At 41.9% G+C, this 288,358-nt stretch overlaps 1 protein-coding gene and 1 long non-coding RNA gene across 2 annotated transcripts; one reads left to right on the top strand and one right to left on the bottom strand.

Annotated features, from left to right (window-relative positions):
- Positions 1-58,133: 58,133 nt before the first annotated feature.
- On the bottom strand, positions 58,134-223,677 carry SENP6 (SUMO specific peptidase 6). The gene is made up of 24 exons (XM_065402243.1): positions 223,558-223,677; positions 197,534-197,627; positions 181,683-181,746; positions 181,351-181,493; positions 164,833-164,934; positions 151,638-151,658; positions 144,684-144,754; positions 126,994-127,139; positions 113,490-113,892; positions 107,541-107,776; positions 104,318-104,485; positions 103,854-103,887; positions 97,624-97,809; positions 90,005-90,234; positions 89,326-89,435; positions 89,124-89,240; positions 87,816-87,938; positions 87,381-87,473; positions 77,340-77,779; positions 73,875-73,978; positions 71,963-72,051; positions 68,537-68,605; positions 68,291-68,441; positions 58,134-59,247 (listed from the first exon to the last, which is right to left on the bottom strand). Exons 1-24 carry the CDS (start codon positions 223,598-223,600, stop codon positions 59,038-59,040), a joined length of 3,447 nt encoding a protein of 1,148 aa, XP_065258315.1. The 5' UTR covers positions 223,601-223,677; the 3' UTR covers positions 58,134-59,037.
- LOC135876878 (uncharacterized) lies at positions 146,159-190,200 on the top strand. The gene is made up of 2 exons (XR_010561320.1): positions 146,159-146,304; positions 189,636-190,200. It is a non-coding gene; the product is annotated as an uncharacterized LOC135876878 (long non-coding RNA).
- Positions 223,678-288,358: the final 64,681 nt, after the last annotated feature.

Below are 288,358 nucleotides of genomic sequence, written 5' to 3'. Positions count from 1 at the left end.
GAAAATTGAAAGAAAACTACCATCTCTAAATATATAGCCCTGGCTCTGAAAAACCAAGCTATGAAGTCCAAGTCCAATCAATTAATCTTGTTCACAAAATTAGAAAAATTGTATTAATACCTGAATACTGCCAAACAAATACAGCCCAGATTCACCACACTGTCAACCATGAAAAATAATTCTGCTGGCTGGGATTTAAGGAAGCTTTATTATACTCCATTATATTAAGAAACAAGACACTTAAGAACTAGCATATTGATGACAGAAGACAAAAATTGATCATAATGTCCTAAGCTATCCTGAAAGAGGGACATTGGCCATAATATATTCACCAGCACATAAATATGGAGCAGTGTGCGCCCATAATCCTCCATGGGAGGACTGATGGAATACGTCTTCTATTCTGACAGCAGAAAAGAGAAGTAGTAATGTCAAAGTACAGGTGGAGGCTGGACAAAAATCACTTACAGCACCTCAGTCTCAAGGATATCCAAAATATGTCCATTTTATGTGCAAAATCTGCCTGGGACAGTCATAAGTGTTTGAACCAAGCCAGAAGAGTTGACATCTGCATGTCTGTGGAAGCATAATAAGGCTGGGCATCTCCACAGCAACAAGCAAGACAAAACCCTCTATCCGTACAGGCAGGGTTTTGGCCTGAGCATGGGGAGATGGACTACATGACCTTTCTAGGCCCCTTCCATCCCTAGATTTCTATGATTCTATAGCTTTCGGCAGAGGAGTAATCCTGTCTCACTGAAATAGAAACGGGACTACAGACCAGCACAATTTCCATATTAGCCACATCCTGACCACAGCTATACTCCCATCTATGGATCCCTTCCTGCCCTACTTGCACATAGTGGACAGTGACTTGTTTTTCTGTTTAATTCAAAATCACTTTTTGGGATACTAGATTAGTGTAGATTAGTAGGGCAGGGCAGCAAACCAATATTTGGGGTGCCAAATGATCGCATTGCGGAGCTGCAAATCCCCACTCTCCCTGTTTTTGGGGGAGTGGGGGAGGTGAAAACATTTTCTATTCTGTGACACAAAACACGTAGGGCCAACCCTGCCTTAGAGCATTCAGGACCTGCCATCCTATTTTAGTCACAGATTCATTTTTAAGCCACGGACAAGTCATTGTGCCTCTGTTTCACATTTTAAGTAATATTTATGTGCCTAAAAGAGTGCTATAAGGCCTACCTAATTTGTTTAGTAGACACCATTGTGACACTCTGTACCTCGGGGGAACACCCTGCACCCCCATGTTCATCCTTATAATATGATTGTGTGGTATCCAATGCAAATTTTGTTATGTTGGGTGTCTTCAGAAGGCTCATGATGCACTGAGCATTGTTGTTATAGTACAGTTATAGGTTGTAATTTCATGTATATAGTTATGAGGCTGAAAATGTGTTCTTGTGGCTTAAAACAAGCCCAGGCAAAAACTCTCCAGGAGCAGAGGCCCAGACAAAACTCTCCAAGAGCAAAGGGGCAGTTCACACCTCATCAGGGCATGTATGGAACAAACCCAGCCCAGCCTCACAGGAACAAAGGACACTGGCCTAGGCAGCAACAAAGGATCTGTTGGACTCTCCAGTGAGTCACTCCCCTTCCCTTGGTCAGTTTGGGACTACGATGAGGTAATGCTCACCTGACTGAAGGGGGAGGGCAAAGCCAAGAGGGAAGAAAGAACATGATAAAAGGGAGAAACGTTTGCCACATGCTCTCTCGTCCACCTCAATCTACAGACACCACCACCAAGCAACTGAAGCGCTGATCAAAGGGGAGAGCCTGGCTGCCGGGCAACCAGCCAGCCTGTGGTGAGAAGCATCTAAGTTTGTAAGGGCACTGAAAGTGTTAAGACCAGCTTAGAATGTGTTTTGCTTTTATTTCATTTGACCAAATCTGACTTCTTGTACTTTGACTTATAATCACTTACAATCTATCTTTTGTAGTTAATAAATTTGTTTGGTTATTCTACCTGAAGTCGTGCATTTGGTTTGAAGTGTGTCAGAGACTCCCTTGGGATAACAAGCCTGGTATATATCAATTTCGTTGTTAAACTGATGAACTCATACAAACTTGCAGCGTCCAGCAGGCATAACTGGACACTGCAAGATGGAGGTTCCTAGGGTTGTGTCTGGGACTGGAGATATTGGCTAGTGTCATTCAGTTGCATATTCCAAGCAGCAGCTGGCAAAAAGCGCTCACTCGCATAGCTGGGAGCAACTTACATGCTAGAAGCTGTGTGTGAACAGCCTGGTAGTGGGGGTTCCCACAGTGGAGCAGGGTAAGGCTGGCTCCCAGAGTCGAGGATTGGAGTGACCTAGCAGATCACCGATCCAGAGAACATAAGGGGAATGTCACAACAATTAAACAAAATCAGCAATTTCCAACAGTCGCCACACAGCATTATCAAAACAGTATTTTTTTCTTTTAAAAGTGAAACCTGCTTGAAGTGACCTGAGTCTAAGGACCAATAAAGATCAATTGCTTAAGCAAAGGAGTGGAACAAAATCATACTCAGAAAGCCAAGATTTTAGACAATTTGGGACAGTGAATTTTTGTTTAATTTAGAGCAGTGGTTCTCAAACTTTTGTACTGGTGACCCCTTTCACATAGCAAACCTCTGAGTGCGACCCCCCTAATAAATTAAAAACACTTTTTAATATATTTAATACCATTATAAATGCTGGAGGCAAAGCGGGGTTTGGGGTGGAGGCTGACAGCTCGCGACCTCCCCATGTAATAACTTCGCGACCCCCTGAGGGGTCCCGACCCCCAGTTTGAGAACCCCTGAGCTAGACCCTATCAATGTAAATCAGTACAGTTACTATTTCTTCCCATGTGCATTATCTTGCAATGGTCTATAATGAACTTCATTTGCCATCTTACCCAATTACATAGTTGAATTACCTATAATTGTATCAACAAGTTTTGCCACCTTCAATGTGTACAGATTTTGCAGCACCCCACTGCTAACCTCTTTCCAAGGAAGAACTGACCATAAATCCTACTCTGATTTCTTTTATCCAGTTTTTAAACATATGATCACCTTTACCTCTCACCCCATGACTACTAAGTTTCTATTTTATTTAATTTGTAATCAAGATGCATGAGCCTTCCCATTTTTTCTTTCATAATTTTTATTTTAAATATCATAAGTTAAGCTTTCTCCTCAGTCTAGATGGGGATTTTAAAATTATAGTGACTGTGGGAAAGTCAAATCAAATATATTAATTTTGCATGTTCAGAAGGAAGTGGGATTTGTGGTCAATTCAATGTTTTGTAAAAGCAAGTTTCATGGTTGTGGGCAGCTGCTATGAAAGCTCCATCTCCTGCACTCAGGAATGTCACTCTTGAGATTGACTTCCAATTTTTCTAGTGTAACATGGCTATCACAGGCACTCCTGGTCCCCTTGAACAAGTTAGTTCCTCCGGTAAACTGGGCAAATCCCACAGTGTGAGCTTAGAATATCAGGACCAAACCTTGAATACGATTCTATATTCCACTGGGGAAGCTTATGCAGAGAGCAGAGCACTAGGACAATGTGCTTTTAGCAGCCCGTGTATTTTGGTAGGTGAACTGCAACATTCAGTACTAAACAGAGCTATTTTGGCATAGAACAAACTATAAGAATCAAGCCTAGAGGTCAAAAATGCATGGGGCCAGATCGGAGTCTGATAGAATAGTGCAGTCTTCTGCAGACAGACCAAAGCATTTTTACCCACCATAGTCATTGGCATTTATAACAATAACAAAGAGTCCAGAAAACCCCCAAGGCTGTGTACCATCTTGATGAGATGACAGATTTCAGCAATGGACGGTATGTTATTGACAGCAAATTTCTTAAAGCCCTTTCTCTCGCCACATGCATAACCTCAAAGTGTGTCAAGTTCAGTTCCAGCCTCTTTACACAAAGGCTGATGACTCCCTGGCAGTGGACATGAGAAGCTCTCTCTCCTTATGTATCTCTTTAACATCAAATTCCTATAAGTTGGGTGTTGTCCAAATTCCCAATACGTTTTTTATGAGTGACATTGAAGGCTTTTGGCAGTCCAAATAACTACAGTTCTCCTTCATTTAGTTTATTTCTCTCCAAAAATATTTGTAATATACTAGTAATGCTTACATAGGCATTTTATAACTAATATTTTCTTCAACTAATTTACAGCAATCTAATTTCCAGGACCTTTTATAAAGGCTATTCACAGAGTCTTCCTGAATAGTAATCTATCAACCAAGTCAGCTACACATTTTTGATAGCAGAAGAGTCACTTAATTCTTAAGTTTCAACAGAACTTTACTGAGCAATATCTAGCACCAGTGATTTATTTCCACTTAATTCATCAATGAGTATCATAAATAACTTAAATTCCACATTTTTTCCTATGGGAACTAAACAAGAATGCCCTCTTCTCTTGTTGGCTCTGTAAGGAATTCTAGCAATGAAGATTTCCAGTTTTCATAAGCTAAGGGAGTACCTGAGATGTCTGCATACTCGGGCCAGCCCCCAGGAGTTGCAATTTATCAACTGTATATTTGAAGAATGGCACAAGAATGGATGGGAAAACGATCAATTTGTGTCTAAAATACGTACTGTACCTTACAATGGACACAGTTGACAGGGAAAAACTGTGGTATCTCCAAACACATTTGCAAACTAGGATATTTTTTCTTCTTGTTTATTAAGTTCTGTTTGCAATTACTGTGAGATATGAATCCAGAGCTCTAGCATCCACCAGCAAGAATGCTGCTTCAGGTTAAAAGTCTGCAGCGTCCCAAAACATATTTAAACAAACACAATATCCCTTTAATTATTTATTGGGTCCCTAACAATGGCAGTCTACTCTATTGCTCTCTAGGTATTTTGCCCTACACCTCCAATCACAAACTTGAGAGTTACTTGGAGTGGTTACAATGAAAGTGAAGTATAGGTCTAATATGTACAGAGCAAAGCTCTGCGTAGTATTTCAGCACCATGTTTACTTTAAAAATCTTCATTATTATAGCGCTCAAATAGTTACCAAAATATTTTTTCCTTTCAGGAGATTATATAATCAGTCATAAGCTTCTTTAAAAAAAACAGGATAATTATAAATTATCCTCAATTCTCCCCAAATTTAGTGACACAAGCAGTTAAAATTCTGCTAGGCTGTGACTAACTTCAAACTCACAATGAACATCATGCTAGAACAGCAACCTGTTAAAACTGCTAGGAACTAATCAAGAAATACTATCTACGCACAGACAAATCAGGTCAAGTCACTAATTTACTTTTCCAAACCTGTAGGGGGCGAGGGCAAGGGGGTTTGGAGGTATAAATTGGGATCTAGATCTTTCCCGTGCCACCACTTTCATTTTTTCCTTCAACAACCTTTAAGGAGCATGGATACATTTTTTTACCAGGGCTTTCACATGGCCTTTTGAGGTCCTACCATAAAGTAGAATCCCCCATGACTCTCTCCAGCTTCAAGGTATGGTACGTTGTTTGAATTCCCTGTATGTTTTCAGGGCTTGAAAAGCTGCTAAGAAATGTAATTACCCTTTGCCTACTAGCCTGGATGAAAAATATAGTACTTCCATGCCCACCCACCCCCACAATACCATGCCTATTGAAATTTAAATTGCCATATATTTCCACCACCCTTCCCCGCAAATAAATCTCCATCTTGCTGTTCCTACTCCCCAAAGAGGGATGGAAAAATAAGGCAGGCGTTGACTACCTTTGCAGCTAGTGCCTGAAGTTAAACAGATCATTACAACAAGGGAGAGGAAAGATTTCAGGCTCATCCCACCCTTTAACCAAACATCCACATTATGGGAGGTCCAAATCTTCTCGATGAGGTCACTGCTATGCATTAACTGGGAATTTGTGACATCACAGCCTGGCACCAAACAGAAGGTCAATCAATAATTGTAGACAAGTATAATCCATATTAAAACTGGGATATGACTAATCAAATGCAACTAACATGAGCCCTACCTGAATGGGTTTGTCAAGCCAGATGCTCATGTAGCCGTTGCAGAAAAGAACACCCATAGTGTAGTCTGACTGCAATCCAGTGGCTACTGTAGCCTAATCAGATAGAAGTGCTATCTCCCCAGAAGGTGAGGATGTAAACTGGAAACCAGGAAACAGCAGCAGGAAGTCAGGAAGCTGTAAGTTCTGCAGTTTCACTATGTGACAAAATGCTCTTTCCTTTGCTTTTTTGAACAGAAACGTAACCTTTGTTCAGTTTACACTATGGCTTTCATTTTTTGTTTAATCTAATTTATACTGCAGTTTCCTTTCTTCTCATGAGAATAACCTCTGCACAACTGACCTGTAGAAAGGGAGACTGGAGGTAGCAAAAGCATTGTTTAAATGCCAACACTTAAGGACATTACCAAAACGTCGTTCGCACACTACTTGGCCAAGTTCCAGAAACTAAGCTATTCATTTATTCCTTAGTAATCTGGGTTCAATTCCTAGTGCTTCCTTTATAAAGCACTTTCAGATCTACTGATAAAAAGCACTAGACATTATTATTATTATTATTATTATTATTAGAGTACAATGTACACTTCAGTTATTTTTAAAACTATTCTGGAGGTCATCAGATCTGCCCATATTAATGCTAAAAAACCTCGAAGAAAAAAATGCAATAAAGTTTACATTTATAAATTTCAGCGTACCAAAATAGGTAGACTGCTATACAACCCACAAATCAAGTACCTACACACAAATACATCAAAGTTCCCTATTCACCCCAGAGCACTCGCCTTCCTTTCTCCATAAATTCTACCCCTCCCAATTCTCACCAGTCCCCTCCTCAATTTCCCCTCCTGCCCTTTAACAAATATTTAACTGAAACGCCCAAGGAAAAATCAGGGGACGACATCTTGTTCACACGACTGAAGTTCAGATTTAAGGCTTAATAGTTTTAACATTTCACCTAGCAAGCAACAAAAACTTTTTATTTAATAGCTTATTTATAGATGTACAGCTCTCATCAACAGTTTCTATGTATTTTTTTAAATCAACTATGTCAAAATAGTGAAGTATTCCTATTCTAAAATATGTGATAATTAATGTTTTGAAGAATTTTCCTAACTGGGAAATAAAAGTGGAGGAGAAAGGAGATGGGTAGATTGCTGACAGGCTTTCAGGCCTTGACAATAATCATAGCAAAATGAGGTATCCTCACACCTTCAGAAGAAAATTATTTGTAACCAATATTAAAACAGGAGTTAACCACCCATTCCTAAAGAGAAAAACTAAGTCTGTTTATTTTAGACACAAAGCACACACTGCAAACATGAGCTATATCTATTAGCATGAAGAATTGTAAGCAACCTTTTCCTGTACTTGTCTCTTTGTTAATTAAAATAATCTACATTATGAAGAGAAGTTAATTTTAAAGCCAAGCAGTAAACTTAAAACAAAAGAACATGCTAAGATTGACATGTAATTGTATAAAGAACATGAAAATACTGTAGTAAAAATTCACATTCTTTTAAATCATATATTCCTAATCAGTGCAAATCTCCTGAAAGATCTATATCTTCTGAAACATTAAGTTAGGATTTCTTAATGGTTATGTCTATGGGTTACAAAAAACTTATGAAGACTAAACTATCTTATATGATTCCCCAAAAATTCTGGGGTTCTGACGAACTAGCTAGGATTGCCATACAACATTTTCCCCAGTCATCTCTCCAAGTGACAAAGTAGGCTATTTTTGTATGCAGTGTTATTGTAACTGTATTGGTCCCAGAATATTAGTGAGACAAGGTGGGTGAGATAATAGTTTGTTTTGGACCAAACTTCTGAGAGACACAAACTTTCGAGCTTACACAGAGCGCTGAAGTTGGTCCAATAAAAAAATACTACCTTTTTAAGAAAGTACCAACGTTACCATACGGACATCATGATGAAATGAAGAGGAAAATGAAAGGGAGTGCGGGTAGCCTATCTCAATTGGAGAGGGAAAAAAATCCAGACATTCTCTCTCTCACTGGATTACAAAAATGGCTAAATGTTTAGCTTAATTTTGTGCCTTTTAAATACTTTCTCCTACAGTTTGACACACAAAACCTACAGTTGAATACTGTGTATGTTACTTACTAAACAACAGGAAAAATTGAGGCAGATGTCCAAAGATCACCTTAAGTATTAACAATGTTAGGTTTAAAAAATATATAGAAAGATTAAAATCCCAAACCTTTTTAAAGGTGTTCTCCAAATGACATCTCTGATTAGGTCTCTGTACAATGTTTTTTAGAAATCAGAATAATTTTATATTTCTCACTCAGATAATGTTATCAATAACATTTTCAAAATTTTCAGAAATACACTACATCAAAAAATCTATGAATTATCTTGACACTGGTAGATTTTAAGTGTTCACAAAGAGTACAGAGTTTCTTTGGAGGTTAAAAAAAAGTTTTAAAATGTGTATTTAGCAAAGCACATGCACCTACTACTACCTCTTAAGCAACTGCATATGTATTTTTCCCCATATTTAGGAAACAGGACTTCCTGACACAAATAACAAACGCGAAAGAGACTCCTTTGTAAAATACATCAGGGGTTTTAGACTAGATAAATTACTACCCTTTCTTAGGGCCATCTGGTGGAGAAGGGAGGGTTGGGGATAAATCACATGTAGCGTTTCACGTAGGAGTGGGGTACTTGATGTGGACTTCTAAGGCCTGGTCTACACTAGGAGGTTATGTCGAATTTAGCAGCGTTAAATCGAATTAACCCTGCACCCGTCCACACAACGAAGCTATTTAGTTCGACATAGAGGTCTCTTAAATTCGACTTCTGTACTCCTCCCCAACGAGGGGAGTAGCGCTAAATTCGACATGGCCATGTCGAATTAGGCTAGGTGTGGATGGAAATCGATGGTAATAGCTCCGGGAGCTATCCCACAGTGCACCACTCTGTTGACGCTCTGGACAGCAGTCCGAGCTCGGATGCTCTGACCAGCCACACAGGAAAAGCCCCGGGAAAATTTGAATTCCTTTTCCTGTCTGGGCAGTTTGAATCTCATTTCCTGTTTGGACATCGTGGTGAGCTGAGCAGCACTGGCAACGATGCAGAGCTCTCCAGCAGAGATGCCATGCAATCGCAGAATAGAAAGAGGGCCCCAGCATGGACTGATCGGGAAGTCTTGGATCTGATCGCTGTGTGGGGCGATGAGTCCGTGCTTTCGGAGCTGCGATCAAAAAGACAGAACGCAAAGATCTATGAGAAGATCTCAAAAGCCATGACAGAGAGAGGATACAGCCGGGATGCAACGCAGTGCCGCATGAAAATCAAGGAGCTGAGACAAGGCTACCAGAAGACCAAAGAGGCAAACGGACGCTCCGGATCCCAGCCCCAGACATGCCGTTTCTACGAGGCACTGCATTCCATCCTAGGTGCGGCCGCCACCACTACCCCACCAGTGACCATGGACTCTGACGATGGGATATTGTCGACGGCCGGTTCCTCGGAGATGTTAGCGGACGGGGAAGATGAGGAAGGAGATAAGGAGGACGAGGCAGTCGACAGTGCTTACAACGCTGATTTCCCCGACAGCCAGGATCTCTTCATCACCCTAACAGAGATCCCCTACCAACCGTCCCCAGGCGTTAACACGGACCCAGAATCAGGGGAAGGATCAGTCGGTAAGTGTTTTAAACATGTAAACATTTATTTTGAACAGAACATTAATATTAACAGTGTGTTTTTCATGATTTGTTTGCCCTAGGCGCTTAACGTTTCAGTCCTTGGCAGTGCAACTACTGCAAAAAAATCTAACAATGTCCGGTTTAGCATGATTGGTTTGCCATAGGCGCTCTACTGTTTAGTCCTTGCCAGTGCAGCTACAGTAAAATTCGGTCTATATGTCCGGGGATAGAGCTAAAATCCTCATGGGACATCTCCATGAAGCTCTCCTGGAGGTAATTGGAAAGCCTGTGCATGAGGTTCCTTGGGAGAGCGGCCTTATTGTGTCCTCCGTAGTAGGAAACGTTTCCGCGCCAGGCTATCAGCAAGTACTCCGGGATCATTGCCTTGCAGAGCATGGCGGCATACGGCCCTGGTCTTTGCAGGCTTTCACGAAGCATCCGTTCTTTCTCCGTCTCCGAAATCCTCATCAGAGTGATGTCGCTCATGGTGACCTGCTTTGAATTAGGTAGGGGAATGTTAGTATTGGGACTGCTTGCCTGTTCCTTTACAGAACTGTAACCGGCAGTTTACAGCCACGCGGTGGAGGCGGGAGAGGGGCAGCATACAGGGATCTTTTCCCTGGGACAGCCGCGAGGGGGTGGGACAGGGGCAGAGTTCATGCTTGCCGGATTGCTGGCAGCAGGAACTGGCCAACGCTAGGAGCATTGCTTTGAACGTGAAAGGAGGCCAGTGCTATTATTAAAGTTTTAAGCAGCCACAAGTCTACGGCTTACCACGTCAGACTGCTACCCAAATTCCGCTGTCCTGCCCCGCTTGTCAGATCTGCACTGCAAGACCCCAGGCACTGAATGCGAAGGCCGAAAATTCGACCTTGTCCTGAGTGCGAATGTGATAGGTGCTGTGCATGGTCTTGTTCACAGAGAAAGACTAAGTTCTTTGTTCACAACTAAATTTATCTTTCTGAGGAATTCACTCCCTTTTTCCCATCCCACAGCTGCGACTGTCTCCCAACCTACCTTGGCATCACACTCCCAGAGGCTAGCGCAGATTAGGCGTAGAAAGAAAAGGACACGGGACGACATGTTCTCGGAACTTATGGGCTGCTCCCGAGCCCAGGCAGCCCAGCAGACCCAGTGGAGGGAGAACAAATCCATCGATCACACATTGAACGGGAGGAGAGGTGGCGGCAGGAAGACCAGCAGGCGACTCAAATGCTGCTTGGACTAATGAGGGAGCAAACGGACACGCTCCGGCGCCTTGTGGATGTTCTGCAGGACCAGAGGCAGGAGGACAGAGCCCCGCTGCAGTCTATCTATAACAGCCCTCCCCCGCCACAAAGTCCCATACCCCCCTCACCCAAAGTCCCAAGAAGGAGGGGCAGCAGAGTCCGTGAAAACTCTCACTCCACCATTGCAGACCGCTCAAGTACCAGAAAGCTGTCATTCCCCAAAATTTGATAAGTCCTTTCCTTCCCGCCTCACCCAAGCCCCCGTCCCAGTTTCATCCCCTAAGTGTGTAGTTGCTAATAAAAAATACGTTTCTGTTAATTACTGTTTCCATCATGTTCTTTTAGAGGAGAGTCTGTTTGAAGGGGGTTGGTAATTGGACAGGACAGTCACCTTTACCAGGGTACAGACGCGGGGGCAGGTTCAGCAGCAGGTCACACACACATTGCAGTCACTAGGCACCCTGGTCAGTCTGGGAGGTGGTTTTGTGTTCTGTGTGTGGGGGGGCTATGTGACTTTGTGGCGGGGGAGGGCGGTTAGAGATCTTATGCAGCGGTCCTTATCCTGGATCACAGAGCCACGCAGCAGGGGATCTGTAACCGTCCTCCCCCTGCCACAAAGTCACATAGCCCCCCCACACACAGAGTCCCGAACAGGAGGGGTGGCAGGCTCCGTTGAAACAACCAGTCCACCAGTGCGGACCACTCTAGGAGCAGGAGCCTGTCATTCCTCGAGTTTAGAAGCGTCCTTTGCATCACTACACTACACCCGCTCCCCACCACAGTCTGCGTCCCAGGTTCAACACTTTACCGCGAAAACAGTAATAAAGAAAAATGTGTTCATTAACAAATTTCCAGTGATTTTATTTTTAAACGTGTGTGGAACGGGGTGAACGGGGTATGTAACTGGAGAGGATAGTGAACATTCACTGGGTAAGGAAACGGGGGCAGGTTCAGCTTCTCTGTAAACAAACTTAATAGTCACAGGTTACCCTGCTCACTGTGGAACCTAGCTTTCAAAGCCTCACGGATGCACAGCGCGTCCCGCTGGGCTCTTCTAATCGCACGGCTGTCTGGCTGGGCGTAATCAGCAGCCAGGCTATTTGCCTCAACCTCCCACCCCGCCATAAAGGTCTCCCCCTTGCTCTCACAGAGATTGTGGAGCACACAGCAAGCTGCAATAACAATGGGGATATTGGTTTCGCTGAGATCACAGCGAGTCAGTAAGCTTCTCCATCTCCCCTTGAGACGTCCAAAAGCACACTCCACCACCATTCTGCACTTGCTCAGCCGGTAGTTGAAGAGTTCTTTTTCAGTGTCCAGGGCACCAGTATAGGGCTTCATGAGCCAGGGCATTAGCGGGTAGGCTGGGTCCCCGAGGATGACTATAGGCATCTCCACATCCCCAACAGTTATTTTGTGGTCCGGGAAGTAAATACCTTCCTGCAGCCGTCTAAACAGACCTGAGTTCCTGAAAACACAAGCGTCATGAACCTTGCCCGGCCATCCGACGTTGATGTTTGTAAAACGTCGCCTATGGTCCACCAGTGCTTGCAGCACCATTGAAAAGTAGCCCTTTCTGTTAATGTACTGGCTGGCCTGGTGGTCCGGTCCCAGGATAGGGATGTGAGTTCCATCTATAGCCCCACCGCAGTTTGGGAATCCCATCGCGGCGAAGCCATCTATGATGACCTCCACGTTTCCCAGGGTCACTACCTTTGACAGCAGTACCTCAACGATTGCGTTGGCTACTTGCATCACAGCAACCCCCACGGTAGATTTGCCCACGCCAAAGTGGTTCGCGACTGACCGGTAGCTGTCTGGCGTTGCAAGCTTCCAGAGGGCTATGGCCACTCGCTTCTGGACACTCAGGGCTGTTCGCATCCGGATGTCCTTGCGCTTCAGGGCAGGGGACAGCAACTCACAAAGTTCCAGGAAAGTCCCCTTCCGCATGCGAAAGTTTCGCAGCCACTGTGCTTCATCCCAGACCTGCAGCACTATGCGGTCCCACCAGTCCGTGCTTGTTTCCCGGGCCCAGAATCGCCGTTCCACAGCATCAACATGACCCATTGCCACCATGATGTCCACGGTGCGGGGTCCCGTGCTTTGTGACAGGTCTGTGCCACTCTCAGACTTCATGTCCTCACCGCGCTGCCGTAGCCTCCTCGCCCGATTTCTCGGCATCTGCCTCTGGAAAAGGTGGATGATAAGGTGCGAGGTGTTGACAATGGCCATAACTGCAGCGATGGTCGCAGCGGGCTCCATGCTCGCAGTGCTGTGGCGTCCGCGCTGTCACTCACCAGAATAGTGCGCGAACTGATTGCCCGTCGGCGCTTTCAGGGAGGGAGGGCGGGAGTGACGGTTGGATGACGACAGTTACCCAAAACCACCCTCGACACATTTTTTTCCCCAGAAGGCATTGGGGGCTCGACCCAGAATTCCAATGGGCAGCGGGGCCTGCGGGAACTGTGGGATAGCTGCCCACAGTGCACCGCTTCCGATGTCGACGCTTGCCCCGTTAGTGTGGACTCACAAAGTCGAATTACTGTCCTTAGTGTGGATACACACGTTCGACTTTGTAATATCGATTCCACATATTCGATTTAAGTAAAATCGAACTACTCTCGTAGTGTAGACATACCCTAAGATGTGGCCAACACAGCTTTGTAATCAACATAGCCTTCTCCTAAAGCAATCAGAAAATGCTATATTAGGCTATATTAGGCTGCACCAGTTCTATCCACTCCTGCCCTAGATGTCCAGAAATACAGTCTAGGAATGTTGCAACAGTGGCTCTTCTTCTAACATCAATAAAATAAATCAGCCACTGGATTTCTCAGAGGTCAATGATATGTTTGGGGGGTTGGAGCACCTGATGCACTGCAGAGAAGTTAACTTGGCATAGCACTTGTTTTTAAAAATCACATTTCACTATTCATAACCTCCCCACCACCATCCCCCAAAGACAGTCACAACCCAATTTAACTCTACCTGTTACATATCATTAGTATTTCCCCAGGTGACACAAGTGAGAGGAAAAAAATCTTTCTTCCAAATTTAATTAGATCACTTAGATCAATTGCCGCAGGATCCATGTGTTTTGTTATTTGGCACATTTAAACCTATTATCCAGTTACCCAATCCTTTGGAGAGGAGGATAAAGCCAAATAATTCTTAATCAAGCTTCAAAGAAACTTAAATCTTCTTATACTTTTTTTTTATTCTAACACCTTCTGTGATCTCAGGAACAGCACCTTCAACTCATTATACCAACTCCAGCATGATCTGACTGATTAGACCTGGAAATCCCTCCATCTTAAAAATGTATTGTTATTAACTCTGAAGTCTGAAGATCCTTCCACTAGACCTTCCAAACTGACTTATAGTAAGTCTCTTTGCTCCTTCCCATATCTGAGGCTAGGTCTACACTACAGCGGGGGTCCGACCTAAGATACGCAACTTCAGCTACGTGAATACCGTAGCTGAAGTTGCGTATTTTAGGTCGGCTTACCTGGCTGTGAGGACGGGGGAAAGTCGACCGCTGCCGCGCTGCCGCCGACTCCGCTGCCGCCTCTTGCCGTGGTGGATTTCCGGAGTCGACGGCAGAGCGATCAGGGATCGATTTTATCACGTCTTCACTAGACGCGGTAAGTCGATTCCCGATAGACCGATTGCTACCCGCCGGATCGGCGGGTAGTGAAGACAAGCCCTGAGAGTTACTAATGAACTCAAAAACCCAACCCTGGTTTAATAACCATCAGAGAAAAGATTCTGGAGATTTCATTACACACACTTTTTAAAGTATCCATTTTGTTTTTATGGCCTTCTGCACCAAAGCAATCCAATTCAAGGCCATCCATCAAACTCACAGGCACTTTTTTGGACTTTATATAACAGGCCTCCTCATGTCAAATGTTTACAAGAAGTGTTCAATACCCATGAACTTTAGTAAATATCGGTAAATCCAATAGTAACTTTTCTAGAGACAGGTTCTTAATTTTGCACTAATTCCAGCATGGATCTTCTCTGTTCCACATACATGTAGGTGATACACTCATTTAGCATTCTTCTCCTCAAGAGAAATGGTTTTTTGGAAGTACACAAGCAGCAAACACTGCAATCATGATAACCAGGACAATTGCTAAAAATGGCCAGTTTAATCAAACTCTTTCTTGGAGATGGTGGTTTTAAAAAATGTATCTATTTTAGGGTTTTATACTCCTGGGTATCTCTGTAATATCTGAGCACCTTCCATGTAAAATCAATAGCAACAACAAAGTCCCTAGTGGACTTCATGGAGTCTCTGGCACTTCTCCCTCTTGGGGGGGGGGGGAGAGGGGAGGAGAGGGAGAAACCCACAACCTCTGCTGCAGGTAGGGTTTGCATTTCGAGGGATTTTTTAAAGGTTTTATTAAACTAAATATTCTTCATGAGAACCAGAAAACTAAAAGCTTTTAAATTATGTTTTCCATCCCTTTATATCACTAAAGAGTCCTAGGAGATCATATCCTAACAGATCCACAGCACACCATGATTATCACAACGCTGGTTACCCCTCTGCGAAGACTGGGGGACAGATCTTTATTTAAAATTTTAAGAAAACCGTATATCTCTATTTTGTTTGAGTCTTGTGGTGTAGCTGGATCTATGAAACCCAAAGGTGCTCTAATAGACAATAAAAGGAAGTCACTGCTGAAAGTTTGCCTCCAACCCACCTGGAGTGTTGCATTTGACCAGGAGCCCTGCTTGAAACCTCGGTGGGTCTTAAGGTGGGAAGCCTTGAACAAAGGAACTTTTAAATGGATAAATGCCTGTGACCTCAGGGAGAGACAAACAGACTAGAGAGGTCAGACCGCAAGAGAGGCAGAGGTTGCAGCAGTGCAGCCTGTCTTTCCCAACCCCTTGAAGGGGGTGAGGTGGTGCCTAAGTCCAGTGGGATCTACTTAAACTTAGCCTTCCCATGACAGTTTAGGTAAGACAATATGCATTTAAGATTTTGTTATGTTAATCTTACCTCTCGCTTGGTTATATTGCTATAAAATATTAATCATACCATGTTTTGAGGAAGCTATTCTCTCTCTGTCACTGCAACTTCATACTAGTCACAAGCTCCCAGGAAGACATCTATAGCAGAGTCCAAACTCTGTTGGACCTGCTGAGGCAAAATGGTTGGAGAACAGGGGGTGCTGTGGTCTGGTCAAATGTGGGGTGAATTGAGGGATTCCACTCTGAAAGAAGTGCAAGTATAGGCCTGTCACCTGGAAGGGGTGCCTCAGAGACAGCAAAGACACAGCTTGCCCTCTGACTCACAACACCCTTCCACCCATCATTGGCTGGATACATGCCAGCAAACCTATACTACTTTCCATGGACAGCTCTCTCTGGCTGGTATGGCTCCTCTACCCCGTATTTTTACTTCTTATTTTTCTCTTTCTAGTTCTCACTAAACTACTTGCAATGAGGGTATCCTTGGTCTCACTGAGAACACATATATACTGAACTACATACCTTGATTTTGAGGACACATTACTCAGAAATGTAGTACCTATAAAATATACTCTTACCTGCGTGGTGGTGTGATTCACTTTGTCCTTCTGTATTTAAGTCCCTTTTTTTACAAAGGCTAGGAGAATATTCTTTTGCATGTACTTATTTATGATTAACTACTCAAAACATAAAAATTACATACATATGCACATTTTCCTTACAAAATGTAAAAGAAATACACACTTTATATCAAGTCCATCAATTCTGAAAAGTAACTCATGGTCCATTAAACTGGAGCATAAACAGAACCATTCAGAGAAACAGATGGCTAATAAATGAGTCAGTGTCCCCATTATACCATGTTATTGGAGCCTCCACCCTCTCTTCACCTTGGTTCCACCCTTTCCAACAGCCTAAATAAATTAAACAGGCTACACCTCTCGTCCTCTTAAAATTAAACTATAAGCAGGGCTGAAGATAATTTCCGATCATTTTTATAGAAAGTGCAAGGTTATTTAAAAGAAACGGATTACCATTAGAAAAAAAGCACATCCAACATTGGATTTGGGGAAGCCCAAGCTTCACCCACAATCCCAAAGCAGCTGTTTGTTTCGGCTAACGTGAATAGTGAGAATTAACACTATTAACAAAGTTAACTGGAAGTTTCAGAGTTAATGCCCCCATTAAGATGTGAATTTCCTCTTTTTTACTTTCCAAAGTTATTGCTTTATCTGGATATTTATAAACAATAAAAAGAGCACCCACTTACTACTCTAAGTGCCCTGTACAATCTTTTTTAAAAAATACACTGAAGCTAACAAAACACATCAGTTCCACCCTCCCCCCTCAATCAAATTCAATAAGCCAGTAACATAAACAACAGAAATTAATTGACCCACCCCACAAATCACCAGTCTCTCACCAGCGCCACCAGGCATACCCTATACCCTTCTCCTCAAAGGCAAGGGAGAAAAGATGGGCCTTACAGCACATCTTGCAAGCTAACAAAGTCTGTTATGATCTGGAGAGGAAGAAAGTTTTAGTCTGTCAAAAAACACAGGTGCATCAGTTCTCCTTTAAAAGGGCTAGAAACATTTATTTTTGTTACGTGAAAATGACGAGCTAGAAAACTGTGCCACCAACTAGCAGCTCAATCTGAACCTTGGGTGAATCTACCTGTATGAACTTCATAAACACCCGACAGCTACTATAAAGCAGTGAATTCAGTTACATGCCTACCAACCTGTGCTGATTGACAATCCTTTTCCAATGCAGAAGTATTTACTGTAAGGAACCAAATTTACAAGTTTAAACTCTGAAGTTTCTGCCGTCTCTCTCTCTCTCCTAGAGAATTATATACAAACGTCTCCCTGTGGTAATGCCAATAAAACACATGGCAATAAGTCATTACAGATGTACTAGGTGCATACTTCAAGTATGTAACTTGAACCACCCAGGAAGTGCTCTAATAACCATAACTACCCAGGTGTGGCTTATTGTTGTTAGAGTCTTCAATTAATATTTTTTTTAAATTAAAAAAAAAAAAAATTTGAAGGGAGGATTTTTCATCAGACATGTTTTCACTACAAGAAGGAATGTAATAAGGAAAATTACTAGATTTACATTATTATGATGTGCCATTTCCTGGACTCTCATCTCCTCCCTTCCTCTTCAGATTCTACATCCCTTCCCCTCCTCCAACTTCAAGATGAGCTTCCCTGCCTATTACACAAAAGACAACTGACTTACACACAGTTGGGATTGGACAGACAGCCACAAAATGCTATCTGAAAGGGCAAGCAGGCTCATTGCAAGGGACTTGGGGAGACAAACAACAGTTTACATTGCTGCTTCTTCACCCCCAGAGAATCAATCCACCTCTTGCAAACAGAGTTCTTTTATAAACTCCAAGGATGAAATTGTGTGCTTCGCTTCTTAGAGGCCCCCAGAACTATTTAGACAATCCTGAGCGTCTGTCTAAATTATGCTAATCTCCTTAGGATGCCCTGTGGTTTGCAGCGCTGCCCAGGACCTCCGCAATGCTGTATCCCCATCCCAACACTTTTCCTAGTATGCCCCCCTATGCCAGGGTTTGCAAGGAGGTCCTCAGAAGACAGCGTCAAAGCTGTCTTTTACAGTGCCTGCACTGGGGGTATCCTCCCCCAGCCAAACACAAGGTTTTATTCCTCTCCAGCCCTTTTACCCAGGGTAGAGAGACCACAGCAGGCCATAAGGATCTCAATTTAAGTGTAGTATTACTAGATAATCTGTACTGAAGCCCTGTAACAGGTTCCAATTCGGCCTTTTAATGGACACCTGAATCTTAGGGTAGGCCAGTAATTTACAGTAGATGTTTCAGAGCATAATGGATGTGCTGGGGGGAAGGGAATAATTCCCATTTGGGTTTAGTAATTTGAAGAGTGCTAACAGCTGAGCTTGAAAAAGTAGCAACCAATTCCTTCCCCCAGCCCAGCCTCACTTAAATGTTTACTTCCATCACTAAATTTCCTTTCTCTACCCCATGTAGATCCTCCATAAATTCCCTTTCCCCACAGCCTGCTCACTGCTCTCACATTTGTCTATATTAGACTTACTAGAAAACCATTCCACCCCCCCACCCCCCACATCTGCCATTCTGAATGCACGTATTTTGGCAAATGCACAACTTGCATTTTCCTCCCTCTCCACCAGCAAACAGAGTGACATTAAAGAATTCATCGGCGTCATCCTTGCTCAGCCCCTGAGAGAAGAGATAGGCCTGGCTCATTATTCTCTGACTTTTAGCAAACACCAGAGAAAATAGCTTCTAAAAATGCCTGCTGTCACCAACCTTGAGCTGCACCTAGAAAAGCGTTGAAAGCCAAGGCAGCACTCCCTGGAGCACAGATGTCCCTTACATGGAATACTGTTCAGACAGACAGCACGCTTGCTCTTCAAGGGAAGTGTCACACCTGAAGTACAACCACCCTTCTCTTTATAATAATGTTCAGCATCCTCAACAATAATCTCTAGTAATTACTACTGCTGGAAAGAGACCAATACCAGATGCTTCAATAGCAACCCTCCATTAGGCAGATATGGAACAATCTGCTCTCAAACAGATCTTCTCTTGATCTCTAACTATTAGAGACTGGGTTAAACTCTGCAGCAGGAGGTTTAATATCATTTCCAAAAAAATGTTATAGTTAATTATAACAAATAAATATTCTTGATTTCTGTATAAATAGCCAATTCCTTTTTAAATCTTATTAAGACCTTGACATCAACAACTTTCTGTGGTAGTAAGTTCCATGGTTTAATTATACATATCAAAATCACTTTCTTTAGTCAGTTTTTGAGTTTTCCACCTTTTAATTTCCACTCAAGGTCCCTTTTCTCTTTTGTTATCAGAAAGGGAGAACAGAAATTACTGAGTCTAGCTTCTCTACACCATTCACTATTTTATATATTTTTATCATGTCCCCTCTTATTCCTCTCCACTTTAAGGTGAACAATCCCAGTCTTCTCAATCTCTTCAAATGTGAGATTTTCATGCCCTTGATTGTTGTCACCTTCTCTGAACCCCCTCTAATTCTGCATTATCCTCTTTAAGATAGGGTGAGCAGCAAAGTACAGTCTCCAGATGAGGCTGCATTGTTGATGTATATAAAAGCATAATATTATTTTTGTTTCAGTCACCATCCCATTCCTTATGCAATATAACATCTTGTTTGCTTTTTTGACCACAGCAGCACATTATGCAGAGGTCTTTATTGAATTCTCCACAACACCCAGCTCCCTTTCTTGAGCAGATACAGTTAATTTGCCCAGTCATGCTAACCATTCACCTAGCTTGTTTAGTTGCGTCTGAAGTTCACCACACTCCTATCTGATCCTGACTAATTTAAATAACTTTATGCCATCTGAAAATTTTGCTACCTCACTACTCATCGCTCTTCCAGTTCATTAATATATTTAGGTTTGGAAGGATGAGATTTTTTAGTCGCTGTCAGTAAGCATCAATTTCACTATACACACAACAAACCAAAATATATATATTTCCATCAATAATATAGGCAAAGTAAGAAAATTGCTGCTAGAGAATTTATTAAAGTTTTATTTAAGGATTTTACTTTGTATATTTTGACATTCGATGTTGACAATATGTTTTCTGAGCTATAAAGCATGAACTCTTTGAATCTCAATGTCTATTGTCATTAAATAATTGTCTGACCCACACTACTGATCCTCCCAAAATTTCCTGCAACTGTGAAAATTTAAATTGATAAAAATACAAAAAAAAATCTTAGAAATAAATACCGATGTTATGTCAAAAAAAAATTTTTAAATCAAATTATTCCAAGCGTAATTGTATTAAACAACATGGGGACCTAATACATAACCTTTTACAATGATGAAAAATTACAAATTAATCCTACTCTTTGCTTGCTGTCTTCAACCCAGTTTTTAATCCATGACAATACTTTGTCTCTCACCCCATAACTACTTAACTTCTTTACTAGCCTCTTGTGTTGACCATTGTTAAAGACCTTTTGGTAGTCTAAATAAATTTAGTAAATGCTCTCTTATCCACTGACAGATTCAAAGAATTCTAACAGATTAGAGAGAATTTTATTTTGCAGAATCTCTGTTGGTTAGACCCGATCATATCATGATCTTCCAGATGTTTTGTTATTCTGTTTTTAATTATCATTTTAAACAATTTGACAGACACGGATGTAGGGTTTACTAGTCTACATTCTCTGGATCAACATTGGAGCCCTTTCAAATATAATCACAATAATTTCTGCTTCTCTACTGCATCTCAGCATGTATTTTAGAAACTAGCAGCAGACCAAACAAGCCAATTGTACCTCAGTTGCTCCTAGTATTCTTCCTCAACTATAATATTAAGTATTGAATCTAAAAGATGAAACATGCATAAAAAGTCAAGGAAAAATTGCTCAAATGGTTTCCAATATTGTATGATTTTGTGGGACAACTATCTATAAAAATTAGACACTCAAAACACATCAGTTTTAACTTTAGTGCAATTTATTAAAAGGTTTAAATATTGCATATTCCATACATTGAATATAATTTCAAAAACTAAGATTTTTATTCACTAATATCCACAGAAGACAAAAAATGATATTGCATACTTCTGAAAATATTTTGCCCTTCAGATGTTTTCAGTCTTACAGTTATCTAGACTACATTCATTAAATATTTACTTAAGAAGAGCTGAAATATCAGATTTCAGGTTTTGAGACCTTTATGTCTGTACAATGCTAGCTGATAACTGTCATACGGTATTTTACACCCACATTACAGCAGCTACTTGTTTTTATTATCAGATACAAACCTTAAAAAAAAAAAATCTTTAAACTATTACCTATGTTGATGCAATAAAAACAAAGGAACCGAACCAAGCCCTAACCTTTTATGCACAATGGTACATAATTTCCCTATGAACTGCTTTCCTCATGGAATGATTACACTGGTCTACAATTTTTGAGAAGTCGACTGCTTCAGAGATAAAATGTGCTATTTATTATGTATTTTGATGTGCTGAATTCAAATATGACAATTAAAACAACTGATTGGCTACTGTTTCTAAGATATTTAAGTTTTTACATTTTATGTCTATGTATATTGTGTAGGTAGTAGAGTTTTAATCATAAATTGTAAACCTAGGTCTTTTCATGTGTTTATGGTTGCGTTACATGATAATATTTCACCTGTCCTGTTTATGTAACACTTTAAAAATCAGCAAAAGGGTTATATAAATAAAATTTATTATGAAACAAAAGGCAAAAAACTATTATGTACATAGTTTAGTCCTATTCAGTGTCTACTCGGCGCTTCTTGGCTTGTCTCTTGTATTCATTAAATGGAGCATCTCTTGTCACTGTCCAGCAATAGTCTGCAAGCATTGATGGGCTCCATTTGCCCTGATTTTTTGTCTGTCTTTTGATCAGTCATTAGCACAGATGCCCATTCTACATAACCAACTTATTGGTTCTGGGGAAAAACATTATGTTAATGGTATGGTTATCCATACTGTCTGAAAGTTGCAGAGACAATATCTCAACACAAGAAAAACTTACTAGTAAAATAAAAAATCCAAGGCCAACCACTGTTTGCCAAGTTTCAACAAAAGCAAAATGATAGAACATTAGAGTATTTTTATTAATTTCACAGAATTTTTTTTTTAATCTTTAAGTGTAGCCCTACTCTGAAAAATCTTAAGTAAAAATTGTCTTCTTACTCAACAGCTCTATTCTTGGTGTTTGTTCATAATTAAGGCTAAGAGTTTGTCACCGTTATTTTTAGTAAAAGTCATGGACAGGTCACGGGCAATACACAAAAATTCACGGAGCCCATGACCTATCCCTAGATAACCTGGCTGCAGCCCCCGGTGGAAGCCATGGGGCTGGGGTGCAACGGGTGCATAGCCCCAGCTCTGGAGCTGGCTGCAGCCAGGGAGGGGGTTCAGACTCCTACACATGGGGCTGGAGTGCATGGCCCTGGCTGCAGCACAGCCTCCGGCAGAAGCTGCAGGGCTGGGGCACAGCGGGGCGTGTGCAGCCCCAGCTCTGGAGCTGGCTACAGCTTAGGAAGCCAGTGGAAGCCGCAGGGCTGGGTTGCACGGTCCTGGCTGCAGCCGTGGGACAGGGGAGCACAGCCCAGCTGCAGTCCCTCCACCCCCCCGCAAACCACAGGTCAGGGGCTGCAGGGTCTTGATTCCAGCAGGGAAGGGGCACACAGTCCTGCCTCTAGCCCATTTGTCGTCTTACTCAACAGCTCTATTCTTCGGAGGTCTGGTAAAGTCACAGAATCCGTGAATGCCATGACCTCTGTGACTAAATAGTCACCTTATTCATAATGCCCCTCTGCCATGTACATTGGCCAAACCGCAAATACGCAAAAGAATTAATGGACACAAATCTGACATCAGGAATCATAACATTCAAAAACCAGTAGGAGAACACTTTAACCTGTCTGGTCATTCAATGACAGACCTGCGGGTGGCAATTTTGCAACAAAAAAGCTTCAAAAACAGACTCCAACGAGAAACGGCTGAGCTTGAATTGATATGCAAATTAGATACAATCAATTTAGGGTTAAATAGAGACCAGGAATGGCTGAGCCATCACAAACATTGAATCTATCTCCCCATGTAAGTACTCTCACACTTCTTTTCAAACTGTCTGTACTGGGCTATCTTGATTATCACTTCAAAAGTTTTTTTTCCTCTTACTTAATTGGCCTCTCAGAGTTGGTAGGACAACTCCCACCTTTTCATGCTCTCTGTATGTGTATATATATCTCCTCAATATATGTTCCATTCTATGCATCCGAAGAAGTGGGCTGTAGCCCATGAAAGCTTATGCTCAAATAAATTTGTTAGTCTCTAAGGTATGTCTACACTACGAGAGTAGTTCGATTTTACTTAAATCGAATATGTGGAATCGATATTACAAAGTCGAACGTGTGTGTCCACACTAAGGACAGTAATTCGACTTTGTGAGTCCACACTAACGGGGAAAGCGTCGACATTTGAAGCGGTGCACTGTGGGCAGCTATCCCACAGTTCCTGCAGTCCCCGCTGCCCATTGGAATTCTGGGTCGAGCCGCCAATGCCTTCTGGGTAAAAAAATGTGTCAAGAGTGATTTTGGGTAACTGTCGTCATCCGACCGTCACTCCCGCCCTCCCTCCCTGAAAGCGCCGGCGGGAAATCAGTTCGCGCACTTTTCTGGTCAGTGACAGCGCGGACGCCACAGCACTGCGAGCATGGAGCCCGCTGTGACCATCGCTGCAGTTATGGCCATTGTCAACACCTCGCACCTTATCATCCACCTTTCCCAGAGGCAGATGCTGAGAAATCGGGCGAGGAGGCTACGGCAGCGCGGTGAGGACCTGAAGTCTGAGAGTGGCACAGACCTGTCACAAAGCACAGGACCCCGAGCCGAGGACATCATGGTGGCAATGGGTCATGTTGATGTTGTGGAACGGCGATTCTGGGCCCGGGAAACAAGCACGGACTGGTGGGACCGCATAGTGCTGCAGGTCTGGGATGAAGCACAGTGGCTGCGAAACTTTCGCATGCGGAAGAGAACTTTCATGGAACTTTGTGAGTTGCTGTCCCCTGCCCTGAAGTGCAAGGACACCCGGATGCGAGCAGCCCTGACTGTCCAGAAGCGAGTAGCCATAGCCCTCTGGAAGCTTGCAACGCCAGACAGCTACCGGTCAGTCGCAAATCACTTTGGCGTGGGCAAATCTACCGTGGGGGTTGTTGTCATGCAAGTAGCCAACGCAATCGTTGAGGTACTGCTCTCAAAGGTAGTGACCCTCGGAAACGTGGAGGTCATCATAGATGGCTTCGCCGCGATGGGATTCCCAAACTGCGGTGGGGCTATAGATGGAACTCACATCCCTATCCTGGGACCGGACCACCAGGCCAGCCAGTACATTAACCGAAAGGGCTACTTTTCAATGGTGCTGCAAGCACTGGTGGACCATAGGGGACGTTTTACAAACATCAACGTCGGATGGCCGGGCAAGGTTCATGACGCTTGTGTTTTCAGGAACTCAGGTCTGTTTAGACGGCTGCAGGAAGGTATTTACTTCCCGGACCACAAAATAACTGTTGGGGATGTGGAGATGCCTATAGTCATCCTCGGGGACCCAGCTTACCCGCTAATACCCTGGCTCATGAAGCCCTATACTGGCGCCCTGGACACTGAAAAAGAACTCTTCAACTACCGGCTGAGCAAGTGCAGAATGGTGGTGGAGTGTGCTTTTGGACGTCTCAAGGGGAGATGGAGAACCTTACTGACTCGCTGTGATCTCAGCGAAACCAATATCCCCATTGTTATTGCAGCTTGCTGTGTGCTCCACAATCTCTGTGAGAGCAAGGGGGAGACCTTTATGGCGGGGTGGGAGGTTGAGGCAAATAGCCTGGCTGCTGATTACGCCCAGCCAGACAGCCGGGCGATTAGAAGAGCCCAGCGGGATGCGCTGAGCATCCGGGCAGCTTTGAAAGCTAGGTTCCTGAGTGAGCAGGGTAACCTGTGACTTTTAAGTTTGTTTACAGAGAAGCTGAACCTGCCCCCGTTTCTTTACCCAGTAAATGTTCACTATCCTCTCCAGTTACATACCCCGTTCCCCCCATTCCAACACACATTTAAAAATAAAATCACTGGAAATTTGTTAATGAACACATTTTTCTTTATTACTGTTTTCGCGGTAAAGTGTTGAACCTGGGACGCAGACTGTGGTGGGGAGCGGGTGTAGTGTAGTGATGCAAAGGACGCTTCTAAACTCGAGGAATGACAGGCTCCTGCTCCTAGAGTGGTCCGCACTGGTGGACTGGTTGTTTCAACGGAGCCTGCCACCCCTCCTGTTTGGGACTCTGTGTGTGGGGGGGGCTATGTGACTTTGTGGCAGGGGGAGGACGGTTACAGATCCCCTGCTGCGTGGCTCTGTGATCCAGGATAAGGACCGCTGCATAAGATCTCTAACTGCCCTCCCCCGCCACAAAGTCACAGAGTCCCCCCTGCCCCACAGAACATGAAAACCACCTCCCAGACTGACCAGGATAACTAGTGACTGCAATGTGTGTGTGTGCCCTGCTGCTGAACCTGCCCCCACCTCTGTACCCTGGTAAAGGTGTCTGTCCTGTCCAATTACCAACCCCCTTCCCCCCCTTCAGACAGAGTCTCCTCTAAAAGAACATGATGGAAACAGTAATTAACAGAAACGTATTTTTTATTAGCAACTACACATGAAACTGGGGGGTGAAACTTGGACGGGGGCTTGGGTGAGGCGGGAAGGAAAGGACTTATCAAATTTTGGGGAATGAGAGCCTTCTGGTACTTTAGCAGTCTGCAGGGGTTGAGTGAGAGTTTTCACGGACTCTGCCGCCCCTCCTTCTTTGGACTTTGGGTGAGGGGGGTATGGGACTTGGTGGCGGGGGAGGGCGGTTACAGATAGACTGCAGCGGGGCTCTGTCCTCCTGCCTCCGGTCCTGCAGAACATCCACAAGGCGCCGGAGCGTGTCCATTTGCTCCCTCATTAGTCCAAGCAGCGTTTGAGTCGCTTGCTGGTCTTCCTGCCGCCACCTCTCCTCCCGTTCCATGTGTGATCGGTGCATTTGGGACAAGTTCTGCCTCCACTGGGTCTGCTGGGCTGCCTGGGCTCGGGAGCAGCCCATAAGTTCCGAGAACATGTCCTCCCGTGTCCTCTTCTTCCTACGCCTAATCTGCGCTAGCCTCTGGGAGTGTGATGCCAGGCTAGGTCGGGAGACAGTCGCAGCTGTGGGATGGGAAAAAGGGAGTGAATTCCTCAGAAAGATAAATTTAGTTGTGAACAAAGAACATAGTCTTTCTCTGTGAACAAGACCATGCACAGCACCTATCACATGCGCACTCAGGACAAGGTCGAATTTTCGGCCTTCGCATTCAGTGCCTGGGGTCTTGCAGTGCAGATCAGAGAAGCGGGGCAGGACACCGGAATTTGTGTAGCAGGCCGACATGGTAAGCTGTAGACTTGTGGCTGCTTAAAACTTTAATAATAGCACTGGCCTCCTTTCACGTTGAAAGCAATGCCAGTCCCTGCTGCCAGCAATCCGGCAAGCATGAACTCTGCCCCTGTCCCAGGGAAAGATCCCTGTATGCTGCCCCTCTCCCGCCTCCACCGCGTGGCTGTAAACCGCCGGTTACAGTTCTGTAAAGGAACAGGCAAGCAGTCCCAATACTAACATTCCCCTACCTAATTCAAAGCAGGTCACCATGAGCGACATCACTCTGATGAGGATTTCAGAGACGGAGAAAGAAAGGATGCTTCGGGAAAGCCTGCAAAGAGCAGGGCCGTATGCCGCCATGCTCTGCAGGGCAATGATCCCGGAGTACTTGCTTGGCTCCTGGCGCGGAAACGTTTCCTACTACGGAGGACCCAATAAGGCCGCTCTCCCCAGGAACCTGATGCAAAGGCTTTCCAATTACCTCCAGGAGAGCTTCGTGGAGATGTCCCTGGAGGATTTCAGCTCTATCCCCGGACATATAGACCGGATTTTACTGTAGCTGCACTGGCAGGGACTAAACAGTAGAGCAGCTTGGGCAGAACAATCATGCTAAACCGGACATTGTTAGAACTTTTTTCAGTAGTTGCACTGCCAGGGACTGAAACGTTAAGCGCCCAGGGCAAAGTAATCATGCAAAACCCATTGTTAATATTGTTAATATTCCTGTTCTGTTAAAAATAAATGTTTAGATGTTTAAAACACTTACTGACTGATCCTTCCCCTGATTCTGTGTCCGGGTTAACGCCTGGGGACGGTTGGTAGGGGATCTCTGTAAGGGTGATGAAGAGATCCTGGCTGTCGGGGAAATCAGCGTTGTAAGCGCTGTCGACTGCCTCGTCCTCCTCATCTCCTTCCTCATCTTACCCGTCCGCTAACATGTCCGAGGAAGCAGCCGTCGACAATATCCCATCCTCAGAGTCCACGGTCAGTGGTGGGGTAGTGGTGGCGGCCGCACCTAGGATGGAATGCAGTGCCTCGTAGAAACGGGATGTCTAGGGCTGGGATCCGGAGCGTCCTTTGCCTCTTTGGTCTTCTGGTAGCCTTGTCTCAGCTCCTTGATTTTCACGCGGCACTGCGTTGCATCCCGGCTGTATCCTCTCTCTGCCATGGCTTTAGAGATCTTCTCGTAGATCTTTGCATTCCGTCTTTTCGATCGCAGCTCGGAAAGCACGGACTCATCGCCCCACACAGCGATCAGATCCAAGACTTCCCGATCAGTCCATGCTGGGGCCCTCTTTCTATTCTGAGATTGCATGGCCATCTCTGCTGGAGAGCTCTGCAGCGTTGCCAGTGCTGCTGAGCTCGCCACGATGTCCAAACAGGAAATGAGATTCAAACTGCCCAGACAGGAAAAGGAATTCAAGTTTTCCCGGGGCTTTTCCTGTGTGGCTGGTCAGAGCATCCGAGCTCTGACTGCTGTCCAGAGCATCAACAGAGTGGTGCACTGTGGGATAGCTCCCGGAGCTATTACCGTCGATTTCCATCCACACCTAGCCTAATTCGACATGGCCATGTCGAATTTAGCGCTACTCCCCTCGTTGGGGAGGAGTACAGAAGTCGAATTTAAGAGACCTCTATGTCGAACTAAATAGCTTCGTGGTGTGGACGGGTGCAGAGTTAATTCGATGTAACGGCGCTAAATTCAACATAAACTCCTAGTGTAGACCAGGCCTAAGGTGCCACAAGTACTCCTGTTCTTATTCATAATATTTACTTACCATGGTGAAAAAGTGTGTACTACATCAGGGTTCTCAACCTTTTTCTTTCTGAGCCCCACTCCCCCCCCCACCCCCCAACATGTTATAAAAACTCAATGGCCCAGCTGTGCTGCAACAACTTTTTTATGCATATAAAAGCCAGAGCCGGTGTTAGGGCAAGCAAGACTATGGCCCAAGGCTCCACAGCACAAGGGGCCCTGCAAAGCTAAGTTCCTCAGGCTTCAACTTCAGCCTCAGGTGGCAGGGTTCAGGACCCTAGGCTTCAGCCCCACATGGTACGGCTTCAGCTTTCTGCCTTGGGCCCCAGTGAATCGAACACTGGCCCTGCTTGGCGGTCCCCCTGAAACCTGTTCGCAGCCCTCCAGGGGGCCCCGGACCCCGGGTTGAGAACCACTGTACATTTTGTTCCTGCTAACGCTGCAGATCCCAATACATCTGTGAAAATGGAAGTCAGAATCTGTTCTGTTTCAGGAATCAACTATTATCCAAGTACAGTTCTCGGTGCAGTGCAAGACAATACAATTTTGGGTTTACTCCCCAGGCAGGAATGCACTAGAGTGCTGGGCAATTCCTTAGCTGAAGCCTTCCCATGCAGTACTGATTTCAGTGTCTGTGTCTTTCTGCAGCTGGGTGTGTCCCTACCTGTGTGTGTGCTAGAGAAGGCTTGAGGGCCTGGCTTAGCAGGACAGGGTGAGGGGGCCCAGGCTGGTGGAAGAGGTGGGCTCAGTGGTACCCCAATACATCAGGTGGCAGTCGAAAGGGCAGGGCAAGCCGTCACACGGTTATTGAAATTTACAAGAATATTAGTCTCAGAAAAATAGCTTGATCCCAGCACAGAATAGCTAAGGACAGCAGAGGAATGATACAATGTGCATGTGTTCCCACAAACCAATACATAGCTGGCAGGTCTAATTTTAGAAAATGTAAATGGGGGGAGGGTGGGGAGAATGAGACTGACAGACGTCAGTTAATCCAGAAACCAAAAGGAAAAAGCAATAGAAAACAGAAGATGCAACAACATCGTCATCCTGTGGGACACATAGACAACAATATTAGCACTACAGCAGAAACGTACAATACACTAGAGGATCACCCAACTCTCAGAACACATTCCAGTAACTAAACCCACCTGCATGGGTACAGAAGTAGTGTTAGGCTTAAAGTGATCAGCAAATATTATTAGGGAAAAAATGGTAACTTTCAATGACTCCATAAAGCTAAGCATACATGTATCTTATTAAATTCCTTATCCACATAGAGACATCTAAATGAAGCGTGTTACAATCACTAAAATATCTGTTTTAATATTTTTAATCCTTGTACCCTGTCATCTGAATGCTGGGTATGTTTTGAAATTTCCATGTAAATTTAAGATTAAAGTGGCTGAACTTGCTGCTCACAAATATGGAATCTCTCGTTAAAAATGGCTACTATACTGACTCGACTGCACTGGCACTAGCCAGGATCCTGGAGGTTGTGAACAGATGTGGGTCCATACAAATTCTTCCTTAATAACTCTATGCAAGCTCTGCGACCAGGGGCTGCGCTTTGCGACCAGGGGCTGCTAACAGGGAGTTTCGCAAGGGAGTTCTCCAGGTGAAGGAGGAGCTAATACAGCATCTGTGGGGTAAGTGACTGTCTGTAGTGTGTGTTTGTTTGTGTTTGGGGGTTACTTGCTGTGTGCTGAGCTTGTATTTGTTTGTTTGGTTGTTTGAGGGACCGTGTGCTCTGGCTGGCAGTTGGAGGCAGGTTTGAAAGCTCGAAGCCTCTGGTAATTGGCTGAGCCTTACTCAGTGGGCGGGGCATTCACTCAGGCCAGGGCTTTATAAAGCCGCGCACAAGCGACCAGGGAGCTTTGCGACCAGGGGCTGCTAACAGGGAGTTTCGCAAGGGAGTTTAGAAGGGGAGTGGGAGTCCCTCGCCAGCCGTAACCCCATCCCCGTGGCCCCCCCCTAAAACCTATAAACCAAACCACATTCCAAAACTTCCTTCTGTAAACCACCCTTTCACTAACTAGGATACAATGCAGGCAGAAGCCCAGCAGCAGAGTGGGGGCTATCCAGTTTATTGCACCGACTGTTGCATGTATGATTACCTGCCCTGTGGGCGGGTGGCGTATGTGTGCAGTCGGTGCAAGGAGCTCCTGGCCCTCAGAGACCATGTACGGACTTTGGAGGCCAGGGTGGCGGAACTGGAGGAGCTGAGAGAGGCAGAGAGGTATGTTGATGAGGCTTTCCGGGACACTGTAGAATTGTCCCACCTCCGCTTAGACAGCACCTGTGCTGTTAAGGAGGAAGAAGGGCCCAGGGAAGTAGAGCAGTCAATGGGAGCAGAGGGAAACTTTCCCGTAGTTGGGACCCTCCTTCCAGATGGTTCTGGGGTTGCCTCTCGCACTGAGGTTGCCTCTCCGGGGGAGGGAACTCCAGTTTCTAGGAGAAGGCAGGTGTTAGTAATGGGAGATTCGATTATTAGAAATGTAGATAGCTGGGTCTGTGATGACCGTGAGAACCGTATGGTGACTTGCCTGCCTGGTGCGAAGGTTGCGGATCTCTCGAGGCATCTAGATAGACTTATGTGTAGTGCTGGGGAGGAGCCGGTGGTCGTGGTACATGTAGGTACCAATGACATAGGGAAGGGTAGGAGAGATGTCCTGGAAGCCAAATTTAGGCTGCTAGGGAAGAGACTGAAATCCAGGACCTCTATGGTGGCATTTTCAGAAATGCTCCCAGTTCCACGCGCAGGGCCAGGTAGGCAGGCAGAGCTTCAGAGTCTCAATGCGTGGATGAGACGATGGTGTAGAGAGGAGGGGTTCACGTTCATTAGGAACTGGGGAAACTTCTGGGATGGGAGGAGCCTATACAGGAGAGATGGGCTCCACCTAAACCAAAGTGGAACCAGACTGCTGGCACTAAACATTAAAAAGGTTGTAGAGCAGTTTTTAAACTAGGAGATGGGGGAAAGCCGACTGCTGCAGAGGAGCGTGTGGATCGGACACAGACTTCCCTTAGGGGAGAGTCTGATGATAGAGAATCTCCAGGTTATAGTCAGGAGCAGAGGACTGAAAAGTATAATGTAAGGGCCGGATCAGATGATAAACAGCCACATAAAAAAGAATCTGGCACATCAGAAAAAGACAGGCTAATAAACAGGGACAAGTTTTTAAAGTGCTTGTACACAAATGCCAGAAGTCTAAATAATAAGATGGGTGAACTAGAGTGCCTTGTGATAAAGGAGGATATAGATATAATAGGCATCACAGAAACCTGGTGGACTGAGAGCAATCAATGGGACACAATCATTCCGGGGTACAAAATATATCGGAAGGACAGAACAGGCCGTGCAGGGGGAGGAGTGGCACTATATGTTAAAGAAAGTGTAGATTCAAATGAAGTAAAAATCTTAAGCGAATCCACAGGTTCCATAGAGTCTCTATGGATAGAAATTTCATGCTCTAGTAAAAATATAACATTAGGGATCTATTATCGACCACCTGACCAGGACAGTAATAGTGATGATGAAATGCTAAGGGAAATTAGAGAGGCTATCAAAATTAAGAACCCAATAATAGTGGGGGATTTCAATTATCCCCATATTGACTGGGAACATTTCACTTCAGGACGAAATGCAGAGATAAAATTTCTCGATACTTTAAATGACTGCTTCATGGAGCAGCTGGTACGGGAACCCACAAGGGGAGAGGTGACTCTAGATTTAATCCTGAGTGGAGCGCAGGAGCTGGTCCAAGAGGTAACTATAGCGGGACCGCTTGGAAATAGTGACCATAATACAATAGCATTCAACATCCCTGTGGTGGGAAGAACACCTCAACTGCCCAACACTGTGGCCTTTAATTTCAAAAGGGGGAACTATACAAAAATGAGGGGGTTAGTTAGACAAAAGTTAAAAGGTTCAGTGACTAAAGTGAAATCCCTGCAAGTTGCGTGGGCCCTTTTTAAAGACACCATAATAGAGGCTCAACTTCAATGTATACCCCAAATTAAGAAAAACAGTAAAAGAACTAAAAAAGAGCCACCGTGGCTTAACCACCATGTAAAAGAAGCAGTGAGAGATAAAAAGACTTCCTTTAAAAAGTGGAAGTCAAATCCTAGTGAGGCAAATAGAAAGGAGCACAAACACTGCCAACTTAAGTGCAAGAGTGTAATAAGAAAAGCCAAAGAGGAGTTTGAAGAACGGCTAGCCAAAAACTCCAAAGGTAATAACAAAATGTTTTTTAAGTACATCAGAAGCAGGAAGCCTGCTAAACAACCAGTGGGGCCCCTTGACGATGAAAATACAAAAGGAGCGCTTAAAGATGATAAAGTCATTGCGGAGAAACTAAATGGATTCTTTGCTTCAGTCTTCACGGCTGAGGATGTTAGGGAGATTCCCAAACCTGAGCTGGCTTTTGTAGGTGACAAATCTGAGGAACTGTCACAGATTGAAGTATCACTAGAGGAGGTTTTGGAATTAATTGATAAACTCAACATTAACAAGTCACCAGGACCAGATGGCATTCACCCAAGAGTTCTGAAAGAACTCAAATGTGAAGTTGCGGAACTATTAACTAAGGTTTGTAACCTGTCCTTTAAATCGGCTTCGGTACCCAATGACTGGAAGTTAGCTAATGTAACGCCAATATTTAAAAAGGGCTCTAGGGGTGATCCCGGCAATTACAGACCGGTAAGTCTAACGTCGGTACCGGGCAAATTAGTTGAAACAATAGTAAAGAACAAAATTGTCAGACACATAGAAAAACATAAACTCTTGAGCAATAGTCAACATGGTTTCTGTAAAGGGAAATCGTGTCTTACTAATCTATTAGAGTTCTTTGAAGGGGTCAACAAACATGTGGACAAGGGGGATCCGGTGGACATAGCGTACTTAGATTTCCAGAAAGCCTTTGACAAGGTCCCTCACCAAAGGCTCTTACGTAAATTAAGCTGTCATGGGATAAAAGGGAAGGTCCTTTCATGGATTGAGAACTGGTTAAAGGACAGGGAACAAAGGGTAGGAATTAATGGTAAATTCTCAGAATGGAGAGGGGTAACTAGTGGTGTTCCCCAAGGGTCAGTCCTAGGACCTATCCTATTCAATTTATTCATAAATGATCTGGAGAAAGGGGTAAACAGTGAGGTGGCAAAGTTTGCAGATGATACTAAACTACTCAAGATAGTTAAGACCAAAGCAGATTGTGAAGAACTTCAAAAAGATCTCACAAAACTAAGTGATTGGGCAACAAAATGGCAAATGAAATTTAATGTGGATAAATGTAAAGTAATGCACATTGGAAAAAATAACCCCAACTATACATACAACATGATGGGGGCTAATTTAGCTACAACGAGTCAGGAAAAAGATCTTGGCGTCATCGTGGATAGTTCTCTAAAGATGTCCACGCAGTGTGCAGAGGCGGTCAAAAAAGCAAACAGGATGTTAGGAATCATTAAAAAGGGGATAGAGAATAAGACTGAGAATATATTATTGCCCTTATATAAATCCATGGTTCGCCCACATCTCGAATACTGTGTACAGATGTGGTCTCCTCACCTCAAAAAAGATATTCTAGCACTAGAAAAGGTTCAGAAAAGAGCAACTAAAATGATTAAGGGTTTAGAGAGGGTCCCATATGAGGAAAGATTAAAGAGGCTAGGACTCTTCAGTTGGGAAAAGAGAAGACTAAGGGGGGACATGATAGAGGTATATAAAATCATGAGTGATGTTGAGAAAGTGGATAAGGAAAAGTTATTTACTTATTCCCATAATACAAGAACTAGGGGTCACCAAAAGAAATTAATAGGCAGCAGGTTTAAAACAAATAAAAGGAAGTTCTTCTTCACGCAGCGCACAGTCAACTTGTGGAACTCCTTACCTGAGGAGGTTGTGAAGACTAGGACTATAACAATGTTTAAAAGGGGACTGGATAAATTCATGGTGGCTAAGTCCATAAATGGCTATTAGCCAGGATGGGTAAGAATGGTGTCCCTAGCCTCTGTTTGTCAGAGGATGGAGATGGATGGCAGGAGAGAGATCACTTGATCATTGCCTGTTAGGTTCACTCCCTCTGGGGCACCTGGCATTGGCCACTGTTGGTAGACAGATACTGGGCTAGATGGACCTTTGGTCTGACCCAGTACGGCCTTTCTTATGTTCTTATGTTCAAGCCTGACAGCAACGTAGAGTCAGAGCAGTTGACAGATGAGCGAGACTGAGCTCTGAGTTATCAGTCAAGAGCAGGATTTGCTCAGAGATAACATAAATATAAACAATACTTGTAATGCTCGTAAGACTGTGTCCACCCATGCTTTCTAAGTACTTGATTTAACCCTGTGAGCATCAAAATTTTTTGAGCGCAGACCAAGCTCCAGGCAATCTATAAAAGTAGGTAGCTTAGTTTTACTTCAAAAAGCTGCTGCCACTTAATCAAATAACCACCGCCCTACCCGATATAAGCAAGATTTGCAGACCTGCCTGATTTATTGCTTTAGTGCTATTGGGTGTGTACTTCAACATATGAATTTCACTTGGTTCAGATTTTCTGGATTTCAACCAATTAACCAGATCTAGTCAACTAAAAAAAAAAAAAAAAAAAAAAGAGACGCCTACTATAGTAAATGAAATAAACCACTATCAGATAAAACTATGCCTTTAACAAAACTGAATTGTCCATTTAACTTCATCTTTGCAAATAGGTTCAGCAGGATCATTTGTGAAATGTTGTTTTAGAAAATGACAGATAGCACAGAGGTTCTCTTTCCATTCAATATTAAATAAAACTGTACAGGTAAGCCCAGGTTCTATTTAGCAAATTACTGTTTAAGGCTTCAATCCCACTGCAACTGAAGTCAATGGGAATTTTTCTATTAATTTCAATAATTTTGGATTGGGCCCTGAAATAGACACACTTACTGTTCACTCACCTTTCCTGCTCCTAACAGGAAAAGTTTGCTCCACTGAGAAGTCAGTCACTTTGTCTAGATCAATTATTTCTATCAGTATGGTGAGGGTTTTGTTACACTAGATGAACAATATGTACGTCAAGTAAAGTGCATAAAAATTACATTTATATGTATAATCATTAATAGTTAAATATGAGAAATAATTCTACTGCAAATGAAAAAGCCCAAGAATTTATAGTTTCATCTGGATATTAAAAATTTATAAATTTAAGAACCCCTCCGACAACCGGAGAAGACTGCTTAGTCCATCCATCACGCCAGCTCCTTTTAGCTTTCCACATAACACAGGCACATTCAACTTCTTCAACAGACCTTTAATTCAATAGCAATTCTATTCCATATGTTCATTATATCCCTATACTATTCTCTACTGTTAATATAGTTAAGTTAGAGAGACAAGGTGGGTGAGGTAATATCTTTAAACTACCAACTTCTGTTGGTGAAAGAGACAAGCTCTCTAGTTACACAGAGCTTTTCTTCAGGTTGGTCCAATAGAAGATATTACCTCACCCACTTTGTTTCTTTAGTATCCTGGGACCAACATGGCTACAACAACACTGCAAACTACAATGAAGTGTCTGTCAGTTCTTCGTTATAAACACATGTATTCAGGACTCAGCTATCAGTATTTACTACAAGCTGGCACAAAGAAATGTAGCATTTAAAACAACAGGAATGCAAGCACAAAGCTGCCACATTTCAACATCGTATACAAACTTAATATCTCTTAATATCTACATTTTTATTAAGGTGTAAAATCACATCACTACCAAACAATGAAAATGACAGCAGTTTGACATTATAGAAATTATATTTATTTTAAATAAAGTGGCTTTTTCTAGACATGCTGGAGATGTTACTATAAGAGATATGATGATGTATTTAATATGAATTGGACATGCAAGTCCACACAGGTCTAAAATAGCCTTCTGGTGCAATCCTATGGCTTTAATCCATGACAATCACATTGAAGCTATATGGAATCACACTTTGAATTTTGACACAAGTTTACCAACTCAATTAACAGGGTCTTCATTGTTGCTGGGGTCTTCCTCCTGATTTTGCAATTTTATAACAAATTTCATAATGAAGCAGCAACTGTACTTCTACTAAGGTCTGGTCTACACTTAAACGTTACATCGACCTAGCTATGCCATTCAGGGCTGTGGAAAATGTTGTGCCCTGAGTGCCGCAGTTCCATTAAATAACCCCTAGTGTAAACACAGGTAGGTCAACAGAAGAATTCTTCCATCAACGTAGCTACCACCTCTCAGAAAGGCAGATTAACTACACCCCTGGAAAAGCCCCTTCCATCAACATAGGAACGGTCTGTACTACAGACTACTGAGGCACAGCTGCAGCACTGGAGCTGAAGGATACAGTCACATTAAAGTTTATTTTAACCATGTTCAAACAAACATTTTAGATTATGAAAGATTTTACATTTCACTATCTGATATTTTTATTGTGGGTTTATTCTCTCAACCTGGATAATGAAATTAAAGCAGTTAGTTACACTTTTGTATACAGTCATGTTCTCTTTCTGGATCTTATTCATAGGCACAGTTCTGCAGTGTCTGAATAGCAAACACTACAGGAACAAAATTGTTTTTAAAAAATCCAGTGGAAGCTTTAAAAAAATATCATAGAAACATTCCTATTGTTCTTAGGTTTTACCAACCTTATTTCCTTCTGAAAAACTAAATTATAGATGGAATTTAACCTGAGTATTTCTCTTTACGCTCTGTTAATTTTTGCAATAAAGGAAAACTTGACTCCGTTCTCAACCTTTGTACTCTGATCACTGCAGAACAAGTTCATAGGCTATTTTATAGCCTAATAAATTCAACTGAATTGTCAGAAATTAGCTCATTCCACAGAAAGTTCTTTACCTTGCATGAGTAAGCCAAGACACTTATTTTAAATAATGACATACGCTTACTCTCACCTTTGACAAAAAGTGTGGGTTGATACATTCTATCAATAGCAGTTACCTAAGTAATAAGTAACAAACATCATTTCATTGAGTCTATTAATTTAGCCATTTCAAGTTTTTTACAGGTATCTGGTAATATTAGGATTTACTAGTTAAGAATCCATCGGTCAAGCATGAGTAAGCATCTACAATACATTCTATGCATCTGAAGAAGTGAGCTGTAGCCCACGAAAGCTTATGCTCTAATAAATTTGTTAGTCTCTAAGGTGCCACAAGTACTCCTGTTCTTTTTGCGGATACAGACTAACACGGCTGCTACTCTGAAACCTGACATAGGATACACTGTGCATTGTATTCCAAGTAATGGTTGGTTAACTGTGCAGTGAAAGAACATTTTTATTAAACTTTGTTCTGCTTGAAAATTAATGTGGAGATACAAAGCTTAGAAGTCAGCTTTTAGATAGTGTAAATCATTTTTGAGCAAGTGATGAGCATAAAGTAATCAAACCTGCAAAAGGCAAAAAGCTTCAACAGAAAGTATGCTTTTTGCAGTCCTGATTATGTCCTTAAACCAGTTGATACAAAACCTCGCTTTGTGCACACGAGGAGTCTTTACTTTGTATAGTTGTACTCGCACAGAAATGTTTACTCTTTTGAAATGGAGACAACAATAGTACAAATGTCTGTTACAGAATAAGAAAACACCACAAGAAGGAATTTCTGAGTGAGATGATTAAAATGACATTTTCACTGCACTTTATCTGTATGTATGCACAGTAAGAAAGTTCTCACTGTAAGAAGAAGAAAAAAAAAAATCACACTGCCAGGAAAAGTCTACCTTCTTCCAGATGAATCCCTGAGCTCTCCCTTTCAATTGCTTAAATCTTCAAATACATAATTTAGAGGCCCCAGCCTCTTCAACTACTGTGTAGGAGCTCAGGATATGTCTGAATACTTGGGACTCATGTGCTAGTTTTGCCCTTCTATTTCTCCTTCCCAATTAATTGGCAGACTGTATGTTTATTTAAAGAAAGGTGTGCGAGGTGAGAGAGCTACTGTACACAAGGAAAATGCAAGAGAGAATTAGCTACTGTCCTCCTGACGTTTAACCTCTTTAACCTTCCAATTTTTAAACCTCTCTAGAAAAACATTTCCTCTATATTGGGTATAACAGGGAATTTCGAGAGTCGCATCTAAGTCAGTCTGATGAATAAAGTTTCTTTTCTACAGCTGCTGGGGTAAGAGACTTGCACCCTATGAATAATGCTCTGGACACGGACACACACACAATCTGATTTGGAAACTTTTCTAAGCATCAGCTCACCCAGAAAGTTCCCAGAACCTCTCACTCCCTTCCCAGCCCGACACGCTGCGCGCCCCTGGGTCCGGCTAACGCTTCCCCGGGGCTGTTCCCAGCACGACGCCCTGCCGGGCCGCTTTACATCGCCTGCGTGTGTTTGGCCCCAGCATTTCTCCCCCCGACAGGTGCGCGCCCCCAGCTCTCCCCGGCAGCGGGGCTCCCGCTGCGACCACCCCGCAGTGGTCGGGGGCCGGCTCGCGGTCGGCACGCAGTCAGCGGAGCGGCCCAGGCGAGCCGGGCACCGGGAGAGAGGGCAGGAGAGACCCCGAGGCGGCGGTCAGCGGGAGCCGGACCCCAGCGCCCCAGGGCGGGGGAGTGGTGGGGACCAGGGACCCCAGTGGGCCGGGGTGGCCCCAGGGACTGCCTGGGAGGGTAGAAGAGCCCGGGACGGGGGTGGCGAGCCGAGGGCCCGGGCCCTGCCGCGGAGCTCTCCTGCCCGGGCAGCCTGGCCCCGGCCGGCCGCTGCTGCGCCGCGCTGCCCCGGTTACCTGCCGCCGCCGCGCTCTGTCCCCAGCTGATGCCGCCGCGGCCCCTGCGCTGCTGCAGCCCCGCCCCGGAGCAGAGTCCAGGGAGGTGCCGCAGACGTCAGCGCTACGGAGGGGGAGGCGCGGCGCGGCCCAGAGCGCCCGTCACGGGAACTCCCCCCCCGCCGGTCTGCGGCTCATCACGGCCCCGGTCCTCTCCTCCGCCGGCCGGGGCCCTCCCCCAGCGCTGGGAACCCGGGTTGGTGGACCCGCTCAGCGACACTAAAACGGCCCTGAGAGTGGGGCTGAGTCCGGGCGCTCCAGGCATCGGCCTGGTTACCTGCAACCCCTGGGCCCTGCTCGAGCCTGTCCTGACTGTCAGGGGGGAAATGACCCTCCCTGTGTCACCCTTTAGCCCTGGTTCCTACTCCTGGCTCAGGCTCTGCCTTGCTTTGTGACCTAGTGTCTGGCCAGGGAGTTGAGGGGGTGGGGGTTACCTCCACCCAGCTAAGTGCTAACATCCTGCTGGTGTAGTGATCACTGGCTATTTGCAACAGGAGTGGAAATGGCATGGAAAAGCCAGTTGCAAATTGGGAGGTGTGATTATATCAGGTGTAAACATACCCAAGACAGCTTGAATCTAGCTGGCTCTGTAGTGAAGTCAGGGCACAATGGGCATTGGCCTGGGCTGGCCACACCAGGAAGTACCCAGGGTCCTGGGTAGGCTTGCACAGCCCATGCTGCTATGGCTTCACTGCTGTCCCTAATCAGGCTAGTTTGGGTACATCTACACAAGCTACAATCACAGCTTGGATTCATTGTAAACATACCCCAAGATTTATAAACATACCCCAAGATTTTACCACGTTAGCTAAGAAGTGGTAACCTTTTTTCCTAGTGAAAATAAGATCTCTGCCTCTGTTTTCTCCTATATGCAGTGTTCTTGTGCAGTTGGTCCCAGGATATTAGAGAGACAAAAGATATTACCTCACCCACCTTGTCTCTCTGTTTTCTCTTATCTATTTAGGCCCTGATCCTTCAAAGTCTTAAAATGCTTAATTTTACAGACTTTGGGTAATGCCATTTAATTCAGTATCCACAGTACAAAAGATTATGAACATGCCTTTGTCTACACTTGAAAGTTAATTTGGACTAAGATAGTGTGGGATTTCTAATTGCAATAGTTATTATTGCTGAATAACTCCATGTGTGGACATACTTATTCTAGAATAAGAGAGCTTTATTACTGTTTAGCCTTTGTAAATTCTTCACAGCAGGGAATGTCTCTTAGGTCTGGTCTACACACAGTTTTTGTACTGATCAATTTACAGATGTGATTTTTTTTTTTAATCAATGTCATTATATTGGTACAACCCTCCTCCCACCCACCCCAGTGTGGATGCAGTTATACCAGTATAAATGTGTGTTTACAAGTATGGCTTATTCCCATCCCAGAATGGAAATTAATAAGCCATACTTGTATAAACATATTTTTACCAATATAACTACATCCACATTAGGGACACTGTGCCATGCTGACTATACCAATATAGGCTATAGTTAAAGCAGTTCAACTTTGTTTTGTAGGCAAGGCCTTATTGAGTGTTGGTACAATGCCTAACACAATGGGGCTCTGATCTCAGTTGGAGTCGCTAGACACTATTGTAATACAAACAATAATTTAAATGATTAAAATTGAACAATTAAAATACATATTTTTCTTTTGACTATTTATTCCTTTGTTTACAATTTGCTTTTTGCTCAGCTCTGTCATTGAAATTTACCAGACACTTCACTTTGCAGTCAATTTCAACTCAATTTCAGTTGAAATTCTGACACACTAATACAAGGTTGCAACATTTAGACTGAAAATATTTCAGTTTCAGTATTTCTTAATCTTTTTCAAGATTTTATTGAATCTTTTAAAATTAACTATTATTTTTTTTTAATGAAAATAAATGTGGGGACTCAACTACTTGGCTGTGTTCCTTTAATGTGAAAGATTTGTTTACTAGTTTCCATACATAAGAGGCGATAGAAGTGCTACTTATTCCTTAATATCTCCAAGAGCTAGCCTTTTCTTTCCCTTCCCCAGCCAAATCTCTTATTCAGGCCCTCGATATATTCTGCCTTGACTCCTAAAACATCCTGTTTTCTGAAATTCCCAAAACACACACTGCCCCACTTCACACAAGATGTAACCACTAAAATCATTTTCCTCGCCTGCCCATGTGATCATGTCACTCCTGTCTTTGAATGTCTCCACTGGCTCCCCATATGTTATTGCATCAGATTTAAACTTCTTTTCTCCACCTTGAAAGCCCTACATAATTCTGCCCCTCCCTAATTGAGTTTCGCGTTGCTTCCTTGCCCTCCATTCCAACCTTCTCAACTTTGTCCACTCATTCATCAGCTTCTCCCACAATCACCTCCATGCCCTCTTCTACACAGTGCTATGTGAATAACATGACCAGCCTGAGCTTATTCTCCAAACCTGTACATTGTCCTCCCTAAGTCCCTCAAAAACCCACTTCTATTATACTGCTAGAGAGAGTCTCATTAATTTGTATCTAATAATTCGCTATTCTCTTTCTACTAACTTCTATATCTTTCTGTCATTAGACTTGGCAGATTAGGACCATTCTGTCCTGAATGTCTGAAAAGCTCCCAGAACATTGTAAAAATACAAATATATTTTATATATATGTAAATATACAGAAATAAATAATTGCAAAGTAATAGTCTTCAAACTGTATTTTACCCTTAAGAGCTGATGTTTAGCCATGCCTATTGCTAGCCTCTATCCTAGGAGAATTTAAAGGAACCCCTTTCCCTCCCCCAGGATGTTTTCCAAAATAAGTACTCTATTGTTATTTATTTATATAGGACCAACACTGTACTATACACTTTATGGACAATACGAAATGAACGTGTTGTGTATGATTAAAAGTGGGTGCTTAATCATGCAGCTTGGGCGGAGTACAGCTGGAGCTAAATCCTGTGTCCTGACTAACATTCTCTGTGTCAATAAAACAAGTTCTGAACAAGTTGGTTTTGTTCTCTCGGTCACTACATGTGCATGTAAAGTGCCAGTTTCAGTCAGCAGCTGCATAGCTGACATGCCCATTCTGCAATAATTGCAGAGTTTGAACTGTGTCTGTTTGACCCAAGTGGTGGGGGGCATGGATCACACTCCCTGTCAGTAGCTGGCCCGGGCCTAAGAAACTAATGATCCAACCAGCAGACCAAATTCACGTGCCACCTGAGGCACATTGTGCATACACTTGGCAGGAAGTGAGGTTCTACACACCTCCACTTTATCCCCTGAAAGTATGTTAGCAATAAACAACAGCTGGGGCTGTTCCATTTCATGGCATGTCTAGAAGAGGAGAGACACCAGAAATGCTGGTGCTGTGATTGAATTCTAGAAGACTCAGGTTTCACAACTTTTCACAAGATGGCAAAGTTACAAGTATGCACACTCCTCAAAACATCTTTTCAAATGTCATTGTTCCTTCAAGTGTCACTGCACGTTGATTTATTTATTTGATCTCAATGGACATTTACACGAGTAATTGCTAATACAGTAGAATAGGCTGGTGACCACTTGTGACTGCTATTATCAATGAGACTTCTAATTTATGTAAATATAATCATCTTTGCTGTTACCTTTTTCCCCAACCCACCTTTATATGTCAGTTTACTCTTGTTACATCTGCTCTTAATCTGAAATTATGAGTGATAAAGGGCAGGGACAGTCTGTTTTATTTATTTGTATAGTACTTTGAACAACGAGGGCCTCTAGGTGATACCACAATGCAAATAATAATAATTTCACTCAATATTAGGGTGGAAGAATCAGGAACTTTGTAAGTGCCAGTTTATAATGTGCTTAGAGTGGGCAACACAGCACAGATTAAGGGAAGGAATAGAAGACTGCTCTTTCAAATGGCGGTTTGTGCCTGGGGCTGTTTTGCCAATGAGAGTGGGACTGGACTATTAGAATTTATCCCATCCTTTGCAATATTCCACTATAGGTATGGAGTAGAGTTGGGGAGAATGTGAAATAAGACAGCTATTAATACTACAGAACACTTCTGTGTCAAATACAACCTTTTATGTTTGGACTATACATATTTTTAAAAACATGATTTTTCAACATGGCAGTTCATTTGGATTTTTATGGACAACTTTATTTGGCATCATTTAAAATAATTAAGAGTTTGAGTAAATTACAATATTTTTACGTTTCTAGGGCATTGGAGTGGCACTTCTCATTTAAAGCATTACCCTTTGGGACAGTATTTGTAAATTCTATAAGGGCCTAATATTGTTTTCCATTTGCAAAACATACACAGACATGGGTAATTATTATCTAGGGGGAAAACCTGTGTATTTGTGAAAGGAATACTGAGCTAAATATAAATGTGCTGAATAGTTAAACTCTGTCATAACAGAAACAAGATACATAATGCCAGGAAATCATTCAACAAAATGTATTTAAAGTATATAAATCACTCAAGTCCGTTCTCCCTTGGAGAGGGTTTCTTTTCCCATAAAATTAAGGAAAGTGAAAAAATGATAGTAGCTGTACTTTGGAACTTTAGGATAAATGGTCCTGAAACAGGGAGGAAAAGTTTGCAGTTACCGCCATTGCTACAAGGAAATATCTATAGAAATGTATGTGAGAGTTAAACATTCTCAGACTGCTGATAAAAAAAAAACCACAAGTGTGAACACACTATATTATTCCAGTCAGTAAACTGAAGTTCATTTTCTGTTTTGGAACAAATTATTTTTTATTATAATATACTGGATCACTAATATTTGACCTTGCATACCTACTGGGGACTATGGCATCAAATTTATTTTATTTATTTATTGACTATTTTATTTAAATTTTATATAAAAACATTTCTTCAATTTGTTGTGGAATTATTAGTATCAGTGATTTAGAAAGAAACACAGTCTGGAAGATGAATGCAAATAGTTCTCTTGAAGTGAACCTTGTAAGGGATAATTCAGTTAATGGATATTGCCCTATTAAACAGATACATTTTGTGATAGGTTGAGTTAAACATTTGAAAAACTGCTGTTGCATCTGAATGCAGGATGCAATGCTGGAGAGAGTATCTTCATGACCTTAAGTTCCATTTCCTGGTTAGAGGGAACAGATCTACCTAGTCTCGCTCTTTCTCACTCAGGTAGTTCTAAAAATAATCCAGGAAATAGTAAAGTGAAGTTTGTTCTCTCTGTCAGATTCCTTCTTTTAGAGGAATATCCCCACACAAGCTGAAATTTGGGTGCAAGAATTTTGACCCATATACAAAGAAAAAAAATGAAGAAAAGGACAACATAATTCTTTTAAACTCTTACCTTCTTTTCTGACCATGCCATGGAGACAATGTCAAGAAGCATTTCAAACATAATTAACAGAAGAGATTGAATGAAGCTACAGAACTTGGGTCTAAATAGAGACTTTGCCAAACAATGGAAGGTAGTGACATGCCCAGACTGGGGAGTTGGCAAGACCCATTTTCGCTTTACAGCGATTTCAGGAAATGAATACTTATCAGAGATAGATATAGTTTAATGGCTAGCTGGGTGGAAGTAATATTTACATGTTAGCATCCAGAATGCTTGTATCACAACAACAGAGATTCTTCATTTAAATAAAAATGCTTAACACCTTATTCTATTACATCGGAGGAGGCACATGGAGAAATATCCATTCAAGGGTTATGTGCAAGTGGGACATGTAGGCACAATGCTCATTAAAAGGGTTCCACAACGCTTAAGATTGACCAACATGGGACCATAGTGAGGAGTAAGGAATAAATCAGCACTGTCCTTGCTGCATGAATGATGAGTACTAGAAAACCCACCAGGTTCCTGTGACCATCGTAAAGGGCAGAAAGACCATCAGAGGAAGATAACTATAGATTTTGTAAGACCATATTGGTATCAATCTGATCACCTGCTCTGTGTTATAGTGTTGATGGACTGCTATTCAAAATGGCCAAAATGCATTCAATTCAGCTCTGACCAAAGGAATCTACAGTTGATTTCCTCACTGCACTGTTTAAACAAGAGATGACTCAGAATTATTGTGACAGATGTAAACAATGATTATCCTCAGAGTTTTCAGACATTTTAAAGAGCAGCATAGACCACTGTATAGTTTCATTGTATTTTGCAAGCACGAATATATTGGTAGAGCACATGAACAGATGGGTAATGAAGGACTCAATACAGCCTCCCTAGCTAGCAGATCTTGGGAGGACACCCTATATTTGCATACCAAATTGTTACACACCATGACAGGTGTTGCTGTATTTGAATTTTTCATAAGGTGAAAATCTCACATATGATTATCCTGTCGTTCGAGATCTTGACCATCCAAAGTAAATATTAATGATATCAGAAACAGCGTGAACACAAAACCTATCAGGTGTACACATGTAGAAAATACAATGAATACCCCTGAAGAAGAGCTCTGTGTGGCTTCAAAGCTTGTCTCTCTCACCCACAGAATTTGGTCCAATAAAAAAGATATTACATCATCCACCTTGTCTCTCTAATATCCCGGGACTGAGAGGGCTACAACTACACTGCATACAACAAATAACACTGACATTTTCAAGTTGATGGCATAGTGAGAGGAAGTTCCTCTTCCCAAATTTTATAGAGAAAACTAAAGTACAGAAATCAGGGTCCAGAACAAATACAACTCCTTAGTGTACATTTTGAAAGGCTAAAAGGGTATTTTTTTCTGTCATGTTATTTCAATTGAGTTGTCTGAAAAGCCACTTTAAGACACAGACTAACATGTCTGTAGTCATGTTAGCTGGCCATGTTGTACCCTAGATACCACCTTAGGCTAAAACATAGCCAGCGAACACAGTTTCAATTTTGGGGTGAAATCATGTTGAAGTCAAGTCTCAGCAACCTGTTTTACTTGTTATATAACAGGTAAAAGAATGATTTGCATGTACTTTATTTGGCAAAAGCTTGTTTGTAAATGGATGCAGGTAAAACAGAGCAGGAAACAATTCCCCTCCCCCGCCCCAAGGAGTACAGTCACAAATTTAATCGATACATTATTTTTTTAATGAGCATCATCAGCATGGAAGCATGTCCTCTGGAATGTTGGCCGAAGCATGGAAGGGGCATAAGCATGTTTAGCATATCTGGCATGTAAATACCTTGCCACGCCGGCTACAAAAGTGCCATGCAAACGCCTGTTCTCATTTTCAGGTGACGTAAATAAGAAGCAGGAAGTAGTATCTCCCATCAATGTAAACAAACTTGTTTGTCTTAACGATTGGCAGAATAAGAAGTAGGACTGAGTGGACTTGTAGGCTCTAAAGTTTTACACTATTTATGTTTGAGTGCAGTTACGTAACCAAAAAAAATCTGCATTTGTAAGTTATACTTTCACGATAAAGAGATTGCACTTCAGTACTTGTATGAGGTGAATTGAAAAATACTATTTTTTTGTTTATCATTTTTACAGTTTGCACTTCAGTACTTGCATGAGGTGGATTGAAAAATACTATTTCTTTTGTTTCTCATTTTTACAGTGCATATATTTGTAATAAAAAATAATAATATAAAGTGAGCACTGTGCACTTTGTATTCTGTGTTGTAATATTGAAATCAATATTGAAAATGTAGAAAAACATACAAAAATATTTAATACATTTCAATTGGTATTCTGTTGTTACGATTAATCGTGATTAATTTTTTTGAGTTAATTGCGTGAGTTAACTGCAATTAATTGACAGCCCTATTATATATGAGATCTAATACCTTGCAGATGATGGTCCTTCCAACTTCAACACTTTTATTCATTTTTAGTAGGCTTACTTTTTTAAGTTGTAAAATCTTTACCAGCTGGTGAGATAGGAAGATCTAAATACCTTCCCAAACAAGTCTAATACTTCATGCAAATGCTTTGTTCTCAAATTTTTTACACTGCTGCATTAAAGGTTTAATTCTTTTCAGTGGACTTTGGGTTAACCATTATATGTGGTCACACAGCTATTGCAAATTTTTGAATCCCTCTAAATGCGTCATCTTCTGACTTCTCCACATCCGTCCTGTATTCCAAGTTGTTTGTTCAAGTTACAAGTTGGTCAGATTTTGTATCTAAGGCACCAATTACTATGTGAATATGCTCCAATTTCTTTTTAATGAGTGATTTCAGTAATGAACTTAGTTTCCCCTTTCTAGCATTAAAATGTATGTAAGCTAAAGAGGGACTGATTATTCTGAATTTGCACTTATAGTGATGGCATCCCTTGACCTTTTGCAGTTCTGGATTTTGGTTGTATGCAATTCTGCTGGCCCAATTTCTTGCATTCACAGTGCCTAAAGAACATTTCTTTTTCTTTCTTTCTTTCTATCTACAGCTATAAGTATTTAAAAAACATAATTCTGAATTCTAGTTCCAAAGAAATGAACACAAAATAATGTTAAACAAATCAAGAGGAGAAGAAGAGACAAAATTAGAGGGAGGGATAGCTCAGTGGTTTGAGCATTAGCCTGCTAAACCCAAGGTTCTGAGTTCAATCCTTGAGGGGGCCACTTAGGGATCTGGGGCAAAATCAGTACTTGGTCCTACTAGTGAAGGCAGGGGGCTGGACTTGATGACCTTTCAGGGTCCCTTCTAGCTCTATGAGATAGGTATTTTTCCATAAAATATAGACTTGCCTCAATAATTTCTTTACACCCCCCACCCCCAACCTGCTTATCTCAGTCCTTTTCAAGACCATTGCTTTTTGTAGGGTCACATTCACTCCATAGTCCCGAACAATGAGATCCATTAGGGGGTGAGATTACAGCAGCACAAAAGTCAAAAAGAATGATTATTTACCTAGCAGTAACAGTTGCTCTTCAAGATGTCTTGTCCACATGGATTCCACTCTTGGTATGCATGCATACACTACATGCACACAAAATCTAATTCTATTGGCCAGCATAGTCTGTTGGGGCTGCACCTGTACGTTAGATGTCCTCATATCCCCTCACCTGAGGGCATAAAGAGAAGAATGGGTCTAACTGGCCCTCAGTTCCTTTGCTAATACAGAATCTCCAGTTTAATAGTGGGGAAGGAAGGTTGAAATGTGATGGGTGGCGCAGAGACCCTCCGGAGCTCCCAGCTGCCACAAGGGGCGAGGGGAGCTCCCACTTGCTGCAGGTGGCAGGGAACCCCCTGGAGCTTTCTGCTGTCACAGGAAGCAGGGTCCCCCCAGAGCTGCTCAGCCATTGTGTGTGGGGGGGACCCCAGAGCTCTCACTCACTGAAGGGGCAGGAGACCTGGAGTCCCAGCAGCAGTTGGTACTTAACCCACCTCCCCATTTTGTCAGGGATATTTTTAGTGAAAGTCTGGGACAGGTCACGGTCTTCCATGAATTTTTGTTTATTGCCTGTGACCTGTCCATGACTTTTATTACAAATATCTGTGACAAAATCTTAGCCTTACTCATAACCCATTTTGATAATTTTTGTTAGGATATTGCCTGACCCTTAATCCCTTCAGCAAAGGCCATGACCAGGCTCAGTGTGTTCCTGAATAGTTTTGTCCCAGTAAGGTAATATGACAAAGCCCTTGGTACATCATGTGTATGAAGTTCAGTGTCCTCTGGTGTTCAGACATTCTTGGGGAAGAAAATTGGGAGAGATGAATCAATTGGTTCAAATAGAGTTGTGAAAAAACCTTGGGCAGGAATTTGGGATGAGGCCTGACAGTGATCCTTATAAAACAATGTATAAGGGGGGCCTGCCATGGGGGTCTGAATTTCTCCTGCCCTTTAAACTGATGTAATGGCTACTCAAAAGGCAGTCTTCATTCATAGGTGCTATAGGGATTAGGGTTCCACCCTGTGAATACTATTGTCAAGGGGGAGAAAATACTATGTGGCCCTGAACAGGAGGTAATGTGAAGATATTGCTGCTAGAGGGACCCATATGGAACTAATAGAAAATCCAGATTGTTTCAGGACTAGTAAATAATCCAGTATTGCTGAAGTGGGTGTTGTCACAGGAGACAGCTGGTGCTGAATTGCCCATATATTCCACTTAGTTTTATAAGTCAAGGCCTTTCTGCTTTGGAGTAGAATGTTCTGAACTTCAGCTGAACACCTTTTTTTCTCTGGATGTCAATCAGCCACCATTATCCAGTCTGTTGGATGTAACAATGCTGGGTCCAGGTGTTGGAGCTAACCATTGTTCTGCAAGACTATGTTGGTCACAGGAGGCAAAATGATTAGGGGCTGTATTGAGTGGTTTGTGAGATATGAATGCCAGAACAGCCTGTCTTGTGCCAAGGCTGTCATGATCACTGATCCAGCATCTTATCTCAGTTTCCACAGGACCCTGGGTAGTCCTTGATGCTTGAGGCCATGTCATCCCAGGAGTCTGAGGCATGCTGTCACAGATGTCTTTGAGAGAACTTAAAGTTCGTTGATGAGGTTCACTATAGTCTGGAATCTTTCTTGTGAAAGACAAGCTCTCGCTGAGATGGAATCTAATCTTAGGAACTCTATGCTTTGAATCAGAATCATTAAGGATTTTTCTCCATTGACTTTGAGGCCCACTGTGGTGAAGAGTTTTATGGTCACTTGAAACAAGTTGGTCATCTTGGATGAAGTCATCATTGTGATATGGCTAGATCTGGACCCCCTCTTTTCTTAGATGAGCTGCCATGACTGCCAAGCACTTGGTGAATACCCTTAGTGGTGTGGAAAGACAAAGGGACCTGTATCAGTAGTGAGATGTTCCTACTAGGAATCTGAGGTATTTCCTCTGAGCTGGATGAATGTATATGTGAAAATAAGCATCTTGAAGGTCAAGACCTGTAAACCAGTCTTAAGGGTCTAATAAGGGAATTAGAGGGCCCCAAGTCACCAGCCTGAATGTGAAACAATGGATGAATTTGTTGAGACATTGAGGGTTCAGGATGGGCTGCCAACTCCCTTTGTGCTTTGGAATGAGAAAATAATGGGAATAAAACCCTGCCATAGAACTCTGTGGGCACCTCTCTCCACTGCTCCATGTGATTAGGGGCTGTAGTGAGTGGCTCATGAGTTATGAATACCAGAAAAGCCTGGCTCCTCCGTAGAAGTGGAGTAGGGGATAAGAATGGACTGGAATTGGCTAGAATATCCCTTGTAGACAATTTCCAGGACTCGCTGGTCCAAGGTGATCCAAGTCCAGGCTTCCCAAAAGTAAGAGGTGGTTGCCAAATCAGGGTGGCTGAAAGAAAAGAGATCCTCAAGAGCCAAGCTCTCGACACTAGCATCAAACTTGCCACCTAGTGGAAGACACTGACTGTGCAGCAATGGAAGATGAGGCAGAGGAGCATCATCGGTGGAACCTCTGCTTTTTTTCGTGGCTCTGAAGTCCTCTGAAGGTTGTAGTAGAATTGAGCAGAGACACACTGCCTGAAGGTGCTGTAAGAACTCACTTGCTTCCTTCTTGGAGTTGGGACATACAGGCCCAGGAATTTAGGGTAGTCCTGGTGTCCTTTAATGAATGGAGAGCCTCAACTGTCTTTGAATTAAAAAATTAATGGCTTTAAAAGGGAGGGTCCTCAATCATGATGTGGTCCTCTCTGGGTATCCCTGATACCTGAAGCCAGGATGACATTTTCAGATGTGGCGATGGTGCATGCAGGACCAGCTCTAGGTTTTTTGCCTCCCCAAGCAAAAAAAACCACCTCCGAGAGCGCAACTGCTCTGCAACTGCAAAGGGTGGCCGGAATGCCGCCCCTGAAATTGTGCCACCCCAAGCACATGCTTGGTTTGTTGGTGCCTAGAGCCGGTCCTGGGTGCATGCTGCATCTAGTGCTGCTTGTAAGGAAGTGTGGGCTGTCAGCTTCTCTCTGTGCATTATAGATTTTTAACTCATCTCTGTGTTCAGGAGGAAGCTTGTCTGTAAGTTTAGACAGTTTGTCCCAATGTAAATAACTGTATTTTGTGAGATGTGCTTGGTAATTAGCTACTTGTATTTGGAGGCTGGCTGACAAATAGACTTTACATACACCTAAGGCTAGCTTCTAAGGGTCTTTTTCCCTAGGTGTTGATTTGGGAGTCTCTTGCTATTTGGACTTCTCCTGGAAGCTGAAACGAAAATCCTGGCACTGGATGAGAATAAAAGTACTCGAATCAGACAGACCAACCCCAGAGTCTAATTAAAAAAAAACAAAAACAACAACAACAATAAAAACAAATGCCATGTCATGATTTTTTTTTGTCTGACTCATGATTTTTGAACTATGGGGTTGGTACTATTGCTAGAGTCCCTCCCCTCCCCTCCCCGATTCCCAATGTGATTCCCATAGAGGAGAAGGAGGGTGAGTGGCAATGGGGATTCTCAAATGGCCCATCATTTAAGTGGGGGAGGATCTCTCTCGTCTGTGGTATTGAGGTCTCAGTGACCAGAGGTCTAGCCAATACCACCATACATGATCTAAAGTTTTAACCTTGGGAGTGTGTGTGTGTGTCTGCGTGTGGGGGAAGGAAGGGGTGTGGTTCCTAGCTTATAAACTAAATATCTGACTTTTTTTGTGCCAACTGGCAAAATGACCAACACACATAGTAACAAATTAAAATATTAATATGTAACACTCATGCTAGAACAGTGCATGGAGAAGCAAATGGACATTGCAGGGGTTCCATCTCATTGCCATGGGTACAGGTATAGTTGGGCCACCGGTGGAAGGGTGCTAGGATGTCAACAACACAGGTGTGGACCCAATGGACACTGCTTGCCAAAAGAATCTGATCTTGTCTGCATGGTCACATGTACCCAAAGAGCTGAATCCATGTGGCCAACCACTCAAAGAAGAACCTCTTTTGTTGATGAGGTGGTTAGGACCAGTGCTGCCCAAAGAGTGTGTAGCAGTTGGACAGAAAAGCAGAGTGTGTCTGGCTCACTGTTCAACCCCAGGCTCTGCCCCCACTCCACCCCTTCCCAACCCCTCCCCTGAGCCTTCAGTGCCCTCATGCCTCCTCCTACCCCCACAGAGCCTCCTGCACACCAGGAAACACCTGATCAGGAGGTGCGCGTAGGGAGAGGCGCTGGGAGCGGGGCCAGGAGCTGATGCCATATTACTGTGGCTCTTTGGCAATGTACATTGGTAAATTCTGGTTCCTTCTCAGGCTCAGGTTGGCCACCCCTGCACTATAAGAAAGGCTTTAATTACATGATCGCATACTATTCTTTCCACAGGACCCTGCCTCATTCAGTTCACAGGCTGGACCTACTTTGGGAATGAATCATGGTTATATAGATAAGAAAACTTGTCTGCCTCATTTGTTGCAAAAGGTGGATACTTACAGCTGAAGTCAGTGGAAGCTGCATTGTAAAATGGCTAGTTTTCTAAAACTCAGCCCATAAGCATCTGAAATTGGGCACCCAAAATTAGTGTAGACTTTTGACAATCTCCGTTACTCTGCTCCCCATCCGTAAAATGAGGACAACAGCCCTCAGTTCACAGGGGTGTTCTGAAGATAAATTCATTCAATGTTTGTGACGTATGCATAAGCTACAGTGATGGGCACCATAGAAAAAGCATATAAGGAAATTAATAGTTCTGTAGTTAGAGCAGGGTTTGAATAGTGTTCAGTAAACAAGGCATGGGGCCACATGCTGAACAATGGGGCTAAAATGAAATGTTGAATAGCTGCTCATTCAATGAGCATTGTCTATCTTGTGCAAAGACAATCTTAAATCAGGCATTTCCTAATTTATGACTTCCTGACTTTGCAACCTCAACATCCTTTTAATGTGGTTTTTTGGATACAGTATTACAGTCCGGAAGTTTCCTAAGGTCACTCAGATGGGATGAAGCTTTTGTATATCTTCTCACAGCCTTTTATTGCCCCCGGTAACTTAGAGAGATTATAGTGCAGCATTGATTCAGTGTGGTTCACAAAACAGGCAGTTTAATGCTCAGAACAAAGTAAATGTTTTCTTTTAAGTCAGAAGCATGTTTATCTATTTATTTACATTCCTGCGCACCACAGGACTACATTTAGATTCATTTCCTACCAGAAGTGCAATTAAATGATGTAATGATCCGAGTGTTCCTTGTGCATTGGCCTACCTTGTTTACTTGTACAGGACAGAGGTGCTATCTGGCATATTGCTGTATACCATTTCCATGGAAGTTCCAGGAATGAAGCAACATGGTGTGGAAATTAGCTAAGCTAAAATAATTGTGCTGCTCTTTTTTAACTTACTATTTGCATTTAATATCCAACTTATAGTGGCAATTTTAAACTCCAAATCAAATCATAATCATATTGTTAGTGCTCTGATTACGTTGTGCTTCTTCTCTAGCATATGTGAACTGCCCAAGCTTTTGAGACTTATCTAGGCTACCATAGTTTAAGTCTACCCAAAAAGGGAGCATACGATCTATTTTATTTTATGAGCTCTACATTAGGAATATTGATTTTCAATCTGACATAACTTTATTCAAACATTTGTTATATTCAGGGCATAGTAGGATGTTTTGCAAAAGACCTATACACTGTAAATATTAAACTCACCCTAATTAGTATAGTTGTAAAATGCTTAAGATTGCCCTGGCATGGTATAAATATATACATTACACTAGGTTAAACCACAGATTAAATACATCTTGTTTTAATCCCATAAAACAATTTAATCTTAAAAAAATTCTAACAGTGGATTTTCCTTAATGCTGCATTGCTTTAGGATATGTGCCACCATATCTTCAGCTGACAAACCACTGAAGCACCATTGACTTAAATTATACCAGCGGAGGATCTGGTCCACCACGTAGGTTAGCGTTTATAAATGAAAGTACTGAAATAAGAATTCTGTTATATGAAAAAGAAAGACCTTTCCATGAGATGTGCTGCAGCTCTGCAATGGACAAATATAGTATATTGATGGGACACAGTCAATTTAGAACATTTCAATAAAAATAGGTCGAGTGGTTTCTTCTCATCCCATGTTCAAGTATTTCAAGTAAATATGCAAATACTATTTTCAGGAAGTCATTTCCCCAAAGGATTCAAAGAAGAAACTAAACTCAAAACAGCAAAATAACACCTTGGGGCAGGGAAGGGAGAGGAAGAGATGCTCAAAAACAGACCAGTCTCCTTTTCTTGCATCTCTAAATAGTTCAGTGGTTTAAGTTATTTTACTAGACTTTATTCGTTCTGCTTTTTTATTCATATAAACATTTATAAAAAGGAAAATACATTGTTATATCTCTAAAGGATAAGAATGAAATTATCTTTAAGTACCTCAAAACTAATGAATTTATAATTACTCATATGCAGAAACAGGATTATCTCCTTTCTGACAACACATTTTTTATTACTAGAGATTATGGATATGATTTTGTCACAGTAAAATTAGGCAAAATTCACAGAACAGTCCTGGTAAAAATGTACACAGTCAGGGTATACGTCACAGCAACAAAAAATGTGTAACAATTTAACAATAAAGTATTACAATGTAGGCGTTGACACTGACCCACCAGCTGGGTGACCCAATGAGGTGAGTCAGGAGGTGGAGGTAGCACTCATTCCGCGAGCCCTGCCGCCCAGGGCTGGAGCCCGAACTTGTGGACCTCTCTTAAAATCATGGAATCCGTGACAGAATCGTAGCCTTAGCAATGAGGCTCATGTAATAAAGAAAACAGTTTAACAGCTAGAATTCAGGGTGCAGGGCTGGCAGCTGGTAGTTATTAGTACATGGGACCCAACTGGCTCGGAGTCAGAGAGACCCAAACCAAACTCCACAGTCATGCTCCAGAGTACAACTGCACTAAGTTGGGTCCTAAGAGCCAGAACATATGTTTCATCACATCAGCAAACAGGTACAATGGTGTTAAGAGAGATGGGGATTTGGCTTGAAAGAATCCGGTGAAAGATGTCCAGGTCATTGTCATCTTGACCACATCGGTTATGGTCTGAGATTGTGACAGAGCAAGTAATGGTGGCTATTTCCAGAGAGAGATGGGAAAGTGTACATGAACTCCAGGAAACTACTGCACTCAGCAACCTCTCCTAGTGCATCCAAGCACACTGTGCAAGCAGATGTTTATAGGCCTTCCTGGAATTCTGAATATCAAAGCAACTCCAAAACATTTAAAAAAAGATGGCAAGTTTCATGCCCAAAAGAAGCAAGGTCCCCATACCAGGACTTCACGAGTTAAGCGTGCTCAGCACCTCTCAAGCTTGAGTCCTTAAACAGCAAATGGGGTGTGTAGAACTGTAAAGTATAAGCACCTTTATATGAAAATTTCATTATATGATGCTTAGTGTTTTAACATGTTAATCAAAGACAATACAAAACTAAGCTTGTTATAGAATATGAACACAGATGCTGAAAATAAGAACAGTGTGTGCTCAATATGATGTATTTGTAACCTCAGGAAGCCGACGTTCAATAAAAAAAAGGCTATTTGTTTATTTTTTGAAAACAGTGAAAGAGGAAAAAAGCTTCATGACTTCAAAATACAAAGGCATATTGTTCTTTCTTCATGGTGTAATATACAGTGTATAATTAAAAACCAAGCAGCAGTGCATTTTCCTCTTTGTTTATGGGGAAGGATTTTTTTTTTTTTTAAATAATTTCTTCACTGAATACTTTGAAGTTAGTTTCCAAATCAAGAGAATAGTGTGGTCATTTTTTCCCTGTGGTAGATTAACAAAATATTCTTCTTCCAGTTTTTGGTGCTTTTAAAAGATGTGTGCACACATGTGCACATTAGTGTAGCTACTTAAGCAAGAAAACTAAGAATGTCATAAGGGATGACTTAAATGTCATCTCTACTTCTGACGTTATCCACCAAATGTTTACCATAGAGGCATGAATTTTTTATGCAAAGTAATCTAAAACTCGTATAAGAATTCTTAACTGTTATTCTATCCAACATGAAAGCCAATACAACAGTTACATCTAATTAGTCAGATACCTGATAGCTTTCACTGAACAACTGAGTCATGCTACTTTTAAAAAGTATTTGTAATACTAAATCTTATCACCATGCTTTAAAGAAATATGCACCTAAAACGTTGTTTTTTTATATCACACACACACACACACACACTTAAAGTGGATATTTAAATATTCAGTTTTTTGCACTAACTTTTGTAAAATAAAACTGGTCCCAAATGATCAGTGGTGAATTCCCTCAAACTATCAAAACATGTAATTCTCTGAAACAAACATCACACATACATAAGTTTGTATAATCTGATTCAAGAAATGTTTTAAATAAGTCAAATTCTTAATTCTGTATTTTTCTATCACATTTTATTAAAAAAATAAATTTTTTTCTATATTCAACATAGGTATTAGTTTGCTGCATGACTGAAGGTCTCAAGACTTAACATTAAAATGATAAAATCAAGCATTTTTATTCCTCGCATCCCAAGTGGGAAAAATAAGCTCTAGGCCATTCCTAGGAAGAGAATGGAAATAGTTCTAAAGTATCAGAAACCCTGAAAGCTGTACCACAATTATTTTAAAAGGAACAGTGCTATATTGATCACATTACGATATATTATATATAATTAGAATCTTTCATTAGGGAAAAATTGGGAGGAAGACTGGATTGAGAAGGAATAAAATGTTTTCTATTTGCAAGTATATCTAGATCTCAATATTTCCCCCCTGTATTTTTGATTTTACTTGCATTTGTATAAGCAACTATTCTAGATTGTTAGTTGCACTCTGTTTATTGTCTTCCCATCCCTCCGGTCTTCTTTCTGACCCTGTTTTTACCATAGACTTTCCCAGACAATGGCAAGAATGCAGGACATGACTAGAGTTATGTGTATGACATATTTAATATTATGCACGAGAGGTTAAACCACACTTGTATGCAAAGGGAAATCTCTGTGTACACATCTTCCCTAACATATCAGTAGCAATCCACACTTTCCCAGGCCCCTCTGAGGGCTCCCTGTGTGGTCCAGGCTTCATGCATGGAGAAAAGAGGTGTGGGGAAATGTACAGAACCTCCCCCAAATCCCATGGTCAAGCTGTGCAAAAGGTAACATCCCAAGGTTGTGCAATCATGGTACCTTTCTGAGAAACCCTATTTGAAGGGTGGGTTCACCGACAGCTATCTGTGCAGGATTTCCCTGGCAGGACAAGTTATTTGGCAATGCTGTTAGGGTCTAGCATGTGAAAAGCTGATGTAGAAGCACAAATTTGCATGTGGATGGTCCAGTGTCTCTAGCTGATCTCAGTGGACCCACAGGGCTTGGGAGCCGAATTCCCTGGTTCTTTGACAATAGGAGAAGGGGGCAGCAAAGCACACTCACCAATCAAAGAATTTGGAGAAAACACTGCGGGGTGGGGTGGGGTGAACCTTTCTTTTCCCCACCTTTCCCGCAGATTTTTTTTTTAAATGGGAGGGGGCAATTTCCCCCTCCCTGTATATAAATTAATTAATGTTAAGGAAGGACTGAATTATTCAAGACCCTTGCAACAACAGTTCTTATTCTCTCATCTGCATAACAAAACCTTTTTAATATTTAAAGGGCTGTGCAAGGTAGTGGCTTCGTTCTGTACTACAAGAAATGCTGGCTTTATAAGGCTGTGTTTTTATATTGTTTAAAATCAGATTACACTGTGAAAATATCCAAATAAACTAATTATTTCCAACAGCTTAATTTGATGCTACCTAGAATCAAGAACAAACAAATAAGCAAGCAATGAACACTGATATTTTGGTTTTTTTGGTGTGGACATTACAAAAAATAGTAATCATACATTTGTAAATGTTCATTACTTAGATAAAGCACATATGAATGTGACATTCAGAATTGTAACATAGAAAATGTAATGTGGGCAATCTGCTATCCAAGTACACTTACCAAAATACAATTTTATAGCGAGGGAAGTTTCAAAATACAACTGTACAACATCTGGGATTCACAAAATATGATTTAATAGTATCACTCAAGATCACTTTATTTGAAACTGTTATAATACTGCTTGAGTAGTAATCTCTGGTCAAAGAGCAACTGTGTTTTTTTCTTTTTTTAAACAGCAATGCATATCTTCTCATGACCCCAAATCTGAAGCATTCCTATTTAACAATTACATTGCTTACATTTGGATACTGTATGTGAGCATGTGAATTAACCCTCTCTGGGGTCACAGTGCATTTTGACACGTACTCATTGTTTGTAGATCAAGCAGAATAATCTTGTAAGGGCAAATGTAAAGGTCACAATATGAATTAATTATCTTGCTACCAGATCATCCCCTATGTGTTACATGACAATTTTACTGAAAAAGAAAAAGTTAACCATTTCATCCTATAAATATTTTCTTTATTTGCTTTATGTTTAGAAGTAGCTATTTAAGTTCTATTAACAGAAATACATAACAAAAGCTTCCTAACAAGTGAAAAAAATTAATTACAAATGCTGAAAAAGTTGGCCTCATTAACATATGTACAAACTTGTTTACTTAATACATATCTTTTTGGGAATGTATTCCTTTTATGACACACATTTTTACAGGCATTAACATTCCCAAATAACTTTTGAGCAGAGAATACTCCATTTCTTTAGTCTGGGCAGACAAAGATAAAATATATTTCAGTTTTTGACTGCAGAGCTAACATGCAACAGACATAATATTTAGTCTGAGCTACTGTTGATAAATTGTTCTGTTCCTTCCTGCAGAGATCCTTCTGGTGAACGTAGGTCCTTCTGTCCCTTCTTTTCTTTGTTCTGCTGTTCCTGCAATTTCAGGATTATGTTTCGTATTTCTTCTCGTTTAGTTTTCATTCTGGGGCGTGGAAACCAGTCTGTTAAGTTCATTGGTAGCTCAAAATTGAGAATGGGATTCTGGAAAGAGTTCAGATGAGTATTATAACATAATCTTTATACAACACAGTGATATTAAACACAAGACAATGCAATTGAGAATCTGGAATTGTCACCAAAATGTTCTCTCGCTCTGTAGTGAGTAACAAAGGAATCTCTATAATCATCTTGGGGAACTAGATTTTTCAAAGTAATATTTGACTACCATTAAATGTTTTCCCACAGGATCTGTAAGATGATTGATACTGATCATTAAATGGTTAAATTTTATAGAAACTTTAGAAAGTAGAAATGACATAAAGCTATTTATAAATGTAAAATAGTGCCTTCCATCCAAAAAGATCTCAAACCACTTTACAGATAATTTGATATAGGAATCACTCCATCCATCAATGAAAAGATACATTCCTTCCTCCTTCCCCTCCACGCATCAGGGAATGGACTTCTATTTTTGTTTTACACTCCCCCCTAAACTCAAATAAATCATGGAGTAACCTGACATACACTAATGTTTAACCAAAGCAGTATGACTGAATTAACACAAAAGTTGCACAAATATTTTATTTAGACTGCAAAATCTTTTGGACACACAGACCTTGCTTTCACATGTTAGTACTGTAAAAACAACACTAATGATTTTGAACAAAAAGAAAACCATCTTACCATTTTTATGGAAAATGTTGGTAGCCTGAATGTAATAACCCAAACTGGAATTTGATCATGACGTTTGGGTTAATACCCCTACTCGTATAAGTGTCTTTAATGACCACAATTAGTCAGGAACTTCAATTTTACATTTCATCTGAAAAGCAGTGCCTTCAGCAGCACAGCACTCCTTACCACCTTGCTGGGCACTGCTTTAAACAGATCAGAGAAAAGGATATTATCCTATTTAGTCACCAGCATCACTTCTTGTAGCATCATTCTTTTCTCATTGGAGATGTATCATCCACACATTTTACTGTGCTGAGTGATTATGTTTTAAGAGATCTGACCAAATTACAACGATTACTACAAAACATTTATACACTACTGCAGGTTTCCATGGCACATTCTAGAAAAAACGGTTACTCACCTTTGTAACTGTTCCAATTAGGTGTGCGCGCGCTGCGTGCACGATCGTCGGAGAATTTTCTACCCTAGCAACACCCGGTGGGTCGGCTGTGGAGCCCCCTGGAGTGGTGCCTTCATGGCGCTGGATATATACCCCAGCCGACCCAGCGCCCCCTCAGTTCCTTCTTGCCGGCTACTCCGGCAGTGGGGAAGGGGGGCGGGTTTGGAATGGATATGAGCAACACATCTCGAAGAACAACAGTTACAAAGGTGAGTAACCGTCTTTTCTTGTTCGACTGCTTGCTCATATCGATTCCAATTAGGTGACTCCCAAGCCTTACCTAGGTGGTGGGGTCGGAGTGAGACATCGCTGTGTGCAAAACCGCTGATCTGAATGCAGCATCGTCTCTGGATTGCTGTACCAGCGCATAGTGAGCGGCGAATGTGTGGACCGATGACCAAACCGCCGCTTTACAGATGTCCTGGATCGGGACCTGAGCCAGGAAGGCGGTCGAGGAGGCTTGAGCCCTCGTGGAGTGGGCGGTGAGGCGCGGTGTCAGGGCACCGGCCAGGTCGTAGCAAGCAAGAATACAGGACGTGATCCAAGAGGACAGGCACTGTGAGGAGACCGGTCGGCCACTGCAACAAAGAGTTGTGTCGTCTTCCTAAACGGCTTTGTATGGTCAATATAGAAAGCCAGGGCCCTGCGTACGTCCAAGGAATGCATACGCTGGTCTTGACGGGTAGCGTGTGGCTTAGGATGGAAGACCGGGAGAAATATATCCTGGTTCACATGAAAGGATGAAACTACCTTGGGGAGAAAGGCAGGGTGGGGGCGAAGCTGCACCTTGTCCTTATGGAAAACAGTGTATGGAGGCTCAGACGTAAGCGCCCTGAGTTCAGAAACGCGCCTTGCTGAAGTGATGGCTACAAGGAAGGCTGTCTTCCAAGATAAGTACAGGAGTGAACAGGTAGCCAATGGCTCGAACGGAGGCCCTGTGAGCTTTGAGAGAACCAGGTTGAGATCCCACGTCGGAACGGGCTGGCGTTGCTGTGGGTACAGTCGGTCTAAGCCCTTGAGGAATCTAACGACCATCGGGTTAGAGAAGACCGAGGAAGCGAGTTCTCCTGGCTGGAACGCCGATATAGCAGCCAGGTGCACCCTGACCGAAGATATCGCCAAGCCCTGCTGTTTTAGGGATAGGAGATATTCAAGTATAAGAGGAATAGACGCCTGCAAGGGGGGCGTGGCTCGCTGCTTGCACCAACAGGAGAACCGTTTCCACTTGGCTAAGTAAGTGGTCCATGTAGAGGGCTTTCTACTTCCCAGCAGAATCTGTTGTACGGAATGCGAGCATTGCCGCTCTGTCCGATTCAGCCATGGAGCATCCACGCTGTGAGGTGGAGCGATTGCAGGTCGGGGTGACATAGTCGGCCGTGGTCCTGAGAGATCAGATCTGGGCACAAGGGAAGCGTGATCGGTGTTTGAACCGATAGCTCCAAAAGCGTGGTGTACCAGTGCTGCCTTGGCCAAGCTGGAGCGACTAGAATCACCCGTGCCTGGTCTCTGCGTAGCTTGAGCAGTACACTGTGGACCAGTGGAAATGGAGGGAAAGCGTAGAACAGGTGGTCCTTCCAGGTTAGAAGGAACGCGTCCGACAGGGAGCCCAGAGATCTCCCTTGTAGGGAGCAGAACGCGTGGCACTTCCTGTTGGCTCGAGAAGCGAACAGGTCGACCTGGGGAAATCCCCACCTCTGGAAGACGGAATAGATGATGTCCGGGCGAATCGACCACTCGTGCGTTTGGAAGGACCTGCTGAGACGGTCCGCTAGCGTGTTCTGGACTCCAGGAAGGAATGATGCCGTGAGATGTATCGAGTGGGCGATGCAGAATTCCCACAGGCGAATGGCCTCTTGGGATAGAAGCGACGAGCGGGCTCCTCCTTGCTTGTTGATGTAAAACATGGCCGTGGTGTTGTTGGTGAGGACTAACACGCAACGGCCCTGTAGGAGACTGAGGAATGCCTGACAGGCCAGGCACACCGCCATCAGCTCTCGAACATTGATGTGCAGGGCTAGTTGGGGTGCAGTCCACATTCCCTGGGTATGGTGCTCCCCAAGGTGAGCGACCCAACCTAGAGATGAGGCGTCCGTGACCAGGTGCAGGGAGGGTTGAGGGGCGTGGAACGGCACTCCTGCGCAAACCGCCTTGCGGTCCAGCCACCAGGTGAGAGAGGCCAGGACCGAGGTCGGGATTGTGACCACCATGTTTAGGCTGTGTTGATGAGGGCGGTACACCGACGATACCCAGGCCTGCAGTGGGCGAAGTCGAAGTCTGGCGTGCCTGGTTACATAAGTGCAAGAGGCCATGTGACCCAATAGGGCAAGGCACGTCCTTATTGTAGTAATCGGAAAGGCCCTGAGCCCTCGAATGATGCTTGTGACTGTATGAAAACGACTGTCTGGTAGAATAGCTCGGGCAAGTCTGGAGTCTAGGACTGCCCCAATAAATTCTATTCTCTGGGTTGGCTCTAGAGTGGACTTCTCTTTGTTGAGTAGAATGCCCAACTCGTGGAATGTTTGTACTATTATGTGGACGTGAGCTTGAACTTGCTCTCTGGTGCGGCCGCGCACCAGCCAGTCGTCTAAATACGGGAACACCTGTATCCCTTGTCGACGAAGGTATGCTGCCACGACAGCCATACATTTTGTGAACACTCTCGGAGCCGCGGACAAGCCGAAGGGAAGGACTACAAATTGGTAGTGCACCTCGTTTACCATAAATCGAAGGAAGCGCCTGTGAGGGGGGTAGATCACTATATGAAAATATGCGTCCTTCATGTCGAGGGCGGCGTACCAGTCTCCCGGATCCAGGGAAGGGATAATGGTCCCCAAGGAGACCATGCAGAACTTCAACTTTACTATGAATTTGTTGAGTCTGCGTAAGTCTAAAATGGGTCGCAGACCCCCTTTTGACTTGGGGATCAGGAAGTAGCGGGAATAAAACCCCCTGCCCCTTAACTCTGGTGGCACCTCCTCTATGGCTCCCATAGGAGGCCAAAAACCTCCTGTATAAGGAGATGCTCGTGAGAAGGGTCCCTGAAGAGGGACGGGGAGGGGGGGTGGGAACGAAGAAAATTGGATAGCGTAACCCCTCTCCACCGTGCGAAGGACCCAACAGTCTGATGTTATGAGGGACCAAGCACGGTGGAAACGGGAGAGGCGATCCTGAAAGGAGGGAGATGGATCCTGGGTAGTGGCTGGGGCGCCGTCCTCGACCGCACCTTCAAAAGTTTTGCCTAGGACCTGAAGGTGGTCTAGGTGGGCCCTGGTTCTGACTGGGTTGAGGGCCGGTTGACCTTCGCCTACCACCTCGTCCCCGCCTTCTGGCGAAGTCCTGTCTCGGACGAGGCGGGGGAGGGTAGAACCTTTGAGGCTGGGGCCTAAAGGGTCTGCGCTGGGGCCCTGGGACATGCATCCCCAGGGAGCGCATGATAGTTCTCGAGTCCTTGAGGCTCTGTAGCCGAGAGTCCGTCTTCTCTGAGAACAACCCCTGGCCCTCGAAAGGTAAATCCTGCAGGGTCTGCTGCAGTTCCGGTGGCAAGCCCGAGACCTGGAGCCAGGAGACTCGCCGCATGGCGATAACTGACGCCAGCGTCCTGGCGGCCGAGTCCACTATGTCCAATGAGGCCTGTAAGGAGGTCCTCGCCACCTTCTTACCCTCCTCCACTAAGGCCCCGAACTCTTCCCTTGAGTCCTGGGGAACCAACTCTTTGAATTTCCCCATGGAGTTCCAAGAGTTGAAGTTGTAGCGGCTCAAGAGCGCCTGTTGGTTTGCCGCTCTGAGCTGCAGCCCTCCCGCCGAGTACACCTTACGCCCGAACAAATCGAAGCGCTTAGCGTCCTTCGATTTGGGCGCTGCAGCCTGCTGGCCGTGACGCTCCCTTGCGTTTACCGATGACACCACTAGTGAACACGGTGGGGGATGAGTATATAAGTACTCATAGTCCTTGGAAGGGACGAAGTACTTCCTTTCTACCCCTCTGGCTGTGGGTGGAATAGAGGCAGGAGTTTGCCATATGGTAGTGGCATTAGCCTGAATCGTCCGAATTAGTGGCAATGCTACCCGGGATGGGGCATCAGCCGAGAGGATGCTCACCACCGGGTCCTGAACCTCTACTATCTCCTCCGCCTGGAGGTCCATATTACGTGCCACCCTACGTAATAGGTCCTGGTGGGCACGAAGATCTATCGGGGGCGGGCCCGAGGCTGTTGTACCCGCCACCGCCTCATCCGGGGAAGATGAGGAGGATGCCTCAGCGGGCAAGGGGTCTAACGGAGGGTCCTGTTCTAAGGGTCCCTGGAGCGGAGCATCACCTGCCCCTGGAACCAGGGCCTGAGGTGGCGTAGGCACGGGAGCCTCCATGCCCCCTGGGGGAGGACGGGAGATGGTGGCCTCCGGGACTCTGGGCTCAGAGCGTGCCGAGCGAGAGGCTGATGGTGGAGACGTCCGGAGACGGCGGGCGTACCAGGGCAGGCTTGCCCCTGGATTGCACTGTGCAAGGAGCCGACGGTGCCGGTGGTTGAGACGGCGCCGGCTCCGTGAGAGCGATAAGGTCTCTCGCCGTCGCGAAGGTCTCCAGAGTGGACGGGAGACAAGGCTCCACCACCGACCGAGGTGGTGAGCCAGTCCGTACTGGACTCAACGGCCGCGGCGCCGGAGTCGACGGTGTAGCAGGTACTTGCTGCTTCTGGCGCTCTAAAGGCGGACGCAGCTCTACCCCCGGCACCGGGGGAGCCGGCGTCTGCAGGACAGCAGTCTCCTGTACCTTGCGGGATTTCTTGTGTCCCGGAGACAGGGAACGGCGCCGAGGCCCTTGTGGCGGTCGCGGTGCCGAAGGAGGCCGGTGCCGTGAGGCCTTATCCGATTCTGCCCGCGGTGCAGTACCGGTCGGTGCCGGGGCTTGGCGCGCTGAGGGAGGATCCGGGCTAAGTGCCGCCTCCATGAGGAGCTGCCTAAGCCTAAAGTCCCGCTCCTTTTTGGTTCTCGGTCTGAAGGCCTTACAGATCTTGCACTTATCTGTCTGATGGGACTCTCCTAGACACTTCAGACACGAGTCGTGCGGATCACCCATAGGCATAGGCTTAGAACAGGACGCGCACGGCTTAAAGCCAGGAGCCTTGGGCATGAGCCCGGCTATGCGCCGGGGGGAAAAGAGGGGAGAACAACCCCCTTAACCCCCGCTAACTATTTACAACTATTTAACAACGAAGATGAATAACTATCTAACACTATACAACAACTATAACTACAACTATCTACAGAATTAACAGGATAAGCTAGGGAGAGTGGAGAACAGCTATGCCGCGCTCCACAGTTCCAATGACCGTCAGGGGCGGTAAGAAGGAACTGAGGGGGAGCTGGGTCGGCTGGGGTATATATCCAACGCCATGAAGGCGCCACTCCAGGGGGCTCCACAGCCGACCCACCGGGTGTTGCTAGGGTAGAAAATTCTCCGACGATCGTGCACGCGGCGCGCGCACACCTAATTGGAATCTATATGAGTAAGCACTCGAAGAACTCACAAATATAAAAATCTTGAAATCCCTTTCACCAACAGAAGTTGGTCCAATAAAAGATGTTACCTCACCCACCTTGTGTATCTAATATCCTGGGACTGACATAGCTACAACTACAATGCATCTGATAACTGAAGCATTTTACCTTTAGTTAGATTAATGTATGGTCAGTTGTACCGTATATAAGCGATCATAAGCCGGTTCGTTTATAAGCCAACCCCCCCCAAGATGGATAAGTAAAAATGGAAATTTTTTAATAACCCATTCATAAGCTGACCCTATAATTCAGGGGTCAGCAAACTTTGGCTCCCGGGCCATCAGGATAAGCTGCTGGTGGGCCGAGATGGTTTGTTTACCTTGAGCGTCTGCAGGCACGGAGGTAAGCCTAAGTAAACAAAGTGTCCCGGCACGCCAGCTGCTTACCCGCCAGCTGCTTACCCTGACGGGCCGGGACAGCAACTGGTGGGGAAATTTTTTTGGGGGGGAGAAGCTGGGGGTCAGGGGAGTAACCCGTGACCACTCCCCACATGACCCCCACACTCTCCCCATCCCATCCCTTCCCACCTTATCTGGGGAGGGCCAGGGGAGGATGTCTCTGACCTGGATGGAGCTGCTCCGGCAGGCGGGGCAGCACGGCTGCAGCCTGCTCCGGCGGGCCAGACCTGGCGGCGCGGCCGCAGCATGTTCCAGCGGGCTGGGCCGGGCGGCACGGCTGCAGCATGCTCCGGCACGCTGGGCGGTGCGGCCACAGCCTGCTTTGGGGAGCGAGGCCGAGTGGCACAGCTGCAGCCCTGGAGCTACAGCTGCTTCGGAGGCTGGGGGGAAGCAGCGTGGCCAGAAGCGGAGAGACTCTGGCCCCGCCTCTTCCCTTCTGGCTGTGCTGCCTCTCCTTGCTCCCTCTGTTGGGGAAAGGGGCTCTATACCCGACCCCCTTCTCTGGTGCTTCCCTTTTTTACTAAAAAAATTCGGCTTATGAACGAGTATATACGGTAATTACTTTTTATCATGATAAGAAAGAGACATCTCTTATGTTTCCTAATTATTGTATTTGTCGGTCAAAGCGGTTTTACTTTCAAAACATATAGGTTAGGTTTTTAAATATGAGTAGAGATGTATTTGAAATAAATCCATGTCTAAGGAAAAAAGTACATGAAATAACATTCTGTAGCTGCTTCCCTTCCTCTATTTCTTTTTCTTCACTTGTTTTAGTAACAGTTGTGGCCCCTGCTTTACCTTAAACACCACTTTTTTTTTTTTTTTTTTTTTTAATTTCTGCTATTTGCCTGGTAGCTGAAACAATTATTGGGACTTTTCTGTAATTTTCAAATATATTAGTAACCAAAACTGACTGGATTATTTATCAACTCAAAAAAATTCAATGACTGTGCATCTAGTACAATATTAAGAGCCAAATTCTCCCCCATATGTTATTTCCTGCAGTATAATGTGGCTCACAGGGGATATGCCAGAGGCAAGGAGCATCCCTGACTGACAATTTCTTTAATCATGTTGCCAGACCAGATAGGGAGAAAGACTCAGTCTGTAGTAACTTAGGAACTACTCTGCAGGGTGAGTGGGCTGAAAATTATTACAGAACTTGGTTGCCTCTTAACTCCTTCACCATATGAAGAACTGGAACCTCTAGTACCTCATGACTGCAGATTCATGCAAAGAGGGAATATATCATGAAGACAGTTCTTGCCTGCCATGTTCCCCAGGTTAGTTCACATGGAAGTGTGCATGAGGCTCTAATTTGAAGGTAAAAGTAATAAAATATGTAAGAAAGTTAAAAGAGAAGCTTATCAATTAAAGTCAAATTCTGGTCCTATGGAAATCATGGGAGTTATACTGTTTTATTTCAATGCAACAAGGATTGGTTCTTATCTGGTAACAATTCAGTAATTTAACTGCACATCCAGGTGGCTGAGCTTCTTAAATGCTAGTGTAGTGAGAAGTCCAATGAGAGAAGTTTACAGTAACTGAGTATATTCAAAACCCTATTTCCTGGATTATTAGAAGAAAAAACCCTCAAGAATTAGATATACTTACTAGGTTGTCAAAATATTAATAGAAGCTTCTTCTGTGTTTAAAGCTGAATTGATTACAAGGCTCACTTAAAACTGCGTTGCTGAAGGCATAATTTAAAAATATGTTTGCACTGTGTGCAGCAATGGAAAACATTATTTTTCTTAATGTTTTCCTCAGAAACATCCATATCTTCTAAACTGTATGTTGTGACACTTTTTCTGTGTGATCATTAAATATGAGAACTATTGTCTTTTCCAGAATGGATTTGTTTCATCTTGCAAACTTATTTTACAACACCCATAAATCCTGTTGCACTGGAATGCTTCCCATTCTTTAAACTAAGTTTTATTTGACTAATGCAGGATACAAAATAAATACCATGACAGAAGCATGGTAAACTTACCTCAAAAAAGCTCTCCACATATTGCAGTACATACACTCCACAATCACTGAAGTTGTTCTGTTGTGGCACTTTTGGATTGGAGCCTTTCATGACATCTTTGGAGAAACTTCTTTTACTACCTTTCCTGACTTCCCATTCTACTTCCAAATATCTGTGACAAAAGGTGTACAGAAATCAAGACTTTTTTTCCCCCTTATGGAATGTTAAAACTTTTGAAAAAAATGGAATTACAGGTTTAGAACTTACTCCCTTAGTATTTTCACAACATTTGACCGGGAAGGGCCTCTCAGGGAGTCCATAAGCAGAATGCAGGGTCTATGAATGAGAAAAAGTTTGTTTGTTTTTTTACACTCTGGGAAGTACTAAGCATTTTATAACAATTAGAAAAGCACAAAAAGTTATATTACAACTTGTTTTGAAGTCAGTATAAGTGCAAAATAAGTTATCTCTAGATTTAACATTTCACTAAGTCCAGAAAGCTTTAGTGGCTATTTACAAATGTCAATTTTAAAGGATCACATTGTGTCTGAAAATTATTTACTTATTAGCTAGGTCTACACTGCAAAGAGAAACCTATTACGCTGAGTCTCAAAGCTTGGGTCAGCTGACTCAGGCTCGCAGGTCTTGAGTGTGGGGCTAGAAATAGCAGTGTAGATGTTACTGCTCAGGCTGAAGCCCAGGCTCCGAGACTCTTCCCTCTCGCTAGGTTTCACAGCCCAGGCTCAAACCCAAGCAGGAATGTCTACACTGCTATTTCTAGCCTGAGTAAATTGACCCAGGCTCTGAGACTCAGTGCCACGGGTTTTTCTTTGCAGTGTAGACATACCCTTTGTTACACATAAGACCTAAAGATAAAACTTACTCTATTCTTCCAGTGTGTAACTCTGGGCATTTAACAAAACTGTGAGTACAGTGAGTGCCACTGATCTTCTTGTATAATCATTTAAGTGCTCTACCAGATCTTAAGCATGTACTTAACTTTAATTATGTGATTAATCCCATTGACATTAATGGCATCCTGGAAATGAAGCATGCGCTTAAGCACTTAGCTGGATTAGGCCTTCATCAATTTTGGTTTTTGTGTGGGTCTTTCACACAGCAATAGGGAAAAGGAGGACATTTAAAATAAAATGCAGTTGTAAATTCCCGAGATTCCATCTCTTATACTACTAAACTTATTTTTTTTTAAATTGACTAGATTTCAAGTTGACAATGTCCCTTTACGAAAACAGCAAATAAAACAATGAAGAAAATGTAGAGTACACATTGTCAGATAACTGCAACAGAAATACAGTTAATGATTTAATATACACAGTTATATATAGTCAGTATCAAAATGACAATGTCCTCTCTTTTAGAAGTAATATAAACAAATATTTCAGAAACTCATTTACTGCTTTAAGTTGTAAGTCAGTACAATGGCATAACAAATGTCTACACTTAAAAAACAACAACACACGTTTCCCATATTTGGGGGGAAAAAACCTAACTACCTCTTCAACTTACTCAGTGAACCTACCACAGAAAAAAGTTTTGCATGAGCATTTAGTTCCCAGAACTTTCCAACCACTGGCAGTAAAAGTTGAAGCAAAAGAAAAGTCATATAAAAAAAAAAATCAGACAAAACACCTTTTGAAAAAGTTAGATTGCACTAATATTTGTTACTGGTTCATATACTTATCACTGCTAACAGTGGAGACAACTTGTCCTTGTATTCATGTACCCAAATGAACAGCCTACTCCCAACAACAGAAAACAAATGCAATGTTCAGATACTGCAAAAATTGTTTTGTACTACATCTTATACCGGGGTAGGCAACCTATGGTACGGGTGCCAAAGGCAGCACGCGAGCTGATTTTCAGTGGCGCTCACACTGCCCGGGGCCTGGCCACCATCCGGGGGGCTCTGCATTTTAATATGAAGCTTCTTAAACATTTTAAAAACCTTATTTACTTTACATACAACAAGAGTTTAGTTATGTATTATAGACTTACAGAAAGAGACCTTCTAAAAACATTAAAATGTATTAGTGGCATGCGAAACCTTAAATTTGAGTGAATAAATGAAGACTCGGCACACCACTTCTGAAAGGTTGCGGACCCCTGTCTTATACTTTTATAGATGATGCTACTGCAAGTAATTACTTTTCAATGTAGAATGGAAATATTTAACCATGTTTATAGTAAAAATAAAAATGTTAGCCTAGTAATTGTAAAAATTTTTGAATTGCACAGCCTTTAAACTTCGAAACAAGGTAAATTACTTACACAAGCAATGGGTTTTTAAATATTAAAATATTGTTTCAGGAAAGAGGTGCATTTTAAATTAATGAAGAAATGAAACCCCAACATTATTTTTGTTGTTGTTAAACCAAGATTTTGACATGACACTTTGAGGATCTTGTTAGTAAAAGGGACCTTATGGTTATGTGTGACGATATTAAAGAGTTTATGGCTTTTAAAGTGATGTGTCCATTTCTACAGACAGACTAGAGTTCATCATGCTAAAGGTAATCCATGGCACATTAAGCCTTTTTATTTTGGGTGGGAGCAGTGTCAAAGGGGGGCAATCACCATCTGCATGGGGTATTTCATTTCAAACCATAACTTGAAGTCATTGCACCTCAAGCTGTGATATTCTTAGATCTCACAAGTTAGGTTTATTTCTGCTGTTATAAATAGGGCATAATATATAATTAATTATGGATGATACACATGCATTAAACCATTATGTATTTGTTACTGTAAGCTTTATATTATAATATTATAACATACTTGCATTTTTTTCCTTCTTGTAGTATATAACACAAAGGAAAAATGAGGAAGGAAAAATAGGATTAAAAGGTAGAGAAAGAATAGAAGGGAAGCTGTAAAGGCATCAATGCTAATTAAAAAGTATTTATGACTTTAGAAGCCTACATTTTTATCACTTAAAATGTGAACTACTAAAGCTAGTGATAGGCAATAAAGGTGCTTTTTCATAGCTTTCTGGTTCTTGGAATCCAGTTCTCATGTTTGCAATAGAAAGAAATATTTTAGCGAAAAGCAATTACAGAAGTAACAGAATTTCTGTTGTGACTGTTCTGAACAAAGCAAAGGAAATACACCTAACAGGTAAGTCAGGGAAAGAGGTGCAAGAAAGATGACAACTGCACAATATTTTTTTGGCAAGAAATGAAGACTGTATACATATTTTAGCTTTATATTATTTAATATCTGTCCCATTCTCCCCTGCTAATTTGAGATGCCCACAACAAATTCCTTAATTCAACATCTATTTAGGCACATGTTGAATTGTAAGCCATTTCCTATGTATTTTGCTAAATAGGGATGGAACTTAAGTACACGCTTAAGTAGTTTGCTGAATTGGAGCCTAAATACTAAATCACTAAGAACAGCAGCTTTATTAGAATAAAAATATCTTCAGATGCTTGTAAAAGCAAGTCTTTCAACCTTAGCAAACCGAAAGGGAATATCTATTTTCAGTGCATAAGGAGTTCCACACAAAATCCTAAAACTAGATTATACTGCAAAATATAGAAACCTCTAAACATATAAACAGTATGTTAGCAGCATCTTATAAAGTTTGAGTGACACCCTCTTAGTGCTGTCATTCTGTTTTACACTGTATTAGTTTGAAGCTCGTTCTAATCAATATATCTCTATACTTACTGTATGCAGATATTAGGCTTCAGATGCCACTGTCCCAACTCTGAATTACAGTTATCATCTACAAGACCTCCATCATCGCTGCTGTCTTCCTACAAAAACAAAATATTTGTGGGAGTTTATAGGCTGACTGCTTTTTAAATGGAATGCAAATACAAATTTTACTTACTATATTTATAGTATTTACTTAAGACAGGGAACTCAAATTTAGCATACTTTACTCCCACAAATTAATAGTAAATTTTGCATCCTCAAACTTTCAGCTAACATTACTCCTTGTCAATTTCCTATTGAGGAGACTCAGCAAACCTACCAGGACTGGGAGACGGCTTTTCAAAAAACAAAAGAAAAAAGTACAGCAAAATTATTTGAAAATCTTTTGGAGGGAACTAGCCAACTCACAATGCAATGTGTTGCCAAGTTGAGGGAGAATTTAGATGGCTGTTCTCTGGCATCAGTGTCATGCACATTTCACCTATGGCTGTGACTTCTTAAAGGTTTCTATTGCAGTCAGCCTCTGTATATTTTAGCTCAACTTACCTGTTTCTATTCCAATTCTGGCAAATTCTGATAGATGTGAATTGTAACTTCAAATCCAGGCTGAATCCTGAGCTGCTGCTGCAACAAGAAGATTCAACATACCCCCTTCTCCTCCCAAAATGCAGGGACTGAGGCCAAGACAGCCTACACCATTCTCCTGACTGCCTCCCTCCACCAACCCCAACTCAGACTCTCTGCCCATCCCTCTTAAGAGCCTCTCAATCATCTGCTCCCAGCGAAGGTTTCTTTTTCATTGAGGATTTAGGGAGTGCCAGAGAAAAGACAATAAGGAGTCTATTTGGGGGAAGGCTTAAAGCAGACCACGGCACCATCATGAGCTGGGAGAGATTAGTTTAGTCTATCTGCAACAGTAGTTTAGGTTTCAGCCCAGATATGAGGTTTTGACCACAAGAAAACCACAAATGCAAACCTTGAAAAAGATTATTCAGTATCCTGGGCTCGGTAGGAAGAATGCTGCTTAACAAAACTCCAATCCCAAGGTGTGATGTACTCAGTCTCTTTTTTGGAGAGGGAGATAAATGGTAGAACAGAAGACTCCTATTACTTATGTGAAAGGATTTGAGGGTCTCTGATCCTTTGATTTCAGATGTGAAGACCTGCACTGGCACTGGTTTAGTTCTGATGGCCTCTTAAGGGAGGATAACTTTGTATACATCTTCCGTAAGGACAATACAGCCTTTACAGGCCCCGGAAGAATGCCCTCCCTCCCAGGATCTCAAAGCAGTGGGCCTACAATGGATTTGTAAAGGACATTTTCCACTAAGACCCCACATTTTTTAAATCCCAATGTTTTCTTCTGATCCTCTGATTTGGGAGTGGAGAGTGAAAGACGACAAACCTAGACAAAAACCCCAATTTAAATTTAATTAAAAAAAAAAAAAAAAAAAACTAACATCTACCTACAAAGTCTGTCTATTGCCAAGGAATGGCATTTAAAGAACAGAGAGTGAATGGTTCCAGGACCTGCTATGAAGACAGAAGCAGAGGAACTGAGGGAAAGTACTAGTCACTGGTCTCTTAAAACCTCAGCTAAATCATTATACTCCATGGTCAATAAACAAAACTGCACAAAGCATAGTGCATGATCTGTACAGCAGATTCTTACTGAGCCAATTTCGTGAAAGAGGATATCGTTAATCTTCTAGCAGCTAAAATGCAAGTATAATTCTAATACTGAGCAACAAATGCTCTAGGTTCTAATGTTACAAATGTCAAATCTAGGTTTCACACAATATATAATTTACTATCTGCATACTGCTTTTGAAAACACTCTTCACACATGCAATCTGATTTTTGTTCTTCAGAAGGGGAACAATAGTACACATTACCTAAGCAACATTATTAAATTCTTTACCTGGTTATCTTGATCTTCAGAAAAATCTATAAGCTCATCTTCATTTAGTTTACTGCCATCAGTGGAGTCTTCGCTATAGTTCAGCCTGATTTTGTGCAAGCCATCTGTATTAAACACAGATAGCCATACATTTAAAAATCAAATACAACATCATTTTTATAACCTCATAATGGACTAAGTGAAGTGTTCCTCACAAACAGCATTTCAGAAAGTGTTTTGCATTTGAAATCTTTAGACCTAGACCAAAATGATAACTAGTGAAACTAAGCTACATGTGTTTATGCCACTAGCAAAATTCTGCGTTGCAAATTACTTCCTGAAAGCTTTACATTTCCAAAGGAACTTTACAAACACTAGTCTCAGAGCCCTTGTGAAGTAGGTAAATAAATATACCAGTGTTACAGATGAGAAAGCAGAGACATTATGTGACTTATTGCTTGATCACAGCATTACAGCTCAGTTCTTCTCCATGAAACCTTTGCCTAATGTACTCAATGTTTTCCCACACAAACGAGTTACCCTTTCTGTGCTTTACTTCTTGCATCTATCAAAACAAGACTAGTAATACTTTGTACTTAAAGTCCTTTTTCTTTGGTAGGATTCAAAGCACTTGCCAAGGGTGAGTTAAAACATTATTGGTCCTATTTTACACATGACTTAACTAAGGCATAGTTTTGAAGTAATTTGCCTAGAAGTACAGGTCAGGACTCACTCCCTTAACCCAAATGGGTATTTTAAAGATGAAAGCAGCAACAGAAAGTGGGGGTGTATTTTTACAGAACCTGTTCCCTCCCCCACAAATGTTGGTATGACTGAGTTGGAGCAATTCAGAAAACTAAGTTTTTTCACAATGCTATAGCTGCCAACCCTATGCATTCAAAAGTCATGGGACAGGCCTTCAAATAAATGAGATTTGTTTTAAAATCTCATATTTTGTATATAGATATAGACACACACACACACACACACGTTAAATATATACGAGTTTCTTTTTATTTGTCTTCTTGTTTCTGAGCCTTTGGCGTACTTGTTTCATGTTTTCGAACTTCTCTGTACGATAAAGTACTGGAAACTTTCATTTAAAAAAAAAAAAAAAAGGGAAGCTGATAGTTGATATTTTTCTTAAAGCCCCACCTGCTGGAAATAAGATTGAATGAGACTATCACAAGACTGGTGATAAACTGGAGCTGGAAACACAGCTATGCATTTAAATAGCTGTTCACCTACGCCCAGTGTATCTAGGGGTTTAACTTAATAGTTTAAAATATGACTTTTCTATGGCACAGATACCTGGGGAGTAAGGAGGAAAAGGATATTAGAACATACAGTAGAACCTCAGAGTTACAAACACCTCAGGAATGGAGGGTGTTCATAACTCTGAAATGTTCATAACTCTGAACAAAACGTTATAGTTGTTCTTTCAATAGTTTACAACTGAACACTGACTTAATACAGCTTTGAAACATTACTATGCAAAAGAAAAATGCTGCTTTCCCTTTATTTTATTTTTTTTTAGCAGTTTAACACAGTATTGTAATTGTTTTTTTGGTCTCTGCTGCTGCCTGATTATGTACTTCCAGTTCCAAATGAGGTGTGTGGTTGACTGGTCAGTTCGTAACTCTGGTGTTCATAACTCTCAGGTTCTACTGTAATTCCATCATCTTATGAATTATTAAAGCAACTGGGCAAAGCATGTAATGAATGTTATGGATGTCAAATTTGAAGTGTAAAGGATTAGCAACTGTGAGCCACCTCATAAATCACAACTAACAAAATAGTGGGAAAACTGCATTTTCTTCTCCCTCTCATAACTCACACTTGACGATACATATTTTGTTCAAACTTTTCAAAAAAGTTTCACTTTGAGGCAGACATCAAGCATGGAAAATTTCAGGCACAAAGGCTAAAATTAGGGAAGTTAGCAGCATATGAAGATGGGGTCGTTCTAGAAATTATTTTGAAGTCTTAACTTTAGCAGCCACTACATTCACCAGCCATTATTATTTTACCACTAGTAGAGTATTCTGAAATATTATTCCCTTTAAATAAGGATGAAGGTGCAGATATTTTGCATAAGCAAGCTAAAAACTTCAGGTAAAAAAGAAAAAGCCACCACACGTCCAAATTTAAGTTTGGAGAACATGGGTACAATTTTCAAACACACCTACATGACTTATGGCCCTTAAGTCCCATATTCAAAAGTGTCTTAGGCCCTTAGAAGTCTAAATCGAACTTTAAGAAATAATTCACAGGCATCAAATATGTAATAATACATTTTGACGCATTTCCTTCTTCCTCCTCTTCCCTTTCCACTATGATGTGGACAGAAGAGCTGAGGGAGTCTCTTGCTTGGAACAGAAAGGAAATGAAAGAAACAGAAAAAAGCCACACAACTGCAGCAATTGTGCACTGAAGTTTTATACAATCAAATGTTAATGAAACTTTGAAGTTTCATACATACTTATATTTATAGAATAACCGAAATTATATTCCTTGTGAAACCTAGAAAAATTAAATCATCTGTTAAACTCCCTCATCCACATAATTAAGACTGCATACGAAGATCAAACCTAACATGATCTCTGTATTACCTCACTAGACATCTCTCTCAATTCAAATACATTCCCATTGATGACTACCATTTCTGGAAACTAACTGAATGTTTTGAGATGTTCTTAACCAAGACAATTTACATTATTTTTAAAGTAATATTTCATGATAGTATTAACAGCTTTACTAAAATTTAATTGCATAATGTTTACTATATTATCACCATCCACTAATTCTGTAATACTATCAGAAAGATCAAGGGCCCCACTCTGCAAAGATTTATGCAGATGCTGAACTTGCTCACTGAGAGTAATCCAGTTGAAGTCAATGGGACTAATCATAACATAAGTCTTTGAGGCACTAGAGCCAAAGTCTCTCCAGAAAGATTTCTGGTTCAACAGTGCCTGGCCCAGTGCACTTAATCAGTTCCCTGCCACCGCAGGAGTCTTAGATAAAAGTCAGGCTGGAGGTGTCAAGTTGGTCAGCCAATCACTGTGGTACCCAAAAATTAGTGAACACTTTTGAAAATGCTGGCCTTCATCTTTCTGGCTGTGCCCATCTGTGAAATGGTAAAGATAAATACATCTTTGTGAAGCATTCACACGGATGCTTAAAAGTGTTAAATACCACAGAAAGCTCATGAGGAAATGAATCTCTTACTCATGCATGGATTAGATGATGGGGAGAGGCCCATACATTGATAGATGGAGGATACAAAAATTAAATAGCCTCATTTCCTGAGTTGTCCATCTTGTGCACTGAATGCAGAAAAAAGTATGTGAAATTGTATAATAATAGATACGTACAGGAGAGAAGAACCAAGGTTCCACAGCTGAGATAGCTTTCTTCTGATAATATGAACTCTCTGAAATCTTTCATCCTAAAGTAATCGAAATAGATTTTAAAAGTACATACCCATAGGTTGTACAGCAGTTGTGTATTCACTCTGCATGCCATTCTCATCTGCAGTCCTATGATCAAGTTTATGACATGCAGATTCCACGGTCCTAGGTTCTTCTGAATCACTGTCTATTTGATTTACTTTCTTAATTCCACTTTTTCCCCTACAAGGGCTTCTTCTACAATATAGCGACTCACTGTCCTCCATTTCCCTGTTTGTGTCAGTTAAAGCTACAGGAAGTTTTTTGCTCAGTGTTCTCTTTACTGTAGATTTGGAAGGAGAGCTTTGTGAAGACGAATCCAATTCATTTGGCAAAGGAGATGGAGTGCTGCTCTCTCTCTCTGAAGAGGATGCTTTTATTTGCATTGGTGCACTTTCATGGTAGTGGGGATTTGGTTCATATCTGGGTTTTTCTAAACCAGGAAAACAGATGACAGCTAAAAACCAGTGAGCACTGCAAAAGAAAAATAAATTAGTAAGTTTATATTGATTTAATGTTTAAAGTTATCAAAAATAAAGTGGCAAAAATTGTAGTTAGCAACGAGTATTGGGGATGGGAGTTGGTTTGTTTTTCCACTTTCCTGAACAGATTTGCTTTAAGCATCCATAACATTCTCCGAAGGCAGAATTATTCCATGTACTTAGCTAGCCACCAAACTCATTAATAGGATATGTTTAGTTAAACAGGGACACTGTCTGGATATTTCTTTCACTCATTGTTCATACTCCTCTTCCTCCTCTGAAGCTTAAATATATAAGTTTCCTTATTTTTTCCTCCTCCAGTGTGGACTAGTTTGTTAACTGCAGAGCTGATATTTTACAACTGCATCTCATTTTTTTTCCTGGAGATTCTGTACTTGCAGCCCAGCCTGCATGTTCAGTCAATCAGTCTTGACTGTTGCTGGCATGGCCAGCCCACAATCTCCAGCTCCCTAAACCCTCTAATTATAAGTATGATCCCACACACCTCTTCCAATACCATGTAACCTCTGGTGGAGGAAGAACAGAGGAAGAAGAAGTGGGGACAATGCTGCCACCATCACCACAGTGTGTGAAGCCATAGGGGAAGAGAGTTTACACTTCTTCCACTACAGTGTCCAAAAAAAAAAAAACCACTGAGAGGAAACAAACCAACCAACCAACCCAGAAACAAATCTTGTAAAGTGAGATTCAAACCCCAATTTCTCCCACAGTAGGTGTTTCATCCCTTTGCCATTACAAGTTTCACTGAGAACCTGCACCTCCACACAATCACACATGGAGTGACAGCAAATTAGAGATTGGGGGGTTGGGGGTGATCTGATTGAGCTTTCCTGGAGCTACTGTAACACAAACAAAACAGTGCTTTATACAGATGCAGCCATAGCTAAAGAGTTTTAACTAGTGGCTTTCTCTAAGAAAGGTAAAATTTTCAAATGCACTTAGACTCCCAGGGCACTTAAGGGCCATTTTAAAAAGTGACTTGGGCACTCAGAAAGCCTAAGTATCATTGAAAGTCAATGGCACTTAGGCTCCTAATTTTTTTTTAGAAAAATCAAACTTGTGTGCTTTTGCATTTTACCCCATTTCTTATTCCTTCCAGCACTTACTAGATGCACAACCATAAGTTTTTTACTTGCAGATACTATGCCAAATTCCAGTATTGCATTTGTCAAGCATTGTTTGTATGTGTTGTTAACTGTATACTTTATCACCAACTCTATAAACAGACTGATTGTTTACTAGCATCTGAATGCAAATAACATCAGTTTCAAATTTTGATTTCTAGGCTGTCTCTATACTGGACAGTTGAACCACTGGCAGCTGAACCAGTAAGATTGTAGTGCTGTAAATTGCATCCGAGTAGTTGTGTCTAAACCATCCATCCTGTTCTGAGGTCAATTCTGCCCTGTGTCCACACAGTCCTCTATTCAGCCATTGCAGTTCAGCTGTCTTCTGTATACTTATCCCACAGTTCCTGGAGGAACTCCCTGAAACAGTGGCTTGTGGGAGATTTCAAAAAGGCTTTCTGGAAGCAGATGGTCAAATTCCAGCAACTCCATCAGAAACTCAGCAATTGAGAAGACATATCCTCAAAATGAAGGCCAGGGCAAATAGTTAGAGTTCGCTCTTTTTGGCTGAAACTCCACAAAAGTGAATCATCTCAGGCTGCCTAGCAGAGGTCTTCTCAGTTGTACTGCCAACATATAAAGTAGAGTCAAAGAAGATCAGCAATTATTGGAATTTATCCTATGATTGTGAAGGATTCTCCAGGTGTTTCCTGGTCCTTGGAGTAAATGTTCCTCATGATGGAGCTAACCAGGTGGAGCACTAAGTTTGGTCCCTGACACAGAATGATGATACAGAGTTGTCTGAGACCTGGTATGAACAGCAGTGACTACAGACCTTCGTAAGAGACCAAAAACTTTTATGTGCCTTTGTGGGGAGCAAGTCCTTACAAATGTGGCATCAGACCATCAGAAAGAGCTCTGCTGACCACAGAAAAATCAGTGTGATTACCCCGGGCATCAGTTTGGTTTGGCAAGTTCACGGTGTATGCTGTTGCAATGGATCTCTACACTGCAATTTATCAACTAGCAAATATGTCTGAGATCGTTGAGAGATCTGAGTAACTGGTTCACCTGAATTGTGCTGCAGTTACAGAAGAAAAAAAAAAAAAAAAGTGTCCATTCTGTGCCCACTCCATCAAGAACAGGAGTACTTTAAAGGAAAAAGCTTGGGTGATGCAAGTCTTACTAGATCATCATAGTTGGTTCCTAGTTCTTCAACAGAGGTGCCAGGCAATATACATCATGCAAGAATTTTAAAAAACTCTGCACTTTTCAGGAACAGACCGAAGGACACACTTCCCTTCGTACATCACTGAAACTAACTGGATTTCTATCCCAACAGTGATTTTCCAGTGACCCTCCAAACCAGGGCCGGCTCCAGGCACCAGATTAACAAGCAGGTGCTTGGGGCGGCATGTGCAGCAATTCAGGGGCAGCAGGTCCCTCACTCCCTCTAGGAGCGAAGGACCTGCTGCTGAACTGCCGCTGCCGATCGCGGCTCCCCCCCCCCCCCCCCAATTGCCGCCGCCGGTCGCGATTGCGGCTTTTTTTTTTTTTTTTTTTTTTTTTGTGGCTTGGGGCGGCAGAAATGCTGGAGCCAGCCCTGCTCCAAACCCACTCCTTACCTGGGTCACAAAGACATACCCCAATGCAGACAGAAGTTGGTTCAACTACACATCCACACAGGTGCAGGATGGTTTATATAAGCATGTATATGACCATCACCAGAACGCCTGAATGGCTCTCAAACAATTTTACCCTGCAACACTGCTATAAAAGGTAAGAAACTATTATAATACTCATTTCACAAATGGAAAATTGAGACAAGAGAGATTAAATGGCTGCTTAAGGTCATATAAAAAGCCTGTGGCTGAGCTGGGACCCAGATCTCCTGAGTCCCAGTTCAGTGCTTTCATCATCCTTGTGCACTTGGAAGGCTCAACACAAAATGGCAGTGTCTAACATGCAATCACAGTACAATTGGCAACATGGGTTTTTTAATATCTGCTTGTTGTATTCTGCACATCTCTGAATGCTAGGTGGAAGTGCTTAACAGACTATACAGTAAGGAGGCCACAAAGCATCCAGCACTTATAAACATATCTGGGAAGCACAATCTGAAGCTGAGACTTACACAAACATTGTTTGAAATAGGTATGCAAATCAGATCAGAGATGCTTTGGGCTCATATTTTGCCAATACATGGGAGGATGTAGGGGACTGAACATGCTGGAACCTGAAAGACAGAAATAACTGATTGGAAAATCGTTCCCAGAGAGTAGTTATCAGTGGTTCAGTCATGCTGGAAGGGCATAACGAGTGGGGTCCCGCAGGGATCAGTTCTGGGTCCGGTTCTGTTCAATATCTTCATCGATGATTTAGATAATGGCATAGAAAGTACACTTATAAAGTTTGTGGACGATACCAAGCTGGGAGGGATTGCAAGTGCTTTGGAAGATCGGATTAAAATTCAAAATGATCTGGACAAACTGGAGAAACGGTCTGAAGTAAATAGGATGAAATTCGATATGGACAAATGCAAAGTACTCCATTAAGAAGGAGCAATCAGCTGCACACATACAAAATGGGAAATGACTGCCTAGGAAGGAGTACTGTGGAAAGGGATCTGGGGGTCAGTGCATCACAAGCTAAATATGAGTCATGAGTGTAACACTGTTGCAAAAAAAGCAAACATCCTTCTGGTATGTATTAGCAGGAGTGTTGTAAGCAAGACACTAGAAGTAATTCTTCCGCTCTACTCCGCGCTGATTAGGCAACTGGAGTATTGTGTCCAGTTCTGGGCGCCACATTTCAGAAAAGATGTGGACAAATTGGAGACAGTCCAGAGAAGAGCAACAAAAATGATTAAAGGTCTAGAAAACATGACCTATGAGGGAAGACTGAAAAAAATGGGTTTGTTTAGTCTGGAAAAGAGAAGACTTATGGGGGACAGGATAACAGTTTTCAAGTACATAAAAGGTTGTTACAAGGAGAAGGGAGAAAAATTGTTCTCCTTAACCTCTGAGGATAGGACAAGAAGCAATGATCTTAAATTGCAGCAAGGGCGGTTTAGGTTGGAGATTAGGAAAAACTTCCTGTCAGCGTGGTTAATCACTGGAATAAATTGCGTAGGGAGGTAGTGGAATCTCCATCATTGGGGATTAAGAGCAGGTTGGACAATTTATTGCAGGCATCTTAACATAACCTTTATAGTTAAGTCTCCAGCAAACAAAACAAAAACAAATAACAAGGGGGACAGAGGGATAAAGTCACACTTGAGTTATTCTCATGGATTATAATTTAAGGACATGCTCCAAAATTAAACACACATAAGAAGGCTCCATAGGGCCACAGGTATATTAGCATCAACTTCTGGTCTGATTGGTAAAGACAATAGTCTGAATCGGCAAAAATTTGCAGATTTCAAAATTTTTTAGTTAAAAATACATTCTCTACTTTAGGTTACTGCTCTGCCTTGTCTACACACAAAAACTGTGCTGCTTTAATAATTCTGGTATAGTTAAAAAGCAATACAACTCCCCCTGGGTGGATGCAGTTATAGCAGGGTAGTTTATTACCCTTCCTGAACGGGAATAAACTATACTTGTATAGCACTTTTATACTAGTCTAACTGCATCTACTTTAGGAGTTATAGTAATATAACTGTATCAGTTTAAAAAAAAAATCACGCCTGCAACTGAGAGTTATAGCAGTACGAAAACTGTATATTGACCAGTTCTTAATGAATAGCAGTGAGGACAATGGAAGAGGAGAAAAGATCTGAGATTCCATGCCCCTTGACTGTGGCTGTTAGCAAACTGCTCTAATTGTGTGCAAACAATGAGCTTGTACCCAAATTTTGATATGAATTAAGCAAAAAGCAGAACAAAATGCATTTGCAACTAGGTAGCCAATTGAACGGATACCTTAGCCTGGCATATGAAACAACAGATATAATGCAAGTACATGCTAGGGCTAAGATGCTAGGGCTTGTTGCAATGAAGTTCTTCTTTTACATTTTCTGTATTTCAGTGTTTGACTTTTAAAATTACTGGACTACAGTTTTGCATATGGACATGTGGCATGACTTAGCTAGCCACTGTTAGTTCTCAGAAACTTTGGCCTTACTTGAAACAGCTTATTCAGCCTCAAGTGGAAGAAGGTTAGAGAGAGCTGTCTACCTGCTGGAATCTAGTGGAGCAAAGCTAGATGAATGGGGAGGGCATAAAAAGCTGCTGCTGTGCTGCGGCAGCACAATCAGGGCAGAGAGGACACTTGCCGAGGCTGGAGGGCATGGTAGGAGTGACTTCTGCTTTCACTTGAGACCGCATCTGTCAGTTTCACAATTATGGCAATGATCTTATGAACCCAGAAGTCTGTTCGCCCATTCATGAGCCTGCAAAACTAGCCGTGATCAGCAGAAATAAACAAACAAACGAAAGTTCATATACCTTATACAGAAGTCCCCTCATCTCCAGAGTACTCTTCCACCTGAACAATCTTCACTGCCAACTCCAGAAATTCTTAATAGGTCTTGTGATCCCAGCATGGTCTCCAGCACCTCTTGGTTTTCAAATATCTCTTGCCTTAGACTCAACCATCCTAATGGTGTCCTCCAGTCAGATCCTTACAAGCCTTATGCTGGGTGTCCGGATGCTGTCCAATAGTACCTCAGACTCCACAGATGAAAAAAAGTCCAATGACAGGGACTAGTTCATTGAAAGACATGTTTTCATGTCTGCCCCAGAGTGGATGTTACCTTGGCCCATACTGGATTGGACCTTCAACATTTTTATTTTTTCCTTACTCTGTTTCTCAGAGCAAGCAATACCCTGCTTTCCAGGGACAAGGAAGTACCAAATTACAGAGTTTCAGCTGCAACAACCATTTTGTCTCTCAGATTCTCTCAAGTGCCCAGACATCTGCCTTGTGCCACATGGCAGAGAGTGCTCGTACAATGGCTTCTTCCAAGACTTGCTTCATAATCAGCTAGCGTTACATTAGTGGAGCCCAACATGGTGACTTGCCTTGACCAGAGGAAGTGCAATCTAAGTGTGTGACTGTCTGTGAACCAATGTGAGTAAGTTTGTGTGGACACATGGGTATGTTACAGGCATGCCAGCAGTCCAAATTTCTCTAGTATAGACAAGGCCTTTTAATACCTGATATCTTCAAAGTTCAGTGCAAATTAATGTTTAACTAAGCTCATAAGCATATTTCTAGCTCAATGGCATGTTTCAGGATTAAGAATTATTCTCACTTTGCAGCTATGAAAACAGTGGAAGAGAGAGATTAAGAGACTTGCTTAAGGCTACATAACAAACCATTGGCAGAGCAGGGAATAGAATTCAGATTCCTTGTCCTGTGCTCGGTCAACTAGATCATACTGCCTCTTTAGGGCCAACCACTGAACAAGTGCACAAAGAAAGAGGAAAATGGCTTAAGGAGCTTCTTTATAGGCCTTTTGCATACAAGCAAGATTTTGGGCAGCTTTGATAAGATCATAGATCAGAATCTCACCCTTCGTATTCCAAACATTCAGAAAGCTACCACTTCTTATAAATATGTCACTGTTCTTGGTCAAAGTTTTCATTCATTATATTATTCCAGTTGTAGTTTCCCATAAGTGTCTACATTTTCTTAAAAAGTTGGCTGAAGAGTTAATAGTAACCGCTCATGTTTCAAAAAGGGGAAATGAGTTTGGGAATGACCTTGATATTTCGTGGGCTGTAGCCCACGAAAGCTTATGCTCTAAAAAATTTGTTAGTCTCTAAGGTGCCACAAGTACTCCTGTTCTTTTTGCGGATACAGACTAACACGGCTGCTACTCTGAAACTTGATATTTTTGCTCATTTTGATGGAAGTTAGGTGAGCAGAAGGTAACGTGCTTTTGTCCTTGGAGAAGCACTTAACATTAACGCTCCCTGATGACCATTAGGAAGTCACCAAGGGTATGTCTACACTACAATTAAAAACCCGTGGTTGGCCTGTGCCAGCTGACTTGGGCATGCGGGGCTATTTAACTGCAATGTAGATATTTGGGCTCAAGCCCAGCTCTAGTACCCTGCAAGGGGGGAGGGTCCCAGAGTTCGGGCTGCAGCCTGAGCCTGAACATCTACACCACAGTTAAATAGCCCCTTACCCTGAGCCCAAGTCAGCAAGGGTATGTCTACACAGCAAAGAAAAACCTGCGGCTGGCCCACACCAGTCGATTCAGGCTCACAGGGCTTGTGCACCAGCCCAAGCCCGGAAGTCTACATGACAATGAAACAGCCCCATGACCCAAGCCCCGTGAGCCCAAGTCAGCTGGCAAGAGCCAGCCATGGGTTTTCCTTTGCTGTATAAAACTTACACTAAGTCTGCCTTCTTACACAGGGAAGGTGATGGTTTAAAAAGAATATTAAGGAAAATAATTACACCTAGATAAAGTGATGAAGACAAGAATTTCAACTGCTTCCACTTCCCTCTCCATGCAGATTCTTGGCAATTTCTTCCAAGAGAAAATTGACAAAATACAACAATCTTCTCCCTCTTCCCTCCGCTTCTCTTCCCTTCTTCCTTCCCCTTCTACAACTCACATCTCCTTCTCCCATGTCACAGATAGCTTCTGAACTAGTACTCCATCCTTATGCTCCTTGATCAGCCACCTTTTACACACTTGACTATGTTCTTGAAAACTTGTACTCCCTTGGCTTCTGTCACTCTGCTTCTCCTTGTTCTCCTCCTACTTCTCTGGTCATTCCTTCAATATGTCCTTTGAAGGAACCTTCTCCTCTGCTCTCCAACTGCCTGTGGGGAACCGACAAGCTGCGATCGATGCATCGGCAGTCGATTTAGTGGGTCTAGTGAACCGCAGATTGCTCTCCCGTCAACTCCTATACCCCACCGGATCAAGAAGAGTAGTGGGAGTCGACAGGATAGCATCTCCCGTCGACATCGCGTAGTGTGGACCCACGGTAAGTAGGATCAAAGTTACGTTGATTTGAGTTACGCTATTCATGTAACTCAAATTGGGTAGCTTCGATCGAATTTCCCCTGTAGTGTAGAAAAGGCCTCAGGCCCTAACCTTGGACTTGGACCTGGACCTGTCTCTAGATCCTTATGTCCAGGCTATATCTAAATCTTGGTGATTCTTTCTGCATAACATCTCTAAGATACAGCCTTTCTATTCATCCACACAGCTAAAACTCTCAGCCACACTCTCATCATCTCACATCTTGATTACTGCTACATCTTTCTCTCTGGCCTTCACAAATGCAATCTTACCCTGCACTCATCCATTCAGAATACAGCTGCAAAGATCATTTTCTTAACCTGTCACTTTGATGTCACCTCTCTGAGTCCACTCATTGGTTCCCCCCTTTCTATCCAATCTAACATAAGCTGTTGGTATTCACTTTCAAGGCCCTTTACAGTCCATCCCCACACTAGCTATCATCTCTCATTTGCTATTTAGCTGTCAGTATTCACCTTCAATTGGCCCATAAGAGTCTCTCTTGCCCAACTGTTAAATTTTCAAACGTACTTTCAAGCTTCCTCCCATGCTACCCCAACATGTTTGGGAGGCAGTCCCCATAAACATCTGCAAGACCATTGCATTACCTACCTTCAAATCTCTCCTTAAAACTCTCCTTTACTGTGATGCCTACAAAAAACTTGATGACTGTTGTTTCTGCGTACCAGCAACCTCACTGCCTATTATGATGACCAAAGCTGTCTCTCTGTTGCCTTGTACTCCTCAATCTGTCTGTATCTGTCTGTTATCTCTTGCCTTATACACCTCTACCCCAATATAACGCTGTCCTCGGGAGCCAAAAAAAAATCTTACCGCGTTATAGGTGAAACCGCGTTATATCGAACTTGCTTTGCTCCGCCGGAGTGCGCAGTCCCACCCCCCGTGGAGCACCGCTTTACCGCGTTATATCCAAATTCGTGTTATATCGGGTCACGTTATATCGGGGTAGAAGTGTACTTAGATTGCAAACTCCTGGGACCAGGGACTGTTTTTGTTTGTACAGGACCCAGCACAAGACTAGAGCTCCTAGGTACCATGGTAATATAAATAATAAATGTTATCAGCTGTGGGGGCTTGGCCCCATTGGAACCAAGAGCAGGCAACTTCAATGCCTTAGGGGGTCTCATAATCCATCAGTTAAAAAAAAAAAAAAGGTTTCAATGTAAAAAGTTAAAAACCCCAACAGTACTGACTAAAACCAGATTAGAAGAGAAAGTTTTAAATAAAGCTAGGTGAAAAATAAGATCTCTCTCATGAAAACGGTCTCATTTTTGCTCAATCTTCATATTTCCTAATAATTCATGTGTTATGACAATTGCAGTGTCCTTCCATTTTTGAAAGTTTTTACCAGTTTGAGATACACTCAACATATGAAACGGGGAAGTTTGCTGTAACTTCAAGTGCAATCACTGTAAGCATGCTTTTCATTTAAAAATTGGCAATCCAAACAACTTCTACTGTATAAAATTAATAAAAGGCAGTTTTCTTACGCTTCATTAAGGGGAACAAAAATAAAATCCTTCTCAAAAATGTCAACATGCCGTGTCCATGTTTTTACTCGCCCATGTCGCTTCTGCTGTACTCTGTAAGACACCAAAAGCAGAGAAAAAATATTCAGTATCATTGTACAATATTTTATGCCACCATGTAATCTTTGTTTTGTTGGACTATTTTTATTATTATTATTATTTTTAAGACTACCTTTACCTTTCTGGATATTTTCATATTAGCACTAGTGGAAAAAGTTTCTTAAGATTTGTAGTGCATATTCTACATTTATGATTCTTGGAATAAGACTTCCGAGATTCTGGCTAGCATCAGCAGCTAAAATACAATTCCATATATTTTTTCTACAGGTTTTATTTGTGTAATGTCTCTATTCTAATGGCCTTCATTGTGTTTAGCACTTAATACATCACACTTACGATAGATTTGCAGTTTCATGAAGATTTCTTCTCTCTCTTTGATTAAGGCGTTTATAGAAAAATGAACTGAACACATGAATTCTGTCAGCATCTTCTTTTTTCAGTTTTTCTAGGACCAAATACCTGTTTTAAGAAAAAGAGCCTATTATTATTATTATTTTTTTTTAATTCCTGCAGTTCTTTTATGTAAAGCTCTGTGTTAGTCTACTAGCTGACAAAGTCTGCCACATTGTGGCCATACTGACTAGACAGCAGCGCCCACCCAAAAGGTGCCCCTCATTAAATTGGAATGAACTGCAAAAGTGTCATGGCTCAGTTAACTAACTAGAGTGAAACTAACAAATGCTGTGCTACCCACACTTTAAGACAACATTTTTACTCAAGCAATTTCATTACTTTTTGTGGGTTTGAGTTGGTCCTTTATTATGGGTTTCTGTTTAATTTCTTTTGTTATCAAAGCATGTAGAAGATTTAAACTTATTAGTTAATGGGTCACTGACACAATGTACAAAAAAAAAAAAGCAGCAACCTTGAAGCTCTGTTACAAAAGAAAGAGAAATTAACATTCTAAAACGGAGGCCATCAGTCTTCTCTTTTCTTCTAAAATATATTTTAATAAATATATTAAATTTATATATACATACACTTTTACATATTAGGCACCAAACCTCAGTCACATGATTATGTCATTTAATACCATAGGTTGAAAACTGGCATTTTTAAAAATCGCATTCTAAGGGAATGCTAAAAGACTTCTGATTAGCAAATTCTATAAATCAAAATAATTAAATTCACCTTAAAGAGAGGAAGGTCAAACTAAGGTTATTTTCTTCCCTACTTAGTTATCACTATTTTTCCTCTTATAGAGAAGCTTTGCAGAATCTTGTTTTCAAATTAAATGTGTGTCAAACAGGACAAAGCATAAGATTAAATAACAGGAGTACTTGTGGCACCTTAGAGACTAACAAATTTATTAGAGCATAAGCTTTCGTGGGCTACAACCCACTTCTTCGGATGCATATGCATATGCATCCGAAGAAGTGGGTTGTAGCCCACGAAAGCTTATGCTCTAATAAATTTGTTAGTCTCTAAGGTGCCACAAGTACTCCTGTTATTTTTGCGGATACAGACTAACACGGCTGCTACTCTGAAACATAAGATTAAAAACCTTTTAACAAAATAACAATTCAACTTTTAAATCTGGCAGACATACATGGCTTGAAACCAAGTCATGTTAATTGGCCTACAGAGCTTTCAAGAGCCATAGCGAGGAGATGCTAAAAACCAGCTTGAAATAACCAAACTTACTTTAAATAAAAATCAATAATAACATCATTTAAAAATTCTCCTTCATTTAGGCAATGGAGGTCTTCATTGGTCACAGAAATACCACCTTTAGCAGGAGGAGGTGGATAAACTATCAACCTGCAAAGAAAAATACATTAAATAATAAATATGAAACTCCACAGAAAGTAGTAAAGCATTGCAAAAACACAGAAAGACATCTTACTTTTCTATAGGACCGATAAAGACTGTATGTGGCTCTCCAATTTCATCATCATCATCAAAAAATTGAAACGGAGGTGCATTTCGCAGCTGCATTTTGGATTCAGAGACAACCTTATAAAAATGAATATAATATTTATTCCAACTGTACACTCAAAGTTCATAAAATTAAATTATTAAATCCTTGTAAATTCCCCCAAGAAGACAACATGTTCCATTGTTTTAAAAAAATGCTTTGAGAGGCTAAGCAGAGGCATTTTCCTGACAGGGTGGTAATATCATTAGTACCATGGTCTAAAAGATCCATTTAACATAACAAAGGGAAGAAAAACAGTTTTAATTCATTTATGGTATTTATGTCAGTCTGACTGGCAGACAAACTAAAGTGATAGCTCAAAATTCTACAAGCTCTTAGGGAGTTACATTCGGTGAAAAGAAAACACTAATTACATTTAACAACAGTCAAGCAAAATAATTTTCCTCTTCTGGAATTGTACCAATGTAACACATTTACCTAAAATTCTGCAAAAATGAAATATTTGAACTAAAAGCTAGAAAGACAAAAAATATATACTAAAAGACAATTTCTCCTAGTGAAACAGCACAGTCTAAGCATAGTATTTGTAAATCAAATGACATCACAATTCAGACTAAAGCTTTGGTCCAGAACAAAATATATTTACATTTTTTATTTTGTTTTCTTTAAGAGAAGAAGCGCTTCCTTTGGAGTTGTCTTCCAAGGATTTTGTAAAGGCCACAAGCCTACCATTGGCTTCTTCAAATGGAATTTTCACAAAGAAATCAGAAATATTATTCCTGATACCAATCTCAGCAACAATTTTTTCAAATATTGTATTTCCATGAGCATCAAGGCCAGTCTCAAAAATCAGAACAATGTACTGTTCTTCTGGATCTAAGGAAAAACAGATACACAATTGTCAATTTACTTAAAAATGCATAAACATCTATCTGGATGTTCCTGTTTGAAAGTTATTGATGTTAAACAGCCTTAAGTTAAAACAAATGCATTAAAACAGTAATGCCAAAATTTTACAACTTGGATTCCCAAAGTTAATCCTCATTTTCACAGGTGCGGAACCGCCACAAATCCCATGAGTATTGTGTGTTCTTATGTATTCTGAAATATCAGGCACATTTGATTTACAAGGTTCAAAATTAATGCACAAAGACATGCATCTAGATTTGAAAAATTTGGCCTAAGTTTGTTTAGCATGGTAAAGTTATCCTAAATACAGATAATCTAAAATACAAACATGCATAGATTTCTCACTCTAAAAAAAAAAAATCTCATAACAACAGCAGCATAAAACGATGTGTACTGGGGGGGGGAGGAAGAAATACTGTTAAAGAGAACAGAAAATGCGATAATTGCTTGCTGGCCATATTAAGCACATACATGAAGTATATTTTTGGAGGATTTAAAACAAAAAAACCTCACTATAATCAGTTTATTCGCCCATGTCTTACGTTTTGTCTAGCTATTTACACCTGTGCAAAGTATTGCAAAATACTACCATTATCATTTGGAAATGTGGAGAATCACACCTGATACAAATATTAAAAAAGACACAGAGTCAGAGGTCCTAACATACTTTAAAATGCAGCATCTTCTCTGTAACTTGGACCTCACTAAAAAGCAAATGAAATTAACAAGTCACCCATACTTTCTCTTTTTTTGTATTATATCTGCTGTCTTGTAATTTCAGTATAATTTCATATCAGTCTAAGAAGAACATAAGAATGGCCCTACTGGGTCAGACCAAGGTCCATCTAGCCCAGTATCCTATCTTCCGACAGTGACCAATGCCACGTGCCCCAGAAGGAATGAAAAGAACAGGTAATCCATCCCCTGTTGCTCATTCCCAGCTTCTGGCAAACCTAGGCTAGGGACACCATTCCTACCCACCCTGGCCATTGATGGACCTATCCTCCATGAATTTATCTTGTTCTTTTTTTAATCCTGTTATGGTCTTGGCCTTCACAACATCCTCTGGCAAGGAGTTCCACAGGTTGACTGTGTGTTATGTGAAGAAATACTTCATTTTATGTGTTTTAAACCTGCTGCCTATTAATTTTATTTGGTGACCCCTATTTCATGTGTTATGAAAAGTAAACAATGTTTCCTTATCTACTTTCTCTACATCAGTTATGATTTTATAGACCTCAATCATATCTCCCCTTAGCCGTCTCTTTTCCAAGCTGAAAAGTCCCAGTCTTATTCATCACTCCTCATACAGAAGCCGTTCCATACCCCCTCATCATTTTTGTTGCCCTTTTCTGAACCTTTTCCAATTCCAATACATCTTTTTTGAGATGGGGCGACCACATCTGCACACAGTATTCAAGATGTGGGCGTACCATGGATGTATATAGAGGCAACATGATATTTTCTGTCCTATTATCTATCCCTTTCTTAATTATTCCCAGCATTCTGTTAGCTTTTTTGACTGCCTCAGCACATTGAGTGGATGTTTTCAGAGAACTATCCACAATGACTCCAAGATCTCTTTCTTGAGTTGTAACAGCTAATTTAGACCCCATCGTTGTCTATCTGGAGACAGGGGGCTTAATTGTTCCCATATCAACACCAGTATTCATTAACAGCAATGCCACTGAAATCAATGGAGTTACACCAATGTATATCTGGTATAAGAGGAGAGTCATATTATATGTATGTGTGCGCGCGCACTTTTACAGACCTAGAATAAGCAGGTCCCCGTTCTGAAATGTTTATAATCTAAATTAGGTTTATAATCTAAATGGACAAAGAACCAAAAGGATTAGGGTTAAGAAAGCAACATACAAGTAAACTGACTTGAGCTGAAGTTTACCACATACTTTGATTTCACTATTTGTTGATTTTGTAATTTCTTTACTAATAAATCCATCTGCCTTCTCTTACGAGCTGGAGCAATGTGCCAGCTCATCTATTACTATGTGACATTTAAAACATCCACCCTGTCTTTCCCGTCCACCACCCTCCCAAACAGACATGGCTGCAAAGGAAAAAGGCACTTGGATGATACCAGATTAAATTTGAATAAAAGGAGCATCTGGGAAAGACTCTTCATGCTCTCTCCTGCTTCTAGAAATCTGGAGTATCTGCAGCCACTTTGGGAGGAACCAGACTTTAGTACAGGAGTTTAGGAGTCTGTCCTGTTAAACATTATGGTAACCCTAGTTACAGGGCTGTTCCTAGACATTGTGGTGCCCTACGCAGCGCTCCCCCCCTACCCCCCCCATGGGGGGAGGGGGCTGGCCAGCACCAGGCCTCCGTGGGGGGTGGGGGGACTGTGCCCAAGGTCTGTGGGGGGCAGGAGCAGGCTTGGGGGGCAGGGAGGAACTGCCACCCCAGAACACACCGGTGGCGCAGAGTGGGCTGGGGCCGGGTCACTCCATTTCCCGCCGCCCGGTGAGTGCACATCATGCCTGACCCCTGCTGCAGTCCCCCGGGACGTAGCTCAGGGGAAGGGGTGGAGTGGGGGCGGGGCTGGGGCAGAGCAGGGGTGGGAAGAGGTGGGGCGGGGGCTATGAGGAAGGGGTGGAATGGGGGGGCAGGGCAGGAAGAGGTGGGGTGGGGGCGGGGCAGGGGCTATGGGTGGAGTGGGGGCAGGGCTGGGATGGAGCAGGGGTCGGAAGAGGCAGGGTGGGGCAGAGCAGGAGCAGGGCCTATGGGGAAGAGGTGGAGTGGGCACGGGGTGGGGACGGACAGCTTTCCTGGATGGCTCAGCCAGCCGGGGGATCAGGTTGGCCACTGGAGCAGCGTACAGCTGTGTAGGGCACTAGGAAATTTGGGGCTATTTGGTGCCCCAAATTTCCTGGTGCCCTATGCAGCTGCGTAGTTTGCATATGGGTAAGGAGGGCCCTGCCTAGTTAGTCACTAACTCAGAGAAAAGGAGTATGAAAGTAGATCCAATATTGTTTTTTGAAAGTTTCATATTTTAAGGCCAGAAGGGACCATTAGATAATCTATTCTTAACTCCTGCATAACATAGACCATAGCATTTCATCCAGTTACCCCAGCACGGAGTCCAATAAATTGTGTTTGACTGAAGCATATCTTTTAGATAGGCATCTATTCTTGATTGAAAGACATCAAGAGATGGAGAATCTACCATTTCCCTTGGTAGGCAGTTCCAACGGTTAGTCACCCTCTGTCAAAAATCTGTGCCATATTTCTAATTTGAATCTGTCTGGTTTTAACTTCCAGCCATGGGTTCCTATTATACCTTTCTTCACTGAAAGAAAGAGCCCTTAGTACCCAGTATTTTCTTCCCATGAAGATAACTGTGTGTAAGTACCAAGTCACCTCTGATCTTTTTGATAAATTTAACAGATTGAACTGCTTCAACCTGTCACTGTCAGGCATTTTTTCCAGCCCTTCAATCATTAGCCAAACAGGCACATCTTTTCATTCTTTCCCTAATGAAAAGAACATGAGGGCCCAGAATGAAAGTGAATGAGTGAATTTTTTTGTGGTAATGAGTTTCACAGATTGGCTGTGCACTACACTGAAAAAAAAACAAACACAAAAACACATACACCACCCACACAAAATTCTGCAGAAGCAAGTCCCAGAGCCCGGGTCAACTGACTGTCTTGTGGTGCTCGCACTATGGGGCTAAAATAGCAATGCAGACATTCTTGCTCAGAATGGAATCTTGGCTCTGCAACCCCATAGGTGGGGTTGGGTGTTGGAGCCCAGGTCGGAACATCTACGCTGCTATTTTTAGCCCTGTAGCATGAGCCCTAGTCAGTTGATTCGGGCTCTGAGACGCCCTGCTGTGTGGTTTTTCCCACCTCCCCCAGTGTTGACACACCCTAAAATAGAGAATATTTTGGGGGAGTTTTAAAATTTGCTACTAAACTGTTCAGTATGATTTAGTAGCAATCTGATGTATACTATATAACCCAAATAAGATTGAGATGATGTTCAAAGGATGCTCAAACCAACCAGCAAAAATAGCGGACATATCAGCATACCACGAAAGTTGAGAGTATTGGCTCATTCATTTCTAAGGTTTGTGACCAGGGGAGTCTTGTTGGTTCCCCTGTTGCTACTGGATTTTCAAGTTGCAGCAGACGTTAAATGAGTTTTGGTGGTATTGTTTGGGCTTAGAACGACTGAGGTGGTTAAGAGCTACTGATATTACATGTCTGGATGCCCTTTCAATTTTTTAAAAGTGCGTTTTATGGAACAATTTGTAATATAATATATAAACAAAGTACAAACATAGGAAGACGTTTATGAGAAACACTTGTCACTCATTAGGAAACACCTTGGTAATTCACTTGTAAACCCAATTCGCTAAGCAACATGTGATTTATCCAAGTGGTTTCTGAAGCACCTATCTCTGTGGTACCTGAATTGGTCATCCCTAACTTTTAAGAAACACTTTTCAAATCACGCTTCTACACTTATGTCTTTTCAATCTTCTTAAAAATAAAGTGATTATTAAAAAAGTTATCTTTGGTTGACAAGGGCTCAAACTGTGCAGGTATCCAGAGTAACTCCAGATGTTAGGAATCTGTCTAATATGCCCTATGGGAAATCACTAGGGTCATCTCTGAGTGAGAGGCTGAAATGGTCAAGAAAGAAAAGTAGGTTTTAACCTACTATTATTTATTTTATATTACAGACTTAAGAACTATGCAGAGATTAATCTCATATTTAGTGTCTATATGTCTAAATAGTTTTACAAGCTAGCACTTTCAGCAGCAAAAGTAACCTGTGAGAATTTCTGTTCATAGCTGATGGCTATGGATCATTGTTTACCTTTTCCAAGCAGTTTCCATGGAAACAAACTGCACTGGGAATAAATTTTTATATTTTTTGTTAAAGACCTAGGTTACTTAATTCTCAAAATAAATTGTCCCCACACATTCATCCTTTTGGAGTCATGCACTCAAATGCATACATTCTGAATGTTAACAGTAGTTAAGCCAAGCTTCCAGATCTACTCCTAGGGGTGAACCATTACAGCTTCTGACAAGACTGCAGCATTCTACACCCTGACTTTGCTCAGCAGTTGACATACAACATTCCCTAGCTCCTCGGGGTCAGAATAAGGGAGACGATTGCAAAACACTGCAACATTAAGTGGTGTCACTGCCTGACTGCTCACCTCCTTGCCCTGAGATACTGATGGAGGGGACTGGCTGATGCAGGGTGGGGTCTGCTGCAAGACTAAGTTTAAACAGCTTCCACTGCTATTTGCTGGTACTACTCTGTTGCTTTTTGTGCTTTTGTTTTATAAAAAGCATGGTACCAGCATGTACCAATAGCCCTTGGTTTAGTGGAAGAGGTTCTCAGAAATAAGTATAGGTTTTTAAAGCTCAGTCCCACCCAAAATGGGGGAGAGTTGGCAGGTAGCATACTAGACTAAACCCATAACTTTAAGAACTAAAAACTGAACAGAACAAATTAAAAAACAACAAACAACAACAACAACAACAAAAACACAACACCTTTAAATCTGGTAAGCCATCAGCAGTTCTTTGTAAACCCACCACCAACAGGATTTAAGGTACAGCTCTCCCTCTTGGCTACCTCCTTTTAAAAATGGGATTTCAGTGCTTTTTAGGCATATGCATAAAGGCAAACAACTCTCAAATACATAACTACTTTTAGTAGTGATTCTATATCTGCCTGGCTTGGCATACAACTCCAAATGTGAAGACCTATGCTGGCAATTTCATAAAGGAAATACTTATTTTCTCTGATCAGATCTTTGCTGCCATGAAAATAGGAATCTTCTGACAAGCTCTAATTCTCAGCTTCTGGTTTCCAGTCTCCATTTCCACATATACTGAACAAGGAAAGGGTTTAAAATATTGACGTGTTCAAAAACTAAAATAGATGCTTCCTCTTACCACAAATTTTCAGTTTTTATGGAAATGGGACTGGAAAGGGGACTGTTAGTCACCAGTTGAGAGGAATCACTAAAAATCCATTTCACTGCTCAGCAGGCAAACAGAAACTGCACTTACCACAATACAAATAATAATGATGATAAAGCATTAGGCTGAAAACCAGCCTGTGACCATAGTCTGAGGAAGAAAGAGTTTAAAACACTTATTAAAAATTTGCTCTAAAATAAATTTTATTTATTTTTATTTTTACTGAATATGCATACTTCCGGGGTGGTTGAAGGCAATTCTTGCATAATCATAGAAACATAGGGCGGGAAGGGATCTTGAGAGGTCATCAACTCCAGCCGCCTGTGCTAGGGTAGAACAGGAGTACACCTAGACCACCCCGTCATGTGTTTGTCCAACCGGCTATTAAAAACCTCGCATGAGGAGGATCCCACAACCTCCCGTGGAAGCATATTCCAGAACTTAACTACCTTTATGGTTAGAAAGCTTTTCCTAATATCTAACCTAAATCTCCCTTGCTGTAGATTAAGCATGACTACTTGTCCTACCTCCAGTAGACATTAAAATTCAACTATATCAACTTTCTGAAACAAAAAATTGCCCGCAATACATTCCAAGAACTTATTGGAAATTTTCTGTTTTGCACAATTACTTTTCCAACAGATGTCTGAGTAGTTAAAGTCCCCCATCACTACTAGGTTCTGTGTTTTGGATATTTCTGTTATGTGGCTGAAGGCAATCTTCCTTCAGTTAACACCACAAGTGAAGCATAACTTGTGTGTTGCTTAAATTCAGTACAAACATACATACACATACATTTAATCTTAAACATATTTATGTAAGAGTGATGGACTGCATACTAGATAGAAAAGTACAGTAGATTAATATGCTATGCTTTAAACTCAGGAACTCTAAAATGAAATTCAGCTTAAATCTAAAATAAAATAAAATAATTCTTGACTTCCTGGCAAATATTTGACCACATCACAAGATTGCCATAAGAACGTGGTATAATTTGTTACTGTTTCTATTCAAGCAGAGGTCCAGATGTAGAAAGGGGTGGTAGCAGTGAAATTATAACATGACCTTGTCATGACAATTTAACACCCCACATAAAAACTTACTCACCTGTGTTTCACCAGGATTACTGATAAAGAACTAGTTTTACTAACCTGACAAATATTAACAATAACATGTACATAGGGGTGAATGGGAGAATAGAACGTTGCTGGGCTGTTTAAAGTTGTCTTGTCAGAGATGCACAGGAAGGCAACAGTGTCTGACTAAACCATATATTACTCTAGCCAGTGATATTAGTCTCACTTTTTTAAAGCACTTAAAAGATGACCAAATTTTAAAACACAATTTAAGTTACAGTAATAGACAAACTAGGTTTACTTACTCACTCCTTTACAGTCATACCAGACATTATCCTTCTCCCTACTCATCTTCAGTTGGGATCTCAAGCTAAGACAGGCAGCAGGTACTGTTTGCAGAAACACTACTGGTAACTTTCGGACACCACACCACTCGCATTTGGTAAGTTCAGAAGTTTTTAAATTAATCTCTCGGGAATCACTTTCTGACTCTAGGGAAAAAAACAAAATTTCATTAAAGCCTATATGAAGATGCCCTTTGCAACTTTTCATGTTAGTTTTAATGAGAACTGACAATTCATTTGTTTGCTGCAGACAAAGGAATTTTTAACAAGTCTCAGATTCAAAACTACATAGGTGGTGATTTCTGTTTCGAAATTAAAAGGCTCTATTGTCAATAGGCAGGAAAGCCATTAAACTTAGTGCAAAGACACACTAAATTTATTCTAATCCATTCTTTATTCCATGGAAAAAAAAGATTCCCAGGGTAATTACATTTGTCTCTGCCTGCAGTATTGCAAATTTTAAAATGAACCTATGAAATGTGCTTTGCCCATGTCCTCTAAGGCAGCGGTTCTAACCGGGGGTCCGAAGCCGCCTGGGGGGGGGGGGGGGCAGTAAATAGGTTTCAGGGGGTCCGCCAAGCAGAGTCAGCGTTAGACTCGCCAGAGCCCCCCTGCCGCCTCTGCACAGGGGCTGGACCCCAATGCCACCCCATGGATGCTGGAGCTGAAGCATGAGCAACTGAGCTTCGTGGGCCCCCCTGTGGTGTGGGGCTCCAGGCAACTGCCTGCTTGCTACCTTCTAACACCGGCCCTGCATTTTATATGCAGAAAAACAATTGTTGCAGCACAGGTGGGCAGTGGAGGGACCTCAGAAAGAAAAAGGTTGAGAACCCCTGCTCTAAGGAAGGGGAGTTTTAAAATGAAGAAGGGAATAAAGACACACACAAACTGTGATTGCCTGGTAGCTCCTAGAAAAGGGTGAGAGACCACACCAAAATGGTACAGTTCTTTAAAGGAGTGAACTTGAGCTATATTACATAGCTTTCCAATTTATAGCTATATTTTATTGGCCGAGCAAAGTGAAGTCCTAGACATAAATAGCTGACATTTCTCCATTTAGATGTAACACAGTAACTATTGAACAACACAATTTCAAAATTTCAGAGAATATTCCTGGCCTCAATGGACAGAACCCTATTGATTTTGGTGAAAAAGGGGGAAATGCAAGCCATACAAGGCCCCTGGCATCTGGTTAACAGACCCAGCAGCTTCAACCAAGTCTAGAATTGCTTACATATCAAAGAATCTATTGATGGCAGCCATTACAACTTCCATCATAACAATACCCTGCACTCTCCCAATCTCAGCTCTGTCCAGCCTCTCAGAAGATTTTAACATGTTGGCCCCTGAATGACAGGGGAAAAAAAGATGGTGAGGGGGATGGGACCCTGCCACAAGAGGAGAAAGCAGTACTAATTCTTTGTTTAGACTGACACTATGCAATAACCATTAACAAATATCTGATAATGGCTGGGGAGATGGTCAGTTGAGATTCCTATAATTGCTAACATCAAGCAACTTACTATGCATATATGCTGCACACAAAAGTAGTTTATATTAGGACAGTCTTCTCTCCCCTGCCTGTATGTTAGTGTCAACCAGCTTTGACACCTTGTTCTTTAGACTGTAAACTCTTTGAAATTGAGACTACAAATGTATAAAAGTTCTCAGCAATGAAGTAGGAACTTAAATCTTACTTGGTATTGGACTGATATATTTAAAGCAGATCATCATTTTAGTGTGAAAATCATTTGACTACTGCCTGCAACACCATTCTGCAAAGGCTACAAAAGCAAGGTTATTCTAGGACATTTGGCAAAGATGTGGACAGAAGACCAAGAGATAGGACTGAAAATCTCTCTTAGAAGCTTCCCCTCTTTCTGCTCACAAAGATCCTACTAAGCAGGTAGAGTGGGATTTAAAAAGATTCTGTCTCTCTTTTTCTGCTGGAACATAATAATCTCTCAGTTTCCTAATTCATCTAAAAGCTGGTGGATTCATGGGCCACTAAGTGTAGGTTTTTCAGAAGTGCTGACATGTTACTTAGGAGCACAAATCTCACTGACTTGTCCCCACTCTGAAAGGGACTAAGTCACTTAAGTCTAGGGTGACCAGATGTCCCGATTTTATAGGGGCAGTCCCAATATTTGGGGCTTTTTTTATATAGGGTCCTATTACCCCCCACCCTCTGTCCCGATTTTTCACACTTGCTGTCTGATCACCCTACTTAAGTCAAGGTTAGATTTTCAAAAGTGCACACGTTCTGATGCAAACGTAAAAGTCGCCAAGACTTCCTCAACTTTGCTGTCCTTTCTATGCAAGATGAGCACTATGGACATTCAGCAATGTAGTTCTCTCTCTTCAGGAATCTTGGAGTAAGGACCAGATGTAGATATGGTGATTTCCTGGTTCAGGGGAAGGGCCAATAATATTTTGGGCCTGAATTTCAAGACGGTTCAGGATGACATTATTCGGGTGAAAAATTGTGCAAGACAGCTTGCAGGAAAGGGTTTGCAAATTTACTATTCTTCTTGCCTAACATATTAGCAACAGGATTTAAGAATAGACGTTGCTGGGAGAAGTTGCTGGGAGAATATATTTTTTATTAAAAAAATATTCAGCATAAGGTTTAAGTCTCATGTGGGACAGGAGACTAGCTACTTGTCTCAATATACCTACTGCCTTTCAGGAACCTGGCAACAATTTCATCAGGATGCCATGCCAATATGTCCCTAGTCTCTGAATGCTAACTCACTATTGCTTGGACCAACTGGCTCCAAAACCAATGATTAAATAAACTACAGGAATTCCAGCATAACTGGCACAGATTGCTGATAGATTGTGGAGTTTCTTCTCAGCTCAAGTACTCCATTTCCCTGAAAACACTACTTGTGCCTTGCTAGTAATCTCCATAGGTCACAGTTATGCCAGTGTGCAATAGACTTCTTACTGCTGAATCCTGAACGTTTTCCATAATGTGTGTCTGGGACTCATTGGTCAGATGTTATTTTCATCACGAGCAGAAGAAATTCCCTGGCTCTCCCCAATACTGGGGCTCTATACTTGGACACTTGTATCATACGGCTGACTGTTTTAAATTTGATAGCTTTTCCTGAGGCTTTTTACCTTTTTAAGTAGTGAAAGGAGCTATTAGTGGAAGCTTGCCTGCTTGCCTTCTGGCTTGATCATCTTCTTCCGGGACAGCAGGTCCTTGTCTCCCCAGATAACCAGATCTCTTTTGCTTTCTGACTGTTTTGGAAGGCCCATCTGAACAAGGCCTTTGCTCTTTGAAGCAGCTCAGAACTGCTGGAACTAGTCAGGCTTTGGAGGAGGGATCTGTCCATTGTTTTAGCCACAAAGCTCTACTATTTGACACAGGGAAGGTGACCATGACTCCAAAAGTTGATAGAACTGTGTCATATACATGACACTTGCCCAATTCTGAGTCCTCATCTTGTATCTCTAGTGACCTGCTAATGATCAGCAGCCCTCTCACGATCACCTGTGTGGTGCATGCCTTATCAACTGAAGCTTACAGCAGAAGATTTGAGGCCTCATATGATCATTTAAGGGATGTCTCCCTTTTTCCATCAATGAAATTCACAAAAAGTGCTTCTCCTTCCATAGGAATTGTCATTCTCTTTGCTACTTCCAATATGAAGCCCAGGTGCTCAGTAGGTGTCTTTGCATCTGAAGATCTGAAAGAACAGAGCCTTTAATGTTACGCTAGGGGGCTGGTTTCTTGTATGGGATATTTTATTTATTGTCAATTATTACTATCACATGGGGGTGGAAGGGCAGCACGTGGGGACCTAAAGTCAAGAACAGTATAAGGTCCAAACACTTCCTGGAATTCCAGAATATGTGCCATCCTTGACAAGTATGGATATGTTTATGTGCAGTTTGACACTCTGGACACTGGGCGTCTGGACTGACATACTAAACTTTCATCCTCATTTTCATCGGGAAAGATAGCTCAGTGGTTTGAGCATTGGCTTGCTAAACCCAGGGTTGTGAGTTCAATCTTTGAGGGGGCCACTTAGGAAGCTGGGGCAAAATCAGTACTTGGTCCTGCTAGTGAAGGCAGGGGGCTGGACTCAATGACCTTTCAGGCTCCCTTCCAGTTCTATGAGATATACACATTGGTCAGTGGAAGAACAGAAAGGCAGAGGAGATAAAAGATTGAAATATATATTTATATTTTAATCTTTTATCTCCTCCGCCTCTCTGTTCTTCCACTGACCAATGTCACCCAAGTAAACCTGGTGATAAGATGGCCATTTCTTTCTCTAATGATAGATGAAGACCTGCTAGTGCTATATGGGAACAGGAGCAAGGCTAGTAAGACCCGGGTGTTTTTGCAAAGTGGAGAGAAGAAATTTGAGACAGTCTTCCATGGAGATACATACAAATACATAGTTAAAACAAGTACAGAGAGAATGTTCAAAACCACAGCTTTTCCCTGTGGAAACCTAGTCAGTATTATGACTTCATGCTCCAAGGAAAATCTCAAAGATCCAAGGAAAAGAAAAAAGGTTTGATTAAATACTTACTCAGCAGGATATATCCCTAAATCTAAATTATGACTACAAGGTTGAAGAAGATAAATGAACTGTAGACACAGGCTAGACTGTAATAAAACCTGTAATAATTTACTGAAAATAAAATTCACAAGAAATTTTATCTTGAAATATCTGAAGTTGTTTGAAAACTAAATGTGGTCTCAGATTATGAAGTAATAATAAGAGCTGGCTGGGAATTTTTTTTGTCCCCCAAGAAAAAAAATCAATTAATTTTTTTATTTTCTAATTGAAAAACTGACTGCTGAAACAAAATTTTGAAAAGAGTTTTCAGGTTTTTTTAAAAAATGAAAATAAATTTTGGGGTGTCAAAAATTGACGTTTCCCAGGGAAATTTGTTCTGTCAAAATAGTCATTAAAAACAAAAAAAACAAAAAAAAACAAAAAAAACAAACAGGTGGAAGCTTTTCTACCACGTCTAATAAGATTTCTGATGAAAAGGAATATCCAGATCTCGTTTCATATATGAAGGTGATGATTCCTGAACTACTGAATGTATATTAAGAGACTTTCCTTTACAAATGTCAAAGTGTTACGGTCCCCATCCAGCAAAGCACATGCTTAACTTTAAACACTTGAGTAGTTCCACTGACCGATGCTTAAGTTCTTTGTGGTATAGGGCCTTACTGCATATATCGAGGAAGAAACAAATGTGGAAATACTGAACCATTATCATTTGTCAACATTTACATGAAAGTCTTTCACAAGAATGACTATTTCATAAGGAGGGAAACCTTATTTTCCCCAGAACTTAGCTTTGAACCATAGTCAAAAAGAGTACAAAGATTAGGAGAGGAAAACAGAGTTTATGCATAAAGGGAATATCTGCAGCCTTATGATTCCCCAAATTAAGTCACTAACAATTAATAAAAAAAAAAGTCCTACCTCCTCTGGGACATGAAATATGCAAACTGTTCGCTAGACAAAAGAAAAGGAAAAAAATTCTGAAGAGGATGAATTGGGTGCAGATAGGGAGGATAACCAGCAACCAAAACAATAATTTACTCTCTTGCTGAGCTTGCTATTTTCATCTTGTTGAAATGAGCTGAGAACGTGTTAAAAGGTATAGGTATAAAAAAGTGTTGCTAGTATCATCCTTGCCAGGTGTGACTGCAACCGCTCTCAGAGTAAGATGCACGCCAACAGTCACTATTACAACTAGGAAAAATCTATGATCATGTAATTGTGTCTATTCTACAACAACCGAATGTTGTTGTTTTTTTTGCTCCCGGGTAAGCATAGATTATACTGAAATAAGTCAGTCCCTGCTATTGGTGGACAGACTATTTATATGACCAAAGTTCTTTAGTGCTCCAGATATTACCAATCGATATCAAGGACAATTATATACATATCCCAGATTTTTATATTAGTTGCTGTCTGTGGGAAAAAGGGATCTAGTATAACTTACTGTTACAAATATTTATATATATATATATATATATATATATATATACACACACATATATGTACACGCACACACACGCGCGAAAACTTTACTTCATTTAAAAAAAAATCAAAAATCAAAAATAAAGCTTTGAACCATTTCTAAACAAAAGCCCAACTTCTTTACGAAGAATTTCTGCAAGGAGAAAGAAAGTAAGAACTGACCTTCAAGACGTATCTTGATAAAATCAAGGCAAAACTGTGAAAGATACAACTATATTAGTATTATATATTGCTGGAATTCCATAACCCATGCTTCCACCCAAATAAGCCCCCCAAAAGCCTTCATGTCTTTAGAAAATATGAGTTAAAACCCCAACTTTTAAAAACCAAGTTTTAAGAAAACTGACTTCAAGACTGAATGCAGTATATTTTTAAACCAAATTTAAAGAAATGAGCATCTTCCATATGTTAATGTCCCTGTTTGTCAGCCTGACTGTTGAACATATACAGAATTTCTCTCTGCATTTACTTTGGCTTTCATTTAAAAGGTTTAAAATACCCTGAAAAAAACATACACATGACTTTTGCCTTCTAACCAAAGAGATTATTGCTACTTATTAATATTCCAACATGACAACCCTCACCCTAATTTGAAAAGAGGACTGACAAAGCAGAAGTGTACCTACAATCACAGGTTCCACAACCATTCTTCGAAGGGTTCCTATTCGTATACTTCGACAGTGTAGAATGACGCTTTCCCAGGAGTTTTGGTAATTTATAGGTACAGCATCAGTTATTTCTTGAGAAGTAACTTTACGACGTTTTACTGGTGTGTTAGATACAATGTTGCCAAACTGCAAAGTAATTTTCAAGTATCAGAATTTCTCATTACAATTTGCTGTTAATGCAGAAACCCATTACACTGTAACAACTTAATTTTCACCCATTTTTGCATAGATAAATAGGATTACATAATATGGATGCCAACGGTATAAAGGCTGTTATTCCCCCAAGAATTTCCGCTGACATCAAAATCAGGAAAACAAAGTTTAAGTATTTTGTTAATGCAACCAGATTACAGAGGTAACTATTAGTGCTATTTGTGTACATTTTGCCACAATTATGAATTGTGATTAGTGCTTTTGGAGTTGCCAAAAAACAACATAATTACACTACTGCATTGAAGTGTGGTGCTGCTTGACATGCTCAAGACTGCTTCTCTCCTTCCTCAAAATGTTCTTTTTGGTTTTATTAGTACATTCTTTGGGTGACTGTGAAAGTGCAGAACTATTCTTCTTGAAGTATAGCACATGAGAATGTTACCAGGATCACAACATTCCAGAAGAGAGATCATACATAACCATGGAAACCCTCAGGGGACCTCTGTCGGTGAGCTGTTAGATTTTTAGGGCAGATTCCAGAATGAAGAAGCTGAGCACTGATATAAGACATTTGGAGATTGGCTTCAACTCAAAGAATCTAGTGAAGCTGAAGTGATGCATTAGCTCAAGAGATGTGTCTGCTTTGATTTTCAAGTAGAACAATTCTAGACTATTGTTTTTAGAAGGAAAGCTGATCGTTAACTGTCAAGTGACAAGGTTTTCAATCTTAATGATACTTACAAATTTTTACTTTGTTCTGTTCTGTTGAACAGTTTTCTGTGTTCATCTCATGTTTAGTGCTGATATTCTCTTTTTAGTTCTAAAAAATGACTACACTGCTGTAAAAAGGTACTAAGAGCTTGAAAAATAACTACCTAAGCTAAGTTACTAATCATTTTTGGCCATAGTTCATAATGCACTTTGGGATCCTTTGAATTAAAAGTGCAATAAAAAAAATTAAATAACCAAAGTAGGTCTAGTACAGGAATAGCTACAACAAACATTTTGCTACTAGTATTACCCATGAAGACATTTTATTTTGCCTGTCGGAACCTAGCTAGTGCTAGTAGGTGAAACCTGTAATACGTTTGTTTTCGTCAGAAAAGTATAAAATAGAACTCTAATCAACTGGTATACACTATATCTGTTTATAATATAGCAGTTAAGTTCTTGCCATATGAAACATTCACATATTAAGTACCATAGCCGTACTCAGGCAATCAGTGTGAAGGGCTAAAGGATTCAGTATTAAGAGTATATAGAGTGAAAGATGGTTAGCTTTTTGCAGGATTTATGATAAATACCTAATTTAACAGAGAGACAGGGTGGGTAAGGGAATATCTTTTATTGGACCAACTTCTGTTGGTGAAAGAGACAAGAGTTTAAGCTCTTCTTCAGGTCCTCGCCCACCTTGTCTCTCAATATCCTGGGATCAACACTGCTATGTCAACACTACAAGCATTGTAACAGACACAGTTAATGGTAGTTTCCTTCTGTCATGGCTAAAACTGTAAGTATGTTCAATGTTGATGATATTTCAGCCCACATCTAATTTGCCAACAATTTTCTGTCTTTATTTCACTCACTCTAAAGTGTTCAGTAAAACTCGGATGTTAGCAGTTCGTTCTTTAAAGTGAGTGAAAAGGAATATGAGGTGGTGCAGTGAAAGACAGTGGGGAGGTTTTCAAAAGGCTCAAATAGGACTTAAGTGCCTAACTTCCAATGAGTTTCAATGAAGTGTTTTCAATTATTTCCTTATGTAATTTCAGAAGAGTATTAGAAGAACTGAAATGGAAGAATTGTATTCGTGACCCTAACTTCAGGCCTTGCCATCTTAAAAGTTAATCAAACAGAGCATATTATGTAGCCTAGTAAATTTCCACAAAGGAGTGCTGACTTCTTGAATATGAATGTAATATGCTGAAATCTATACCACTAGTTCAGTGTTCTAAACAACACACACTTTCAAACACTTCCAACTTGGATCTGACATCCGGTGTACTATCTCAAGTACACTTGGAGTATGTCAACATTGTAATTAAACACCCACACTTGCCCTGTGTCAGCTGATTTGGGCTTGTGGGGGTTGGGCTATGGGGCTATAAAACTGCAGTGGAGACTTTCGGGGCGACACCACAAAGGGGGAAGGTTCCCATAGCCTGGGCTCCAGCCCAACCCCAAATGTCTACACCACAATTTTACAGCCCTGCAGCACCAGCCAGCTGAAATGGGCCAGCTGTGGGTATTTAATTGCAATGTAGTCATACAGCTGCTGGACCTAATTGACAATAACTCAAATGTACAAGTGACCCAAAAGAGCTTTAAGCAGCACCATCATCAATTGAACACCAATTGTTATAGGGAATTTATTTATTTATTATTTTTTAAAGGATCACTGTCAAGGTTGTTAAGTCTTTAAATTAACATACCGTGAAAGCTGTCCCCTTTGACAGCACTAAAGGAGTCTGCTCATGGTGCATTTTTTGTCTTTGTTTATCCAATTCTTGCAGTGGTGCTCAACTAAAAAACAAAAATCCCCACCATGAAATCCTTAAAATAAGTGCTATTAGTTGGGACAGTTGTCAAAGTATTTAATTTTAAGGACCATCATCCTTGCCCAGTGTCCCTTTATGTTTAAAAAATTTAATGCTAAAAATTATCCTTCCATTAATGCATACAAATATTATACACCACTTCACATCCCACAATGGAAGAACAGGTCCCTAATTATATAGAAAGATAATTTGTTCAGCATTAAACACAAAGAATGTTGAGAATGTATGATTTTTTAACACATCCCTAAATGCATAAATATCTACATATATTGAACAAGTTTCCTTAGGCTTCCAATGTTGTATGAATGAGGAGAATACTTGACCAACTGTCCAAGGTGAAAAGTAATCAAATAAAGACCACTTATGACAACTTCTGGTAGGATACACCTTTAAATTTCTCATTCGCTATCTGAAATTTTATACACAGAGGTTTATTTTAAAAAAAAAAATAAAAAAATATTTAAACTGAGTACCTGATCTTTCATTCTTGCTTTTCTTGGTAACGTGATGGCAATTTCTGTGTCCGTTGCAACAGTACTTAATCTCTGTTCTATTCCAGAAGTATTTTCCTTTAATGCTGCTTCCACCTTTCCTGTGGAAGGCGCTGGGGAAGAACGGGCTGAATCTGCGGGTCGAGGCGATGTGCTTTCTATTCTGTTAGTGCTGCCACTGTCGTCGTCATCCTCCTCGTCGTCACTGGACAAAATAACTAGGAAGCAAATATTAAATACAAAATACAATGTTTGATGTATGTAATATTTTTTTTAAATGACTATTTAGTGGCTTTTCTCTTTTTGGATAGCTAAAACACAGAACATCAAATGTCATCTGCATCAATTTCTTCAACATATTTTCTTTATTAATATTTACTTTGCCACCATCAGTGGAAGTGGAAATACCAACTTCGTGGTCAAGACAAATAAACCTGTTCAGTACGGAATTAGCCGTGATCAATATGAGTTAGGCCCAATTTAATTATCTTTTGCTGGAAAGGTTCATTCTTAAAAGGCAATGGAGCCCTGGCAAATATTTAAAAAAAAATTACCATCCAGAGCACAGCTCAAGGTACTTAAATTTGAGAGGCAGCATGATACAGTACACTAAGCATGGGACTGGAACCAGAAACTCTGCAAGTTCTAATTCTGGCACTGCTATGTGGCTGTAAGGCCTTGTCTACACTACGAGAGTACTTCGATTTTAGTTAATTCGACTATGTGGAATCGATATTACTAAGTCGAACGTGTGTGTCCACACTAAGGACAGTAATTCGACTTTGTGAGACTTTGTGAGTCCACACTAACGGGGCAAGCGTCGACATTGGAAGCGGTGCACTGTGGGCAGCTATCCCACAGTTCCCGCAGTCCCCGCTGCCCATTGGAATTCTGGGTCGAGCCCCAAATGCCTTCTGGGTAAAAAAATGTGTCGAGGGTGCTTTTGGGCGCCTGTCGTCATCCGTCCGTCACTCACGCCCTCCCTCCCTCCCTCCCTGAAAGCGCCGGTGGGAAATCAGTTCGCGCGCTTTTCTGATTACTGACAGCGCGGACGCCACAGCAGTGCGAGCATGGATCCCGCTGCGACCATCGCTGCAGTTGTGGCAGTTCTCAACGCCTCGCAGCTTCTCCTCCACCTGTACCAGAGGCAGCTGCAGATCAATCATGAGAGGAGGCTACGGCACCACCGTGACGGCATGAAGTCGGACACTAGCTCCGACCTCTCTGAGAACATGAGACCCAGCGCCCAGGACATCTCGCTGTCACTGGGTCTTGTTGATACTGTTGAACGGCGATTCTGGGCCCGTGAAACAAGCACAGAATGGTGGGACCACATAGTGCTGCAGGTCTGGGATGAATCCCAGTGGCTGCGCAACTTTCGCATGCGGAAGGGGACTTTCCTCGAACTGTGTGAGTTGCTGTCCCCTGCCCTGAAGCGAAAGGACACCCGGATGCGGGCAGCCCTGACTGTCCAGAAGCGAGTGGCCATAGCCCTCTGGAAGCTCGCAACGCCAGACAGCTACCGGTCCGTCGCTAACCACTTTGGTGTGGGCAAGTCTACCGTGGGGGTTGCTGTTATGCAAGTAGCCAGGGCAATCGTCAAGCTACTGCTATCTAAGGTAGTGACCCTGGGAAACGTGGAGCTCATCAGAGATGGCTTTGCCGAGATGGGATTCCCAAACTGCGGTGGGGCTATAGATGGGACTCACATCCCTATCCTGGCACCGGACCAACAGGCCAGCCAGTACATCAACAGAAAGGGGTACTTTTCCATGGTGCTGCAAGCACTGGTGGACCATCGGGGACGTTTTACCAATATCTACGTTGGATGGCCTGGCAAGGTTCATGACGCTAGGGTGTTCAGGAACTCTGGTCTGTATAGACGGCTGCAGGAAGGTCTTTACTTCCCGGACCACAAAGTAACTGTTGGGGATGTGGAGATGCCTACAGTCATCCTCGGGGACCCTGCATACCCGCTAATGCCCTGGCTCATGAAGCCCTACACTGGCGCACTGGACTCAGGGAAAGAACTATTCAACTACCGGCTCAGCAAGTGCAGAATGGTGGTGGAGTGTGCTTTTGGCCGTCTCAAGGGGAGATGGAGAAGCCTACTCACTCGCTGTGATCTCAGCGAGACCAATATCCCCATTGTGATAGCTGCTTGCTGTGTGCTCCACAATTTGTGTGAGAGCAAGGGGGAGACCTTTATGGCGGGGTGGGAGCTTGAGGCAAATAGCCTGGCTTCTGATTACGTCCAGCCAGACAGCCGGGCGATTAGAAGATCCCAGCGGGACGCGCTGTGCATCAGGGAGGCTTTGAAAGCCAGGTTCCTGACTGAGCAGGGTCTCCAGTGACTGTTCACTTTGTGGACACAGATACTGAACCTGCCCCCGTTTCTTTACCCAGTTACTGTTGACTATCCTTCCAAGTTACATACCCCCTTCCCCACCTTCCCAACAAATAAAATCTGTTCCGTTTTGTTACTGAACAAGGTTCTCTTTCTTACTGTTTTCGCGGGAATGTTTTAAACCGGGGACGCAGACTGTGGCGGGGGGCTGGTTTATTGTTTTGATGCAAATGATGCTTCTAAACTCCGGGAATGACAGGCTCCGCAGTGCTGGATTGGTTGTTTCAACGCAGCCTGCCAGCAGTCCTGGGCGGGACTGCATGTATGTGTCGGCCAAGTGACTTTCTGGCAGGGGGCGGAGGGTAACAGATCCCCTGCTGCGTGGCTCTGTGATCCAGGATAAGGACCGCGGCAGAAGATCTGTAACTGCCCTCCCCCGCCACAAAGTCACAGATCAACCCCCTCGCACCCCAGAACATGAAAACCGCCTCCCAGACTGACCAGGGTAACTGGTGACTGTACTGTGTATGTGTCCTGATGCTGGACCTGCCCCCGCCTCTGTAGCCTGCTACAGGTGACTGTCCTGTCCAAGTAACAAACCCCTTCCCCCCCTTCAGACAGAATCCCCTCTAAAAGACACTCTCGGAAACAGTACTTAACAGAAACAGATGTTTTATTATGAACCGCACATGAAAAGGGGGGGAGGAAACTTGGACGTGGGCTATTGTGAGATGGGTAGGAAAGGGCTTTTCAAACTTTGGAACGAGAGCCTTCCATTGCTGCAGCAGTGTGCAGGGGCCGACTGAAAGTTTTAACGGCCCTTGCCGCCCCTCCTTCTTTGGACTTTTGGTGAGGGGGGTGTGGGACTTGGTGGCGGGGGAGGGCGGTTAGAGATAGACAGCAGCAGGGCTCTGTCCTCCTGCCTCCGGTCTTGCAGAACATCCACTAGGCGCCGGAGCGTCTCCGTTTGCTCCCTCATTAGTCCAAGCAGGGTTCGAGTAGCCTGCTGGTCCTCCTGGCGCCACCTCTCCTCCCGTTCCATGACTGCTCTGTGCATTTGTGACAAGTTCTCCCTCCACTGTGTCGTCTGGGCTGCCTGCTCTCGTGAGCACTCCATAAGTTCATAAAACATGTCTTCACGCGTCTTTCTCTTCCTTCTCCTAATCTGCGCTAGCCTCTGGGAGTGTGATGCCAGGCTGGGTTGGGAGACAGTCGCAGATGTGTCTGTGGGAATGGGAAAAAGGGAGTAAATTCCTGAGACAGATAAATGAAGTTGCTAACAAAGAACATAGTCTTTCTCTGTGAACAACACCATGCACTGGACCTTTCACATGCGCACACAGGACAAGGTCGAATTTTCGGCCCTCGCCTTCAGTGCCTGGGGTCTTGCAGTTGCGATCAGAGAAGCGTGGCAGGACACCTCTACTTTTGTTGCAGGAAAACATGGTAAGCCGTAGACTTGTGGCAGCTTAAAAATGTAATAGTAGCACTGGGCTCCTTTCGCACTGAATGCAAGGCCACTCTCTGCTGGCAGCAATCAGGGAAGCATGAGCTCTGCCCCTGTCCCACCACCTCGCGGCTGTCCCCGGGAAAGATCACTGTATGCTGCCCCTCTGCCGCCTCCACCGCGTGGCTGTAAAGCAGTCCCAATACTAACATTCCCCTCCCTAATTTAAAGCAGGGCGTCATGTGCGATATAACTCTAATGAGGATCTCGGAGAGCGAGAGGGGAAGAATGCTTCGGGAGACCATGCAGAGGCCAGGGCCGTATGCCGCCATGCTGTGCCGTGCCATGATCCCAGACTACTTACTGGACTCATGGCGTGGGAACGTGTGTTACCACGGTGGACCAGTTATGTTAAAATTACATGTTTAGATGTTTAAAGCACTCACTGCTTGATCCTTCCCCTGATTCGGTGTCCGGGGTAACGGCTGTGGATGGTTGGTAGGGGATCTCGGTAAGGGTGATGAAGAGCTCCTGGCTGTCGGGGAAATCAGTGGTGCAAGCGCTGTCGACTGCCTCGTCCTCCTCATCTCCTTCCTCATCTTCCCCGTCCGCTAACATTTCCGACGAGGAACCGGCCGTGGACAGTATCCCATCCTCTGAGTCCACGGTCACTGGTGGGGTAGTGGTGGCGGCCGCACCTAGGATGGAATGCAGTGCCTCGTAGAAACGTGATGTGTGGGGCTGGGATCCGGAGCGTCGGTTTGCCTCTTTGGTTTTTTGGTAGCCTTGTCTCAGCTCCTTGATTTTCACGCGGCACTGCGTTGCATCCCGGCTGTATCCTCTCTCTGCCATGGCTTTAGAGATCTTCTCGTAGATCTTTGCATTCCTTCTTTTGGAGCGCAGCTCTGAAAGCACGGACTCATCGCCCCACACAGCGATGAGATCCAAGACTTCCCGATCAGTCCATGCTGGGGCCCTCTTTCTATTAGATTGCACGGCCATCTCTGCTGGAGAGCTCTGCATCGTTGCCAGTGCTGCTGAGCTCTCCACGCTGTCCAAACAGAAAATGAGATTCAAACTGCCCAGACAGGAAAAGGAATTCAAATTTTCCCGGGGCTTTTCCTGTGTGGCTGGTCAGAGCATCCGAGCTCGAAGTGCTGTCCAGAGCGTCAACAGAGTGGTGCACTGTGGGATAGCTCCCGGAGCTATTACCGTCGATTTCCATCCACACCTAGCCTAATTCGATATTGCCATTTCGAATTTAGCGCTACTCCTCTCGTTTTCGAGGAGTACAGAAGTCGAATTTAAGACAGCTCTATGTCGAATTAAATAGCTTCGTGGTGTGGACGGGTGCGGGGTTAATTCGATGTAACGGCGCTAAATTCGATATAAACTCCTAGTGTAGACCAGGCCTAAGCAAGCTGCTTAACCTCTCTCTCTGTGCTATTCACCCCTACGGACCTGTACACCATTCAGCGAGTAAGTTTGAATCTTATGTGGAAGCATTCAATGGGATTAATTCAAAGGTATGGGGGGGGTGGACATGGTCAGAGCAATGGATAAGGAATATTGTCTTCACAGGTACATGTTACATTGGACTAGAGGGTAGTGATGTAAGCATTGGGGAAGACAAAGTAAGTATGAAGAGGCTGCTGCAGTCCAGACATGAGCTGAGTATTTGGACAAGAGAACTTCAACCATGTAGATTAAATTAAAAAGGTTTGATTTTAGAAATGTTATGCAGAAAGAAACAGCAAAATGTGACATCACCTGGATGTGAGGGGCAAAGGAGAGGGAGAAGCCAAAAAACCACCTTCCCTTTTTCAAGCTTAAGTAATGCATCCTCAGCAGGAATACTCTTTAGAAATTAAGACTCAATTATCAGCAGCATGCCTAGTATTTTTAAATATATTAAGAAACTACTAGATTTTCCACATTCATCATATTTTATTGTACTCATAAGGTACCTCTAAAACGCAGAACAATGCAAAATTAAAAACAAAAAAAAACAAGATCAGCAAAAGATTCCAAATAGTTGGCAGGAGACAAATGGAACCAAATATCTTTCATTCTTATAGGATATTCTTGGGTATTTGGCAAGTTCAAATCATATCTAGCTATATAAAAGCATACTTACTCGGATCATTTAGTTCAGATGGTCTTGTATTCCTCTGTCTTAAGTTTCCTGAACTTTTAGGAATTTTTGTCCCAGTTAAGAGACCAACTTTTCCATTCGGTCGCGACATAGAATGTCCTAGAATATCACGACTCAGTATGATATCAACTGGACCCTTCCCACCAGCAGAGCCATAGAACTTCTGTGTGTTCAATCCTGTACCTGGAGATTTTTGCCCTGTTGAATTCTGATGTATTGAAGATCGCAATAAAGGTCTCAGAGATTCACTTAATGTCACAGTTTGTTTGGAGCGTCTTTGCAAATCCTTACAGAAAACATTTCCATAACTTTGGCATTTGGTCTGATTTTCATTTGTCTTTTCACAGCCTGAGCAAAATGTGGAATAATCAGTTGGTTCCAAATCCTTGAATAAAAAAAAAAAAACGGCAATAAGTACAACACATGTGGTTTTGGCATTTGTAGAAAAAGGTACAACAGAAACCCAGATTTTAATCTTGCAATTGAAACGTATATTTAAAAGAAACAAATCACTCAGACCTATGTATGTTATGTTAGCAATATCACAAAGAACGCAAGTCTAAAGCAAGCATTAAAGAGTAGCTTGACTTTTTTGTTTTGCTTTTTAAGTGGGAGTCAAAGGGTATGTCTACACTGCAACTAGACACCCATGGCTGTCCCATGCCACCCAACTTGGGCTCGCAGGGCTCTGGCTGAAGGCCTTTTTCATTGCAGTTTAGACTTCCAGGCTTGGGCTGGAGCCTAAGGTCTGAGACTCTCCCTCCTTGCAGCCCAGAATTCTACACAGCAATGAAACATGAAATAGTAGTTTTCAACAATAATTATCTTTCAGATGTCTCAAAGTAGAAGGTGTCAGTTTATCTTTTATATGATGTCTCAGCATGAGCTATGCTGAGGATACACCCACCACTGAACCTTGCTAGAATTAGGCTCTCTTTGAAAGCAACAGGCTATTTAAGTAGATGGTACTTTCGCCTTATTTTTATTGTGCATTTGTTTTATATCCTAAGTAGCACAAAATAAATTAAAACTTAGCAAAAATCCACACAATATATTAAATCTTATCACCACCATTTATGTATCTTTGACTGTCTCATGTGCCCTCTACTCACTAATCTAATCTCCTCCAACACTTATTCTAGTATTTCAACCTGCACAGTAGGATTCATGCAAACTAAGGCACCTTACTCTATAGACATATTCCACCCCCCACACACACACTTGTTTTTTTTTTCCCATTCTTTAAACATCTCTGGCATATAGAGTATACACAATGGTATCATGTGGCACAGCACTCTCGTTGCACTCACATAGAATGAGCTGCAAAGACTGGGTCAGGATTTCACCCAATGGGAGTTTTGCCATTGTCCTCACTGAGGTCAGGACGTTACCTTCTCTCTTTTTATGCTCAGCCATGTAACCATTTGACATTTTAAATTCATTGCAGGAACAGAATTCTCTCCGATAATAAATTATTCACCATATTTAGCAGTTAATATGAGTCTTGCAATTGAAACAGAAATAGAAAACAAGAATACCACCTTTGTTTAAACGGCTCACTAGCTTTAAGAGTAAACACAATATTTGACATAACTACATTACACACATTATGTACTGAATATACTGAAATGCACATACATTATGTATATCCTCCAGTGCATTCATTTGACTAGAAGACAGAAAAATGCTAAAAGGTCCAAGGATGAAAAAAATATATATGTTCATGACATTTGATAGAAAATCAATTTACTGCAAGTAGAAGTTTTAGATCTTTAGCATGAAATTGTGCCTTTTTCTCATTTCATGTGCAAGGAGGCTCTTCTAAATTTTTTTTTTCCATTCTAGTTTTTCCTCCAATCATTGGATATTTTTGTACTGAAAACTCCTCCCCCTTCCCGTCTTCACTTGACCGGAACAAAACCCAAAATGGCAGTTTTACTTCTCTATGCACAGTCCTTATTAATTACCAATATATCAGCAGGAATGGATAGTTGAGTGCTTGTACCTCTTCTGTCAAGTTACCCCAAATGATGCTCTTTCACTCATAATATTTACCAAATGGTTCTGTGTTTGTGGCTTGAAAGAATAAATATTTGAAAAATGTCAACAAGTAAAGTAAGTTAAAAGTTCTTTTAAGCCTTTTAGATTTAACAGGTCACATTACAAATAAATTTAACCTAACTAGGTAAAAGAAAGTAAAAGGGAATATTAACTCTCCCATCCAAAAGGAAAGTTTAACGAAGTCAGACATTTTTTTCCAGTGGCAACAAAAAACGGTTACCTACCTTTCGTAACTGTTCTTTGAGATGCGTTGTTCATGTCCATTCCATTCTAGGTGTGTGCGCACCCACGTGCATGGCCGTCCGAGACTTGCCTTAGCGGTGCCTATGGGGCCAGCTGCAGCGCCCTCTGGAGTGCTGCGCTCATGGCGCAGTATATCAAGCTCTGTCGGCCTAGGCCCTCTCACTTTTTTCTTGCCAACAACTCCAACAGAGGGGCAGAAGGGCAAGTAATGGAATGGACTTGAGCAACAAGTTGCTAAGAACAGTTATGAAAGAAAGGTAACCATTTTTTCTTCTTCGAGTGCTTACTCATGTCGATTCCATTCTAGGTGACTCACAAGCAGACTCCTCAGAAGCCAGCTCAGAGTTCACAACCTTGCAGCACTGCTCTGCCAAAGCTAGCGTCATCCCAAGCTTGCTGGGTAAGCACATAATGAGATGTTAACGTGTGGACGGATGACCAGGTAGCAGCCCAACAGATCTCTTGGATCGGCACCCATGCTAGGAAGGCTGCTGACGATGCCTGTGCCCTAGCCGAGTGAGCCGTCACGATCGCTGGCGGGAGCACCTTCGCCAGCTCAGAACAGTAACAGATGCAGGCCGCGATCCAAGATGAAATTCTTTGGGTAGACACTGGGTAACCTTTCACCCTGTCCACGACAGCAACAAACAGCTGCGTTGACTTGCGGAATGGCTTGGTCCTAGCTATGTAGAAGGCCAGCACCCGTCTGACATCCAGGGTATGCAGTCTGCGTTCCTCATCCGACGCATGAGGCAGAAGACCGTTAGCTACACGTTCTGACCGACATGAAACTGGGCGACGATCTTGGGACAGGTGCGGACGCAGCTGGACCGTGTCCTTGTAGAAGAATGTATAGGGCGGCTCCAAAGTGAGCGCCCTGATCTCAGACACCCTGAGGGTCAAAGTTATGGCAACCAAGAAATAAACTTTCCAAGAAAGAAGCAGGAGGAGCACGAAACCAGGGGCTCAAAGGGAGGGCCCTTGAGCCATGACAACACAAGATTCAGGTCCCAGGGGGAGACCGGGTCCTGGATGTGCAGGTAGAGGTGCTCCAGACCTTTTAAGAATCGTGCCATCATAGGATGGGCAAAAATCGACCTGCCTTGAAATGGAGAGTGGAACACCGAAATGGCCGCCAGGTAGACTAACCGAAGAGAGCGACAGGCTCTGGGTGCAGTAAATAGGCCAGGACATGATGCAGCGGGGCCTCCGAGACCCGAAGTTGTCAATCCGAGGCCCAACATATGAATCATTTCCACTTTTCCAGGCAGGTCACCTGGTGAACAAGACCTGCTGGACCCCAGCAGAGCATGGTCGCTCATCCGCATTCAGCCATGCAGTAGCCATGCTGTCAGGTGCAGCGCCGCCAGGTTCGGATCAGCACTGTGCCATGGTTCTGGGACAGCAGATCCGGCTGAAGAGGTAGCTGCAGCGGGGCGGATGCCAAAAGACTGAGCGACATGCCCAACCAGTGTTGGCGAGGCCACACTGGGGCTATGAGGATGATGCTCACCCTGTCCTGCTTCACTTTTATCAGGACCCTGTGAATTAGGGGCACCGGCAGGAAGGCATACATCAGCGCTCGCGATCATGTATCAAGATGGCATCTGACAGGGATCCCTTGTCCCTGCTCTGCAGGAAACAGAACACGTTTCCTGTTCTGCCTGGAAGCAAACCAGTCCACTTGGGGACTCCCCCACCTGCAGAAGATCAGGCCGACCACCTCCAGATGGAGCAACCATTCGTGGCGAGATGAGAAGGCTCTGCTGAGGCGATCTGCCACAACGTTCTTGGCACCACGTAGGTGGGCGGCCACCAGATGAATGGCATGCCACACACAAAAGTTCCAATGGCTGAGGGCCTCCTGACAGATGACCGAAGACCTGTCCCCGTCCTGCCTTTTGATGTAATACATCGCGGCGGTATTGTCCGTCAGGACCTGCACTACCTTGCCTTTTAGGTGGGGGAAGAAGGCCTGGCAGGCTAAGCGAACCGCTAAGCTCCCTGACGTTGATATGGAGGGTTAGATCGTCCCGCAGCCAGTGGCTCTGGGTGCTGAGCTCGCCCAGATGGGCTCCCCATCCCAGATCTGAGGCATAGGATACCAGAGTCAGTGATGGGGACGGAGTCACGAAGGGAACTCCCGCAGCACCAATCAGGGATCTAGCCACCAGTTGAGGGAAGAAAGGACACAGTCTGGTACCCTGTCCATCCGATCCAGGAAATGTCTGTTGGGAACGTAGACCAAGGCGAGCCATGCTTGTAGGGGCTGTAGGCGGAGCCGAGCATGGCTAACCACATATGTGCATGCGGCCATATGACCCACCAGCCATAGGCAGGTGTAGGCCGTAGAGAGCAGGTGGTTCTTCAGATGGGAGATCAGGTCCAACGTGGCCCGAATGTGCGCTTCCAGTAGGAAGGCCCTGGCCTGCATGGAGTCTAAAACAACTCCGATGAACTCTATGTGCTGGACTGGCACTAACATTGACTTTTCTATATTTATTAACAGGGCCAGGTCGCAGCAGGTGGAACATACCAGATCGAGGCTGCCCCACACTTGATCTGGAGACCTGTCCTGGATGAGCCAGTCGTTGAGGTACGGAGATAGGTGGACCCCACGACACCTGAGGTAAGCTGCTACCAGCGTCATGCACTTTGTGAACACCCTGGGGGCCAAAGAGAGGCCAAAGGGCAGCACCATGAACTGGAAATGGTGTGCTCCCACCAAAAAACAGAGGAAGCGCCTGTGCCCCAGGAATATAGAAATATGGAAAAAAGCGTCCTTTATGTCGAGAGCAGCGTAACAGTCTCCCAGAACCAGGGAGGGGATGATGGAGGCCCGGGAGACCATGCAAAACTTCTATTTCTGGAGAGACTTGTTGAAGTGGTGCAGGTCCAGGATAGGTCGGAGGCCCCCTTTGGCTTTCGGGATTAGGAAGTACCAAGAATAGAACCCCCTTCCTTTCATGTCCCGAGGAACGTCCTCCATGGCCCCCAGACGCAGAAGGTTGTCGACCTTCTGAGCGAGGAGTTGCTCGTAAGAAGGGTCCCTGAAGAGGGATGGGGAAGTGAGGGGTGGGCAAAAATTGCAGGGTATAGCCCTGAGCGATTATGTCCATGACTCAACGGTCCGATGTAACTCTCAACCAGGCTGAGTGGTAAGGGAAAAGGCAGTTGAGGAAAGGTGGTGGATCCGGGGAATTGGCTGGGGCATCGCTCTCAACCGCTCCATCAATACGGGCGCTTCTGCCCCGTCGAATGTTTAGCCTGGCAAGGCTGCGTGGGCAAGCAGGAGGCAGAAGGGCGGCGACGACCAAAGCTGGTGTCCATATCCCCTCTCCTGGCAGGTCCGGAACCAGGTTGCCACAACCTTGGCAGTGGAGGCAGCCGGAATGTCTTACGCGTTGACTGCAGCGTGTGGATGCCCAGGGAATAGAGGTTTGTTTCGGTGTCCTTTACTTTATGCTGCCTCACATCCGTTTGATCAGAAAACGGACCGTTTCCATCAAAGGAAAGGTCCTGAATGGAGGTCTGCATCTCCTGGGAGAGTCCAGCAGTTTGAAGACAGGAGCTGCGCCTCATCACCACTGCAGACGCCACCACCCTGGGTCCACCTCATCCCACACCATTTGCACGGCACAGCGGGCCGGTGAGGTGCCCTCCTGCACGAGAGTGCCAAACTCCTGGGCCTGCTCCTGCGGGAGGGACTCCTTAAATTTATGGAGTGTGTCCCAAAAATTAAAGTTATAGCGGCCCAGGAGGGCCTGGTGGTTTGCCACCCAAAACTGTAGACTTGTTCGGAAGAAAAATTTATTCAACGGCAAGTCCAGCTGCTTGGCCTCCTTGTTTTTTGGGGTGGAACTAAAGTGCACCTGCTTCTCCTTTTCCTTGGCCGCTGAGATTACCAATGAGCTGGGGGGGGGGGGGGGAAGGAGGGGGCAGGAGAGAAGGAGGGAGGGGTTTATAAAGATATTCAAAACTTTTTGCAGGAACAAAGTTCTTTCTCTCGGCTCGTTTTGAGGTAGGAGGGATGGAGAAGGGCATCTATCAAATGGCCTTGGCAATTTTGAGGACCCCTTCATGCACTGGCAGCGCTATATGGGCAGGGGTTGAGGCTGACAGGACCTTAAACGGAGTGTCCTCCTGTTCAGCCATCTCTTCCACTTGTAAGCCTAGATTGTCGGCTACCCACCGGAGCAAGGCCTGGTGGTCCTTAAAGTGATCAGGCGGGCTGGTGCTGGATGGGCCCGCGACTGCTTCATCGGGGGAGGACGAGGAAGACTGTATGGGCGGAGGGGGGAACCTGTTCCTCCTCCTCCACTGGGGAGGATGGCTTGCGGGTAGGCAAAGCCTCTTGAAGTTTGGCCACCAGGTGTTCCTCCAGTGCCGGGCCCAGCAACAACTATGCCGGTGGCCACTGCTCCACAGCAGCGGCCAATGAGTGGACTGATGGGGGCATTACCATGACTGGAACACCCCTGGCGTTCCAACACTGCCACTGAGCAGGCCACTGTCCTGGCTGCCACTGACCAGCTGCCACCACTGTTGGCTCCGATGCCCAGTCCCACCGCTGAGGCCGGGGTGACGGGCTGAAGCGGCCCTCGGTACCAGAGAAGCCCCCTTCCAGAGACCACAGAGGGACTTACGAGGCCTGGGTCCGCCTAGAGACCACTGAAACCAGACATCTGTGCCCCGCCCGAGGAGCCCGGTGCCGATAGCGTGGTGAGTAGGTGCTGTGCCGAGGAGGCTGGAGGCGGGAAGAAGATCATTCCCACGGTGTCAGTGACCCGGAATGGTGCCAGGACGATGATCTTCGGGACAGTGACCAGCGCCAGTAATATGGGGACCGGCGCCTCCCTCCTAGCGAGATGTGCCGAGACTATGGCGACCGTGACCGCAGAGCTGGCGACCGATGGTAAGCCATCGCCGATCTCAATGACATCATTGGCGACCAGCTGCTCACTGAGGAGCCTTATCGACCAACTTGCCCTCTTGGGGAGCCTTAGACGAAGCCTGCAGCACTGGTGGCGCTGGTTGTGCAGGCGGAGGCTGTGCTCCTTTGACACCTAGGCCTTTAAAGGCGTCAGTGCCAGCAGGAGAGAAGGTCCAGTCTCACTCACAGGAGTCAAAGGACCTTTTTCAGGCAGACTGTCCCAACCAGGGAGGGCCAACTGCAGGGCTTTGGTGTAGGCAGGCAGCTCGGGGCCAGCTCCTTGCTCACAGCCTTCTTCGCTGATGCCGGGGAACCGTACTTCTCAGGCCTTTTCTTTGGCACCGGCAATGTGGAGCGGTGCCAGGAGGGCACCAGTGCCAATGGTGCTCTTTGCCGATGCCGAGGTGCTGGGAGACTCATGCCGAGATGGCTTGAACACCAGGCGGAGGGCGGACGCCAAGCCTGATGTGTGTCTCCTTCTGCGTGCAAGGCTTGAAGTTCCTACAAATGCGGCACCACTCTTTAACGTGTGCTTCCCCCAGGCACTTGAGACAGATGCCGTGAGGGTCGCTAATAGGCATAGGCCTGTTACAGGAGTCGCAAGGCTTAAAGCCCAAAGACCAGGGCACAAAGTCTATGCTGGGACCTAACTACTAACACTAACTACCACAATTAACAGGTACTTAACACTAAAGATAACTATATACAAAGCCGAAAGGCACAAAGTTCAAAGAAAGTAACCTCAATTCCTTGAAGAGCAAGGAAGGCACTCCGACTGACCACCACGGGCAGTAAGTCGGAACTGAGAGGGCACAGGGTCAGGGGTGCCTGATATACCGCACCATAAGCACGGCACTCCATAGTGCACCACAGCTGCCCTACGGGTACCGCTAAGGCAAAATGTCTCCAACGGCTGTGCACGTGGGAGCGCACACACCTAGAATGGAATCAACATGAGCAAGAACTTGAAGAACAGATTAATTTTTATTATATTACAGATCAATATCTATGGAAAACTACCATCTCAAGGAGGGCACTTATGTATCTTTTTAATAACTTTTATTCTCTTTTGTCTGAAACACTAAAGAGTTATCTCTTTTGTTTAGCAGATTCCTTTTGTTTTAAAATACTAACACACAAATATTATTACTATTTTATATGGAACACAAACAAGTATTGCAAATTACTGGCATTTTCAGGTTTGTCAAAATATAACTGATCATGTTCAAGTATGGGAAATGATTGAAATAATTTAGACTCTGACCATTCTGTTGCTACATCATCAGAAAGAGAAGATTACTTACTTGTAACTGGAGGTTCTTCGAGATATGTGGTTCCTCTATCTCTATTCCACTGAGGGTTATACGCATGCAACATGCATTTGGAGCCGGAGATTTTGAAAGTAGTAGTGTCGTTTGGCCCAAGCATGTGGTCAGTCTCATGGTTTTGTCCGAGGCAATAAAAGACGGAGTGAATGGACTGCACCCTCAGTTCCTTCTGTACCGTGAACCAAGAAATCCGCAGCACAGGGGAAGGAAGGTGAGATTGGAATATAGATAAGGACCACAAATCTCGAAGAATCTCCAGTTACATGTAAGTAACCTCCTCTTCTTTGAGTGATTGTCTCAATTATATTCCACTGATGGTGATTAACAAGCAGTACCTAGTTAGGAGGAAGATGCAAGGAAGATGACAGAACTGTGGAGCAGAGAACAGCCACGCCGAATGAGACATCTGTCACAGAGTCTTGAACCAAGGTGTAATGGGAAGAAATGGTATGTACTGAACTCCTTGTGGCCGCCCTACATACATGCGTAAGCAGCACATTGTGAAGCGTGGCCATACTGGATGCCTGTGCTCTCGTGGAGTGAGCTCGTACCCCAAGGGGTGGAGACAGTTCAGATAATCGATAGAACATAATGCACCCCGAAACCCACTTAGAAATTTGCTCAGTGAATATGGCTTGCCCCTTAATCCTCTCCATTACAGCAATAAACAGTCTAGGGGACTTCCTGAATGGCCTCATCCTCTGCGGGTAAAAGGCCAGGGACCTCTGCATGTTGAGGAAGTGAAGGCACTGTTCCTCCTCTGAGGAGTGCGAATTTGGAAAGAAAGCAGGTAAGTGAATGGTTTGTTTGAGGTCAAAGCAAGGAACCGCTTTAGCAGAATCTTGAGGTGCATCTTATGGAACGTGGTGAAGGGTGATGAGGTCCATCATCATGGCCCCCAGTTTGCCTACCCTTCTCACAGAAATAATACCTACCAGGAAGGAGAGGAGAGACAGTGAGCAAGAAGCCAGAAGTTTGAAGGACGATTTCATCAATGCCGTGAGGACAAAGTTGAAATCCCACTTGGGAGCGATAGATTGAATGGGAGGATAAGTTCATAAGAGACCCTTCAGAACCTTGCAGCAAAGGGGTGCATAAAGACAAAGGTCTCCTCCACGGGGGGTGAAAAGCACTAATGGTTGCTACATGCACCTTGATGGAGTTGAGAGCGAGTGCCAAGGCCTTCAGCAATAGGAGATATCCCAAAAGGAAAGGAACACCCACAGCCCCAGGAGCAAGACCCTTCTGCTGGGCCTAGGAGGCGAAATATTGCCACTTGGCTCGATTTGACTGCCTCATGGATTTTTCCTGTTACTTGAGAATACTACTTGTACTGCTGACAAACACTTCAGTTCTAGCGAAGATACCCATCCAAAAATCAAGCTCTAAAGAGCAGCGCCTGTGGATCGATGTGTCTGATCCTGCCGTTGAGTTGCATGAGCAGTTCTAGAAAAGCCAGAAGCAGAAACGGAGGACATGCTGACATCCGGAAGAGGGAAAACGAGAATTGAAGAGGACAGAACAAGTCGATCAGGATGACCATAGCTCTCTCCCGTCTGATCTTGTGGCGGATATGGGACAGGAGCGGTAGAGGAAGAGAGGCATAATTGATGTGGTCCGACCAGCATATGACTAGGACAATGTCTTGGGAACCGGTGCAGAGCCCTTCCCTGGAGCAGTACTGGATGCATTTGCTGTTGGTGTGGGAGGCAAAGAGGTCCCTGATCGGAGTTCCCCATCAGTCAAAAATGTCATTGACTACAGAGTTGTGAAGTTCCCATTTGTGGTTGGTCACGAATTTCCTGCTGCGAGAGTCCACAATCATGTTCGGAGTCCTCTGAAGATAAGATGCGGAAAACAGGATATTGTGTGCGATGCACCAGTTCCACAAGCAAACCGCCTCTGCACAAAGTACTGGCGACTTTGTGCCCCCTTGCTTGTTTATGTAGTAAATGGTGGTGGTATCATCTAACATGATGAGAACTCGACGGGAGTGGATAGACAGGAGAAATGCACGACACACACTCCTTTCTGCCCCAAGCTCCAGGATTTTGATGTGCATGCTGGATTCCTGAGCGGTCCAAGTTCCTTGTGTCAGGTGCTAGCACATGTGGGCACCCCATCTATTGAGTGATGCATCTGTGATGATCATTGTGCATGGGGAAGACTGAAGGAAGGGTATTCTGGTGCAAAATTGAATTGGTCCTTCCACCACTGAAAACAAGATGAGAATCTTGGGTGTGTGTGGTGGTGGTGGTGGTGGTGTGAATGGGATAGTCAGTAGAAGGTCCATGGAATGGTTCGTAGGAGAATAGGCTCTCTGTAACCACAGAGAAAGCAGAGACAAGCGAAGGAGGTGACATATGTGCACATCGTCATGTAGCCAAAAAGGGAAAGGCAAGTTCTGGCAGGAACAGAAGGACTGGAAGTCACCATAGTAATCAGTTCTAACAGGGTCTGGAATCTGTCCTCTGGTAGGGTAGGCACATGCAGAGACCGCACTGATGCATGGCCCAATGAACTCTAGGGACTGTGTGGGGTCTAATGTCAATTTTTTGTTGTTGATGCTCAGCCCCAGGAAGGAGAGCAGTAGAAGCAGCAGGGAGGTAGATACTTGAGCCTCCTGTTTGGATCATGCTGCTAGCAGCCAGTCATCGAGATAGGGGAATATAAGGGCTGGTCTACACTACCATGGTAAATTGATCTAACTTACACAACTTCAGTTACGTGAATAACGTGAATAACGTAACTGAAGTAGACGTTGTTAGATCCACTTACCGCAGTGGCTACACTGCACTGTGTCGACGGGAGAGCGTCTCCTGTCTACTTCCCTTATGCTTCTCGGGGAGGTGAAGTACACAAATCGATGGGAGTGCGGATTTTCACCAGACCCGCTAAATCAACACTCGCTGCATCGATTGCAGCAGGGCCGATCTACCAGCAAGTGTAGACATACCCTAAGGATCCCTCGACACTGGAGGTGGGCAACCACTACAGAGAAAACCTTGCTAAAGACCAGTGGAGCAGTAACGAGTCCAAATGGTAGAACCCTGTATTGGAAGTGTCGAGAGCCTACCATGAATCTCAAAAACCCTCTGTGGGCAGGATGAATATGTGGAAGTAAGCGTCTTGCATATCAAAAGCCATAACCCACGTGCCTCTTTCTAGCAAGGGTATAATTGGCTGCAAGAGTGACCATAGAAAACTTTGGTCCACGTATGAAGTGAGTGAGATGACAGATCTAGGATTGGTCTCCATCCTCCTTTTTTCTTAGGTACCAGGAAATAAGTGGAATAGAACCCTGTGCCTCAAAAGGCCATGGGAACAGGTTCCGTCGCTCCCCTTTGAAGGAGGGCATCTACCTCTAGGGCAAGGATACTATCATGGGAGTGGTCCCAGAGGCAGGACAGGGGATGTGGATGAGGTAGTATCATGAACTTGATCACATAGCCATGTCAAATGGCATCCAGAACCCACTTGTCCGTTATCACACTTCAGACTGGTAGAAAGAGTGCTAGATGTTCCCCAGAGGGGGTGGGTTGTATGTATGGTGGAATGCAAGGTGGTTGTTGGCTCTCTAAATGCACTCAGAAATATCGCTTATGCGAAGACTGAGTACACGCTGTTGAAGACTGCGCTGACGGACCAGGTGGATGGGATTGTTGGGTCTTCTGATTCTTAAAAGGAGGCTCGTAGGGTTGCTCAAAGAATTGAGGAGTTCTGAACTGTTGTGCAAGGGGTGGGTGGTTGAACTTGCATTTGGGTGCTGGTGTGTATATATACACCCAGTGATCGCAGAGTAGTCTGGAGTCCTTGAGGGAGTGCAGGTAATCATCAGTCTTCGGGTTGAAGAGGAGAGAATTATTGAAAGGGAGGTCTTCAATGGTATTCTGCACCTCCCAGACAAATGCAACCAGGGTTCTCTTCTCATGACGATCCCTGTGGCCATAGTGCGTGAAGATGTGTCCACCAAATCCACCACGGCCTGGAGTGTCGTCCTGGCAACCAATTTGCCTTCCTCTAAGATAGTATGGAATTGGGCAAGGTCCTGCTGGGGAAGTTTGTCAGCAAAGTCCACTAACTGGTCATAGTTCAGAAAGTCATATTTTGCTAGTAAAGCAAGGTAACTGGAGAGCCAAAACTGAAGGCTAGCTTAAGAAAAGATCTTACAACCTACGAGGTCCAATCTCCTACCCGCCTTCTCAGTTGGAGTAGAACACAGATGATGTTGCCTGGCCTGTTCCATTGCTGCTTGAATAACCAGGGAATTGGGGGGTTGGTGAAGGGATCTGAGTTTTTCTCACCCAATACATAGCATCTCTTTTCCACCCACTTCTGGGGTGGGTGAACAGGTGGCCAGAGTATGCCAGACAGTGTGAGGCTGTTGGAGCATAGCATCGTTGACTGACATACTAACTATATACAAGAATAAAAGTCTTTTTTCTGTGTTTTAGAAAGAACATTCCAAGAGATGAGAAAACAATTGAGGCTCCGATTCAGACCATGTGGCTGTGAGAAGGGACTGCGGGCACAGGCGGTCCGCCCTGCCCTTTATCACCTCAGACCAAATCAAGGGTGCATGTACAGACCCAGGGTGCATTCGCAGACCAATGGATACTACTACTTCCCAAAATCTCCGGATGCATGGCACATGCATATTACCCTCCACAGAATAAAACAGGGATCATCATTTGAAGAAATAAATATTATAAAGGTATACACAGTACCAATATTGACTCTTTACAATTTGGATGTGTCAGAGTGGTAGATAAACATATTTTAAATCACTGAAACATTCTGTTGCCAGTTACAAACACTTTTAAATCTGTAACTATTTCCACTCTGAAACTTGAGCTGTGTCTTACTGATGCTACTCGTTTCTGAAGTTAAAATAGAATTTCGCATTTTGTATCTAACCCACCTCTAAGTGGGTTAAACAGTTTTTTGTAGCAGGAGACAGAGGCAAATCAGATTGACATGAACTGCAGTGACGTTTCTGTTGTACCTTCCTCTTAATTTCAGATTCCGATTCTGATCCTGACTCTTCTGTGTTCTCCATTATACTTTCTATGGGGGAAAAAAAAAATCAAATAAATTAACACAGAGAAATCAATGTCTTAGCTTTAGATGCAGAAAAGACTTTTGACAGGAGTGGGCTGGAGGTGTATGTTTTACACTGTAGAAAAATTTGGATTGGAACCCATATTTAGTTCTTGGATCCAACTGTTATATTCTTACCTAGTCCCCCATATCACAACCAACAATGTGACCTCTTCAGCCTCTTCTGGGGTACTAGAAAACTGTGTTTGCTGGCCCCATTAACTTTTTTATTTGGCTCTTGAGCCCCTGGCAATAGCTGTACAGGCTCATTAAAATATCTGAGGCATACAACTTGGTTCCATGGAGTATAAATTGATGTTATATGCAGACAATACCCTTTTGCATACATCCAAAACCAGAAACCACTATTCCAACCTCCCTATCATTAATTCAAAAATTCAGAGCAATATCTGGTTACAAAATAAATTGGGAAAAATCAGAACTATTTCTCTGTTGTCATGTAGTTGGGCTTTTTCCACAGGCAAACTGATGCAATTAAGTACCTCAATATACAAGTACCAAGAAACATTAATAAATTTATCTTCACTAGTTTGGAATCCGTCCTCTGTCAAATAACTAGTTATATAAATAGGTGGCATCCACTCTCCCTGAGCCTGTAGGGAACGGTTAGTACAATAAAAATGAATATTCTGCCTAGACTACTCTATATTCTATCTATATCCCTCTGTCTAATCAATGCCCATTAACTCCAGCTCCCTATAGCCAAAAGGTGGGTTTGCGCTCCCAGACCTACAAAATTACTATTGTGCTTTTATCATGTTACAGATGTCAAATTGGTTCCAGCATTCTAATACCCTTATATCTATACAGGAGGAAGCGGAAAGGGTATTAATGCATCCAATTCCTCCCATGGAGCTCCTGGGTGCTTCTTTTTGTCCAATGGAAAAAAAATAAGGTGCCTACAGTGGTGGCTGCGAGGAGGGTCTGGATTATCCTAGCTAAGAGGTACCAATTTCATCCTCACTACAAATTACCTATCAAGTGTAACTCAAACTTGCAAATTTGGGGGGGAGGGGGGGAAGGAGAGGGAACTATAATTACAAAGAACTAGCTGAGCAAGGGCATGAAACAGATTTCCCAATTAGTCAAGGATAAAGGCTCTTGTCTCTTTTCTAAACACTAAAGAAACCATATGACCTGCCACCCTCATTAGAGTGGCTGTCCTTACAACTAACACACTTGCTAATGTATCAATTTGGTCTGGATGCCCTAGGACTGTCACAGGCCCCAGAGCTACTGGGGACCTTGGAATGCTTCATAATCTCCCCCAAGCCTATGTTCACTATGTATGCTTTACTAACAAAGAAAAATTCCAGTGGTCTGGAGTGCTTTGTGAAAGCATAGGAAGGGGAGTTATCACAGCCCGTAAAAGAACCCCAGTGGCAGACTATATATGTTAAAAATGCTTCTGTGGATCTCAGGCTACACCCGATACAGCAAAAGATTCTATTCAAAACATACTCGATGCCACAAAGGTTGAGCAAGATAGAGTCTTGTCCTCTGATGTTTGTTGGCACTGTAATAAAGAAAAAGGAACTCGGATACATATGCTATGGGACTGTCCAGCTGTCAGGCAGCTGTGGAAAGAGGTATGCACAAGAGTGAAAATAGTGCTTGGTTTCAGCAACCAAATCTTAGCTGAAAGTTATATCATAGGTTCTGTACCTACTACACTGGAGTAACTCCATCACAAAAACTTGGGTTCTTGAGGACTGTAATGACTACCAACTGCATGATTTTACAAAAATGGAGAAGTAGGCTTATATCCAGAATATAGCAATGCCATTTGTACCTGTATGAGTTAGCAGTGAAAGAAAGAAGAGCTTATAGACATGGAGAGCAATTATATGAATTTGAAGACATCTGGACTCCATTTCTTGATACATTTGGATAAAGAATGCTGAGATAGATCAGGTGGAATGAAAGTCTGGCATTCTGTGAGCTATCAGCTTTTTCCCTTTCCTCTTCCCCATCTCCACCTTCCCTTTTTTGACTATTTGTTTGTCTCTTTTTTATTGTTACCCCTAACGTAATATTATGTTTGTCTGATTTATCATGCCATTCAGCCATATCTGCATGGCTGAATGGCATGATAAACATATGAATGGTTAAGTGACAACTTTGCTAGTGAAGTAAAACTAGCTGTAACCAATAGACATAATACCCAATCAAGTTTCAACTACATAGAGGAATAGCTAATGATTAGGGCCCTACCAAATTCATGGTCCATTTTGGTCAATTTCATAATCATAGGATTTTTTAAAAATTGTAAATGTCATGATTTCAGCTATTTCAATCTGAAATTTCACCGTGTTGTAATTGTAGGGATCCTGACCCAAATGGGGGGTGGGGGATGGGGGGGGCACGGTACTGCTACCCGTACTTCTGTAGTGCTGCTAGCGGCAGCGCTGCCTTCAGAGCTGGGCAGCTGGAGAGTGGCGGCTGCTGGCTGGCCAGCTCTCAAGCCAGAGCCACCACCATCAGCAACAGCACAGAAGGATGGCATGGTATGGTATGGCCACCCTTACTTCTGCGCTGCTGCTGGTGGGGTGCTGCCTTTAGAGCTGGGTGCCTGGCCAACAGTCACCACTCTCCGGCCACCCAGCTCTGAAGACAGTGCATAAGTAAGGGTGGCAATACCACAGCCCCCTTAAAATAATACTATGACCCCCCCGCAACTCCCTTTTGGGCCTGGATCCCCAATTTCAGAAATACTGGTCTCCCCCGTAAAATCTGTATAGTATAGGTCAAAAGCACACAAAACACCAGATTTCATGGGGAGAGACCAGATTTCACAGTCCGTAATGCGTTTTTCATGGCCGTGAATTTGGTAGGGCCCTACTAATGATTTTCTAAATAAAGAATAAAAAAAAAAAAAAAAAAACACCAAAAGAAAAATGTTGAACTTTTTGTTTTAGAAATCAGTCACCATTTGCAGATACCCGTTTTATAAATGGACCTGGGGTGTGCCTCAGTGAAATCTGTAATTTTAATATTATTTCCTAGCAGGCGACCTTGTCTTGAAAACACCTTGCTAACTTCACTACACACCAGAAGAACCCAGTCTCTGGCAATGGAGACTCTGCCAAGAATAAAGAAAAGGAAGTAGTACATGACTCCTACAGCTTCTGCTTTACCATGAAAAGCTCAGAGCCAACGCAACCTCAGAAATGAGGAAAGGCCAGGCCAGCCAAGGAGGTGGTGATTTCCATAGGAAATCTACTGATGGGAGCACTTACTTGGAGCAACTGTGAAATACCAAGGGTTGTCTTAATTGGGAGTTTTTCCACTGGTACAAACCCAGTGTAGATGTTATGCATTGGTATAAGCTGTTTCTGCGCAAGCCCTACTTTACAAAGGTGGAGCTCATCTATACTGATGGAGCTGCACTAGCATAGCTACACTGGTACAAAAAATCCTTAATGCAAAAAAGCCCTAGTTTACGTTTTCAGATAGGCTACTTTGCACAATGTTGTAAAAATAATGGCTTCTCATTTCAAGATTATTTTAACAAAAATGTGCAATTTACTCTAATTGCATTTAATTATAATATTTTATTTTACATTAGAACTTTCTTTTAAGGCTACACTATTTAAAATAGATATACATGCCATTTAAACGAAGTACTGATTGTCCCATTCTCCCTCACACCCCCATCTCCCTGACAACTGCATGGATCATTGACGCTTACATTTAGAGAAGGATCTATTTTCAATCAAGAAATAATTGAACTTTAAGAGGATTCTATTCATATACAGAATTTAAAGTTAAAAATGTTTACATATTTCAGTTAATACTAAGATAAAATGAGAAATAATTCCAGCAGAATCATTAGGACACTGTCGGTTGGGTAAAAAAGCATATTACCTCAAGTTCTCCTTTGATAATCTGGATCCCTACCAAGGAAACTCAATACCTCTGATATTCTATTATTATATATTTGTAATACCACATTACCTATGAGTCCTGGACTTGGACCAGAATCCCACTGACCTAAGTGCTGTACAAACACAGAACAAAAAAAGATGGTCCCTGCCCCAGAGAGTTTATAATGTAAGTATAAGAAAAGAGACAGAAGACAGGCCAACAGGGGTGTACAAGGAAACAATACTGATCAGCAGGATAGGCAGAAGTCTCAGCACACCAACAGCCTAACTGTTAATTTTTTTGTAGTTTTAAGGAAGGCTTGAATGAGGATGAGTTAGCTTTACAGATGTTTATGGGGAGCTCCTCCTTAGCACGAGGGACAGCACGGAGAAAGCACAAAGGTGCTTGTTAGAAAATTTAACAAGTGGGCGACAGAGACTGGCATTATTGGCTGACTGGAGGTGGACATCAACCTCTTAACAGTGAATGAGATGTGATAGATAGGGTGGGGACAGGCTGGGAGGGGCCTTCAAAGTGAAGACAAGTGGCTTATATGTGATGCAATAGAGGGGGAAGCTGATGGAGGGATGCAAAGAGAGGGGTGACATAGCCAAAGCAATGGGCTAGGACAGGGGTTCTCAAACTGGGGGTCGGGACCCCTTAGGGGGTCATGACATTATGTGGGGGGTTGCGAGATGTCAGCCTCCACCCCAAACCCTGCTTTGCCTGCAGCATTTATAATGGGGGGAGGGATAGCTCAGTGGTTTGAGCATTGGCCTGCTAAACCCAGGGTTGTGAGTTCAATCCTTGAGGGGGCCATTTAGGGATCTGGGACAAAAATCTGTCTGGGGATTGGTCCTGCTTTGAGCAGGGGGGTGGACTAGATGACCTCCTGAGGTCCCTTCCAACCCTGGTATTCTTTAAAAAAAAAAAAAAAAAAAAAATTAATGGGGGGGAGGGATAGCTCAGTGGTTTGAGCATTGGCCTGCTAAACCCAGGGTTGTGAGTTCAATCCTTGAGGGGGCCACTTAGGGATCTGGGGCAAAATCAGTACTTGGTCCTGCTAGTGAAGGCAGGGGGCTGGACTCGATGACCTTTCAAGGTCCCTTCCAGTTCTAGGAGATGGGATATCTCCATTTATTTATATTTATTTTTAAAATGGTGGGGGGGGGAGGGGGGGTCACACTCAGAGGCTTACTGTGTGAAAGGGGTCACCAGTACAAAAGTTTGAGAATCACTGTCCTAGCCCAGTGATTCTCAAACTATGTGTCAGGACCTGTTTTAATGGGGTTGTCAGGGCTGGCGTTAGACTTGCTGGGGCCCAGGGCCAACACCCAATCCCCACCGCCTGGGGCCGAAGTTGAAGCCCGAGATCATAAGTCCTGGGCGGCTGGGCTCAGGTTACAGGCCCCCTGCCCAGGGCTGAAGCCCTTGGGCTTCATCTTTGGCCAGCTCGCCCACCCAGGGTGGTGGGACTTGGGCTTTGCCCCCTCCACACACACACTTGGGTGGGCTCATGCTTCGGTACCCCCCCCTCCTGGGGACACATAGTAATTTTTGTTGTCAGAAGGGAGTCACGGTGCAATGAAGTTTGAGAACCGCTGGGCTAGGACAATGACCTTTGCAACAGCATTTGAATGGATATGAGTGGGACAAGACTGCATTTGTCAAGGCCAGAGAAAAAAATTGCAGTAATTAAGACATGAGGTAATAGCCTGGATAAGAGTTTCAGATCTGAGGAATAACAGGAAAGGCTGTATTTTACAGCTGTTATGCAGAAAGTATCGGCAAGATTTAGACATAGCCTGGGTAGGTCTAGGTCCAGGTCAGAGTCAAAGATGACACCCAGGTTATGGGATTGAGCAACAGGCAGGATGATAGTGTCGCCCACAGTGTTTGAGCTAGGAGGTAGCATGGAGGGCTGGACAGGAGAAGGAAAAAGGGGTTACTCACCTTGTGCAGTAACTCTAGTTTTTCTAGAGTTGTCCCACTATGATACTCCACTATAGGTGTATCCGAGTCCCTATGCCTCAGCTCAGAGATTTTAGGTAGCAGTGTCCGTTTGGACCGCACATGTGCTGTCCCTGTCTCATGCCTTGCCTTGAGGTTATCTAGTGCTGAACAGGTGAACCGTCTTCAGTTCCTTCTCTATCACAGAGCCCTTATTAAGAGCTCTGAAGTAGACAGCGTTGGGTTGTGGGAAGGTGGCGAGTCATGAAGCACCCATAGGGACATGCATCTCGAAGAACCACAGTTACTGCACAAGGTAAGTAACCTCCTCTTCTTTGAGTAATGTCTCTACAGGTGCACCACTGTAGGTGATTACAGCAGTAAATGGAGGGTTGGGGCTTCAAAGTAGAGTCTAGTACTGATGATAAAAACCATGGATCCAAATACAGAATCTGATGTCAAGTCATAGGTGATCGCATAATGTTCCACAAAAGTAAGAGCAGATGCCCAAGTTGCTGCTCTGCATATTTCTGTGATGCGAACGTTTTTCATGAAGGCTATAGGAATGAGTTCAAACTGCAGATGGAGGTTGAAGATTGAGGGTATAATAGCAATAGGTAATGCATGGGACAGGGTCAGGCCAGATGGCCACAGGAAAGTGATAGAAGGTAGATACATTAGCCCCAGATTAAGCCGGTCCCTTTTCCCTGAGTAAGATAATAGACTGTTCCAGAACAATCAGGAAGTTGCTGGAACCAATTAAGGTAGGCAGGTTAATTAGGACACCTGGAGCCAATTAAGAAGCTACTAGAATCAATTAAGGCAGGCAGGCTAATCAGGCACCTGGTTTAAAAAGGACCTCACTTCAGTTAGTGAGGGGTGTGCGAGGAGCTGAGAGTGGGAAGGCGTACTGCTGGAGGACTGAGGAATACAAGCGTTATCAGGCATCAGGAAGAAGGTCCTGCAGTGAAGATAAAGAAGGTGTTGGGAAGAGGCCATGGAGAAGTAGCCCAGGGAGTTGTAGCTGTCATGCAGCTGTTACAGGAGACACTGTAGACAGCTGCAATCCACAGGGCCCTGGGCTGGAACCCGGAGTAGAGGGCGGGCCCGGGTTCCCCCCCGCATTCCCCCAACTCCCTATTTGATACAAGAGGAGTTGACCTGGACTGTGGGTCCCACCAGAGGGGAAGGACCCTGGCCTGTCCCCCGACCCACTAGGTGGGTGAGCAGAGACTGCAGGGATTGTTCTCCTCCCCTTTCCCCATGCTGGCCAGTGATGAGGTTAGCTGAATGAATGGCAGGTTTGGGCTACTAGCAAAAGTGACCAAACTGAGGGCTGCCGTGAATCTCTGAGGCGAGCAAATCTGCCAATAAGCGCAGGACCCACCAAGGCAGAGGAGGAACGTTGTCACATGCAGTTCAATATCCCTCTAGAGAGCCTTTGATTTTAGACTGAGGATCCTTTAGACCTCTCTGCAATCAAAAAGAACAGTTTAAGAGATTTTCTGAAGTTTTTTGTTCTATCCAAATAGAACACCAAAGCTCTCCTGACAGAGTGTATGTAATATTGCTTCTCTCGTCACGGTGTGGCTTTGGCAAGAAAGTTGGGATGTGAATAAGTTTGTTGATATGGAAGGCAGAGAAACTTTGGGAGGAACTTTGGGTGTGGTCTCAGTGTGATCTTATAACTAAACAAAAAAAATGTTTTGTGAAGGGTGGGTGTGCCATTCCCCAGTTAGCTGAGACAAGGTGATGGCTATTAGGAACGCTGTTTTCATAGATATATAAGCGAGCATGTGACCGTGGGTTCAAAAGGAGGCTTGTTAAGGCACTTAAGGATCAGGTCAAGGCCCCATGTTGGTGTAAGACATCTGAGTTGTGGGAAGAAGTTACCCAGACCCTTGAAGAATCTTTTTGTTGTAGGATGAGTGAATAAGGAGTAGCCATCTATATTATGATGAAATGGCAGTTATGGCTGCGAGGTATATCTTTACTGAACACGGAGATAATCCTGACTTTTTTTAGACCTAGGATGTAGTCTAGTACTAGCGGGAGGGGAGAGCATGTGGTGGTAATGTGTTTTGAGTCACACCAGATTTGGAATCTTTTCCACTTCTGCATATACTTATGACAAGTCATTTTTCTGTTATGTAATAGCACCTCTTTCACATCCTCTGAACAGGACATCTCTATGCTTTCGAACCATCCACAAACTATAGTCAAAGAACCTATAAACTGAGATGGCGGATCTGTTCAGTGTTCTGAGAAAGGAGATGAGGAAGGGACTGAAGAGTGATTGACGGGCTAACCGCTAACTAACGGAGTAAGTTTGTCTTGGCCACGTGGAAACTGAGAATAACTTTTGTTCTCTCATCCTATCTTGAGCAAGACCTTCAATATGACAGGAATTGGAGGAGAAGCGTAAAGGAAACCTGTGTTCCAGTGAAAGATGAAGGCATCTCCTAGCAAATGATGTCCCAAACCGGCTGTGGAGCAGTACTGGGAGCAATTTTTGGTTTTGGCCCTGACAAATAAATCTATTTTTGGGACTCCGCAATGCCGAAATAACCACTGGAAATAATATCAGACAAGTAGGTAGGGCAATTATCTTTTCCCAGTTTTGTTGAAAAAGAACAAGGCGGTGTCCGAAGAGATGTAGATAGTTTGAGTTTTGCAGCAATTGATAGTGAGAATGATAGGTTAGGGCCTCGACCAATGTCTCCAAATTGATGTTTCGACGTTGAGGGCTGTACAATTGAAGTTGGGGGGGACGGGGACTGTCGACTTTTGTTTTGGTATCTCGTCTTTTCCGCTGGGGTTCGTAGTGTCACTGGGGTGATGGGAACTGAGCTGGTTAGGATCTTTGTAATGTCTGCAATTTGCTGTACTTTATTTTCTGTGTATGTAGATCCCCACAGATTGAAATGTGGCTCTTGGAGTCCTTCTCTGTTTGGAGTGAAGCGTCTGTCTTCTCCACAAAGAGTTTGGATCCTTCAAATGGAAGGTCCTCCACTGTAAAGCCATGAAGATCTCGTCGTTACTGCCACCATTGATACGGAGCAGGCAGCTGTATCCATGGCATCTAATGCAGTCTGTAGTCCTGTCCTTGCCAGAAGCTGGCCCATGGCAATGATGGCTTGGAACTGCTCTCTTTGATCATTTGGGAGATGATCAATAAAGGAACTGAGTTTCCCATAATTGATGTGATTCTATTTCACCATCAAGGCCTGATAACTTGCAGTCCTGAACTGCAGGGTTGCTGAGGAGTAAAATTTCCTGTCAAATAAGTCCAGTCTTTTCCAAACCTTGTCATAAGGTGTTGGTTTAGCAGTCTGCCACGTTCATTTATAGCCTCTACCACAAGGGAGTTCGGTGATGGAAGGGAAAAAAGAAAGTCCACGTCTTTAGAGGTGACATAATAAATATTTTTTGTCTGCCCTTTTGCATGTGGATGTTATCATGGCCAGTGTTTGCCAGATGATTTTGGCTGGGTCTAGTATGACCTCGTTGATTTGGAGTGCAATACAAGGGGGATCTGAAGCAAGTCCACCACTCTCTTGGTGAGGTCTTGAAATCGTTTGAATTTGTCTGCCCTAGATGGTGGAGGAGGCATCACAGTTTCATCTGGAGATGATGATGAAATGTGTGTTGCTGGAGTAATTTCTTTATCCAACCTTGCTTCCTGCTCCTCAAAGGTCTCCTCTCAAGGATCAGGGGGTCTAGAAAGGGAAGCTGAGGAAGATTGCCTTCCAGGGGGATAGAGGAAGACTCTCGAGGTCCTAGAAAACTGGGTCTATGGGCTGCCCAAGGGTAACAATACTGCCACTGGGGTGGTGGAACCCAAGGGTGTCCATACCAAGTCGGTGGGGGCCTTGTCTGTCGTATTTGTAATGCAGTTGTCATAATCGTCGATCCCACAATTTGAGGATGATCTCTACCACAGATTTACATATGCGTCCTGAGATGACTCAGGAGTCCGTTCCTGGAACCACAGATCAGCCCACAGTAGGTACAGAGGGGGCGGACTGGGGCAGGAAGAGGCAGGGCGGGCTTGAGGGAAGGGGTGGAGTGGGGGTGGGCCAGAGCATCCCCCAGCACATTAGGAAGTTGGCGCCTCTGGCTAATATAATCCTGGGATGTATAAACAAGGGAATCTTGAGTAGGAACAGAGGTTATATTACCTCTGTATTTGGCACTGCTGCAATACTGCGACCTCTGCAGTAACAGCGTGTCCATTTCTTCTGTCCACAATTCAAGACAAATGTTGATAAATTGGAGAGGGTTCAAAGAAGAGTCATGAGAACGATTAAGGATTGGAAAACTTGCCTTATAGTGGCTGAGCTCCCTGAGTCTATTTTGCTTAAAAGGAGGGAAGAAAAAAAAAAAAAAAAAAAGATAAGGGATGATCTGATCACAGTTTATGATAATGGGCTCTTCAATCTAGCAGGAAAAGGCATAAAAAGATCCAATCATTATAATTTGAAGCTAGAGAAATTCAAAATGGAAATAAGTTGTAAATTTTTAACAGTGATAATTGATCACTGAAACAGATTACCAGAGATTGTGATTGAAATTTTCCAGTGACAGAGAATCCAAGCATCACTGGATGTTTTTTCTAAACCATATGCTCTAGCTCAAACAGAAATTATTTTGAGAAAGTTCTATGGTCTGAGTTATGCATGAGGTCAAACTAGATGATCACAGTGGTCCCTTCTGGATTTAATGTGCATGAATCACTGAAGTAGAGGCAGAAGGTGGGGAAGATTTGAGGAGTAAGTTAAAAGTAGAAAAAAAGGTGTCTGGGATTGTGGATGTGGGATTCAGCTAAATTGAAGAAGTATAGTTGCTTAGCTTGGAAGATATAGAACTGAAAGAGAAAATAATGATTTTCCACCATTACAAAGTCAATCTGGTACTAGGATTTTCACAAGAGAAGCTCTGCAGTGTTAGAGCAGGAGCAGAGGAAGCAGATGTTGGGAACGAGACAGCGCTAAGGGTTGGCAAGACAGACATTGCACTGGGAAAGAAGTGCAAAAGAGTTAAGGGTGGAGGAGAGTGAAGCATGGGGAGAACCAATAAACATATCATGGGGAGAGAGGGCAGGGAGGAGAAGGCTGAGAGCAGATGAGAAAATCAATGCTGATGGATTGGAAGTTGTGTAAAAGCCAAGTGACAGGCGAGGGGGGTTGATATGTGAGGGTGAATGAGATCAGGTGATGGTCAGAGAGGTGGAACTTGACAACAGAGAGAGAGCAGTGCTAGAGGAAGAGCAAGTTAAGTGAACAAACTCTTTGGTGAATGGGAGACTTGAACCATGGCTGCAGGTTGAAAGAAGAGGTGAAGATGAGGAAACATGCAGCTAAAGGGGTCAAATGAGTCATCAACATGGAAGCTGAAGTCACCAAAGAAGAGTGTGTGAGAGTTTATGAGAAGAGGAAAAGAGAGAGAGAGAGAGAGAGAGAGAGAGAGAGAGAGAGCCAGGAGTCAAAAAATCACAGAGGAATGTTGATGAGGAGGATGTGGGTGGATGACAGCAACACAAGAACATAAGAATAGCCGTACTGGATCAGACCAATGGTCCATCTACCCCAGTACTCTGTCTTTCAACAGTGGCCAATTCCCAGATGCTTCAAAGGGAATGAACAGAACAGAGCAATTATCAATGGAGTCATCCAATCCAGCATCTGGCAGTCAGAGGCTTAGGGGCACCCAGAGCATGCAGTTGTGCCCCCTGACCATCTTGGCTAGTAGTCATTGATGGATCTATCCTCCATGAGCTTATCTAATTCTTTTTTGAACTCAGTTATACTTTTGACCTTCACAACATCCCCTGGCAATGAGTTCCACAGATTGACTGTGCATGTGTGGAGAACTACTTCCTTTCACTTGTTTTAAACCAGATACCTATTAATGTCTTTGGGTGACCTCTGGGTTCTTGTGTTAAGTGAAGGAGTAAATAACACTTCCTTATTTACTTTCTCCACACCATTCATGATTTTATAGACCTCCATCATATCCTCCCCCCATCATTCTTTTCAAAGCTGAACAGTCCCAGTTTTTTTAATCTCTCCTCATATGGAAACTTTTTTATACCTCTAATCATTTTTGTTGCCCTTCTCTGTTACCTTTTCCATTTCTAATATAGCTTTTTAGACATGTGGTGACCAGAAGTGCATGCAGTATTCAAGGTTTTTGGCATACCATGGATTTTAGTGGCATTATGATATTTACTGTTTCATTATCCCCTTTCTAATTGTTCCTAACACAATTAGCCTTTTTGACTGCCACTGCACACTGAGCAGATGTTTTCAGAGAACTATCCACAAGGACTCCAAGATCTTTCATGAGTGGTAACAGCTAATTTAGACCCCATCATTCTGTATGCTTTCCAATATGTAATACTTTACATCAACATGGAATTTGATCTGCCATTTTGTTGCCCCAGTCACCCAGTTTAGTGAGATCCCTTTGGAACTCTTTGTGGTCTGTTCAGACTTCACTATCTTGAATAATTTTGTATCATCTGCAAACTTTGCCACCTCACTATTAACCCCCTTTTCCAGATCTTTATGAATATGTTGAACAACACTGGCCCCAATACAGATCCCTGGGGACACCACTATCTACCTCTCTTCATTCTGAAAACTTACCATTTATTGCTACCCTTTGTTTCCTGCCTTTTAACCAGCTACTGATTCACAAACTCCTCTTAGCCAAACTGAAAGGGCACTTCTTCATTCTTCTTGATTTATCCACCACTTTTGACATTCAAGTATCTAACACTCCTCCTTTTCCTCTTTTCTCATATTTTACAACTCCTGGTTTCTCTTTCTGCATTTCCTTTAATATTATCCATCCATTAAGAAGCATCATGATATCTGTTTCACTCAGACTCAGGACACTAAACATATAAACCAGCATGCACAAAAGGTAAATCATTGAGAAATACAAAGCTTTTTAAAGAGTTACCAGCCATGAAATATGTAGATTTTTCAGAAAAGTGTGCATATTTAGGAAGTAAAACAATCTTCTTTTCTCCACTCTAAGTTTGCTTAGCTATAGCTAATACGTTTTACATAGACCTTGCAATTTATATTTCAAGTTATTTACATGGAGTTTATTGACTCTTGAAGTGTTAGTACGCCTAGGTTTTTGTTTGTCGAACTAACTTATAAAACATTTTCAAGGCATGAAAAAAATACTTTAACAATAGTTACTATTAGTCTGGATTCTCTCCCTAATTGAGTAGCGTCCAGCCTTTTCAGCCTGCGGGCTGAACATTATTTCAGAAAGTTTAAGGGGCCCCAACCAATACTTAAGGGCATATACTCTGTCCTGTTCTACTCCCATTAAGTATCAGAGGGGTAGCCGTGTTAGTCTGAATCTGTAAAAAGCAACAGAGGGTCCTGTGGCACCTTTAAGACTAACAGAAGTATTGGGAGCATAAGCTTTCGTGGGTAAGAACCTCACTTCTTCAGATGCAAGTAATGGAAATCTCCAGAGGCAGGTATAAATCAGTATGGAGATAACGAGGTTAGTTCAGTCAGGGAGGGTGAGGTGCTCTGCTAGCAGTTGAGGTGTGAACACCAAGGGAAGAGAAACTGCTTCTGTAGTTGGATAGCCATTCACAGTCTTTGTTTAATCCTGATCTGTAAAAACAGCAAAAAAACTTCAGGACCAGACTCCAAAGAGAAACTGCTGAGCTCCAGTTCATTTGCAAATTTGACACCATCAGATCAGGATTAAACAAAGACTGTGAATGGCTATCCAACTACAGAAGCAGTTTCTCCTCCCTTGGTGTTCACACCTCAACTGCTAGCAGAGCACCTCACCCTCCCTGACTGAACTAACCTCGTTATCTCCATACTGATTTATACCTGCCTCTGGAGATTTCCATTACTTGCATCTGAAGAAGTGAGGTTCTTACCCACGAAAGCTTATGCTCCCAATACTTCTGTTAGTCTTAAAGGTGCCACAGGACCCTCTGTTGCTACTCCCATTAAGTTGCCTATGCAGTGCAAAGGGAACAAACACCTGACAGTTCCCTACTGAGAATTCCCCTGATATGGGGAAGTTCACATCAGGCACAGAGACAGGTCTAATCACCAGCTCCCACACCACATTCCTTTCACCCCCTAAGGTAGAGGGGTGAGTCAAAAATGGAGAGGGAACATGGCTAAAGTGCAATGTACTCAAACTCCCCCAGCTGGCATATGGTCCCTAAGACTCAGCTGGTGATAGAGCAGCCCCCAGTTGCTGATTCTCAACTTCCTCCCCACCCACAGTCTGTTGGACTGCTACTAGTTGAGTCTTGTTTCAAAGTTAGGCTGTAATCTCTTCAGGGCAAGATTCAAATCTTCCTACTACTTTGTACAGCCCCTTAGTACAATGAGGTTTCAACTCCGAGTGGGGTTTTTGGGTGCTATTACAAAACAATTACTACAGTTAAATAAAAAAAACAAATCCATCCCTTAGTCTCCTGCTTCAAGATGCTGCTCCATGAAAAATATAAAGCTACAAAGACATTTTGCCATTCTCTTTTGTACAAAGCTAAGCGCTTCAGTGCAGGGATTCTTACTTGTTAGATACATCATATACTACACTTTTGCAGTGTTACAGAAATACCATTTCAACCACTGATAGTTTAGTTTTTTCATTTGAGTTCACCTTTTAAAAATTGAGATCTAATTTGAAATTCACAATAATATGACAGCATGTATTGCATAATTCAGTCCACACAAAGGGCCAGATTCAGCTTTCCAGACAGACTGGAGTACTGTCATGGATGGATATAAACTGTTCAGGAAGGACAGGCAGGGCAGAAAAGGTGGGGGAGTTGCGTTGTATGTAAGAGAGGAGTATGACTGCTCAGAGCTCCGGTATGAAACTGCAGAAAAACCTGAGAGTCTCTGGATAAAGTTGAGAAGTGTGAGCAACAAGGGTGATGTCGTGGTTGGAGTCTGCTATAGACCACCAGACCAGGGGGATGAGGTGGATGAGGCTTTCTTCTGGCAACTAGCAGAAGTTGCTAGATCGCAGGCCCTGGTTCTCATGGGAGACTTTAATCACCCTGATATCTGCTGGGAGAGCAATTCAGCGGTGCACAGACAATCCAGGAAGTTTTTGGAAAGTGTAGAGGACAATTTCCTGGTGCAAGTGCTGGAGGAACCAACTAGGGGCAGAGCTTTTCTTGACCTGCTGCTCACAAACAGGGAAGAATTAGTAGGGGAAGCAAAAGTGGATGGGAACCTGGGAGGCAGTGACCATGAGATGGTCGAGTTCAGGATCCTGACACAAGGAAGAAAGGAGAGCAGCAGAATACGGACCCTGGACTTCAGAAAAGCAGACTTTGACTCCCTCAGGGAACAGATGGGCAGGATCCCCTGGGAGAATAACATGAAGGGCAAAGGGGTCCAGGAGAGCTGGCTGTATTTTAAAGAATCCTTATTGCGGTTGCAGGAACAAACCATCCCAATGTGTACAAAGAATAGTAAATATGGCAGGCGACCAGCTTGGCTAAACAGTGAAATCCTTGCTGATCTTAAACGCAAAAAAGAAGCTTACAATAAGTGGAAGATTGGACAAATGACCAGGGAGGAGTATAAAACTATTGCTCAGGCATGCAGGAATGAAATCAGGAAGGCCAAATCACACTTGGAGTTGCAGCTAGCAAGAGATGTTAAGAGTAACAAGAAAGGTTTCTTCAGGTATGTTAGCAACAAGAAGAAAGTCAAGGAAAGTGTGGGCCCCTTACTGAATGAGGGAGGCAACCTAGTGACCGAGGATGTGGAAAAAGCTAATGTACTCAATGCTTTTTTTGCCTCTGTCTTCACAAACAAGGTCAGCTCCCAGACTGCTGCACTGGGCAGCACAATATGGGGAGAAGGTGACCAGCCCTATGTGGAGAAAGAAGTGGTTCGGGACTATTTAGAAAAACTGGACGTGCACAAGTCCATGGGGCCGGATGCGCTGCATCCAAGGGTGCTAAAGGAGTTGGCGGATGAGATTGCAGAGCCATTAGCCATTATTTTTGAAAACTCATGGCGATCGGGGGAGGTCCCGGATGACTGGAAAAAGGCTAATGTAGTGCCCATCTTTAAAAAAGGGAAGAAGGAGGATCCGGGGAACTACAGGCCAGTCAGCCTCACCTCAGTCCCTGGAAAAATCATGGAACAGGTCCTCAAGGAATCAATTATGAAACACTTAGAGGAGAGGAAAGTGATCAGGAACAGTCAGCATGGATTCACCAAGGGGAAGTCGTGCCTGACTAACCTAATTGCCTTCTATGATGAGATAACTGGATCTGTGGATGAGGGGAAAGCAGTGGATGTGTTATTCCTTGACTTTAGCAAAGCTTTTGATACAGTCTCCCACAGTATTCTTGCCGCCAAGTTAAAGAAGTATGGGCTGGATGAATGGACTGTAAGGTGGATAGAAAGCTGGGTAGATCGTCGGGCTCAACGGGTAGTGATCAATGGCTCCATGTCTAGTTGGCAGCCGGTTTCAAGCGGAGTGCCCCAAGGGTCGGTCCTGGGGCCGGTTTTGTTTAATATCTTTATTAATGATCTGGAGGATGGTGTGGACTGCACTCTCAGCAAGTTTGCAGATGACACTAAACTAGGAGGCATGGTAGATACACTAGAGGGTAGGGATCGGATACAGAGGGACCTAGACAAATTAGAGGATTGGGCCAAAAAAAACCTGATGAGGTTCAACAAGGATAAGTGCAGAGTCCTGCACTTAGGACGGAAGAATCCCATGCACTGCTACAGACTAGGGACCGAATGGCTAGGTAGCAGTTCTGCAGAAAAGGACCTAGGGGTCACGGTGGACAAGAAGCTGGAGATGAGTCAACAGTGTGCTCTTGTTGCCAAGAAGGCTAACGGCATTTTGGGCTGTATAAGTAGGGGCATTGCCAGCAGATCGAGGAACGTGATCGTTCCCCTTTATTCGACATTGGTGAGGCCTCATCTGGAATACTGTGTCCAATTTTGGGCCCCACACTACAAGAAGGATGTGGAAAAATTGGAAAGAGTCCAGCGGAGGGCAACAAAAATGATTAGGGGGCTGGAGCACATGACTTATGAGGAGAGGCTGAGGGAACTGGGATTGTTTAGTCTCCAGAAGAGAAGAATGAGGGGGGATTTGATAGCAGCCTTCAACTACCTGAAGGGGGGTTCCAAAGAGGATGGAACTCGGCTGTTCTCAATGGTGGCAGATGACAGAACAAGGAGCAATGGTCTCAAGTTGCAGTGGGGGAGGTCCAGGTTGGATATTAGGAAACACTATTTCACTAGGAGGGTGGTGAAGCACTGGAATGCGTTACCTAGGGAGGTGGTGGAGTCTCCTTCCTTGGAGGTTTTTAAGGCCCGGCTTGACAAAGCCCTGGCTGGGATGATTTAGTTGGGAATTGGTCCTGCTTTGAGCAGGGGGTTGGACTAGATGACCTCTTGAGGTCCCTTCCAACCCTGATATTCTATGATTCTATGATTCTATGATTCATACACACCTGTATAAATACAGAGAAATTCTATTGATATCAATGGATATACTACAGATTCACATAGGTGTGATTATAGAATTTGGCACAGACATGTTCAAAGCAGTTTTTTATTAAAAAATATAAAGACTTACTTCCTAGTTTAAAGGAAATGAAACGCTAAGGATACCTACCCACCAAATGAGGCCGAGGTAATCTAATAGGGTCAATTTCTATCTTCTGAAAATGAGGGGGGTATTCTTTTCTGGAAAAAAAATTAATATAGTTGTAGTCTTGACAGAAATTGTAATGTATTGTGACACTGTTATACATTTCACCAAACCCAGAAATATGAATTTTAGCACTCTGAATACGTATATATTTGAATTAAGAAAGTTAACAGCTTTTCCTATTATGTACTACACACACTGAAATCTGTTTTTCATTGTTCTGATACAGACAAATGAATAACCTAAATCTGACTGCCAGAGTACTAGCTTCACTCATCTAAGCGTTTCCAACCTCAATCCCCTTTTTCAGTGGCTAAAAACTTGGGATCTTTCACATTTCAGGATGAAATTTTCCAGGCCCAGGATCTGCCTGAAAGTTTCCTCCCCACCCCCTTTTAAAAATTACCTTAAAAAAGACTGATCCATTTTTTAGAATGACAGTGACTAAGAACACATTTCCTATTACCAAGACATTTTTCATTTTTTTTTAAAGACATCTAGTGCCCAAACAGGCAGAAATAAGAAAACTGAACTTGGTAGAAACAGTTCCTGTTTCTTTGTAAAAACATTGTAATTTGGCCAAATTAGAAGGGTATGAAAATGTTAAAATGTAAAATATGCAATTTAAAATATATATTACCCAAGCACTTTAATAACAATTCCTCAGTCTTCTGAAAGAGCGATAGCTGCAGTTCACATGTGCAAGTGTCAATTTTTTGTGCTAACTAAATAAAACCTGATTGATGTTTACTGAACATTAATTACTACTCAACAGAGGAGGTATGGGTGGCTACTACTTATTGTTTTTTTCCCCTATGATTATTTTTAGAAACAAGCATGCAACCTCTGAAAAGTCACAACATTTTCCATGTGAAAAGATAAATATGTGTATGTGCTATCTTAACTTTGGCATTTCTTCACTTTAAAATACTTTACCACTTTGTCTACTTTTTTTTATATTGCAGAAGCTGCTGTTAAACAGAATGGGAAGAATTCTGTATATTCTATACACAAAAATGATGAAATGTGCATTTACTCAGCTTGTATTAACCGTACAGCTCCACTAAGGTGCTGATGAGTTAGCTAGAGGTTTCTGGTACTGGATGGGGAAACTGAAGAAAAATTATAAAGGTGCTGGCTGTGACACACTAAGCTTGCATTCTGAAATGAGCTTAGTATGTAGCATAAATTCCCTTCCCCTTGCCCACCCCGGTCAGTTTTTCAATGTGGGAAATTTACCAAAGTGCAAATTTATTATGTCCTTTGAATTTTATATATAGTTTGTTTGGTTCTAAATAATAAATGCTTACTTGCAAGTGTCTGAAATTTGTCTCTGGCTGAATTTTTTTCAGGGTTTCTATTGTTGACTAACACGGTTTATCTACAATGCCTTCTGGCACCCTTTTTACCAAACAACTCCACCAAACATCCATATCTTATAGTGTTGGGTGGTGGCAGTTTGATGATAGCGTTATGCAGTAGGGATGGTTGAGGGAGTAGTTTGAGAAGATCGTGGTATGTAGCATATGGATGCTGTGATAATATAGGATTTGTGCATGGGGGTGGAAGAGGAGAACATGTAATGGTATGTGCCTTAACTTTTTATTTCTTTGCTTCTGTGTCTGTAACAAGTATGTTTGTGTAGCAACTCTGTTTCAAAGTTTGTGCTTTAATATGCATGTAAACTGAACCAAAAAGTAAGTTTTACACATTTATAAAAAATGTGTGGGTTTTTTGTTTGACTTGTTTTGGTAGAAATTAAAAAGGCAAAAGATTCACAGCATAACCAAAACAGTTAAGGTGTAATCCTGTAAGGCAAAAGCATATGTGAGATGTCACTAGGCATTATGTTAGCTTGCTGTATCTTGAATATTTCATTTATCACTAACATTAGCAATAACTAGAACTATAATATATTAATGTAGTATAGGAGATATAAAAGTATAAAACAGTTTTGCTACTGGGATGATTCAAGCCTATTACCATTTTATTTTAACAATCCCCTCATCTCAACAACCAGAACATGCCTTGACTTGTGTCATATATTTGACATTACTGTTTGTAAAACTATTTGATAGTATTTGAATATCTGAATGCAACAGAGAGTACAGGCTTAGTACAAGTATTAGATACACACACACACACACACTCCCCTCCCCCTAAGAAATCAAAGATGAAGTGGCTTTTTAAGTGCTCGACCAAGCTACTTAGTTTGACAATTCAAGATCTCTGCACATAGCTAAAGCATGCCATAAGAATTTTTTTTTTGGGGGGGGGGGGGGGGGAGATAGATCTCTTATGCATCTTCCTTTTTCAACTTTTCTTGACCAATCTTCATACACAGTTGACAATGCACAGTAAATTCAGCAGGTGAAATAGCAATTTATCATGGCATATTCATACTTCTGATATACAAATTTTAAAATATGTATCACTGAACTCACTTTTCATATCATATATTGCTGAACAACAATTAAAAATAAGTTGAACACTAAAATGACATTCAACAGTATACTGCAGGCTCCCTAACGTAAGCTTTGCGCTTAGCCAAGGCAAGGCACCATCAAGTTTGCTCATTGTCACATTTCAAGGTACTGGACAGTTATAACAGTTATATCTAGTCTTCTGCCAATTACAACAATTACTACAAGGAGCACATAACAATAGCCAAAAGCAAACATGTCCAAAATTGTATGATGAAAAAAAAAAAAAAAAGCCCCAGATTGACAATTATGCAAAGGTGCCAGTGTAAGAGGCTCTTTCCTTCTTTGCAGCACAAAAGCCTGATGGCAGTCCTTTGCTTATTTGTTTATAATGAGAATAAAATATTGGGGGGGGGGGGGGGACAGGGAGAGGAAATCACTTAAAAGAATCACCTTAACCTTCTCCAAAATCCTAAGGCCAACTGTGCATATCTATCTCTTACTGATAGCGTACAAGTGACAACTAGAGATGAGGGAGACAGGTATGAGAAAACAACATTGCATTAAAAAAACAAGAACATATTTTACATTGTACTAGTAGCACATTAAAGGATATACTTTCTAAATTTCTAACCTTCCTCAAACGGGAGACATCAGCAAAAAGGTATTCTGAAATAGTTGGTTTTTTCTACATCCTTTTTTATTGAAGCATTCTATATTTTTCAGAAGTTTAAGAGCATAGATTTTAGCCATAAACAAAATTACAGGAGCCACCATATCTTAATTCCCAAAAGGCCTACATGGGGTATGTCTACACTGCAATAAAAAACAAACACGCACATACACTATGGCAGCAAGTCTCAGAATCCAGCTCAACTGACTCAGACTTGCAGGGCTTGAGCTGCAGGGCTAAAAATAACAGTGTAGACATTCAGGCTTGGGCTGGAGCCCAGGCTCTGAAATTCTGCAAGGGGAGGGTCTCAAAGTCCAGGCTCCAGCCCAAGCCTGAACATCTACACTGCTATTTTTTAGCCCTGCAGCTCAAGCCAGTTGACCTGAGCTCAGACTTGTCGCTGTGGGTTTTTTATTGGTGTGCACACATTCCCCTTGATTACGACAAACTTATGTTTCTTCATAATGAAGCTCAGCCTCAAAGAAATTTAAAGGTCCCAGCTTCCATTTCTCTCCCAGTTTGTTGTGAGCTTTCAAGTTCCTGTCATATGGTTTAGACAGTTATTAACATGATGCAACATAAAATCATCATCTCTGTCCGTTGATCTTTCAGCAGAACTCAGTTAAATTTGCTGGTTCTAACGTGTGGGTTAGACCTCAGTCTTCAGGTTTAAGATCTAAAATACAATCAATACATTTCTTCATAAATATAAACAGAACTTATTACACTCAAGCTCCAAGTATTCATATTCCTCACTCTCATTTTTTCCCCACCAAAGATATCAAGGGGAATGTTTGTGGCCATCTGTCCCATCAACAGAATTAGTTATTGGACCTTGTTTGCATTACATGCATGCCAGCAACTCCAGATCTATATCATCCATGCAAACCTCAGAATGATGACAGAATTTTTTAAAAACTGTCCTACCTATTCATTAGGCGTTTTATTTTGCTATTTTGTCTTTCACTGAAATAAAGAAAGAATGTGTTAAGATTATTGCTGATATGTAAAGATTTGAGAAGTGCCCAAATGTATTCTTTTCAGGCCTGGCTTTCCATCTATCTCAGAAAAGTGGCATTTAAGGAACAATGACAAAAGGGCATGGCAAAAAAATCTTGAATTGCTTCAGATCAGTCTAAACAACCCTCACACACCTAAAAAGCTGTACAGGAGAATAATAAAACAATAACTGAAAGCTTTTAGAGCTGGTAAAACAAAGGTTACATATATGACCAGGAGGATTGCTTGCAGCATACTTGAACACCAGCAGATTTGGCTCCACCCCAGTAGAACAGAAAATTTTAAATAGGTGGTACATTTTCATTGTGTGGTTTCCATTTTAGTTTTTGCTCTCAACTAATCATTTAAGAACTAAACAAAATGTTTGATATACAAACACACAACTTGAAAGACATGTCTTATGACCTGCCCAAGAAAGCATTCAAAATTGTTTTTTTTTTTGTTTTTTTGTTTTTTTAAGTTTTGAGGCAAATTCCTCCTTTCTGTTCAATCCAGTTTATAAATCTCAAGCCAGTCATCTTCAATTTTGAAGAGGCATCAAGGGCATGTCAAATAGCAGGTACAACACTCTGCTTTGAGTATAATTCCTGCAGATCCTACGGGAGGTAGCCAATGAACTGTTGCAAAAAGGAATATGCAAATTTCTCTTGATAATAGGCGCCCTAAAAATAATTCTATGAGCTCCACATTTTTCTACAAGAATCATTAACAGGTTCCAGACACTGGGAATTCAATTCATTTGAGATTTTCCATTTATTTACTTATTTAACAAACTTTGATTTCTGTTCCCTCAAGTAGAAGAATAACCAATATTTGAGGGAAGCAATCCAGAGAAGAAGCAACACATGATGATAGCGGATAACATGGACTGAATATCAAGCCCTCCCTGGAACAAGGAAGACAAAATAATAGCCCACTCTGTTCAGTGGCAGGGTATGGAACATGCTGCCCCTTGGCCACTTCCTAGCCATCTAAATGATTTGTTCTTCCGGGATACTCTCAGATTCCACGTTTCACCTCAGCCAGAAGAAAACAGTCAAGGAGGGCCCACTACTTTTAGCTTTCAAAGCATACGATTTTGGTGTGGAATTTCTGTCCAAGAAGCGTAAGGCTTCCTGACGTGTTCCTGCTGTTGTAGTCACCTCTAACAGCTATGTTTCATCTCATACATAGATTAACCACTACTGTCTTGGAGATCCTACCAAGTCAGATTCTGAGCCTGAATTTCTGCCCCAAACGGCTTACGGCTCAGCAGCCATGTTGTTGCAGAGTAGAGAAAAGGAAGCATGGCTCACAGAACCAGACCAAGAGCCCCTATGATCTTAGTCTGGGACCCACTACACTCAAAGGCTTGTTCCCTGTGGTCTCTTGTTCCCAAAAATCATCTCATTACCTGAAGGGAACTAGATACCGGGGGGGGCGCAAAAAAACAAAAAACAAAAAAAAACCACACCTGAGAAAAGCTCCTGGCTGGAGCAAGAGAGGAATAACTGTGTTTCTCCAAGGACTGCTCTATGATTTTTTCCCACAGTGCTAGGGGGAGACAAAGCCCCTAGCAACTTTATATGTCTATGGAGCCTAGTTGCTGGTGGTGATTCTTAGTAACATTTAACAGAAGCTGCTGCTTCACTTTTGCACAATCAATCAATAAATTGGGGCTGTAACCATGCACAATTTATTCTTCTGACAATCCCTACTGTGCCCAATTCAAACACTAACAGGAAAAGAACTGATTCTTAAAAATCCACATACTATAACATTGGGGGGGGGGGGGGGGAAACCATGAACGTTTAAAAAATTAAAAAAACAAGGAAAAGAAAAAGTTCTAATACCCCTTATGAGGTTAAAATATGAGGGCCAAGGCTGACATATCAGCATCCCTTTAAATTTTATTTTGAAAAGTAACAAAGTACAATATTATACTATTGATTTACAATCAATCCACTAAATCCTGAATTTCCAAAGAAAGCTACTTTAAACAGTTATGTAAATTATTTTCAATTTTAGTTTAATATTAAATGTACAGTTTAATCTTAATTTAACTTTAATATCAAGCTTATACTGCCACATAACAGAAAAAAATTACTTTCTTGTGGAATAAATTACATCAGATTAATAACCTGGTTGGTTTTAATAAAGTATTAGAAATGAACAAAATATTTACATCTATTTGTATACTTAAACTATATACAAGAATATTAACCGAAACCAGCATTTTCCAAGTGACGTGAAATATGTGACATGGCAAACTTTAGTGTTTCCACACAAATACATGAAACAACAGCACCAAATCAGTTTTAATAGTAGATTTTTTTTCTTTGCTCTGTGTTTTGGTTAATGGCTATAATTTGTATATTTAATTAATGACTATATTTAGAATGAAATTCAAACATAATTCAAAGCTACAGGATTGCTAGAAAACTAAAAAATAGCTTATTAACACTTTGTTAGAAACCAGATAGCAATAGCTCTCCAGCAATATCAAAACACTTAAAATTAATTTCCAAGTTTCCACAGAAAACGGAAGTCAATCTTTGTTTCTGTATATTTTATCTGGATATACGCACGTTTCTGTATGCCAATGTACCCAGTACATTGTCCACATTAAAAAGGCAATCAGTGCCTATAGCTGCATATGAAAGGTACTGCTTGTATTCCATGTTCTTTTCATAAAATAGCTCACAGGCAGCAGAACTGACCACGATTTTACGAATTATTCTTTAGCTAGCATTGATAGGATAATCATTCAGTTAACTTTCTTATTTCTTATTTCCATGCTCATTTCATCAACATTAAACTTACCTTTCCTTTCGGTCCAGATTGCTTAAAAATATGAAAAAAGAGAGAAAAACATAAGATGCAAAGCCCCTCATTTATTGAACATCACTCAAGTTTTAATAGTTATCAAATATAAACTACTACCAATTGGTCACTTCTTGAATTCATGTTGCAGTACTTTTCTAATTAAAAGTTTAAAATGCGGTCAATATTTTTACAGCAGTAAATACAAACATAACTAACTTTATTCCTCAAACCAGCAAAAGTCAGTAGGCAAAATTTTACACTGACATGCACTCTGTTCAATCTCACAGAATTGGATTAATTTTTAGTTAAGACTGGTAATCTGCTTTAAATCACTCCATTGTAGATGGCATGACAGAATACAAAGTTATGAATTAAGATAGAGCTTTGCTCTAACCCCACTGGACCACCACGGAAAACAAAAGTATACAGTGTACCATTTATTTGCATTTTTATGCAGCAATCCAATCCTAACTATTCAAAATATTTTTTTAAATAATTATTTAGATTGAGAAAATGTAATATTCACAAGTGGAAAAAAAATTAAAGTTACATATTTTCTAGAGTCCACATGCGACCAGATACTTGAGAGAGGAAAGAGACAGAACAGCTTTCCTCATATCCAAAAGCAGGGGCTGGGAAGAAGCTCCAAATATATCAGACACTCAGGGTATGTCTGCACTGCAATTAAAAACCCGCTGACTCTTACTCACGGGGCTCAGGCCAAAGGGCTGTTTAATTGCAGTGTAGATGTTCAGGCTCTAGGTCCCTACAAAGTGGGAGGGTCCCAGATCTCAGGCTGTAGTCCAAGCCAGGAAGTCTATACCAAGTTAAACAGCCCCTTAGCCCAAGCCCTGCAAGCCTGAATCAGCAGGCACAGGCCAGCCGCGGCTGTCTTACTGCCTTATGGTCTTATTTTCAGAAGTGTTTTATTTAAAGCTAATCGGAGCTGCAGGTGCTCAAAACTTCTGGAAGTCAGACCCTTAGTACACAAGGTTGATATGCAAGGTAGGGGCCCCAAAGCAGTCTAAGATATTGCCTTGAGAGTGCGTTCTTTTTTCCTTCCACCCACACTTTTCAGTCACCAGCAATGGGGATTGTACTGAGCTTTTCACCAGGGTGTTGTCTGTGATCATATTGTCCCACCCACTTTCCATAATCCTTCAGATTAACTCAGAACCCAGAATGCAACATATGTAAGGACAGAAGAAATCTTCCTGAATGTGTAATAATGCTTCGTTTGCCTATTATATATCTTTTTAGTGCAACATGCCTAAAGAAAAAAAGGAACAACAGATAACTTTGATTTTGTACACTTCAGAAGAGAGAGAGATTCCAGAACACAGACAAGCATCAACACAGGCACTGCCTTAAGAACAACAAGGAGTCTGGTGGCACCTTAAAGACTAACAGATTTATTTGGGCATAAGCTTTCGTGGGTAAAAACCTCTCTTCTTCGGATACATAGAGTGAAAGTTACAGATGCAGGCATTATATACTGACACATGGAGAGCAGGGAGTTACTTCGCAAGTGGAGAACCAGTGTTGAGAGGGCCAATTCAATCAGGGTGGATGTAGTCCACTCCCAATAATAGATGAGGAGGTGTCAATTCCAGGAGAGGAAAAGCTGCTTCTGTAATGAGCCAGCCACTCCCAGTCCCTATTCAAGCCCAGATTAATGGTGTTAAATTTGCAAATAAATTTTAGTTCTGCTGTTTCTCTTTGAATACTGGTTCTCCACTTGCGAAGTAACTCCCTGCTCTCCATGTTTCAGTATATAATGCCTGCATCTGTAACTTTCACTCTATGCATCCGAAGAAGTGAGGTTTTTACCCACGAAAGCTTATGCCCAAATAAATCTGTTAGTCTTTAAGGTGCAACCAGACTCCTTGTTGTTTTTGTAGATACAGACTAACACGGCTACCCCCTGATACTTGCCTTAAGAAATTATCCCATTAAGCTCATACAATAAAATCTGGTTGAGACATGTAGCCTATACATGCTATTCCAATCCTGAATCTCAGAAGAATCTGTCAAAATGGTTCAAAATTCAGCAGTGTTCATTATTTGAAATAATAGTAACAAGAGAACAGAGCTGAAATGAACCACAGAACTAGTTCTACTTATGATCCAATCTAGACTTAAAAATATTGGTCTTCAGAAATGACAAGCTAGGGAATTCTATGAGGAAATTATACAACGTAGGGCTGTCTTGAGGATTTTACTTTCAAGTTTCCATTGCTGTTTTACTTGAATCACACTTCATAGGGTGCATTAGACACTAAGGACCTTAATCTGGCACATGCACATACTATTTGGCTATATGTATGGCAAAACTAGAATAAGAGAGGACAGTGGTCAGAAGGAACCATTCTGATAAACTAGTCTGACCTCCTGTATAACACAGGTCATAGAATTTCCACCAAAAAACTTGTAGAGCTTATCTTTTAGAAAAACATCCAATTCTGATCTAGTGATGGAGAATACACTATGACTCCTGGTAAATTGTTCAAATGGTAATCACTCTCACTGTAAAAACATCTATTTCCAATCTGAATTTGTCTAGCTTCATCTTCCAGCCATAGAATTGTTTTATACCCTTCTCTGCTGGATTGAAGATTCCCTTGTTAAATATTTGTTCCCCATGTAGATACATATAGACTGCAATCAAATCACCTTTTAGTTAAGCTAGATTGAGCTTCTTGAGTCTATCACTATAGGCATGTTTTCTAATCCTTTAATCAGTCTTGGGGCTCTTCTCTGAACCCTCTCCAATTTATCAACAGCCTTCTTGAATTGGGGCACCAAAAATGGGCACAGTGTTCCAGCAGCAGTCATTCCAGTGCCAAATATAGAGACAGAATAACCTATCTTCTCCTACTAGAGAGATTTCCTGTTTATACATTCCAGGATCTCATTAGCTCTTTTGCCCACAGCATCACACTGGGAGCTCATGTTCAGATGATCATCCACCACAATCTCCAAATCTTTTTCAGAATCACTACTTCCCAGGATAGAGTCCCCATCCTGTAAACGTGGCCTACCTGCTTTGTTCCTAGATATAATACATTTATATTTAGCCATATCAATACTTATATTGTTTCCTCGCACCCAGTTTCAAAGCAAGCCAGATCGCTCTGAAGCAGTGACCTGTCCTCTTCATTATTTACCACTCCCCAACAACTGTCTCATCTGCAAATTTTATCAGTGATAGTTTTGTTTTCTTCCAGGTTATTGATAAAAATGTTAAATAGTGTAGGGTCAAGAACCGATCCCTGTGGGACTCCACTGGGAAAAACACCCGCTTGATGACGATTTCCTGTTTACAATTACATTGAGACCAATCAGTTTGCCAGTTTCTAAAATGTGTGTCATGTTAATTTTATACTGTTCTACTTTTAACCAAAATGTCATGCAGTACAAAGTAAAATGCCTTACAGAAAGAAGTATAAGCATATAACCAACTCTATTATCTTTATCACCCAAACTGTTCTCACCAAAAAGACAAATTAATTTGACAAGATCTATTTTCAGATAAACATGTTTATTTGCAATAATTACATTACCCTCCTTTAGTTCTTTATTAAACAAGTCCTGTATCAGCAACTCCATTGTCTTTCCCAGGATCCATATCAGGCTGACAGCCCTATGAATTACCCATGTCATCCCATCAACCCTTTTTATAGATTGGAAGAAAGCTAATGTGCAACATGCCAGATAGCACTTCTGGACTTTCTCCAGTGCTTCAAGACTTATTGAAAACAACCTTAACTATCCTGTAAGCTCCTCTGCCACCTCTTTTGAAACCCTTGGATAAAAGTTATCTAGATCAGCTGATTTAAAAACATTTGTCCTTATTAGCTTCTGTTTAACATCCATTCCCCTAGTATTTCTGAAGGAAAGAGCAAATTCAGAACAGAAATATGTATTGAACACGTCTATCTTTTCTGCATTATAATTGATAATATGATCATTTCCATCTACTAATGGACCAATACCAGGGCCAGGAGTCTTTGTTCCTAATATACTTTTTAAAACACTTTGATGTCCTTAACTCTGCAGGCCCTAGATTTCTCCTTGAGTCTCATCATTTTTCTATAATTCATAACTTTTAATTGATATTCATTACTGTCAACTTCCCCTTTCTTCCATTTGGTTATATTTAATTTTTTTTTTTTTTATAGCTGTCTTCACTTCCCCTCTAAACCAAGTGGATTGTTTAACCAGCTCATCCTTCTTCCTTGATTGTGGCTTTTTTGGACATCTAGTAAGGGTGTTCTTAAGTGATACCCAATCATTCACATTTTTTCTGATTAAATTCTTCCTCCCAGATGATTTGGCTCATAATTGTTTTCAGCGTTGTGAAATTGGCCTTGATAAAGCAGCCGGTGTGCGTGCGTGTACACTGTGATACCGCATGGCCAGAGGGCAGCAGGAGAGGGTTAGAAGGGAGCCTTATTCCCTGTAGAGGGAAGAAAGTTTGCTATAGATTAATTAAAGCACCTGAAGCCAGTCACCTGATAAAAAACCCCTGCTTCAATCAGACAGGGAAGGAGTTGAAGCAGAGTGGATTGGTGTTGGAGCAGAGAGCAGTTTGGAGGGAAGCAGAGGAAAGTTTGAAGAAGTGCTGCGGTGGGCTAAGAAGACCAAGACTCTAGGTAAAGGGACACCTGGCTTGTGCAGAGGGAGGGCAGGAAGCCCCCCACAAGCTGAAGGGCAGGAGAGGGAAGTAGCCCAGGGGAAGGAACCGCTAGTTCAAGTGGTTTACCGCCATCCCTAGGGCCCCAGGGCTGGGACCCGGAGTAGAGGGCGGGCCTGGGTTCTCCCTCTCCATTCCCCACCTCTAGGACACTAGTGGGGCAGTTAATATCCCAGTTCAGGGGCAAGAAATGGCGCCCTGAACCCCACCCCCAAGAAGAGAAAGCGCAAGACCCATCATAGTAGTGCCAGCAATTTGTGCCCCCCCCCCCCCCAAAAAGCGGTGTTATCCAGCACTTTATCAACTGGAAAGCTCTATTAACCGGCATTTCTGATATCTCCCAATACAAATCTTCAATCTAGTAACTAGTATACTGCCCAGGAGGTTATGCAATTGCACATTCTGCACTCTATTTTTGTGCAAAAGAGGCAGAAGACAAGTTAGCAAGCTGTTATCAGGGATTTTTTTCAAAAAAGCATCTTCCAGGGCGTGTCATAGGGTCATTACAGATTCATCCCAATCACCTACACCTTCTACATCTACAATAATTGATGTTGATAATGATGACCCTGAGGCACTGCAAGATCCTGAAGTGCCTTCTGAATCATTGATTAAATTATATTCAATATAGTTTTAGTGTTAAGGGTATTTTTAGTGATCTGGGAATACACCATGCACTGCCCATAGTGATATGTAGTGTCATAAGATAACCTGCTCTTTAGAAAAATTTACCTGTATACACCTAAATGCTTCAAGAAACCAACCACTCCCAGTGCAGTACTACTACTGGATTGGTGAGTACCTGTATACTATTTTAGACTTTATTCATTTTATTGTATTAATTCTTTGAAAATTGGTATTCCATTGGTAAGTATAATTCTTAGTTAGCTGGAATTTTTGACTAACCAGCACCTCCTATTCCCCCAACATGCCGGATAACGTATCTTTTACTGTATTGTTGGTCTGAACTTTATTCTTCTTGCACATTGGTAACTCTGATCAAGTCACGATCACTTGTGTCTGAGACATCGTCTACACTTTAGAGTTAGGTCAACGTAAGACAGCAACGTTGACCTAACTCTTTAAGCATCTATAATGTCGCGCCCGCCAACGTAACTCGCTCACTACACCAATTTAATAATTCCAACTCCACAGGAGGTGTAGAGTCAATATCAATGTAGTTAGGCAGACGCAGTGTCAGTGCAGACACTGTTGCTGCCTTTCAGAAGCCATCCCACAATTCCCTACACTGCCAGTTAAGTAGGTGCAAGTGCTCCTGGTGAGGATGCACACCTCTGATGCAAAGAGCGTAGTGTGGACATGCAAAAGTGATTTAATTAATTACTGTGCTGGCTGAATGTCGACGTAACTTAGGTCAACATAATTTTGTAGTGTAGACATAAGCTACCCTTAATTTTTATTTCTGTGATCAGTTCCTCTTTGTCTGCTAGGACATGGTCTAATAAAAAATTCCCTCCTGTTGGCTCCAACACTTCTTGAGTTAGGAACTGTCATCTAGAATGTTTTGAAAATTCAAGGTTGTTTTAGTACTGGTAGCATAACACCTCAAAGCATGTGTCACTCAAATTGAAGTACCCCATGATCTCTCAGGTTTTTTCCCTACACATTATAGATAGGTGCGTAAGGAAGCAGTCATCCTGTTCCCTAGTGCGATTTGGTGTTCTGTTACAGACACCAACCAATATCCCATCTTGTGCTTTATCTGTGGCCTGGTCCACACTAACCCCCCACTTCGAACTAAGGTACACAACTTCAGCTACGTTAATAACGTAGCTGAAGTCGAAGTACCTTAATTCGAACTTACCGCGGGTCCAGACGTGGCAGGCAGGCTCCCCCGTCGATGCCGCGTACTCCTCTCGCCGAGCTGGAGTACCGGCGTCGACGGCAAGCACTTCCGGGATCGATCCCAGAAGATCGATTGCTTACCGCCGGACCCGGAGGTAAGTGTAGACCTACCCTGTGAGGACACTGATCCATAAGCAATCAAGATTTTTTTTTTCCCCCAAGTTATCAGTGACTCCAAAACAGGTAATGGCATTTTTAACCGAGTGCCTCTCCCATTATCCTTTGGCCCTCTCAATCCTTCCTAAATAGGATACAGCCATTGATTTCAACATTCCAATTATGCAAATCAGCCCACCAGGTTTCAGCAATACCAACTAGACTGAATTTATGGTCATGAATGAGCAATTCCAATGCCTCGTTTATTATGCCAGTTCTTTACCAAGGGAAAAATAACACACACACACTAATTGCAAAGTCAAGGGACGAGTGCCCAATTTGGTAAAATTAGGAAAAGAGTTGGTGACCAGTTCCATCATACCCACTCATATGCCAAAAAATTCCTACCAGAAACACCACCTTAGATGTAAAAAATTTACTCCGTTTTATGTTTATATTTTAATTCAGCTGTCACTGCAATAAGCACTATACATGTAAGTAAAAGAAATGTGTTGCTAAAATATATATATATATTTTTTGCAAGTAGTAGTTAAATATGTTACCATACCATAAAATACATTTAGTACATAAACAAGCTCAAAGGAAGGATGCTCTTTGGTTGCAGCTATATAACCAACATTAGAGTAGTGGTCCTGAGGTGGGTGCGGGATCTTCTGTGGTGCCGGAATCGGCACTGCTGGGGGAGCACTGCGCACCGAGGCACTCGGGCGCGTGTCTTGAGAGGGCCGCAATGCAGACTCCATGAGGAGTTGCTTGAGTTGAATTTCCCTCTCTTTTCTTGTTCGTGGCTTGAAAGCCTTACAGATTTTACACTTGTCAGCCTGATGGCCCTCCCCCAGACACGTAAGACAGGAGTCGTGGGGATCGCCCATAGGCATGGGCTTGTTGCAAGACTTGCAAGGCTTGAAGCCCTGCGACAGCATGCCCCAGAGCCCCGCAGGGCAGTTGATGAGTGCTAAACTGCCCTCAACTACTGAACTACACTTAACACTAGAGAGAAAAATACTTAACACTAGCTATTAACAATTAACTAACAATGATTAAGATAAGCTAGGGATTAGTGGAGCACTTGAGAAACCAAGAGACCACTGTTCCAACAACCGTCACGGGCAGTAAGACGGAACTGGAGGGGGGTCGGGCCGGCAGGGTCTTATATAGATCGCCATATCGGCGCCTCCCCAGCCGACCCGACAGGTAGCTGCTAGGGAAAATGTTTCTGACTTCCGTGCACGTGGCACGCGCACACACCTAACTGAATTGATATGAGCAATCACTCAAAGAAGAACACTGCCCATTATAAATTTTTCATGCTGGCTATCGGCCTCAGGCTGAATTTTTTGGAAATTTCTGCCAAAACACTCCAGCCAAGAAAGAGACTAAGTTCTTTTTTGATGTTAAAAAAATTCTGTTAGCCTTTTCTTTGGAAAGCTTTAGCAAATCCAAGCTCTAGAACAGAGACTTGAAATTTGGCAGGGGACAGCTTTTGTGTCAAGGATGTGCCTTTTGCCATTCCCTTTTCTCAGTAAGACTTTTTTCAATAAGGCTTTGAAAACAAAAATCATAGTTTGCACAACCTCAGAGGAGACTTGCTAGAGATTAACAGCCAAAATCTCATCCTCACTGAGAATGCTTGAGACTCTGACTGCTCCTAGTGCTGATCAGACTGTGAATGTGCCATCCCCACAGATCATTGAACATGCTCCAGTCCTCACAGCTTTAGTGTAGATCAGGCATAAGAGTAGCTAGTGTGATAAGTTGGTGTGAAGATTTAGGATCAACGATTCTGTAGAAGCTGTAAGTCGACCTAAGTTACTCTACTTCAGTTACTGTAAGTTATGTAACTGAACTCAACGCAACTTAGGTCAACTTACAGCAGTGTCTACACTGTGCTGTGTAGACGGGAGACGTACTGCTACTGACTTACCTTACACTTCTTGGGGAACTGGAGTACAGAAGTCGACGGGAGAGCTCCCTCCCATCAACTTAGCAGGTCTTCACCAGACCTGCTATGTTGCCACCGCTGCATCAATCACAGCAGTGCGAATTTAGCCATAAGTATAGACAAGCCCTATGTGAAACTAGTTACCTCGATCAATAGGATCTGGGCATCTAACTCTTAGGGCTTATACACTCAGGTGGCAGGGATAAAAATAGTGTAAATGCTCCCTCTTGGGCTCCAATCCGGACTCTGAGACCCTCCCTCATGTCAGGTTTCACCACCCAGGCTGGAATAGCTAACACTGCTATTTTTAGCTCCACAGTCCAAACCAGAGTCAACTGACCCAGGCTCTGAGACTCAATGCCTCAGGAGTTGTTTTGTTTTGTTTTTGCAGTGTGAACATACCCTAAAGCTCCTTTGAATGCCTTAAATGCCAAAGGTAAATCAATCAGTCAGGTTACATTGTTATTAAAGGATATTGGAGCCAATCATCACTCAAGAAAGTATGACATTATTTCCTGGCTGTAGCTAACACAATCTTCATCCTGCAGTCATCTGCCTGTTATTTAGTACAAGTGAAGGCAAATAGCACCAATAAGAAATTGACTTGAAATATAATTTTTGGATATGCATAAAAAAAATCAAAGATCACTAAAATCAAATTATTTAAATAGCTAATCTGCTGGTGTGTCAATTAATTTTGCAAAAGTGCACATACAAATGAGCTAATTTTGCTTCAACCTATATGTCTGTAGTTGGCAATGTAAGACTGTATGAGGAGAAGTTTGATGTCACATCAGGACCAGGATTAGAGCATAAGCACTATAGGTCTATGCCTAGGGATGGTTTCACAATAAAGTTTAACAGAGTATATTTTAGAAAACCTCAATTAAATTAAGGCTGATACTAAAGAATCCAAGAAAGCACCCTGTGACGTGTCCTTGTTTACTTTAAAAAATGTTCTAGTGACTTTTGTAGATATGTTGTCACTGCTTTCATTAATGTGACCTGAGTTAACTGATCTTTGTCTTTCTTCAGCCAACTGAAATAGCTTGAGTGTTTTGAACTGCTCCATGCCTCTCAGTGGAGCATTCATTTTAAGACCAGCACCTCTGGGGGTTCCCCTCTCCCACTGCCCCATCCCCAAACAGAAAACTGCATGTGGCAGGAAAAAAGTCAAGGGGACTTGGCCCACTCACATAAACAGACATACCCTGATTTCTAGGTTAATTACTGGAGGAGGCTCCTCCAGCCCCCTTCTGCTACTCTTGCCTCTAAAGAGAGTGGAAGAGAAGAGGGGAGCAGACCCCTATACTGCCATGCCTGCTAGTACCAGGGGGACAGTGGACCTGTGACAGCGCATTTATGTAGGGAGGAGGACCCTCAGCAATACAACTCCAAGTGGGGGCAGGAACAGTGTGTGGAACACAAAATTAGAGCCTTAGAACGTTCCCTTGTATTGTGGTGCCTCTATGGCGCTGCATTGCCTTAAAACACTCCTTGGTCGCCCGCCTTAATCACACATTTAGTCAGCCATGTTATACATGGGTTAGGAGCAAAAAAAAAAAAAAAAAAAAACCAAGATGGGATTGGAAAAAGGGGTGTGATTAAGGACCTACATCTGATGTGACAACCACACCAATCAGAAGTGAACTGAATTATTCACAGGATAACAACAGAGGAATAAGGACGGGGAAGGGAGGACAGCTATGGAAGGAAGCACTCACAAGGCAACATTGTAAATCTGAAATTCACAGATAAAATGATAGCACTGGAATGGAGAGATCGTGGACAGAAGAATTTCTTAAAGCACCTCTAACTCTTACATTTCTGTAACACATTCAAATATTCAAGAGCATGTTGGGTTTTTTTGGGGGGGGCCAGAGGTGTTTGATTTTTAATTGTAAAACAAAACAAAAAAGATAAAATGGCTATAGACAATACATATATGCTGTGCACTGGTGGACTAATTATAAGGCCAGAAGGAAACACTGATTCAGCCTGAACTACATACCACAATCCGTAGGACTCCCTTGAATTAATTCCTGTTTGAATTAGGGCACATCTTTTTAAATGAAGATTGCACGTTTTTCTAATATTTCCAATGATAGAGAATCCCTGGTGGTCTCAAGGATTTTCACCAGTATTGGAGGGCAGAGCCGTCCCTAGGGTACGGCAAATCGGGGTGACCACACCGGGCCTCCCCTCCCCCACATTTCATGAGGAGGGGGGCCGGGAGGTGAGGTGGGAGGTGGGCGAGCGGGGGTGAGGAGGAGCCCCCCCAACACCCCCTGTTGGCCTCGCCGATCAGTGCCTCCCCCATCCTCCCTCCCTGTCCCTCCCAGCGCCTCCCACCGACATCTGGAGGTGCTGGGGAGAGGGGGGAGGAGCGAGGGTGCAGCGCACTTTGGGGAGGGGATGGAACTGGGCAGGGAAGAGGCGGGGCAGGGATGGAGTGGGGGCAGGTCTTTGGTGGAGCTGGGGGGAGCTCCCCCCAGCAGATAGAAACTCGGCACCAATGTCCCAGGCCCTGCACCCCCCTAGGGACAGCCCTGCAGGAGGGAATAAGGAGTGATGTCATTCACATTTTTCTGATGTGACTTAGGTGGTATGTACATGCACTTCGATACATGATGAATGTAAAACATATTATATAAAACAGTAATATCACCAGTAGAAGACCTCATAAAAGCAATTCCCCACTATTTAATTTTCTGAAGTACTTCTAGAATCAAGAGACGGACTAGATAACCTAATAGGTTTCTTCTATCTCCCGGCCAACACAAGGTTGTTCCCTATTGTACATTTACTATGGTTGTTTGTTTTGGTCCAGCAGAGTTTTAAGTGTCCCAAGCAACAGGATTTCCACCATTTTCCACCAGCCAAACATCTCATAAGAAGCTTACCCCTAATATTCTATTTAAGTGTCTTCCTTTAATTTCATCTCATTATGCCTTGTTATACCTCACCATTTTCAGTGTTTACATCTTACAAATTTCTACATTAATCCCCACCATTTATTCCCTTAGCCACAATCTATTATTTAGCTCTTTCCATCTTTACTCATAAAGACAAAAATCCTTCAAACACCCTAACTTCTGATGTTTTCTTTGAACATCCTTCAGTTAGTCAATATCTTTTATGGCACTGAGTAGCCCAGACCTGAACATAGTATTCCTGTTGCTCCTGTAGTAGGAGCAAATACAGAGGGACTATGATGTCTATGACATGAGACCTCTGCATATGCAGCCAAAAGTTATATTTTTGTTTTGTGCTGCTATCACTTTGCAAATTCATGCCTGACTTGCTATCCACTATATCACCTTTTCTATTGCTATCATTTCTTCCCAGATTTCTAACTTCTGGGTCCATACAATGTTTTCCCTTTAGAAGTACTATTAGCTTGCATTTTTTCAACTTGAAGCTCATTTAGTTATTTTCTGCTCATGTTTATAATGTACGTCACCCTCTTGATCCTCGCTGATGTTTGTAAATCTTCCTAATTTAACTTCTACATTTTCATTAACTTGATTTTTACTATCTGTCACAGACCATTAAGATATCAGACCTAGCAGATCCCTTGAGATTCCTCACAGACACTTCCCTGCAACAAAATGATTTTGGTGGTTAGCTTAACTTTAAAAAAAAAAAAAAAGGAAGGAGAGATAAAAAGACAAGGTAAAGTTATTGATTAGGAAGGTTTTCTTAACAGCGTTCAACCCACACACAATGGGTGCTACTACAAAAAAAAAAACCACAATACATATGTTCAATTCAATATTTGAATTTTAAAGGTCAAAATTTTGTAGGAGATTTAACTGCATTAACTTACACTTTCCCTTTTCATCCTCTAAGACCCTACTCCTGTGAACAAACACATGCATAACCTTGCTCATGAGCAGTCCCACTGAAGACATGCATTTCTCCAATTATTTTGATGGCTGTTGTTTTTAAGGTTTATATGTCATAGTGAACAATTAAGTCTGCTGTATTTTTTTAAGCGATGTGAGTAATATGACATCTCAGTACATTTGCTACTGAATCGTTGCCTAGTAGAAAGAAGAAACTGGGATTTTTATCAGTTAAAGTGTTCAATTACAGGAGTGTTTATTAAGTGCCATTCTATTGTACATTATTTACAACTGCTCCGATGTCCTTTTTTAAAAAAAGGATCGTTTCACTGTTAACTACTTTCCAGTTGAAAGATTAGATTCCACAAAATACCATCAAATGAATTTTTTTTTTTTTTTTTTTTTTTTTTTAAAGTGAAGGGTTCGTTTACAATGAAGGTTAACAAGGTAAGCTTTTGGAGACTTTCACAATTCAGTGAAGGCAAATATTAAAGGATCCAGAAAGCACTATCATGTCACACATCCCTATTTACTTTACTTTAAAATGTTTTCGGGACTATGAAGACTACCACGTACGAATCTCAACCGTGGGAAGACAAGACAGTATGAAAATTCTTTAAAAAAAAAACATAGCACTCTGAACCACTGCCACAAATGAGATGCACAGGTGGGAAAGTGTGAGGGGATGACACGAAAATGACAACTTGGTTTCTTCAGTCTTACCTTTGGGCTGCTGTTTTTACTACTGGTTTCTGCGCATGAGCATGCTGAAAACGTCTACCTTGCACTACGGTTCCTGGACAAGTTATATTCTGGGAATTTTCACTGTAAACATTATAGAAAGTAAGGTAAACGAAAGTTACAAGAATAACAAAGCTGCAGAAAATGAAAAAAGCAAAGAAATGTCATGAAGCTAATCAGCAACTAAAATAATATAATACTCAAATTATGTAACTACATTGCTTTGATAAAGAAGCAGCATAGTTAGAAGTGAGGATTCTCAGCCTCTCCTGACTTGCGGGCCCATAAACCACACACTGTTTCTTGTTGTGACTCAACTGCTATAATCTTTTGCAATGATATTCTATAATCCTTTGCAGTCACAAACCTCTAATTTGAAAATGTTATAAAATATCTAACAAAAAAAATAGAAAACATCTAGATTAAGTATCGTACACGGAACCGGAAATCAATGTCTATAGTTCTAATCCTGGCTGTGCTGAAGTCTACTTCTGTGCCTTTATGAGCATAAATGCCATACCAAAACAGCCCAGCATCTTACTGTTGACATTGGCCAGTACCAGACTTTTTAAAGGAAGGGACAAAAATCTGCATAACGGACCATTATCGAATATTTTGCCAAAAAGGAACATTTCTTCCTAACCTGAGGCAGCTTGTGGTTGGCTAAGATATTAGATATTATAAAATAAAAGGTATGTTGACATAAGCCTTTATTCAATGCTGATAAGCTCTTGGTCTCAAAGTATTTTGTGGCCATGAGTTCCCCAGGTTAATTAGGCATTGACGGGGAAAATATTTCCCTTTACTTTTAATTTAGCTGCCTTCATTTTCATTCATTCCTTTGATTTTTGTTTTGTTGGATTTTTTTTTAGTTTTTGTTTTAAGTCAGGGGTTCTCAAACTGGGGGTCAGGACCCCTCAGGGGGTTGCAAGGTTATAATATGGGGGGGGGTCACGAGCTGTCAGCCTCCATCCCAAGCCCCGCTTTGCCTCCAGCGTTTCTAATTGTGTTAAATATACAAACAAGTGTTTTTAATTTATAAGGGAGGGTCACACTCAGAGGCTTGCTATGTGAAACGGGTCACCAGTATAAAAGTTTGAGAACCACTGTTTTAAGTCTTATGTTTCTTCCTACTTGTCTTTTTTTTTTTTTTTAAATAAAAGAACAGTCCTAATCTAGTCACACACTCATTTGGAAGTTTTTTCATGACTAATTACTTGCTCATCTCTGGAGCCCTTCTACCTTTGGTATACTTTTTTTTGAGATACCGTTACCAAAATTTAGCATGGCATTCATGATATGGGAAAAATCACCACGTTTTATAATGGAATAATATTTTCTAGTATTTTCTCCCCCCTCTTTATAAATTTTAGCATGAGTAATCAATATGCAATGGAAATCAAAAGAGTAGAGGTTTTCATTGAGTTGTCCACAATGATGAACAACTCTTTTTCCAGTGCGATTCACATTACTGGATTCTAAATCAATGTTAATGAGTAGTTCAAATTATTCCTTCCCATATACACATGAAGTTCATTGTTGACTAATGCAAGGTCACCACACATCATCAGTATTTACCTAGCTTTGTTAGGTCCTTTTCATATCATAGGATTCTTTTCATATCTTGACTTAAATAGTTTTGTGCAATCCACAAAAGTCTGACTTCACTATTCACTTCCCTTTCCAAATCATTAACATATTGAACACCAACCAATTCAAGTATCAATCCTGTGGACACCTGTTATCCTCTGCCATACTTAAAATTGATCAGCTATTTCTACTCTTCATTTTCTGTCTGTTAACCAGTTTTAATCCATCACAGTAGTTTACCTCTCTCCCAGGCCTACTTGGTTTTCCTTTTTAGCTTCATGGGGGACTTTGTCAAAGGCTTTTTCGAAGTCCAAATAAATGTCAACTAGTATCTCTTTATCTATTATTTGGTTCACATGCTCAAAGAACTCTCACAGATGCATAATTTTCATGCTGGTTTATATCTATTGTTTTGTTCATCTTAACTGGTTTTTTAGACAATTTACTAAATAATGCAGGAAGGCTCACTGCTTTGTATTCCTCAAAATCATCCCAGACCCCAGACTTTTATTAATTTATTATAGCATCTCCTCTTTTGACATGTCAGTCTCTGACAATACCTTACCTGAAAAAAGGAAATCAGGGATAGCTATCTCCCCCCCCAATATCTTTTGTGGTAAAGACAGATAAAGAAATTATGCTGCTTCACTTCAATATCATTACAGAAATAAATTGCTCCCTGGTAATGCAATGGGCTCACCCATTCTTTCACATAGGCTTCCACCTTGTGATGCACTTAAAGTATTTTATTAGAGCAGATCAGAAAATGTGCCTCTTTCAACAAAATTTGCTTTAAAAAACCCCTGACAATGTTTTTATAAATGATGCAAAACAATGTTTCAATTTTTATTTCAAGATGAATTTGAGTTATTTTATTATACTTTCTAAACAAAACACTTCAACTGACCCAAAACGAGGGTTCTGTGATTATTATTTTCAGAATTTTGTTTTGCATGAGATTTCAAAACTGTTAGTTTTTTTCAGCTCTATAACAGAGGGGAAAAAAATCCAGATCCCATGCAGCCCTATATTTTATTTCTTTGGCCATTTGCTCTTCAAAACCCTTCTTTTCCTTTAACTTCCATCTTACATTTTATTTGCTACAGTATATGATCCTTTCTATTGGCTTTGCTTGGGATGTTTTTCCATTTTATAAATGGTAACTTTATGGCTGAAATAACATATCATACCTTGCCATTTAGCCATAATACTGGGGTGGGACAGCATGACAAAATGTACCTGCGTCCACACCTCACACACTATCAAAATAATCTTTGTGCAAAGTATGCCTTGTGAGGTATCTTTTGAAAACTCAATTTGCCAGTCATTGTCCTGACAAAATGTGTGTGACAACATTGTATGAGAAGTTATAAGATTCCACTGTATAGTGCAATTAATACATTCCAAACTGAGGTTGGCAGACAGATCTGTCTCAAACAAAGGAATGCATTTAAGCAGTAAACAGAGTCATCAAGCAGAAAGGGAAACAAATCTGAGGAAAAAGTGGCAGGCGACATCCTTCCACATAGATTTAGCCTCCTGAATCTCAGCTGGACATGTTTTTCAAGAGGGGGACTGACACCATAAAAGAAAGAGACAAATATCCCTAGGCACACTCTCTTTCTCCCTGCCCATCACATTCATGGCACCAGAAGCAACAAAGGAAGCATTTGTTGAATTCTGGGGGAAGGGATCCTGACCTAAGAAACTGCTGAAAGAATATGGTGAGAAAATTTGTTCAGTTAGGCACTGGTAGAATTTTAACTTTATTTTCTTGTAACCATTTCTGACTTTTATGCCTCATTACTTAAACTCTCTTTGTAGTTAATACAAATGTATTATTGTTTTATCTAATCCAATGTGCTTAAACTGAAGTGTTTGGGAAACTCCATTTGAGGTGGCATGTTATGTGCATATTATTTCTACTGAAGCAATAACAAACTTTTATTATATTAAGTCCAGGAGAGTACAGGACATAGATTCTTCCCCGCCCCCAGAAATGTAAGACTGGGATCCCAGTCTGTTTAGGTCACCCTGCAGTATAACCAAGGCTGGTAAGAGCCAATGTGTGGCTGGCTGGCTGCAGCGCACACACAGACCTAGCCGGTAGTGACTTGCATGCTGGGGGCTGTTTGTGAGCAGTCCAGGCTGAAGGCTACAGCAGGAAAGCATTGTAAAGGGCACTTCAGGTTAGAGAGGAGGGGTGACACAGCTGCTCAGTCTACATTACACCCTTGTATGTTACAGAGAGGTGTTCTTTGTTTTGGATTTTTGTTCCACCTTACTTTTTAGTTCAGTGATATGAATGCGTTCAGGAAGAATTGCGCTACCTTTAAATAGCTGCTGTATCGTGTGTAAGGATTTTAATTTCACTTTTGATTTCATGTGTTTTTAACTTAAGGGGAAAAAAAGGGAAAAGGTTAAAGACTGTCCTAAAGTTCAGTACTGTGCTAGTGATTGGCACAATTACTCCCTCAAGGATATTGAATTTAGTTGTACTATGTTCATTATTAATTAGTGGCTCAATTTGTTACAACCTGGCCCAGTACCCAGCCATAGTCACTAGTCTGTTGCAAGTGGACCCAGCTGCCAAATTCAAGTTAGTTGGGTCTGGGTAGAATCTAATCACTACTTCTAGCTCTGGTCTATACAGCATACTCCCAGCCTCCGAACTCTTGTCAGAAGGCCGTCCCTGGGCCATGGAGCACTGCCACGCAGCCACTCTAGATCCCCAAAAATCACTGCTTTAAACCTGTGAGCTTCCCCAGCTACTTACACACACTCCCTCTAGCTCCACCTCAGATGCGGACACTCCAGGCTTCTAATTTAACACCTCTGAACATAAGAACGTAAGAACAGCCATACTGGGTCAGACCAAAGGTCCATCTAGCCAATACCAGGTGCCCCAGAGGGAATGAACAGAATAGGTAATCATCAAGTGATCCATTCCCTGTCACCCATTCCCGGCTTCTGGTAAATAGAAGCTAGGAACACCATCCCTGCCCATCCTGGCTAATTGCCATCGATGGACCTATCCTCCATGAATTTATCGAGTTCTTTTTTGAACCGTGTTATGGTCTTGGCCTTCACAACATCCCCTGGCAAAGAGTTCCACAGGTTGACTGTGCATTGTGTGAAAACATACTTCCTTTTGTTTGTTTTAAACCTGCTGCCTATTAATTTCATTTGGTGACCCCTAGTTCCTGTTATGAGAAGGACTAAATAACACTTTCTTATTTACTTTCTCCACACCAGTCATGAGTTTATAGACCTCAATCATATCCCCCTTTAGTCGTCTCTTTTCCAAGCTGAAAAGTCCCAGTCTTCTTAATCTCTTCCATACCCCTAATCATTTTTGTTGCCCTTTTCCAAACCTTTTCCAATTCCAATATATCTTTTTTCAGATGTGGCGACCACATCCGCACACAGTATTCAAGATGTGGGCATACCATTGATTTATTTATATAGAGGCAATATGATATTTTCTGTCTTATTACCTATCCATATATTGATGATTCCCAACATTCTGTTTGTTTTTTTGACTGTCACTGCACACTGAGTGGATGTTTTCAGAGAACTACCCACAACGACTCCAAGATCTTTCTTGAGTGGTAACAGCCAATTTAGACCCCATTCATTTTATATGTATAGTTGAGATTATGTAAAAAGCAACAGAGGGTCCTGTGGCACCTTTAAGACTAACAGATGTATTGGAGCATAAGCTTTCGTGGGTGAATGCCTACTTCGTCAGATTATGTTTTCCAATGTGCATTACTTTGCATTTATCAAGATTGAATTTCATCTGCCATTTTGTTGCCCAGTCACCCAAGTTTTGAGAGATCCTTTTGTAGCTCTTCGCAGTCTGCCTGGGACTTAATTATCTTGAATAGACAACATGGGGACAACATGGCACAAAGCAAGAACAGAGTCAACAATGGAACTTCTTAACTATAGAAGCTTTACTCAAAGCACTCTAGAGTTACAGATCTTTGAAAATAACTGCAGTCCTGAGATACACCCTCCCTTGGGCTGATCTTACCCTTTCTGTGAGTCTGAAGCATTTCAGTAAGGCAGAGTCCCTCCTGCCTTCTGTCTTCTGCAAGTACTCCTTATATTTGGCGATGGTTACTCCTAATCCCCACTCCCTCCTACACAAAAAAGAATCCTACTCTTAAATAGGATCTCCCCTCTATGGCATGCACACAACTGAGAAGCTCCAGCCACACCTCTCTCTTGCTTGCCTGACTGGCAAGCCCCTGAGTAGAAAAGCCATTGTTACATGAAGCTGGGCCAGCAGTTGAGAGCCAATCAAAATCAATAGCTGTTGGTGTCAAACACCCTTCCTAGGCAAGACAACTATCTGAATGCAGTACAATAGGTTATCCCTGGCGGAAGGAGGGCAGATGTGCGCACACCACTGAATGTGCACATACCACTGAGTACACAGATTCCTTGCTTTCAGTTCCTGTGCCTCGTACTACAATGGTTCCTGGCTACCAAGAGCAGAAACTGCAGGGAAACACCTGCTTTGCAGCTGTAGCCTTGGGCTTGAGCATGCTCAGTGCAAATGGAATCTTCAGACAATTTAACTGCCAAACTAACAAGTCTCTATTAAGTATATGTGAACTGCAGTTTCTGGGAGGCTATTCACTTGGCCAATTTGGGCAGGTTTTCATGGGAGTGACAAAAGGCACACGACTGAAACCAGGATGACAGCCCTGCCAAATTTCAAGACCATACTCCAAAGCATGGAGATGCTAAAACTTCCCAATGAAATGGACATAAGTACTTAATATGGGCAAAATAATATATTTCTCCCTAACTCTGTTCTGAGAAACAGCTGGACCAATTTTGCTGAAACATTAAAAAAATAAATAAGCTCCAGGCACACACCTGGCACGGGAAATTACAGTCCGAATGGCTGTTATAAACAACAACTGAAACTGGGTCTTGCAACTGAAAGTGTCTGGCAACCTGAAGTATAGTTTGCTACCAGTTCCACCTATCAGATCAGAAGTGACTACAGGGCTCTGGGAGTAAAGGTGAAGGAGTTGGGAGTGCAGGTGGTGTTCTCTTTGATCATTCCAATAAAGGGTAGGGGGTGGGGCCCAGGCAGAGATAGATGCATCCTGGAGGTGAATGCCTGGCTGCGAAGATGGTGTCGCCAGGAGGGCTTCGGCTTCCTTGACCACGAGATGCTGTTCCAGCAAGAAGGCCTGCTAAGCAGAGATGGGGTCCTACTGAGGAAGAGGAAGAGCATATTTGGATACAGACTGGCTAACCTAGTGAGGAAGGCTTTAAATTACATTTGAAGGGGGCAGGTGACCAAAGCCCACAGGTAAGTCAAAGACCTGGGAGAAGGGTCAGAATTTGGGGGGAGCATGGGCTGTTATAGCAGAGATAAAGAAGAGACAAGACCGAACTGGAGTGGGGAGAATCAAATCAGTATCTTAGATGTCTGTATACTAATGCGAGAAGTATGGGGAATAAATTGGAAGAACTCGAAATGCTAGTAAATAAACAACTATGACAGCTGGCATCACGTGGTACAGCTTGCTCAGGAATGACAGGCAGAGAAAAAAGGGAAGAGGTGTTGCCTTATATATTAAAAATGTATACGCTTGGACTGAGGTGGAGATGGAAATAGGAGACAGACTTGTTGAATGTCTCCGCGTAAGGATAAAAGAGGTAAAAAACAAGGGTGAGGTCATGGTAGGGGTCTACTACAGACCACCTAACCAGGCAGAAGAGGCAGATGAGGCTTTTTTTAAAAACTACTAACGATCATCCAAAGCACAGGACTTGGTGTGATGGGGGACTTCAACTACTCATGTCTGTTGGGAAAAATAACACAGCAAGGCACAGATTATCTAACAAGTTCTTGGAATGTATTGGAGACAATTTTTTATTTCATAAGGTGGAGAGAGCTACTAGGGGAGAGGCTGTTCTAGATTTGTTTTTGACAAATAGGGAGGAACTGGTTGAGAATTTGAAAGTGATCATGAAATGGTAGAGTTCATGATTCTAAGGAATGGTAAGAGGGAGAACAGCAAAATTAAGACAATGGATTTCAAGAAAGCAGACTTTAGCAAACTCAGGGAGTTGGTAGGTAAGATCCCATGGGAAGCAAGTTTAAGGGGAAAAACAATTGAAGACAGTTGGCATTCAAAGAGACATTATTAAGGGCACAAATGCAAACTATCCCACTGCGTAGGAAAGATAGAAAGTATGGCAAGAGACCACCCTGGCTTAACCAGGAGATCTTCAATGATCTTTAAAAAAAGTCCTACAAAAAAGAAATTACAAAGGATGAATATAAACAAATAAGACAAGTATGCGGGGAGAAAATTAGAAAGACCAAGGCACAAAATGAGATCAAACTAGCTAGAGTCAAAGAATAATAAGAAAACATTCTACACATACATTACAAGCAAAAGACGACTAAGGACAGGGTAGGTCCGTTACTCAGTGAGGGGAGGGGGGGGGGGGGAGAACAACAGAAAATGTGGAAATGGCAGAGGTGCTTAATGACTTCTTTGTTTCAGTTTTCCCCAAGTAGCTTGGTGGTGATTGGACGTCTAACATAATGAATGTCAGTGAAAATGAGGTTGGATCAGAGGCTAAAACAGGAAAAAACCAAGTTAAAAATTACTTAGACAAGTTAGATGTCTTCAAGGTCACCAGGACCTGGTGAAATGCATCCTAGAATACTCAAGGAGCTGACTGAGGAGATATCTAAGCCATTAGCAATTATCTTTGAAAAGTCATGGAAGACGGGAGAGATTCCAGACGACTGGAAAAGGGAAAATATAGTGCCAATCTATAAAAAAGTGAAATAAGGACAACCCAGGGAATTACAGACGAGTCAGCTTAACTTCTGTACCTTGAACGATAACGGAGCAAATAATTAAGCAATCAATTTGCAAACATCTAGAAGATAATAAGGTGATAAGTAAGAGTTAGCATGGATTTGTCAAGAACAAATCGTGTCAAACCAACCTGATGGCTTGTTACCCTGTCAAAGAAAGCTTTGTGGATAAGGGTAAAAGCAGTAGACATGGTATAAAGTTTTTTCTCTTAATTAATTAGCCTCTTAGAGTTGGTATGACAACTCCCACCTTTTCATGTTCTCTGTGTGTGTGTGTGTGTGTATATATATATATATTATATCTCCTCACTATATGTTCCATTCTATGTATCCGATGAAGTGGGCTGTAGCCCACGAAAGCTCATGCTCAAATAAATGTTAGTCTCTAAGGTGCCACAAGTACTCCTATTCTTTTTGCGGATACAGACTAACACGGCTGCTACTCTGAAACATGGTATATCTTGAATTTAGTAAAGCTTTTGATACTGTCTCACATGACCATCTCAAACAAATAAGGGAAATGCAACCTAGATGGAGCTACAACAAGGTGGGTGCAAAACTGGTTGGAAAACCGTTCCCAGAGAGTAATCATCAGTGGGTCACAGTCATGCTGGAAGGGCATAACGAGTGGGGTCCCGCAGGGATCAGTTCTGGGTCCGGTTCTGTTCAATATCTTCATCAATGATTTAGATAATGGCATAGAGAGTACACTTATAAAGTTTGCGGACAATACCAAGCTGGGAAGGGTTGTGAGTGCTTTGGAAAATAGGATTAATATTCAAAATGATCTGGACAAACGGTCTAAAGTAAATAGGATGAAATTCAATATGGACAAATTTGGATGTAAATTCAAATTCAATTAGAGTGCAAAACAGCACACTAATTTTTTTAAGCTAAATTAAACTACCTTAAATGTGCTAGGTCTATAAGATGGAAAAGTTTATCAAAATTAACTTTGCAATTAAAACTAACATTTCTTAAACAAAGGAAGTGGTATCTCTAGTTAGTGAATTGAACTGATTGTTTCTGGTCACCATATGCTTTAAGATCTTACAGCTAGTAGATCTCATCCTCTCAGACCTAATTTTTATTCATAGATTGGAAGAGGAAAGCTTGCTTTCCTACTTTTCCAACTCCCAATTTGTTTATTAACTTTTAATGGACTCGTCAGTCAAATTCAATGGAATGAACTAATAGAATAAACTGAAAAGAAGAAAATATTCTCTCTGCACCTGCAGAAGCTGCTATTGCAATCAAAAGCTGGTTTAGCACTTCAGCAAATGCTGGGTGTAGGTGCTTAGCCATTGAATTCCACAGTTCAGTGGTTTGACTTGACAACTTGGCAGCTAACGTACCACTGAATATTATTTTTGTATTAAAACACAGTAATTTAAATTAAATAAATCATAGGTTTAGTCTTAACATAGTTTGCCCATTTCAACTTGTATATAAATAGGTTTTAAAAATATACTTGTATTTAATTTAAACAAAAACACCATTATCATGCACCCCACTTTCAATTACTTTGCATTTCTTGCTCTTTTCATTATTTAAAGGAATGCTGTTTTGCCAGAAAAGAAATCTATTGTCAGTCTTCATGGAGTTCAGAGGAGTTTTAGATATGGGAGATTTAATTAAACCTCAGTGTAGTGGTAGCTATCATTTACAATGCAAAAGTCTATTAAAAAGTTATTTGTTTGGAATAGGCTTTAATTTTATAGTTCTCAATATACAATAGCGTGAAATACCCAATAGGCAAACCCGAGTAATTTAATTTATTGTACTACAGAAAAATTACATCAAGAAATGAACATATAGTGCAGAATCTCACTAAATAACTGGGACACCCATTGCAAGGTACTTGCTACTTGGCAAAATTAAATAAGCAAAAGAAAACAAATGCAGGAAAAGATTTAGGTTTTTGTGTGCCCCTTGCCAGAGTAGCATTTCAGCATCTCCCCAGTAATTAAAACCAAACAAAAAAACAACAAACTACTCTTCCATTGCTTGTAGAAGAATTTATTTATTTTTTTAAAGAGGTGATTTTGACCTGTGCACACTCACATGCTATTGGAGAAATGCTAAATCAAAGCAGTGGAGTTTGCATTTAGTTCTGTCAGGTGAAGTTAGTTTCACATAGGTTTTGAAATTTGGGGAGCTGAGTGCTCATGGGTGCTTAGGGATGGACCAGTGTAACAGCTTCTTTCTATCTGGGGACAGGGAGGTTTCTCATTTCTGCCTGAAGTTCTTGTATTCCTTATATTTATATTCGGTCCAAGGACCCAGATCAGACTGCCCATAGTTGGAAATTGTATGGCTAGGAATAGAATGGTTTGACCATTTCCAGATTTGTTTTCTCCATGTCAAGAGTCTTTAGCGTACAGCGTAGTGGGAGGAAACGAGGTGAGACAGCACTGGATGTAAGGTCACTCCATGTTTCTATGATGCACACTAGCTGAAGTGACTCTCAGTGATGAGTCACTGGAACTGTCTTATTAACTAATAAGAGAGACAAGTGGCAATGTAGCCATGTTGGTCCCACAATACGAGTGAGAGAGGGTAGGTGAGGTAATATATTTTATTGGACTAACTTCTGTTTATAGAAGGGACTAGCTTTTGAGCTCCACAGAGACCTAACAAAGAGCTTTGTGAAGTTCAAAAGCTTAACCCTTCTACCAATGGAAGTTGGTCCAATAAAAGATACTACCCAGCCTACCTCTCTCTCATTCATATCCTGGGACCAGCATGGCTACAATACCACTTGATAAGCAGGAAGTTATTGGTTAATAACACAAGGCTGAGGTTCAGGTTATGCTTGGTTTGACTTTATATAGGATGGCTATTTATTGACTGGATGTAGTGGTCTTGCGATCTTTTCCCTGTATATGGGGTGAATGGGAACTGACTGCATTGGAAACAATTTAACTATATTATGAACTTCCTGTGGCTGGTGTTTCATATAGCTATTGCTTTCAGTTACAACTTGAATAAGAGTAGAGTAGGAGCATTGTCAGTGAATACCAGCAGTGGTGGTGAGCCGCTGGAACATGAAATACATAGATATCAGCATTTGTGCTCAATTCTTTTGAGACCAGAGCTCAGGCTGAATCTGAGAGTGAGTAGAGTTGATGAAGACTTGCTCTGAAGTAGTGCAAAGTGGTTCTTGTGTGATATGATGTCCTATAGGAGGGGAAATGAAGGAGCATCCCAGCTAGTCCTGGAGATAGGTTTCTGCCTCTTCCAGGTTATGACCAAGAGAGAGTACATTACATTCTATACCTCAAGGGGATGAATGGGAGATTGTGTGATGGTATAAGCAGTCTTGAATGGTACTTAGTCAAGATGCAGTTAAATATCCAGGGTCAGTTAAATTTTGTTCAGAAAGCCTTCAGCATTTACTAGTAAGTGCTATATAGTACATTTTGTAAGAGTAATGAAAATTTAAAGATCTCACTATGGCACTCTGCTCTTAAATTTTGCTGAAAAGGAGAGACCACTTTTATTTGTAACTTGCCAACTGTACAGATTAGCAAAGTGCAAATTGAGACTCTTTGCTATAGTTTCCTTAATTTCACTCCAGTCAGTGAAAAAACAGTTACCTTTTCCGTAACTGGTGTTCTTCAAGATATGTTGCTCATGTCTATTCCACAATAGGTTTGTGTGCTCACCACGTGCACTGGTGCTGGAAGTTTTCCCCCTAGCAGTACCTATAGGGGGGAGCGCCCCCATGACCCCTGGAGTGGCACCTGCCTGGGGCGGTATAAGGGGAGCTGCGCGCTCCCCCCACCCTCAGTTCCTTCTTGCCAGACAACTCCGACAGAGGGGAAAGAGGGTCGGATGTGGAATAGACATGAGCAACACATCTCGAAGAACACCAGTTACGGAAAAGGTAACTGTCTTTTCTTCTTTGAGTGATTGCTCATGTGTATTCCACAATAGGTGATTCCAAGCTATATCTGTTGGAGGTGGGTAGGAGTTGACAAGTTCCAAGGACGGAGGACAGCCCTGCCGAACCTGGCGTCATCCCTGGTTTGGGAGACAATCGCATAGTGCGAGGTGAATGTGTGAACCGAAGACCACGTGGCAGCCCTACAAATGTCCTGGATGGGGACATGGGCCATGAAGGCAGCCGACGAGGCCTGTGCCCGGGTCGAGTGTGCCCTCACAATGGGTGGTGGGTGAACACCCACCAGTTCATAACAGAAACGGATGCACAAAGTGATCCAATTGGAAAGCCGCTAAGTGGAAATCAGCTGGCCCCTCGCGCGCTCAGCCGAGGCGACAAACAGTTGCGAGGACTTTCTGAACGGCTTAATCCGCTCGAGGTAGAAAGCCAGAGCCCGCTGCACGCTGAGCGCGTGGAGGCGGCATTCCTCACTGGATGCGTGAGGCTTAGGGAAAAGGACCGGTAGAAAAATGTCGGGAGGAACGCGGGATGTAGGTGGAGCTGTACCTTGTCCTTATGAAAGGCCATGTACGGCGGTTCGGAGGTCAGGGCCCTGAGCTCCGAGACTCGCCTGGCCGACGTGATAGCAACCAGGAAGGCCACCTTCCACAAGAGGTGAGACCAGGAGCACGTGGCCAGTGGCTCAAACGGGGGCCCTGTGAGATGAGCCAACACCAGGTTTAGGTCCCACTGTGGAACCGGGGGTCTAGAATACAGGAAAAGACCGTCTACACCCTTAAGGAACGGGCCAGTCATAGCATGGGAAAACACCGTGTGTCCTTCCACCGGCGGATGGAAGGCCGATATGGCCGCCAGATGCACCTTGACGGACGAAGGCGCCAGGCCCCGGGCCCTCAGGTGGAGGAGGTAATCAAGGATAAGCTGGATTGGGGTGGTCACTGGGGAGACACCCTGGTCTGCCGTCCACCTAGAAAACCGGGACCACTTTGCCAAATAAGTGCAGCGAGTGGAGGGCCGTCTACTTTTGAGGAGGACGTGCTGAACTTGCTCTGAGAACATCCTTTCCTCTCCACCTAACCATTGAGCAGCCACACAGTAAGGTGAAGAGCTGCTAGGTTGGGATGGAGGAGGCGGCCCTGGTCCTGTGAAAGCAGGTCCGGGCGGAGTGGCAATGGCCACGGTGGAGCTACCGCCAGGCCCGTGAGGGTCCCGTACCAATACTGTCTGGGCCACACCGGGGCAATCAGGAGGACTCGGGCCTTGTCCGACTATCTTCTTCAGGACCCTGCTGATTAGAGGGAACAGGAGGAAGGCGTAGAGAAGCCGGCCTGAGCAGGACAGGAGAAAGGCATCGGAGCTAGTGCCCCTCCCCAGGCCCCCCTGGAGCAGAACCGGGAGCATCGCTGGTTCTGCCGAGTCGCGAATAGGTCCACCTGGGGAGTTCCCCACCTTCGGAAGAGCCAGAGGGCCACTTCCAGGTGGAGGGACCACTCGTTTTGCAAGGAGAAGTCCCTGCTCGAGCGATCCGCCCTCTCGTTGCAGGCACCCAGTAAGTGGAAGGCCTTCAGGTGGATATTGTGGGCTATACAGAAGTCCCACAGCCTGGGGGCTTCAGGGCAGAGGAGCGGGCCCCGCCTTGCCTGTTGATATAGAACATCGAGGCCGTGTTGTCTGTGAGGACCCCGACTACCTTGCCCTCCAGGTGCGAGCGGAAGGCCATACACGCGAGCCGCACCGCTCTGAGCTCCTTAACGTTTATGTGTAGGGTCAGGTCCTGAGCTGATCACAGGCCTTGGGTCTGAAAGCTCCCCACATGGGCCCCCCAACCCAGGTCCGATGCATTGGACACCAACTCCAGCAACGGGGCCCTGTCCCTGAACGGGACCCCTTGGAGCATGTTGTTCGGGGTGAACCACCATCGCAGGGAGATAATCACAGCGTTCGGCACGGTGAGGACCTAGTCCATCCTGTCCGTAGCCTGGGAAAAATTTGAGGCCAACCAGAGCTTGAGGGGCCTCATCCTGAGTCTGGCGTGACGGACCAGGTACGTGCACACCGACATATGACCCAAGAGCTGCAGGCAAACCCTGGCTGTTGTCACCGGGAACCTTGTTACCGAGTCGATGAGACCTTTAAGGGTCTCGAACCTGTCTGGCGGGAGGGAGGCCCTGTCCAACACTCCGTCCAGGAGTGCCCCGATAAACTCTATGAGTTGGAACGAGACTAACGTGGACAGCCCAAATGGGAAGACCGTAAATTGGTAATGATTCTGTCCCACCACAAAACAGAGGAAGCGCCTGTACCCCTTGAATATGTGGATGTGCAAGTACGCGTCCTGTAGCTCGAGGGCAGCGTACCAGTCCCCGGGATCCAGGGAGGGGATGATGGAGGCCAGGGAGACCATGCGGAACTGGAGCTTCACCATGTGCTGGTTCAGACCCCATAGGTCCAGTATGGGCCTGAGACCCTCTTTGGCCTTTGGGATAAGGAAACAACAGAGTAGTACCCCTTGCCCATGAACTCCTCGGGCACCACCTCTATCGCTCCTAGTCTTAGGAACCGCCCCACCTCCTTCTCGAGCAGAGCTTCGTGCAAGAGGTCCCCCAGGAGGGACTGGGGTGGAGGGTGGTTGGGCGGGGAGGAGGTAAACTGGAGGGTGTAACCCCGGGAGATGGTGTTGAGGACCCATCGGTCCGAAGTGAGCCGAGACCATTCCGGAAGGAAAGCACACAACCGGTTGGAGAAGGGAAGCTTTATTGGGGTTGGATCCCTGATGAGGACTGGCGGGTTGCCCCGGAGCGTCCCGTCAAAATAGTCTTTTCCCCACCTGCTTGCTCTTGGAGGGTCCAGGCTGGGGGGCAGGCCGAGACTGCCTATGAGGGCGTCTCTTATAGTCCCGTTGTTTCTTATGGGCGGCCTCGTACTTTGGGAGGGTGGCCAGAGTCTGAGTCTGCTGCGGCTTGAACTTAGGTTTTGCCGGAGCCGGGACATAGAGACCCAGGGTCTGGAGGGTCGTGCGGGAGTCCTTCATACCATGCAGCCTTGTATCTGTTTCCTCTGCGAACAGAGCTTTCCCATCAAACGGGAGATCCTGCATGGACGATTGTGCCTCGCTGGAGAGCCTGGAAAGCAGGAGCCATGACACTCATCTCATGGACACTGTGGAGGCCACTGAATGTGCGGCCATGTCCGCAGCATCTAAGGCAGCCTGCAGGGAAGCCCGAGCTGCCGTTGCCCCTTCCTCCACCAGCGCCCTGAACTCCTTATCGTGCTCCTGGAGGGAGACCTCAAATTTCGGCAGGGAACCCCACAGATTAAATTTGTACCGACCCAAGAGGGCCTGATGGTTTGCCACTTGTAACTGGAAGCTCGGTGCTGCTGTGAAGAGGGGGGAGTCTTGGCCCTCTTGGCATGCCCCGTGGACGGGGAGCAGTGCCAACTGGTCGATGGCACCGGCGGATTGCTGCATACTAACGCCGCAGTGCCCGGTACCGGCTTGGAGCGGTGTGCCGGGATCGGAGTCAGCGCCGACTCCATCAGAATGGCTCGGAGCCTAATGTCCCTTTCTCTTTTGGTCCGAGGCTTAAACGATTTGCAAAATCTTGCACCTCTTGCTGACAGGGGTTTCTCCCAAGCAGCGCAAATAGTCTGTGTGTGGGTCGCTTCTTGGTACAGAATGCCGACAAGAACCTTACGACTTAAATCCCGGGGCTCAGGGCGTGCCCCGGCCCAGGCTCACTGACTAACTAAACTAACTACGCTAACTAACTACAGGTACTAAACGAACGAACAGTTCTGGGGACGAGCTACAGCAAAGCTGGAGCAGAGCAGTTCCGACGCACCTTCACTGGCGTCAAGAAGGAACTGAGGGTGGGGGGGAGCACGCAGCTCCTTTTATACCATGCCAGGCAGGCGCCACTCCAGAGGTCGCGGGGGGCGCTCCCCCCTACGGGTACTGCTAGGGGAAAAACTTCCGGCACTGGTGTAGGTGGCAAGCACGCACACCTTTTGTGGAATACACATGAGCAATCACTCGAAGAAGAAAAAGGGTATCTAAAATGATATTCATATATCATGTTTAAATAAAACTGATTGTTAACTAAGCAATTACTTAGTAAACTTAGAAATTCTGTACCTCAGTTTCTTGCTATTTCCCAGCATGTTGAGTCCAATTGAGTTCCCTTTCAAAACTCTAAAACTTCCAGTTTTGCCTCGCCTTGCATACGTTTTTATGTACTCGCCACTGGTGCCAACAGTTCCTGGTCGACAGCGTAGTGACTGTAATGAGACAAACAAGATATTTTTGCCGAGTGCATCATAGAAAAGCAACACACACACACACACACACACACACACACACACACACTTTTTCAATTTTTTTTTTAATTCAATGGGATTACTATACAATTTTGTTTAAAATTAAAATCTTAATATGTGTTTTAATGGATGAATATATAAAATACTTACCTTCTTTTCTTCACTGGGACTGAAGGACCCATCACTCTCATCTATGCTGAGCAGTTTTGCCTCACTAAACAGTCAGAGAGAAAAATATGGGTATACTGTAATACAGCAAAATGGCAGCAAAATAGTCTTAAAACCATACTGTAACTCAAAGCCTGTCTACACAGATGGTTTAAAAATACACAAAAATATATTTTTTAAAAACAGACCTCCCAAAAAAAAACAAACATTACAATGGTCAGTGTAACAAGCAAGCAATATTATGTTAGATTTGTTTGGAGATTAACATTAAGTGAATGCACAAAGAAAAACTACAAACAGGAAATGAGAATAAAATAAAGTTACCAGCAATTCAAAATATTGTACTGTTAACAAAACTTGAATATATAAAAGGGGCCAACCTAATGCCCATGGGGTTACATAAATGGTTATGCTATGCAGAAAGCTTTAGTATATGAGATGTTTACACAACAGGAAAGTTATGCTAACTTTTGGATCTCCCAGCATTTGTGAAGTTATAATTCACATAAAATGGAGACCAAGGCACAATAAAGTCCTAAAATTTATCCTGTAGGCAGAACATTAATTTGTCCACGGGCAGAAGAGTATGATTAAATTACTGTCAAACTCACTATGCAAGTTTCACTTCAGGATGCAAGTTTAAATACCTTTACATTTTTTTGATGTAAACTTCCACCAAAACAGACCAGTCTACCTTTGAGAGATATTCAATTTAATAGTAGATCAATGGCACAAGTTAGGATATGGCTCTGGAAAACTCTTAAATCTGGATTCTCCAGATGAAAAGAGTACAGAAACCTGTACCCTATATGCCAGTGATACCACAATGAAAAAGTTGTATGAATGTAGAGAAATGGGGGTTGGGGAAAAACAGGTATGAAGTCCATAGGATACTGATCTTCTAAGACCTTTCTGCTGCATCTCTGTAATTAGACAAAAAGACCTTAGGGAGATTAGAGCAGAATTTCAAAATATGCCATTGAAGGTTTCCCTTCAAGTTACAATTCTTCCTAGGTAGGATGAAGAACAAAGGATCCAATCCTAAGGAAAGGACTCCAATAACTATGCAAATAAATTTCTAGAAGCAAGACAGTGCATATAGTTAGGTTTGGTATGGGTATGAATTGTGCAAACTTTTTCTCCATATTGAAAGCAAGCTGGTTAGTAATCAATGTTAGTGTATTCTAGCTTCAATTATGGAATCAGAACTTTTCTAAAGATACCATGGCAAAAGAAAAAAAGAAAAAGAAAAACTATTTTCAATTATACAGTCACAACAAGGGAAGAAAGGGGTTCAATATTTTTGACGGAATCTTTGTAGATTTGAAAACCTTCACATACTGCATTTTTATTTGCTTTTCAAGGATAGGAATTCACTCCCTCAAAGAGTTCTGTTGCACTTCCCTAGATCTGCAATAAGAAGAGAGATGGTACAGTTCGTGAAAAATTTGCAAGAGTAGCTACATACAGGACCTCGGTTGTTGGAAGACCAAAACCTATAGAAGAAATAAATGCAATATAGTCCAGTGAACATGCAACTGGATTGAGATTCAGGAGACAGATGATATATCTAGCTCTCTCACTGGCCTGCTGTGTAACCCTGGTCAAGTAATTTTGCCTCTTGTTTCCCTTCCCACTCTTGGCTAATCTTTTCTTTTTAGACTTCAGCTCTTCAGGATAGGAATTGTCTTACTGCCTGCACAGTGTCTATCACAATGGGGACCCTAGATATTACTGTACTATAAACACAACAGAAGAGTACGAGAAAAAAAGGGAAAAAAAAGGGAGGACTATAATGAACAAAGTCCCGAATCAACAAAAAGTCTCAAAAGGATAAATTAAATTGAATAGGAATAGATCTTCTGATGCTCATAACTTTTGAGGAATAAAAGTAATGACAGGGATCAGAAAAATGTATTGTGATTGGATGATCTTAAAGAACACATTTGTTTTAAGTTTGTTCAAAAGAATACAAAGTACATATACCTTAGATAAACTAGAATGTAATGTTAAAAAAATATTAGTATCCAGAGGTTTACATGCTCCATAAATACTAGATGCCTATATAATGTGATTCAAAGATGGTTAATAAAAATAGAAAGAAAAAAAAACCCTGTATCACACTTTATCTGCATACAGGAAATGTTTGTTTTTTGTTTGTTTGTTTTTTAAAAGGAGAGAGAGAGAGAGAGAGAGACAGAACGTCAGAGGAATATGGTTGTTGTGGGGCTTTTATGACTCAACCAACATTTTTGAAACAAAGTAGGTATTCTCTTTTCAAAAGAAATTAGATTTCTACTAATTAAACCAAACTAGGATATTCTCTTGGTAGGTCTCATTCAGTAGCTACTTAAAAATGGAAGAAATTTAAAATAAACTCAAATCATATCCCTTACCAATACACAATTTTTTTTTTTTTAAACAAAATAGTTTAGAATATTAGACTTCTTGCAAGGAGGATATGTGTATTAAATTTTAGAGACTGAATACAAATTCCATTATCCTCATAATTTGTTTATAAACAATGAGATTTAGAGAAAAGCCATAATCCAAATAAAAGAATGCTCAATTTTACCATCATCCAAAAACTTTACACAAAGATAGGGCTAATGATTAGCATTAAATTTACCCTCCAAAAAGCTGCAAGCAATCATATGTAATGTGTGTCCAGATCACACTTCAACCAAACTGAAATTTAACCTTGCTGAAAATCATTCTGCAGAAAACTAAGAGGTTGTTATTATTGCCTATTAAAAGATCCAGAGAAGAATCATTTCACAAGAAATTTCAAATATGTTAATAAACAGCATATAAAGATGCCTTCTCTAGAATTCAAGTGAAATGATGATAGCTCTATGAATTAATTGATCTTTGGTTGAAAAAAAGTGACATTACTAATTCATCACAAAATTCTGGAGATTAAAAACCAGAATCTTGTCATAAAGTGACTGCTTTAAACAAGATTCTCAACCAATTTATGGGGCAAGCTAAACATTTTACTAACAGATAATACACAAAGAACTAGCAGGTATATGTGAGGAAGTGAATAAAAGGAATAATCTACGATTAGAAAACTAAAAGGAATGCCATCTGACTACATTATCCATCCAGTCTGGAATACAGGGAAGCAAATACTTATCCTCCCAAAATTAACAGAGGGGGCTTTTTAAACCTCTTATAAAAGAGCTTTAGAGACTAATAAACCAGATAGTAGAAAAACTTGCAAATTATATGAAAAAAGCCAACCCTCTCATATTTCAATTTTTTTATAATGAGATATTTGAGCAGAAAGGAACCAGTCTTCACCATAAGAAGTATGAAAATCAGCAGAACCTTGGGCTATTATAAACATACCAATAAATTATAAATATGTAAAGACAGACTGATAGGCCTCTCACAGATGTGCTTAATGTGGTATTAAAAGGGGAATCAATACCAGCTTCTTTTCAACAGCTTGCAGTAACTTATTTCTAAATCTGGAAAGGACCTTAGTGCATGCTCATTACATTTCTTTATTAAACTTACACACAAAGAATATGGTCAACGTATGCCTGATCAACATCAAAATATTGCCAAGCTACAAGAGAAACTAAGTAGGATTTATATATAGTGGCTATTAGGTTAAGAATGTTATACTGGGCCCTGTTCAAGAAGAACCCTCTCAACTTCTCTTATTAGTGTGGAGGAAAAGGCATTTGACAGGGTATAGTGGCATTAAAAACCAAGTCAATGCCCTGGGCACAGACCTGCAGTTTATTCAATGGATAGAAACATCACAATTACAACCCCACGCAACAACTGATATGCACCTCTACCCCGATATAACGCGACCCGATATAACACGAATTCTGATATAACGCGGTAAAGCAATGCTCCGGGGGGACGGAACTGCACACTCCGGCGGATCAAAGCAAGTTCGATATAACGTGGTTTCACATATAACGTGGTAAGATTTTTTGGCTCCCGAGGACAGCGTTATATCGAGGTAGAGGTGTAATGTAAATAGATACAGTTCGAATACTTTTTCTCTCTACCAAGGACACAACGCAAAGATGCTATCACCACTTATTTTCCAGAGCAATGAAATCACCTACCTATATATGCGCAACAAGAAAAAAAAAAAAAAAGTACTGGAGAACAAAATGCAAATATATGTCTTTTATTTGTTTCTGACCTATACCAAAAATATGCTATATGACAAAAAGAACGAGGCGTACTTGTGGCACCTTAGAGACTAACAAATTTATTTGGGCATAAGCTTTCGTGGGCTAAAGCCCACTTCATCAGATGCATGCAGTGCATTTTATATATATATAAAAATAAAATCTTCCTACTGTATTTTCCCACTGCATGCATCTGATGTATATATGTGATGTGTATATATATATATATACACACACACACACACACACACACACAGAACATGAAAAAATGGGGGAGACTAATCAATTAAGGTGGGCTATTATCAGCAGGAGAAAAAAAAAACTTTTGTAGTGATAATCAGGATGGCCCATTTCAAACAGTTGACAAAAAGATGAGAGTAACAGTAGGGGGAAAATTAGTATGGGGAAACAGTTTATAGTTTGTGTAATGACCCATCCACTCTGAGTCTTTATTCAAGCCTAATTTAATGGTGTCCAATTTGCAAATTAATTCCAATCCTGCAGTTTCTCGTTGGAGTCTGTTTTTGAAGTTTTTTTGTTAAAGAATTGCAACTTTTAGGTCTGTAATTGAGTGTCCAGGGAGGTTGAAGTGTTCTCCGACTGGTTTTTGAATGTTATAATTCTTGACGTCTGATTTGTGTCCATTTTTTTTTTTGCGTTGAGACTGTCTGGTTTGGCCAATGTACAGTAACTCCTTGCTTAATGTTGTAGTTATGTTCCTGAAAAATGCGACTAAAGTGAAACGATGTTAAGCAAATCCAATTTCCCCATAAGAATTAATATAAATAGAGGGAGTTAGGTTCCAGGGAAATTTTTTTCACCAGACCAAAAAACTATATATTATATATTATATAGATATACAGTATACGTTTTAAACAAACAATTTAATACTGTTCACAGCTATGATGATTGTGAACCTTGGTTGAGATGGTGAAGAGGGAGGGATATTTCCCAGGGAATGCCTTGCTGCTAAATGATGAACTAGCACTCAGCTGAGCCCTCAAGGGTTAACACGTTGTTGTTAATGTAGCCTCTCACACAAAGCAGGGGAGACAGCATAGGAGACATAGACAGACACACACCTTGTGGGGGGGGGGGGAGAAAGGAGAGAGGGAGAGATGCACACTGACGCTTTAAGTAAGCTTACCCACTCTTAAGTGCATTGTCTTTTTAAGTGGATCAGGAAGTTGAGACAGCAGCTGTTGCCCCAAGCTCTCTCTGTCTCTCTCCATCCGTGTCCCCTCCCTGCGCTATATGGAGAAGGGGTAAGTGGGGTGCAGGAGCGGGAGGAAGGAGACACCCTGATATTAGCCCCCCCCTTTTCCCCCTGCACAGCAAGCAGGAGTCTCTGGGAGCAGCTCCAAGGCAGAGGGCAGGAGCAGCACATGGCGGGGGTACAGCTGAACTGCCTTGATAGCATGCTGGGTGGTTGCAGCACAGGGAACTTAGGGGAGCAGGGAGCGGATAGGGGGGCTGCCGGTCCACCCTGGTTACAAGCCCCCACCAGCTAGCTGCAACTGGCTGCTCTTCCTGCAAGCAGTGGACAAAGCAGGCGGCTGCCAAACGACATTAGAAAGGACCATTGCACAACTTTAAACGAGCATGTTCCCTAATTGATCAGCAACGTAACAACGAAACAACGTTAACCGGGATGACTTTAAGTGAGAAGTTACCGTACATGGCAGAGGGGCATTGCTGGCACACATCACATTGGTAAATGTGCAGGTGAACGAGCCTCTGATGGCATGGCTGATGTGATTAGGTCCTATGATGCTGTCCCTTGAATAGATATGTGGACAGAGTTGGCAACGGGCTTTGTTGCAAGGATAGAGTTCCTGGGTTAGTGTTTTTGTTGTGTGGTTGCTTGTGAGTATTTGCGTCAGGTTAGGGGGCTGTCTGTAACTAAGGCCTGGTCTACACTAGGAGGTTATGTCAAATTTAGCAGCGTTAACTCGAATTAACCCTGCACCCGTACATACAACGAAGCTATTTATTTCGACATAGAGGTCTCTTGAAATCGATTTCTGTACTCCTCCCCGATGAGGGGAGTAGCGCTAAATTCGACACGGCCATGTCGAATTAGGGTAGGTGTGGATGGAATTCAACGCTAATAGCTCCGGGAGCTATCCCACAGTGCACCAATCTGTTGACGCTCTGGACAGCAGTCCGAGCTCAGATGCTCTGACCAGCCACCAGCCACACAGGAAAAGCCCCGGGAAAATTTGAATTCCTTTTCCTGTCTGGCCAGTTTGAATCTCATTTCCTGTTTGGACATCGTGGCGAGCTGAGCAGCACTGGCAACAATGCAGAGCTCTCCAGCAGAGGTGACCATGCAATCGCAGAATAGAAAGAGGGCCCCAGCATGGACTGATTGGGAAGTCTTGGATCTGATCGCTGTGTGGGGCGATGAGTCCGTGCTTTCGGAGCTGCGATCGAAAAAACGGAATGCAAAGATCTACGAGAAGATCTCAAAAGCCATGACGGACAGAGGATACAGCCGGGATGCAACGCAGTGCCGCGTGAAAATCAAGGAGCTGAGACAAGGGTACCAGAAGACCAAAGAGGCAAACGGATGCTCCGGATCCCAGCCCCAGACATGCCGTTTCTACGAGGCACTGCATTCCATTCTAGGTGCGGCCGCCACCACTACACCACCACTGTCCGTGGACTCTGACGATGGGGTATTGTCGATGGTCGCTTCCTCGGAGATGTTCGCGGACGGGGAAGATGAGGAAGGAGATGAGGAGGACGAGGCAGTCGACAGCGCTTTCAACCCTGATTTCCCCGACAGCCAGGATCTCTTCATCACCCTCACGGAGATCCCCTACCAACCCTCCCAAGGCGGTAACCCGGACCGTGAATCAGGGGAAGGATCAGTAGACATTTATTTTGAACAGAATAGGAATGGTATCTTAACAATGGGTTTTTCAGGATTAGTTTGCCCTAGGCGCTTTAGTTTTTAGTCCTTGCCAGTGCAGCTACTGGAAAATTCTTTCAATATGTACGGGGATAGAGCAGAAATCCTCCCGGGACATCTCCACAAAGCTCTCCTGGAGGTATTGTGAAAGCCTTTGCATCAGGTTCCTGGGGAGAGCGGCCTTATTGCGTCCTCCATGGTAGGAAACTTTTCCGCGCTAGGCTAGCAGCAAGTACTCCGGGATCATTGCCTCGCAAAGCATGGCGGCATACGGCCCTGGTGTTTGCTGGCATTCATGCAGCATGCGGTCTTTCTCTGTCTCCGAAATCCTCATCAGAGTGATATCACTCATGGTGACCTGCTTTGAATTAGGGGAACGTTAGTATTGGGACTGATTGCCTGTTCCTTTACATAACTGTAACCGGCGGTTTACAGCCACGCGGTGGAAGCGGGACAGGGGCAGCATGCAGGGATCTTTCCCAGGGACAGCCGCGAGGGGGGTGGGACAGGGGTAGAGTTCATGCTGGCTGGATTGCAGGCAGCAGGAACTGGCCAATGCTAGGAGCATTGCTTGGAACGTGAAAGGAGGGCACTGCTATAAATTAAGCTTTAAGCAGCCAAAATTCTACGGCTTACCCTGTCCGCCTGCTAGCCGAATTCCGTTGTCCGGCCCCGCTTGTGTGAGATGTACAGCAAGACACCAGGCACTCAATGGGAAGGCCGAAAATTTGACCTTGTACTGAGTGCGCATGTGATAGGTGCTGTGCATTGTCTTGTTCACACAGAAATACTATATTCATTGTTCGCAAAACTGTATCTTTGTGAGGAATTCACTCCCTTTTTCCCATCCCACAGCTGCGAGTGTCTCCCGAGCTACCCCGGCATCCCCCTCCCAGAGGCTGGCGCAGATCAGGCGACGAAAGAAAAGGACACAGGACGAGATGTTCTCAGAACTTATGGGCTGCTCCCGAGCCGAGGCGGCACAGCAGACCCAGTGGAGGGAGAACATGTCGCAATACCAGCGATCACACAGCGAACGGGAGGACAGGTGGCGGCAGGAAGACCAGCAGGTGACTCAAACGCTGCTTGGACTAATGAGGGAGCAAACGGACACGCTCCGGCGCCTTGTAGATGTTCTGCAGGACCGGAGGCAGGAGGACAGAGCCCCGCTGCATTCTATCTCTAACCGCCCTCCCCCGCCACAAAGTCCCATCCCCCCCTCACCCAAAGTCCCAAGAAGGAGGGGCGGCAGGGGCCGTGAAAAGAGTCACTCCACCCCTGCAGACTGCTCAAGTAGCAGAAGACTCTCATTCCCAAAGATTTGATAAGTCCTTTCCTTCACTCCAAAAGCACCTCACCCAAGCCCCCGTCTCAGTTTCATCCCCTGTGTAGTTGTTAATAAAAAATACGTTTCTGTTAATTACTGTTTCCGTCATGTTCTTTTAGAGGAGAGTGTGTTTGAAGGGGGGGGAAGGAGGTTGGTAATCGGAGAGGACAGTCACCTTTACCAGGGTACAGACCCGGGGGCAGGTTCAACAGAAGGTCACACACACATTGCAGTCACTAGGCACCCTGGTCAGTCTGGGAGGTGGTTTTCATGTTCTGTGTGGGAGGGCTATGTGAGTTTGTGGCGGGGGAGGGCGAAAAACAGATCTTATGCAGCAGTCCTTAGCCTGGATGACAGAGCCACGCAGCAGGGGATCTGTAACCGCCCTCCCCCGCCACAAAGTCACATAGCCCCCACACACAGAGTCCCGAAAAGGAGGGGTGGCAGGCTCCGTTGAAACAACCAGTCCACCACTGCGGACCGCTCTAGGAGCAGGAACCTGTCATTCCTCGAGTTTAGAAGCATCCTTTCCATCACTACACCCGCTCCCCACCACAGTCTGCGTCCCTGTTTCAACCCTTTACCACGAAATCCTAAGAAAACGGTGTTAATGAACAAAGTTTCATTTATTTTATTTTTAGAGGTGTGTTGGAAGGGGGGGAAGGGGGTTGGTAACTGGAGAGGATAGTCAACATTAACTGGGTAAAGAAACGGGGGCAGGTTCAGCTTCTGAATAAACAAACTTAATAGTCACAGGTTACCCTGCTCACTCTGGAACCTAGCTTTCAAAGCTTCCCGGATGCACAGCGCGTCCCGCTGGGCTCTTCTAATCGCCCGGCTGTCTGGCTGGGCGTAATCAGCAGCCAGGCGATTTGCCTCAACCTCCCACCCCGCCATAAACGTCTCCCCCTTGCTCTCACAGAGATTGTGGAGCACACAACAAGCTGCAATAACAATGGGGATATTGGTTTCGCTGAGATCAGAGCGAGTCAGTAAGCTTCTCCATCTCCCCTTCAGATGTCCAAAAGCACACTCCACCACCATTCTGCACTTGCTCAGCCGGTAGTTGAAGAGTTCTTTTTCACTGTCCAGGGCGCCTGTATAGGGCTTCATGAGCCAGGGCATTAGCAGGTAAGCTGGGTCCCCAAGGATCACTATAGGCATCTCCACATCCCCAACAGTTATTTTGTGGTCCGGAAAGTAAATACCTTCCTGCAGCCGTCTAAACAGACCAGAGTTCCTGAAAACGCGAGCATCATGAACCTTGCCCGGCCATCCGAGGTTGATGTTGGTAAAACGTCCCCTATGGTCCACCAGTGCTTGCAGCACCATTGAAAAGTAGCCCTTTCGGTTAATGTACTGGCTGGCCTGGTGGTCCGGTCCCAGGATAGGGATGTGAGTTCCATCTATAATCCCATCGCAGCGAAGCCATCTATGATCACCTGCACATTTCCCAGGGTCACTACCTTTGAGAGCAGTAGCTCAACGACTGCGTTGGCTACTTGCATCACAGCAACCCCCACGGTAGATTTGCCCTCTCCAAAGTGATTCGCGACTGACCGGTAGCTCTCTGGCGTTGCAAGCTTCCAGAGGGCTATGGCCACTCGCTTCTGGGCAGTCAGGGCTGCTCGCATCCGGGTGTCCTTGTGCTTCAGGGCAGGGGACAGCAACTCACAAAATTCCAGGAAAGTTCCCTTACGCATCCTAAAGTTTCGCAGCCACTGTGATTCATCCCAGACCTGCAGCACTATGCGGTCCCACCAGTCCATGCTTGTTTCCCGGGCCCAGAATCGCCGTTCCACAGCATCAACATGACCCATTGCCACCATGATGTTCACGGCGCGGGGTCCCGTGCTTTGTGAGAGGTCTGTGCCCCTCTCAGACAATGTCCTCACCGCGCTGCCGTAGCCTCCTCGCCCCATTTCTCAGCATCTGCCTCTGAAAAAGGTGAATGATAAGGTGCGAGGTGTTGACAACGGCCATAACTGCAGCGATGATCGCAGCGGGCTCCATGCTCGCAGTGCTGTGGCGTCCGCGCTGTCAATCACCAGAAAAGTGCGCGAACTGATTGCCCGGCGGCGCTTTCACAGAGGGAGGGCGGGAGTGAGGGTTGAATGACGACAGTTACCCAAAACCACCCTCGACACATTTTTTGCCCCAGCAGGTATTGGGGGCTCGACCCAGAATTCCAATGGGCAGCGGGGACTGCGGGAACTGTGGGATAGCTGCCCACAGTGCACCGCTTCCAATGTCGACGCTTGCCCCGTTAGTGTGGACTCACAAAGTCGAATTACTGTCCTTAGTGTGGATACACACGTTCAACTTTGTAATATCGGTTCCACAAATTCGCTTTAAGTAAAATCGACCTACTCTCGTAGTGTAGACATACCCTAACTCTGAGCTCCCTAATAAAGAGATACAGTGGTTGAGGTAATATATTTTTATTGGACCAACTTCTATTGTTGGTGAAACAAGTTTTCAAGCTACAGAGTTCTCCTCCGGGTCTGGGAAAGGTACTCAGTGTCACAGCTAAACACAAGGTGGAACAGAATTTAGCACAAGCAGTTAACACTATTTAAGGGACCACTCAAGGTCAAGTGGCACTTAACACCCCTGTACCCATGGGGGGAGAAATGGAGGGAGGAGGGTTGGTGGGTTACAGATAGTTGTAACAAGCCATAAATGCAGTGTCTTTATTAAGACCATGATTTTTAGTGTTGAGCACAGTTATGAATCTAAGCTTCCAAGCTCATCTTTTGAAAGTGTTGTACAGATTTCCCCGAGGACTAAATCGGTCAGACATACAGTGATCGCTCTGAGGGGGAAAAAATAAAGTTGTATTTAAAATTATTTAGAAAACTAAATCAAATCTAGAGAGCTAGGAAGGACAGTTACTGTCAAATTGAATATTTTCCAGAGATTTCTCTCCAAAACTTTGTCAACATTTGTAACAAATAAAAATGTATTAGACAAGCATAACATACTAATAAGTTGTTAAAGGGGATAAACATCATTAAATGAAAGCCGCAATACCATTTCGACAAAAATAAGGGAGGTAGGGATTAAAGAAAAAGGTGGAACAGATAGACGAACACAGACCTAACATGGACAACTAGAAGTAGTTTAGAAAAAAGGCAGACTCTTAAGTCTATATAGTCACCCTTGAATCAGTACAACTTTAAAATTCTGGGATAACATACAGTAAACTTAGCTTCCCTTTCCATATCTGCTATGATTTCCACAGAGAGAAATTTAGTAGGGCTATGTAGCGGGGTGGCTACCCCGCTCCTGCCTGAGGGGTTTAAAACAGCCCTGGCAGAGGGCTGGGGCAAAGGGAAAAGCTACTGGGCTGATTGGGGAAGTAGCCACAGCTGGGCCACGCCCCAATCAGGCCCCAGCTGGCCCTATATAGGAGGCTGGGAGCCAGGCAGCTCAGGAGTCTCTCTCTGCCTTCAGAGAGAGAAGGGCCTGGCTGCAGGGAGCTAGACAGGGTACCTGTGGTGGAGCAGGGCTGGGGACAGGCTGAGGAGCTGGGGAGCCCCAGGCTGCGGCCTAGCAGAAGGCCAAGGGGTACTGGGGGTTGCAGAGGGCAGCCCAGGGCTAGGCCAAGGCAGCAGGTCCAAACCCTCCTTGCCAGTGATGAGTGGCCTATACTGCAGTTTGCCCCAGGGAGCGGGGGCTAGTTGGTGACTGGCAGTGGCCTAGTGCTGAGGCAAGGTGGGGATAGTGGGTGGGGGTTCCCCTGGGAGGGGAGACCTAGCGTGTGTGTGGGTACTGCCAGGGGGCAGCACCCAGGGCAAGGGGCACCGGGGTCCTGGGAGGGACACGGGGGGCCAGTGCAGAGGACAAGGTGGATCACCGGCCTGCAGAGGGTGCTCCAGAGGCTGGTGAGCTAATTCCCTGGACAACCAGCAGGAGATGCCGCAGGGGTGAGTCCGGACCCTCTACAGGCTATCAGACTATTAAAAAAGATAGTCGCAATTAATTGCAGTTTTAATCAAACTGTTAAACAATAGAATACCAATTTAAATTTATTATACAAGTACTGTAGCATAATCTCTATCATGAAAGTGCAACTTACAAATATAATGGTTTTTATTTTTTACTTAACTGCGCTCAAAAATAAAACAGTATAAAACTTTAAAGCCTACAAGTTGAAGCATGAAAGGGCATACCAATGTTTAGCATATCTGGCATGTAAATACCTTGCAATGCCAGTTACAACAGTGCCATGTGAACGCCTGTTCTCACTTTTAGAAGAAGCAGGCATTATCTTCTGTAAATATAAACAAACTTGTTTGTCTTTGCGATTGGCTGAACAAGAAGTATGACTGAATGGAGTTGTATGATGTGAACTGAAAAATACCATTTATTTTATTTTTTACAGTGCAAATATTTGTAATTAAAATATAAAGTGAGCACTTTACACTTAATATTCTGTGTTGTAATTGAAATCAATATATTTGAAAGTGTAGAAAAACATACAAAAATATTTATAATAAATTTTAATTGGTATTCTATTGTTTACAGTGTGACTAAAACCGCAATTAATCACAACTGTTTTTTAATTTGTTTTGCGATTGACAGCCCTAACATTTAGATTTTATTCTGAGCTCAAGGTCAGGGAGGTTAAGATATGGGATGTAGGAAGTAGGTGGGTCATAGATTCGTATTTTTTTTTCTCTTCACAAAAAATAAATACAGAAATTAAAAACAAGCTTAACAACCTTCAACTACTTTTGTATTTACATTTGAAGAATTATATTCTATGTAGCTTAGGGTTCTATCAGCAGCTACATATGTAAGATGCAGATAAAATTCAAACTCCTAGCTATAGGAAAAAGCAGAAATAGAAAGATGGTTTCTATCAAAGAATTTTTGAACACAATGAACCTTGTATACAGCTATACCTTTATAAAAATAGACTATATGCAAAAAAAGGAAGAGGAATAGGAAAAATACAGTTACAATACTCAATAGCTTCTATATGTTATACAAAAGAGAAGAAAACTAGGTGGTTATGAATCAGTGGTATCAAACCTGTGAAAAATTCATAAACAAATCTGCAAACATGTTAGATTATCACTGATCCAAATAAAAGCTGAGTCCTGTAGTATATGAAAATATAAGACAATACTTACACTGCTGTCTGTTGGACCTATTTTATGGGAATGTACAACCATTCAGAAATACTGGTTTAAATCAGAGAACAGATTCACTATGAAAACATGTACTACCCAATGACTCTTCAGAGATTTTACCGGGACTACCACTAAATACAAGTCTCATTCTATGCTGAGAAGTCATCTTCTGAAGGCAGCCAAAGGCTAGTAGGAAATTATTGGAAGAAAAAATCATCTCCTGGTGTATCATCTTCATTTTCCAAGAGGAGTAAAAAGCAAAACTAAACAGCCAGCATAAAAAAAAACACCCAACCAAACAATACTTCACACTAAAATGAAATAAATTAAACTATTAAAATTGGCAATTTAAAAAAGTGTTAAATAGGACAGTAAGGAAATTAATTATGTATTATTTTTGTGAAACCTAAGTGAGACCTTTTAATGAAGGCTTTTCTAAATTTCTGACAAACCTCCATTTCAACAAGGGGATCTCAATGCTTGCCATTCAATGTACATAGTATTTCTAGTAACTTAACATACTATGTGTGTTAAGCATGCATACCGTGGGGGAAGGAGGAGATTGTTTTCTTGTATTTGCTTCCCTCATAGCTTCTTCTGCCTGATTTTGTCCTTCCACAGAATTTTGCCACTATTGATATAAAGCCTTTTCACACACTACTGGAACAGTATTCTTGGGTCTTTCAATCCAAAGACTCTACATCTATTTTCAAATGAGATTTGAAAATATCTCCCCTCTCTAGTTAAATTTGGCACTTAAAACAAGAATTCAACCTCTGCTTGCTAGGCATAAAAATAGAATAGCATCAAAATTACAGCATTTTAAAAAATTAACTAAAAACTAACAGATTTGCTCCTAAATTCTCTGAAATTCAGAGAGGGAGTCCTTTAAGAAATTTAGCAAGCTACTGTTGACTTTTTAGACCCCACTGAATGATCTTAAAACAAACAAAAACAAAACAAAACCAGACAATTTATCCACACAGTTAAAACTCTCTGAAGTTTTGTATAGTGGGTACATTTGGGGAGAAAAAAGGATGAATTATCATATTTATTGAAGATCAGATTTTGCTGTTTAATTCATAAATGAAAGCTTATTATTCTTCAGCAAGACTGACACAATCTCCTTCAAAAGGTTCCATGAAAATTTCCCTCCTCCAAAATGATTGTCATCTCCTTTTGGCCTCAATGGGACTGAGAAAGGTTGCCTTTCCAAAAATGCCTCCATTCACCTACTCCTCAGAGTGTTCCTCTCCCCATACAGGATAGAGGATTATCATCTTGCGGAGGACAGGTAGGCTTCACTCCCTTTGGGAGCAATAGGAAGAGTGCCCAATTTGAAAGAGGGCGATTCTTCATGAGTTTCTCTAAAGCAGAAGATTTTATTCTTCATCTTATACATTAACTTTCATTTTTAAAATTCAAAGAAAGGACCACAGTCCTAAATATTTCTTTTTAAAAAGCTACGCTATCCACCAGATATCCTAAACTGCAATTTAAAAGTCATACTATGCATCTTCAAATAATTAGAAATATGAGATCATTCTCTGATTTCTCATTTACTGTTCATGTATGAACCTTGTAATAATTTTTGGAAACCAAGAAATTTCCCAGACAAAAAGCTACATTAAGTTTGAGAAAACATATCAGTCATTTAGAGTAAAATATGTGGGAAAGATGAGATAATTATTTAAAAAAAAAAAAACAAGTATTACAAACCAAACAGGTATGAAAGTGCACAGTTAGGGAACAAAGACAACCTCTCCCGTGTTTAACAACATGGAGTTGAGGGGAGAATCTAGTTTTGTTTTTTAAAGCCTGTTTAATCTAACCTGAGACTACAAACACTAAAATGCTTTAATCATAATTATATGGTTATTGCAGAAAGGCACTATAGGGCAGAGCTAGGATTGTTTGGATATCCTAACTGTGTGTGTCTTTACCTTACCTTTCATTTAAATTTAACCGTCAATTCTGAATTTCCTGAATTCGTATTGTTTGTTTTGGGGATAATTACAACATCTCTGCCAATTATTTTACCTAAATTACTGATTTATATCTTAACTCTATTTGAATGTATTTTTTTGTCTAGGAATAATTAAGAATGACAAGTTCTTCCAAAATAGATTTTTCTTAAATTAGTATTAAATTATTGAAGAGAAAGTTAAGGATCTAATTTTCTACACACACTATTATATACTACAGTTTATTAATAATTTATAAAAAATTAGGTTTCTATAATTAAGCACTTTTATGTTCAATAACCTAGATAAAAATATCCTTACTCTTTCTCTGCATCTCCTTCACTTTCTTCTGCGTGATCAAAGCTCCAATTATTTTTATAACCTCCATCTCTCTTGGATTGTGATCTATTCAAAGCTGAAATGAAAACAAGTTAAAATAAGTCTTGATTTCAAACCAGGTCACGAATCAATTCAAACTAGAAGGGTAAAATAACATGGTACTATATCCCGGATATTTAGTTAATATAATCATTCAAGTATCATTTGACAAAATAAGGTTAGTGATTGCAGCACAAACTTATTTTTAGAATGTGCACAACTATATACTAAAGTCTTTCAGCATGTTGATTAAACTAACACTGGAACATGAGATTCAAAGTGAAAAAGCATTGTGTTTCTGTAAGTAGCTGCACACTTTTGACACCACACATTATTATTAAAAGACTGCTAACTGAAGCAGAAAAAGACAACTGCATACCGTTAACTAGTCTAATCAGCCATTTGGTTGACAACATTCACACTTTTAAAGTTTACTCCTTGTATACACATTGTATACCAAGCATAGGTCAGTCTCTCTGCATTTTTACTCTGTCAGTCTATACCTCAACCAGGCACAAATACACTCCATTTATTTTTCCAGTTACACTTTTCAAATCAACCATTGCTTTATTTAAATAATCTGGTAAGTAAAACCTTCTAGATGCAAATGGTCAAACTGTATACAATCGTAGACCTAGTAGCTGATGATAACCACTAATGAGAATGAAGCCTTAACTCTCCTGAGGAACTAGAAACAAGGATATAATTAAGTGTGTACTGCAAAACCAAATTTTCTACAATGTAGGTAGAAACCTATTGCATTCTGAAATGAACCTAAATTTTTAGATCCTCTCATTCTAAGGGAGCACAATTTCAATGTTTCAGAAGAGTCGTCACCTCTGGACATTTTTCACCCAAATATTCCACTGACCAACCAATAATGCCATGACAGTGAGCAAGGCAGTTTTACATAAAGACAACAGTCATACAGAAAGAAGGTTGAGCTAATTCCTCTCTGATTGGCATGCAAGAGCAAACTGCAGGAGCATTCAACTGAATAGGTGATTCAGTTTTCCTGTGGGGATGTAAAGTTCCATGAGAGGGTAAGGGTCACGATGGGACACTTGCCTGGCAATAAATCATGGCCTTATGTAAGGCCCCCTGGTGGTTACATAAGATGAGGCCTTATGTAAGGCCCCCTGGTGGTTACATAAGATGAGGCCTTATGTAAGGAACAATTGAACCAATCGGTGTGGGGCTATACATGTGATAAACACATGATTCTCCTTCTTGTCCAATCGGTAGATGTGTAATTATAGCCTAATTGTGTTATGTAATGTTGAGAGACTATAAAAGAAAGCTTGTAATAAACAGATTCAGAGTCAGCTTGATTCAGCTTGCAACCACATTGGTCGTGTGCTTTATCCGACCCGCATCGGTTCCCCACAAATGGTGACCCCGACGTGATTCGGCTTGGACATCAAGGCAGCTGATTAAAGCCTAAAAAAGAAAAGGAAGGTACTGAAGATGAAAATGAGTAAACTTCCAAAAGCAATAATGCAAAGAAGAAAAAGAAGAAGAAAAAGCATGAGAGGAATAATACAGCTCGGGTGGAAATAAATGGAAATGGTAATCATAATGAAGAAGAAAAACAAACACATATAAAGAAACAAAAACGTAAACATGCAGAAGAACCTTACACCAGAACAAAAAGAATGAAATATATAAAAACATCTGCAGCCACAGAAACTGAAAAGTGAGGATGCAGCCATGGAAACTAAAGAAATTGGGGATGCAAATAAAGACTGTCCAAATTCTCCTGTATGCAAACACAGCCGACTGAAGCGTTCGGTGAGAAAAGGCGGAGATGGCAGCCGCGGCAGGAGGTACCGGAGGATACCGGCTCCTGGTCATCCGAGAGAGGCGTTCGTGAGCTCACAAGTGAGTGGCTGCATTCCATAAAATGGGCTCTGCTTTGTCTGCAGAGGAGGAGACGGTGCATGATTTTTTATTACGCATCACTGAAAAAAAAAAAGGGAGAGAAGCTTCCCTCTGACGCGTTGTCCCGATTGCTGAAATGGGGACAAAGACGCGGGTTTTTTGTTATACCAGCAACTTCAATAGAAAATTTTAATGAAGTGTATCTTGTGACAAATTTAATGGGTGCTGACTTGAATAACATTGTAAAGTGCCAGAAGCTAACAGATGACCATATACAGTTTCATCCGATGTTTTCCACGCTGCGACATGCTTCGAACAATATCCCGGGCGGCTCGGGCCCCCCGGACCCCGTAAGGCGTTGGCACGGACTTATTAGGGAAGCCCATATAGATGGGGAATTTGCGCCCGAGGCTTATCCAGTAGTGACACCGGACCTGCACTTATTGTTTGTCACAGCCTAGACACCTGATAATGCTGTACTTCCTTATTTAAGAAAAAGGGGGGAGGTGTGGGGATGTAAAGTTCCATGAGAGGGTAAGGGTCACAATGGGACACTTGCCTGGCAATAAATCATGGCCTTATGTAAGGCCTCCTGGTGGTTACATAAGATGAGGCCTTATGTAAGGCACCCTGGTGGTTATATAAGATGAGGCCTTATGTAAGGAGCAATTGAACCAATCGGTGTGGGGCTATACATGTGATAAACACATGATTCTCCTTCTTGTCCAATCGGTAGATGTGTAATTATAGCTTAATTGTGTTATGTAATGTTGAGAGACTATAAAAGAAAGCTTGTAATAAACAGATTCAGAGTCAGCTTGATTCAGCTTGCAACCACATTGGTCGTGTGCTTTATCCGCTCCGCATGGGACCCCACATTTTCCCACCACAACCCTCTCAGTGATGCCCCCAAGAAAGTAGCATCAATGCCCCGCAGAGACTGTAATGTAATGACTTATTCATATTCAAGTAGGACTATGACTGGAAATCATTTTCCACATACAGGGTTTAGGACAGGGGTGTGCAAACTTTTTGGGCCGAGGACCACATCTGGGTGGAGAAATTGTATGTAGGGCCAGGGCAGGGGGTTGGGGTGCGGGAGGGAGTGTGGGGTGTGGTGTTCAGGAAGGGGCTCAGGGCAAGGGATTGGGGCAGAGGAGGGTTGCAGGGAGTATGGGAGGCTCAGGTCAGGGGGTTGGGGTACAGGAGGGGGCTCAGGGCAGGAGGCTGGGGTGCAGGAGGGATGCAAGGTGCAGGCAGGGGGCTTAGGGCAGGGAGTTGGGGGGCAGGGTACAGGAGGGGTTTTGGGCTCCGGCCCGGCGCCACTTACCTCAAGCGGCTCCGGGATGGCAGCAGCGCACACCAGGGCCAGGGCAGGCTCCCTGCATGCCTACGCTGTCCCCAGCCCCGCGCCGCTACCGGAAGCACTGCAGCCCCTGGGAGAAGGGGGGCGGAGGGCTCCGCATGCGCTGCCCTTGCCGCGCCTCCAGGTACCTCCCCCGAAGCTCCCATTGACTGCAGTTCCCCATTTCCGGCCAATGGGAGCTGTGGGGGGCGGTGCCTGGAAGCAAGGGCAACGCATGAAGCCCTCTGCCCCCCCACCCCGAAGCCACAGGGACGTGGTGCCGGCGGTGCCGCGGGCCATATCCAAAGCCCTGAGGCGCCGGATCCGGTCTGCAGGCCATAGTTTGCTCGCCCCTGGTTTAGGAAATGTGCCAGGGCAAGTTGGTGTCTATGTTCCCTCCTACTGTTGCACAAGGTGGCTTGACAATATGCTCATTTTGCTTCCTTTGAAATGGAATGCCAAGCTTGCCTGTCATGGTCCATATCCTCCCACATCATTAAGTCCAGACCAACAGACTGTACAAGCTGCTTGATGCAATCTTTGTAGCAGAGTTAGGCAGTAGGAAGGTTGGCCGTTCCATTTTCAAATTCACTATACAGAACCCCTTAGGCAGTCAATTGTTATCCATTTGCCATTTGCAATTGTTATCCACATGGCCAGCCCAGGTCATTTGCCTCCGTGCTAGCATAGCTTCCATGCTTAGCATGGCCGCCAGCTGTAGTACTTCACTGTTGGTGATTTTGTCAGACCATGTGATTCCCATCTTGCTGCATAGGTGGCATCGTTGCAGACAGTTAAGTTTTTGAATAAGATGATAAAAGGCACAGGTCTTTAATGACCATAGAAGATAAAGCAGCACAACAGCTCTGTAAACTTGGTAGTTTGTGGACACTTTGCACCCCTCCCACCCCCCGTCTTGTCCATAGTCTTTTTGTAGACAACCAAAAGCGGAGGCAGCTGACTAAGCATACCGAAAGTTCTTTTTCAATGTTGATGTCATTGGTAACTGTGCTACCTAGGTAGCTGAAGGACTTGATATTGTTTAATTGGCAGCTGTTCAATTTTATTTCTGGCGGTGATGGAAGTGGTCAGAAGATGGTTGGTACAGGACTTATTTTCTTCACATTAATACAGAGGCCAATAAATAGATAAAGCATGGGCAAAGAAATTCAGCAAAATGTTGCAGGTCACTCTCAGAAAGGGCAACAAACGTTGAGTCGCCGGCATACAACAGGTACTTTACTTCACTTTGCTGAGATTTGCTTTTGGCCTTGAATCGGTGGAGGTTTAGAAGTCTACCATCAAAACGTGTTGTTAGAGCAACATCTGCAGTGGTAGTACGTGCGGTGACTTCTAGCACTCTAGACAAGAAGTAAATAATGTAGGGGGCAAGCACACAGCCCTGTTTATCCCCATGGGTTACAGGAAAGGGATCAGATGAGTCGGTACCAACTGGTACATGGGCCTGCACGTTGTCATGGACATAGCAGATAAGACTGATTGGTTTGTCTGGGCAGCCAAACTTTGCAAGAAGGCACCAAAGAGCAGAACACCTGACAGAGTCGAACGCCTTACTACGATCAACAAAGGCAACTAGAGGGGCATTTGTTGTTCAGCAGCTTTCTCCTGTAACTGGCATAAGGTAAATATATCAGCAGTGCTGCGTGATGAATGAAAACAATACTGGGATTCAGGAAGTACATCATCTGCAATAACCTGAAGCTTTTTCAGCAACAGCTCACCAAGGGTCTTACCAGCGATAGAGAGGAGCGAAATGCCATGATAATTGCCACAGTCGTGTCTGTCTCCTTTGCACTTGTAGATTGTAACGATTTTGGCATCTTTTAAATCCTGGAGTAAAATCTCATTTTCCCAGCAGAAAGTAAATAGGTCTAGCAAAGCTTTGTTGAGTACAGAACCACAGTGTTTCAGCACTTCAGCTGGGATTTCATCAAGTAATTTGTGTGGGAATAATTAAATTTCAGTACCTATACTGTAGCTTTAAGATCGTAGCTACAGTACACAGCATTTTAAGAACTCTGGACATGTGCCAATAAATTTTGCTTTAAAAATGTTTAATAGAAAATGGCTACAATACAAACCAATTCTTTTAAAAATTGTCAACTTTAGAAGCAAGTTTTAACTAGACAATATTTAGTTTTGAAAAAATTATGATACTGACAAATTAGGGGCGCAACAATTTTAGTCAGTTTTTAAATGTATGTTTTTATTGTATTATCTTTTAAATGAGCACTCGATTATACACAGACACACACACCAAAACGGTCATAATATTTAAAAAGTATGCACACAATTGTAATTGTGTGTAAATATATCTTAGCCAATTAATAGAGCTGTGATTATAGAAAGAAAAATAAAAAGTCTGAAAAAAAGAAGTATGATAGGTAAGATATGTTAGTGGAAAGAATATAAAGAGAGTTTGGAAGGACCAGATTAGTACTCACCGATGTAAGGATTTTAGAACTACATTGTAAATCATTTCCCTGGGAAGAATTCGTATCATGCAAGAACATTTTGTAGTATCTCCCAGAATGGAGAGGAAAAGTCCAGATTGCCTCTCCTTTGAAAGGAGAACAGGGGTCCCAATTCAGAGTATTTAAGAACATGCCTAATCTTAAGCATTAGTAGCCCCACTTCAATCAGAGGTGGCAAATGCCAGATTTAGCAAGGTGCTGGAGTCTAACAGAAGCTATTTTACATCAAGCATAGATTGAGAACCAAGAAGCTAAATTGTGTATTGTGCCAGATTTGTTTCCATGCTTAATCCCTAGGGACAATAAGTGAGTTCTACTGTGGAGCATTTCCTGAATCTCAAGCACCCATTTTCTGAGGTAGTTCATACCCAGATGAGGGCCCACCATGAAGTATCATATGCAGGAAGGGGGCAGGGGATCTGCTCAGACTTCAGAAATTTACAACTCAAGAGATGCTTTTGAAGTTGGATAGTTTTCTCTAGAGAATCCCAGTCGTGGTCTTCCAACTTTCAGGAAAGATAGCAATAGCCTCTATCCTCATGTGTAATCTCTACAGTGGAGCCTGGAGATACAGCAGCTTCAACAAGAATGCCTGCCAAGACAAGGGAGTTTGAAGATTCTCTCACCAGGTCCTCACTGAAAGGAGAGAGTGACTTAGGCTATGTCTACAATCACAAATGCTACAGTGGCACAACTGCAGCTACACCTCTAATGTAGATACTTGCTACAGCAATGAAATGGGTTTTTCTATCACTGTACTAAATCCACCCCCTTGAGAGGTGGTAGCTAGATTAACGAAGAATTCTTCGGTCAACGTAGTGGTGTCGATACCAGGGTTTATGCCATCTTATGTCTTTTAGGGGTGTTACTTTTTCACACCCCTCTGCAACTCAGCTAGGTTGACCTAAATTTTAGGTGTGGGTGAGGCCTTATTCTTTTGTCTAAAGCTTTAGAGACTATTTTTTCTCTGTGCTCAAAGAGATCAACATATCTGGAAGGATATCAGATGTTAGCCTACAATTCCAACTTTCTTTGAGTGGACCTTTTCAGGATGTGTCTTTGGAAGTTTTGAACGCACAGCAAATCAGAGTCAGGTGAAATATCAGTCCTGAAAAAAATGATAAGAAAACCTAGTTTAAAGTAGGCTTTCTGTAGTTATTTTGTTTTGGTTTTGTTTGGCTATATATGTGAATGCATGCACGCTCACCATGGCTTCGCAGGTGAGCACAAAAACAACAAATAAAACAAAAACCTTGGAGAGCTGATGAGGTGTATAATTCTTCCTCACCTGTTTATGAGGATTTAATTAAGGTGGAGTGGGAATTCCCAATCAGGAAGTACTTGTACTTAAGTCCTAAAAGGTCTTCATTACTCTATGTAAGATTAAGCCTGTTGCAGTCTCCTTAGTAAACAAAACATTTATACCAACTGAGGGAGAACTCCTGCCAAACACAGGCAGGAGGATAAAATCATCGCTGAGACTAAACTTGGATACAGCAGCCTCAGCCTGGACACTACTGGCTGTAGTCTCTTACTCTGGGAACCTTAGATCAGAGTAAATTATCTCCATCAAAGCCCCAGCTTTAGACACTTATCCACTTTCAAAAATCTAGAGGGGAGACTCTCTCTCATGAGTTTTAAGATTTTATGCTGCCTTTTAAGAGCTGATTGTGAGCAATATCATTCACCAACATGAAAGAATGGGGTGGCCCTGTGAGGTGGAAAGAGCATTACCAGGGAGATTAAAAGGACAGTCTACAGACATGTATCCTGCATGTCTCCCTAAGGAAAAATCATAGCCACTTTATGATGGCCTATGGGACCCATGGAGACTAGAAGGAGAAAAGAAATATATGTCTCTCAAGAAAAGGGATGTGAATCAATTCAATCCCTTTTATTTTATCTGTGCTAAGCAAAGGCTGACCACATAGAACAAGGAGTAAGCCAGAACCACTGGAGATGATGCTTGGTATCAAAGTTTGCAGGAACAGAGGACTTAGAGTTAAAACAGCCTGTAGGAAGGTCAGATCCTCTGAAGTCTTCTCACCATCCCATCACAGACCTTACCCATCTGCTGGCTATTAGCACGGATTTCTTCCTCCAGGTTGTACCGGTGAGGGAGGCGGGGGGACCTTGCCTTCCCCTGAGATTCAGGAGGCTCCAGTGAACTGTTCCTGCTTGCTTTGCAAGCCATGAAAATAGGGATTCCCAAGTCTACGGGGGAGTTTTGGGGGCTGGAGGAAAAGAAAACAAAACTTCTCTTCAGTTCCATGCCACTGATTCTAGACTGGTCTCAGTGAAGGGAGATTCCATGCAGCTTGCACCTTGTCCACACATCAGTTGGGAGCTAGGTTTCACAGCAGTCTGCTCAACTCTTGGCATGGACCTTGCCCACAGGCTAGAGGGGAGAAGTTCCTGCAGCCTGTCATTTCTGAGGGAGGGTGGGGAGGTGCTGTCCTTCAAACCCTCTTCAGAAAACCACAATACTTTTTAGTTTAGCAATTTTGAGAAAAACCTTAAAGCCAATGAAGAAACAGACCTTCAGTTAAAAATCCTGGGGAAATTCTGCTACCAAGGGAGACATGAAGTCTGTCATGTGTGCCACTTGGAGACAGAATTTTGGAGAGTTCTTCCTGAGGAGCAGTCTTAAACCCAAGCTGAAATCAAGGATCTGCTCTGCCCCCAGTTGCCATGCAATCAGGGAATTCCCTACTGTGAAGACTGACATGGAGTGGATGGAAAATCATTTTTACCGGGGGGGAGAGGGGGAAGAGGCGAGAATTAAGGGGAAAGATTAGAGCAATCTTATCTACCTTCATATTGCCTACAGCAACTGTTGATAACATATTCTCCAATGCTCCATTAAGACTTTCAACTTACATCTCTAGATAGAGTGAAAATTTGAAGTATTGGGTATCTAAAACAAAACGTTCACAGTAACCTCATATGTTTTTATATCAATTATATCCAAAGATCAATGCATCTGATTGTCACATATTTCATGCATTTGGTAGGTTATTCTGTCTTAACACTGCAGTTATCAGTTGGGGAATGGATTCCTTTTGGGTACTTGTTGGAGATGGAAGTGAAAGCCCAATGGAGCACTAAAGTTTATCAACTTCAATGTTGTAGACAACATGAAGGTGGAAAAGAATAAGTCTTTCCCTTTAATTTCTTATTGCTCCAATTTTAATGTTTTGGGTAGAGGGAATGCAGCCTTCCATGATCTTATCTGATACTCAACATAGTTTAGTTAGCTAATTTACTACCTAGAAAGTGATGCAAGGATTTTGAGCGAGCAATACTTGACATGAGAGCATCTTGTTAATTAAATGTAGGCTCTATCATGCATTTTATGAGTTTATGTAAACATTAGTTTCCAATACTTTCTACTTGCTACTACTACAGTCTCTATGCTTTGTTAAATAAACTTATATTTTATTTCACAATAACACACAGCACTTAGATATGTTTAAGTGGAGTAGTTATCTGATGTGGAAGCAGTAAGCTGGGGTGAACTGTTTCTTTGGAAGCAGCGAATCTGCGAATACCACAAGTTTCCAGTGGACCAGGGGCTCGATACTCCAAGGAGATGCTCAGAGGGCTTGAGGGTTTGGAGTGTGCCAGTCGCTAACCTGTAGAATGACTGAGAGGCCTAGGGGGAGTGCTTGTGGTGGCCATGGCCAGTAATGTTCAGAGACTGTCCCACAGGAGGCACAGACAAGACTTCCTCATGCTAAGGGCGGGTGGTAGTAGGGTGCCTCAAAACTCTGGGTACCCCTGGGAAGCGTCACAACAGTGACTGGTAGGATTACCCAACCTGCCTAACTACTGTTTTCAATGGGAGTTTGGTACTTTAAAATCCCACTACATTTAAAAACCCGGACCATAGTGACCAAAAGTAAATAATTAAATGAGTAAATTCACTAACTACAGTTGTTACTTCCTTTGTTTACTAAACCAGTTAGCTTTAAATGCAAAATATGTTTTGACAGACTTTATTTAACCAGCACATTTAAGGTAGCTTTACTTAACTAATATTTTACTGCGGACCCCAATCCAAAGTGACTCGTTAATATTTTCAGGAACAAAACAAATCAGGCATGCTGTTAATGGTGGATAATATCCCGCAAATAAGTATATGGATGGCCACCAGGTGATTTTTAAAAATACTGATAAATATTAGAAATTATTCATCCAAATACATGCATTCAAAGTACATTTTCCCTTAGTCTCCTGTTTTATAAGGTGTCAGTCTTCTAAGTCAGGGAATAGAAATAATAATATTGTTAGGAGCTGGGTGAAACCTCGTTATGGGTGAATTAAAATCTCATTTACATTTATTTGTGTGAATACACCCTTCAATTAACTTGTGTAAAAAATAAATGATCACAAGCCTCCGACTAAAACTAAAGGGTTATGTGACTCCACCCAGGAGTTTGGAGTGTGTGGGCAGAGGGGTTTTTGCTGAGTATTGTTTTGGATAAGGAGTCTGTCTGGAACACACAACTAGAGTGCACCAGAGACTACCTGAAAAAAATCCAAGCAGAAGTCCAAGCACAGTGTGAAACTGAGAGAAGCCTAAAAAGAGGTTTTAGGTAAGGGTGCTGGCTGACAGGAAGAGAAAAAAAAAATTTGCCCTGTAAAAAACAAAACAGAAAAACAAAAACGCTTCCTTTTGCCTTTGTTTCCTCCCTGCATTCAGAGAAGCAGAACTTTGTATGTTGCTTGTAAATAAACATGATTGCATCAAAGAAAACATCAGACTGAATCAACTTCTACCCCCAACTAGAACAACTTACAGTACCCAAACTTTGACTAGCCATACGGGTCAAAAAGGGGCAACATTATGTTGCTTATGTGCCAACCGCACACTATGAATAGTAAATAATAAGTGAACAGTTTGAAAACCACCCATTGGCTGAAATTCTTTTGCATAACTATTCTTCAAAAACAAATATTTTTATAAATCAGGATCCAAGACCGGACAGAAAAAAAAAAAAGTTACATTTGCATGTCTAGTGATCTGGCGCTATGCAATTCCCTGCTCCTATAAGACCATCATCATTTGACTGATATGCTTAAGTAGTCCAAGCAGAAAGTTTATGGGTTTCATAGGAGAACCTGTGGATTTTCCTCTTCTTCTCTTACAATTTATTCTTAAAATGAAAGAGCGTGAAAATGGTGTAGAGAGAAGCAGTTAAGAAGTCATTTTAAACAAGATGCTATGTGACCACCAACTTTAGTATAGATTTTGGGAGCAACAACCAGGTGATGTTAATCATATCTGGTCTGAAATTATGAGAACCACAGGAAGTGTAAAAGTTTTAGACACTAAGCAAATGCTGCCTTTGTAGTAGGAGGAGATGTACAGTGAATTTTTGCATCTGAATTGCAGACTGCTGATTGCAGACCCACTTATGAACTGCAGGATCCATCACAGCCGTCATCAAAAGAGCCAAGTTTGTGCAATTACACACATGGTAACAGTAATAATCAAACTGCACATCTATTTTTAGAAACTGCAGAAAGGCATTTAGGTACAAAATAGGATTGAAGAACCTAGCCTAAGTACCTGCAAAAGCAGCAACTGGAAGTGCACCAGAGTTTCCCAGAGTTGGATATAACAGCTTGGAATGTCAGGTTGAACTAAATAGAGAACCACAGATACATTTCAAAAAAGTATGTAAGAAAAATGTATAGTATTTTTTACACATAAGCAACTTTCATGCAAGCTTTGCAAAGTGCTTATGGGAAGGTGTTATCCCTTCTTTAACACAAGGAAACTCAAGATACATAGCAGTTAAGTAGCTTCCTCAAGAAAGTCAGTGATATAGGCAGGAACACAACCAGGAGGATTAAATTCTATTAATTAAAAGAGAAGCAATATACCTCTTCATGTTGTCTACTGTTGGATGTTTAAGTGTGCAGAAGAAGTCAGGAGGGGGGGAAGGCATGTAGAAATGTTGCTAGCTGGAAAATAAGGCATATTCCAAAAGAAAAACTTTGAGGGGTGGAAGAGAGAGGAGGGTGAAGAGAAAATATTTACAGAGCACTGCTGACTAGATCCTATATGGAGAGACAACTTTGCTGCTTTACAGATTTGTGTTATGGAAACATCACAGAGGAGGTATCTTCACTGCAGAATTAACCCAGGTGACCAGCACCTAAATCTGAACACCCATGTTAGCCCAGACATACTGCAAAACCGTACCCAAGTTACTGTGTCCTCACTGGTGCTTCACTCACCCATGTGCTGGTAGGACTTCTGGGTACATATTCCATGGTTCTTTGTGCTGCAGTATGCCGAGGAGCTCTATGGATTTTTCCCCCCAGTGAACTGTGGGAGGACACTGGAGGATTGTCAGCATTTGAATGACAGCCTAAATCACCACTGCAAAGTGGGTGGGTTAGGAGCCCAAATTAAAGCCTCTCTTGGGTTTTAGCTTATACCTCAGGACAGGACAGCCCATCCTGAGTTAAGAGCCCCAATTAAGAGAAGTGGAGAAATGTTTGGGGGGAAAACCTGAGTAAGCGCTTTAGTGAAGACATACCCTCAGAGAGTCCTAATTTCTGGCTAACAAGGTCAAAGCAATAAGAAATGCAACCAATTTAGAAAACATCCTCTTGGTTAAAGCATCACCCAGCAAAATATTGGCAAAAGAAACTAGAAACATGGAGCTTCTAAGTGCTTTTAGTCAGCTTTAAGTTCAAGAAACTTTTAACATATAACATACAGAGAAGTGCTTCATCAGCTTGAACACACAAGCACAGAGAAAACATTGGTAGGATGATAACCTTAATAAGCTTCTCTCCACCCAAAATTCCTATTCAGGATTATGGGGAAGTCCACAGTACTACCTTATTTGGGTAAAAACTGGAATAAGGTAGACCAATATTAGGGCAGGAAGCTCACAGGAACTCAGTGTCATAACCACATTAATCCCTTAAATCACAGGGGGCTTTGTATTGTGTCAAACCCCACATGAACCCGATGACCTGAGGCTTCAGAGACATTGACCTACTTGTGCCTAACCCATGATAAGACAAAACAGCTGCTAAGAGTGTTTTAATTTGCTAGTATTTATAATTTAGATTTTCTTTAAAAAAAAAAAAAAAAAAACTTTAATGTCCCTGGAAAAGTTCAAAACAACTTTTAAAGAAGCAAAAGGCAGCAGTTTTCTCAAACAAACAAAAAGGGCAGGTAACTCGTTCCAACCAACCACCAACTCCAGCCACATTATACACCAACCCCAATCCTCCTTTCCCTTCCTTGCTCTCCCGAGTCCTTAGAGATGTGCTTTTTAGCATATCCTGAAGATTAACGCATGGTAGATTCAGAAAAGCAGAGAAAGTAGTCAAACAGGGAAAATACACAAAAAGAACAGGAGTACTTGTGGCACCTTAGAGACTAACAAATTTATTAGAGCATAAGCTTTCGTGGGCTACAGCCCACTTCTTCGGATGCTGTAGCCCACGAAAGCTTATGCTCTAATAAATTTGTTAGTCTCTAAGGTGCCACAAGTACTCCTGTTCTTTTTGCGGATACAGACTAACACGGCTGCTACTCTGAAACCAGGGAAAATAAAGGGGCCCAAATGGCCCTGTCTGCACCACACACCAAATTTATCCTCCTACGTTATTGCAAATGCTTCTGGTTGATGACATTTAGAAAAGCTAAGACAACACAAGCTTCCTAGAACTCTCTACCCAGTTGAGAACCAAGCAATCAGGGAAAGAGGATCCTACTGCAGGACAGGGTGGAGTTAAAAGTGGTAGTTTTAAACAGGATGAAACTAATTTTATTTTAAAAATTACTAAAAAAAATATGTATTGTGTAGAGAAGCAAGAAATAGTAGGCCAATTGCTTCTCTTACTGCCAACTTAGGTGTGTGGCTCTCAGTGTTTAGTCACAGGGGTATTTTTACTTAACTTCAGGGATACCACAATCAAAACTAAGCAAACTAATCGTAATAAAATAAATCATGATTAATAAACAAAAAGAAAATATTAAACAAAATATCACAAATGAATTCTAGAAATATCCTAGTTGACGTTATTTTTAGAGGAATTATAAAATTTTGATGCAGGAAAGAAAACCATGCATAGTTGGAAATGTTTTCAACTTTTCTTGGTTCTCCAATTCTTAAGATGACATAAGCTTCTTCTGAAATGTGTATTTGCAAATATTTCATATCTAAATGAAAGCCCTTGTACAAGCTACACCACTGACTTGGCAGTATGAGAAATAATTAGGCCTGGTCTACAGAACAAAGCTAGGTTGATGCAAGTTGCTTTGTAATGACTCTGGCTGTGAGCTCCAGATCTAAACATGGCCAGCAGGGGACAGGCAGGCAGGCGATGTCTGCTGCAGGCAGCCCAGGGCATGCCGCAGCCTGTAGCATGCTCATTTCCCTCTGCACCCCAGAGGTGACACATAGCTGTGGCGGGGAGGGAGGGAGGGGGAGGAGACATGTACCCCCCACCCATTTCTCCGGACACCTCTGGCACAGATGCCCAGAAGCGAGGAGGCAGCCTTCCCCCTGACAGCAGCACTCTCAGCGTATCCGTGCAGCGCGGGGAGGGAGAAAGCAGCAGGCTGATGGCTGACTACCAGCTCAGCTCCTCCTCCACCATAAGGGGCTACTTTGCCTTCCCTGCTGAAAGGGCGCGCGCACCAGGAGGGTTCCATGGTGCCATCTCCCATTCAGGCGGCCCTGACTCCACCCTTGCTGGGACCCAGGAGTGAGCCAATCGGCCTGGCGTTTTTTAAATTTTTTTTTTAAGCACACAGCTGGGCCACAAGCAACCTGCAGGTTGAGAACCACTGCCATACAGTCATAACAGTTTGGATAGTAAGGGCTTGGAAATCTATTCCTAATAGCAAATTGTCCCTCAACTGCCTCCAGAGAGACCTGGACGTCATCTGTTACCAAGATGTGATGAAAGAGCCCACAGTGCTTGCCACTTCTGGAATTTCAATGACAAGTTGGTTGTTTCATTTAGAAATATGCCACAGAAATTATAAATGCAGTTGCAGCAATGAGCCCCATCATGGTTGCTGCTGCTCTTGCATATCTTTTCTGCCTGACCCTGCCTTAGAGCAGGATATTTATGTTTTGCTAAATTAACCCTAAACTGGATAAGACAGACAGACATAGCATTTAGAACTACCATATTAACAACAGAAATATCAGTTATGAATCTTGAAACATCTTTTCCAGGCAAATAACATTATGTCATTAGACATCATCCCCACCCCACAATATTCTTGGTACGGTGTTCAAAAGTTGTATTTCATTCCCCACTTCCCCCACTCAGTATTGGCATGTCACTAGTTACTGCAGTGCAATTTAATTATAAGACTCCAACATTCATAGTTTTACCATAAAATGCACTAATTCAATTTTCATGTACAGTTAATTCAATTTAACAATAAAATATTCTTATGTATCATTGGGACAATCACCAGAGTACCATTTTTGACATCTCATCTAGAACAAAAATTGCTTCAACCAACAATTGGTTTCATCAATACACTAAATTTTCTTTTAACTTACAATAGCCATGCTCCAAAAATCTTCTAAAAAGAGTTACTTATTCTCACACACTCTTTCTATAGTAATCAAGTACCCACTAACCATTCTATATTCTGTTTTGTATTAGGCTCTAGCTCCGAGAGAGTGGATCCTGCTATCTGGCACTTCCCACCAATGCCATGTAGGCAGACTGAACAATACAAAAATCATTTATGCCATAGGCATTGGTGTAGCAAGGTAAATATATCTCCTTCCATGGCAGAGAGATTTATATTATTGCAATCTGTTGCAGAGAACATTTACCAAACCTCACTAGTTTGCTGTTAAATTGAATCCAGGTGCTGGGATATCAACAAAAATGTAGAACACTGTATCTTACCATAAGGGGGGCGGGGGGAAGAGATATAGTGAGCTGTTACTTTCTATACCCTACTATAAAAGAGGGACGAAAACAAGAATCTCACACAATTATGGATAAAGGAATAATCAATCTCTCACATGCTGTCTTCTGACTTGTCACTGGCAAGTAAGTTTGTCCTGTTTACCCACAGGACACACAAACCATAACAAATAATTGGTTTATCAAACAAAATACTTCCAGATAAAATTAAAACAGCAAAAGAGATCACTAAAGGCCTTCCTGCTCCTATTCAGGCAGCTTCATATGTAGACAATTCAGTAAATTCCTTGATTTGACTGGTTTCTGCCTTATAGTCAGAAGAGAAATGGAAATGAACAAAACAAAACAAAAATCACATAAAACAGATCAAATTAATTCTAAAATAGTAACCATCACTCTCAAGGATCTGTGTGATATGCAAGGTGTGGAGAGAAAGATTTTAAAATCTCAGTCTAAATGATTGAAGTCAGCCTTAACAGTATCCTAGAAGTATTAATGGCTCTTATTAGCTCAGCTGCAGTCACCAAGGGTACGTCTACACTGCATTTAAAAACCCCACAGCTGGCCCGTGCCTGCTGGCTTGGGCTAAGTGCTGTTTAATTGTGGTTTAACGTTAGACATTCAGGCTCGAGCTGCAGCATGAGCTCTGGGACTCTCTCACTCCGTGCCCAACCATAAACATGGCAATTTTCTGTGAGCCCGAGACAGCTGGCAAAGGCCAGCTGTAGGTTTTTAATTGCAGTGTAGACATATCCTTAGATGCAGTTGGCTTTAGAGAGGAAAAAAAAAGTTTGAATGAATGGTTTAAATTCCTCCTCCCTTCCCCCCCTTTTTTGCAGTGGTTGGAGTTTCTAGCAATTCCCTCCTAAACCACTTTGTCTTAAGTTCTTTATCCCAAAAGTTTTAAAGGCCTATACTTAGCTTTGATATCTGTAGGTATTAATGTTCTGTCTGGCCCAGTACAGTCTAAGCAAGTCAAAACAACCACCACCTCTTCTGAGCAGTATCAACAACAACAAATCTGAAGTAGAATCAAGATGTGGCTCTTTCAATAACGTCCTGAACCCGTAAAAGTTTCAGTGGCCCATGTAGAATAACCAAATGTTGTGAAAAGGTAGTCAATTTTACAAATTTGCCGAGGTGACAGATTTTAAAGCTGAAATCTAAAGAATCAGATTTGCCAATTGGATAAGTGTTATAGCCAATATTAGAATGGAATCTAATAAGATAACCCCTTTTATTGAGTCCATGGAGCATTAGCTTACTAATTTAACACTAAATTCTTTTCAGGTCAACTTTTAACTTAAACAATATTATTTTTAAATTTGGACACTTGATTATTCTTAACCAATCAACAATTTATTAATTCACACAGAATCACAGCAATATACAATCAGTTTAACAATCCAGTGTAGATAGAACCAATGTTCTAGTTATGTATTGCACACACCAATAGATGGAGTCTTGCAAGCAATTGTCAAAGACTAGGGTTGAGGCTCAGTAGTTACACCAAGGACCAATGTAAATCACCTAGATTTCTTATTAGATTTATTTATGATATCACTGTCCCAGTATTTCTTCAAGGAGTAAGATGTATTGGTCATTTATACATTTAAGAATGGTGGTCCCTGCTATTGGAATGGACTGGTCCATAATAGACAAGTTTAGAATATACTATATTTAAAAATTACTTCAGTTTTTCTTTACATTAACTTACACATCACGTTGTCAGAACTAATCAAAAATAATGTGAGGGGGTTTGGTTTACATTTTCCCTTATTCAGATTCAACAAAAATATATTGCTTTTAAAAATTATAAAACACAGTGCTGATTTATCACAAACAACTATGGTATAAAAATAATTATTTTATTTAGATAGTGCTGGATTCAGAAAAGCAGTCAAACCGTTTTTGCAGGGCAAGTAAAGGGGTTTGGGCATTGTATAAAAGAATTCAACAAATGTAATGAAGAAATTCCCATACACAAAATAAACATACAAATGAAAAAAGTTCAATTTTTAAAAAGGAAAGGTGATAAACATGGGGCTAAAAACCGTCATTATTAAACTGTTGCTTTTTTTAGAAAAAGCTTTGAAGAGAAAAAACAAGATGGCTTTTAGTGTCAGGTAATTAATTTCACATTTTAGGACCCACCACAAAAAAGCATGATCATCTGTTGACTTCCGGTATAACAGCTAAAACTTTGAACAGCAGATATTGTGTGAAAGTATAGACACTGATCAGTACAAAGCTCCAGAAAGAGGTCACATATGTAGCAAGAGCCAACCTTGTTGACAGCTATAACGCCTCTTTCTAGCGATCCATGGTGTGTTCCATTCTTACACATGAAACAAGAGGAAACAATATATTCAGAATATTTCAACTGGCTGACTACAATGCTATCTGATGTCTTTGTATTCAGAGTACTTGCAAAATGTTCATGTTGTTTCATCCTTGTCATCAGCCTATGCACTAGTCTGTTAAATATTTGGCACATCATGCTAACAGGTGTAAGAACTTCACTGAAATACAGTTAAATAAGGGGAAAAGGGGGGCTACTACCTAGAAACAATTGGATTTCAGAACCATCCCTCCCTCTAGAAAAGCTAGTGTGTAATTGCCAACACCAACCATTCAAAAATCTTAAGTCAAGCCCCCCCCCCCCCCCCCACACACACACAAAAATCATGAGATGTCCTATGGATGCAGGAGTGGCTAGCATATTCTGCTATTGTGGAGCAGGAGTAGCCACTCTGTAGTTAAGACTCAATTTTCAACACCTTCCAGAGCTTCTTAAAAAGAAATCCTGGCAATGTCTTCTGGGGCCCCCTCCACCCATCCATACATAGGGGATACACAGTGTGTTGTGGTTTCAGACAATCAGGATCCATTTCCTTACAATCCATTGGCCCTCTTTACAAAAAAGACCTTTCGGTTCAGAAATCCCACATGGAACACAATGCAGTACAAAGGGGTTGTGGACAGGCTCCCACAAACTAGGGATGTCAAGTGATTAAAAACAAACTAATCGCTATTAATCGCGCTGTTAAACAATAATAGAATACCATTTATTTAAATATTTTGGATGTTTTCTACATTTTCAAATATATTGATTTTAATTACAACACAGAATACAAAGTATACAGTGCTCACTTTATATTTATTTTTGATTACAAGTATTTGCACTGTGAAAAAGAAGAAAGATTATTTTTCAATTCACCTAATACAAGTACTGTAGTACAATCTCTATCATGAAAGTTGAACTTACAAATGTAGAATTATGTACAAAAAAAACTGCATTCAAAATTAAAACAATGTAAAATTTTAGAGCTTACAAGTTCACTCACTTCTACTTCTTGTTCAGCCAATCGCTCAAATAAGTTTGTTTACATTTGCAGGAGATAATGCTGCCTGCTTCTTGTTTACAATGTCACCTGAAAGTGAGAACAAACATTCTCAGGGCACTTTTGTAGCCAGTGTCGCAAGTGCCAGATGTGCTAAAGATTCATATATATCTTCATGCTTCAACCATCATTCCAGGGGACATGCGTCCATGCTGATGACAGGGTCTGCTCGATAACAATCCAAAGCAGTGCGGACGGATGCATGTTCATTTTCATTATCTTGAGTCAGATGCCACCAGCAGAAGATTGCTTTTCTTTTTTGGTGGTTCAGGTTCTGTAATTTCCGCGTCGGAGTGTTGCTCTTTTTAGACTTCTGAAAGCATGCTCCACACCTCGTCCCTCTCAGATTTTGGAAGACACTTCAGAGTCTTAAACCTTGGGTCAAGTGCTGTAGCTATCTTTAGAAATCTCACATTGGTACCTTCTTTGCGTTTTGTGAAATCTGCAGTGCAAGTGTTCTTAAAATGAACAAAATGTGCTGGGTCATCACCCCAGACTGCCATAACATGAAATATATGGCAGAATGGGAGTAAAACAGTGAAGGGGACGTACAATTCCCCCCCAAGGAGTTCAGTCACAAATTTAATTAATGCATTTTTTTTTTAAACGAACGTCATCAGCATGGAAGCATGTTGTCTGGAATGGAGGAGGCATGAAGGAGGCATACGAATGGTTAGCATATCTGGCACGTAAATACCTTGGAATGCCGGCTACAAAAGTGCCATACAAATGTCTGTTCTCACTTTCTGGTGACATTGTAAATAAGAAGAGGGCAATATTATATCCTGTAAATGTGAACAAACTTGTTTGCCTTAGCAATTAGTTGAACAAGAAGTAGGACTGAAAGGACTTGTAGGCTCTGAAGTTTTACATTGTTACATAACTGCACTCAAAAACAAAAAAATAATAATCCATATTTGTAAATTGCATTTTCATGACAAAGAGATTGCACTACAGTACTTGTATTAGGTGAATTGAAAAATACTATTTCTTGTTTATCATTTTTACAGTGCAAATTTTTGTAACCAAAAATAATATATACTTTTATTTCAATTACAACACAGAATACAATATATATGAAAATGTAGAAAAACATGCAAAATATGTGATACATTTTAATTGGTATTCTATTGATTAATCGCACTGTTAAACACGATTAATTTTGAGTTAATCGTGTGAGTTAACTGCGATTAATCGACAGCCCTAAATAAAACCCTTTGTCCTCATGGAAGTAATACAGAATACGATTGTTCCTTAAAATTATTGAATTTTAGAGAATACCACCAATTATTGCATAGTCCACTATTGTGGAACAGCATCATCCCCTACATAGTTAAGGCTGAAGCAAGCTCCTTTTTAGATTCAATTTTCAACATCGCCCACAGTACCCTAAAACAAACCCCATCACCCTGAAGTTTTGCATGCCACATTTCATTCTGGGGAAGACTGGCAAATAAGACAGTTAGAGAGTTTGAAATATTAACTGTTCACTTTTGTAAAGCTTGAAAATATTATCCAAAATTTGTTTCTTGCTGAGAAGTGGCTTTCCAGTTTGTTGATGTTGATTTTTTTTTAAACCGTATGAAAAGAAGTCTTTATTAATAGAAACTGACCCACTTCTGAAATGATTCCAGAAAACACATGAAATGCATAAATTGAATAGGAAATCAGGGGAAAGTGCGGTGGAATAGAGGACCACGAAAAGACATGGACTGGCAAGCTGGGGCTTGAAAGGGGTAGTGCATGAGGACAGAGAACCAGGAAGCACATGAAACTGTGGAAGGGAGCCATGTTCCCCATTCTCAGAATGGGAGACTAATGCTGAGGAAGGCAAGAGGAGGGAACAGAACATTCCCGGATATGAAGGGGATATGACAGAGCATTAATCAGAGTATAAGATAGGGCAGTGTGAAAAAAAGACATGGAAGGGGATGTACATGTGCATCTGAAACTTCAGAAAACACGTCTTACCTAGATTTAAAAAAGCCTATTCCCCTACAATCCAAAAATCAATTTAACCCCCACCAGTTACCCAAGTTTACACTGCATATACACTAGGTCATAAGTAGCATTTCAAATGGAATTGACTAACTTTGTTTAAAATAAAACCGAATCTTTATTCACTTGCTCAGAAAAGGTAAGAGGGGGTCCGGGGAAGGCAGAGTACTTAAAGTTCTCCATGTGAATAAAAGCTTCACTCTCTCCTCCTCCTTTCCACTCTATCCTACACTACTCATATCCCACCTCAAGTAAAACTCCTACTACCACCATCTCCCCTACCTCTGATGCTGAGAGTTTGAAAAAAAAAAAAAAAAAAAAAATCTAACCTCCCAGAGCAAGAAGGATACTTTTCCCCACAAATATCATCAGCTTCTACAGGATCTAAATTTCATTTAAAAAAAAAAAAAAAACCACTATTCTACAGCCCTCGCATTTGCAAAGAATTCTCCATATGTGAACTGAGTGTAAAGTAATAAAATACTGTCTTCCAGAGTCCTACCACAGACAAGTCCAAAGCCTCTGCTGCTGCTAAGAGTCAGTCTTGTCAGTTTTTATTGTTAGTCAGAAATCTGTGGCCAGTATGATATTAATAGGAATCTATTTCATTCTGCATCTGCTTAGGAAGTGCTCACCAGCTGAGAGATCAGCTTTGGAAAAATTCCCATGATGAGGCCCTAAAAAAGAAGCTTGGGAAGGGACAGAGAACCCCAACACATTCTTGTAGTAGCCAGGAGTCTGAGATAAAAGAGAAAAGCAAAAAAAAAAAAAAAAAAGGCTACCAGTCAGACAGTGTGCATTTCAGAGTGCTTCAAATGAATCTGATACAGTAACTCCTCACTTAAAGTCGTCCCAATGTTGTTTCATTGCTGATCAATTAGAGAACATGGTCATTTAAAGTTGCGCAATACTCCCTAATAACGTTGTTTGGCAACTGCCTGCTTTGTCCACTGCTTGCAGAAAGAGCAGCCTGTTGCAGCTACCTGGTGGGGGCTTGGAACCAGGGTGGATCGGCAGGGCCCCCCCTCAGCTTCCCGCTCCCCTAAGTTCCCTGTTCAGCAGCCACCCAGCAGGCTATCAATTGCCAGGCAGTTCAGCTGTCCCTCCCCCCACTGCCATGTGCTGCTCCTGCCCTCTGCCTTGGAGCTGCTCCCGGAGCCTCCTGCTTACTGTGCGGGGGGAAGGGAGGCTAATGTCAGGGTGTCCCCCTCCCCCCGCTTCTGCCCCCCGCTTACCCCATCTCCATAGAGCGGGGGGGGCCACAGCGGGGCTCAGGACGGAGGGAGCTTGCTGGCAGCAGATGCTGTCTCAACTTGCTGATCTACTTAAAACGGCAATGTACTTAGAGTGGGGTAAGCGTACTTAGAGAGATGTGCATTGCCCCTTTCTCACACACACAGGGTGTGTGTCTCTGTCTGTCATGCGGTCTTCCCTCCCTCCATCTGTGCTGCCTTGTAGAGTGTGAGGCTACATTAACAACGTGTTAACCCTTGAGGGCTCAGCTAAGTGCTAGTTCATCAATTAGCAGTAAGGCATTCCCTGGGAAATATCCCACCCTCTGACTTCACCGCCTGAACCAAGCTTCAGGATGATCATTGCTGTATACAGTATTAAATTGTTTGTTTAAAACTTATACTGTGTATAAGTGTGTGTGTGTGTGTGTGTACACACACACACACACACACACACACACACACACACACACACACACACTAGTCTTTTGTCTGGTGAAAAAAATTTCCCTGGAACCTAACCCCCCCGTTTACATTAATTCTTATGGGGAAATTGGATTCACTTAACATCGTTTTGCTTAAAGTCGCATTTTTCAGGAACACAACTACAACGTTAAGCAAGGAGTTACTGTACATGTTACCACAACACTGTGAAAGTGAAAGCGTCAAATTGAGATTGGAGGGGACATACAGCAGCACAAACATTCCCCTTGCCGCTAAATAAAATATGAGGGGCCAAATCATAATAGTTGTTCCTACAATGTTTGCAGAAAGAATGAACAACAGTGAGATTTGCCCCATTTCTATTGTAGGGAAGAGGGACTGAGAATCATTTTCCCTATCCCAACTCCGAGTAAATCTTTCTGCATCATCTCACCACATTATGACTCTAGTAATGAATGGATACTGCTGGAGACTGACCACTCTCAGCTACAAGTAACGAGTCTCCCAAACAGATTGGATTTTCCATGCAACACAATGATCTTATTCTTGCATTTCCAAGAAGACAATCTACATTTTTTTTAAGTGATGACACGCTATGTTATATAGGTGAAAATGGACAAAAACTGAATGACCTTATCAATCATCACACTGCACAACAAGACAGGCAATATATACAACCGTCAGGGAATGTTTTTCCATATATCAACCATTCTATTTTTGATAGAATAATTTCAATTTAAAAAGAAGAATTAACCATTAAGACAATGACAGACATTTTAATTGAATCTTTATTACACCAAAGAAAGAAAACAAATGTCTTAATGGAGATCCCCAAAACAATACTAAACCTATAAAACTGCCATGCTTACAATTTAATCGTTTTCCTTCTGTACTGTATATTTTATCTTTTTATAGTCTGATTGATAGATCGTTACTATAAGCCAAACAGAGCAATTAAATATGCACATTAACTTTAAAAAAAAATATTGTCCACCTATGATCTCATTAACTCAATTTAATTATGAGGCCAGAATTAACAGACAGTCACTACACCTACACACACTTCCTACCTCATTTGTTTCCCAAAAGATTGATGTGGGACAGGGAGGGGAACAGCAATTCTCAAAACTGCCCACTATTTTTTTTTTTTTTAGAGTAACCTAATAAAGATGAATACCTTACTGTTCTTTGTTGGTGGTGGTTTGTTTTAGGGTTTTTCATATTAATTGAAGTTCTTGATGTTTTAATGATGTCTTACAACATCTTGCGGTCTCTACTCAGCTTAGTTACATATTTCACAGATCTAGACTCAAATCCGAATCATGGTTCAGGAACACAAGTTACTTCACTTCCTTGTCTATAAACCTTCACTCCTATTTTTGTCTACCTCACACTTCTCTTACCATTGTCCCAACCCCCTGCTTTCGTTATTGTCCAAAGTCAGAACTCTAGACAATAATAGGTCTAATGCCAAAGGCCGATTTGAAGTGCTCATCCATTCCATATCATTAGCCGCTAAAAACAAAGATATGCATCACCTGTGCTTTTACTTTCACATATAGTAGTCATGGTACCTTATTTGCAAAGCTTCATTTATGTTTTTGCTTCACATTAAAATCCACCATAATCCAGTTACAGGCCTATTCTGCTATTTTAATAGCCTGCAACTCTGACATTGTGCGCTCAGGAGAATGAACTCCTTTTTCCTAGCACCATTGCCTGCATAAGCTTTCCTTCACACAGAGCTCATAAGAGTCTCTGTTAATATATACAGACTCCTTAGACCGTCACCATTATTGGACACTACCTGCAAGATCAATGGGTTTCCAAAATAATCTGGAATACAATATAAATGTAACTAAATTGATGCCCTATTTTGTCCACTGTTCATAGGACTATCAAATATTTTAGCAAGCGTGCATTACAGTGCCAATCTGCCACTGCTGTTAGAAAGGGAGCCCCCCAAGATTTATAATATTATGCATGCTACTTATTTTTGCTTGCCACCTGTATAACATACAGGAGTGGCATACCACCCACTGAACACACTCAAAACAACTAATTATCATCATATGGTTGTCCCCACACCTGTCATTCTTATGGTAGTATCAGGGAACATCACGGTCAGATTTTGTGGGGGGAGGAAGAGGGATGAAGGTGGAACAGGTACCAGTATTTCACCACCATATGCTTAAAAAAATTTCTGCCATTGTTGGCTAAGAAACAGGTCTTTAGGACATCACCATTTCAGATGAATTATTTAAAGTAAGTATTTATTCACACAGAAAGGCAACATTTCTGCTCTATGCAAACTTCTAAAATACAACCCCAAAAAAACTAAGAACTCCTGTACAGTACATGCTTTATACAATATACATGCTGCAAAATATGCTGTGTCAAAGGAAAAACAAACCATCACAGACATGCAAAACTCTATTCATGCAAGCAGAGTATTTGATTTTTCATTATCACCATGGTAAGAGGACAGGTAAGGTATACTGCCCCTAGTCTGGTCAATTTTTGTGGCAATTTTGCAAGGCTAGATTAACAAAATATAATATTTAATTGTACTATGAAGGCTTAGAGTAAATATTTCTAAGCCTTATTAATTTGTTTTTAGTTAATTTCTGCATTATTATTAGAGACAGATGCAAAAACCAAAACTATGTCTAATAGTAGCCTGAAGCTTTAAAAATAATCCCAACGCTCCCTTTTTCTAGTGACACAAACATAAGAGAGACGCCCCAGCAGAAGAAAAGTCTTCTCTGGCCATGTCACCAGCCTCCCCTTCCCCAACTCTTCAGATGGGCCTTTTACAGCGTTAGAAGAAGAAAAAAAAAGAAGAAGAAACAACCAGCGTAGGCCGTGGGCCCGAGCGCGGCTGACAGCGCTCCAGAGACGAGACCCCGCTCCGCATCAAGCCTCACCTGACCATTAACCTCCCGCAAACCGCCCCTCCATAGCGGACATCGCTAACCCAAGACCAACGACCCACCCACCAACGGCCAGACCCGAATAACTCTCACCCGCGGTCCCCCCCCCAAACCACCTTCCATGCCCCCCCAACCAAACCTGCCCCTACAAACACCCACCCTTCCCCCAACATCAGGCCACCTCTCGCTGCGTCCCTCCCCCGTCCTCCGGTCCGTGCCGTGTCCCTTTGACGGCCGGTTGCCAGGAGGAAGGAGCCGCCCGTGGGCCACATTTCCCCACGCAGCCACACACGCACCTTCCAGAAACACGCTGTCCCTGCAGCCGCCGCCACCGGCCATCTTCCTCCTGCCGCTGCTCCCCTCACTCCATGCCCGCGTTGCTCGCCCAGGCACCGCCGGCGGGGGCCAGGCCCTTCGCCCGGCCCGCGCGCTCTGCCTCCCGCACAGCAACCCAGCACCGAGCCCCTTCCCCCGGCTTCCCCAGTGCACCGCAGCAACCAGCCGAGCGACGCTCCCCCGCCCCGCTCCCTGCCTGTTCCGGCCCGCGTGCGGGAGGAAGAAGCAGCGCGTCGGCTCGTTCCCTTATTGTGTCCGCCACCGGCAGCCCTCAGTGGTTCCAGCCCAGGCCTGGCCTGGCAGCTGCCTGCTGCCACCTCGGCGGGGGAGCGCGCGGGCCTGACCCAGACTCTCCCTGCGGGTCCCGCACATATCCCAGCTGCAGGAGCGAGGAACCCTGTTGCTGCCTTTTTCTCCTCCCTGGGACTTAACTAGTCATCCCTCAGCCCCTTCCCTAGCCCCAGGGCGTGCAGCCCACAGCCTCGAGGGAAGGGGACTCTAATTTCCCTATCCCCTGGATGATAAAATGGCCGCACAAGGGCTGTGCTGGTAAATATCTAAGGCTCTGCCGCTCCCCCTTATCAGCTCAGGAGGCTGCCACTTACTGGGGGGAAAGGTGGGGTGTGGGTGGTTGAACTACATACAATGAATGAGCTTTAAAGACTAAGGGGGCAATCAGTGAATCCTGTGCCGAGGATTCTTCCAACCCCTTCTAGGTCATGATCAAACACATGCACAAACCCAAGGCCACGCTTATTTAGTTTATTTTAGTTTCTAAAATTCTCCAGTTGCCCACTGATGCTATTCTTATTTAAGGGCTTAAGGTGCTGAGTCTGCAAACACTGATGCACGATATTGTCAACACCAAACATTCAGAAACTAGGAGTCAAACCTGTCAAAATCATGAGATTAAAAATAAATGCAAAAAAAACTTAGGTTTTTGAGCCTTTAGGGTTCACACTTTAAAGCTTTTCTCTGGAAGCAGGAGGGTTAGAAACTTATATGTTTAAAAGTGGAAACAGTTTCTCACGGTCACAGGAGCCCAGACTTTAAGAACAAAAATATGAGAGACTTTGGCCAGTCTCCCTCAGTTGCAGAGGAGGATTTCACCAGCACAAACTTATGGCAGAATCAGGGCTAGGTACCTAATTTAAAGCACCCATATTTTAAAAGATAGATGTGGTCCAGGGGCCAAGGTGAATTTACAGGTCCTGCATTCCTTGCACATCCAAAACTCCAATTTAACTCAATAGGAGTTGGCAGAATCAGGCCCTACATTACATAAGTTGAAGTATATAATGCACCAAATAGCTCAAGGCCCAGAAACAAAGCAATACAGATTTAAAAAAACACTATAGAAATATTACCTACTTGGTAGATTATCTTTGAAAGACTTCAGGAAATACACCTCTACGTCGATATAACGCTGTCCTCGGGAGCCAAAAAAATCTTACCGCGTTATAGGTGAAACCGCGTTATATTGAACTTGCTTTGATCCACCGAGTGCGCAGCTCCCCCCCCCCCGGAGCACTGCTTTACTGCGTTATATCCGAATTCGTGTTATATCGGGTCACGTTATATCGAGGTAGAGGTGCAAGTGTGTTTTAAGGAAATATTTGAAGACAGCAGTCAATTTTCATACAAATAGGATGAGGAAGTTCCAAGCCTAAGAGATAGCAGGTAAGAAGAAAGACTATATCATTCCTTTAACTCTACCTTACAATTCCTGGACTAAGGGATTGCTGAAAGGATGCTCTGAAAGTTTTAGTATACTGATAAGCCTAAATCATTAGTCTTCAAAATGCCAGTCTTAGAAAAACAGGTTTTATTCAGAGAGGAATCAGAAAATTTGACGTATTTCATTACTGATTAAATTCAAAGTTCAAGCTTGAAAAAGATAAATGCATAGGATTTGTGTTAAAAATTAGAAAGACCTTAAATGTCTCATTGAAACCTAAACAAAATTATTTATCATGAGAGAGAGAGAGAGAGACACACACACACACAAAGACCCTGATCGTGCAATAGGATCTATGCAGGTAGACCTCTATGCCTCAGTGTGGCCCCATGAGGGCATAAGGGTCTACTTGTATCCAGTTTCAGGGCTGGGACCATAATGTTAATTCAAAATGAGGAAGTTTCCCTTGAGTGAGACCAGACTTTTGATTCAAATCTAACAAATTGTTTTCCAAAACTAGGAGTTTTATTTTGATTAAAAAAAGAAATGCATGACATGCTAGTGTGTCCTCAATGACCAAATCAATGGCAGCAAATATAATTCCATAATCCCTATGTCCCAATTTTTGCTACTGTTTTTAATGAGTGGACATCAAAGTAGTTTGAAATGAAATGGACCATTTAAAGAGTAAAATCCCATAGGAGGACGATGCTGTCTTCAGCAAGAGGAATTATCAGATATTAAACTGGTTGTGCTCGTGATTTTAGGCTGTCCTGCTGTGACAGATTTCCTGTCTATGAAGATTTTGTTGTTTAACGTCTACTTTTTTCTGGAGAAGGACTCTTCCTAAATTACATACCAGAGAATAGAATTTCCTTTTCTGCTGCTATCTCATGTATTTAGCGATTCCTGAAAGGAAAGTGTTCTGAAAGGGGAGTGTTTAGCTCCATTCCTTCCCCTCCTGAGGCCATTCTTTTCACAACTAGTCCTTTTTCTACTTTAGAAGTTATTTTTCACATTATATGTGTATGTAAATGAACATAATCCATATAGTTTAGAAGATAGTTAACAATTCTCATCCTCTTTTTAAATCTCTGCAAGCATTCTCTTAATTTCCCCCCAAAATTAAAGAGAAACCCATTTCCCCTAATTGAGGAAATTGAGGGCTAATTGAGTCAGAAAATGTAAGTTTAGTATATCCTAATAAAAAAATCTTATAGATTTGCTGGTTTTATTTCCTCTTTTCTCCTTACCTGAAATAGTCCTCTCTGATTGAGCCAACAGAAGGAATAAATCTGACAGCTGCTTTCTGAGTATAGCAGCCATTAGACTCTGACTAGCCCAGCTGTAACTGATTGACAGTCACAAGTGCATAATTTAAGGCCCTGATCCTGCAAATACTTATGCATGTGTCCTACTGATATAAAGCATGCACATATTTACAGGATCAGAGCCCAAAGCAGTGTGGGACCTCTGATATATAAAGCCTTCTTCAACACAAAGTGGGAGGAGGTTATGATCAGTTAGTGTTGGCACAGGCAGAAGGATAGAAGATAAAGTTCTAGAAAGAAACTTAAATGCCAGCTCAAACAATCGAAGCAGCAGCAACAACTACCTGTAGTTTTCCTTCGCAATGTTGTACCGCATGTGAGCTATTTCTAATCTTTGGTGTATGTTAATAAATTTACATATGCTTGCTCTGGTGCATGGTCTTTTACAAGCCAATCCAGCTCCTCAATCTGTGTCTTCTGTTTTTATATATATATATATATATATATAAAAACAGAAGACAAAGATTAATATATAGGTAGATATAGATATGTCTCGTTACATTTAGCCCAAAAGCTACAGAAGGAAAGGAGTAGCACTGTTCCACAGAAGCTTTGTTGCACTGGCTAGGCAATATAATTTGATTAGGATAGTGCAACCCTAGCTACAGTACCTTTGCAACCAATACTCTAGTGATGTTCCGCATTATTTCCTGCCTTCTGCAGTTGCATAGACACCATTCAAGGAGTTTTATGAAATTTATAGAAACCTTGATAAAAATAATTCTGATTTACCCCCAATACTATCAGAATTCTATGGAGTATAAATCAGCACAGAATTTGTCCCCTGAGATTTTCCTTTAAGATTATTAGCCCTCAAAGTAGAGGGCAATTTATATTTGATTTTTTCCATGGGGTGTTCTTGGGAACCTTTCTTCTACATTATTTGTGCTCTAGCTCTTTTTTTTCTTACAATATTACTTTCTTTTCTACCATCCTCAGATGAGCTGCTTTTAACTGACATGTACATATTGTGTTTTCTAAAGCAATATCAAGCTTACTTCTTGTTCCTATGCCACAAGTGATTTGAGATAGCTTTGCCTGGTATTACAATGCAGTTGGTAATATACTGTGGTGAGCACTCTTGCATAGGACCCCCCCCCACCTCCCAGAGAGCCCCCTGAGCTGGAAAAATGACCTAACAGCTCTTTTTCTTTATTATTATTATTATTATTACACTGGTTAGGATTTATAAGGACATGTAAAAAATATTAGGTCAAAAATCTAGATGTGAAAAAAAAAGTGTATGACAAACTCTGATGTCAGAGGACATTTGGCTTAAGTAGACTGGGGGAAGGCTCAATGTTTTCTTGATTTTTTTTTTTCAATGAAAACTAACACTTATTTCTCACAACCGTACCCTAAAGCAGGGGTTCTCAAACTGTCACGAGGTTATTACATGGGGGGGGGGGGGTCGCAAGCTGTCAACCTCCACCCCAAACCCCGCTTTGCCTCCAGCATTTATAGTGGTGTTAAATATATAAAAAAGTGTTTTTAATTTATAAGGGGGGGGGGTCGCACTCAGAGGCTTGCTGTGTGAAAGGGGTCACCAGTACAAAAGTTTGAGAACCCCTGCACTAAAGTAAAAATAGACACTGATTGTTAGGTGTTTGTCCATTAAGGTTATCGTCTATAAGATTTCCTGTTATTGTTATGAACATTTATGAATGAGGAATCTTATCTGCTGGTAAGGGTGTTACATAAACAAGTAAGTAAGGTTATTGTAGCCTTGTCAGCCCCAGGATATGAAAGAGACAATATAGGTGAGGTAATATCTTTTACTAGACCGCCTTCTGTTGGTGGAAGGGACAAGTTTTTGAGCTTCACAGAGCTCTTCCTGAAGACTTCTGTGCTCTGTGAAGCTCAAAAACTTGTCCCTTCTACCAATAGAAGGCGATCCAATAAAAGACATTACCTCACCTACCTTGTCTTTCTTATGTTTATGTAATACTGTTTTATTGCGCCGCAATATTTTCCTGCAACTGGTGGAAGAAAAAAAAATTGTTTTTAATTTAAACATTCCTTCGTAGCTTGTGAACTCAAACAACAGAATTGGGCTAGAGTAACATTATGTTAAAATGAGCTTAATGGAAAAGATAAGAGGTTGACTGAGAAATAAGATATCACTGGACATGAGAGTGTACCAGACATGATGTTATGCTCAGGGTCTGGCTTAACGTATTCCAGCACCTGACCCCTAACTAGACAAACCCATCTTACCTTGGGAGGGAAACCAATAAGATTGGTGTATGGCACAATAGTCCTAAGCCAATGACTGTTAAGTAACACCACCTCTAGAAATAATTAAAAAAAAAAAAAAAAAAAAAAAAGAAGGGAGCTAAAATCATGAGAAAAGCTAAAAATGTTTTGTTTTGTTTTTAAATAGACATGTATTTTAAATAAGAGAGACCTGGTAAGGGAAAATGGCTATTTATAAATCTGAACGTTAGGAAAAACACATTAGGATATTTTAGTTATGTGAATAATTGGAGAGGAAATTGTAAAAAACCTAGGATTTATCATTATAATTTATAATACCTCCTGTCACAGTTTATATACTTTTATTACATATTTTAAACTAAACATTAGTCCTTTAATTTAAAGATAACTTACAAGATGAGACCAAATGGATATAAACTGGCCATGAGTACATTTAGTCTGGGAACTAGAAGTAGATTTCTAACCATCATAGTAGTGAGGTTCTGGGACAGCCTTCCAATAGGAGAAGTAGGGACAAAAAACCTAGTTTTAAGACAAAGCTTGTGGAGAATAATATGGTAAGTACAGTTAATGTTATTTTGTGTATGGGGTTGTAGGAAGTAAAACCTGTGATAGGACATGAGACAGTGATTTAACATCTGCAGACTCTGTAAAGGCCCATTTAGTTGCTAGGAGCCACCATGGAATGTTCATTCAAATGTCAGCAGGGGTGCATGGACTGTTAAAAGAGAGAGTTAAAGCTTGCCAGCTACAAGTGGGGTTTTTTCAGGATTTCAATGAAAGTGCTAGGACTGGCCTCTCAGGACACCAGAGACAAGGCCAAAGTCCAGGCTACTGGGAAGATAGCATTGAGATCCATGTTGGAAGATTTAGGATCCCACAGTTTCTGAGAAGGAAATCTGAACTGGGACCTGTAGCAGGCTTTCCTGTGTTGAGAGGGTAAAGAAGGTACCTCCAGATGAACAGTAAATGAATTCATCCATGGGTTTACCTGTAAGTCAATTGTAAGAGTTTGCTAACCAAGTCTGAAATGGAGCTGTTGGATAGTGAGTATTCTTGCAGTGGCCCCTGAAGAGCACCTGTCATATTGATTAGCGAGCACCCTGGTCCTGGGAACAGAATCCTTGGAAAAAGGTAGCAGAGTGATGGGTGACATGATATACCATTTCCAAGTTTACAGCTTGGTGATGGTAGCAGTTACAAGAGCCCAGAGCATAGGAAATCTGGGGTCATGACAGAGCTAGATAAATTTATGAATGGGATTATATGATTGCATTGCCTGTGACAGCATGGGACTGAACTCAATGACCCAGGAGGTCCCTTCCAGTCCTATGTTTCTAGGAACAGAATTGTTGATCACATATATATCTCCTTACATAATTATTAAAAGAAAGGGCGCAAATACAAAATAACTAAGACAGCAATGAATATTCATTCCCATAGGTATTCATATTGTTTTAGTATCCATTTTTTTTTTAAATAATTTTATCCCATATAGCCCATCTTTCCTTAAATAGCTCAGTTATTAAGCTAATACAGGCATTTCCATTTCTCCTAATTCTTTTATTCTGGTTCTATAGCAGGTATATATTTTTGCACACAAAGTGATAAAATACACTTATTGACTGAAGTTATAAATATTCTAAATAGGTGTGTCATTGTTTATAACCCCTGAAATAACTATTGCACAGATTTTCTATCTGACCAGAAAGTTATACCTGTTTTTAATGTCATGAGTAAAAAAAGAAAAAGAAAATGCTTGGATTGTCAAAATATATATTTTTGATTATTTATAATAATGAATGGAGAAGGTACTTACGATAAATATATTTACAGCTTAAAATATTAAAATTAAACGCTATACAGGCAGGAAACTTGCCCTTGCCCTGTATTCAAGAGAGATGACCAAGAAATTTAACCAATGTGAGAAATAAAAGAGTACATTTTAATTATATTCTGCACATTTGGTCTCCAAGCTACAATCTAGTTAACCTTTGAGAACAGTTGATTAATACAATGGTACCTTTCTTAGTATGAGACAAAATGCAGGCCTTGCTTAAACTACTCTGTTAAGGAGTAGGTAACATTTTCTTTACTATTCTTTCCACAAACTGTGCCCATTTAATTTAAATACTGTAACTCATTCAGAATATGAAGTACTCAGCCACCCAAGTATAAACAGATGTTTTATTTTATTGTGCTTTTTAAATAATGAAATTTAACCATTTTCATAAAATTACATTTGGATTTCACAACAATAAAAATAGCCTTGAAATATTAGGGGAAGCTACATTTTAGTATTTGTAAGCCAGAAAAATGCAAATAAAATATTCTCAACATATTTTAAATGCTTCAGCAATAAATATTTTGCTAAATAAATCAAATTAAGAATGCAAAACAAAAACAAATCAAAATCATGAAAGTGTTAGAGAGAGAGACAAACAGACATCCCCTACTCCTCCTTTCTGAAATAAACGTTCTCAACTGTGGCTGATAAAAAAAAGTTAATGAAAGGAAACGTGCAAAATACCAGTAGGCCTAACTGCCCACACACAGTCCCTTCAGAAAACTGGGTTTTCTTTCTGACAGTTTTGGCATTGTTAGAAGAATTAATAGCAAGGCTGCATCTATCCTAACACTTCTGGTCTTCAGGCTATGAGTCAGAGATAAAGTGCTGGGCTCAAAGCGTGAAAGCAAGTACATAAGTTTACAGACCACTTCCTCCCCCTACTCCTTTCCCCTCTGTGTCAAGCTCTGATAGAATTAACATCTCACAAACCTAGAGGAAAACTGCAGGACAGCCTTTGTGCCCAAGTTAATGCACATTCATACAGATTTTACCAGCCAGACAGGCTTTATAAATTTTGCACAAATATACAAGGGCAATATGAACATCAAGTGCAATCAGTACAAGTACACAAATAGAAACACAAAATTTAATATACAGAAGAACACAAAACCGCCCTCCCCCATGTTGGCATACATGATTTTGTTATAATTATTTCAGAACAGGCAAGGTAAAAATCATGACACTCCCTTATCCATACATGCCTACAGTTATGTGCAAAGCCTATATCCACCAACCTAAATGCATGTAGTACGTGCACAGACACCCTCAAAAATATGTAGACACACTCATACTTGTTTTAATAACATTATTTTTACACTTGGAAGGATTAGATTTTTATTGGTAAATAGCAACAAATGTTTATTTCACCATACACACACAAATCAATGAAAAATATTTCCATTAATAATAAACATTTACAGGTAGGCAAAGTAAGAAAAATGCTGTTGGAGAATTTATTAGAATTTTATTTAAGGCTATTCATTTTGCATATTTTGACATATGATGTTGACAATTTGTATTTTAAGTTATAAAGCTTTAACTTTTTGAATCTCAACATCTACCATCATTAAATTATTATTGTTTGACCCCACATTGTCTGACCCTCCCATAATTTCCCACAACCATGAAAATTAAAATAGATAAAAATCGAAAAATAAACAGCAATATTATCCATCAAAATTATTAAAAAAAAAAAAAAAGAATTGCTTTCTGCCAAGCCTGACTATTTTATAGAACATACACAGAGCAAACACAAGCTCACTTACAGTTAATATTCATTTGACCACATAAGCCAAATGAAAAAGATAACCCCCTTTTCCAAGTATAGATGAAAAGTAGTATCGGAATATTTACGTTATGGTTCAAGAAACTGTTTTTCCTCCATAGAGCTATTAGTGATGTTATTTTATTAACACATTTTTGTGGGTGGTTATGAACGGTCACCGTTATTGTGAAAATTTAAATATCCAACAGAGGTTTAATAATAATAATAATAATTTATTGGAAGAGCTTTAGGAAATTGTAGGAAGTAACTAGACTTCATGAAGCACTTTTCAAAGTGCAGTACGTGCATTAACAAAGAAATATCACCCCTCCGTGAGAGTAGCTAGTGTTTTTCCTACTGCAACTGTTTAATCTAACTACAGCTCGGATTATGGGGTGTGAGTAGCAGTGAATATCAAAGTGCTGCGCTGTAACTCCCCCATGTGGATGCTGCGGGCGAGAACTAAAAGATTCCTCGTTCAGATTAATGTAGTTCCTTGAGGAACACAAACATACTCAAGGGCACACACTGTGATGTAGCAGAGCCAAGATTAGAACTTACAAGATCCTGGATACCTGACCTTTATTTAGGACTCTAGATCAGGGGTAGGCAACCTATGGTACGGGTGCCAAAGGCGGCACGCGAGCTGATTTTCAGTGGCACTCACACTGCCCGGGTCCTGGCCACCGGTCCAGGGGGCTCTGCATTTTAATTTCATTTTAAATGAAGCTTCTTAAACATTTTAAAAACCTTATTTACTTTATATACAACAATAGTTTAGTTATATATTATAGACTTATAGAAAGAGACCTTCTAAAACGTTAAAATGTATTACTGGCACGTGAAACCTTAAATTAGAGTGAATAAATGAAGACTCGGCACACCACTTCTGAAAGGTTGCTGACCCCTGCTCTAGATCATTCAGTTCTTTAAAACAGCCTTATATGGTGATAAGCATTATTATGGGTCTTTAGAAGTGAGAAAAACCAAAGTTACACAGAGTTAACAGGGAGGGTTTTCTCCATGTTCTTCAACTGCTTTGGATTTTTATTTCAGCAACTTAACCTAGTGTGAAATGTTACAGAAAAGGAAAATCCTGATGGCTAGAGGCATGTATAAAATAGCATATGTGCCCCCAACATCACTATAGCTGAAATGAAGAGGGTAATCATTTGCAAACTCAAAACCTATAGTGGGACTTCATTAAAATGCCAGGCCCTAGACAGTAGGTGGTCCTCGTTTATAAGGCCTTCACTAACTAAACAACTTACGTGGTCACTTGAAAGACACCTGCCTTGAACCAACTGTACCTAACACAACTTCATTCCTTTCACACCCACACTCTTCACTCAATCACTCTTTAGGTTGAAGCAACTGATTTTGCTCAAAGAAATAATGGAGTATTGAACAAATTTAACATCATAGCCATCCCAACTGTTAAAATCCAAGGCCACGCTTTGGGCACCCTTTGACTTGGCTCTTCCATTACAAGATTTAATACTGTAATATCAGGAAAAAGTTACTGTGCCTGTTTTCATTTAATCCAAGGGTTTTATAATTTCTGTATAACACATATTTAAAGATGTTATGATTTATTATTTGTACTGCAGTAGCACCTAGAAGCCCCAACTAATTGCACTACTCATTGCACATATAATAAAAAGTGCCTTCCCCAAACAGCTTTTAGGCTAAAATGTCTACTTTCATTTGTTTACAATAAATCATACAACTAGCATTTAAAAATTAATTTGACTGTGAGGCTATTGTATGCTTTATACAATCACAATGGCTATTGTTTGCCATTAACTGCAAATACCAAGATTTTGATGTTTCCTAGGGGAAGTTATTTTGGCTAGGTTAAGTGTGTTGAATACTCCAAAATTTCTATTAAAAAAAAAAATCAGTTGCTTCAACGTCAAAAGTCTCACTTGCACCCCATTTTCATAAAACTTAGTCTTTACATCTTCAGGAAATTTAAGTCATTTCCATCTTTGGTGACACTGGTATCAGGTAAAGATATATATAAACTCACTCCCTCCCCCATATTTATGAAATCCACTTTGAGACTGCATGTTTAAATAAAGAAGTTTATGTTTAAAATGTAAAGTGATCTCTTCATTCAGAATTGCTTTATATAGGCTGGTGGGTCCCCTCACCACCCTAGTTAAAACTCAGGGCCACACTAGTCTCTTTCAGGCCCTTCCCTCAGGACAAAGTTTATTAATTCAAACAAAACACACAAAGTAACACAAAATAAAGCTATGACCAACACACATCATAGTGGCCCAGAGCCAACCCTCCTCTGTAAGTCACAGGCACTAATCTCCCCCCTGCTATACTCTCCAACTGAGCTCCCTCAGCAGTTTATAGAAAACACCTGACCCTTTCCCAGCTTGGTCTGATAATCAAAATGCACTGGCTGGCCCCAGACCCTCTGGCCTTTAGAGAGGCAGACCACCCTGTTACACCATATTACATCTTCAATCCACTGCTTTTCAACTAGTTTCTCAAAGCCAGTCATATAAGAACCCAATCCATAACATTTTTCAGTGTGTGACTGCTATTCTCTCCGTTTATGCTGGTGGATGGGCGGTTAGGAAATAGACTTAAAGGACAAATGTCTGAATGGGTTCAAATCCTACTTCTGGCAACAATTTTTTTTGAGAACTTTCTTTGCTATTTAAAGGGGATTGTAAAATTTAGACTTTATTCATACCAGTCAGTGTTATCTAAAGTTAAGCCAATAATGCATACCTGTCACAGAGGGTATGTAAAAAGACCCACACAGGAGATAAGAAACTGAGTTTTAACTCAGTTTCCCAAGAATTTTTCTGAATGGAAGATGGAAGCAGGGTTTGCCTCTCCACCTCAACCCACAGATGACAAGGGATTTGCAGGAAGTATAAGGAATTTGCAATAAGTACACATGCCCCATGCCTCTGCTCTACTGACTGGCTCCCACCAGTCCCTAGATAGCACAACTCCTGCAGTAACTGGGCTTCCAAAATCTTATCCCTCATGATTACACCTATAAATGCTTTATGATGGGGCCACAACATAAAGGGAATACTCATGCATACTTCCTGCAAATCCCTTGTCATCTGTGGGTTGAGGTGGAGAGGCAAACCCTGCTTCCATCTTCCATTCAGAAGAATTCTTGGGAAACTGAGTAAAAACTCAGTTTCTTATCTCCTGTGTGGGTCTTTTTACATACCTTTAGTAATAGGTCATTTGAGTAGGTGCAGTGGAAGTTGCCATGACCACATGAAAAAAAGGTCTGAAAGTTCCAGAGCAGTGACTGAATAGAAATTACAGATAAGGTTTCAACTGTTACCACAAAACCTTCCAAACTTGAGACCAAATAATCTGATTGAGGGAGAGGACAGAAATGTAACTCTTCCATGCAGAGTTCAAATCAGATGTGATTTGGTGTGTCCCACCTCTTCTGCATAACTCAACCTTTTAGTTATTTTCCATTTATCTTGCCAAGACACAGGCAGTTGCAAGCAAGATATACAATCCAATGATTACCTTTTTGAAATGTCCTCATCCTCCTATTGCTGTTTCTTATGTTATACCATCATTTTACTGATACCTACCTGTTGTTCTCAAATGCAAACTGGCATGTTAAACATTCAGTTTACTTGTCATTGTTTGTTATGTTTTTAAGTTTTTTGCATTTCTGTCAGTTTGGACAATTACTAAAGGGCCCTTTTAATAACTCATTTTTATGGACTGAAGTTCTTGGTGGGGAACTTGCCCAGTAGTCTGTGCTGTTCTTTCATGGCCAAAAAAAATATAGTTAAACCATAGTGACTGGTCCCTGTATCCAATTTCTAATTTGCTACTATGCGAGTTCCACTGTATATAGTTTATTTATCCACTCCTGTGACAATTAATATGACAGCATCTGTCTTTGTTTCTGTGAAAGTATAATGAGGGAGATATTCCCAGATTCCCTCCATCCCTGAAACTATAAAGAAATTGTCTCACTTATTCATCCAGGTTTCTGATAGACATTTACTGTTATTGAATTAGTATACTGCCAATACATAAAAGTTTCCCAGAGTCTGATACTGTCAGTGGATTGCTCTGAAGTAATTTAGTGAGCTGTTGTACTTTATCAGTCTGGTGCCGTACAAGCATTTTTGTATATTCTAATAGTTTATAACATTTCATTTTAGATTTTCATCAAAAATTCATATTTAAAAGGACACCAATATAAATTTTAACTATGTTTGCACATAATTCTTACAAAAATGACATAAAACTTACAACAAAATGCTAGCAGGAATCCCCTGGGAACTATATTCATAGTTTCTGAGAATGTCTACCCAGATTTGTCTCCCAGAGTTTTTTCACAACCCTCTTACAGTGTTGGAGCAATATCCTGATTTACTAAAATTAAACAAAGACAGATACTTGTTTAGAATCCTAGTGGCTTAAGTCAATAAATGTATTTAAATCACCATAGTGCTATGCAATTTATCCCTACAACAAAAGCAGTAATATACTTGATTGTTGACTGTCAAAAGCTGCAGAGAGGTTGAGTGGCACAAGCATTGAGGTATCACCTCCATTGGCTCAGGAAGTTATCTTTTAGTGCAAGGAGGGCTGCTTCTGTATTGTGACTTGGCTTGAAGCGTTACTGTGAAGCATCTGGGATGTTAGCCGATGTCATTGTTCTGCCAGCAGACCTTAATGGGATAGGATGACTCTATTGTGGGTGACTCCATTCCTTTCTGTCTGAAAAATCTCAGGGTTGGTTTTGGTAATTAATCTTCTCTGAGAGCTCTCATGTGGGTTCCTCTTTTTCAATGTGTATAGGGGGCAGTGAGGAAAAATAGGCAATGGTGCCTTCAGTATTTTGTTGACACCCAACTCAATGACCTTTCTCCAGAAACACACTTAAACATGTTCTTAGGTCTCATTGATTTGTACTATATTATGTACATTTCTGTAAAAGGCACCTAGATCACAAAAAGCACTTTCCTCCTTAATTATAATCAAAATAAATAAATAAAAAATAATCAGTTTTTCCAATCATTTTGCAGGTATATATTGTCTGATTGAGGATCATGATTGCTAAGATGGTTGCTAAGATGGGATGAAATGTTAACAGCCTTTTTTTTCCAAATAAGGACATGTACAATGGGCCTAAGTAACATACTGTTAATACCTGGGTTGTGGCTGCCACCCCGTAGTGCAATGAATTATTTTCAAGGACAGGAAAGTTTTTAAGTGTTGTATCAGTTTTCATCATAAAAGCTTCAGACTCTGTGCCACCCATAAAGATGAATAAAGATTGTGACTGTCCTGGGGCAAGTTTATCAGATGAAATATAAACTCTTCGGGAACAGATAATGTAATTTACAAGAAGGTAAATTAAGCCATATGCATTATCCATAAGTGGCTTTCCAGGAAGAAGAAAATGATCAAATTGCACTTTCAGAAAAATGAAGGGCATAAACTCCCTTCCCTGGACAATGTTTCCTTTCTCATTAAAAAAATTCTAGTATCTAAAACTGTGGGTTAGGCATTGCTGTTTTTTGCCTAGTAAAGTATTTTGAGATATCTGAAGTATGAAAGAGGCTAGAATATATAAAGTACAAATTCCGTTCTATAGAACACGTTGTATATGTTAATTTATATTTTGCCCATTTAAAATTGGTAGGAGTTTGATTCAAAGTATTTTTACAACTTACAAATATTTTATTTGATCCTATATTTAGGGTTTTATACCACTCTAATTACCATGATGACTGACAGTGTACGTTCAATTGTGGTCCAGCTCCAGTCTCACTCCCTCCCACTGCACAGCTTGATTCACCTTGGCTTCGCAGTCCGTTTGTTTCTGCTCACTGCCCCACTCCTTCCTGTGCTCCTGCCTTAGGATCAGTCTCTCAGCTTGCTGCCTGTCACTGCTCAACTTCCTCTCACCACCCCCAAGACCCTCTACCTGCTCTGTCCATCTGTCTGGTTCCCTTCCTTCAGACAGCTTCTGTCCTCAGCATCCTTCTACCCATCCTCCCATTGCCCAGCTCCCTCCCGCTGCCTGAGACATAGATTTTCCCCAAGTCATCCCTCCCACAGCTATTGCTCCATTCCTGGCTCCAGATTCTCCTCTCATGGCTCCCTACTACTGCAGCTCATTCTGTGATAGTGTCTATCAGTATCCAAGATCCACATTCAGTATTTGGTGGCACTGATAGCACTACTTATCTAGATGAATAAAAAAAAAAAAAAAAAAGAATTCTTCCCATCGCTATTTATAAAGCATAATCTTATTCGGCATTCTAAAGAATTTTGGTAGTTAAACACATCTTTGCTCTTTTTGTATTTGAAAGTGCATGTAATTTTGTTTTTACAAATTCTGCATTCATACATAATCTTACAAAAGAATAAAACAGCAAATCCAACATAATTATATATTCAGTGCACCCCCCCCACAACAAAAACGTAATTAATGCAATGTAATGTTTGAGATTTTAAGTCAACAAAAGCCAGACCATTTAAAGCTAAGGTTCCCATGGCAACCTTAACTGTGTCTCCTCCTGTGTCTGCATGATAGGATCTTTTCTTACATGACCACATATTGCTAGAGAAGAGAATGCAACATATTATCCAGAAATAGAGCATTGGTTTTATATATACTTATAGAGGGATATAGAAAAGAAATATCTCTCCAATTATTTCAAAGGAAGTTGTGGTTTGTTGCTATACTGCATACATGTAAATTTTAGCTACAACAACACTGAAAACAGCAGGTAATTTAGTATTAAAGATTTACATGAAAATATATAACATTATCAGTGAAATGCATCTTACTAGTAAGTGAATTCTTGAAATGTTTATAATGCTACTAGTTATTTATCTCCCTAACTTAATAGAAAATGTAATAAATGTAGGAAGCAAGTATTGGTTTCTTGATATATCTTCACAAATTCTGTCACCCCAGTAGTATCTAACTACAAAAGTAATCTTGTTGATTTCAAAGAGACGGTTCTCAGAGTAAGGTACTACTGGATGTGAGAGAAGGTGTTAGAGTTGGGTTCTCTAGTAGTAACTCTCCAAGGACTCCTTGGTGTTACAGTAACAGAAATAATGATTATTATTATTGTTATAATTAATAAAATAAAATAATAATAATTAATAATAATACCCTTGTTATATTCAATTTGAGACTGGAAAAAATTGTGATACAACTGCTTCTGGGAAACTGAATGGAAGACGACTCATTTGGAGTGGGTTGTTAGATTAGTATAAGTGGGTGACAAAACCAAGGAATACCATATACACAGACATACATACTCATAATAGAAGAGAAATAAGCATAACATTCCCCCAGTTGTGCTGCAGCATATGTGGTTCTCCAAAATTCAGATTTATATATGAAATGGATCTATAGTGAGGACCTAGGGAATATACTGACAGTTGATCATGGTTAAACAGGTGGGTACAGCTGACACTCATCCATTGTTAGCTCACAAGGAATCTGACACAATCACTAGCAAATCCCAGAATCAGGTCATATACTCTATTGACCACAACCAGTCAGTCCCACCAGATCAGAGAGGTTAACAATCTGAAATAGGAGTAGTCCCTCCAAGAAATAATAATCACTAATCATCTCCACCTGGCAAGTAAGGGTACCACGAGGCAGCAATCCTATCTTCAGAGGAACTTCAGAATCCCAGCCCAGCCATCTTTCATCTTGCAGATATCCTTTACCCTCATTAAAAAGCTGCCACAATGCAACATTTCCTCTACCAGGAAGAAGGGGATAGTGGTGTCCCACATATCAGCATGCAGTGCCCAATGGTGAATGCTGACCTGTCTATGGTAAGCTCTGTACCGGAGATAACTAGAGTTTAGGACTGATCAAAAACAAATTCATTTTTATACAACATGTTTCCATGGAAAGGAGGAATCCATTTTTCCATCACACATTTCTTTTTCTACTGACAATATAAAATCTCACTCTCATATAGTACTTACAAGTGAGCGACAGCTGCCTGGAGGAGGCAGACATTAGTGAGGTTTTTCCTAGCTTGCTGAGGAAGAAGGTCCATCTACCTAGGGAGAAAGAAAAATCTAGCAAAACACTTGGAAGCACAAATGGTGTTGATGTGCCAGGGTAATTGCCTGGTGAGATTTCCTGAGAGACCCCTCCTGTATTACTGCCTGAACACTTTCCCTTTTGGCTTGGGTGCTAGCATTCACACTTGACTGTCAGGTTGGCAGAATAAATTAATTCTCTCCCTTCTTGTGGTGGGGCTTACCCCCCATCACCTGTTAGACAAGGCATTCAGAGCCCATTAGCACACCTGTGTTTGATTACTCTGGCCAGAGGCAGTTGAAATAGCTAAGGATCATTAGGCACTTGTGCCTTATAAGGAAGTGGAGGGACTGTAGTAGAGGTAGTGTTTACTTTAAAGCAAAGCAAGTCTTGATTGGCCCTAAGAGGAATCCTGAGCTAGGGCTTAAACAGGCAGGAAATCAGGAAGGAGGAGGAGCAGCCATGAGATGTAGGTTAGGCTGTGGTGGAAGAGATCCTGAGATAGGGTCAGTAAAAACACTTCAGTAGAGTTGGTCTGGAAGAGTGGTTAATTCAGCAGAGAGGGAAGAAGTTGTGTGGACTTATGGAGAGGGGCGAGGCTTAGGAACCAAAAGAAGGCTGTGTTATGTATAAGCTATAGGCAAGTACCAAAGGCCTTAGAGGTAGGAAATAACCCAGAGAAACAGTACCCTGTCTAAAGGAAGAGACCTAGTTCTTTAATATGGTGTTCTTGGGTCAGAACCTAAAGCAGGTTCTGTGCTCTCATGGAATCATAGAATATCCGGGTTGGAAGGGACCTCAGGAGGTCATCTAGTCCAACCCCTTGCTCAAAGCAGGACTAATCCCCAGACAAATTTTTGCCCCAGATCCCTAAATGGCCCCCTCAAGGATTGAGCTCACAAGCCTGGGTTTAGCAGGCCAATGCTCAAACCACTGAGCTATCCCTCCCTCCTATTAGCCCCTGAGGAAACAAGTCCAAGGGAAGGAATATGGAGCCCTGGGTGGGGCTGAGGAATAGCCCAGGAGGGGGCTGAAGATTGTGGTGTGTGTGTGTGTGTATGTGTTGGCATATCTTGTTAACGTTTAGCTGGACCTTGTTTCCCCAGAAGGTGACTGAACTGTATGTGGCTTGGCTGAAGGGTATAGCTATGGAAGACCCACTGAGAGGCAGATGGCCAGCAGGAAGTGCCAGAGATGAGGATTCTTTGTAGAGTTGCACCCAGACACAAGGAGGTGCTATGGTGGTGAGTACACTACACTACCTTGCACCTCTCCTAGCATTTCTCCTTGTGTGCCGTTGCTGCCTAGCAGTCACTTCCAACTGCTGTGGAATGTTTGGGCCCCAGCATTCCATCTGAGAGCTTTCCAGGAAGGGAGAGGGAAAGGCTAGCACAGTGTGTTCCTGGTTTGCCCAATAGCGTGGGGGCATGGATTTTATTTGGACAATCAGGAGTTGGGATAAATGAGATAGCATGAGCCATCTAGCAGTAGGGTCACCTCCCCCATGGCTGGGGACTTGTCATCCTCCACCTTGCAGTTCTGGCCTGGGTTCTCTGCTCTAGCTGAACCTCTGCATTATCTGATGCCCTTCCTTGTTCCCCAGCATGCTGCAAAAGGCATGTATATCATGCTGGGAATAAGGAAGGGATTTAGATAACATGGAGAATTCAGATAATGGGGTTTTGGATAAATGGGAGTAAACTGTAATATCTTAGATTGTAGGCTCTTTGTGTGGGGGGGGGGGGTCATACTTGTTCTGTTTCTATAGCACCTAGCATGATGGGGTCCTTGTACATGACTAAAGCGCCTAGCCATAACCACAATACAAATAACTATATACTAGTAATGGTAGCTATGTTATAACTTCTAAAAAAAAAAATCTCCTTTTATTATCTTTCCCTCAACTCCTTTTCTCTACACACACCCTATCACTACCTCTTTCACGTTCCCTACAAGCAAGGAGGGCAAGGATTTACAACTGGCTTCACAGAGATTTCTTCAAATATACATAGGCAAAATCATGCAATAGGGACTATAGTTAAATACAAATAAAGCTTAATATAGAAGATAATTTAAACATGATTCTTATTAATATAAACATCAGATTGACAACTCAGATTCTGTTCCCTTCTGTTTTTATTGGACAATAGGTCAAATTCATTGCAACACCTGGGCCAAATGTACTTGTAGTAATTATTATATACTTAATAAACATTTGGATTTCACCACCTTTACTCATTGTGATTATAACCTTCATTTACAAGTAGTCCTACTGACTTCTAGAATTGCAGTGTTCCAGGACCTCTCTCTATTCTTAATTTGTATAATCTTAATATTACAAATAGCATGTGAACCAAGTCTATAGAAAGTGTAATTAACCCATAATAAATTACCTCAAAGGGATATCCTCTTACTCCTAGCTTAGGTGAACATGTAATAGTAACATATCATGCTGAATATGTGTAAAGGGAGAAAGTGCCGGGAGAAAGCTCTAACTCAGTCACGGGTGGCAACAACTGAGGCTGCACTCTGATCACTAATGGCAGTTAGTTCCCCTAGAGAAGGCTGATTAGAGTAACTGAAGTTAATTATCTAAAGAACTAATTAGCTCATCAGCTCAAGTCTGATTAAAAAGGGCACAGGAAGGAAGTGATGGGGAGAGAGGAGCAGGGTCAGGGGCCAGAACCTGTTTTTACAGATCTTGGAGAAGGGAGACCTTTGCTCCTCTCAGGCACTGGGGAAAAGGCTGAAAGTGCAGGGGACACTGTGTATAGCACTACTGCATAGGACTGCAAAGATGTTGTTGGAGGAAACAAATAAATGGCAGTGTGGCTACACAACCAATGGAGTTGGGGTCGTTTGTCTGGTGCTTGAAGGCAGGAATAGAATGCATCCTATTACACACCCTTTCTAGTATTTCTTGCATCATTTTTTTTCCTGGCACTTATTCCTTCTCGCCCACCCAACTATCTTTTGTGGGATGTTCACACATCAAAGATGTGGGAAGCATAAACATGTGGTAAGATACCACAAAACTATTTTGACACAATGCCCTGTCACTCCATATTACTAAATAACCACAACTTCCAAGTTTGTCCCAGTGACTCTGATCAACTCAGAAACTGGCAATTGAAGTTGACAGGCAGGATTACTAGGCATTGCCTTCTGCAGCAGAATGACTTTTCTACTGAATAGGTTGGTCTATGACAGATCTACTTTCTGTGGTTTTCTGAGGGATGTGCACCTTGGAAGGATATTTGACAAAAGCCATTTTACACTCTTGACTTTTCACTCACTTGTGAAGCTGAAACTGGAACCTTCTTAAACTTGAGTGACTGCTTGAATTATTGAGCTGTAGAAGCTCCATTAGATAGCAATAGCAGTGGCCACCCAGACTTTTCAAATTTCCACATATAGAATAATAGGCAGAAGTATGAGTTCCCATGCAAATGGTATATTTTTCTTTTTAAATTATTTTTTAGAACTAATTTTTCAGAGGCTGGCCCCTAAATTGCAACTGCAAATCCTCCATTTGTATAAAGTGGAGGCATGTACACATTGTGTTCATGCTATTTTGTAAACAAAGCTATGTATCAGTCTTTCCAACTATCAAAACTTTGCTAGTGTCCTTAGTGAAACATTTCTTAAAATTGTTAGGAACATCACAAAGCTCACAAAAATGGCTTCCCCATTTGATTCCACCATACTTTGTGGCCTACACAGTCTACAGAGAGTCAGTAACATTCGGATGAAATAACCAGCAACCATTTCTCATTCAATCTGCAACAGTTGTTTCAGTGACAGGTGTCAGGAATCCATCTCTGATTGAGTTTTAATGAATACTCCTATTCACTGTAATCACATCAAAAGGGTTCCTGCTGATGGAGATATGGTTTAATTATTCTCATCTTTAATTCCAATCTCCCTTCTGCTGACCTTTCATTTCTTGATAGTCTTTTTTTAAAATTGCAGAATTTTATTCTGGTCTCACACTAGGGGGCAGATTTGTACTACAGCTAATCCATCAATCTGCAGTTTTTTCTCAAGGACAAAATAATCACATTGCTCATTTGAGAAGTTTTCAAATTCCTACAGACAGTTGCATTTTTTAAATTGAAATTAAACCATTTTTGAAATAAATATTCCAATCAAAGAATGAATCCCACTCAGTAGGACTGAATTCTCATAAGTATTTCTGAATGGCTCAGCTATTTTAACAGTCAATTAAATAATAGCACAAAACCAAAGTTAATCTGAGTGATTCATATTGAGTTTCCCTCCACCTTTTTTCACTGTTTATAAAGTGTTCAGTCCAACTACTGCAAAACTACTTGATGCTGATAGTTTTATAATTTGCTTATCAATGCAAACATTACATGTTTCATTAAGGCTTGTTTTCTTAAACTTTCACACTCTTTATGCTCAGCTGCTAGTATTCACACTGCAAACTTGCACAATCTCTTCAAATAAAAAACTTGTCATTAATGAAAATTTCACCCATTAAAAAAAAAACACAGTTAACTTTATTCTCTTTACCTGATGTTCTATAAACTATATCTGTTTAGCTTAAATTACATTCCACTTTTTTATTCATTTACTGCCTGTATAGCTCACTAGCAAACTCAGACCAGTAACATAACTTGATTTACTTTTAACACTTCTTTACAGTGCCCTCTTTTTATTGTTTTATAACTTTTATATTCATGCCAGCATCACCAAAGGTAACATCTTAATTTTTCTGCAAGACTCACAGTATTAGTAGAAAAAAATATTATTTGTATTGTGGCTGGGCCCTACTGTGTTTCGTCTGTGCATAGTAAGACAGTCCCCACCCCAAAGACTTTACAATGTAAGGTCCTGATTCAAGAAACCACTTAAGTCTGTACTGGTGTCTCATTGAAGTCAATGGGATGTAAACATGTGTTTAAATGTTCCCCTGAATTGGAGTTTAAGAACAGAGTTTAATTGTTTAGTGGCACTGGAGTAAATCTGGAATAATGCTATTGAATTTAGTGCCTTTTGTAATGAAAGCAGAATCTAGCCTCTAATTAAAATTCTCCCTTGATTCTCTTCTATCCTGAAAATACACTTGCTGAAAAAAGTATGAACTGATGAACTTTTCATATAACTACCCAGTTGTGTTGCTCCCAGAGAGAGAGAGAACTCTGAAACTGAAGATTCCACCCTCCCCCAAGGCTTGTCAATATAGGAGAGAGCTACTCACAAGAATGACCAAGATGAGGAAGAAAGGAGGGTTGAAGAGGCTTCAAAAAGAAGCCTAATCAGCTACCATAGATTAAACTCATCAAACTGCTCCTATTTTCTTTTTATCCTTCTGTATGTTCTTTTATGGCGTTTGTCTCCAAAATTGTGGAGGGAGTCTGAGGATGATAGCTAATTCTCATAACAGCTTAGTGTATTTTTTTTCCAGTTTATTTAAATATCTAGGAAATTGGGCACCCATCAGGTTAGAAACTTTATTCAAATTGCAAAGTCAAGCACTCAAGAGTTAGGAAATACCAAATTAAGGATATCTGTGCAACCTTAATTTGTGCCCTCCCCCCCGAGTGCATAATAGCCTTCAATTACCTGATCATATCGTATATTTTCCAAAGAACACCTGACAATCAGTGCCAGTTCCAGGCTCTTTATCCAAATCCAAGGCCTACTCTCCTTCTCCAGGCTCCTTGTCCAAATCCCAGCCTCTCTCCTGGGAGTCCTCATCCTAATCTCTCCCTTCACAGGCTTCTTCTCTAGCCAGTCTTTATCCTCCTACCCACTTCCATGGTTTCTCATTCAGTGTGCTCCGCCCCCGGTTCTTTGTCCCAATCTGTTTCCTTTGCCACCTCCCATTGCACCCCATCTGGCTCTTCCCTCAGCATTTGAGTCAGGTGACTTCCTGTTCCATGCTGCTTGGGTGCCAGCAGGTGGGGCATTGAGAAAATAGGAGAGAGAGAGACTTCCTGCTTTCAGTTCTGCTGTCTGGTGCTACAGCAATAATAACAGGAAAAAATCCTACTCAACCTAAACAGCCCCATGATGGTGCATACCTAGTAAATGTGGAATCTTCAGACAATTTTGCTCCCAAACTCTAACAAGTCTCTATTGAGCATGTACAAGCTGAGATTCTTCAAAGGTTATAACTTGGTCAAATTTGGGTGTTCTCCCCTCTCTCCAATAGAACAGTATAAGGCACGTTCATTAGGTGAAGGTCGCCCTCTGTCAAATATTATCCCCCTTCTCCTAAGCCTGTAGGTCCTAGAGCTTCTCAAAGAAAAGATTGCCAGAATCTCTTTAACATTGCCTTCCCCTTCTACACTATTCTTTTTTAGCAGTGTAGTGTCCCATTGCAAGAGCCTTTCACTGCTGCAGTAGGGAGCTGCTGAAGCCTTTTTCCTGTTACTTCCCCACTTACAGAGCCTTTCACTAATGTGTGTAGCTCCACACTGCTATGTGGATACAGCTTGCTTCTCCCTGAGGCATGTAGCTACACATACCATATGCTGCTGTCAGTGCTGTGCAGTGTAGATGTACCCAAAATAGGTGGTGCTCACATATCAGAGACAAAGCATCAGAAAGACCAAAAACCCTGTTGCTAAAATGTTTGAAAATTTTTGTTTAAGATGGCAACTTGTCTTTAGTTCTTGTTTTTATTTATTGAAATATCAATTCAGATCAAAGATACATATTATCTATTACTTCTATCTTCAAGTTGGCCGTGGTAACAAGAATGCATTAATTATGCCAGACATTTATTCAATGCAGTCCTTACTTCTACTGGTAAGTTTAATTTGTACTGGCCTTATTCACTGAATCCAGAGCTCTCTGAATCACAAAAATATGCATAGTTTTGTTGTACACTGTACATCCCACATCTAAACCTAAATCAAAATATTCTGTAAGATATTTTCTAGAGACTACCCAATGATAAAGTCCAACTGACAAACATCCTGTATATGCTATTTGTTAACTTTACTCGCACATGAAGAGTCTTTCTGGATGTGAGAGGATTTTTATTCTACGCTCTTTCAAAAATGTTGGAAATGTGTCCAATCTCCTTTCTTTGACTCTGAGTTCATTAGCCAAATATAATGTTCAGACACTTTTGGAAAAGTGTGGCAGAGGCTATGGTAAGAGCATTCTTTCTTTTGTCAATTTTGTTAAAATAGTACTACTATGCCATAAATTTATCAGAAGTTGTTTTAATTTTGAAGCTCAATACAGTGAAAAAATGGACTTTACTGCTTAAACAATAAATATTTAATTACCTTCTTATTAGTTATGTGCATACTCTACATAGCCCAAAGACTGGCAGTCATGCATACATTTAACAGTTTGTTGCATTAATTGTGATTATTGGATAGATAGAAATAAGAAACATAATAGTGACATATTTACAGAACTTTGTTACAATTTATATCTACCAGATTTTTAAGAATTTCCCCGTTCCTACAGATTCCCTGATCTAGTGGCAACAGATTATATACTTTATGAAAAGCAGAAGAGCACAGCTAATATGGGAAGTGTAGTTTTTTCTAAAGGTCAGTGTAACTAACCTGTGGATTTTTAGGAGAAATCATTAACAAACTTAGTCTAGTACTCAGTTCACATTCTAAAGGCTACTTTCTCAGTGAAAATGTCTAGTACTGTATTGCAGTAGAACCTCAGAGTTACAAACACCAAAGTTACAAACTCATCAGTCAACCACACACCTCATTTGGACCCGGAAGTATGCAATCAGGCAGCAGCAGAGAGTCTGCGTCCCCCATCCCCCCCCCCCCAAAAGGCAAGTACAGTACTGTTAAAGTAAACTACTAAAAAAAGGGAAAGCAGCATTTTTCTTCAAAGCTGTATTAAGCCAATGTTCAGTTGTAAACTTTTAAAAGAACAACTATAATGTTTTGTTCAGTTACAAACAACCTCCATTCCCATGGTGTTTGTAACTCTGAGGTTCTACTGTATCTTAAAACAAAAGCATAGACTGAAGAGTGCTTTCCCTGTGCAATATAATGACTTATAATAAGTATGCACAATGTCAATGCAGGTTAGTGCCTGTTAGGTCTGAAAGAGACCGTGGTTTGTTGCAGATGGATGACCATCTACTTTTATTTTGCTACATACTTATTCCTACACTAATGGCCAAAGTCTGTTTGCCTTAGCCATCTAGTCAATGAGGGCACTAACCATTGTGTTATGGTGCTGATATAAATGGATAGTCATTATCTTGAATCTTCTTTGGGCTCAGAGGTTGTCTGTTTTTTAAATGCTAGTATCCCAATTTTGCTGTCTTTGGTCAGGTGGCAAACAAATCATATAACTGGTTATTCAGGATCTAGGGTCACAAATTGCATATAATCCAAATACACACTGAAGCTTCTTTTGAAGGTTGCTGTATCAGTAGGTGGTGCTATATAATCATTCAGTAAGTATGGGAAAGCACAAAATACTAATAACATGTACAGGTAATATGAAAACCAATAAGAATAACTTTACTACAACAAAAGCTTAAAAATAAAGTACTAGTAAAGGTCACTCATACAACTGTCTAATGGTACTTCACCATGGGGTTTATTCGTGAATGTTGCATTTGAGTAATGCCCTTGTAATGGGGTGCTAGTAAACATTTTCTGTGGTTTCTTTACTCTGACAACTAAATCTTCAGTATCTTTTGTGTTTTAGTAGTTTTGCTTGTTGCAAATTTGGCACTTCTGAATGTGAGGGACAAAGGCAGGGGGGAGGGGGGTATCATGGCTAAACACTGTTAGGGTCCACCTACTAATCTTCCAGTGCAGTAAAGTTTTGTCTTACAACTAGAAATAGGCCTCAACCAAGACTCTGGAGATGAATAACTCCAAACCCTGAGAGTGTTTAACATTCATTTCTAGTTAGGACTTCTGCATATGGCCCTCATCTTTACAATGGCACAAGCAAAAACCCTGGGATCGATTTATCGCGTCTTGTCTAGATGTGATAAATCGATCCCGGATCGATCCCGGAAGTGCTCGCCGTCGACACCGGTACTCCAGCTCGGCGAGAGGAGTACGCGGCATCGACGGGGGAGCCTGCTTGCCACGTCTGGACCCGCGGTAAGTTCGGACTAAGGTACTTCGAATTCAGCTACATTATTAACGTAGCTGAATTTGCGTACCTTAGTTCGAAGTGGGGGGTTAGTGTGGACCAGGCCTAAGTTGCTCAGGTTTTGGCTTCAGCCCCAGGTGGCAGGGCTCAGGGCCCCAGCAAGTCTAATGCTAGCCCTGCTTGGCAGACCCCCTGAAGCCTGCTTGCAGACCCCAGGGGCCCCTAGACACCTGGTTGAGAACCACTGAGCTAGACTAAACGTGTTTACTCCAAACATACATTTTTGGAATATTATTATTAGCTTAAATTAAGAGTGTTATCCAATCTACTTAATTTTGCAGCAATGAATGGTAAAGTAATACCTCCTTTGCTTTTTATTCTATTACTTCTATGATATCTTAAACATTGATATTTTATTATTGTAAGATACATTACCAGCCTCTAAAATTCCCATAGAAACTTGAATCTACACTTTGTACAGCTTTCCCAAACAAAGCAGTAAATTCAGGAAATGAGTAATTCTACTCAGCAAGACAACTATCTTATCAGACTGAAGAATAATATATTAAAAATAATATATAAATAAAGATAGCTTTGGTAGAGTGGTTTATAGGAGACTCTGGCTCAACAGCAATCCAAGGCTTCTGCTATTGCAAACCTTTAGAAACTGGATAGCTTTCAACAGTAACTTGCTGGATCTCTTCTTTACACCAGTGTTGTCAGCTTATCCAAGGAGTGTTACAGCCAGGACTAAAAAAACAACAGGTCTCATTCCTCTGCTAGCTTGATGGGGTGAAGGCGCTGAAGAAGAAACAGGAACATATTGTGCCCCAAGAATGAAATGAAAGTGGGAAAGCCCATAATTAGAAAATTAGGATACCTGCTTAAAAGAAAAGCTCAAGATTATGAACCAAGAACATCTGGTTACAAAGATAGTATATGGATTACAATATTCGCTACAAGTTACATCTTTAGATACTGCAGGATACATTCATAATAAAGGGTGTGGGTGCCAAATTTTTAATGGACATTTAAAAATGTATTTGGGCACAAGTACACAATGGTTTTAATGCAAAAATCAGTGAGACAGAACAGTATACAATGTATCAGTATAATGTTGGTACAGATGTAACACCGGTTAACTACTGGTATATTCAGCAAGTTTTTGTATGAATATTTATGTAAACATATGTAAAATAAACAAATAAGTTTCAGTTTTTAGTTGAGGCAGTTTTATATGCAGGTAAGAATACAGGTGTTTGTGGCATGTATATATTTGCTGCATCGTTATTATACCTTCATAGGTACACAAGTAGGTATAATTTGACATCTTTCTATTTGTACTATAATAAAATTTTAGTTTGAGGTCATCATGGTTTGTCTTTTTCTTGCATTTAACAAGTAGCTCATTGGCTGAAGCCCAGTGTTCCATAACTCATCTTGGGTCTTGATAGTCTAACCTGAGCTGTGTTCTGTTCATACGTACAATTTCTCATATCCATACTGCTTATAAAAAGAATGATTGTGGGATTTCTTCTTATGAGCAATAATATGGTGATGCATTTCCATGCTGCAACTGTTTAATGTTGGTGAAGGCTGGAGAAAGTTTGATTTCATTTTGTTGGCAATTATTGGGATATAGAACAAAGTTGTTTACTTTCCATAAGAATTCTCTTCATGATGGTGGGTAGGTGGTAGAATAGGCATTCTGGAGGGTCTGCCCTGTAATCTCTTCTATTGTATCTTGGTTTGGCTTGCCTTTCTTCCCTTATATAAGATAACTTACCTATTTCCACACTATTGAAGCTGCATAGAGAATGACAATTTAATTTACCTTTTTAAAATTGCTGTTCAGACTTTGTGCTCCATCTGTTCTGGTGTGGAGGTAATTTCATACACTGGTATTTATAAAACTCTGATCTTTGAAGACAGTATTGTTGGATAAGTTTTCAAATTATTAAATGGGATAGGGAAATTTCAAGTCCAATTTTATTAATGAGTTTCTAACTATTTAAGATATATTTGACCCATATTAGTTTGTAATGTGTTTTATTCTTTGTGGGATCTTTAAAGGGTATATAGCCTTTAGCATTTTCAGAAGGTTGGATTTTTTTGTGCACAAGCAAACTGTGCACATACTGTCTATTATGTAGTTTAGGTGGGCAGCTTGATGATAACTAGGAAAGCTAGTTCTCTTTGTACTTTTCTAAACCAAACTTCTTTTTTGTTCTATACTTTTCCTTATCAAATCAACATGGAAATATAAGATAGGAACAACTTTCTGGGAATACGATATGGGGGCTGGAAGAGCAAGAAGAATTCTGGAAGGACCTTTATTCGAACGGTCAGGATTAATGGCAGAATTGACCATTTAAAAATCTTTTAAAATTTGTGCAAATAGTTTGAGGTGGGTTTATTATTTCTCAAATTATTTATGTTTAGGTGTATTATTATTCTTATTCAATGCTATGGGAAGCCCTCTCCAATCTCCCTACAAGACTGGAGATCCCAAATACCAGAGGCTGAGTGTCTTTTTATTTATTATCATGGGCCATGGCTTTTGTGTGATGTTTATTTCTTTGCTAGAGAAAGAATAAGTTCCTGTATGAGGTTAAAGACTATTATTAATAATAAAACATTTATTGTCCTTAGGGGTTTGGTGACCCACCTTAGGGCCAATTCTTCTATATAGGTTCTATACTGTGTTCATCACCATAGTGTCTGAGTGTGCCTTCTAGAAGTGCAGTAAGAAATGTGACTAATTTCTGTCATATCTGGTTTGCTCTCTCATCGCCTCCCCAGGGAGAGAATTGCGTGTGCAGTAAAAAATTATCATAGAGTTTTATTGGGTTTGTTTATGTACATGTTGCTATATGCTAACATTAGAGATGGTCAACAAAGCATGCCTTGCACTTGGAGAGGAAGGTGGTGAGGTTTGTGATGGCCCTTAGTTCCTGTGGGAGTTCTCCATCTCATGCAGAGATAAGCTTCACCCTTATTGTAGCATCCAAAAGGGCTCTGGGTTTTTTGCACTTGGTGCCTGTACCTAGTGGTTGTGGGATATAAACTAGTAGACAACCCCTAAGACCTCTAGGACATTACAAATTATAGTTATGGGAAATCAAGGGCCAACAGATAAGGATAAATAACATTTTAATCCAGGAAAAATATGAGACAAGAGCAGGAACTATGGGGAAAGAAAGGGAATCAAGGATAACAACTAAATGAATGACAAACCAAATCACACAACAGTAATTCAACATTCCCTCCCTTAGATATCCAAATCTCCACAATTTAAGTAATAAGAATTCTCCCCAATGTCTCCTCACAGACCTTGGCTATTTGATGGAGTTGGAGCTCACAGAAAGGGTGTGGTGCTCTTCTCTGGGCAGATAATATTTTTCCCTTCTGGGTGGAATGGATCCCAGGCTGTCACAAGCCCTGGTCATCCCCTTGTTTCTGGTGCAGGGGAAGCCTACCAAACTCAGTCTTTCCTTTGTGGAGTGGGCTGCTCCTGTTGGCCTCCAGACCTGTCCGTCCCCTGACTCACCATTGGAAGGCCACTCTACTACACTCAGCTGGCAGGCAGCCTGCTTGTTCACGAGACAAACTAGAGTATTGGGATTTCTGCAGCAGAAAGTAACTCAGGAGCTGCATCCCCTTCTGCTCCTCCCTGCATCCAGCTTTTTTCTACAAACAGAGTGCCAACCTGTCAGCTGACCAGGATGAGGGTGGTCTAGCCTAGTGGCTAGAGTGGGCAGCAGGCTTGTGGCTGCGATCAGAGCTGTAGTCAGTCATTGGGAGCCAAAGTCCTGGGTGAAACCAGGAGGCAGAAACTAGGAACTAGAGACAAGGATCAGTCTGGAGTCAGAAGCCAGAGCCTAGTGTCAAAACTGGAGGGCAGGAACTGGATACCATAGCCAGGGGGTCAGGGCCAGATTATGACATTCTGAGGCCCTAAACTGTGTCAAGTGTAAGAGGCCCCATACCATAAAAATATATATATATATTTTTTTTTTTCACAGAAAGGACATTGAATATAGAAACATGAGAGCTTTATTGTTTGCATATATACAAAGGAGAAGTTGTAAAAATAGAATAATAATCTTCATTTTCAGCAGCCCTCTCTGTAACGATGATATCATGACAGAAATAAATTTTAAATGAATTCTTTGAACTAATTGCATACGTAAGTAAAGTAGAAGTAAACAATACAATATAAAAAATACAAAATAAAAAAAACAGTAAATAGATTTACTAGAAGAGTTCTCAGGAAATTTTTCTTGTCTGTTGGGGCATCTAAATTGTGGAATTCCTTGTCTGAATATGCAATGAGACTCTTTGAGGATATAAGATGGCAATCGAGGATATAGGATGCAGATAACCCACAAGCTTAAAGCTCACCTATTAGTTATATTGATATGAATTACACCCAGGTAATAAGCAAGCCATCAGAAAATTGTATGCGGGTTGTATTTTTCCAATAATTTGATTTATTTTGTTTTTATTGAAAGTTATGCTGAATTACCTAACATTGGTACTAAAATTAGTAGCAGGAAGTTTTTATTGAAACCAGTAAAAAATTAATTTTGTATTATAAATATTGAGATTTATATATATCTATCTATTGTATAGATATATATAAATATTTAAATATATATATATCTATTAACATATATATATATGCTAAAAACCTATGCTATTTTACCATGATATTTCTGTGAAAGTTAGTGCTATTTTGTCTATGTTCTTACAGGAAAACAAGAGAGGATATATAAATTTTTTTACACCATGAATAAGGAAAATTATCCTTCATTTCATATGAATAAATGAAAAAATGTTTGATTAATTTGGTTAGGGAAATACAATGTTTATCCAGATAATATATTTACAAATGTTTATTCCGATTTAATTTTCACTATGAAACAATGAATTGTTGGGATTTCTTTTTTGCCACACTATAAAAATACAATGTATTATGCATATGATATCTGATTTATAAGTCTACATACGAATTTTTACATAGCCTACTACCTATAATAAAATATTATCTTGCGTGCTCCAAATCCGACAAGAAGAAAATCCCAGTCTTTTTTTCTAGGCAGACATCTCACTTTGTGTTCACTTCTCTATCCTCGGTCTCCCCAGGACCACTAATTAATCTGAGTAAGCACCTTGGACACACAGAGTGACAACAAGCTATATGTGCGAAACGGAGAGAAACAATATACCAGAAAAAAGACTGGTAATCTCTAGACAGGCATTGAGAAAGTGAGAAAAACTAACCTATATTCAAGCAAATATAATGAATATTATAGGCTTTACTAGCCTATAAATCATATATGCACATAGTTTGAAATAACTTGTTCACCAAGTACTCAGAATATTTTGATATATATGTATATCTTCCTTCACTGCTCTCAAAACCCTCTATTTATCCTTTCGTCAGCACTCTCTGATATTTACAGTGAAGGTTCCCAAAACTGACGGAGGGAAGCCAACACAAATTTATCCTCCTGAAGATCCACTAGACCCAAGTCCATAAGACGACCACCTACAAATTCAATCATGTGAAGCATGGATAGCGCATGAAGCAGAAAGCGGTGTGTGCACTAAAATACACAATTGTACATATATACAGATCAAAAGAAGAAAGAACACACTAACATACGAGTATGAGCTTGGCAGGATTATTTTTCCTGATTTTATCAGCAGTGAGATTATTTATTTATTTATTTAAATAAGTTATGAAGGCACCGTCAGAATTTTCCCAGTAGCAGCTGGCCAACAAAACTCTGCCTTAGGAGACTGATAGCAGACTTACTCGTAGAAATACTAATTTTACAAGTCTAATTTATCATTTTTTTTCTCAGCCCTGGCCTCCCACCTGTCAATAATGAACAATTAGTGAAGGGTAAGGGTATTTGTGTAGCCAGATGTGTGTATTTTTGTCATATTTGAACAAAAATGTCTATATTTAGAGAGAATCTTTATTTATCAACCGATTTTTATACAATTTGAAATGGAGTCAGTTTTTTCTTTTTTAGAGGCCCCTCATATTGCGAGGCCCTAAGCTGTAGTTTAGTTATCTTGTACGTTAATCCAGCACTGCAGGGGGTCAAGCCATAATCGATAGGAGCTAGAGCTGAGGGTCAAAGCAGAGGTCAGGAGCTGGAACAAGCAAGGTAACAGGCAAGGAAGGGTTCAAGGCAAGGGCAGGACAGAGGTAAGGCTAGAGCAGTAGGAACACGGTAAGGCGGGGCAGGCATAGTGGTGGGCATGAGTGTTAAGAAGTCAGCGAGCTGGAGGCCCTGATTCCGGACACCACCCAGGGTTGGCTCACATGTTAGGGCAGTCCCAGGCTCTCCATTTGTTTGCCCTGCTTGTCAGTCAGCTGTGTAATCCAGCCACCAGAGGCTGTTTGTGTCTCTCAGGCACAAGGAAAACAGGCAAATCTCAGTTTCAATTCCAGTCTCTAGTTCTGTGCTACTGTCTGTGGGAGCAGCTTGGAGCTGCTTGCCTGAAGCCCATTATCTGAGAAAGGAGCTACATTATAATCTACAAAGGCAGCAGTTGTTTCCTTTGTTTAGTTGCATATTTTAGTCTATACTAGCTAAAAAGATTGTGGGGGTTGCTCCTACAGCAGTTGGGACACCTCGTATTTGCTCTGTTCCCAAGTGTGGCCGGATGCAAAGCACTCACATGAGCATGGGCAAATGGACAGGGAGTTAATTTCTTGCCAAAGACCCTACACCTGTTACACAGAAAAAAATGAAACCTAAACAAATGGAATACTTTGAGCTTACAACACTTGTATGATACATTTCACACACAACTGCTGCCCCAGAGAGTGGTTGTAACTACAGCTGGCTGGGAATTTTCAGATGAAACAGGATTTCATTGGAAAATGCTGATTTGTCGAATCCAAAAAGGTTTTGTGGAAACATATTGGGTTCCTAGAACTTCTGACAAACCACAGACAGGTTTCCATCAGAACCCTGCTGCTTTTCCTGCCACCTTGTGTGGTGGGTTTCTGAGGAGCCCAGGCTCTGTTGCTCTGGGACAGTCCCACCATGTGTAGACTGCCTGAGACCAGGGACTTCAGGGCTTCCAGATTGTAAGCTGCCATCTAATAAGGGTTTGGCTTCCAGGGAGCTTGGAAGCTCTGGGACTCTCAAGGCTTTCAGGCTTTTTGCCATGGAGCTGGGAACCTTGGGCTCCCAGGGTTAATTTTGTTTTGAAAGTTTCAAAATGAACTGTTTCAATTATTTTGAAATGTTTATTTTTTGGATTTCCCTTCTGTGGGAAATTTTGAAATTCTTCATTTCCTCCCCCCAATTTTGGAATTTGAAACAAATTTCCTCCCCCCAATTTTGGAATTTTCTGCAAAATGGAAATTCTGACTTCTGACCAGCTCTAATTACAACTCCTGGGATGAGATCTTTAGCTCAGGCCTCCCTGAAGCAAGGAAGTCTACAATAGTCTCTCTCCCCACTATGGACAAGAAACCACAATAACTGCAGCTGCAATGGTTCACTGGCTTTAAATTGTGTATATATAGCCTTTTTTATGGGGCTCATTACCATAATCTATGAGCACCTCATTTATTAATGACTCGTTACGTCCAGTCAGGTACTCAGAGCTAACTGGAAACCTTATAACTTTATAAGGGATGGGAAACAGAAAGTAGAATGCCACACCTTGTAGCTGAAGGGCTACCTTGGAGGCTTTTTTGCCTTATGTGAAAGCCATAGGTGCTGGAACTAGGAGTGCTGGGGGGGTGCAGCCGCACCCCTGGCTTAAAGTGGTTTCCATCATATACAAGGTTTACAGTTTTGTTCAATGGCTCTCAGCACCCGCACTGGACAAATTGTTCCAGCACCCTGGTGAAAGCCTCTGTTTTTTATACAAATGGGGAGAATAAACTTCAAATCCAGTAAAGACTTGAAGTTCAAATTCTTGTGCTAAAGAATTTTTGTTGCTCCTTGACTGGTTGAACCTTTTCATAACAGCATGCAGAGTGAGCCAAACAGATTCCACAACAACAGAAAGTAATTTATCACAAGAGGTTGTCTATTTAGGTTCTTGTATTGCTCTCATCATTGATGCATTTGTACTCCAGCCATGCTATTTCAGAGTATGGTGACTGAACCTTTCATTGTCTGGTGTGGTTTCTGTTCTTGTCTACTCCAAGCCTTTTCCTTTTTCACCCTTCTTCCTTTTCCCACCCTTTTACTACTTCCTCTTCTTATTTCATGGCTTTTCCCTATGGTTTGAAGGTGTGATAAATAAAGTGAGGGGTAGCTCCCTTTGATGGACACCCGGCCAGCCAGTTAGCTGTAAAATCCCTCTTGGTAGCTGTTCTTTACTTGCTTTACCTGTAAAGGGTTAAAAAGTCCCCCAGGTAAAGAAAAAAAAAAGTGGGCACCTGACCAAAGAGCCAATGGGAAGGCTAGAACTTTTTAAAATGGGGAAAGAAACTTTCCCTTTGTCTATTGTTCTCTGGGCTGCAGGGACAGAGCAGCCATGCTATAAGCAGCTAAGCCAGGTATGATTATAAGTCATCAGATCATGCCTAGAGCTATTTATCTGAACTCCAAATGTGTAAGTAGATCAGAATGTTTAGCTAGATGCGATTAGGATTATTTCTTATTGGCTTGTGGACTCCTCTGTGCTAACCCCAGATGCTGTTGTTTGCTTGTAACCTTTAAGCTGAACCCCCAAGAAAGCTATTTTGGGTGCTTGATTTTTGGAATTGCTCTTTTAAAATCTAGCAAAAGTCTAAGTTCCAGATGTATTTTCTTTCTTTTTAATAATATTTACCTTTTTTTAAGAACAGGATTGGATTTTTGGTGTCCTAAGAGGTTTGTGCATGTTTGATTACCTGGTAGCCACAGCTATCTTCCTTTGTTTCCTTTCTCAGCTCTTCCCCGGGGGGGGGGTGTGAAAGGGCTTGAGGGTACCCCACAGGGAGGAATTCCCGAGGGTACCCCACAGGGAGGAATTCCCAAGTGCTCCTTCCTGGGTTCAAAGGGGGTTTTGTTGCATTTGGGTGGTGGCAGCATTTACCAAGTCAAGGTCAGAGAAAAGCTGTAACCTTGGGAGTGTAATACAAGCCTGGAGTGGCAAGTATTAATTTTTTAAAATCCTTGCGGGCCCCACTTCTGCACTCGGAGTGAGAGAGTTGGGATTCAGCCTTGACAGAGGGCTTATAGGTTGAGAGAACAGGCCAAAATCAAGCTAAAACTTTAGCTACAGGTTATGGTCTCTCTTCTTTTTCAGATTCTTCTACCTTTTGGCTAGCAGCGAGCTTTGTGCATTCTTTTATTTTATAAAGCACTAATTAGACATAACCAGCTCCCCACACCCTTCCATGAATACCCCTGCCCTTCATCTACAGGAGAATTATACAGGTAATTTCCTGGATGAAGGTGCTCAGGTCAGGCTTCTGAACTTTGGCACTCTGTGTTCAGAATGGTTGTTTTATTTATGCAATGTCATACATACATTGTTCTACTCTGAGTCTATTCCAGAGTGTGCAATTATGATATTCAGGTATTTAACTTTTTCCCTTCTTTTCTGCGGGGAAAGCAGTTTGTAGCTCACCACAGGATTAGTGGTGATACCTCTCCATGGTGGTTGTTTGCTGGCAATCTCTTAGTACTCTCCCTGTGAAGCATACAACGAATAAGGGTAAGCTGTGCAGCAGGCACTTAATGTCTGATCTAGGGCAGTGGTCCCCAAACTGTGGGATGTTCCCGCTTAGGTGGCACAGAGGAACGTCCATGGGGTGTGGTGGGCCTACGCCAGCCCCCTAGGGGGTGGGGAGGGAACACCACCCAGCCCTGCTCTGCCCCCAGTTCCTCCCCAGCCCCCCTCCCGGCCCCGGCTCCCAGCTGAGGCCTCCGGCCCCAGCAGTTAGAGTTGCCAGGTGCCAGTTTTTGATCAGAAAGTCCTCTGCCATGGGGAGGGGCAGGAAGAGCAGTAGCTGCTGCTGGAGCCTGGAGGAACACTCAGGGATGGCTCCGGTGAGAGAGATACCGGCAGCACCCCCATTCTGCCCCCAGCGCGGCTAGGCCTCTCCCGTCCTGCCCCACTCACCCTCCTTCTCCCAGCCCCGCCTCCCACGGACTGGGTAAGGGGGGCGCAATTGAAAAAGTTTGGGGATTACTGATTTAGGGGATGTTTTTGTGATAAAAGGAGGGAAGAGTAATTGAAATTGGGGTGGGTCTGTTTTGGGACCGGCTCTGTTCAATATCTTCATCAACAACTTAGATATTGGCATAGAAAGTATGCTTATTAAGTTTGCAGATGATACCAAACTGGGAGGGATTGCAACTGCTTTGGAGGATAGGGTCAAAATTCAAAATGATCTGGACAAATTGGAGAAATGGTCTGAGGTAAACAGGATGAAGTTTAATAAAGACAAATGCAAAGTACTTCACTTAGGAAGGAACAATCAGTTTCATACATGCAGAATGGGAAGAGACTGTCTAGGAAGGAGTATGGCAGAAAGGGATCTAGGGGTTATAGTGGACCACAAGCTAAATATGAGTCAAAGTGTGATGCTGTTGCAAAAAAAGCAAACAGGATTCTGGGATGCATTAACAGGTGTGTTGTGAGCAAGACACGAGAAGTCATTCTTCCGCTCTACTCTGTGCTGGTTAGGCCTCAACTGGAGTATTGTGTCCAGTTCTGGGCACCGCATTTCAAGAAAGATGTGGAGAAATTGGAGAGGGTCCAGAGAAGAGCAACAAGAATGATTAAAGGTCTAGAGAACATGACTTATGAAGGAAGGCTGAAAGAATTGGGTTTGTTTAGTTTGGAAAAGAGAAGACTGAGGGGACATGATAGCAGTCTTCAGGTATCTAAAAGGGTGTCATAAGGAGGTGGGAGAAAACTTGTTCATCTTAGCCTCTAAGGATAGAACAAGAAGTAATGGGCTTAAACTGCAGCAAGGGAGGTTTAGGTTGGACATTAGGAACTTTTTCCTAACTGTCAGGGTGGTTAAACACTGGAATAAATTGCCTAAGGAGGTTGTGGAATCTCCATTTCTGGAGATATTTAAGAGTAGGTTAGATAAATGTCTATCAGGGATGGTCTAGACAGTATTTGGTCCTGCCATGAGGGCAGGGGACTGGACTCGATGACCTCTCGAGGTCCCTTCCAGTCCTAGAGTCTATGAATCTATGAAATAAATGAGAAAATTATGTTCTCGACTTTCTAGAAGGCATTCTTTAAGGTTGAGAAAGCAAACTGTCCTTAATGAAACAAAATATGTGGAAAATATGGCAAAAGGATTTAGTGCCTGCTGCAGAGAGATGGGTGAGGAGGCAAGACTGGTCAGAAGGAAGTTTACTGTTTGCTGAAGAAATGTCATGCTTAAGCTACTGAATTGTACAATAGAGTAAAATTAGAGATCCAATAACTGTGGAGAAAAATATATGAAGCTTACATTTCCTGAGTTTTGAGTATCATTTAAAATGTGTATTTCAAGAGATTCTTGAGACTTTTCTTTAGATAGGTAGGCCCAGATTTTTAAAGATATTTAGGCCTTGCAATCCTGAATGGAGCAGTACCTACAGTGACTTAAGCAGCTACGTCCCATTTTCAAAAGTGACATAGGCTCTTAGGATCTGAAGTATCAGTGTATATAATTCTTGCTATATACAGTTCTGGTCACCCATTCCCAAGAAAGAGGAGTTCAAACTGGAACAGGTGCAGAGAAGGGCTACTAGCATGGTCAGGGGATGGAACGCGGAGACTAGCTTATGAGAGGAGACTAAGGCTTTGTCTTCACTACCCGCCGATCCGGCGGGTAGCAATCGGTTTATCGGGGATCGGCTTACCGCGTCTAGTGAAGACGCGGTAAAATCGATCCCTGATCGCTCTGCCGTCGACTCCGGAAATCCACCTCGGCAGGAGGCGGCAGCGGAGTCGGCGGCAGCGCGGCAGCGGTCGACTTTCCCGCGTCCTCACCGCTAGGTAAGCCGACCTAAAATACGCAACTTCAGCTACGGTATTCACGTAGCTGAAGTTGCGTATCTTAGGTCGGACCCCCGCTGTAGTGTAGACCTAGCCTAAAAGAGTTTGGCTTGTTTATCCTAGCAAAATGAAGGCTGTGAGGGGATAGGATTATGATCTGCAAATACTCCAGAGTGGCAAACACCTGGGAGGGAGAAGAGCTATTTAAACTAAAGGACAGTGCTGGCACAATATGGGTATCAACTGGCTATGAATAAATTTAGGCTGGAAACTAGAAGAAGGCTTCTAACTATCCGAGGAGTGAAGCTCTGGAACAGCCTTCCAATAGAAGTCGTGGGGGCAAAAAACCTAGCTAGTTTTTAAGACGGACCTTCAAAAATGTATGAATGGGATTATATGACAGGGTTGCCTGCTATAACAGGCCTGGACTCAGTGACCCAGGCGGTCCCTGCCAGTCCTATGTTCTGAAGTGTATTCCTCAATATGCAATGAGGCACTCAGGTACACAGTTCCCTATTTGCTCTTATTTCTGCTTTAAACCAGGGGTGATTTGCTAGATGTTCAGCAGTGGTCTTGTTAATGTGGAATCAGATTCCTCTGCACTCCTGGTCCTGCTCACCATTTTTTACCTTATTCTTATACCCATAACACTGCAGTCTTGCACTGTGCAGGATCAAATTTGTTGACGGAGAATCTCCCAGCAATCAGTCTAGCTCAGTTTCCATAGTATGCCTAGGAGTGAAACCTAATTTACAAGGATCAAGGACTTCTAAGTACTTCAGATACTACCTGGGCTTCCTTCTCAATAAACTTGCCCCAAAGGGACAAGTTAGAGACCAATCAAGTTAGTGAGCTTGTCAAAGTCATGCATGTTATGTTTTGGTTCAGATGGGTTCTCTGAGCAACATCACACTAGAAAAGCTAGAGATGTACTAAGAGGATGATTACTCATTTCCTTTTTTCTTAGGAGTACATAATAGATAATAAGAATTCAATAGGTTTAGAATATTGATACAAAAAAGGGGACTGGTTCATTATCTCCTATCCCCATCTCTTGATTGGAGCCAAATTCTTCTCTGGATAAGCCCTGCATGTTTTATTGAAGTCAAAGGGAGATGCATACAGAGAACTCAGTCCCAAGATGTTATAACTTTTTCTGTTATCCTAATCACTGCGGGAGTAGTTGCTTTATATAGACGATACTTTCCAAACAATATTTTTTAAAAGATACAAACCTCCTGCTGTTTGCAAAACAGGAGTAGTTTTATGTTTTATGGCTTTAGTGCCAAAGTATACAGAAGGATCATATGCTAATATGGAAAAGTAAGGGCAATATAATGGGTTCTGGAGCAATAAAAGGTTTTATTTCCTATTTTCTTTTACATTTGTTGATACTAATTTTAAATTCTCCTGGCCTTTCTCTAGGCAATAAAAAACCCCAATGCTACCTCTATCCTTTCCTGTAAATTGCACTTTGAGCACTGTGTTCCAAATAGTATTGCTTTAAAAGTACGGTGTTGTGGAAGATACTTTTCACCTTTGAAAACCACTGAGAAGTCATACATATGCATGCAATTGAAGGCAACTACAATTTAATTCCCTTCACTAGTGCTCCCCAGACTGTTAAATAGGAAGTAGCAAGAAGTACTTAAGCAGAATCCTCTACCTAACCAAACAAAAAATGTAAAATAGGATGATACCATGGTAAATGGAAAACAGAGGGCCCAATGTTTGTAGAACAGTTTGACAGATTCACAAGTTAATGTACATACGCTCCTCCCTTCTTTATACTTAAACCAATTCTGTGTCTCTTTGATACTTCATGGAGATTATATTCTTGAATTTATTGCACAGAATAGAATCAAGCAAAAGGCCAAATTCTGGCCTAGTGCATAAATGCCCCCCCAAATATGAAAGTGTGCCTGTATTCTGGATACCCTCTTCACCCTTCTCATCCTTACTGAGTCTCTCCTCTGCCTTGTCAACGCACACAGATTATTCTTAGAAAGAGCATAAACAGCCTATGCAGAGGTATATGCGTAGAATACTTTTGTATCCTTTGGAGCTGGAGTGCACCTCTGTGACTCCTGTCTGAAGGATAGTGTCCTGAGTTTTCAGGGAGCCAAGACACTTTCTCCAAACTGGGGAGGACCCAACCCTTGCTGGGTGCAGGTTTTTAAGCAGGTTCTTACCTAGGTTGATTTGCAAGAACTTAGCCTAGATATTTTTTTAACATGAACTTTTGATAGGCATATTAATGTATAACCTCTTTTCACTAAAAGGCTACTATGAGAAAACTAATATTAATGTACTATAAATAATCAGATATCTAAAAAGAGATTTGTGTCCTAAATTCTGCCCTCACATATACCTTGAGTAAATCCACTGAAGCTAATGAACTAATCAAATGATTAAACATTTCTCCCCAGCAATTGAACCATAGCAGAATCAGGCACATAGGGAATTTTTACATGTAGCCGGTGCAGTGAATGGCAGCTTACGTAAAGGTGCCTGCACTAGCTGCACTCTACCTAACTTGGTAAAAATAGAAATGAGGACACTGTGGTGCAGGCTTCAGTGATGGCTGCACAAGTGAGTACATAGCTCTGGGGCTGAGAGGCAGGCAGGCAGGCTTGTGTAGCTGGTGTTGAGGCCTGCGCTGTGGTGTCCTCGCTTCTATATTTAGCAAGCTTAGCTAGAGTACAGCTAGTGTATGTTTATACAAGTGGTCATTCACACCCCCAGCCACAACGTAGACATATCCATAAGTGTTGAAGTGAATTTAGGCTTCATCCAACAAAATCTGTTATACAGTAGCCTTATGATGTCAGATGGTGATCTCAAATATCTGAAACAAAGCAGGTGGGGGTGGGTCAGCATTTGAATGGAAGCATCCAAAGAAAAACCAGGTGATGTCAGAATGCAGCATTGGTGCTGCAGTACTTGGTACAATTCTCTTTGAATTAATACTGAACAAAAACTCCAGCGTGTTGATAGGTGGCACTGTGCTAATGGAGGTGCTGCCTTTTGGATGAGAAGTAAAGCCAAGGTCCTGGTCTCTTGTGGACATTAAAGAGCCCTGTTTGCAAGAATAGCAGTGCTAATTCTGGTAGTCTAGTCAAATTCCAATTTTGGTAATTCATTCAGATGATCTAAAATATCCTACTGCATTTGGACAAAATTATTCTTCCCTTTCTCTGATGTACAGTGTTAATAGTGCACTAAAATTGCCATGTTTCACCCCAGAGGTTGCTGAATTTTACTTGTGGATGAATCTTTCATTGTTGTGCTGGAAGGTGTTGATGGCTGCCAAAAAGTGTGCCTTTGATCTATGAGCGATCACAGAACTCAAAGAAGCTGATGGATTGTTAGCCACCTTTCATTTCAAACTAAATGGAGGAAGAAATTAAGTTTCCTTATGGAGTAAGATATCTGAAACAATAGAAGCCACTGCCCAAACAATAGAAGCCGCTGGACCACATGGGAAGAACTGAACAAGATGCCACACAGAATGACAGGGGTTTCCCTGGGACTGACTGAAAATGCAGGGGCTGGGGCATAGATGCATGGAGCTATATGTCTCTGTGTGTGAGAAGCAGAAGGGAGCCAGACAGTGAGCAGACAGCAAGGGAAGCAGTGTGATTGTGGCCTTGGGAGGAAACCAACAGAGGTGCTTTGGGGCAGCGTACTGGGTGGAAAGGCAGGCTTGGAAATTGTGAGCAAGGAAACTGCCTACTGTTTGTTCCGACTATCGGGGCCGGCTCTAGGTCTTTTGCTGCCCCAAACAAAAAAAATTTTGCCACCCCCCCCCCTTTGGGGGGGCTTTTACACATGTTTGCACTATGCAATGTTTTTGTTTTGTTTTGTTTTTGACTGGGTGTGGTACTGATGCAGCATTGGGCAATGACTGCATCTGAATCTGCTTGAGTCAGGTGTATCTGCCTGAATTTCTTATTGAGACAAAGGAGCTGAAAAGCCCCATGGGCCACTAGAGTGCCTGAGTAATTCGGGCAGCCTGTAATATGTGCGGAGTGGAAATACAGAATAGAGAGTGAAATTTCAAGAGGCTTAAATCACCATTTGCTTTGCTGCCCCGGTGTCACGTCTGGGTCTCTTGAAGGAAGGCTATGGGGTTGTGCAGCCATGATCGGAGGCTAAGCGAGAGCCCTCAAAAGGGGACAGTTATCTCTTGAGACAGCCGTTGGCTTTCCTGGGCATGCTCCATATTTCAGTCTTAATAGGAGCTGGGCTGCTGCTTCTGAGCATTTTCTGCTACTTTCGCTAATTTAAAATGAGCCTGACATTCCCCAAATCATTAACTGAAATGGGTAAAGGGCGTGCTGGAGAATTGCCTGCTGTCTGACGGGTGCTAATTCTGACACTGCCACTTGATCAAAGGGTTGGGTAATTATCTTTAAAAAGTTGTGCCTGAATGAAAGGATTTCTCCCAGCTCAGATTCATTTCCAAGGGGGTGGGGGAGGGAAAGAAGAAGGGGGAAAGCCGGGCTAATCCTTGAAGGGGTATTTCATGGCACTGTCTCCCGGTGTCTCACTGAGCCCCATCGACTGAACTGCAGCGCAGGGTTACCTTGCTGGTGGCAATGATGGTGTTATTGGCTGCTCGGGGCTTCCTTCCCGGCCCTGGTAAGTTCTCGGTGGCTTTCTCGTTGTTCCTCGGGGGACTTGGGCTGTAGGGCTTTAGGAACATGAATTCGCTCTTGGCGGACTCTAGGGTCAGGCAGACTTTGTAGCAGTAGCCTGGAGGGTCGCTGCCCACCACGTCCAGGCAGTTGGTGGGCACTTTGTAGCCCGAGGAGAGCTGGGGCTTGATGCTGGAATTTTTGAAGATGTTGGCCGGAATGCTGCCCCTGGAAATGTGCCGCCCCAAGCACGTGCTTGCTTTTCTGGTGCCTAGAGCTGGTCCTGCCAACTATTATTTAGGGAAATAGGACTTTGTGTACATTCTTTATAAACAAACAAGATTGCATCAAAGAAATACCTGACTTGTATAATCAGTTTATTCTCCTAATGGAAACAACCCATCAAGGCCTTGAATACTGGCTATCCACTTGGGCTATGGGGCAACAATATTATAGGAGAGACAGTAAAGAGCAGGGCTATAGGAAATGAACCTTTCCCTGGTTCTGCTTACGTTCATATTATGAAGTAAATAATAAAAAAGAAATGTTCATTTGAGTAATTTGGGTTTGCCTGCAAGTTGCTTGATCTAATGAAGAGAAGATGATAAAGAGAAATTAAGCCTTTTTAAAGATAGGTGGCTAGACCCTGAAGTAGTGTAAATCACTGTTGCAATAACTTCAGTGAAGTTACAGCAGTCTTAGAACTTGTCTGATTTTTCAGAACCAGTATGGGATTAACTAGCCTGAATAGAATTAATCAGCAATGAAAAAGATGCTCTATCAGGTCCTCATCCACCTCATAGCTTGCTTCTTGTTACAGCAAGAGGTGAAACTTTTGTTTTATTGAGGAAGAACAATGCTTACAATGTTATTTGCTATATCCTTTGCATGTGATTGAAAACAGTAATTTATCAGCTTGTTGCTTCTGTCCATTCTTCTGACCCTTTAGAATGAGATTTAGGAAAGTGAGCTTCATTCTAGTGTTACATACAAGATGTTTTTTATATTATGTTAAAATTCTGTAGAAATTCAGTGTAATATCCTTGTGGGTTGAACAGTGCACCAATAAATACCCGAAAGTGCAGGACTACTATGATCATTTATGAAGCAAATTCCAAGCTGCCTTTTAAGCAGATATTTAAGTTTGCAAGTTGTTCCCTGTATATTCCAATGTCACAGATTTGGAGCACTAGGCTTTTGTTTATAGATGGGAATAATCTGAGCGGTTCCTTTCATAGTATGGAAAATGCCTTATTAGAGACTAAAAGTCCTCAGTATATTTAGTTTACTGAAGAAAAAGTTAAGTGACTTCATCATCATCTATAATGTACGTAGGGAGAAGACATCAGTTACTGTACTAGAAGGCTCCTTAACTTAGTAGACAAAGGCATAACAAGATCCAGTGGCTAGACGTTGAAGTAAACAAAATTCAAGGTGGAAATAAATTGCAATTACTTTTGTTAACAGTGAGTGTAATTAACATTTGGAACAGACGTGGTAAATTCTCCATCACTTAGAGATCCAGTCTTGATTTAAGAACTCTTTCTAAAAGATGTGCTATAGTTAAATCATAAGTTACTCGGCTAGATGGGTGAATTTTATGGCCTGTGTTGTTCAGAAGGTCAGATTAGATTATCATAATAGTTTCTTCTGGCTTTAATTCTATTCTATATAGGTTTTTATACCACTCTCATCATCATAGTTCCTGAACGCCTTCCAGTAGTGCATAAACAATGTGACAACATCCGTGATGTGGTATTTGCTCTTTCATCCTTTCCCCAAAGGAAGAAGCATGTGCAGTGGAATTGTCTTGTTTTGGTAGGATTCTTTTAGTTTGGTTTAACTGTTATAAATATACCTGTTATGTGTTTACACTGAAGAAGGGATGGTCAAAAAATGTGCATTGCACTGAAGTGAAAAGTGGTGAGTGTTGTGAGGGTTCTTAGTTCTTCTTTGAGTGATTACACATGTCAATTCCACTTCAGATATGTGTGCATCCAGTGTGCCATCATCAGAATTTTTTCCCTTAGCGGTACCCTTTGGGGTAATGCTCTCTGCAGTCACCTGCTACTGCACAAGGGTATAAAGGACAGAGCTGCCCCTGACCCCCCTCAGTTCCTTCTTTCCATCCGTGGTCAGAAGTTGGTGTGTGCTAGAGTGCTTCTGCAAGTGTTTATTTGCTCCCTTTTAAGGAAATTGTTTCTCTTATATATAGTTTGCACTCATTTTTGTAGTTTATAGCTAGTTTAGTATAGGTTTCCTTTCTTATCTGTCTTCTAGGTAAGCATATCTGTCCGTTCCTGCTTGTTCTGGCTACCAACACCAGGTATCAGGGAATGCCTCAGTCTCCAGGCTTGAAGCCTTGCACCGTCTGCAGAAAATCGATGTCAGTGAGTGACCCTTGATATCAGTGTTTGAAGTGCCTTGGTGAGGATCATATGTGAGAGTGGTGCCAGATCTGCAGAGACGTTAAGCCCTGAACCAAAAATGATAGGGAGACGAGGCTTCATCACTACCTCATGGAGCCTTCCCTGAATCAACCTATGGAGCCTTCCTGCTTGGGGTGGGCACTTGGGGTGCTCCTCCAGGCATTGCAGAGTCTCAGCATCATTCTCTTTTCCCAGTATTGAGAAAGAGACACCAGCAGAGACCTCTGAAGGACTCATCCTCTAAAAGATAAAGGTGCTTGGCACTGTCAACCAGTAAACAAAGCAGGAAAGCAGGGTAGAGCGCACTTGGAGAGGAAATTCTCACTGGTACTGATAGCACCTCGGGTGAGTTTGTTGATGCTAGCACCAATGACAGTGCCATTGAGACAAGCCGCTACTACAGCACCGACCCTTTGATGCAGCAGCAGCAGCAGCAGCAGCAGCAGACGAACCTCTAAGTGTCAACAATGCCAGATGCATATGTGTCTGCATGAGATGTCCTGTGTCTCTCAGCACCAGCCTTCCCAGCAACTCAGGAGACATCTTGTCTAATAACGATAAACCCTCAGACTGACTTACCTGCAGGAAGAGCTCAACTTTCAGTATTGTGGCCTCTTTCAGACCCTCCTGTACCTCTTCACCTGGGTCCATCAAGGGACAAGTCTAGTAGGCTATCTTGTTTATCATCATCTCTGGCGTCTTGATGATGCTCCTTGAGACTGAGGTACCACATCCCCTTAGTTGGGTGATTCGGGTTCATCTTCTGAATTTGAGGTTGGCTTTTATGTGTCTTGGCCTCAGGATAGAAACTGTCACTCTCTATCCAGGGGTCTTCACCCTTGATACTCAGCAGAGGTTCCACATTGATGGAGCGGCATAGAAGGGATTGGCTCCAATGCCTAACCAATGGCCATATTGGAATCTGTGAAGGTTTCCTCCCACCACCAGATCCTCTTCAGACTCTTATCCTTCCAGATCCCTGAGTAGATGTTGGGATAGTTCACGTGAGAAGGCATGCAAAGTCACCCCTGATACTTAGTACAAGCAAACTGTCCCAGTGGAACCTCCATCGGAAGAGACATGGGAGGCTCCACCTCAATCTGTTTTGGGTACCTCCTCCCCATTCCCTGATAAGGCAGTGGTGTCTGGTATGTCCTCTCCTCTTCAGGATAATTGCAGGGCACAACAGGACTTATTTATGAGGGTGGCTTCCTTCATGGACATACAAATGGAGGTAGTTCAGGAGAGTTTACATCAATTGGTGGACATTTTGGGCTCAACCCATCACAGAGGACATTTTGGAGCCCACAAGGATTTTGTGGCAAACACCATCTTCTCTGCCTCCAGTGACCAGAGGTACCAGGCCCCTCACACAGGTACACACACCTATACACTGGGTCTTTGGTGGTTTTGGCACTGAACAAGAAGGAGCGTCTCCTTCCTGCTTCTACCTCAAAGTCAAGAGAGGCAAAGAAACTCAGTCTTTTCAGTAGAAGAACTTATTCTAGGGCAGGGCTAAAATTTCATATCTTGAACCAGCACGTCTTGGTGGGGAGGTATGATCTCTCTCTCTCTCTCTCTCTCACACACACATACACACACACACACACACACACACACACACACACACACATTCTCACATTTGCAGGCAAGTTACCAGAGGATGCCAAACAAGAATGTCAGGCAGTAATGGATGAGGGAAATCTGATTGCTAGGACCTCTCTTTAGACTGCTTTGGATGGGGCAGACTCTGTAGCCAGGGCCATGGCATCTGCTATCACAATGCATAGGTGTTCACGGCTTCAATCATCAGGCCTTCCTCAGGATGTCCAACAGACTGTCCAGAATCTCACTTTTGAGGAGCTGAGCCTTTTTTTCCCAGCGGACTGATAAGCTTCACAGTCTTTAGGAATTTGGGGCGTAAGCTTTCGTGGGTGAATGCCCACTTCATCAGACGAAAGTAATGGAAATTTCCAGAGGCAGGTATAAGTCAGTGAGGAGATAACGAGGTTAGTTCAGTCAGGGAGGGTGAGGTGCTCTGCTAGCAGTTGAGGTGTGAACACCAAGGGAGGAGAAACTGCTTCTGTAGTTGGATAGCCATTCACAGTCTTTGTTTAATCCTGATCTGAGGGTGTCAAATTTGCAAATGAACTGGAGCTCAGCAGTTTCTCTTTGGAGTCTGGTCCTGAAGTTTTTTTGCTGTAAGATGGCTTCCTTTACATCTGCTATTGTATGGCCAGGGAGGTTGAAGTGTTCTCCTACAGGTTTTTGTATATTGCCATTCCTGATATCTGACTTGTGTCCATTTATCCTCTTGCGTAGTGACTGTCCAGTTTGGCCAATGTACATAGCAGAGGGGCATTGCTGGCACATGATGGCATATATAACATTGGTGGACGTGCAGGTGAATGAGCCGGTGATGATGTAGCTGATCTGGTTAGGTCCTGTGATGGTGTTGCTGGTGTAGATATGTGGGCAGAGTTGGCATCGAGGTTTGTTGCATGGGTTGGTTCCTGAGTTAGAGTTGTTATGGTGCGGTGCGTGGTTGCTGGTGAGAATATGCTTAAGGTTGGCGGGTTGTCTGTGGGCGAGGACTGGCCTGCCTCCCAAGGTCTGTGAAAGTGAGGGATCATTGTCCAGGATGGGTTGTAGATCACTGATGATGCGTTGGAGAGGTTTAAGCTGAGGACTGTAGGTGATGGCCAGTGGAGTTCTGTTGGTTTCTTTTTTGGGCCTGTCTTGTAGCAGGAGGCTTCTAGGTACACGTCTGGCTCTGTTTATTTTTTTGTTTATTTCCTTGTGTGGGTATCGTAGTTTAGAGTCATAGGAGGAGATCACCACCTAACTTTCTGTCTGCAGCAAGCCCATCCAAACAGTCTGGGAATGCCAAGCGGTACGTCAAGGACTGCTTAGCAGTTTGCCAGCTTCTCTTATCCCTGTTTCTATCCCACTTCCTAAGTGTTTGGACCAATATTAGTATATACCAGTGGGTCCTAAGCCTGGTGGAATTGGGATACAGCCTTCAGTTATTTCTATCCCTCCCTCCCCACGTCTTTCCCAGTCCCTCTTCAGGGACCACACTCACGAGGAGGTCCTCCTGTGAGAGATCCAGTCTCTCCTCTGGTTGGGAGCCATAGAGGAGGTTCTTCCTTTACACAGAGGGAAAGGGTTTTATTCACACCACTTCCTAATTCCAAAGGCAAAAAGAAGTCTCAGATCCATATTAGACCTGTGAGAGATAAACAAATATATATGGCCACTCCAGCATCCATTATCCCCTCCCTGGGTCCAGCTTGTAGCTGTCCTTGACTTGAGGGACACACATTTCCATGTGGCAATATATCAAATCCATAGGAGATTCCTCAGTGGGATTGGTTGACCCTAACTCTATCAGTTTAGAGTCCTGCCCTTTGGCCTATTCATGACCCTGAAAGTATTTACAAAATGCATGACAATGGTGGTTGTGTTCCTAAAGAAAACAGGAGTTCAAGTGTTTCTATAACTGGTTGGTGAGAGGTCAGTCCAAGAGCCAGGTAGAATTCAGCGTGACCAAGATTCAGTCCATATTCAGGGTGCTGAGGCTTCTGATAAACGAGGAAAAGTCAGTCTTCTCTGCTCAAAGAAAAGAGTTTACGGGGCAGTCCTGGATTCTACGATATCAGAGTCTGTCCGGTAAAAATGAACTGAAGGTTGTCGGGGTGGCTTTGTCCATTATACCATGGTGCAGCAGCATAAAGCAATAGGGGGTGCATGCATTGCCCCAATGGGTCCCACTAAGGGAAAAGTCTCCAACATTCACACATTTGGTGCACACACAGCTGAAGTGGAATGGACATTTGTAACACCTCTTGAAGAAAAACAGTTACAGAACAGGTAGTAACTTTTTTAATTAGGGAGTTTACTCCACAGTCTCAAACCATTCTGTAGAAAGGTCTGTTCCCCACTCAGATGAGCTTTACTGTTATGTTGAGAGTTCCATTGTGCCAGAGGATCTTAAAAGCTATGAATCTCTGTAACTTATGTTTTTGACCAACTTACATACCTTTGTATGTGTTCCTGGCCATCTTTGGTTTATTTCATTTTATCTGGAGAAGTCCCTCTAAATGCTATATTTTTGTGGGCTAAATGCTAAAATATCTAAGGTAAAATACTACTTTTGAATAACTGAAATGACAGAGCCTGACAACATAACTTTCACTTAAGTAACACAACAATCCACAATAGCTTTGGCACAGTTAAAGGCAGAATATGGCTCAGGATAGCCTGTGAAAGAAGGAAATGGAAGATTCACTATTTATAACTCATTGATTAAAGTATCAAAAAAAAAAAAAGTACCGCAAGGACCATAAAACTGCACTCAATGTTCCTGTTATCAGAAGTTTGGATTTATTACTTAGGAGCATCAGGAAGTTTATTTTTGGTAAGGCACCTGAGTGACTGAGTCCCTGCATGTAGTTCACATATATACTATTGGTAAACTTAGATTAAAAGGCACATTTTATCAGGATAAGGAGAGCAAATATGTAGAAAAATAAAAATATGAACACCGTTAGTAGAACTGATGAAGTGTATTTTTTTCACTTTGTTTCCTACACAATAATTCATATAATTTAGGAAAAATACTTGCATTGTGAAATCTTACACAATTTTATTGACTTCCATGAATTTTGCAGGATTATAGATTAGGCAACTAAATTATTTCTGTGAGCTAAAAGGTAAAGATGTGTTTCATTTTTTGATACTGGGAAAGCACATTTTTGGGTGGGCTGGGAATATGGCAGATCCAGTATCTAGAAAGCAATATCAGCATTTATGAGGTAACAATACTACCTGGAAAAATGAAAAAAGAGATCCACCCTCTCAAAATACAGAATTGACAGGCAAGGGCCAAGACAACACTGATCCAAACATGACCAAAAAACTTCTTATAGCCTCTTATAAGCCAGAAAGGGAATATAAAGAAGCCAAGAGAGAGCCAAAGGCAGTAGCAGAACCTAAAACAACATGCTTTTTATTCCTATGAGTCCTATTGCTCACAGTCATAAAAATTGAGGACCCCAAAGTATTAGATCTCAGTTTTAGTTTGACTAACTTATAGAGGGAACAAAATGTTGCACTACTCTCACCCTTCTGTAAATCAAACGCACTACACTAAATGTTTATTAATACCATAGTGTCATTAATGGGATTCCCGCAAGACACAGGGAAATAAAGCTATACATATTTCTTATGCAAAAGAGCCAAATATTTAAACAGCAACAAGGAATAAAGACTACATGCTAGGCATCCTCATTGCTTCAGGAAATAAGATATGCTCAGATACCACAGTGATGGGCAGATAAGATGATGATAAAATTCCTATTCTATATTCTGCCTTCTAAAAGAACATTACATAGATTCATAGATATTTTAAGGCCATAAAAGACCATTATTACTATCTAGCCTGACCTCCTGCTTAAAACAAGCCGTAGGACTTCACCCAGTAATTTCTGCATCAAGCCCATAACTTCTGTTTGAGCTATAGCAGTGTTTTTCAATCTTTTCAGGTTGATAACCCCTTATTTGGAAAAAAAAATTCATGATCCCTTTACATTTACTGTTAAAGTAAGAGTTAAATAATTTATCAATGTTAATATTGATACATGTATATTATGTGTGTTTGTATCAAGTGGATGATAAATAATACTTAACCATGAAGGATCCGAGTGAGTGGGAAGTGGGGAAGTGAGATTTTTTTTGCATTAGATTGTAATGAAATTATCAACACTTTACAGCCACCCCATTTGCCTTTCATAGGCCCTGTTGGGAGTCAAAACCCACCAGTTGAGAAGCACTGAGCATATGTTTCAGAAAGACATTCAGTCTTGACTTAAAGACTTCAAGTGATGAGATTCCACTATGTTCCTAAGTAAGTTGTTCCAATAGTTAATTACTTTCGCTATTAAAAATGTGTATCTTATTTCTAGTCTGAATTTGTCTAGTTTCAGCTTCCAAATATTGCATCAATTATGGCTGTCTGCTAGATTAAAGAGCCCTATATTATCAGAAATATCTTCCCCATGTAGGTATTTGTAGACTGGGACCAACCTCTTATAAAGCTCAATTTCCGAGAAAGTCTTTTACTATAAGGAATGTTTTCTAGACCTCAAGTCATTCTTGTAGCTCTTTATTGAACCCTTTCCAATTTTTCAACATCCTTTTTGAAACATGGATACCAGAACTGGACACATCATTTTGCCTTCAGCTTGTGCTTTTGCAACCCTATTGCCATTTCTTTATGGGTTTGACCCTTTGTTTTAATAGCTGTGTGAAAGTATAGCATTGCATTGGTGATATGTAATAACTACGATAATGAAAGATAAGGTGAGGCCATTAATGCTTTTTGCCACTAAACAGTGCGGTAACCCGCAGTCACTTCAGGCTTTTTAATTTTTAGTGAGATTTTTAGGTTACTGAGAAGGCCTACAAACCTCCATTCTACAGATAATCATCATAGGCAATATCAAATGTCCCAAGATCATGGCAGAAATCGCAAAAGAAGGTGACGTGCAAAATTTGTGCAAGTCATCTCTCTATATCTAGAGGCATTTCATATGCACTATCAGTGCTAAATCCTGAGCATAAAGTGGTTTGACTTTGTGCAAATGTCTCACTCTCCGAAAGATCTGGCCTTCCTTCAGTTGCTCATTTTATTCGAAAGCAGCATTCCATGCTCTTTGGCCACATCACCAGGATGGACAAAAAGATGCCAGCACACCATGTTCTCACACTCTAACCTCAAAACACGAAGGGGTACATACCCTGACCCTACCTGGTACCACTTGTATGGCCACCCCAGAGATTCGTGGAGTCTCAAGATTGAGCCAGATGTAGGAACTTCACTATACAAGGCCTGGTGAGAAACTATCAACCACGGTCCCTCTGGCTGGCACAACGGTCCTTAGTAGACTATGCGTGTGTGATGATGATGACCCCTATATGTCTGCAGCTAACATTACATTCAAAGATGGTGATTGATTATGATGATTTTCTTGATTTCTGTAGGGCCACATTTTGCCACCCTTTCTTCACATTGAGTAGTACACAGCTTCACAAATAGTCCCATCAAAATCAATCAAGATACTCTCAAAGCAAAGTACTACTTAATATGAGTATAAGTGGTAGAATCTGGCCCATAGTTACCTTAATGGGTGCTGCTAAGTAGTAGGCAGAGAGCTGATCGTGGACTCCCAACAAATTAGATATGAATAAAAGGCATGGTCAGTGGGTGGAAAAGATAATGGTGCAGCAAGTTTTGTTGTTGATGCAGCATAGGCCCCTGCCTCTAGTGTTGCTATTGCAATAACTGCCATATCTTTAACTGCCATTGCAAGCTTTGTAGCAGCAGTGCTTATCCCTTTCTGTTAGCTTTCTTCTCTGGAAAACAGGAATCTTAGAAAGTGGCGGTGTTGCTGGTTTAGGAGATATTATTACCTCCAGTTGGTGTGGGGCTAGTAGATCAGCCAAGAGGTCTCTTCCACTATTACCTTTGTTAGCTTGTTTTGCTGCTGTTCTCTCTATCCATTTATAAACATTTTCCCCCATAAAATAAATAATTGGAAATAAACACAAAACAGCTTCCATATGTTCAAACTTTTCATGTGGTTGTGGGTCTGATAACTCCACAAATGCAAACAAATACTTCCTTTATATCCCAGTATACTTAGGTAGGAGGTTCTCAGCTTTTCTTTGTTTCATATTGTGAACCTATACCATACCATTGCAACCTATCTTCATGCTTCAGACTCCTTTGTTCAAATTTCCACAGTACTACAAATGAGGCACGAATTCCTGTAGGGCTTCCTACACTACTTTATGGTGCATTTCTGGCAGCTAAGGTTGCAGTTGCACAAGGCTGAGCAGATTTATTTCATCAGAAGATTTTCATCACAGGTTGCAAACCACTGGCCTGGGTGATTGTATTGGTCTCCCATATTGTAGCACCTCCTAAAGCAGAAGGGGTGATTAAAGCTGAATTTTCTTAAGAATTCAGTGTTAGTGTATTGTTTGCTTGAACTTTATTGTAGTTAGTGCAATATTGGCAGTAGCATACCCATTAACAGGGAAGTTAAGGCCAAAATCTTTAAAAAAAAAAATGGCCGGTGATTTTAGGTAACTCAATTTTAACTCTGAGGCACTCAAAATTTGAGGCTTCTTTTAAAATGTTGCTGTATTGACTTGTCAAAGTTCAAAGAGTGAGTACATGACACTGGGCTTTGAATAGGACCCAAATCTCCTGACTTCAATGTCTTCTAATACTTAGATTAATTCCACCAACCAGTGATCCCTGTGCTTATAAAGAATCTTAACTATATTCGAGTCTTATTATTCCTCTACCCAAGCCAAATACTTAAATATACAATGAGAAAGTATTAGCTCTTACTAGGTCACCAAAATAAAGTTGACTTGACACATTAAGCATAGAGAGTATTTATAATCCATCAATACGAGGTCTAAGCACTAAGAACAGAAGCTAAGGGTAATGATCATAGAATCACAGAATTGCAGGACTGGAAGGGACCTTGATAGTTCTGCTTTGGTGCAGGGGAGTGGATTAGATGATCCAAGCATTAACTAGCCCATCCCTGACAGGTGTTTGTCTAACCTGCTCTTAAAAACTTCCAATGATGGGCATTCAACAAGCTCCCTAGGTAATTTGTTCCAGTGTTTAACTACCTGTAGAGTTAAGTTTTTCCTAATGTTTAACCTCAATCTCCCTTGCTACAATTTAAGCCCATTTTTTTTTGTCCTGTCCTCAGTGGTTAAGAAGAACAACTGATCACCATCCTTTTTATAACAATCTTTTACATACTGTACTTAATGACTGTTATCATGTCCCCCTTCAGTCTTGTCTACTTGTCTGTCTGACTCCTTGGATTATGAGTTGGAACTATTCCTTTCTTTTGCCTAGCTTGTCTGGAAAGTGATTAGCACATAGGAGGTAAACAAATTAATAACAAATGAATCAGTATTTTCCCCAGTGTGTCTTTCTCCTTTATTCTCCACTCTATTGTTTATTCCTTCTCTCCCCATTCTCAGACCACAAGGAAAGATGCCAGGGAAGGTTACTGGGGAAAGGCTTTTGGGAAGAGATGAATTTTTCAATTGTGTTCTAAAAACAGGCTGGGCTCAGACTGAACTCCTGTGGTGAAGCGTTTTACTGCCAGGCGCCATTTGCAGAGAATGTCACGCCAGCACTGGCGAGTCCATGCTCTGGACTCCGTCAACTGCAGTTTCCCTTCCCTGGACAGTATAGTTGTCTCAATGGTTTGTAGATAGAGAGGCAGTCTCTAAAGTTGTCAGGCTTCAAGCTGTTAAGGGACTTTAAGAACTAGGACAATGATTTAGATCCAGAAGCAAATGAGGAGACAGTGTAGTGGGCAGAGCACTAGTGTGATGTGTTCCTGATTCTTTCTTGCCTGTTGTGTGTTGCACAAATTGGAGTTTTTCTGGCTTTCACCTTCATCCCTAGTGAGAGCTGACATACTCAAATGTGGAGGTAATGAAGGGATGGATCACAACAGCAATGTCCAAGTGGAAGAAGACGGTTGAAACTGTCTTATTCATAATAAAAGTTACTCTGAACACTTTCTAGCTAAGCCTTTCATTATATCTCCATGCCAGCTTGATGCATTTGAACTGTGCAAACAGAAAATGGTTTACTCATTTACTCAGAATAAACATATTTTTAAATGTTTTCCCAATGTGTGATTTATTTATTTTTTGCAAGGGCTGGGAATACCTTTCAAATTACAAACATCCTAGGTTTTATTAAACTCCTTACTGTGTAAGTTGATTTGATGTTAATATGAGTATCAACACAAGTATCTTTCTAACATTCTAAAATATATTCCCATATACAGAACTTCTGTGTATTGCTTAAAACAGTAATTACTCCAGTGAAGTCACTGGAAGGCATTAAAAAGATTTGACAGTTTCACCACAATTTTTCATTAATGTAGTAGTCAGGCAATGCAGTTTTACATCCACTGATAACTCAGCAGCTGAGGAACTCAATAAAGCCTGCTTCAAACTTCTCAGCTGTTGACAGGCTTGACTTGCTGAGAACATTGGTTAAATATAGAACAAGCGGAGCTGAGCTCAACAAAGTCATTGCTGTAACAGTGTGTGAAGAGAGCAGAAGAGGGGAAATACAATCTGAGAACTAAACTGCCAAAGCCTAACACCACCTAGCAACAGTTAAAAAAAATTTTAAACAAAAGTCTGGGTGTGAGACAGACAGAGCCTACCTCCTATTTCTCCTGACTGGGATTTCTGTGAGGAGAAACTACGTTCCTCTTCTGCTCTCTACCCTATTTTCTGCACTACTTCAACTGCTGGTAGACCTAGAAGAGTGGAAAAGGCTTATCTCTGTGGGTGCTTCTGCACTGGACACTTTTCCAGGTCTTAAATCTGCCTGGGTAGTGTGGAGCAAGCTGCTGTGATCTACCAAGAACAAACTGACATTGCAGAATACATTCCGAGGTTCCTATTGCTGTCAGGTAAGAATGAACTAACTACTCCAATTCGTTATCTTTGTAAGATGTGATTTATATATTTTCATGTGAAAGCTGCTTGTCTTTTTTTCCTTCTTTGATCAATCTTCTACTGATTTGAAAAATTCAGTCAAGAAAAGCTAAAATAAGAAGTTAAGCATGTCTTTTTTTTTTTCTGTTTTAACAGAGAATCAAACTGTTGTTCAGACCATTTTTTGAAACTTGGTTGAAACAAGACTAGTGACAATAGCTAGTAATCACATGAAAAAGGAATATGGATTGAGACTTTCAAAATTTGTTTTTGTAAACTCATACTGTCAGAAGACACACCAAGATTTAATAATAAAGTGGTTATTGTCCCTTAGCAGCCAGAAATTTAACCGCTATAAAAACTAACAGCCTGTGTAGTAAGCCAGAGGAAATAGCCATACAGTGGCTGAATTATGTATGTTCTTGTGACCTACTGCTTTCTACTTTTCTGTTTTTTTTCCATAACTCTAAGCACACTAGTGTCACCTGGCACATTTTGTTCTGCCCTTGTGACAACAGCTCTAAGTGCTTCTGCTTCTACTCTGATATATATGATATTAAATTGCTGCTTGGATAATTGCAGATCAGAGCCTTCTTAAAAAGTCCTTATAATTTTAGTACCTGAGTGTTCTTAAATTGTGTATGCCACTAACTGATTGTTTCTTTTACAAAATAAATAATGGAGAAGACAGTCAGTACTTAAACCTTTTCCCCTAACAGCTCAAGAGAAATCTGTTCAAAACATGTATCCTTCAGCTTCATGAACTGCCAAGTAATTTAAGCAGGAATTGTTTAGAGTGATTAGTCTATGTCAAAACTGAGAAAAGCAGCTTGGTCAAATAAAAACTAACCCAGATCCTTCTAAAGCTGCTTTCTTTATAGAGAGGAACATTATCATTTATGGATAAGGAATATGTGCTCATTACAAAAGCTATTCCACTAACCATACCAATTAAGGTCTGAAGGCAAAGATTACTAGGGGAGTAATAAAAATCCCTTTAGCATGGACAAGAGATTGTAGTCTGGGATTCTCTCAATAGAAATGAGTTGACTGGGTCCTCTACCTTGTTTGACACTCAAGATATTGACTCTGAGACACTTGCAGGAAGTTTAGAGTTTCTTACTTTATCAAAATGGATTTTAGATGCATCCCGGCATACTAGATAAATTACGTCAGTACCATAGTTCAGCTGTGAAATGTTTACAAATTGGATAAAACTAACAATACACTAAACCAATTCTGACTTGGCAGTGCCAAGGGATATAACTGCCAGTAGAAAAGATGAAGTGCTGGGGCCAGGAAAGAATTCTGAAAAGACATCATGTTTTACATTTTTACCAGATTATTTCCTTAAAAGGGGCACATTGCTTGTTTAGAAATAAACTCTTTTGCATGTAGTGGTAATTAGTGACCCCGTAAGTTGTTAATGGTAATTATTTCAGCTCTATTGTGACCTCTTTCAAGCTCGCAGTGGAAACTGAGATTTCGTGAGAGCATAGATATGTCTTGAGCAAGTTATTTTTTTTTCTAGAGAAAACTGTAGGGTGGAAAATATTCATTGTTTAAATATTGTTTTCTAATATTCATTGATATTAGAGTAGAATAAATCTTGTCCTTTTCTTCCTGAATACAGTGGTAAATAATTCATTAAAAGTGCTGAGAAGAAACACTTCTCATTTTATGGATAACTACAGTCTTGGGGAGAAAATGCCACTAATTTAATGTCATTTTATATTGTAATTTTAATTTTCCTCCATAAATCTTTTTTTTGGGGGGGAGGGAGAAGCTAGTCTTATTAACCCCAAAACTTAGTCAAATGAAGGGACTTTCAAATAGTTTGCTGACAACTTCCATCCAAAGAAAAATCATGATTATACATTCTTCTGCCTTCTCTTTCCATTTCAAAATGGGCACGCAGGCTAAAATTACTCTTCTCAACAGGTGTCCAGAAAGAGGCTCTGGGATTTTCCAATCAACTCTGTGAAATATGCAATGTAGCCATTCAACAGCTGGTTTCATTGTGATTGTTTATAGCTTTGACTATTCTTCAGACTGGAAACCAACTTAAATTTTATATTGAACAGAAAATGTTCTTCAGGCGTTGCCTTTATTTTTCTCCAAATAGATTATCTAGGAAGATAAGTTGGCATAAGCACAGACCGTCATTTTCTCAGTCATATCTATTTGTCCTTTGTATTACAGCATCCTTATTTGAGCCTCTAGAACCTGTGGCCACTGGGAAAGTAATGGTGTCATAATGGTGCTAAAGACTGTCAAGCCCTTTCCTTCAATATCCACTGCTACCACTCTGGTTCATGGCTCAATTATCTTGACTATAGCAACTTCCTCCTTTTTGGCCTCCCTTCTTCAATCTACACAAAACTAAAATCATCATCTTATCCCGCTATTCCGACCATGTCACTTTACAAATCAGGCTCAAAGACCTTGAATTCACCTTCAAAGCTCAACGTAGTTCTGCCCTAGGCTACATCAGTTGTCATTTCCTCTACCTCCCCCATCTTACATTCTGTGGGTTGTTAATCTCAGCTCTAGTATTATCTGGTTCCTCTCTTATGTCAGTGGCTATATTAAAACATTAATCTAATCTAGCAAGCTATGGGTTATCTATAGTGCTCATCACTGCAGAAGCTAGGGCCCTCATCTGGCAGAGATTTACACACGTGCTTAACTTTACACTTGTGGGTAGTTCCACTGAATTCAATGGAAATACTCTTACTTAAATTAAGCATATGCCTAAATGCTTTGCTGAATCAGAGGCCAAATCCATATGATTAATACCAAGGGGAATGTTGCCGTTAACTTCAATGAGAGTAGAACCAGGCCTCTGGGGTCTAAGTGCTTAGTTATTAACAAACAAGTATCCACTCCCCCACAGGAACATTAAACAAAAATAGAGCAGATGAATTCTTTGTAAATAATCTTTTCCCAAGAGCTGTTTTACTTTCCCCCTAGTTTCCTGTTTCTCCCCTTTCTTTCTCATAGTCTATTGTTGTTTCTCATCATATTAGTTTAGAACAGGGGTTGGCAAACTTTTTGGCCCAAGGGCCACATCGGGGAATAGAACTTGTATGGCAGGCCATGAATGCTCACAAAATTGGGGTTGGGGTACAGGAGGGGGTGTGGGCTCTGGGGTGGGGCTGGGGATAAGAGGTTTGGGGTGCAGGAGGGTGCTCCGGGCTGAGATCAAGTGGTTTGGAGAGCGAGAGGGGGATAAGGGCTGAGGCAGGGGCGTGGGGAGAGATTCAGGGGTACAGGCTCCGAGCGGCGTTTACCTCAAGCAGCTCCCGGAAGCAGTGGCATGTCCCTTCTCTGGCTCCTACACGGAGGTGCGGTCAGGCGGCTCTGCACACTGCCCCATCCGCAGGCACCGTCCCTGCAGCTCTCATTGGAGCACTGGAGGGGGCCATTGGAGTGCGTAGGAGCCGGAGCGGGGCCATGCCGCGGCTTCCTGGAGCCGCGTGGTGCAACCCCCGACCCTGCGCCTTGGCTGGAGCGCCGGAGCAGGGCCGAGCCACGTGGTGTGGCTTGCGGGCTGGCTTAAAATGGCTCGTGGGCCCGATCCGGCCTGCTGGCCGTAGTTGCCCACCCCTGGTTTAGATTGTCAACTCTATTTGGGGCAGGACTGTGTCCTCTTACATGTCTGTAAATACCATGTATGGCAAGATAGCTGTATAAAATCCAACATGAAATGACATGGAGGAAATTTAGTATCTGAAAACCCTGAACAAGAATTAAGAACTATAATTAAACAGAAAATGGTTTGTGACAATGATTTTATAAGGTTCCCATTAAAGTGAAAAAGCCCATTTAGCACTTCTGTATATGAATCACAGACTCAGTTTTCAGTTCTATCCTAATGTGTTAACGAAGATCTGCCATCGGGATATTTCCATTCATCTATTTCCCATTGACCATTAAAAATATTTGTCCACTTATATATTTGACAAACTTCAGAATCCACTCATCACATAAAACTGGCAGAGGAACGTATACACTGATATTCAGAATCCTGTTTGGAATATGGCAGTGCTGTTGAATTCCAGGGATACACAACTGGAGTGGAAGCCAGGTTTCTAGAAAAGAATTAGGGTTTTTCAAGCTCTCTTGTCACTCAGCAGCTACTGTTCTTATAGAATTCGTGATACTAAAATATAAATTATTTATAATCCAGACCATGACCTATTGTTTGTGGCTGTTGTGGGGGAAGGGTGGCAGGGTACTTATACCTATATTTTCTTGTACAAAGGCTTGATGCTGCTCCCAAGAAAGACAATGGAAGTTTTGCTATTAATTTCAATGGGAGCAGGATTGAGTCTAATAACTGTAACTGAAGACTTCAGTGTGCCTAATGTATTTGGGAATAGTGTTCCTCTGGGGAAGCATAAATTATTAGATCTATCATTTTCATTTCCCCACAAATACTGTTGTACTTTTGTCTGACTTTTATTCATTACCAGGTCAGGGGAAAAAAAGTCAGTGCATACATAAAACTGTACTAAATGGGAATGAAGGGATTTTTTCCATTTAAGATATTTTATCTGTCATTTGCCTTGATGCTTTTGTTGGTGTACCTCTCCAAATCTTATCCAGAAGAAGTAAAAGCCACAAGTACTAGATTCAAAGATGACTTCTTCATAAGATCATATAGATTGCCACCATAATGGGCTAGGCACTTTTCAGAGAAGAAGAACACATAGCTTAAAAGCACAATTATATAATATTTCTGCAATTTATGAATTTCCTTCATTCCAAGAGACATTTTAACTGACCCCATGGTTATTAAAACAATCAAAGAATGGTTTATAAATGATATGTATGGAGATCAGTGTTGTGTAGCAATAAAACACTATTGCTTATTTATTTTCCCAATGAACAGGAAATTGCTAACTGTAATACTACCGAATTGAGAGGAAAACAGAGAAAATAGGCTGTGTTAATGGAAACCTTGTTGATTCTGCAGATGTGCCATTAGCAGCTAAAAGTTAATCAGAAGTGTTTGGTTTTTTCCCTTTAAAAAATGCTATCTGGCATCACAGAATGCATTGCTGAGGGAGTGGGAGAAAAACATGCAAACTAGGGAAATAAACTGGAGCTTGTATTTTTTCCCTTAAATGGCCACCTCTTGCAGCTTAGCTGACATGAGCAAGCCAGAATTAAGGGGAGGGGAGTGAATTGAAGAGATTTCTGTATAGTAACTGAAGAGTTTCATTTTGTTTCATAAAACTTTAAAAATAATATATGAAGTGACCTATCCCATCTGGATATTAACCAATGGGATCTGAGGAGAGAAAAACCCACAGTGAAGTTTCAGTAAGCTCTAGTTTGATTTAAACCCCAGCAGCACTTTAGTTCAGTAAGAGCTGCTTTTGTTGCACTTCCTTTTTTGGGGAAAGGATGTCAATCTGTATAATGTTGTGTGATTAATGCTGTTCTAAGGTTTGTTCTACTGAAAGAGTAAAAGTCATATTGTAGAACCTAAAGTCTCTTATCTAAAGGGCATCTTTCTTCCCTAAAGTCTATAGGATTTAGGGATGAGGGGTGTGGTTTTGTTTTGTTTGTGGATTATTATTATTTTTTTTTTTTTGCTTCGACCTCTCAACTATTTAACTGAGAGATACATGAGAAAATATATATATATATACACACTCATATATCATTGCTTTATAAAACTAACAGATTAAACAACTGAAAAATTAGATTCTACTGGCATAACAATCACAACAGTTGTAAGTAGAGAATTTTATTCACTTGTTTTAAGAGTGTCACTGAAAGTAAAAAGGTACTGTAGCATTACTACAAGAATTTCCATTACTTTATCAAATGGATTACATTTTGTTTGAAAATGTAAACTAAATTAATGTGATTGAAAGCAGCAGATTCCTGAAATCAGCACAACTGAATTACTGCTAACTTGCCTTGTTTATCCAAGAGGCCTTTGAAAAGGTCTTCCCCCCAGACCCTTACATGTGAGTCATAGTTCTAATGCACTCATGTCTAAAGTTATTTTAGTACCCGTCCTTGTAACTAAATGACAAACAGCTTGACAACAACAGGAAGGAGAATGGGTGGTGAGTTCATGATGCCATTTCAGTGAAGCAACCTGAATGTTTAATGAAATGATGCAATTTCCATTAGCTTTGTAGTTACTGTACTGACAAACACACACTAAAAGAAAACAAAACCATGTGATTTGCTCTCCTGTTCAGAGTTTGTGAGCATTGCAGACAGGACTCTTAAGCCCCCTGAATACCTAGCTATGTGACTCAAGTGCTATTATTATCTTTCTACTGTATAATGTAGATTGCTCACTAGACTAACTGTGCCATTAAAAGACTTAGTCCTGGACACAAATGAAAAAGTGGCAAAGCATTTGTGGTTAGCCTTGAATGGTTCACAATAGCTTCTAGGCAGAGTTCTGTTGTTTCAAGTACATTCAAACTCTGTCTAAGCCTCAGGCTACATCTACACTACAGGGGGGGGGGTCGATTTAAGATACGCAAATTCAGCTACGCGAATAGCGTAGCTGAATTCGACGTATCGCAGCCGACTTACCCCGCTGTGAGGACGGCGGCAAAATCGACCTCCGCGGCTTCCCGTCGACGGCTCTTACTCCCACCTTCGCTGGTGGAGTAAGAGCGTCGATTCGGGGATCGATTGTCGCGTCCTGACGGGACGCGATAAATCGATCCCCGAGAGGTCGATTTCTTCCCGCCGATTCAGGCGGGTAGTGTAGACCAGGCCTTAGTTATCCAAAAATCTCATTTATCTAAACAATCAACACATGAAATGCTGAAGAAACCCCTACTTGTCAAAAGACAGTAACTATGAGCATACCACCTGTGAGATCACAACTCAGTTCAAAGATAACAGTGCTTATTCCCATAGCACTTCTCTTCTCCTCTAATTTCTCCGCCAGAGGAGCAAGCTCCCCTCTACCAAAAGCAGGGTAGAGCAGTGTTTAGTTTAAATGGGTGAGGAGTTCAATTGCCATCTCTGGAAAAACTCTTTGAAACAAAAGAAAATACCCTTTATTTTAATTGTTAACCCCAGGGTGAGAAATGCCAGGCAGAGAGTTCCCTGAGCAGTGTTGATTGTAAGGGAGCAGAATATGGAGAGATCCCCTGTATGCAGAGCCACACAGCAACAAAGTTTCCTAGGTCTGGAGCTGGTAGGGGTTCTTCAAGTTCCCCTTTCAGAGCCACAAGACTGAGGCACTGGGAGCCAGTGCCGGATTCAGCAGTAGCTACCACAAGTTAGGACAAATCCAGCTAGTATCACAGTCAGGTGATAAACACATGAGACACAATGTTACCCCAAATCCCATTTCTCTAAACTCCTCTCATGTCTCCCATCATATCTGGATCAAGAAGGCTTGGACATAGTAGAATGAGAGATACCTCCTTAGTAGCAGTAAGTAGATTGGAATCAATCCTCTTCACTGTGCCATAGAGACAAAGTAGAGCAGAGAGAAGGTCCAGGGTTTCTTTCTGGCCACAGTTTCAGGATTTCAGTAGTAACAGTGAAACAATTTGTTTCCTTTTTGTTAAGTACTAACAGAAATTACATAAGGGCAAAAAAGCAACAGCAGTTGAAAGCTGTGTTTTTTCCTTTTGCTGTCCTCATTCACTTAAAAAGTGTTCTTAGGGGAAGATTGCTTATTTTAAAGGAGTTTGTACATCCCTCCTTCTTTCCCTCCTGCAGTGCAGCACAGTTAGAATTAGGGTGCCATCTATCAGAAAGCAAGGAGGTAAAGAAAATCAAAAGCCTGAAAATATATGGAAGCAGAGTTCACCTTTCATCCTTCCAGGTAGTCCAAACACCAGGACTATCAGAGAGCGAGAGAGAGAGTGTGTAAAATGAACATGTAAATAGGGAAGTGCAGCAGGGATGCTGGATAGAAGAAAGGGAATGCTGAAAAACTCTTTCACGGCTGAGTAAACTTCCCATGTTGAAATCTCCTTCTACTCCTGTCCTGCTGAGGAACCGAATAGCAAGCAGATGTGGCAAACACTGTCCCCAGAGGCGACACTGATTAACCTGGGTAGTAGTTTTGGCTATTTTATGCTCAAAGTCTCTGCAGATGTGTCTAGGTTCACTTGGTAGTGGTTGGTGAAGGGGTGAAGCAAAGACCAAGAAGCAGCCCTGCTGATTTCAAAGGGATGAGGCCAGCACACTCTCAACCCAAGAAGTAGAAAGACTTCTACTGTAATGAGCCTGCAAAGAAGGTTTACCCATCTGCTACAAGTCATTTTATACAAGATTTCTATCAGCTACTAATTGCAGTCTTAAAAACCAGGAGTCCCTTTTCCTCTCTGTTTGGACCATGAAAAACAACAAACATAGCCTTAGTTTTCCTAAAAGTCTCAGTCCTGTGAAAAAACAAAGAAGGGGGAGTCAATAACTAGGGATCTTAATTATCTAATAAGATAAGCCAGGGCTATAACTACTAAAGGACCTGCTTTCGCCATCAACCGCTCCATGGGAACTTTTCATACAAGTTCCCCACAGCCCGTGAAGCACAGATGACAGGTTCAAGTGAGGGAGTCTCTGTATAAGAGGGCACTGAAAATTTGTAGGTATGAAGATGGTTAAAAAAAGCCCATTGGACCTTGGAAGGCTGAGCTAGTTGAAACAACTCTGATACAAGTGTTTCAAGACCTTGTTGTACCTGGCAAAACTCAGAATTGTTGAAGGGAAGAACCTGAGGTTGTAATATGTCTGCCCAAACAATTATAGAAAGGTCATCCTGACCATAGTAGAGCTTCTTTGTTGAGGGATGCAGCTATTTAGCAGGCGTATTTGCTACTGTGAGGGATAAGAGGTTCAGAGAAGGTGACACCGAATAGAGGTGGTGGCTTCTGAAAGAGAAGATCAGATTGAAAGAGCTCATATGTACTCCATACAAGGTCCAGTAAGCCTGGGAGACAGGGCCCCTAAACTATGTGGGCAACTAGGATAATGACTACTCTGTCCACTCTGCTCTTGCAAAGGGTCCAGGGCATGAGAAGTAAAAAGTGTGTATACTGGGAACAGATAACCAAACTCCCTTTTCTCAGTCCCAGGAACAGGCATCCCAGCCTTGGGCTGAAGGCCCCAAAACAAAAACTGGTGTGAATGGGATTTGACAAACCAGCACAGAGGGA

This window comes from Emys orbicularis, chromosome 3 (genome assembly GCF_028017835.1).
Source record: "Emys orbicularis isolate rEmyOrb1 chromosome 3, rEmyOrb1.hap1, whole genome shotgun sequence".
Classification (NCBI taxonomy): Eukaryota; Metazoa; Chordata; order Testudines; family Emydidae; genus Emys; species Emys orbicularis.
Note: the sequence above shows the minus strand (reverse complement) of the source record. Positions and strands in the feature narration are given on the sequence as shown.

Excerpts from the sequence above, each read along its gene's own strand:
- SENP6 (XM_065402243.1), bottom strand. The coding sequence starts at position 223,600 with ATGGCCGGTGGCGGCGGCTGCAGGGACAGCGTGTTTCTGGAAG. Across the intron at positions 103,888-104,317 it reads TGGTTGTGGAACCTGTGATT|TTTTGCCTTGATTTTATCAA; the intron begins GTAGGTACACTT and ends TATCTTTCACAG. Across the intron at positions 68,606-71,962 it reads AAGCCTAATATCTGCATACA|ACCCTGCATTCTGCTTATGG; the intron begins GTAAGTATAGAG and ends TCTCATTCATAG.